The sequence below is a fragment of the Salvelinus fontinalis genome, chromosome 12 (genome assembly GCF_029448725.1).
Source record: "Salvelinus fontinalis isolate EN_2023a chromosome 12, ASM2944872v1, whole genome shotgun sequence".
Lineage (NCBI taxonomy): Eukaryota > Metazoa > Chordata > Actinopteri > Salmoniformes > Salmonidae > Salvelinus > Salvelinus fontinalis.
In genome coordinates, this window is record NC_074676.1 from 10,225,976 (window position 1) to 10,485,202 (window position 259,227).

Sequence of the window (259,227 nt, forward strand, 5' to 3'; positions counted from 1 at the left end):
TCTCACCCCAGCAGATCCCTACGAGGACCACACTGGCTCACTGCGACTCATCACCATCAAGCCAATGGCGGCCCAGCCCACATACTCCTACCCATCCTCCTCCAGTCACAGCCAGGACTCGGTCGTCCTCAACGGAGAGGTGAGAGCCCGTCCCCGGCCTGCTGGCAATGATGTCATACTGAGTCTGCCAGCCTGTCCCAAATTGTTCCCTTCGCCTTGGCCTCAACCCTTTATATACGCAGATCTGAAGATAGTTCTGGATAGGTACAGAACAGGCAGTGTAGAGCTGGAGCTACTGTATATTGCACTTGGACTACAGATCTGCAAACATCAATGAGTTAGAGCCAAGGGGAAATAAGAATGGAATTGAAACCAGTTGTTTATTTGTAGGGAAGAGGAACCTCACCAAGTATACTCATAATACCAAGCAATGCCGAACTAGAATCAATATACAAATGCAATGGATACAAATGACTTTGTCCACAGGCAAACATGGGGCTCAAGCAGAAAACCGACATCGAACACTACAGGAACAAAGTACGCCAGAAAGCCAAGAGAAAAGGCTACTGTGATTTCCCCATCACAGACAATGGCATCCACCCATTCAACCCCAGAGAGAGGCACAGTAGGCCTGAGATGACAAAGGAGCCAATGACTGCTGAGGAGAAGAGGGCCTCCTATGCAGGATGCCACATCAGGAGGTAATATGCCAAGAGACATACAGTATGCTATACAGGAAGCATTAATTTCATGTTTGAGTGGGCATTCAGTGGGCGTTCAGTGGGCGTTCAGTGGGCGTTCAGCGTATGCAGATCCACTGATTTAAAAGTCACTTTTCAAAGTGCCTGTGCTGCAGCACCGGTGCTTTGTCTGGGCGAGAGTATCTGCTGACGCGATGCCTGACTGCCACTTCTCCCTGGTACCTGTTTAGTAACTGTCTGAAATATTACTGTAAGGGAGCATTGTAAGTCCATTTTGTATATCCAGGTGTTCAGTTTAAACCTGTACTGCAGCTCAGAGAAATCATTGAATCAGCCCAACTGTAGATGTTTGCAGATGACATTTTTTACTGATGATGATGATGATGATATTAATGATGGCTGTAACAATGACGACCGCAACTATGATATCCCTACTTCAGGCACCCCCCGTCGAGAGAGCCAGCCTACTGGAGCCGTCAGTCCCTGGTCGCCAGCAGCCCTAGCCCCGTGGAGACGGAGATGGACCTGCTGGTCCTCAGGGAGAGGTCCAGGAGAGGCATCCGCAACAGCGGTTATGACGTGAGTCATCACTGAATATCACTGCATCCATGAGACATAGATGTCCTTAAATGTGCACCGTACTGCCGAAGTAACTGCAGGGTGAATGTCCGAAAATTAACACCGTACTCCTGGAGTCACTGCAGGGGCAAAGGTGGTTGAGCCTAGAGAAGTTCTGGAACTGGGGTGCAATAACCTAGGGAAAACCCTAGGACAAAGCCTTTCCCATTATACCTACCTCTCCCAATCCTCACTTTTAAGCTCCATGGCTGAAATGAAAAGGATTACCTTCAGCCGAACTTTAAAACCTCCATCTAGTGCAGCCTGCGAGCCCGTTCTTTATGCTGCCTGAACCTTGCTGAATGTCAATGACAGTGAATATGATTTATAGCCTGTTCAGTGATTTAGATTGGAAGTCCGATACCAGTTAATAGCTCTGAATGTTCGGTGCTTTTAAATTGCAAATGGATAACCATGTATGTGTACGATTCGTGTGTGTGTGTGTGTGTGTGTGTGTGTGTGTGTGTGTGTGCATTTTGTCTTCCTGTGAGTCAGGCAGAGCCAGAGACGTTCCATGAGACCAACGTGGACCGACTGATGTGCTCCCTGGGTTATGGTGGAAGCCATCAGGTCAAAGGTCTCTCGGACTCGTCCACTCTGAGCTCTCAGCCCTCCATCGACGAGGTCCGGCAGCAGATGCATATCCTGCTGGGTAATGCCTTTGGGCTGGCCCCAGACGAGCCCTCGCCTGCCAGCCACCACCACTACCACCACCCTCACCCCCACCTCCACAGTTCCTACAATCCCAGCCACACTAGCGCTTACTCCGAAGGGGTGACCAGCGCCCCTGGCACCATGAACCATCCGTGCGGAGGAGGCCACCAGCGCGGGTCTGCCTACGGGCCGGAGATCCACCAGTGTAGCTTACCCAAACCTGTGAGTGCATTGATTAGACTGTGCAATGTAAAGCACATTATTTAGAGCGAAGCATTTGTGTACGTGTGCTCTTGTAGAATTGCTTATGGTGGTGGTTCGAACAAAAATCCTGAATGCTATTGTAGAAAATCAAGATGTGTCGAGAGAGTAGCTGCACAGTACATATGTTTAAACACCTACACACTGATTTAACTATGTTGTGTGTGTGTGTGTGTGTTGTGCTTGGTGCTGCAGGGCTTCAGGTTCACTCAGCTTCCTGACATGGGCGTTGGACCCCCACCTCCTCTGATACCCTCCAGGCCTGGACCCCCAACCGGGACCTCAATGAGGCTGTACGAACACCCCTCCTCCTTTTCCCTTCAACACTCCTCTAGCTGTTAGAAAGACAGTAAACTGATATATTCACATCCTCCCAATGCTAAACATGCCCAACATATTTTTATTTTATTTTTTAAGTCTACTTAACTAGTGCACTGTGTATCTTTGTAGTGCAACCCCCATATTTTTGTCTATCGCTTAAAGGGAAACGGAGAAGAAAAATGTCAAATTCGTATTCATCATCTCCAGCACCACCCCCAACGTCAACACATGTGAAATGGCACATTTCTATGTTTTGTAGTTAAAAAGATAGAGGAAGATAAGCGTTTCCTAGGACGTCATCGGTGTGCATCGTGTGAGTTTGATCCGTTTTAGAGGAGGCTTTGCCTACTAATTGCCTGCTAATTGCTTGATGATGTCATTAGAAACACTTGTCTTTCTTTATCTTTTTTACCACAAAACATAGAAATGTGCCATTTTTTGCCATTGGTGGTGATGTTGGGATGGTGCTAGAGATGATGAATATGAAGTTAAAAAATGGTTTAGTTTAAGTGCTTTGGCTTTAGATGTTATACTGTTCATGAATTGTGTTGTAATTCTACTCTGAGCTGTACTTTTTTCCGCATTATTTAAAACAAACAGCATCTTCATTTGAATGCCTTGACTCTTACCAGGTTTGCGGGTGAGGTATTACAGGCCACCCAGTGGTGAGATGTATGAATTACAAGGCTTTTGTCTTTGTTTCCCCTTCTGCAGTTCTTCACCCGATGTCAGCCTGAAGCCTCGTGTTTCCGAGGCCTCTGAGATGCAGAGTCAGCACAATGGTGCCCCCTATCTGCTTATCAACAGAGCGCCCTTCCCTGCTGTTACTGTTGACCAGTCCATGACCAGCTACTCAGGTCAGAATAATAAATATTATATATATTATGACTAGTAAATGTATACGTATATAGATGTAAATGTATATGTATACCTTTCTCTGTCAAATTGCTTCAGTTCACTCATTCAAGCATCTGATTGGCTAAACACTGCTTATCTCATACAGGAAACCCAATGACAGGAGTCTACGCCATATCAGCCAACCGCCCTGGTTACTCAGACTACTTTGTCATGCCTCCACCAGCGTCGTATGGAAGCCCATCCTGGATGTCCTACCCACCAGAACCCGAGGACATCCCACACCAGTGGAATGATACTGTAAATACTGTTAGTATCTGAACCAAACAATATCCTCTGATATTGTCCCTATATAACTCTGTTGGTTTGCTCTGGATTTATCCTCACTATTTGTCCCTGTTTTAAATCAGGCTCTTCTCTTTGCAGAATCCGTGTCATTTAGAAACCATTTGTTGAGATTACATGGTCTTTGGAGCTGAGTGGAGACAGCATATATTTCGGTGGGCACACACACTTCGTAACTCAACACAAAATTTTCCGATCAATGTACAGGGTTGTTGTGGCTCATTTCCTCTCATTCCATTTCCTTCTCTTTGTCTTCCAGGTGTCCTTTTGGTTAGGCAGTAGGGCCTCCCTCCCTCACATTGAGTACCCCTGGACTCGAGCACCCCGCCCTGCCCTTCACCCCTGGCCCTGGCTACTGGCCCCTGGCCTTCCTCCTCAGCCCAGCCAGGCCCTCTCTGCTCTGCTCTCTGAGCCCCAGGTCTCCCAGACCTCACAGCCTCCATGTCAACTGCCACCAGCCAGCAGAGGATGGCCTAGACTACAGTACAGCAGCACTATCCCTCATGGTAGTGCCACATACATCCTCTACCCTGGTCCACACCATCCAACGACAGGGCTGGCAAAGCTGGACTAACTAACTGTGCTTTTTGATTATCCAAATTCCTTAATGGACAGAAGAGTTGTACCTACTACTGGTGGTTTGTGTGTATTTAAAAAACTAACTTAGTCTCTCAGTTTCAGTTGTTGGATATTTGTGTGCTTTGTCGTTTACTTTCATGCTTTACTTCTTTTTAAAAGGGGAAAATAATTTAGTGAGTGTATGTTGTGCGCTCACCTTATTAAAAGGCCCAAAAAAAAAAAAAAAAAACGTGCGAAGAAAGGCTTTGGTGTGAGTGGCTATGTCATTCTGTATTTTTAAAATGTACTCATGACCTTTACCCAATCAGATTACAGTAAAAAAAAAAAACGGTCACCTGTTCTGTCATTCATATGTTTATGAAGTTTGTCTACTGACCATGATTATGAAAAGATGGATAGAGGCGTATATTGCTGCACACAAATGATCTTGCAATGGTTCCTCACGTGTTACGGTTTTGTATTCGGAGATTTTGACTTATATTGGGTCCTATCCGTTCACTGGACAGAGTGGTAAAGAAGATGGGTGTCGGATGGGCCACAGGTGTGTTGATTAAATATATTATGTAACGTGATGACATGAATTATTGACGAGACTTCTGCCAGCCGTGAGAGACAAGAGAGAGCGAGAGATTTTCTTGTATATTTTGACACCATTTTCTTTAGACATGTTGACTTGCTTTACTGCATTTTTGAATTTGAAGGATGGTCAGATTGCTTTCAATCCTATTTTCTAATTTGTAAAAGGGTACCAACACAGGATCACATAGTGTAAAACAAATACCACATTTCGAATGTATTCATGTCGGTGCATATGCTGGTATATGCACAATTACTCACTCGGTCATAACATAAGCAAAATGATGGATAATTCTATGTTTTACTAGTATTTACTGAGTTTCCAGAATCTCAAAACAAGGAAAACGTGATGGCTAGGGCCCTTTACCATGTACTGTACATGCTACGAGTTCAGTTCATCAGTGCAGTTAGGTGTAGATCAACAGCCACCAAAAGATGTTACCAGACTTGGCGATGTGTATTACTGCGCTGATAATGACATAGCATTGGAAAAGCGTTCACACTTCGAAATAGTAACAGAATAAGGTCTAATCAATGTGATATAATATGAAATAGAAAATACAGCTTGGTCTATCACAATGTAGGTACGACATTAGTTTAGTATGGATTAGATGAACATAGCACTTTCTTAGATTACCTGGCCCTACAAAACTGCAGTATCAATGTGAATACTTTGTTAAAGCATGCAATATTCATATTTGAAATATTCCATTTTTTTTTTACAAATTATTTGAGTCATACTCAATTATAATGGCGCAAATGCAAAGTCAGTATCTAGTCCATTCGTTTGACTGGGTAGGTGTCTTTAAATGGATCTCAACTGTTGCTACCCAGTTTGACAAATGTTATTTTACTATTTTTCTACAAAATTATGAATCAATTATTTTGGGAGATGTAGTTCCAAAAGTTGAAGCGTAATATTCCAGAGGAAATATGATGGGGGAAAAAAGCTGAAACGCAAATACCTTTTGAGAATCTATATGATTTGCTCTGTAATACTACATCCCTTTTCACCTCTACTCATACATTTGTAAAAATTCCTCTTCCAGATTTATTCACAGTAAAGTTTCACTCAACAATGTGGTTGAGACTTGAAAAGGAATCATAATGTAGCCTATACATTTAACATCTTGGCCTTTGTCAAGCACAAACAATTTGGTTGGTGCTTGGAATCATCATCATTATCACTTGTATCGCTAAAAGACAAAAGGTACTCCCATTTGGTTAAAATAAAATCATTGGTATGTTCAGTTACCCATATGATTGATTAAAATATGATTGATTAAAACAGTCAAAAGGAACATAATGAATGAGTTGACGCAAGTTGGTGTAGTGTTGATGCGTCTTTTATCAGACACATTTCTGAGATGGAATGTGATTATAGGCCCCTGATGTGTCGGAAGGCACAGCAGTTTGAATCATGTCATGCAGAATGCAGTTGGATGTAGTTATGCAGAATTTGGGTGAAATAAAAACCAATAAATTACAACTTAGAATTTGTTTCTTGTGTGGAACATTACAGTTTGCAACTCTGAATAAAGAATAGTTAGGGGAGAGTGAGGTACGTTGAGACATTCTTTATATTCAGCTTCCCTACTGGAAATATAGTATTCTTTCTAACAAAGATATCTACTGTACATATATTTCAGGATGTTGTATATCCCTGGAAATAATCAGAATTCATGTAAACATTACAGTTTTGAAAATATAGCTTGTCCAAAAAAAGTGTTCTTTTGAAACAACTTACCCCAGGTATGAGGTAAGTTGAGCATAGGGACAAGGTAAGTTGAGCTGCCTTGGGGTAAGTGGGTGATGGTGTCCTGTGACAGTGGGTGATGGTGTTGGTAGGTCCAATTTTAATTAATGGAATGGGGTTGTGGTATATTGCACATCATAAATGTAGACCAACATTCGGATATAGATCTCTCTGTTCAATATCACTTACCCTTCCATTTCACATTTTTGACATTTAGCAGAGACTCTTATCCAGAGCGGCTTACAAGAGCAATTAGGGTTAAGTGTCTTGCTCAATGGCACTTCGGCAGATTTTTCACCTAGCTGGCTCGGGATTCAAATCTTATCCCACCCCCACCTCAACTTACCCCAAGACAAACATTTTGACTATATTGGACAACACGGCTACAAAAATGGACATTCATGCTAGGTTTAGAACCTCATATTGTAGCTTATAGAGACCCCAACTGATGTTGGGGTTTAGATATAATCATCATGAAACCTATAACACAATAGATTAATTTGACTTTGTGAAAATCCGTTTTTTTTAAATGACCTAACTTGCTTACCACTTTTTTCATGTGTTTTCTTCCTTCACAGACTCCATGAAATGATGACCTCTTACTAAATATTTGGTCACATGATTCACTTTGTGTATGGTTTCCTAGAAACAAGGGGTGGCTCAACTAATCCTTTGGCTCAATTTACCCCACTCTCCCCTACTGTAGAAACCTGCATGTGAGGGAGGTGTCTGACATTTTCAGTGTTTGACATTTTCTACTAGTTCTTCCCCAGTGTAGAACTTCCCCAGTGTAAAACTCATTTGACCAGTGACATTGGAGGATTTACAAAGACCGCAGCTCTAGCCTGTTAAAGGACTTTTCTTGACTGGATTTCTTGACTTTTCTACGAGCACTGAATCCCACGTCATGGACCTTGACTTTTTTTAGGTGAGGGAACGCAACAACAAAAAAGTAAATGAAGTATGTATCATTATAGAACAGGACTCGCCAACCCTGTTCCTGGAGATCTATACTCCTGTAGGTTTTCACTTCAACCCTCACTTCAACCCCAGTTGTAACTAATATAATTCATTTTATAAACCAGCTAATTATTAGAATCGGGTGCACTAGATGTGGGTTGGAATGGAAACCTATAGGATGGTAGCTCTCCAGGAACAGGGTTGGAGAGCCCTGATAGAATATGCATAAAATGCATCCTCCAATTGTCTCCAACGTCTGCCTATGCCCACACATGTTGTCTCAAGAAAAACATGTATTTTTAATACCCTCAAACACAGGCATACCTAATTTTAAAATAGGCCATCATCACTGTCAATGGCGAATGGTAATTATTTAAGTTGTACCGCTGAAACTGCATCTGCATGCCAATCATTTTCTAGGGGAATAGCCTATGCATTTCGATATTCCTGAATTAGTGTTTCGTGAGCGAATTAGAACAGATGACGTTAATAACAAATTATTAGGCTGTCTTGTATTTTGTTTCAATCAAAGCATAAATCCTGCCTAGTGGCGCGCTCTGTTGAGTTTTGGCGCATGATATTTTTTTCGGTGACTATCCAGCTTCAGCTAACCATCCTAAAATCTCATTAGAACTGAGGAGGTGTTTTCTTGCTGTAACAGTAACATTATAGGCCTACTACTGTATGTTATGCTATTATATTCGGTTCTGTTATGTAAAATACTAATGATTCGTTATGTAATCTCCCACAGACAGATTCTCGTGACATGCAGCAGCGAGGCAATCATTCAGTAATTCAGCTTTGATCGAGATGTTCTAAACGACCACCATTGTGCGAAGGGATCATCTTCTATTTGTAATAATAATAATAATACGTGATGAGTAGGACTATTAGGCGTAGGCAACAGATCTTGATGAGTGCTGTTTTAAACGATTGGAGCGCCCTTCGTGGTTGTGATAGGACAGCACCAGGATCGCACAATGATGTTAAAGAAGTTGAACCAACTTGAACCAAAACACACTCAGCTCGTAGTAAATGTGTGCTTCTCAACTGGCAGTTCTCCTGTATTTCCATAAGGGGGAGGAAGAATTCCTCTAATGCATTAAGGTTTCATCTTACTCTCCTTTTGCAAAACATTTCTTGCATTAATGGAGGTCTAGATGCTATTTTCCTCCCATGATGCCCCTGGATTTCTTCTCAAACACGTTATAGTGTTATCCAGACATGGCTCTTGTCTAATGGGCCTGCCCAGCAGGCAACACTGGTTGGAATGACGTCATTGCTTGCTCTTTATCTTGCTGCTGCTGAGACAACCCTGTTTAACAACAACACAATACCCAGGTAACCCATCCCCTGCGGCTCTGGATCTGATGTCCCTACCTGCCAAGGTGTCTGTCGCGTCTCATCTCCCTGACCATGGAACAAGCCCCAGGCAGTGATGCAGTGACAAAAACAATCCCCTCTTCACCACATGGTTTTGGTCTGTTTCTTCCTCTCTCCTACTGAGGTAGTCAACACACAGAGCACAGCCTCCAGGACCACTGCTTCTGCAAAAGCAATGGGATTATATCCAACTTTAATAACAGGGTGCCTCTCAACCAGTGGAGGCTACTGGGGGGAGGACGGCTCATAACAATGGCTGGAATGGAGTGGTCCTCCCCTCAGCAGCCTCCACTGCTCTCAATTCCTGATAGCTTAGTGTTTTGCTTGATCTACATCGGTTGTCATGATGGATCCATACTACCCCTGAACTGGACCAAACTACGCACACAGAAGGTGAAATCATTAATGAATTAATGGCAACATTGACCTCTAGAAACACACACACACACACACACACACACACACACACACACACACACACACACACACACACACACACACACACAATATATATATATATATATATATATATATATATATATATATATATATATATATAGGACCAGTCAAAAGTTTGGACACACCTACTCATTCAAGGGTTTTTCTTTAAATGTACTAATTTCTACATTGTAGAATAATAGGGAAGATATCAAAACTATGAAATAACATGGAATCATGTAGTAATCAAAAAATGTGTTATTTTTCAAATTCTTCAAAGTAGCCACCCTTTGCTGATCATCAAGCCACCCTTGATGACAGCTTTGCACAATCTTGGCATTCTATCAACCAGCTTCACCTGGAATGCTTTTCCAGCAGTCTTGAATGAGTTCCCACATATGCTGAGCACTTGTTGGTTACTTTTCCTTCACTCTGCGTCCAACTCAACCCAAATAATCTCAATTGGGTTGAGGTCAGGTGATTGTGGAGGTCAGGTCATCTGATGCAGCGCTCCATCACCCTGCTTGGTCAAATATACCTTACACACCCTGGAGGTGGGTTTTGGGTCATTGTCCTGTTTAAAAACAAATGATAGTCCCACTAAGCCCAAACCAGATGGGATGGCGTATCGCTGCAGAATGCTGTGGTAGCCATGTTGGTTAAGTGTGCGTTGAATTCTAAATAAATCACTAAGTGTCACCAGCAAATCACCCCCCACCATAACACGTCCTTCTCCATGATACACGGTGGGAACCACACATGCGGAGATCATCCGTTCACCTACTCTGTGTCTCACAATGACACGGCGGTTTGAAGCACAAATCTCAAATTTGGACTCATCAGACCAAAGGACAGATCTCCACCGGTCTAATGTCCATAGCTCATGTTTCTTGGCCCAAATAAGTCTTCTTCTTATTGGTGTCCTTTAGTGGTGGTTTCTTTGCAGCAATTCGACCATGAAGGCCTGATTCACGCAATCACCTCTGAACAGTTGATGTTGAGATGTGTCTGTTACTTGAACTCTGTGAAGCATTTATTTGGGCTGGAGTTTCTGAGGCTGGTAACTCTAATTTGTACCATGTTGTGTTGCTACCATGTTGTTGTTATGTTGTGTTGCTACCATGCTGTGTTGTCATGTGTTGCTGCCTTGCTATGTTGTTGTCTTAGGTCTCTCTTTATGTTGTGTTGTGTTGTCTCTCTTGTTAGGATGTGTGTTTTGTCCTATATTTATATTGTATTTTTTATTTATTTTTCAATCCCAGGCCCCCGTCCCTGCAGGAGGCCTTTTGCCTTTTGGTAGGCTGTCATTGTAAACAAGAATTTGTTCTTAACTGACTTGCCTAGTTAAAAAAAAGGTTAAATAAAATAATGAACTTATCTTCTGCAGCAGAGGTAACTATGGGTCATCCTTTCTTGTGGCGGTCCTCATGAGCCAGTTTCATCATAGTGCTTGATGGTTTTTGCAACTGCACTTTCAAAGTTCTTGAAATTTTCCGGATTGACTGACTTTCATGTCTTGTTTCTCTTTGCTTATTTGTGACCAACTGGCTAAAATCGGTCTTATGCAGGAAAATTTGAAATTGTGTTTTTTTCATTGGATAAAAGAGCTATAAAATTGTATATCATACACTACAGTTGAGGAGCAATGGGAAAGTAATTCTGCTTTGAAAGTTGATAAACTTGTAAACTCACTTTTGAGAAAATGGCCTTTGAATATTTTGGTACTGCTACTGGAGAGCTCTTCTTTGTCTACACCCATTTAGCATCACCTATTCACACCCTCTTAAGCTTCAGCCTCACCCATCTCTTTAAGGGTTGATCCGAGCGTTCTGTACTAACAACAGCAGTCAAGCACCCAAGCTAACTTGCTAGCTACTTCCAGGCACAAATGAGAGAACAGCTCACTGAACATTACTCACCCTAGCAGAGCTGGTTAGGCTGTTATGTTATCCAGAGCGTTGGTGACTGCAACTGTGCTGTCAGATTGTCCGTTTGTAAATTCGTTCTCGGCGTATTCAGAGCGCACCCTGGACGCTCTGGCCGATGAGTAGGGTTGATCCGAACGTTCTGACCTCACAACGGCAGACAAGCACCCAAGTTAACTGGCTAACGTTGGCTAGCTTGAGATGAGAGAAATGAGAGAACACCCCACTCTGACCATTTTACTCGCCCTAGCAGAGCTGGTTAAACTGTTTTCATGTTATCCAGAGTGTTGGTGACTGTAACAGTGCTGCTGGCAACAATTGAATTAGGCTTTTTTTTGCCAACGTTTCCTGACACCGGCCATATTCAACGGGTGGTGAGTGTTTGTAAATGAATGAGTTATTCTGCTGCTCTGGCACACTCAGACGAGAGTGCTCTGAAATCGGAGTAGATAGCCAGACTGAATTTACGAACGCACCCGAAACGGTTCCTTACATAGTGGTGCCTTTTGTTAAGACAATTAACCATAATCCCAACTCATGACGTTACTACCCTATGTCAAAATTAGAAATGTTATATATCTGAAAATGTAGCTACTGTAACTAGACTATCTTACCCGTGGTCGGAAATCGGAGTAGATAGCCAGAGAGATTTTACCAGCTAAGTTACGTCTATCAACAGTTGTCGCAGTGACATTGTATTGAAATGGATACTTTCATTGATGAGTCTTTTGTTTAGACATGTAGCTAGCTAGCTAAACAACTTCTTGCCACTAGGGGGGTGCCATTTCGACATAGCACAAATTCGTATCCAAATTAAACTGCCTCGTACTCAATTCTTGCTCGTACAATATGCATATTATTATTACTATTGGATAGAAAACACTCTCTAGTTTCTAAAACCGTTTGAATTATGTCTGTAAGTGAAACAGAACTAGACTTAGAGCAATTCTCCTATGAGGATTTGAAAATGGTGAAATCTGCTTGCTGTTCCCAGACCTGTGGATAACCCTGACTGTCTTCTATTGGTTGAGATGCACTGCATACGCCTTCCCCTGGTTGTTAGCGAATAGTGAGTCTTGAAATGGCGTCTCTACGTAGTTCCCAAAGTCTATAAATTGATTGGGAACGAGGTGGCTGATTCTTTTCACCTTCGCTCGGGCGCACTGAGGAGCTGGGGACGTTCTTTTGGAACCATCGGTTATACATCTCAGACATTTCCGGCTGTGTTTTTATTCGATATAGGTGTTGAAGACATCGTAATGTTGTTATTTTGAACCGAATTATATCAGTTTATGACAGTATATTGCGATTTTCGGGTATTTATTTTCTTGGCGCTGTAGAAAGTTGGGTAGCTCTCTCTCTCTCAAGCTAATGTTTACTGCTAATTGCAAAGTGGAAGACGACATAATACAACCTAGCAACGATTCTTTTGGACAAATGACGCCTTTCCCAAGATTCTGATGGAAGCCCGGCAAATAGTAAGCAATTTTTTATGTATTAATTCGTATTTATGTTGACAAATGGCAAATAATTATTCCGCCATGTTTTTCGGTGCATCTCGCTTTAGCGCACTCTGTATGCTTGAAGTAACGTTAATTTTAAAATTGTAACCCAGCGATTGCATTAAGAACTAATTTGTCTTTCAATTGCTGTCCAACCTGTATTTTTTTAGTCAAGTTTATTATTAGTTATGGATTAGATTAGGTTCCTGTCCAAGATGGCGCCCGACAGATTGCTTGAAGTTTTGGCCACTAATCACGTTGTATAACCACGAATTGTGCCGCTAAATATGCACATTTTCGAACAAACTCTATATGCATTGTGTAATATGATGTTACTGGACTGTCATCTGAAGAATTCTGAGAAGGTTAGTGAAAAAATGTATATATTTTGGGGGTTATTACGTTATCGCTATTTTTGCCCTGAATCAATGCTGCTGTGTGGTTGGCTATTGTGGTTAGCTAAAATAACGCTATATTGTGTTTTCGCTGTAAAACACTAAGAAAATCTGAAATATTGGCTAGATTCATAAGATCTATGTCTTTCATCTGCTGTACGCTGTGTATTTTTAAGAAATGTTTTATGATGAGTAATTAGCTAATACACGATGGTCTCTGTAGTTATCTAGTGGCTTTGGTGAGAGTTGTAATGGTGGCTGCAATGGTAAACTCTGATTTATACCTGAAATATGCAAATTTTTCTAACAAAACCTATGCTATATAATAAATATGTTATCAGACTGTCATCTGATGAGGTTGTTTCTTGGTTAGTGGCTATTTATATCTTTATTTGGTTGAATTTGTGATAGCTGGTGATGGAGTAAAAAATGGTGGAGTATGGGAGTGGTGTCTTTTGCTAACGTGGTTAGCTAATAGATTTACATATTTTGTCTTCCCTGTAAAACATTTTAAAAATCAGAAATGATGGCTTTATTCACAAGATGTGTATCTTTCATTTGGTGTCTTGGACTTGTGATTTCATGAACATTTTATTATATGATATCCCTGTGGCTTTAGGCTAGGCTATGCTAGTCAGCTTTTGTGATGGGGGTGCTCCCGGATCCGGGTTTGTGAGGCGTTAGAGGTTAAACATAATTCCAACTCATGACGTTACCCCCCTGCATGAATCTGCAGGTAGCTAACCAACCAGGTTCAATGTTAGCTAGCTAACATTGGGCTATAGCTAGCCAAGCAAATGGCTCTGAGATACGAATAATATGATAATACACGTAACGTTAGCTAGCAAGCCAGACACTTTAACTTGAAATGAAAACAACTTCGTCAAAATTAGAAACGTGTAATATCTGAAAATGTAGCTAGCTAGACTATCTTATCCCTATACATCATGGTTGGACACTTCTCTCTGTCACAGATGCCATGGTTGCCGTTTGTTTGAAGATGTAATCTGGAGAAAGGTGTTTTATACATCTCCTTAGCTATCATACTCTACTTCCACTGATTTCAAAACTCGGTCCTCCAGAAAGTGGAAAGCAACACTTATGCAGTTCTACTAAGCAACATATATATATTTTAAAAGCCGTGTTAGACAGGATTACCTACACATACTAACCAGCTCAAATAGACAGAAGCGTGCTATATAGCAGTCCAATCCAAACTCATCTCCCGGCATGTCCAGCCCACTCATTATCTCAGCCAAGCATGGTTAGCGGGAAGGTTGCTGACTTTTTCTGTGGCTAAACTAACTAGGCTCGTAAATGTACAATTTTATTCGTATTTACAGATGGCACACACGTTTGTTATTAAGGCACGTGAAAGTTCACATGTTACAGAATTCGTTGCTGCCAAAAAAACTAATTTTGATTAAAAAAAAAGATTACATTCAAAAGGCTCTCGTGTGAAGTAGTGACCCATGACATATGCCTAGTTTCCTGAAACGGGTCACATTAGAGCTGTTCTTGCCATAATAGGGGTATCTTCTGTATACCATCCCTATCTTGTCACAACACAACTGATTGGTTCAAACGCAGGAAAGAAATTCCCCTAATGAACTTTTAACAAGGCACTCCTGTTAATTGAAATGCATTCCAGGTGACTATCTCATGAAGCTGGTTGAGAGAATGCCAAGAGTGTGCAAAGCTGTCATCAAGGCAAAGAGTGGCTACTTTGAAGAATCTAAAATATATTTTGATTTGTTTAACACTTTTTTCATTAGTACATGATTCCATATGTGCTATTTCATAGTTTTGATGTCTTCACTGTTATTTTACAATGTAGAAACTAGTAAGAATAAAAATCTGGAATGAGTAGGTGTGTCCAAACTTTTGACTGTTACTCTATATAAAATAATATTTGATAAAACATTGAATTTGTCCTTTACTGCTATAGCCCATAGAAATGCATTGAGTATCACATTTGTACATGGCAAAACAGACAGTCCAAAAATGTATCATGAAGAATAAGGTTTTGAAATGTCTATCCTATATCTGAGATACAATAGATACAATTTAGACACAAGTTTGGTCACTTTATTCATGGCACGGTTGACCCCCTTATGCACGTTGTGCCTTCACTCCTGTGAAGCTTGTGTGCGTAATTGAGCAAAACAACCAACACCCCTTTCAATATTGGTGTCTTATAGCTCAAATGTACATTGTAGAAAATAGTCAAAATAAAGAAAAACCCTGGAATGAGTAGATGTGTCCAAACTTTTGACTGGTACTGTAGATAGATAATTAGCTTATCAGAACAACACATTTTTAATTGTTCTGTCTTACAAATGGCCCAAGGACATGTAACTTTGAATGGAAAAATCCGACAGCTTTCTTTTGTGCTTGCGAAGGATTTTGATTTGAGAATGTTCTGTTTTGTCCTTGGATGGCTTGCCTCTTAATCCTTTCACCGCCTGCTGGATTTGATTTTGCACTCAGCTTGGACTGTGCACTTGTCCATCAGATTTGCACAGAACAGCATCTTTAGGCCAGCAGTTTGTGTGTGTGTGTGTGTGTAAATAAGGGCTTGGAGGCCCTTCAGGCAGTGCTGGCTCAGCTCATCTGCCTGGGAGGCCCACTGTAATGAGAGATGTTTAATCGCTTCTCACAGTAATTAATGAGCAATCACTGAAAGGCAAACAAATGAGAATTATGAAATTGGGGAACTCAGCAAAAGATCAGAGCACAGGGCTCAAACTGTTCAGAGGATTTACGTTTTGATAGAGAATGGGAACACAGGGGAAATTGCTGCTCTAACTGCAGTGTACTAAGAATGTATTTTTATGGAGAATTCCTCATAGGTTAGGCCTACTTGCGTTTTTCAGTTTTAAAAATGGAAGGTAAAACTACAGAGATTCTTTAGCTATAAAAACAAAGATTTTTTTATTTTTTATTTTTACTGTTGTCACAAAGCACAGCGTGCCAATCTAAAAAAGAGAGAAAAATGGCATGGCAGCGAGCTAGCCTGGTGGAACTAGTCTGATCACTATGTTCACCACTCTATTTCACTTCATAGTAAAATCCGGCTGTGATGAACAAACATGCTTTCTATCCGGGATCCTTGGGACAGCCCTACCCCATTGAAGTTGAAATGTAAAATGGTTAGGGTTAGGGTTTAGGGTAGGCACGTCCCAAGGATCCCGGATAGCACTAACAATGAACAAACAAACTCAAACTGCAAAATTCTGTAAATAAAATATTTTCAATTCTGAGTTATTTGTAACCATACCCAACAAATGTCACAAAATATAAAAATGTGCGAAATTGCTAGCTAGACATGACGGCCACTGATGATATGATTCAAAGCTCCAATGTGCCGATCATACTGGGTCGTTTACAACGGACAGGCAGAATTTAACGAGCTCCTGCAGGTTATCACTGGATTTCTTAAAACGCTAGTAACAGGATAGTACATGCTTGATTGCAACCAAAACCCCAAAATAATAAACCAACAGATCGGTTTATCTCTCACTACCGTGTCAAGGGATTATGATACTAAACATCTGTTGTCTACGTTCTCTACTCCCACCACCAATGAAATATCAACCTATCAGGAGTATTGGAACCCCACCCTCTGCCATCAGCAAAAAAAAATCAGAGACAATCAGTTTTCAGGTGAAAAGGAAGAGAGCCTGTGACACAACTTTTGCTTTTGGATGTGCACCTTGCTATTTACAGTCCCCGGTGAAACATATAGCAACTAGCTACGGCACATTTGCTAGCTTGTAACCTAACGTAGCAGGCGTGGCTAGCTAACGTTAGCTCTCTGAAGTTGTTTATATCCGGAATATTAACAAGACGACACTCCATCTTAACTCCTCCTTCACATTTACCGGATTGGTTGAACAGTGCAGAAGAGAACCTCCCCCGATTTGTTTTTCTGAATATTTAGCTAACATTTTCTCCTATCCTATCTCCTATTTAGTAATTTAGCGTAGGGTTTCCCAAACTCGGTCCTGGGGCCCCCCGAGTGCACGTTTTGGTTTTTGACTTAGCACTACACAGCTGATTCAAATAATCAAAGCTTGATGATACGTTTGTTATTTGAATCAGTTGTGTAGTGCTAGGGCAAAAACCAAAACAGGATTGGGTTCAAGAAACCCTGATTTATCCAGAGCAACTAGGGTTAAGTGCGTTGCTCAAGGGCACATTGACATTTCTTCACTTAGCCCACTCAGGGAGTCGAACCAGAAACCCTTTGGTTACTGGGCCAACATGCTTAACCACTTGGCTAACTACCCCTCTTTGAGTAAATAGGCTATATCAGTCATTTTTTTGAAAATATCACATGTAGGGCCTACTGGTAATGTAATCACCCAATGCTCAATTATGAGACTTATTTCAAAATGTTCAATATAATCTGAGTGAACAATTTTCAAACAGGAATAACTACTACCAGTGTCTTTCTCAGTTTGTCATATTTTTTGAGCCATCATTGTAAGAATAATTCATGTTTTTTAGCTCTTATCCTCCAGCCCTCATTCAGCTGGGAGTCAGTAAGGCCAGAGATATGGATATAATGATGAGATGCTTTTGTCTCCGTCCTAATAACGGGAATCATTGGTGGGTGGCTAGCTCCCGCCTATTCCTCTCTTTGTTTCAACTGTGCAAGAGAGAACCAATCCGGTAAAGGACCGGAAAGAAAGAAACACTACTCATGTTAGGTTAGCTTTCTAGGTACATCAATAGCTTTAGATTGGTTGCTTTTAGGCACAACTTCCAAGATTTCCATCAAGGACGTTGCCTCTTAGATCATCACTCTCCCTCGCTTGGGCAAGAGACATTTAAGTTACACTCGGATGTGACAATGTAAAACATAATTCAAGGGCTGATGGCAGAGGGCCAAGGGCTGTCTACTTTGTGTTTGGAACGCAGCCTGAGTGTCTCCTTGTAATTGGCAGGACCAAATGGAGAGGTGGTGGAAAGAAGCCACTGCCTCATAGCGGATGTCATTCATTGAGAGAGAATTGTATGTCCTTGTTAGATTCAAAGCCACAGGGGGAGACACTGGTTCAGTTGAGCCAGGATGATGACAGGGTGCCATTCGCTCTAGATGGCTGTCTTTGTAAACTACGGGGGACAGGCCAGTAGAGGGCTGCAGTTTTCCTCTTATCTGTTCTGGGACGCTGATCTCAACAGCCGTTTGTTCCAGTGTAATATGGGAGCGGTGAGAGTTAGCCAGACACCTTGTTTGGGCAGAATTAATTAGGTTTGGTTTCCCTCCCAGGGCCCATTATCAAAGTCTTATCTGCTAATAAGAAACTGAAACTGTAATTACAGTTGAATATACCTGGCAGAGGAGAGGCTCTGATTAAATAGTAATGTGAAGACCTGTAAAGTGAAGAGAGAGGGGGGAGAGGCGGAGGGCAGGGGGGAGAGAGAGAGCTAGTGAGTGATAGAGAGAGAGAGACAGCGGAAGAGAGAGAGGGGGAGGGCAGAAATGGCGAGCCAGGAGAGTGATGAAATATGTAAGCCTTTGGCACTTAAAACTTTACAGATCTTACAAACGTTTCTGCAGTGTGTGTATGTCTCTGTGTATGTTTTGTCAGATGTAGGCCATTTTTGTTCATGTTATGAAATCGTAACAGTCATTGCAGTGATCACGTATCCCCAATGTATTGCTAGTCTCCTTCAGCGTAACGTTTCCCTCTCTTCAGAATATGTCACTTATCTTAGGATACACAAGAAATACACTGTGGGTAATTTAAATCACTGATGGAGAGGCAATGTAAGGCAATTATAACACAGAGACCTACTTCATGTTTTTTTGCTTTATTAAATGCAAATGATCAGGCAGTATGGGATGCTATATCAGCACTCTATGCACGCACGCACGCACACACACACACACACACACACACACACACACACACACACACACACACACACACACACACACACACACACACACACACACACACACACACACACACACACACACACACACACACACACACACACACACACACACACACACACACACACACACACACACACACTGTTGTCTCCTTTCCACACTAATGACTCCTCGCAGCACCGCCACAATTACAGGTAGCACTCAGGAAGAGATGCTTGCACTTCAATAATGGGAGAGAAAGCAAGAGCCAGGCATGCTTTTCTCTGAAAGGATGCCATTTTGTCATCTAAGTCTCCTGAATATGACATCTCATTGTCTGGTCTTGTGTATCGATTGGGGCTCTCTTCTAGTTTAGCTGGCTTTGCGAGACTGTCCCCAAGATAATTGATTACAGAATATAACCTTATCCTGCAGGCAATTTGTATTTTTATGGTAGCGGTGGACAGCAGCAGCTTTCTGCACAGAATATTGTCCTCTGTTTTAAAGAAGGCAGTGACCTGGAAATAACCTTTAATACAATTTTACAGCCTGTGTGAAAGCACAGAATATTAAGCCGTTCCATGTGAAATAGTTTTCTGGGACAAAAAGTATTTATCTCAATGTACCAATGTATTGACAAAAGTTTGGGTGTACACCTACACCATGATTCCTTTTCATTGCAAGGTGTATTTAGATGATACGTCCTCATAACATTTGGTGTTTTTGATGACGGCACAACTGTTTTTTTACTCTTGAAATAGAGATTGCAGTGATGTTACCAATAGGTGGATCTCTGTGTCATAGAGTATGGACTCTTCTGATGAACACATCTTAGGCTACGTTCCAGGGGTAGGTTGCCAGACCTAAACTGAGACAAAGGGATAAAGGCATGGCCGCGGGAAAATGTTTTGGGGTGGGGGTGCTAATGTAGGATTTTCTCAGTGTGCCTGACAAAGCATTTAAAGTATTTGAGGATTACTACAGCAGTGTTTCCCAACCCTGGTCCTTGAATACCCCCTACGGTACACATTTTCATTGTAGCCCTGGACAAACACACCTCACTCAACTCATTGATGATTAGTTGACAAGTTGAATCAGGTGTGCTTGGGTTACAATAAAAATGTGTACTGTAGGGGGTACTCGAGGACCAGGGTTGGGAGCACTGTATACTGAGGGTGAAGAATTTCTCTCTGCTGACTAGTATTTTTTTCAGATCACACAGGAGTAATAAAGGCCTAGTGCAATAATGTTTTTTTCATTTTATTTATTATTACTATTATTATTATTTGATTTATTGTGATTTATCAGGGCTGCTGCAGCGCCCTCAGCACCCGTACTTCCCACAGCTATGGATACAAATCATAACACTCAGTGACTTGTCAGGACTTGCACTATTGTCCCAGTGTGAATAAGTGTATTAGCTACCATTACTAGATAACACTAAGCCTACCTTCATGGCCACATCTCTAACCGTAGGTTTGTGTCCACATCTCTGGTCAACCGTTACCCTACACTCTTAGATATTTTTTTGCTATCTAGAACCTAAAATAGTTCTACATGGAACAAAAACGGTTCTACATTAAACCAAAAAAGGGTTCTACCTGGAACCAAAAATGTTTCTCCAATGGGGACAGCCAAAGAACCCTTTTTGGAGTGTAAGAGTGTATCCCTAAACCTAGCCCTTGTTTGGGTGGGTTTCTAAGGCATCCTCTGACTAGGCTTTTCTTAGACTGGTTGGTACTGTATAATATGTTACTGTTCTGTGTCTACACTTAGCACAGTAATTGTGAACAAGACCAGAGCAGCTCTCTCTATTGCTGCCACTGTCCAGTTTGGGATATTTTTCTACCTCTCCATCTATCTCTCCCTCTATCTATTGACTGGCACCCTCGGCGGGGGCTTTATGTGATTGTTCCTGTGTATCCTGTTATCCCCTCTCTCACCTCCACATGGCCAGCTGTGCCCCCCCCCCCTCCCCACAAACACACACAACCCATCAGCACCACCTCCTCTAATCCCAAAGCCCGCCAGCAGCTATTTCTGTCCCTGTGTGTCTCTCCCACATCCCCTTTACATCCAAAGACCAAACTACCTCTTTATCTCAGAGGTAGAATGACCGCAGGAGAGGTGCTCTGGAAATTTCTCTGCTGACCTGGGGGAGTTGTCCATAAGGATCCACCAGTTTGTATGTTCTTATATTCCCCTGTACTTGTTGCCCTCTCGATCTTCTGTAATCGTCTGATGCACTGCAGTGTGTTTACACTCATCACGTAATCTTTGACTTTGTGGTATGTGAGAATGCTGTTCGTCGACTACAACTCAGCCTTCAACACCATAGTGCCCTCCAAGCTCATCGCTAAGCTCAGAGCCCTGGGTCTGTACCCCCTCCCGGTGCAACTGGGTCCCGGACTTCCTGACAGGCCGCCCCCAGGTGGTGAAGGTAGGCAACAGCACCTCCGCTACATTGATCGTCAACACAGGGGCCCCACAGTGGTGGGTGCTCAGCCCTCTTCTGTACTCCCTATTCACCCATGACTGCGTGGCCACGCACGTCTCCAACGCAGTCATCAAGTTTGATGGCGACACAACAGTGGTAGGCCTGATTACCAACAACGATGAGACAGCCTAGAGGAGGCTGAAGAAATTAGTTTTGGCCCCTAAGACCCTCACAAACTTCTACAGGTGCACCATTGAGAGCATCCTGTCGGGCTGTATCACCGCATGGTACGGTATTTGCACCGTCGGCAACCATAGGGCTCTCTAGAGGCTCTCCATAGGGCTCTGTGATCAGCTCTCCAGGACATCTACAGCACCCGGTGTCACAGGAAGGCCAAGAAGATCATCAAGGACCTCAGCCACCCGAGCCACGGCCTGTTCACCCCGCTACCATTTCGAAGGTGGTGACAGTACAGATGCATCAAAGCTGGGATCGAGACACTGAGAAACAGCTTCTATCTCCAGACCACCAGACTGTTAAACAGTCACCACTAGCCGGGCTCCGCCTAATACCCTGAACCTTAGTCACTGTTCTAGTCGGTTACCATCTGGTACTCTACCCTGCACCTTAGAGACTGCTGCCCTACCTACATACTGTTTCACCCACTTCATACTTTATTCTAGTCATGGCTCATCCTGGTTTTATACGCTCCTGAATACAGTAATATCATCATAATTATGGTCAGAGTTCAATACTTATTCACTGTAAGCTGCGCTTCAACAAGTGTCTTCTGTTTTTCAAAACAACTCTCATTGCTGAGATGAATGTATCTGCTGTCTGTTGTCAGAGCTGACAAGAGGAGCACTCAGGGCATCTCGAGACGGGACTTTGCATTCTAAAATCATTTCAAGGGAGAAAAAAAACCCACGCCGATCAATATCTGACTTAAAACTAAATGCATCAAAGTTCATATTTGACTCAATTGCTACAAGAGCCCAATGAGTAGTTATCGTTTTAGGCATACTGTCTGAGCAGCCCTTGGCAATGATCATGAGTAGATGAACGGTATAGCCTACAGAGCCCATTATTGTAAAGTTACTTGATATATCTCTGGTTCCTGTGCCACCTCCACTCCAGACCTCCCTAACCTTTCATGATAGCATGTCATTTTCACACACTCTCCCTCTGTACACCTGTCTGGTAAACCTCTTCAATCACACTGTTTCTGAGTAACAGACGTGCTAATGAAACCCGGCTTAATTAAACAGACCAGACTAATGGCGCTGTAAATCAGCAAAGTGCTTTTTTTGGGTCGTGAACTTTCATTAAGTCATCGCTTTGATGAAAATTGCAGGAAACCGTTCGTACAGCAAAAACATATTTTTGATGGATTATCTTTATCAGATGCACATTATCTCTGTAATAGGCACTTAATAATATTAATTCTAAAGACAAAATAAACAAAATGTTGAATGGACTTATCATTGATACATGAATGGAATAAGACTCTCTCGCTCCTGGTTCTCCGGCGCACATATTCCCCGATGAGTTCCACACCTTGTTTGAGACTCTGAGCAGACTCCCACCAGATGGAAGCATGCTGCATGCACTCTTTGTAGGCAAGTCTTTGTTTTCCCAGCCTCTTTACCAAAATTCCAATCCTCTACAGAGAGTCTGTTAGACACAAGTTGCGTGTAGGCATGTGGAAGCACTGGAGTCTGCTCTGTAATGATCCACTCAGTACATGAACTGTTTCTAAACAATGAGGAGTAGCAGTAACCAGCCCTCAGTGCCTAAACACGCCACAATGAGACAGGAGGGGTTTGTTCTGGTCTGATAAGCCTAAATCTCCTGCAGCTTGGGTGCACAGTCAGCACACTGAGGGTTGTTGTGAGCAGCTGAACACGGTTCATCTGAAAACGTCTTTCAGGTGGTTCCAACAGGCATTACTCATGTGGTTGGTGAAAACTCCACCTGGACTGATTGTTGAGTGTCTTTGCAGCACGGGGTAGGGTATATACTCTCCTCTGGTAGCTCTGGCCAGCATGATCACAGACTGTGACTTAATCCCAGCCGTGATAAGGCTAAATCAATACATTTCTCCAAAGTATTAATTACAAACATTTAAAGGACCTTTCCCCCCAAAATTGGAAAGGTAACTTTCTATGGAGGAATTGTGGTCACTTTCCAAATAAGTGCGTCTCGTAATTCTAGAGTCAATGGGAGGTTTTCAGTGAAATTATTAGTTGAGAGAGATAGAGTGCTTTGAGAATAAGCAGCGTTGTCTGTGTTTAAACCCTGGATGACTGACAGGGGGCACTGTATCAAAGCCAGCGCGCAACCATCTTGGTACTCCTCCTCCATTGTAAAAAAAGATTTTGGAAGCTATATAAATGCATTTATTTATGTCTACATTCGTTTTTTGATACATGTATTCTATTACAGACACCTTAATGCATACTTTTAAATTATATTATGTGAGCTAAACATTAAAAAATATATTTTAAAAATATATACAAACAATTTCCTTGAAGTATTTTCTTTACAACGTACTAATGTTATGGTCCCCATTACAACAAAAAATACTTAAACACATGTAGATTTGTCTTTGAAACATTTATTTGAAATACTGTAGAATTCCATTCATTCCTTTGGAGGACTGCTCCTACTGGGGAGTACCAATATGGCCTTACCGGTGGCTTCAAAGCCTCTCATTGGCCAATACATAGCATCAGCAATCCAGGATTTATATACATCGTTGGTTAAATCAGGTTGTCCCACAGGGATCGATTCTTGGTCTAGTTCTTTTCACTATTTACATTAACAATTTTGGTTTATCTGCAAAATAAATGGTAAATTTCACCTTTATGCAGATGACACTGTGGTGTATGCTATTGCCCCCACAGCTGACTGTCAGAGCTTCAATCTGCCTTCATTGATTTGCAGAAAGCTTTTGTTGAACTGAAATTGGTACTTAATGCAGGTAAAACCGAGTATATGTTATTTTCCAAATTATATAAAAGTGTATTTGATGATTTACGCATACGTACCTTGGACGGTGCCCTCATTGATCCTTTGCATGATTATAAATATCTGGGCTTCTGGATTGACGAAAATCTATCTTTCAAAAAGCATGTGGAGTGACATAGTCATGAAACACGTACAGGCTAGAGTACCACAGGTTATAAAAGGAATACAAAAAAGCCTTATTATCTATTAGAAAACGGAACGTACAGACAAAGAGCTAAGCAACGAGACGGGGACGCGTACTGTACGTTGCCAGGATGAAAATTACCAGTCTTATTTTCCATCAGGGAAATGATAAAAGATGATATCAAGATATTATAGGTACTTATTGTCAATTATAAAAGGCCAGGACCTGGTGAAGTAAATGGAGATGATAGGCTACTTAGGACTAGGTATTATTCATAGCACAAGACACAGAGGAAACGAATTAGCTACTGTAGCGTATTCATTGAATAAATTACCAGAGAGTATGTGAAATAATTCATAGATAACTTATGGCACTCACTATATATCTTAGCAGCATTTAGCAGGTTTTTACATACAATAACACTGGGATAAAACTGGGATAGGACTATGGTCATACTCATTAGGGGATTGTTGCACGTTCATCTATGTCCACAACACAGTAGCCATCTCCTCTTTCAACAGAGTGACTTTGATAAACAGCAAATCCCTAAAAGCCTGTAGAGTGCTCTATTTAAAAAGCTCAACCAAACAACTTCACATTAGATGGGAAGCTGCAAATGAATATGGGCATAAATTATACCAATAGATGCTCATTAGTTCAGCTACCAAAAACGACTTTTAAATTCAAGTGAGAAAGGAACAAATTCAGGTAACTTACAATATGATCAAAAGAATGCAAGCCACTTTTGGTTGGTAGATTTGATTTGATTTGATTGATTAGGCTCCCCATTAGCCGACGCCAGTGGCGACAGCTAGTCTTACTGGGGTCCGACACTGTTAGGAGTGTGTATAGGAGGCGAAGTCAGGTGCAGGAGAGCAGAGTGTAGTGAACAGGCACACTTTTTATTCCGGTCCAAAATGACAGCACAAAGTAACATAAAATGTGCCCAAACACGGAACATAGACAAAACGTAATGCATGATGGGGAACAGGGGATTAAATACATATGGATTGATTGGGGAATGAAAACCAGGTGTGCATGGAACAAGACAAAACAAATGGATACATGAAAAATGGAGTGGCGATGGCTAGAAAGCCGGTGACGTCGACCACCGAACGCCTCCCGAACAAGGAGAGGAGCCGACTTCGGCGGAAGTCGTGACAGACACATAACGAAAAAGACATTACAGACCAAAACATTACTTACAATTTACACACATTTAAAATAAGCATTGACGAAGTGCACAGTGGAACACATACATTTCACAATACATTTTATCTAGAAAGTAGCATTTTCTCAACTCAGACATATGATTTAGTGTCTGTATGACGACATATTCTGTATGTGTTAATGTGGAAGAGGAGACGGGTTTCCTTATCCTAGTGTACAGTACTTCAATGTTATTGTGTAGCCTGATGTGTGTCGTATTCCAGCTCCATCCCTACTCTCTAAGAGCAGGAGACAGAGTACAGAGACACACAGAGCCAGCTGGGTGAATAGTTACCTAACAGAGGGGGTACAGGCCAGGACTCAATATCAACAGTCTTTTTGAACTTGCTCCCAGTTCCCTTAGCAATGCAAAGTACTCAGGAAAAGCAATTTGAGGAAAGCGTAAGCCTATTGCTGCGAATCGATACAAATTATAGAGCAGAATGTTGCATCTAATCATTTTTCTAACGACTTAATTAAATTGATATGTATAGGTTACAGGAAACAGCCACAGATTGTAAAACAAGCTTCTTTCCTGCTCAGCCCTCTGACATGAGTTTTCATCTTGGCGACACCGGGCGTGTCGCGCCAAGCCTCCAACATTTTTTATTACAGGATGTAGCTATGACATCCACTGTTTTGATTTATAATCCTTGTGATGACTCTGCCATAGTTCGCTGCTCATATTATTGCCAATCTTAGTAATTTCATTCAAAAGCAGACTAGGTTTTTCTCCACTTCACTCTCTTGAACATTGCCAAGGTCGATTGGGTATGATAATTCCAATCAGTAAAAAATTGATTTCTTCTTGCTTGCTAATACATTACCCCCCAACCCCAACCCCATCCTCCTGAACCCCCATCCCTAAAGCACCCACCACTTGAAGAGGGAGAATCCCAATTTAAGTGATTCAATTTAAGATCAGAAAAGCATTACTGGCTTCCTCTGTGTGAGTGAGAGTACGCCATAAGTAATGGAGGGTACATAGGGATAGAGGGTACACAATTCAGAATGCCTACTGTTATCTGCCAGTCTACCACACTCTTTGGCACCTAACATGACTGAAAAGCTGTTCATCTAATAAGAACAGTGATAAGCAAATGTCTGACAGCTCACCTGCCCAAGCCCCCCCCCCCCCCAAAAAAAAGAAAAACTCTTACAATTTAGGCTTTTTTAGAACACTTTTCAAACACATGAGACTGCTTTGACAAATAGTGATGAACTCTGTTCATTTTCCAGATATCACAACAATATTCTCACTTTTTCTTGAAATATCCTATGTTGATCTTCAAGGTGCAGTAAAATACCATATAATCACAGAGCGCTTTTAGTGAATAGAAAATCAATTGTATCCTGAAAGTTTTGCAGAGAATCTCAGAAATGTGTTAAAATATCTGTTTTTCATCCTATTCATCGTAGTCAGCTCCCCCGGCTTCAAAAGCTTATGATGTCGAGCCAGTAAATAAGAAAATATAAAAGCTGCGGACATGAAATGATTCATCTCACTTGGAACTTATATTTTCATTCATTTTCTTCCTAATAATGAATGGTTATGAATTAATAAATGAGCTGTCAAGTCAGGCAAACATTAATAGTGTTGAGAATAAGTCTATAGGAAATAAGTAGCCTAAAAATAATGAGTATCAGGGAGTATCATGCTCTTTGGTGATACCTACAGTAGGGTGGTGTAGTCATAGAATGAGGGGAATAGTTAGATACTGAATGTAATAGTGAATTTAATACCTAATTGGGCTTTTCGCCATCTTTCTTTCATCTATCCAAGGGGCCATTAACTTAGAGCATTTTGGAACCCAGCCCACAGTCAGCTCTTCTCATGAACCATCCCAGCGGAAAGGTCAGCCATACTGAAAAGGAACCACGGAATCTTGAGCTGCATCCAATTGGTATTAGTCTGTCACAGCCATCAGCTTTGACAGATCCAGACAGATAGGAGCCGGGAGATTTGAGGTAGTGTCTGACACATGGGCTGAAATGTCTGGTTCCCCCCTCACAGCTTATCCACCTACGAGCCTGTCAACCGTTATTTATCTTCCTAAAGAAAAACCATCCCACGAACAGGTGATCATAAAGTCTCACGGTCACCCAGCTGTCCAAATACTTTTTACGTCCAAAAACACAACCATTTGGGTTCACTGTGAGGCATCATTACGGGAAATTGAATTATCATCATGTGGTGCTATGATTTGGCTAGCGGCTTTGTGTGCGCTTTCTGTCAGCTATTCAAGTCTGCCAACCCACGATCCCACAACACCCCCAGGTACGTCTTGGGACCCTTCTCCAATATACAGGTACATCATTTGTTACCATCCTGTAAATTGTTTGATTTGCACTGGTTTATCTAAATGACATTCTTAGAGCCTGAAAAGTTCAAAATTAATATAAAAATACCACAGACAAGTAAATACACAGTGCCCTATTCAATAAAACCTGCCATAGCAATGTTTATGCAGCCTATCTTTCTTTAGGTGAGCATAACGTCCTCCTCCATTGAAAAACAGTGGCTTACTCGGTACTTAATGCTGTACGGGTACTTGACCCAGTGAAATGGTGCCGCCACAATAAACAGACTATACCGACAGACAAAACAACGAAGACCTGAGCGGCAGCAAAACAGTGTGGCTGCCTCTCTGGGCGCCACACACTCTCTGCCAATGGAAAGCCAATTCATTGTGTCTATTTTTTTCAGTTCCAAAGGAAGCATAGATATGAAATTGTAGGTAGCTATTGCCTTCTGTAGTGTCTCATGAAGCACAATAGTTCACTGATTGCCGCCCTGGCCTTGCAATTATGAATTAATGTGCTATTAATATGCTATTGTGAAAGAACATGCTTGTGAGAAGGTTGCTTTAAATCCACAGACTTCCACAGAGATCCACACCATGCTCATTGCCCAGTACTATGACATGGCGAGTCCGCATCATGTATTCACTACAGCTATTTCCTGAGCCAAACCAAATCTAAACTTTCATGCACTTAAAACCGGCCTGCCTTTGATAACTTTGACATCTCGCTATGAGAGAGTGGCTCTGACTTTTGATTGAATTCCAGTCCCTGATAAAATCACCATTGTTAAAAAAAAATAATTCATAAGGCATAAAACGCTGAAATGCCAGCATTTTCTCAAGTCTGTCCCAAACTCCTCCTGATGAATCGATAAAGAAATGATTACCCACCCCCCCACCCCCCACCCCCCACCCCCCACCACCCTGTTACGTACAAACCAATCTCAGAGGATTCCTTTCCTTATATTGAGCACGATTCATAAGAAGTGGAGTAGAGGGCAAATATAATCAAAGGAAAGACGTTGTCTCTAAGAGAGCACATAGCTCCATGTCAACTCCCAGGTATATGACGAGATCAATATTTTATTAGATGAGATGAATAATCTAGGGATGCATTGACCCAGGAGAATGGCAGAGTAGTACGGTGTCCATATTAGGACAGCCTCAGTCTCAGCAGGACATTGTTTTAGTGTCAGCCTGACTTTTCAGCTGCATGGAGCATTGCCTATAGTGACTGCTGATGTTTGCTTGCTATACAGTTTGAAACAGGGACGTTGTAATTGTACTATTGTACAGATGCAGTCTGTTCACTCTCCTTATGAGTCATTATTGCGTTAAACTTCAGAACATCCACATGCATATAATTAAGTCTCAAAGCATTGCCTTATCTGAATATTGCTCATTCTAATCACCAACTGAAATTTTTATGGCAGACACTCACTCAATAATTGCTTGGAGAATAAGGTCATTCAAATCAGGTATCTATCTAAGCATATATCTTTTACAATATCTACTGAATCCTAATAGAGAATGCTTTATAAAATGGCAAAATCATGCTTTTTAATGAGAAGGGTATTGAGGTAGCTCTACACCAGCACTGTGTAAATCATGTGTGAAAGGAAGGTAAAAATGTCTATCTCCGTCTGAAAGTTCCTGCGGATGGACAGATTGATGAAAGGGACAGAAGGAGATGAGTATCAGAAGATCCCTGTCAATGCCACACTGCCACAATGCCATACTGCCACAATGCCATACTGCCACACTGCCACACTGCCACACTGCCACACTGCCACACTGCCACACTGCCACAATGCCACACTGCCACATTGCCACACTGCCACACTGCCACAATGCCACACTGCCACAATGCCACAATTTTTTATTTATTTATTTTATTTCACCTTTATTTAACCAGGTAGGCAAATTGAGAACACGTTCTCATTTACAATTGCGACCTGGCCAAGATAAAGCAAAGCAGTTCGACACATACAACAACACATAGTTACACATGGAGTAAAACAAACATACAGTCAATAATACAGTGAAAATAAGTCTATATACAATATGAGCAAGTGAGGTGAGATAAGGGAGGTGAAGGCAAACAAGATATATATATAAATAAATAAAATAAAAATATATAAAAAGGCCATGGTGGCGAAGTAAATACAATATAGCAAGTAAAAAAAATAACACTGGAATGGTTGGTTGGCAGTGGAAGAAGGTGCAAAGTAGAGATAGAAATAATGGGGTGCAAAGGAGCAAAATAAATAAATACAGTAGGTAAAGAGGTAGTTGTTTGGGCTAAATTGTAGATGGGTTATGTACAGGTGCAGTAATCTATGAGCTGCTCTGACAGCTGGTGCTTAAAGCTAGTGAGGGAGATAAGTGTTTCCAGTTTCAGAGATTTTTGTAGTTCGTTCCAGTCATTGGCAGCAGAGAACTGGAAGGAGAGGCGGCCAAAGGAAGAATTGGTTTTGGGGGTGACCAGAGAGATATACCTGCTGGAGCGCGTGCTACGGGTGGGCGTTGCTATGGTGACCAGCGAGCTGAGATAAGGGGGTACTTTACCTAGCAGGGTCTTGTAGATGACCTGGAGCCAGTGGGTTTGGCGACGAGTGTGAAGCGAGGGCCAGCCAACGAGAGCGTACAGGTCGCAGTGGTGGGTAGTATATGGGGCTTTGGTGACAAAACGGATGGCACTGTGATAGACTGCATCCAATTTATTGAGTAGGGTTTTGGAGGCTATTTTGTAAATGACATCACCGAAGTCGAGGATTGGTAGGATGGTCAGTTTTACAAGGGTAAGTTTGGCGGCGTGAGTGAAGGAGGCTTTGTTGCGGAATAGAAAGCCGACTCTAGATTTGATTTTGGATTGGAAATGTTTGATATGAGTCTGGAAGGAGAGTTTGCAGTCTAGCCAGACACCTAGGTACTTATAGATGTCCACATATTCTAGGTCGGAACCGTCCAGGGTGGTGATGCTAGTCGGGCGTGCGGGTGCAGGCAGCGATCGGTTGAAGAGCATGCATTTAGTTTTACTTGTATTTAAGAGCAATTGGAGGCCACGGAAGGAGAGTTGTATGGCATTGAAGCTCGCCTGGAGGGTTGTTAACACAGTGTCAAGAGAAGGGCCAGAAGTATACAGAATAGTGTCGTCTGCGTAGAGGTGGATCAGAGACTCACCAGCAGCAAGAGCGACATCATTGATGTATACAGAGAAGAGAGTCGGTCCAAGAATTGAACCCTGTGGCACCCCCATAGAGACTGCCAGAGGTCCGGACAACAGACCCTCCGACAACAATGCCACACTGCCACACTGCCACACTGCCACACTGCCACAATGCCACACTGCCACAATGCCACAATGCCACAATGCCACAATGCCACACTGCCACAAAGCCACAAAGCACACATAACAATCACCTCGCTACTCCAATACATTAGCATGTGAATAGAGGTCAATGGTCCAGGAGGTGAGGGTAAGATGGCAGAAAAATAATAAATAGCGCTTGGCATTCAAACCGTCAAAGCATCACTATATGACTCATTGGCTCTATAGTCTTCAAACTCAATGGTGCAGCTTGAACAGACATATACCAGGCCAGTCTGGTCGAGATCTGTCACACTTTTTCATGCTCAATGGAGTTGTGAACAGTAGGCCTTGAGCGCTTCTCTAAACATTAATATATAAAGTTGCTTTAAACACATATTATTCTTTAAAATATTTTAGAGCCGATTTTAAACAAAATGTTTAATAGCTTTTTACAACAATGCAGATTACAATGTACACCCAAAGATTGTAAACCTACCACCAACTTTTTTTCTTAAACAATGTGAATGAAGTGAGCTCTGTCGCCTGGAAATATCTGGACTCTATTGATTGGCTGAAAAGGGAGACAGCATATTTACCCAGGGGTCACGTAGTTGAACCCTCCCTTCTTATTTACCACAGCTGTGTGTGTTTAATTTCCATGGCAACAATTACGTCTCTTTCCAGCTCAGAACAGGCACAGGGTTATCTGCACAGCTGTAATAACACCGGGGCTCGGAAACAAATTACAACCGTCAATCAGAGCCTGTTAGGGGGTGGAAAGGTCTTAGGTCACTTATGAGGCCCCATGAGACTGGCTCAGGCAACCGCAACACAAGTATGTATAATTCAACTGCTTTTCCACTTACCTTCCACATTACTTTGCACTATCAAGGAAGCAGGATTCTGTGGAACAAACTGTAGTGCCCCAGGACTATCAAAATAACTGTAAACCACAAGACCCAGTGACCTGGATCCTTTGATCTCTCAGACTCTCTCTCTCCCTGTTTGCAAAGGAAGACTGACTGCTAAACATCAATAGAAATTCATGGATTAATGCCTATCAAGTTGAACATTTAATGATATTGAAAATAAGAAAATGTGAAAAATATAATGAATTAAATTTAAGTGTTTCCCTACATCATGTCAGTTTTATATGATCATGTTACTACTCATTATCAGGCTCAATGCCATACACTATTACCTAGCAGGGACTAATGGGAGAGAGTGAAAGAGCTTTCCAGATTTAAGCCCACACTTCCACAAAGGTGAGGGCCAGAGCCTTCAGCTCACTCCACCTCACCATCACTGGCTGTTCTCTAACTAATGACAGGCTATCCCTCCACCCACCCACCCGGCCACCACCTGACCCTGCAAGGTGACCCCATTTAGAGAGATGCATCAATTAAAGTCCATGAACTGAAACTAAATGACAGTAATGAGGGAATAGTTTCACACTCACCACACCAGTTGACATACAGTGATACACTATGTTCTGTTCATACAGTGCCTCCATAGCATACCATGCTTGCTGCACACAGCTTTTCTCCAGAGTGCTAAACTCTGGACAAACATCCCTCTCAGATTGCCTAGCCCATGCATTGGTAATCAGTGGATATTATAACATAAACTTAGAACGAAATAAAAGAAACAGTTTTGTTTTGCTTCAGTCTGATTCATTTTGATGAATCGTCCCTTCCTTGTTGTAATCTTTATCTAAACAACATGCCCACTGAAATGTCTGACTGTGTGCAGTACAAGGACGAAGAGAGAGGCTTGAAATCAGGAGGAAATAACATAATGGAGATTGAAGAGAGAAATACATTTCTGCCCCACACATGCACAGAAAATATAAGTTGACACAGCCAAACTTGTGTTGAATTAATTTAAAACTAAGAAGGATTACTCATAGGTTGTTCAATTGGACACACCCCACCGGGCACAGACGTCAGTTTCACGTCTAATTTGGTCAACTAACGTGAATTCAATGTGAAATCAACCAACATTTCAACCCGTCATTGGATTTAGGTTAGAGACAATACGAAATTCCCAGACTTGGTGCAAAAGCCAATCAGTTTTCCACGTTCATTCAACGTCATCACATAGAATTGTTTTGGTTCAAATGATGTGAAAACAATGTTTATTCAGACACTTTTTTCCCAGTGGGTCAAGACAATAAGCTCAGGGTAGGAAAGGCAAGAACTAAGAACTTTTCTTCCTCATGCAATAGTGATGGCTAAACTTAAGTGTGTTCATTTGCCTTAAAATGTGTATCTGAATATAATCAGTGCTACCGTTTGTCTGGTTTCCGTAGGCAATCACACTCTCAATTCTGCCCTTTCCCATCTGGACAAAAAGAGCACCTATGTGAGACTGCTGTTATTTGACTACAGCTCAGCGTTCAATACCATAGTGCCCACAAAGCTCATCACTAAGCTAAGGACCCTGGGACTAAACACCTCCCTCTGCAACTGGATCCTGAACTTCCTAACGGTCCGTCCCCCAGTTGGTAAGGGTAGGCAAGAAAACATCAGCCACACTGATTCTCAACCCAGGGGCCCCTCAGGGGTGCGTGCTTAGTCCCCTCCTGATCTCTCTGTTCACCCACGACTGCGTGACTAAGCACAACTCCAACACCATCATTAAGTTTGCTGATGACACAACAGTGGTAGGCCTGACCACCAACAATGATGAGAGAGCCTATAGGGAGGAGGGTAGAGACCTGTCAGTGTGGTGCCAGGCCAACAACCTCTCCGTCAATGTGAGCAAGACAAAGGAGATGATCGTGGACTACAGGAAAAGGAGAGCTGAACAGGCCTCCATTAACATCGAGTGGAGCGGGTCGAGAGTTTCAAGTTCCTTGGTGTCCACATCACCAACGAACTATCATGGTCCAAACACACCAAGACAGTCGTGAAGAGGGCACGACAACACCTTCTCCCCCTCAGGAGACTGAAAAGATTTGGCATGGGTCCCCAGATCCTCAAAAAATCCTACAGCTGCACCATCGAGAGCATTCTGACCCGTTGCATCACCACCTGGTATGGCAACTGCTCGGTATCTGACCGTAAGGCATTACAGAGGGTAGTGCGTACGGTCCAATACATAACTGGGACCAAGCTTCCTGCCATCCAGGACCTACACTACCATTCAAAATTTTGGGGTCACTTAGAAATGTCCCTGTTTTTGAAAGAAAAGCAAAAACAATGTGTCAATTAAAATAACATCAAATTGATCAGAAATACAATGTAGACATTGTTAATGTTGTAAATGACTATTGTAGCTGGAAACAGATGCTTTGAATGGAATATCTATATAGGTGTACAGGGCAGTTATCAGCAACCATGGGTCCTGTGTTCCAATGGCACGTTGTGTTAGCTAATCCAAGTTTATCATTTGAAAAGGCTAATTGGTCATTAGAAAAACCTTCTGCAATTATGTTAGCACAGCTGAAAACTGTTGTGCTGATTTAAAGAAGCAATACAACTGGCCTTCTTTAGACTAGTTGAGTATCTGGACCATCAGCATTTGTCGGTACGATTACAAACTCAAAATGGTCAGAAACAAAGAACTTTCATCTGAAACTCATCAGTCAATTCTTGTTCGGAGAAATGAAGGCTATTCCATGCGAGAAATTGCCAAGAAACTGAGGATCTCGTACAACGCTGTGTACTACTCCCTTCACAGAACAGTGCAAACAGGCTCTTAGCAGAATAGAAAGAGGGGTGGGTGGCCCCGGTGCACAACTGAGCAAGAGGACAAATACATTAGACTGTCTAGTTTGAGAAACAGACGCCTCAAAAGTCCTCAACTGGCAGCTTCATTAAATACTACCCACAAAACACCAGTCTCAATGTCAACAGTGAAGAGGCAACTCCAGGATGCTGGCCTTCTAGGCCGAGTTGCAAAGAAAAAGCCATATCTCAGAATGGCCAATAAAAAGAAAAGATTAAGATGGGTAAAAAAACACAGATACTGGACAGAGGTACTCTGCCTAGAAGGCCAGCTTCCCGGAGTCGCCTCTTCACTGTTGACGTTGAGACTGGTGATTTGGCTGATTTCTTTCGATTTTCCCATGATGTCAACCAAAGAGGCACTGAGTTTGAAGGTAGGCCTTGAAATACATTCACAGGTACACGTCCAAAATACTCAAATGATGTCAATTAGCCTCCACAAGTCTGGTTCATCCTTGGGAGCAATTTCCAAACGCCTGAAGGTACCACGTTCATCGGTACAAACAATAGTACGCAAGTATAAACACCATGGGACCACGCAGCTGTCATATCGCTCAGGAAGGAGACGTGTTCGATCTCCTAGAGATTAACGTACTTTGGTGTGAAAAGTGCAAATCAATCCCAGAACAACAGCAAAGGACCTTGTGAAGATGCTGGAGGAAACAGGTACAAAAGTATCTATATCGACATAACCTAAAAGGCCGCTCAGCAAGGAAGAAGTCACTGCTTCATAACCACAATAAAAAAGCCAGACTACAGTTTGCAACTGCACATGGGGACAAAGATCGTAGTTTTTGGAGAAATGTCCTCTGGTCTGATGAAACAAAAATAGAACTGTTTGGCCATAATGACCATTGTTATGTTTGGAGGAAAAAGGGGGAGGCTTGCAAGCCGAAGAACACCATCCCAACAGTAAAGCACGGGGGTGGCAGCATCATGTTATGGGGGTGCTTTACTGCAAGAGGGACTGGTGCACTTCACAAAATAGATTGCATCATGAGGGAGGAAAATTATGTGGATATATTGAAGCAACATCTCAAGACATCATTCAGGAAGTTAAAGCTTGGTCGCAAATGGATCTTCCAAATGGACAATGACCCCAAGCATACTTCCAAAGTTGTGGCAAAATGTCTTAAGGACAACAAAGTCAAGGTATTGGAGTGGCCATCACAAAGCCCTGACCTCAATCACATAGAAAATGTGTGGCAGAACTGAAAAAGCGTGTGCGAGCAAGGAGGCCTACAAACCTGATTCAGTTACATCAGCTATGTCAGGAGGAATGGGCCAAAATTCACCCAACTTATTGTGGGAAGCTTGTGGAAGGCTACCCGACAAAGTTTGACCCAAGTTAAACAATGTAAAGCAATGCTATCAAATACAAATTGAGTGTATGTGAACCTCTGACTCACTGGTAATGTGATGAAAGAAATAAAAGCTGAAATAAATCATTCTCCCTACTATTATCTCCCCTCTCTCTCCAGATGAAATCTCGCGTCTTGTGACGGCCGGCCGCCCAACAACCTGCCCGCTTGACCCTATCCCCTCCTCTCTTCTCCAGACCATTTCCGGAGACCTTCTCCCTTACCTCATCTCGCTCATCAACTCATCCTTGACCGCTGGCTACATCCCTTCCGTCTTCAAGAGAGCGAGAGTTGCACCCCTTCTGAAAAAACCTACACTCGATCCCTCCGATGTCAACAACTACAGACCAGTATCCCTTCTTTCTTTTCTCTCCAAAACTCTTGAACGTGCCGTTCTTGGCCAGCTCTCCTGCTATCTCTCTCAGAATGACCTTCTTGATCCAAATCAGTCAGGTTTCAAGACTAGTCATTCAACTGAGACTGCTCTTCTCTGTGTCACGGAGGCGCTCCGCACTGCTAAAGCTAACTCTCTCTCCTCTGCTCTCATCCTTCTAGACCTATCGGCTGCCTTTGATACTGTGAACCATCAGATCCTCCTCTCCCCCCTCTCCGAGCTGGGCATCTCCGGCGCGGCCCACGCTTGGATTGCGTCCTACCTGACAGGTCGCTCCTACCAGGTGGCGTGGCGAGAATCTGTCTCCGCACCACGTGCTCTCACCACTGGTGTCCCCCAGGGCTCTGTTCTAGGCCCTCTCCTATTCTCGCTATACACCAAGTCACTTGGCTCTGTCATATACTCACATGGTCTCTCCTATCATTGCTATGCAGACGACACACAATTAATCTTCTCCTTTCCCCCCTCTGATAACCAGGTGGTGAATCGCATCTCTGCATGTCTGGCAGACATATCAGTGTGGATGACGGATCACCACCTCAAGCTGAACCTCGGCAAGACGGAGCTGCTCTTCCTCCCGGGGAAGGACTGCCCGTTCCATGATCTTGCCATCACGGTTGACAACTCCATTGTGTCCTCCTCCCAGAGTGCTAAGAACCTTGGCGTGATCCTGGACAACACCCTGTCGTTCTCAACTAACATCAAGGCGGTGACCCGTTCCTGTAGGTTCATGCTCTACAACATTCGCAGAGTACGACCCTGCCTCACGCAGGAAGCGGCGCAGGTCCTAATCCAGGCACTTGTCATCTCCCGTCTGGATTACTGCAACTCGCTGTTGGCTGGGCTCCCTGCCTGTGCCATTAAACCCCTACAACTCATTCAGAACGCCGCAGCCCGTCTGGTGTTCAACTTTCCCAAGTTCTCTCACGTCACCCCGCTCCTCCGCTCTCTCCACTGGCTTCCAGTTGAAGCTCGCATCCGCTACAAGACCATGGTGCTTGCCTACGGAGCTGTGAGGGGAACGGCACCTCCGTACCTTCAGGCTCTGATCAGGCCCCACACCCAAATAAGGGCACTGCGTTCATCCACCTCTGGCCTGCTCGCCTCCCTACCTCTGAGGAAGTACAGTTCCCGCTCAGCCCAGTCAAAACTGTTCGCTGCTCTGGCACCCCAATGGTGGAACAAACTTCCTCACGACGCCAGGTCAGCGGAGTCAATCACCACCTTCCGGAGACACCTGAAACCCCACCTCTTTAAGGAATACCTAGGATAGGATAAAGTAATCCTTCTAACCCCCCCCCCCCCCCCTTAAAAGAGTTAGATGCACTATTGTAAAGTGGTTGTTCCACTGGATATCATAAGGTGAATGCACCAATTTGTAAGTCGCTCTGGATAAGAGCGTCTGCTTAATGACTTAAATGTAAATGTAATGTAAATGTAATTATTCCTACATTTCACATTCTTAAAATAAAGTGGTGATCCTAACTGACCTAAGACAGGAAATTTTTACTTTGATTAAATGTCAGGAATTGTGAAAAACTGAGTTCAAATGTATTTGGCTAAGGTGTATGTAAACATCCGACGCTGTACTAGGCGGTGTCAGAGGAAATCCCCAAAAATTGTCAGAGACTTCAGTCACCCAAGTCATAGAATGTTGTCTCTGCTATCGCACGGTAAGTGGCACCGGAGCACCAAGTCTAGGACCAAAAGGCTCCTTAACTCTTTCTTGAACACTGTTGGTGAAGGGCTTGTAAGTAAGCATTTCATGGTAAGATCTACACTTGTTGTATTCTTGATCTACACTTGTTGTATTCAGGGCATGTGACAAATAAAGTTTGATTTGATGTAAGACTGCTGAACAATTAATCAAATGGCCACTCGGACTATTTACATTTCCCCCCACCCCCTTCGTTGATACTCGCTGTTTATCATCCATGCATAGTTACTTTACCCCTACCTACATGTACAAATTACCTCGATTAACCTGTACCCCTGCACATTTACACGGCACCGGGCCCCCTGTACATAACCTCGTTATTGTTATGTAATTCTACAGTGTTACTTTTTATATTTACTTTATTTTATTTAGGAAATATTTTCTTTACTCTATTTCTTGAACTGCACTGTTGGCTAAGGGCTTGTATGCATTTCATGGTAAGGTCTACACCTGTTGTATTCGGCGCATGTGACAAATACAATTTGATTTGAAGATTACGCAACCAAAACACAACCCACAGGAGAAGAATGTTGTGCTGTCAAAGTTCCTTTGTCTCTGTCTGTCCGTCTGCCCTTCCTGTCCGTCTGTCCGTCTCGTCCGTCCCGTCCGTCCGTCCATCCGTCCCACACTCCCTTTCTCTGTCTTTCACACTCTCTCTCTCCTTGCTCTCTGTTGGTAACGCTATTCCAGAAGTGATTTGAACCAAAAATAAAAACGAATTCAACATGTTCTTTGGAGTTTAGGGCCACAGAGGATAGAGAGAGAACATACAGAACATAAAAGCTGTTATTCTGAAAAACAGAAGCAAAAATGAAGGGCTGGATTCAATCCGTAGTGCCGAAGATCAGCGTTGTAGCACGGTCGAAATCTAAAAGTAATTTTCGATTGAGCCGACATATGCAGCGTTTACCTTTAATGCCGTCTCTGCGAACACAGAAAGATTGCCTTTACATTTCAATCCCGCTTCAACACTGATCTTCGGTGCTACAGATTAAATCCAGCCCTAACTGTGTAAAACTTTCCTAAAGTTGACATTGGAGTGGATTTTAAGGGGGAACAATATTCAAATTCCTTTGAGGGGCAGGAAAGCTAGTACCAAGTTGAGCCAGGCAGAGATATGTATTGAGAATGTACTGTATATAGGCCTACACCTGTGTGTGGGTGAGAGTGAAGGTGGGAACCAACGTTTACAGCCAGGTAATTGAGGTGGGTATTTTATCCATGCATCCACTGTATTAGGTTTACAAAATAACCCTCTTTTGACGGCCACATTGTCAACTCTGTTTCACTTAATGAGAATGATTGGTTGGTGACTGATAGCAAACTATAATGGAAAACGGTAACGAATTCCAATGCAGAGATGACGAGAATCTAATTTTGAGTAATCGCTGGCCCATTCATCCGGATGATGGTCTTCTTGGCAAAGCACATGACATTATTACTCTCGATTTCTGGAGGAGACACAGTGCCCTCCAGAAATCTGTATTAGCTGGGATTTCACTTTAAAACACTTGAAGGTACAATTGCTTAAATCAATATTACATTCACATTTAGTTTCTCATAACAAGCAGTTTCGTAAGAGTGATGAATTACTGACATTGTTAAAATGTCACACGGAGAACAGGTAGTTTAAATTTTGCTCTAACATTTCGTGTTCAATTTTTGTACCATTAAACAATGGTTATGATTCAATGTTGCTAAATAATTCATGTACACTCTTACAGTAAGTTCATTGGAACCGATTGTGTTGGATTTTATGGGAATATATTGCAATATCTCTGACTCATCTTTAAATTTGAAAAACTGTGACTGTCATATTACAAATGATGCCAGATGTTGATACAGGAACATACATCATGTATGCCTATAGACTAATCACAACATCTTTTAGACCCTCTGTATGCAGCTCTATGGTTTCAGACTGGGCTAGCTGATGCTTCTCAGAGACCTTGTAGGAGGTACCAGCCAAATCCCAATAATGATGCAATCAGCGTCTGCCACGGCTCCTGTGACCACATGGTTTCATCAAGGTTCCAAACGTTATCTGCTATTTGTATTTTTTTAGATTGAACCTTTGACCTTCCTTAACCTTCAGCGATTTCAGAGAAGTTGTGCAAGGTTTAATGTTATCCCTAACTCCAGCCCTATATTGAACGTTTTAGTCATTGTCTACAGCCTTGTGCAAATATGATCCTGGCAAGACATCCAGCTAGGAGACTTACAATAAAAAGTTATTTTATTCTCTGCTAGTAAAATGACAGACCCATTGTCCTCTATCCTAATCTTTCAACACACAGAGCAGCGATTACAGTGAAAATAAAACAGGACAGCTCCAGCATTAGTCTTGGCAGACAGGACAAGCACGACCACCAGAAATGAAGTCCTTTCAAATAAAATAATATCTTATACTATAGTTGTGCATATTAGATAAGCGGAACAGTAGATACATTAATAGGGAACTAAAATGAGCTAGGCCTAAAGTACAGCTCTAAAGTCCCCAAACTGGATAGAACTGAAGACAAACCTAAGAATGGGAGCACAGTCATCTCCCAATTAGCCTACGACAGAGGATTTTCTCCTCCTGTCAGATGAGTGCGTTAACAACCAATGACACAGAGGGGAGGGGAGGGGGGGGGGGGGTATAAAGAAAGGCTTAACTCTGGAGGCATGAGGAGCCCAAAGAGGCTTGTTTGACATAGTTCTGATGAATAGCACACCAGGCCTGCATCTATCAGCCCAAGCAGAAATGGATTTGCACAATGTTTGATGTGATATGAAGGTGTAGTGAATAATATCAGCTCTTATCACTGCAGCATGGCCTCCTTGTGTAGCCTGTCAGGGGCATTAAAGCTCCTTGGTAGACGTTGCCCCGGGGTGTGTTTCTCCACACTCTATTACACATGGACGATGCATGTCACCTTCAGGCACATGGTGATAAATGAACACAGGTTGAGACCCATTCTGCTACACAGGCTTTACAATACTGTCAAGATGTACAGGCAACTGACAAAATAAAGGGAACACCAACATAAAGTGTCTTAATAGGGTGTTGGGCCACCAGAACAGCTTCAATCCATTCTTCCATGAGAAATTCCATCATTTGGTGTTTTGTTCATGGTGGTAGAAAATGCTGTCTCAGGTGCCACTCCAGAATCTCTCATAAGTGTTCAATTGGGTTGAGATCTGGTGACTGAGACAGCCATGGCATTTGGTTTACATAGTTCTCATGCGCATCAAACCATACAGTGACCACTCCAGTTGATGGGGCATTGTCATTCTATGGGGGCATAGCCATGGTAGCCAAAATTCTGGTGTGCCCAGCATTTTTAAACATTTTTATATTTTTTATCCTAAGCATGATGGGATGTTAACTATTTAATTAATTTCAGGAACCACACCTGTGTGGAAGCACCTGCTTTTAATACACTTTGTATCCTTCATTTACTCAAGTGTTTCCATTATTTTGTCAGTTACCTGTATTTTAAACACTGCGCAAATGTATTCAAGTGTACAAGCTCCATAACAGCCTAATAGACTATCAACTTCCCAGCTTCGATATGCCTTTCTACTACCATTGTTTATTTTTAACCAACTATCCCTTTAACAACAGAGTTCTCTCTTGTTATCTGGAGAGGTGTCAGACTGGTCCACAACATAACCTTTGGCTAGAGCCAAAATTAAAACACTACCTGAATCGTTTACACTTTACAATAAGGTTCCATTTGTAAAGGGTTTATAATTACATTAGCCGGTTATTTAATAATTTGTAAATGCATTATAAACCATTAATAAATGGGTTATAACAAATGTATCAAAATTAAAAAATAGAAATTCCTTATTTACATAAGTATTCAGACCCTTTGCTATGAGACTCGAAATTGAGCTCAGGTGCATGCTGTTTCCATTGATCATCATTTAGATGTTCCTAAAACTTGATTGAGGTCCACCTGTGGTAAATTCAATTGGTTGGACATGATTTGAAAAGGCACACACCTGTCTATATAAGGTCCTACAGTTGACAGTGCATGTCAGAGCAAAAACCAAGAAGTAATTGTCCGTAGTGCTCCAAGACAGGATTGTGTCGAGGCACAGATCTGGGGAAGGGTATCAAAAAATTTCTGCAGCATTGAAGGTCCCCAAGAACACAGTGGCCTCCATCCAGAAGGACAACCATCTCTGCAGCACCCAACCAATCAGGCCTTCATGGTAGAGTGGCCAGACGAAAGCCAATCCTCAGTAAAAGGCCAGCTTGTAGTTTGGCATAGGACAATTCAAGAACTCTGAGACCACGAGAAACAAGATTCTCTGGTCTGATGAAATCAAGATTGAACTCTTTTGCCTGAATGCAGAGCGTCACGTCTGGAGGAAACCTGGCACCATCCCATCCGGTGAAGCATGGTGGTGGCAGCATCATTCTGTTTGGATGTTTTTCAGAGGCAGGGACTGGGAGACTAGTCAAGATCGAGGGAAAGATGAACAGAACAAAGTACAGCTAGATCCTTGATGAAAACCTGTCCAGAACTCTCAGGACCTGTTGGAAGGTTCACAATGACCTTAAGCACACAGCCAAGACAATGCAGGAGTGGCTTCGGGACAGCCAGAGCCCAGACTTGAACCCGATCAAACATCTCTGGAGAGACCTGAAAATAGCTGTGTAGCGACGCTCCCCATCCAACCTGACAGGGCTTGAGAGGATCTGCAGAGAAGAATGGGAGAAACTCCCCAAATACAGGTGTGCCAAGCTTGTAGCGTCATGACCAAGAAGGCTTGAGGCTGTAGGACAAGTGCTTCAACAAATTACTGAGTAAAGGGTCTGAATACGTTGTTATTTAAAAATACATTTGCTCAATTCGAAAAACTTGTGTTCGCTTTGTCATTATGGGGTATTGTGTGTATATCAATGAGATGAAAAAACAATTTAACCAATTTTAGAATAAGGCTGTAACGTATCAAAATGTGGAAAAAGTCAAGGGGTCTGAATACTTTCCGAATGCACTTGTAACGTTCGTCTTGTGGTGATTGAACGGACCAAGACGCAGCGGGTGATGAAGACATACTGAATTTATTAAACAGACGAAACACTGACAAAACACTAGAACAAACTATAAAACAAGAAACGAAGGAAACAGACCTGGACTACGAACTTACACGTAACAAAGAACGAACGAACAAGTACTGACTACAAACAAAACGAACTCACGATACAGTCCCGTATGGTGCAACAAACACTGACACAGGAAACAACCACCCACAAACAAACAGTGTGAAAACACCTACCTTAATATGACTCTTAATCAGAGGAAACGCCAAACACCTGCCTCTAATTGAGAGCCATACCAGGCAACCCATTAACCCAACATAGAAAACACATAACATAGACTACCCACCCAAACTCACGCCCTGACCAATTAAACACATACCAAAACAACAGAAAACAGGTCAGGAACGTGACAGCACTGCTGTAATGATATGCTATGCATTCGTAAGGCTAGCGAGGCTAACAAATTGTCAGACAACATAACATGCAACGTAAATTATTTGAAAAGGCATTCATTTATTACATTTCTCAACATTTTCTTAACATTTGTCATAATTAGTTAAAGTAATGAATTTGTATCCGCTCTGGTCGTACTTCGGCTGCATATTTTCTGCCATTTTCTTCAAATTTGAAAATGTTGTGAAGCCATGCCTATTTTCTAAAGAGTTGCATTATGGGTCACAAACTTATAGAAATAGTGGCTCACTACTTGGCAAACACTGATGAGTTATTGCACTACTTTGACTAATACGATATAACCATTTTTTTATGGTTTATATTGCATTTACAAATGATTAAATAATCATTAACGTAATTATAACCACTTTATAAACCCTTTACAAATGGAAGGTTATTGTAAAGTTTTACCTGTATCGGTATCTTTTGTGTCATTCTTTCAGATCCACCAGGCAAACATTTATTGTGTTATTGTTGCAAAGAATAACCTTTCAGCTGACTATCCTACAACTGACAATGAATTTAATCAAGTGAATCGCCCAATAATTGCCAATAAAATACAAAATTGAGTAGCACCTTTCCCAAGGAGTTATCTGACATACACTCTTAGAAAAAAAAGAATCTACATAGAACCCTTTTTTATCTGTGAAAAGGGTTCTACATGGACGCCAAAAGGGTTCTCAAAGGGTTCACCTATGGGGACAGCCGAATAACCCTTTTAGGTTCTAGATAGCACCTTTTTTCTAAGAGTAACTTCCTCGCTTGTCATGGTTATCACAACATGCTGACTGGTCAGAGGCCCATCTAGATTGTTTTTTTCCACCAACAGACACTGTATCTATTACCTTCCTCCGATACAGAATAGCTGTGACAGCAGGAGGCCTTTCAAGGCTCCTCTATGGTAGCTAGACCTTCCAGATGAAAGAGAAGAGAGAGAAAAAAAGAGGAGAGGGAGGGCTTCTGTCAGATTAATTAATGGGTGATGCTTCTCGTGTCATCTGATGTGATGCATTGCAACCAAAGTGCGAAGTCAGTCATGTATACACTGGCTGGAACATTTAGAATTTGCTAGCACATTTTGACAGGGCGCTTTAACTTTTCTTACCCCTGACCAATGCTTGACTTGGGCAGGAGCTCACCTGAACTGAGGACTGGCACCTCAAATGTTCTACTGCTTGAGTCATTAGGTCTGGGCTTCTGGTGCTTAAGTGCTAGATGTTTTTGGTCCAGCCCTGAATCTTTTGATGGTCATTTTTTTAAAGTACATTTCTGGCTGATATTTTTATTTTTTTATTTAACTAGGCAAGTCAGTTAGGAACAAATTCTTATTTTCAATGACGGCCTAGGAACAGTGGGTTAACTGCCTTGTTCAGGGGCAGAACGACAGATTTGTACCTTGTCAGCTCGGGGATTCGATCTTGCAACCTTCCGGTTACTAGTCCAACGCTCTAACCACTAGGATATGCTGCCGTTTCCATAAACACACATTTTTGTGCTATTCAGTATATCAAAAAAGTTTTACTGACATTTTTATGACAAAATTAACAATACAATATACTGCACTAGGCAGTAGCAGGCACTGCAAGAAGCCCCTGGAGTGATGCGGAGCCTGCTGTGATTGGTTGAGATTTCACAATGCAGTGAACCACCCACATGCCTTGACCTCTCCCCCACCGTTACAGCACCGGTTACATGTCAATGTCATCACTCACCAAAACACCTGTCATTCAGTCAGTGTGCAGCATAGCACAGAGCAAATATGGATATTCTGAACTTCTACTGAAAGAGAGGCAAAAAAACGAGCAGGTTGAGCACAAGCAGGCAGAGGTGAATGAGTTGGAGAGGGCAGAACAGCCAGAAAGTCAAAGTGCAGCAAGAGCAGTAGAGTTAGCCAGGGTTGGTGGTAGCTAACTAGCTAGTCTCCCTCAGCATAAGGGTTGGCTAATGCTAATATGCTATCGCTCAGCACCCTTAAGCTATTGGGTGTCAGTCAGAGTTATTTAACTTAGAAGGTAAGGGGGCAGCCAGAAAGAGAGGGGAAGAGCTTGCCAGATTAATGGTTAGATTGTAGGTGAACAAAACATTGAAAATACATAGGCCCTTAAATTATGTGTCCTCAAATGTTATTTATTCTAAAAATCTCACATTAGCTGCTCGAACTGACTAAATGAAATGAATCATAGAGGTCTTATAACTTATTCAATTTTCCATTCTACAGGTAATTTGTTTTGGCTCATGCCTCTTAATATTCATATAGCCTAGGGGCTATGTAGCTTCTTATCTGTCATGTCTGGAGTTATGGTGCTCTGTTATGCGTACACTTGAATTTTTCTTCACAGTTGAGTTGCCCTGGTCATGTCAGTACACAGTAAATTTAAAGAGCAACTGCCCCTAAACACCAACTTCTCATTTAGAAACAGCCTATGTGGTATGAATATGAGTTAGAAACATTTATTCTACTGTCAAAAATGACTACAAATGTAAATAGGATAATTTTGGTCATAAAGTCAGTCTTGTCCAAAACAAATATTTGTGAGACTTGTGGTCGTGACTGCAACGCAACGGAAATTAAAGTTGGGTTACCCACATGCCCACAGCAGGCAGCACACAAGTAATCATCAATTCGGAGTGCAGCTGCAAGGGACCCGGTCGTAATGCTTGTGGTAAATCTGGGTTGACTTTGGATATCCCTATGGGGATAGTTAGGGACCATCGGAACACAATGTACACTACCGGTCAAAAGTTTTAGAACACCTACTCATTCAAGGGTTTTTCTTTATTTTACAATTTTCTACATTGTAGAATAATAGTGAAAACATCAAACCTATGAGAATACATATGGAATCATGTAGTAACCAAAACAGTGTTAAACACATCTAAATGTATTTTATATTTTATATTCTTCAAATAGCCACCTTTTGCCTTGATGAAAACTTTGCACACTCTTGGCATTCTCTCAACCAGCCTCACCTGGAATGCTTTTCCAACAGTCTTGAAGGAGTTCCCATATATGCTGAGCACTTGTTGGCTGCTTTTCCTTCACTCTGCAGTCCGACTCATTCCAAACCATCTCAATTTGGTTGAGGCCAGGTCATCTGATGCAGCACTCCATCACTCTCCTTCTTGGTCAAATAGCTATTACACAGCCTGGAGGTGTGTTGGGTCATTGTCCTGTTGAAAAACAAATGATAGTCCCACTAAAGCCAAACCAGATGGGATGGCGTATCGCTGCAGAATGCTGTGGTAGCCATGCTGGTTAAGTGTGCTTTGAATTCAAAATAAATCACAGACAGTGTCACCAGCAAAGCAACCCCAGACCATAACACCTCCTGCATGCTTTACGGTGGGGAATACACATGCGGAGATCATCCGTTTATCTTTGCAGCAATTTGACAATGAAGACCTGATTCACACAGTCTCCTCTGAAAAGTTGATGTTGTGATGTGTCTGTTACTTGAACTCTGTGAAGCAATTATTTGAGGCTGGTAACTCTAATGAATGTATTATTTGAGGCTGGTAACTCGAATGAACGTATCCTCTACAGCAGAGGTAACTCTGGGTCTTCCATTCCTGTGGTGGTCCTGATGAGAGCCAGTTTCATCATAGCGCTTGATGGTTTTTGCGACTGCACTTGAAGAAATTTTCAAAGTTTTAGCAATTTTCCGTATTGACCTTCATGTCTTAAAGTGATGATGGACTGCCGTTTCTCTTTGCTTACTTGAGCTGTTCTTGACATAAAATGGACTTGGTCTTTTTCCAAATAGGGCTATCTTCTGTATACCCCTTACCTTATCACAACAGCTGATTGGCTCAAATGCATTAAGAAGGGAAAAAATCCACAAATTAACTTTTAAGAAGACACACCTGTTTATTGAAATGCATTCCAGGTGACTACCTCATGAAGCTGGTTGAGAGAATGCCAAGAGTGTGCAAAGTTGTCATCAAGGCAAAGGACGGCTATTTGAAGAATCTCAAATATAAAATATATTTTTATTTGCTTAACACCCCCCCCCCCCATATGTGTTATTTCATAGTTTTGATGTCCTCATTATTATTTTACAATGTAGAAAATAGTGAAAATGCAGAAAAACCCTTGAATGATTAGGTGTTCTAAAACTTTTGACCGGTAGTGTACATTGTGTTCCGATGGTCCCTAACTATCCCCATAGGGATAGCTAAAGTCAACCCAGATTTACCACAAGCATTACGACCGGGTCGCTTGCAGCTGCCACTCCGAATAGCTCCACATTTTAATGACGTAAAAATATCAAAGCAACTATAAATTGTAGAAATTCATACACAAGTATTGAAAGCATTTAATGAGAAAACTAAAAGTTGTTCAACATGAAAATATTGTCTCATTTATATTCTGTAATAATGTATTGATGGTCCTTAGCTAGCCCTGGAGATAAATAGACTATACAGTGAGTCAGGTCTTACACCAGCCGGCTGAAGCTAATTGGCAAAATAATTAACTCTTCCCACCTGTGAACATACACATGAGGCACTCACATCAAACCACACCCCAATACAGTCATGGCCACTAGCATTTCTTAATGAACCAAATCTAAAACGAGACCAAATCAGGAAGTGCAGTCACCCTTTACACCTAACTAATGACATGTTGCACATCTACCTTGCTACCTTGCAGATGAGCCAAGGAGGAAGGACAAATGAATACAGCGGGCCAATGGAGCACTTACAACAGCAGCAGCATTGGGCAACTAGTAGGGAAGATGATGTTAAGGTGACCCAGACACACACCCAAACAAGTTAAGCTTAGTATCCCCTTAACCATTTTGGATTGCAAAACTCAAGAGACACACCAGACAAGACACAGAGACAGCAACATAAGAATAGGTGTAGAGAGAGACACACCAGATAAGACACAGACAGCAGCAGAATAATAGGTGATAGAGAGACACACCAGATAAGACACAGAGACCGCAACATAATAATAGGTGAGAGAAAGAAAGACACATCAGATAAGACACAGAGACCGCAACATAATAATAGGTGAAAGAAAGACAGACCAGATAAGACACAGAGACCGCAACATAATAATAGGTGAGAGAGAGATAGACACACCAGATAAGACACAGAGACAGCAACAGAATAATAAGTGAGAGAAAGAGAGACACACCAGATAAGACACAGAGACTGCAACATAATAATAGGTGAGAGAAAGAAAGACACACCAGATAAGACACAGAGACCGCAACATAATAATAGGTGAGAGAGAGATAGACACACCAGATAAGACACAGAGACAGCAACAGAAGAATAGGTGATGGAGAAAGACACACCAGACAAGACACAGAGAGAGCAACATAATAATAGGTGATGGTGAGAGACACACCAGATAAGACACAGAGAGAGCAACATAATAATAGGTGATGGAGAGAGACACATCAGGGAAGACACAGAGACACCAACATAATAATAAGTGATAGAGAGAGACATACCAGATAAGACACAGAGACAGCAACAGAAGAATAGGATATGATGGCGAGAGACACCAGAAGGACAGAACGGGCCTCTATAGATTTTTATAAATTGTATTTACACAGACAGTGAAAGGTAAAACATGGTTTACAAAAAATTTGCATTTGAGGTGAAAAAACCTGTGAAATTACTGTTAAAACAATAGTTTACTTTTACAATTTTTACAACAAGGACAGGAGGAGAGAGGTGAGTTGACAAAAGAGACAGCAACAGAAGAGGGCAGACAATGGAGACAGCAACAGATGACACAGAGAATGCGATTCAGAGAGGCAGAGGAGGGGTGTGCACACAGTAGACTGTATCACTTATGGCTGCACTATGGATTCTAATTTGTGTGAGCGAGAGAGAGAGAGAGAGAGAGAGAGAGAGAGAGAGAGAGAGAGAGAGAGAGAGAGAGAGAGAGAGAGAGAGAGAGAGAGAGAGAGAGAGAGAGAGAGAGAGAGAGAGAGAGAGAGAGAGAGAGAGAGAGAGAGAGAGAGAGAGAGAGAGAGAGAGAGAGAGAGAGAAGAGAGAGGAGAGAGAGAGAGAGAGAGAGAGAGAGAGAGAGAGAGAGAGAGAGAGAGAGAGAGAGAGAGTGTGTTCGGGTACTGTGGGATTCTTTAGTCAGTTAGACTCTGACCCGTCCAATGAGCCAAAGTTGGAAGTTGTTAAGTGGTATGGAGGTTTTTGGCAATACACTGTAGATGTATGTGTTCCAGAGTAGAGAGACTCATAGTTGCTACTGTAACTGAATACTGGCAGTGTCTACTGTGGCAGGTCTGACGGTGCAAGTTACCTGATAAATATCTAATCTCTGAATGTTCTAATCTCAAAGTGGGCCAAATGCATCCATTTAGCCATTGAAATTCTGGCTTTGGGCAAAGCCCAGAATGTCTTCAAATCCTAGAAACACTCCTGGGTTGAGTTCCTGTGCCTCTGATAGAATATTAGCTCAAAGGTATTGCTGAGTTCCTGCACCTAAATATAAACAGTATCGACACCCAAATTGAGTAACAGCACCTACGTATTTCAGTCGACGTCAAGCACAGCCCCTGACGGCAATGATTGGGCGGAGATCTCTTGGCCCTCCTTTCCCTATGGGAGGTCAGCTCCCGCTTAGGCCAGTCAAAGCTCTTCTTTGTCCAGGCATCCCAACGTTGGAAGGAGTTTCACCCTGGTAATAGGACAGCAGAGTCCTTACCGATCTTCCGAAAACATCTGAAACCTTACCTCCCCAAAAATTGCTTTAAAAAAAAAATCCCACAGCACCCCTCCATCCCCCATAAAAAAAACAGCTGTTTGCTGTTGACACTGTCTGTGATTTATTTACAATTTAAGGCACACTTAACCAGCATGGCTACCACAGCATTCTGCAACGATACGCCATCCCATCTGGTTTGGGCTTCGTGGGACTATCATTTGTTTTTCAACAGGACAATGACCCAACACACCTCCAGGCTATGTAAGGGCTATTTTACCAAGAAGGAGAGTGATGGAGTGCTGCATCAGATGACCTGGCCTCCACAATCCCCCGACTTCAACCAAAGTGAAATGGTTTGGGAAGAGTTGGACTGCAGAGTGAAGGTAAAGCAGACAATAAGTGCTCAGCATTTGTGGGAACTTCTTCAAGACTGTTGGAAAAACATTCCAAGTGAAGCTGGTTGAGAGAATACCAGGAATGTGCAAAGCTGTCATCAAAGCTATAAGGTTCTGCTTTTCTTTTCTTAGTCAACCTTGTGTTCTTTTTCTTTGTGTTCTGGGACGTAGCCCTGTCTTTCATTTTTGTTCACTGATTTCACCTATGTTCGTTTCTCACCTGGTCTCATCAGCTCCCTATTTAGTTCAGTTCTTTCTGTTTTGAGGTATTGTTTGTTCTTGACTGCCTACCTGTGTTTGATCATTGCCTGCCTGTGACCATGCTGTGCGTGAATCTACACATTTTTCTCCCTGAGTATTCATTGCTATTTGAAGAATCTCAAATCTCAAATATATTTCGATTTGTTTTACACTTTATTTTGGTTTCTACATGATTCCATATGTGTTATTTAATAGTTTTGATGTCTTCACTATTATTCTACAATGTAGAAAATAGTAAAAATAAAGAACTTACTCATTCAAAGGTTTTTCTTAAACTTTTGACTGTGTGTGTGTGTGTGTGTGTGTTTGTGTCATCCTTGCCTTTTTTGGAACTAGTAATTTACTTTTTTTCCTTGCTTGACCCCCCCCCCCCCCCCCTACTAGCTGTGACTTTGCTGATATCTACTTTATTGAGGAAAATATATCTGCCCCCCCCCCCCCCAGATTGCATATAAACACATAAGCCGTGAACAAAATGCTTGGACCTTGCAGGGATGTCCAGTGAAACTGCACTACGCCACTGTAGGAGCGTCTGCTAAATGACTAAAATGCTAATGTATTCAATGTTTCATATACAGTAGCAGAAAAAACAATCAATAGCCTTCTTGACTGCCTTTCACAATATTGAAAGCAAAGACACTTCTTCATCTAAACCTCAATTATCTTTCCATAGCACTTATAATGAAGTGCAATACTTCAAGACAGATCTTTCTAAAGCCACATTTTCCATAATAGTAATTAAGCCAAATATAATGTGATACCTACAGCCTTCCTGAGTCCTCATTACATGTGATCAAACAGTGGGTTGTATCGATCTGAGTTTGTTTGTATTCAGATGAGCCCTCACTGTGAGGAGAGAGTGCTGAGACTGCTGACTGAAGCCAATGGAGGACTGCAGAATTACTTGGGGTTATTGTTTAGATTCCTCTGCTGTGTGTGCGAGTGTGTGGGTGTGTGTGTGTGTGTGTGTGTGTGTGTGTGTGTGTGCGTGTGTGCGTGCGTGTGTGTGCATTCAGGGTTTGGAGCGGCAGTCCTGTGCTCCCCACCAGGCCTGGCTGGTCTTGAGAACAGAACACTCCACACAGGCGGTCACTCGACATGCTTGACGAACTCTACAAGATGGCGCCGCACTGGATGGTCACCGTTTTGCAAGCTCCAACCCAACTTTGCTATTTTGCGATTCTTTTGTTTTTTATTTTTACATTAGTTTCTCTATGTATCCGCTGTCATTTCTTACAACCGACAACTTCTGAACATCAGATCAGCAGTTAGTTACCAGTTTTGTCTTCAACTTTGACTCATCTGCCCTGGGCTCTTTCTGTAATTCTGACCCAATTTTAGGGCTACTCAAGAGGAAACGTCGACGTTACAGAGGCAATAGAGGGGGGATCCTGCCGTGATTAAGGCGAAGGGAGAAATGGCCCCCTCTTCCCTCTATTCTACTGTTCACTTGACAATCAAATGGATGACCTCCGATCGCGGATTTGCTACTAATGGGACTCTCGAAACTGCAATATTCTCTGCTTTTCTGAAACCTGGCTCTTGGACAAGATGGCAATCCAACTCAATGGATTCTTCATTGACCGCGCCCACAGGACAGTGGCGTCGGGGAAATCGAAGTGGGGAGGGGTTTGCCTCTTCATCAACAATAACTGGTGTGCTGATTCGAGTATTCTGGAAGTGTCGACCCATTGTTCACCCGTCTTGGAATACCTGATGGTCAAATGCCTGAGGGACTTTTCAGCTGTTATCGTGACTGTTGTAAACGTTTCACCTCAGGACAAGAAAAATAACAAGCTGGCACTTAACGAACTGTACGAGGCTATAACCGAGCAGGAAAACTTTGAGGCTGCTTTTCTGGTTGCCGTCAATTTTTATTCCGTATCATTAAGACAAGCGTTGCCCAACTTCCATTGCCACTAGACCACTGTTATTTTACCCACAAGCCCCTCGCTCATCCGCCATTCGCCAATTCAGATCATGACTCTATACCCATGCTCCCTGTTTACAAGCAGAAGCTTAAACATGAATTACCCATAACTCACTCTGGGAAATGGTCTCCAGAAACAGAGATTATGCTGCACGACTGCTTTGCTAGCGCTGATTGGAATATGTTTCGGGACTCCTCTGATAACATCGATGAGCGAACCCCCTCGGTCACCGGCCTCATTAGAAAATGCATAGGCAACACAGTCAAGGTTTGCTGCTTCCCCAATCAAAAGTCCTAGATTAAACCTGAGGTTGGCACTAAACTAAAAGATCGGGCTACCGCACACAGTGGTATGCAGACAGCCCTGAGGCTATGGCTGAGGATAGGAACAAGTAGAAGAAGTCCCGCTATGACCTCTGAAGAGTCATCAAATGAGCAAAAGGACAATATAGGAATAAGGTGGAATCCCCGTCCAAGTGGTTGAAAAGGTTTGGCATGTGTCATGGTTCCTCTTGGCACCAGAGGGCGGCAGAGACCGCCCTAGAGACTTTTATTGGACTCAGGTGTGTCTTATTATTTCATGATTGTGTCCCTGTTAAAAGAGGTGTGTTTTCTGTGGTCCTTTGCAGAAGCTGTTTACTGTGTGCATTCGTTTCCTGAGTGAGTTTGAGACTTATTGTTTGCTGTTTTTTCAAGTGTACTGTGATCCTGCGGCTACCGTATCTCAGTAAAGTATTATGTTTATCCTTAACCACTGATTCCTCGTCTGGTCTCTTCTCTGCAACTGGGTCCAACCTTAACACCTCCCAGCAAGCTTCTTCCACAACATGGACTCAGCAGAGATCACGCAGATATGGAATGTGTTAGCCCAAAAAAGAACACTGTTAGGACGGCAGCAAGAACAGCTCTCCCAAATCTCCGGGACCCTTCGGGGCACTTGCTGAGTCCCTCCAACCACGGCACGCCCCCAACACAGGAGGAGCCAATGCCCAGGTTTCATCGCCCAATGCTACAGATGTCGTTGTTGTTCCTACAGGGAATCTGCACCGGGAACCCAAGATCCCAGCCCCCGAGCGGTATGACGGCCACCGGGGAGAATGCAAGGGGTTCCTCACTCAGTGTTCTCTGGTGTTCGAGCTACAGTCCTCCTCGTTCCACACCGATCGGGCCATGATTGCCTACATAATTTTTAATTTTGGGAACAGCAGCCACCATCTTGCAGATCCATAGTAGCCTTCACCGCTGAGCTATGTCGAGTCCTCGACCACCCAGTCGGCAGACGAGAAGCGGCCAGCCGACTGTTCAACCTCCGCCAAGAGGCCAGACCTTTGGCTGACTTCGCCATTGAGTTCCGCACCCTCACCGCCGAGAGTGGGTGGAATACGTAGGCACTGGTTTCCGCTTTCCACCAGGGTCAGTCTATCTACATCAAAGATGAACTGGCCGCGCGGGAACTGGGAGAGGACCTCAAGTCCCTGATAACAGGTAATCAGGATTGACAACCAGATCTGGGAACAGGTGAGACAGCACCCTTTAGACATAACTCCAGCATTCCTGTTTCCTGAGCAACCCAAGCCCAGCATGGAGGATCCCATGCAGCTGGGTCACACACGTCTGAGCCCACAGGAGCATGACAGGCGAATGTATGAAAGCTGCTGCCTCTACGACGTAAGTCTCGGCCATCTCCATGCTACCTTCCCGGAGCTGACGGGAAATGCCAGGGCTCATCAGGACAGGGGGAGATGTTGACAAGCTGTGCAGTTACCTCCCGGCTACCTAGTCACCGTCTGTTACTACCCTCCACTGGGACAACCGTCAGCACCAGATTCAAGTGTTTGTGGACTCCTGGGCTGCGGATAATTTCATTGACCAATACTTTTCCAGAGAGTTACAGATCCCCTGCGTGAAATGTCCCGTCCCTCTGCAGATTTAACTTCTTATGGCTGCAGGGGCAGTATTGAGTAGCTTGGATGAAAGGTGCCCAGAGGTGCCCATAGTAAACTGCCTGCTCCTCAGTCCCAGTTGCTAATATATGCATATTATTACTAGTATTGGATAGAAAACTTTCTAAAACTGTTTCTAAAACAAGTTGAATGATGTCTGTGAGTATAACAGAACTCATTTGGCAGGCAGAAACCTGAGAAAAAAATCCAAACAGGAAGTGGGAATTCTGAGGTTGGTCGATTTTCAACCAAGCCCCTATTAAATACACAGTGGGATATGGATGAGTTTGCACTTCCTACAGCTTCCACTAGATGTCAACAGTCTGTAGAACCTTGTCTGATGGCTCTACTGTGAAGTGGGGCTAAAGGAGACAGGAATTAGTCAGGTCTATCATGAGAGGGATGAGAGGGAGCTCTATTCCATCGCACATCTGAAGTCAATGTAATTCTCCGGTTGGAACGTTACTGAAGATTTATGTTAAAAACATTCTAAAGATTGATTCAATACATCGTTTGACATGTTTCTACTGACTGTTACGGAACTTTTAGTGAACGCGCTTCCTGACTTTGGATTTGTTTACCAAACACGCTATCAAAAATAGCTATTTGGACATAAATGATGGACATTACCGAACAAAACAAACATTTATTGTGGAAGTGGGAGTCCTGGGAGTGCATTCCGATGAAGACCAGCAAAGGTAAGTGAAGATTTGTAATGCTTTTTATGAGTTTTGTTGACTGCACAATTTGGCGGGTAACTGTATGGCTTCCTTTTGTGGCTGAACGCTGTTCTCAGATTATTGAATATTGTGCTTTTGATGTAAAGCTTTTTGAAATCTGACACAGCGGTTGCATTAAGAACAAGTGTATCTTTAATTCTATGTAAAACATGTATCTTCATCAAAGTTTATGATGAGTATTTATGTTATTTGACGTGGCTCTCTGCAATTTCTCTGGATATTTTGGAGGCATTTCTGAACATGGCGCCAATGTAAACTGAGGTTTTTGGATATAAATATGAACTTAATCGAACAAAACCTATATGTATTGTGTAACATGAAGTCCTATGAGTGTCATCTGATGAAGATCATCAAAGGTTAGTGATTCATTTTATCTCTATTTCTGCTTTTTGTGACTCCTGTCTTTGGCTGGAAAAATGACTGTGTTTTTCTGTGATTTTGCGGTGACCTAACATATCGTTTGTGGTGCTTTCGCTGTAAAGCCTATTTGAAATCGGACACTTTGGTGGGATTAACAACAAGATTACCTTTAAAATGGTATAAGATACATGTATGTTTGAGGAATTTTAATTATAAGATTTCTGTTGTTTGAATTTGGCACCCTGCACTTTCACTGGCTGTTGTCATATCATCCTGTTAATTGGGATTGCAGCTATAAGAAGTTTTAAACCCTCGATGGACGCCCCATTGGCCCCGGGTCAGGTGGAATATCAGATCAATCCCATTCTACTCTAGGTTGGGGTGAACCACTCTGAGACTCTTAGTTTTCTGTTGATCACTGCTCCCGAGAACCCCCTTGTCCTAGGGTACTCCTGGCTAGCGCTACGTAACCCACTCATTTCCTGGTCCACCGGAGACCTACTAGACTGGGGTAAGGACTGACAGACTAAATGTCTAAGACCCCCACCAAAAGCCTCGCCGTGTCCTCCTGCATACCTTGAAGACCAAGAAGTTTCCGCTCTCCCTCCTAAATACTTCGACCTCCAGGAGGCCTTCAGTAAGAGGCAGGCCGCCACCCTTCCCCCTCATCATCCTTATGACTGTGCCATATAACTCCTTCCCGGTACCACACCTCTCCAGGGTCGTTTGTACTCCCTCTTGACCCCTAATGCAACAGTCATGGACAATTACATCCGGAAGTCGCTGGAGGCAGGTTTCATTGCCCCTCTACATCCCCTACTGGTGCAGGCTTCTTCTTCCTGGGTAAGAAGGATGGAGGCCTGCGTCTCTGCATCGACTACAGAGGACTGAACCAGATTACGATCAATAATTATTCCCTCCTACCACTGATGTCTTCCGCATTGGAGTTGGTCCAAGGGGCCCAATTCTTCATCAAATTGGACCTCCGCAACGCTTACAATCTGGTTGAGAATCACTGAGGGAGATGAATGGAAGATTACATTTAACACGTCTAGTGGCCACTATGAGTATTTAGTCATGCGCTTCGGATTATCGAACTCACCGGCAGTCTTTCAACCATTGGTCAATGACACCCTGAAGGATATGTTGAATCTGTTTGTCTTTGTTTTGCTCAACGACATCTTGATCTTCTCCAAGAGCCTTCTGGAACACACACTGCATGTCCACTAGTCCTGAGAAGCCTCCTGCAGAGTCAACTATATGTGAAGATAGAGAAGTGTGAGTTCCACGTATCCCAGGTTTCCTTCCTGGGTCACATTATCTCTACCACAGGCATCCAAATGGACCCCGTAAAGATTGAGGCGGTCCCCAAATGGCCCCGTCTCACCTCACTCAATCAGATCCAGCGGTTGCTCGGGTTTGCCTATTAATACAGCCGTTTTAAAAGCAACTTTGGTGCGTCGGTAGCACCTCTCATGGTCCTAACCTGCAAGTCCCAGACCCGTTTTTGCTGGACCCCAGGCTGACATTACATTCATGGAGCTCAAGGGATGTTTCACCTCTGGACCCATCCTCGTTCATCCTGATCCGACTTGTCCCTTTGTGGTGGAGGTGGACTCCACGGACACTGGAGCAGGGGGGGTCATTTCACAGTGGAATGAGGGGGACAAGAAACTTCACCCATGCGCCTTTCTCTATAAAATTAAATCGTTTAAATTAAAATAGCCAATTTGGATGCAATCAAATAGCTTAATTTCTCAGAGATCAAATTATACTTCAACAAAATAATCTTGCAGGAATGCTAATCTTATCTGTTTCTAACAACATAAACTATTTCAGAACAATCTGAGATGGTGGGTGTCTCTTGTGCTTTTTGAGGTGGATCTCTCCACGGCTGACTCCCCCTTCCCTTCAGAGAATGGAGTTAGTAGGATGCTCCTGGATGACTTGGTGGATATTCCTGTTCTCGATCCTACCAACCAGCCAAGGTTACATGTCACTCACTGTGGAAGTCGAAAACAGAGACCTCTGGCAACGGGGGCCTCCTTGGCGAAGGTAAGCCCGGACCGGACACAGACTAAAAACAACTTCGCCGACCTGGATCCAAAGGTTCCGGCACCTTCTTCCCTGGGGGCTTCCATGTCCAATAAAAAATGACTGTAGCTCTGTTGGATTAACTTTTATAGATAACTTTGACACCTTCTAGGAACAGATGAAGCTCTACAGGAATGACATAGTCCATCCAAATCACCTTGGCTCCTGGACTCTGTCCACACATTTCAAGAATGCATTGAGACAATAATTTATCAATGTCTCAAGCCCAGCTCAGCTAATCCCTACCATTGTGTCGCTGAGTTGTCGTAATGCTGTAGCAAATTACATTATCCCAGGGGCTTTGGCAATCACAATATAAGTAACCTAATTTATGTCCCTCTAACTCCCCTGAGTGCCTCTGTCGATCCTACAGCATACAGTAATCATGTGCCTATGAACCCGAGTTATACTGTTAGCACTAAGGCGGTGCGCCCTAGTATGAAGTCCACTGTGTGCAGCTCACCGTGCACTATCAGCTCAAACATAAATAACATTGTCATGTCTACTTCTGATAAGCTTCCCAGTAAAGCAATAAAAACAATCAAGCATCCCAGAAAAGTGCAAAGAATTGCCCACATTAACATATGTAGCCAAAGATACAAGGTACATGAAATCAGTAACTTGCCAGTAACAGATGACATGCATTTTCGGACTATCTCTAAAACTCACTTAGATAATACTTTTGATTATATAGTGGTAGCAATATATGGTTATAATATCAACAGAAAAGACAGAAATGCCAATGTGGGCGGTGTTGCGGTCTATATCTGTCACACCCTGACCTTAGACCTTTTTATGTCTCTATTTTGGTTTGGTCAGGGTGTGATTTGGGTGGGCATTCTATGTTCTTTATTTCTAGGTTTTGTATTTCTGTTTCTGGCCGAGTGTGGTTCCCAATCAGAGGCAGCTGTCTATCGTTGTCTCTGATTGGGGATCATACTTTGGCAGCCCTTTTCCCTCCTTCTGTGTGGGATCTTGTTCTTTGTTTGTGTGCAGGTAGTTTGCACATCGAAGCTGTTCGGTCGTTTTATTGTTTTGTCCTTTCAAAGTTTCACTTCGTTATTAAATTATGTGGAACTCAAAGAACACTGCGCCTTGGTCTCTTCCGACGACGACAACCGTCACAATATCAGAGCCAAATTCCTGTAAAACTTAGAAAGGTTCTCATGTTAAATACTGTTGAAGTAATATGGCTACAGGTTCACTTGCCTCACCTAAAGCCGATTATTGTGGGAAGCTGCTATAGACCACCAAGTGCTAACAGTGAGTATCTGGATAATATGTGTAAAAGGCTTGATAATGTATGTGATACATTTTTCCAGTTACTAATAACTTCTACTTGGTCACAATCCCGGATCCGGGAGCACCCCCATCAGTAAAAAAGCTGACTAGCATAGCCTAGCATAGCGTCACAAGTAAATACTAGCATCTAAATATCATTAAATCACAAGTCCAAGACACCAGATGAAAGATACACATCTTGTGAATCCAGCCATAATTTCTGATTTTTAAAATGTTTTACAGGGAAGACACAATATGTATTTCTATTAGCTAACCACGATAGCAAAAGACACAACTTTTTTCCCCCACCATTTTTTTCCTGCATAGGTAGCTATCACAATTTCGACCAAATAAAGATATAAATAGTCACTAACCAAGAAACAACTTCATCAGATGACAGTCTGATAACATATTTATTGTATAGCATATGTTTTGTTAGAAAAATGTGCATATTTCAGGCATAAATCATAGTTTTACATTGCAGCCACCATCACAACTCTCCCCAAAGCAACTAGAATAACTACAGAGACCAACGTGAATTACCTAAATACTCATCATAAAACATTTATGAAAAATACACAGCGTACAGCAAATGAAAGACAAAGATCTTGTGAATCCAGCCAATATTTCAGATTTTTTTAAGTGTTTTACAGCAAAAACACAATATAGCATTATATTAGCTTACTACAATAGCCAACCACACAGCAGCATTGATTCAAGCTAACAATAGCGATAACGAATAAACCAGCAAAAGATATTATTTTTTTTCACTAACCTTCTCAAACTTCTTCAGATGACAGTCCTATAACATCATATTACACAATACATATAGAGTTTGTTCGAAAATGTGCATATTTAGCGGCACAAATCGTGGTTATACAATGAGAATAGTAGCCAAGCTGCCAACAATATGTCGGGAGAAATCTTGGGAGAGGCACCAAATCTAATCAGTAACTAATCATAAACTTGACAAAAAAATACAGGTTGGAGAGCAAATGAAAGATACATTAGTTCTTAATGACACCGCTGTGTTAGATTTTTAAAATTAACGTTACTACAACATACAGCGTGCGTTAAAGCGAGACCGCACCGAAATTAATGGCGGAATAGTAGGTCAACCTTTTTCAACAGAACAACGAATTAACATCATAAATACTTCTTACTTTTTGATGAGCTCCCATCAGAATCTTGGGCAAGTTGTCCTTTGTCCAGAGGAATCGTTGCTCGGTTGTAGATTGTCGCCTTCAACTTTGGAATTAGCAGTAAACATTAGCCATGTGGCGAAGACGTGTCCAACTCACTATAACGCAGCACTAAGAAATATCCGAAAATCGCAATATACTGATATAAATTGATATAACTCGTTTTAAAATAACAACATTATGATGTCTTTAACACCTATATCGAATAAAATCAGAGCCGGATATATCTAAGGCCTATAACGGGAGCTTCCCAAAACGCTATCCTGAGGTCTGTCTTGCGTCATGGCGAATGGTGAAAAGACTGCACCACATGTTCCAAGACCATTTATATGGCCTCAGATCTGCCTAGCAACTCCATTCCAATTCTCACTATTTGCTGACATCTAGGGGAAGGCGTATGCAGTGCATCTCGACCAATAGAAGACATGCAAATTAATAAACTGACCCCAGAACAGCCTGACTGATTTCAGATTTCTCACTTCCTCACAGGAAAATTGCTCCAACTTGAGTTCGGTTTAACCTCTACAGAGTACCTAACCCGGATCCGGGAGCACCCCCCCCCCCCCCCACACACTGATTAGCATCGCTAGCATAGCGTCACAATTAAATAGTAGCATCTAAATATCATTAAATCACAAGTCCAAGACACCCAATGAAAGACACAGATCTTGTGAATAAAACCACCATTTCAGATTTTTTAAATGTTTTACAGGGAAGACAAAATATGTAAATCTATTAGCTAAACACGTTAGCAAAAGACACCATTTTCTTACTCCAACAGTTTCTTACTCCATCAGGTGCTATCACCAATTCGGCTAAACTAAGATATTGATAGCCACAAACCAACAAACAAATTCATAAGATGACAGTCTGATAACATATTTATGGTATAGCATATTTTTTTTTTTTAAATGTGCATTTTTCAGGTATAAATCACAGTTCTACATTGCAGCTGCAATCTGATATAGTGCTGATGCAGCTAGAACAATTACAGAGACCAACGTTATATAACTAATTACTTGTCTTAAAACATTTCAGAAAAAATACACAGCGTACAGACATTGAAAGCCCAACATCTGGTGAATCCAAACAATATTTCAGATTTTTAAAATGTTTTATAGCGAAAACAAAATGTATCGCTAAATTAGCATAACCAGGCCAGCCAGAACCGGCTGGACGCGCCCGACCAGTTCACATGCACGACAGATATATGAAATAACATCGTAAATTGGGTCTTACTATTGCTGGTCTTTCATCAGAATGTTGATCAAGGTGTCCTTAGTCCTGATGAGTCGTTCAATCCATTCACAATGGCAACCTCCCCTCTTCATTTAGCCTGGGTACTGGTCGACTGGCACGGTCCATGTCCAAAGTTAAAAAACTCAAAGAACGGAACACGGCAAAACTCCCGAAAAAATTCTAATAATCTGATTAAACTATATTGAAAAAACATACATTACGGTGATATGGTCACATGTATCAAACAAACTTCGACACGGAGATAGTTTTCATCCGTAACGTCAGCATAACAAAAGACAATGGCACCTCTGAAAACGCGCATCTCAGAAACCGGAAGTTGTCGGTCACGCTAAAGAAATAGGTCTTATTTCACGTCAGTACAAGATAAACAAAAAATTTCTCCTCTGACGTCTTCCAGACACCCAGAGGAAGAAGAAGGAAGTGTGTTTCGGGTCATAGGTCGCGTGACCATATATAGGCAGAGCTTTGAAGCGAGCATACACATCTTGCAATCTTCTTCTGGCTCAGGGAAAGTGCTGTGAAATGACCTGTGTTTGACTCAGAGACAAAATTGGAACGGTTTTAGAAACCATAGCTTGTTTTCTATCCAATGGCATATGGTTATATGCATATAGTAACAGCAATAATTGAATAAGAGGCAGTTTAATCTGTAGAGGCAATTATGCTAATGCGAAACAGCACCCCCTGTATTCTCAAGAAGTTAACTCACAGATATAATTCAACCGGTTTTAGAAACTAGAGAGTGTTTTCTATCCAATAGTAATAATAATATGCATATTGTACGAGCAAGAATTGAGTACGAGGCAGTTTAATTTGGGAACGAAATTTTTACAAAGTGAAACAGCACCCCCTATTGAGAAAAGGATAAACATGAACCCATTAATAAAATAACTGTAAAAACTGTTAAATCCCTGTGGATTGATGAGGAATTGAAAAATGGTATGGTTGAGAGGGATGAGGTAAAAGGAATGACAAGTCTGGCTGCACAACCGATTGGCAAACGTACTGCAAATTGAGAAATCATGTGACTAAACTGAATAAAAAGAAGAATAAACTATACTATGAAACAAAGATAAATTATATAAAGAATGATAATAAACAGCTTTGGAGTGCCGTAAATGAAATTTTAGGCAAAAAGGCAAACTTCAGCTCCATCATTCATTGAATCAGATGGCTCATTCATCCCAAAACCCACTGATATTGCCAACTACGTCAATGATTTTTTCATTGGCAAGATAAGCAAATTTAAGCATGACATGCCAGCAACAAACGCTGACACTACACATCCAAGTTTACCTGACCAAATTATGAAAGACAGGCATTGTAATTTTGAATTCCATAAAGTGTGTGGAAGAGGTGAAAAAATATTGTTGCCAATCAACAATGACAAGCCACCTGCATCTGACAACTTGGATGGAAAATTACTAAAGATAATAGCGGATGATATTGCCGTTCCTATTTGCCATGTTTTCAGTCTAAGCCTACATGAAAGTGTTTGCCCTCAGGCCTAGAGGGAAGCAAAAGTAATTCCTCTACTCAAGAAAAGTAAAGCCCCCTTTACTGGCTCAAATTGCTGATCAATCAGCCTGTTACCAACCCTTAGTAAACTTTTCGAAATAATGTGTGTTAGTCCAGATACAATTAGTCCAGAGAACATTTAATAAACAACGTCCATGAAACAGAACAGGAACAACTTCCTGACAGGGGAAAAATAACGACATCAATGCTGACACAGGGAACAAACTGAGGAGCAGACAGATATAGATGGGGTAATCAACAAAGTAATGGAGTCCAGGTGAGTCAAATATTGTGCAGCTGTGTGTAATGATGGTGACAGGTGTGCGTAATGAAGGGCAGCCTGGCACCTTTGAGCGCAAGACAGGGGGAGCAGGAGCAGGAGCAGGCGTAACAATACCCCCCCACACACCTGGCGTCCCACCTGGGCGAGCCTGACGGGCCGGCCGAGGCATGGGTGCTGGACAAGCTGGCTGAGGCGTGGGAGCCCGGCGAGCCGGCTGAGGCGTGGGAGCCTGACTATCCGGCTGAGGCTTGAAAACCTGATGATCCCACTGAGGCGTGGGAGCCTGATGGGCAGACTAAAGCATGACGTTGGGTGGGCGTCTGCCGAGCTACCGAGGCAGGAAGATCTCTCGAGCCAGCTAAGGCGTGGAAGCCCGACGAGCCCACGAACTCCCTGATGCTTCCTTTAGGGGTGTCAGTGTTCTGTGAGGATCGACGCAGGAGACGAGAAGTACAGTGGGGCAAAAAAGTATTTAGTCAGCCACCAATTGTGCAAGTTCTCCCACTTAAAAAGATGAGAGAGGCCTGTAATTTTCATCATAGGTACACTTCAACTATGACAGACAAAATTAGAAAAAAAATCCAGAAAATCACATTGTAGGATTTTAATTAATTAACTTGCAAATTATGGTGGAAAATAAGTATTTGGTCACCTACAAACAAGCAAGATTTCTGGCTCTCACAGACCTGTAACTTCTTCTTTAAGAGGCTCCTCTATCCTCCACTCGTTACCTGTATTAATGGCACCTGTTTGAACTTGTTATCAGTATAAAAGACACCTGTCCACAACCTCAAACAGTCACACTCCAAACTCCACTATGGCCAAGAGCTGTCAAAGGACACCAGAAACAAAATTGTAGACCTGCACCAGGCTGGGAAGACTGAATCTGCAATAGGTAAGCAGCTTGGTTTGAAGAAATCAACTGTGGGAGCAATTATTAGGAAATGGAAGACATACAAGACCACTGATAATCTCCCTCGATCTGGGGCTCCACGCAAGATCTCACCCCGTGGGATCAAAATGATCACAAGAACGGTGAGCAAAAATCCCAGAACCACACAGGGGGACCTAGTGAATGGCCTGCAGAGAGCTGGGACCAAAGTAACAAAGCCTACCATCAGTAACACACTACGCCGCCAGGGACTCAAATCCTGCAGTGCCAGACGTGTCCCCCTGCTTAAGCCAGTACATGTCCAGGCCCGTCTGAAGTTTGCTAGAGAGCATTTGGATGATCCAGAAGAAGATTGGGAGAATGTCATATGGTCAGATGAAACCAAAATAGGACTTTTTGGTAAAAACTCAACTCGTCGTGTTTGGAGGACAAAGAATGCTGAGTTGCATCCAAAGAACACCATACCTACTGTGAAGCATGGGGGTGGAAACATCATGCTTTGGGGCTGTTTTTTTGCAAAGGGACCATGACAACTGATCCGTGCAAATGAAAGATTGAATGGGGCCATGTATCGTGAGATTTTGAGTGAAAACCTCTTTCCATCAGCAAGGGCATTGAAGATGAAACGTAGCTCGGTCTTTCAGCATGACAATGATCCCAAACACACCGCCCGGGCAACAAAGGAGTGGCTTCGTAAGAAGCATTTCAAGGTCCTGGAGTGGCCTAGCCAGTCTCCAGATCTCAACCCCATAGAAAATCTTTTGAAGGAGTTGAAAGTCCGTGTTGCCCAGCAACAGCCCCAAAACATCACTGCTCTAGAGGAGATCTGCATGGAGGAATGGGCCAAAATACCAGCAACAGTGTGTGAAAACCTTGTGAAGACTTACAGAAAACGTTTGACCTCTGTCATTGCCAACAAAGGGTATATAACAAAGTATTTAGATGAACTTTTGTTATTGACCAAATACTTATTTTCCACCATAAATTGCAAATAAATTCATTAAAAATGATTTTCTGGATTTTTTTTCTAATTTTGTCTGTCATAGTTGAAGTGTACCTATGATGAAAATTACAGGCCTATCTCATCTTTTTAAGTGGGAGAACTTGCACAATTGGTGGCTGACTAAATACTTTGTTGCCCCACTGTAGGTACAGGGAGAACATTTAATTAACAATGGACATGAAACAGAACAGGAACAGGGTCTGGACAGGGGAAAAATAACGACATCAATTCTGACAGGGAACGAACTGAGGAGCAGACAGATATAGAGGGGGTAATCAACAAAGTAATGGAGTCCAGTTGAGTCCAATATTGTGCAGCTGCACACAATGATGGTGACAGGTGTGCGTAATTAAGGGCAGCCTGGCGTCCTGAAGCACCAGAGAGGGGGAGCGGGAGCAGGCGTGACAATAGCATTTGTGGAGGTGAATGTTGCCTTCATCTGCTCTGGTTACGAAAGGAAAACATCAACCAGCTTAGCTAAACAATGGAAGGTGCACAATCCATGGCTACAAAGCTAGCTGGCTAGTTAGCTAAAACTACTCTGTAAGCTACCTTGACATACTAGAAAGTAATATAAATAAGTTGAGAAAAAAGTAACTACAAGAAACATGGTTTATTATCTTATAAAGCAATTTGGTTATCCTGTCTTGATTTTGCTATCTCACAAAATGAAAGCGATCTCTTTGACGAGACATTTCATCGGTGAATCGGGTCATCTCCATGGTAACCAGATAGTCTTTCTGCCATACATGCCTTCAAGCTACTGTAAAACCCTTTAAGTATGCCCTTACCTAAGGGCTCTATGTAACGCCCTTACACAATTCTCTTAGGTAAGTGAAAATAATTTCTTAAGGGAAACACTTAAATGTTTTATGCAACCGGGCCCTGACACCAAGGGCAGGACGGAGAGGGAGACTGTAAAAACACAGTGAGGCTAACATCAATTAGCAGGAGTTCTGAACAGCTTAGGTCTAGCCATTAAAGAGGTTAACATGCACTGTAAAATAAATATAGAAGACGGACATGCTGAGTCTGTTGTGAGATGGACACTGTGCTAACAGTATGCACAGAGGAGACCCTTCCAAGGTCAAACACGAAGTTGTGCACTGTGATTCCATGTAATCAGTTCAGATGTTTCTGACCATTTAAAAATATTTTCCACTAGTTCCACTAAAGGGACCTCAGCACTAACTAAACTCAGCAAAAAAAGAAACGTCCCATCACTGTCAACTGCGTGTATTTTCAGCAAACTTAACATGTGTAAATATTTGTATGAACATTGCAAGATTCAACAACTGAGGCATAGACTAAACAATTTCCACAGACATGTAACTAACAGTAATGGAATAATGTGTCCCTGAACAAAGGGGGGGGGGGTCAAAATAAAAAAAAACAGTCAGTATCTGGTGTGGAACCAGCTGCATTAAGTACTGCAGTGCATCTCCTCCTCCTGGACTGCACTTTTTGCCAGTTCTGTCTGGTCCAGCGACGGTGGGTTTGTGCCCATAGCCGACGTTGTTGCCGGTGATGTCTGGTGAGGACCTGCCTTACAACAGGCCTACAAGCCCTCAGTCCAGCCTCTTTCGGCCTATTGTGGACAGTCTGAGCACTGATGGAGGGATTGTGAGTTCCTGGTGTAACTCGGGCAGTTGTTGTTGCCACCCTGTACCTGTCCCGCAGGTGTGATGTTCGGATGTAGTGATCCTGTGCAGGTGTTGTTACACATGGTCTGCCATTGCAAGGACGATCAGCTGTCCGTCCTGTCTCCCTGTAGCGCTGTCTTAGGCGTCTCACAGAACGGACATTGCTATTTATTGCTCATGCCTACTTGCAGCATGCCTAAGGCCCATTCACGCAGATGAGCAGGGACCCTGGTGTGACCTTAATTGCCTACCGTCTGTAAGCTGTTAGTGTCTTAACGACCGTTCCACAGGTGCATGTTCATTAATTGTTTATGGTTCATTGAGCAAGCATGGGAAACAGTGTTTAAACCCTTTATAATGAAGATCTGTGAAGTTATTTGGATTTTTATTAATTATCTTTGAAAGACAGGGTCCTGAAAAAGGGACGTTTATTTTTATTTGCTGCGTTTATATGGTAGGTAAAATCCACAGTGCAGTCGCTGCTTTACAATGTGCACCGCACTGCAATGGATGGAGAGCTGCTCCTAATGTGCTCCCCTGCCTCCCTTTCTCTCTGATCCAAAATAAGAGGTGGCTTTGGATTCTGATACAAGTCCAATGTTTTCGAACAGACAACAAGGTGCATAAATGCACATTTCCTGCAGGGACAGTACCTCAGGTGGGAAATAACTGATGGAATAGGAATGAGAGAGAGAGAGAGAGAGCTTAGGCTACACTAAGCAGTCATGTAGACTCCTGGTCTGAATTCAGAATTCCACGGAAACCTCAAACGATGTGCAAAGAACTGTGAGCCCTTTTTGGCATAATCTCTCATCACTATCCTTGTGTTTGCATAAATATCTGTCTTATGACATCATGTTTTCCTGTCTGTTCCCAGTTATCGGAAAAAGGAACAGTCCCATCTACATCCCTCCACTGATACAGAGATATCATATGCACACACACACGGGCACACACGGGCACACGCGGGCACACGGGGCACACGCGGGCACACGCGGGCACACGCGGGCACACACACACACACACACACACACACACACACACACACACACACACACACACACACACACACTCAAGCATTCAACTACTGTATTTAGTTGTTTTCCGTCTGTGTATGTTGTTATGTCTGTCCCACCAGGATGTAAACTGTGCTTGGATCCATATCAGTACAACTCAGCAGCTGCTTCACAGAGATAACACATCCCCCTCAAAGTAACTGGGTTATTACATACTGAAGCCATAACACAGCCCCCAACTTGTGCACTGTCACAGAGGAATTGGTCATATTTGCAAGTTAACATTTAGAGCTTTTAGAGATGTTCGCTGCTAATGAGGCTTAGCCAAATAGTAAAATGCTTCTTTCTGGGAAGTAGGTTGAGGACATAATAGGGTGTAAGCAGTTTTGTCTTCTGAACAATAACAAGCTACACTACAGTACCTGGTAACATGGTGAGTAGAGCCGGCCAGGGTTATGTACTACACTAGAATGAAAGTAATGTCATTTAGCAGATGCTTCTCTTCTCAGATGCTGGATAATGGATCATTACGCAGATGCAACTAACAGTCTGTGAATACAGTAAGCTATGCATTGCATAGCAGGTGTGACAATAAAGAGTTCTGTTGAGCTCAGCACATTCTGCCTGATGTGATGGGAATCAGAATCTATGAAGCAGGTCTTGCAATGTGGCATATCATATCAGCATATCAGCTCAACACAAATCAGCTATATGTTTTCAGAGTGCTTTTTTTATTTTAATAGCTTAAACCCGCCTCAAGAATCATGAAGTAGGCTTGCTGTGGACAATTTTGTTGTTACAGCTACTTTGCATCCTATTGTGATTCATAATTTGTTACCATTTACATTCTATGTAACTAGCATCCTGTTATATGCTTTTATAGCGTTTCCCATTTACATTCAATTTGGTCATCTCTGATTATAGGAAGCACTGTAACGGCTGTCCTCCTCTTCTTCATCCGAAGAGGAGCAGGGATTGAACCAAGGCGCAGTGGAGTTTGAATACATAATGAATTTATTGACAAGACGAAAAAACACGAACTTGACTATACACTAACAAAACAAATAAACGGTGTAGAACAGATCTGAACGACGGACTCACATAACACACGAGAACGCACGAACAGGGAAAAAGCCTACACATAAATGACACTTAACAAACAAACCGAAACCAGTCCCGTGTGGCGCAACGACATACACAAACACAGGAGACAATCACCCACAACGAACACTGTGACAACGCCTACCTAAATATGACTCTTAATTAGAGGAACGCCAAACACCTGCCTCTAATTAAGAGCCATACCAGGCAACCCAAAACCAACACAGAAACAGAAAACATAGAATGCAAACCCAACCTCACGTCCTGACCAACTAACACACATAACAACTAACATAAATAGGTCAGGAACGTGACATTACCCCCCCCACAAGGTGCGAACTCCGGACGCACCAGCACAAAGTCTAGGGGAGGGTCTGGGTGGGCATCTAACCACGGTGGTGGCTCAGGCTCCGGGCGAGGTCCCCACCCCACCATAATCCATCCTAGCTTCCTCCCTCTAAGAATGTCCACCCTCTTTTTACCCCCACAAAATCCTCTTAATAACCTCACTAATAAGGACAGCACCGGGACAGAGAGATAAATCAAGACAGAGGGATAGATAAGAATATAGAGGTAGATCAAGATAGAGAGGGGGATCAGGATAGAGGGGCAACTCCGGACTGAAAGGCAGCTCCGGACAGAGAGACAGCTCTGGACTGATGGGCAGTTCTGGGTATCTAGCCGTTTCAGGCTAAAGGACAGCTCATGGCTGACTGACGAATCTCGACGCTCATGGCTGGCTGACGACTCTCGACGCTCATGGCAGGCTGACGGCTCTCGACGCTCATGGCAGGCTGACGGCTCTCGACGCTCATGGCAGGCTGACGGCTCTCGACGCTCATGGCAGGCTGACGGCTCTCGACGCTCATGGCAGGCTGACGGCTCTCGACGCTCATGGCAGGCTGACGGCTCTCGACGCTCATGGCAGGCTGACGGCTCTCGACGCTCATGGCTCTCTGACGGCTCTGGCTGCTCATGGCGCTCTGACGGCTCTGGCTGCTCATGGCTCTCTGACGGCTCTGGCTGCTCATGGCTCTCTGACGGCTCTGGCTGCTCATGGCTCTCTGACGGCTCTGGCTGCTCATGGCTCTCTGACGGCTCTGGCTGCTCATGGCTCTCTGACGGCTCTGGCTGCTCATGGCTCTCTGACGGCTCTGGCTGCTCATGGCTCGCTGGCGGCTCTGGCAGATCCTGTCTGGTTGGCGGCTCTGGCAGATCCTGTCTGGTTGGCGGCTCTGGCAGATCCTGTCTGGTTGGCGGCTCTGGCAGATCCTGTCTGGTTGGCGGCTCTGGCAGATCCTGTCTGGCTGACGGCTCTAGCGGCTCCTGTCTGGCTGACGGCTCTAGCGGCTCCTGTCTGGCGGATGGCTCTGTAGGCTCATGGCAGACGGGCGGCTTTGCAGGCTCATGGCAGACGGGCGGCTTTGCAGGCTCCTGGCAGACGGATGGCTCAGACGGCGCTGGGGAGACGGATGGCTCAGATGGCGCTGGGGAGACGGATGGCTCAGATGGCGCTGGGGAGACGGATGGCTCAGATGGCGCTGGGGAGACGGATGGCTCTGGCCGGATACGGTGCACTGTAGACCTGGTGCGTGGTGCCGGAACTGGAGGCACCGTGCTAATGATAAGCACCTTCCTACTAGTGCGGGGAGCAGGGACAGGGCACACTGTATTCTCAAAGCCCACTCTATAACTGATGCGTGGTACCGGCACTGGTGACGCCGGGCTGAGGACAAGCACATCAGGATTAGTAGGGGGAGAAGATACAGTTTGTACAGGGCTCTGGAGACGCACTGGTAGCTTAGTGCGTGGGGCCGGAACTGGAGGCACCGGGCTAGATACACGCACTACAGGGAGAGTGCGTGGAGGAGGAACAGGGCTCAGGATACGCACTGGTAGCCTAGTGCGTAGTGTAGACACTGTAGGTACTAGGCTGGGGCGGGGAGGTGGCGCCGGAAATACCGGACCGTGGAGGCGTACTTGCACTCTTGAGCATTGAGCCTGCCCAACCTTACCTGGTTGAATACTCCCGGTTGCCCGACCAGTGCGGGGAGGTGGAATAACCCGCACCGGGCTATGTAGGCGAACCGGAGAAACCATGCGTAAGGCAGGTGCCATGTATGCCGGCCCGAGGAGACGCACTGGAGACCAGACGCGTTGAGCCGGCCTCATGACACCTGGCTCAATACCCAATCTAGCCCTCCCAGTGCGGGGAGGTGGAATAACCCGCACTGGGCTATGCACTCGTACAGGAGACACCGTGCGCTCTACTGCGTAACACGGCGCCTGCCCGTACTCCCGCTCTCCACGGTAAGCCTGGGAAGTGGGCGCAGGTCTCCTACCTGCCCTTGGCCCACTACCTCTTAGCCCCCCCCCAAGAAATTTTTGGGAATTACTTACGGGCTTTTCGGGCTTCCGTGCCAGACGCGTTCCCTCATAGCTCCGGTTCCTCTCTCCGGTAGCCTCTGCACTCCCCAGTGCCTCCAGCTGCTCCCATGGCTTTTCGGGCTTCCAGCCACGTCTCCTTGCTGCCTCCTCAAACCACCGCTCCTGGGCTTTAGCTGCCTCCCTCTCTTCCTGAGAACGGCGATTTTCTCCTGCCTTAGCCCAGGGACCTTCTCCATTCATTATCTCCTCCCAAGTCCAGAAATCCTTGTTTTCCCGTCCCTTTCTCCGTCGACTCCGCTGCTTGGCTCTGGAGTGGTGGGTGATTCTGTAACGGCTGTCCTCCTCTTCTTCATCCGAAGAGGAGCAGGGATTGAACCAAGGCGCAGTGGAGTTTGAATACATAATGAATTTATTGACAAGACGAAAAAACACGAACTTGACTATACACTAACAAAACAAATAAACGGTGTAGAACAGATCTGAACGACGGACTCACATAACACACGAGAACGCACGAACAGGGAAAAAGCCTACACATAAATGACACTTAACAAACAAACCGAAACCAGTCCCGTGTGGCGCAACGACATACACAAACACAGGAGACAATCACCCACAACGAACACTGTGACAACGCCTACCTAAATATGACTCTTAATTAGAGGAACGCCAAACACCTGCCTCTAATTAAGAGCCATACCAGGCAACCCAAAACCAACACAGAAACAGAAAACATAGAATGCCCACCCAACCTCACGTCCTGACCAACTAACACACATAACAACTAACATAAATAGGTCAGGAACGTGACAAGCACAGTGATGTCTGTGTCTGCGGCCAATGGTGTGTCACGCCAATTCTGTCCTCCAGATGGGACAGCGTCATATCCTTCAGGACTGGACAGGTTTAAGGTTGTGTGACCCTGTGATTGTATACACATTTAGACCTTCCAGCCAGTGACATATACAGTGCATTCGGGAAAGTATTCAGACCCCTTCCCTTTTTCCACATTTTGTTACAGCCTTATTCTAAAATGTATTAAATAAATACAAATATTAATCAATCTACACACAATAACCCATAATGACAATGCAAAAACAGGTTTTTATAAACGTTTGCTAATTTATTAAATATAAAAAACATAAATAACTTATTTACATAAGTATTCAGACCCTTTGCTATGAGATTCGAAATTCAGGTCAGGTGTATCCTGTTTCCATTGATCATCATTGAGATGTTTCTACAACTTGATTGAAGTCCACCTGTGGTCAATTCAATTGATTGGACATGATTTGGAAAGGCACACACCTGTCTATATAAGGTCCCACAGTTGACAGTGCATGTCAGAGCAAAAACCAAGCCATGATGTCGAAGGAAATGTCCGTAGAGCTCAGAGGCAGGATTGTGTTGAGGCACAGATCTGGGGAAGGGTACCAAAATAATTATGCAGCATTGAAGGTCCCCAACAACACAGTGGCCTCCATCATTCTTAATAAATGGAAGAAGTTTGGAACCACCAAGACTCTTCCAAGGGCTCACCAAACTGAGCAATCGGGGGAGAAGGGCCTCGGTCAGAAGGTGACCAAGAACCCGATGGTCAGTCTGACAGAGCTGCAGAGTTCCTCTGTGCAGATGGGAGAACCTTCTAGAAGGACAACCATCTCTGCAGCACTCCACCAATCAGACCTTTATGGTAGAGTGGCAAGACGGAAGCCACTCCTCAGTAAAAGGCACATTTGGGCAGTCTTGAGTTTGCCAAAAGACACCGAAAGGACTCTCAGACCATGAGAAACAAGGTTCTCTGGTCTGATGAAACAAATATTTAACTTAATTAAGCCTGAATGCCAAGCGTCATGTCTGGAGGAAACCTTGCACCATCCCTACGGCGAAGCATGGTGGTGGCAGCATCATGCTGTGGGGATGTTTTTCAGTGGCAGGGACTGGGAGACTAGTCAGGATCCAGGGAAAGATGAAAGGAGCAAAGTACAGAGAGATCCTTGGTGAAAACCTGCGCCAGAGCACTCAGGTCCTCAGACTGGGGCGAAGGTTCACCTTCCAACAGGAAAACAACCCTAAGCACACAGCCAAGACAACACAGGAGTGGCTTCGGTACAAGTCTCTGAATGTGCTTGGTTTCCATTTCCCTCAATAAGTGTTGTGTATTTAACCCTCTGTTCACCCCATGTCCTTGTGTGGAATTGTTTGTTTGTAAGTGTTTGTACTCTATGTTACTGGTGCACGTCGGGTTTTGTACACCATAGTAATACCAAGTATTGTACCCGATAACACCACAGTAATATCAAGTATCATGACATTAGCTTTCATAACCTTCAATCTGTTTCTTTTATCATATTTTGGACCAGAATGAGGCTCTCTCTCCTCTACGTAGACTCCAGCCACCCTGGTCATAGACTGTTCTCTCTGCTACTGCACGGCAAGCGGTACCGGAGCACCAAGTCTAGGTCTAAACAGCTAGGTTCTAAACAGCTTCTACCCCCAAGCAATAAGATTCCTGAACATCTAATCAAATGGCTACAGACTATTTGCATTGCCTCCCCCCCTTCCACGCTGCTGATACTCTCTGTTATTACCTATGCATAGTCACTTTAATAACTCTACTTACATGTACATATCACCTCAAAATTTGATTCTTGATTTTTGATTTGATTTCCTGCAGTGAGAATTCAACATCTTCATTGAATGTTTTAATAATTTATCTGAAAATAATCGGCAAAAAGCAGTAGTAGCCTACCAGTATGCAAATTAGGGAGTCAAACGAGTGGCTCCGTGATGCGATTTGGGTTCTGTTCACCTAAAAGATCAGTTTATAAAGATCTGTTCATTTCCGAACAACCCATCACTAGGCTACACTGATGAGTCACTTTAGTGCTCACTGGCAAGTTTCAACATGGGCCTCAAATCTTAGGAATATACAAACAAGATCTTTGGTTTACTTGTCCCGATGCGATTCCATGGACATATAACTACGTTGTATGATTTCTGAATAGCAAAGATATTTAGTAGGAATACTTTAAATCAGTCAGTTTGACACCTTTTATAAACTATTCAACACTTGCTATTCGGTTGTCAATCAAAGCACAGTAAATAGACTACGCGTCCCTACTCTGTGGCTGGCTGTAGTATGCCTATGAAACACACAAAATCTTTGTGCCACAAAACAATAATTATGTGGATTTCAACTCATCGTCACCACTTACATTACATGGGACGTGTCAATTCACTCACAGGAGATGATGCGCATGCTCTCCTTTACAACCAGGAGAAGATCAAGAAGCATCATGATCTTCCTCCTCTCTGAAAATAAATGTGACTGCAGCCAACCAGAGTGCACAGAAATTACACAGGTACCGAGAGGCGGGACAGGCGCCAGACTGATAAATCAGCAGTGTGTCCCTGTCATTAATGCTTTGTGACTGACAGGCACCTGTTCTATCAATAGATCACTAGAAGATGCATACTGTATAGTTAATTCTAGAGGGAGAAGGCTATACGGACCTTTCTGACTAGCGGATTGAAACTTTTAAATGAAAAGAAGCCTGGTTAATTAATGAATTGGACAAGGTAGCCGGCTACAATGAGTCTATAGGCTATTTAGCAAACGGCAGGCACTTAATGGAAACATTGCATTGTGACAGTTGAGAGGTATGGTTTTCTTTAGTAAGTCAATGACCTGAAATGGGCCTCTCTGTCCCTCTCCAGTCTGAAGGGATGATGGGATTTGAGAATGTGGATGTGTGGGTGTGTGTGCGTGTGCGTGTGCGTGTGCGTGTGCATGTGTGTGTGTGAGAGCGAGCGAGTTCATCTCATCTGGTGGTGGGGACTGTGGCATAGTGTGGTACTTTGATGTGATAAACTTATTCCCCTTGTGTAATTCACTTACGTTTCTCGGTTTCCCTATTTCCTGCAATTATGGGATCTTGTTTCCTCTTTACAGCCATTTGAATGTTTATTTGTTTTTTTGCTGTGGCTATAAAGCCAGTCTCCAAATCATAAATCCCTCATTTCCAGCAAAAGTAGTTTTTTCCCCTGTATACTTGCGGTTCGACTTGTTTTCTCTCGCTCAACATTATTAGCTTAGTGCTGTTGACATTCATCACTCAGATCCCCACCACTGAGCATTGGGGAGAGAGGGTTTCAAAGACTGACGACTACCTAAGGAGAAACACGAACCAGGACCAGGGTTGGTGTGTGTGTGTGTGTGTGTGTGTGTGTTTTTGGACAAGTGGGGACATTTAGCTGGTCCCCACAAAGAAAAAGGTTGTTTTAGGCTTAGGGGTTAGGGTTACAATTAGGGTTAGGATTTGGGTTTAAGGTTAGGGTTAGGGTTAAGTTTAGGGTTAGGTTAAGGGTTAGGGGTAATAGGATTTTGAATGTGAATCAATTGTTTGGTTCCCACAAGCATAGTAAAACAAACGTGTGTGTGTGTGTTTAGGATTCACTAAACACACCAGTGAAGTCCTTTCCTGTCTCATAGATCTACACTACAATTATGCACAACATGCTGTCTCTGCCAGTGACATGCTATAGTGGCTACAAGCTTATAGATCATTTTTGGGCTGGACTGGGTCTGACCTAGACTCATCATGTCAAAATCTCCAATTGATCTTACTTCTCCCCTGGCATCTGTGATGGAGAGTGTGCCAGGGACTCTGCCACTGCCACCCAAAATCCACTTAGTCACAGTGATCCTTTGGACACAGAAGTAGAATAGGAAGAGAGAACCATTCAGAAAGACTCATCACTAGCCAGTCTTTTTATGGACTCATTTTCTCTTTGTTTTAAGGGTGATTCTACAGAAGTGGTGCAAATTGGGGGTTGTAAAAAAATTATAATTGATATCCTATTTTTCCCAAACTTTCAGCACACGTTTTACAACATATGTTAGATAGACACATCGACTACTCATGTGCTGTTAAAACCTCTTTGGGATAGGCGTCCCGCTAGCGCCCCACCTCGACAACATCCGGTGAAATTGCAGAGCGCGAAATTCAAAATACAAAATTCGTAATATTAAACATTCATGAAAATACAATTGTCTTACATCGTTTAAAAGCTTAATGCAAGCCCCAGGCCGCCCACAATATGACAACAGCCACTTCAAGTGCAGGGCGCGAAATTCAAAATATATTTTTTTGAAATATTTAACTTTCACACATTAACAAGTCCAATACAGCAAATGAAAGGTACACATCCTGTGAATCCAGCCAACATGTCCAATTTTTAAAATGTTTTACAGCGAAAACAGCACGTATATTTATGTTAGCTCACCACCAAATACAAAAAAGGACAGACATTTTTCACAGCACAGGTAGCATGCACAAAGCCAACTTAACTAACCAAGAACCAACCAAACTAACCAAGAAACAACTTCATCAGATGACAGTCTTATAACATGTTATACAATAAATCTATGTTTTGTTCGAAAAATGTGCATATTTCAGGTATAAATCATAGTTTACATTGCAGCTACAATCAGAAATTGCACCGAAAGCAGCCATAATAATTACAGACACCAACGTCAATACCCAATTACTCATCATAAAACATTTCTGAAAAATACATAGTGTACAGCAAATGAAAGACAGGCATCTTGTGATTCCAGCCAATATTTCCGATTTATTAAGTGTTTTACAGCGAAAACACAATATAGCGTTATATTAGCTTACCACAATAGCCAGAAACAAAAGCCATTTCCCAGTAGCAAAAGTTAGCGATCGTAACAAACAAGCAATAACAAACAAGCAAAAGATATATAATTTTTGACTAACCTGGATATACTTCATCAGATGACAGTCCTATAACATCAGGTTATACATACACTTATGTTTTGTTCGAAAATGTGCATATTTAGAGCTGAAATCAGTGGTTATACATTGTGCTAATGTAGCTACTTTTTCCCACAACGTCCGGATATTTTTCTGACACTTTTTCTGACACACATATTCTGACCAAATAGCTATTCATAAACATAACAAAAAAATCCATGTTGTATAGGAAATGATAGATCCATTAGTTCTTAATGAAATCGCCGTGTTAGAATTCTAAAAATAACTTCATTACGACATACAGCTCCGGTATAGCTAGAGAGTACCCAAAAGCTGGGCGCCGACGACTAGTTCACATGCACGACAGATATATGAAATAGCATCATAAAATGTTTCCTACTTTTGCTGATCTTTCATCAGAATGTTGGACAAGGGGTCCTTTGTCAAGAACAATCGTTGTTTGGATATAGAACGGCCTCTTTCCCTCTCGATTTAGCAAGCACACTAGCCAAGTGGCACAAATCTCTCCATGTCAACAAACGGAAGAGAACAGAACACGGCAAAACTCCCGAAAAAATTTCACTACTCTGATTAAACTATATTGAAAAAACATACTTTACGATGATATGGTCACATGTATCAAATAAAATCAAAGCCGGAGATAGTAGTCGCCTATAACGAAAGCTTTTCATAAGGCAAATCCAGGTCCCTCCTCGCGCCTTCCTGAAAACAGGAAATGGGTGACACGTCATTCCAAGAGCTTTTATTCCACTTCAGACCAAGATAAACACTTCATTTCTTCTCTCACCGCCTCTTGACATCCAGGGGAAGGTGTATGACGTGCATGTATACTAATACGTATCATGCCCATTTATAGGCAGGACCTAGAACAGAGGCTCAATTTCAGACTTTCCACTTCCTGGTCAGGAAGTTTGTGCCAAATGAGTTCTGTTTTACTCACAGATATAATTCAAACGGTTTTAGAAACTAGAGAGTGTTTTCTATCCAATAGTAATAATAATATGCATATTGTACGAGCAAGAATTGAGTACGAGGCCGTTTGAAATGGGCACCTTTTATCTGGCTACTCAATACTGCCCCTGCAGCCCAAACAGGTTAACTTCTTGTTAATCCAGCCGCTTTGTCAGATTTCAAAAACGCTTTACGGCAAAAGCACACCATGCAATTATCTGAAAACAGCGCTCCTTATACAAAAGCATTACAAACATTTTCCAAACAAGCAGAGGCATCCCGAAAGTCAGAAATAGCGATAAAATAAATCACTTACCTTTGAAAATCTTCCTCTGTTTGCAATCACAAGGGTCCCAGCTACATAACAAATGGTCCTTTGGTTCGATAAAGTCCTTCTTTATATCCCCAAAAAGTCAGTTTAGTTGGCGCACATGACTCAGTAATCCACCGATTTCCCTCGTTCAAAATGCATACAAATGAATCCCGAAAGTTACCAATAAACTTCGTCCAAACAAGTCAAACAACATTTCTAATCAATCCTCAGGTACCCTAATATGTAAATAAATTATACAATTTAAGATGGAGAATAGTATGTTCATTACCGGAGATAAATAACGAAGTGCGCACCCTCACCGACGCACGCCACAATATTAAAGCCTGTAACGCTCCTCCTCTTCGTCTGATGATGAGGAATAGGAATCATCGGACCAACACGCAGCGTGGTAAGTGTTCATTGTAAATTTAATTAAATAAGCTGAACACTGAATGGCAAAAACAACAAAGAGAGTGAACGACACGAAACAGAAAACAACTACACACCAACACAGGTGGGAACAGGCTACCTAAGTATGGTTCTCAATCAAAGACAACAATTGACAGCTGCCTCTGATTGGGAACCATACCAGGCCAAACACATAGAAAATGACAACATAGAACAATACATAGAATGCCCACCCCAACTCACGCCCTGACCAAACCAAAATAGAGACATATAAAGGATCTCTAAGGTCAGGGCGTGACACAGCCAAAATGGGAGCCACCTAGAAATCTACAAATTCTAGCAAATTTTTCCAAAAAAAGCCTGAACCTCTTTCTAAAGACTGATGACGTCTACCGGAAGCCCTAGGAACTGCAATCTGGGAGGTATTCCATTGATATTCCCATAGACAGGCATTTGAATGAGTGTGAGCTCAAGAACCAAAAAAATCTGGATGGATTCTCCTCGAGTTTCTGCCTGCTAAATCAGTTCTGTTATACTCACAGACATTATTTTAACAGTTTTGGAAACTTTAGAGTGTTTTCCCTCCAATAGCTTCTGGTCCTGAGTAACAGGCAGTTTACTTTGTGCACCTCAGTCATCCAAACTTCTGAATACTGCCCCCTATCCCGAAGAAGTTGTTAACATTGAATATTTGAAATATTTACATTAATTCCTTACCACCATACTACATTTGTCACTACCTAAACATAGTGGGAAGTCCATAAGAGCAGACGAAGGATATCAAGGATCTGGAAAGATTCTGTATGGAGGAATGGTCTAAGATCCCTCCCAATGTGTTCTCCAATCTCATAAAATGTTTTGAACATTTAAAACATTTAAAATGTAAAACATTTTAAACATTTTAGAACATTCTAGCTCAGTCATTATTCTCGCAAGGGGAGGGTGCTAGAACATTGAAAACAGGGGTGACAAGCAATTGTATTGGTATAAATTATATAGTTTCCCTTTTTAGTGCATACAATATAGCTCAGTAGTTGTACTTTTCATTTTATACACTCTTTTTTTGCTCATCTTTATCAAGGCTGCCATTATGGACCTGACTGTATTTATTTCTCACTATGTCAGCAGTATTAAACTTGATACTCTCCCTTCCCAAAACACAGCAAATACACTGCCATAAAAAAAGTATTTGCCCCCTTTCTGATTTTCTCTATTTTTGCAGATTTTTGATACTGAATGTTATCAGATCTTCAAAACCTAATATTAGATCAAGTGAACCTGCATTTACAACTAAATTGATACTTTTTTAATTTGTTTAATTAACAAAGTTATGCAACACCCAAATTCCCCTGTGTGAAAAATAATTGCCCCCTACACTCAATAACTGGTTGTGCCACCTTTGTTTATCAGTCTCTCACATCAGTGTGGAGGAATTTTGTCTTTGACTCTTTTGCTTGGACCGTGAGTTAGCCTGAAGGAGCAGAGCCTATATCACTAAGACTTTCATTTTTCTTTCTTTAATAAAAACTTAAACATATTTCTACGTGATGTTTCCTTTCTGAACTAAATATAATGGGGTATTTCTGCACTAATGTATAGTGTAAATCAGGGATGGGCAACTGGCGGCCCGCGCGGTCCCCCTTTTGTAGGAACTCAGGCAGGGTCGCAACTTAAGAAAGTTAGAATAGTAGAATACACAAGGTGCAATTTTCTCTTGTTAAGTCAGTCCCTGATAGTAACTCAATTAGCCCATGTCAGCTAACATTTTTTTGGATTGGTAAATTAGTCTAGTCAACTATCTAAAGTTGTAGTAGTCATGGTCGAATTACCAACCGGGGGGTCCCAATTGAATTTATTAGTCACTCTCACTCATATTCAAATCTGAAAACATTTCTCTCCATTCTATGGCAAAAAGTGTAGAATTGCAGGGAATTAGTTTTAAATCGCAAAATCTTCTCTTCGTCCCATGGCAAAGTGTAGAATTGCAGGAAATTAACTCTAAAACATAATTTTTTTCTTTATGCTGTCAAGAGGTGAGTCGCTAAAAGGTTTTGCTCGCAACTAAATTTCACTTAAGGCCCCCAAAATGCTAGGACTGACTCTGACTGTATGTGTGGGAATAGATGTGGGTACACAGACCCGCGAGCCACTGATGAGTTCAGTTTTTTTTGTGGCCTCCACCTCATCAAAGTTGTCCATCCCTGGTCTAAAGCAAAGCCATGGTGGGCTCATTATTTTAGAGAGAGTACATCAGAGCTGGAAGCAAAGTGTCTTCTGTGATGTGTTTGGTAGCGTTGTCACGATATCATAATTCTGACTTCGATACCGATACCAGGTTTAGTATCACAATACTCGATACCATCACAATACTCGATACCAAAACGATACCACAGCAAAAAAATATGCCGTATTAGCCAGTCACAGAAAGGCACTTGATCTCGACAGATTTTTGAGTTCAATAACATTACATTTGACATTTTCGATGTCAATTTTTCGGAGAGCCATGTATGTTTTTACTAGTCTAACTACATAATAACATAATGGTAATTATTTATTTGAATGGTAAATATAGCTATTGATAAACTGGGTAAAGATGTAGTCTAGGCCTATTCACAATACAGGGAAATGCATATTCAATAGGAGTGTGTGCATGCATTGAGTTATTGCACTTGTTTTGTTTGATTTCATGGGACTGCAGATGAAAAACAATCTTACCTTCTATTTGGGACTTATTTTATTGTATTGATCAACAACATTTGCATAGAAGAAGTGACCGCTTCTTTTAGAAAAGTGTTTGTGGTCTCTTTAAGAGTTATGATGTCATTCACTACGTATATGCACAGTTACACCATAGTGTTTCAAAGGGCGCGTTCCTGTGCCTAGGCGTTGCTGACGCATGCCAGATCTTACAATGCCTGGGCAGGTATTTTAAGTATCAGCTCACCACATCATACGTTATTGCAATCTGTCTCTAACATGTAGGCTCAACATTTCCGAACAGTCCCATTACAAGTCAGAATGTTTAATAAACTTGATTTGGACATACCTGTGGTCCGCTTATTTTATCCTTATGTCGGAGGTAATCTGAGACAAAATATCCCCAGGGAAGTGTTATTAGCCAGACATTTACTATGCTGGTCTGTATTTGGTTCTGTCGGTTTGTATTTTCAGTTTGTATTTTCAATAGTGATGCAATTCACATGCCGCTCAAACACAATACAGGACCTTCAGAAGGTTTTCACACCCCTTGACTTTTACAATTTTTTGTTGTGTTACAGCCTGAATTTAATATTGATAACATTTAGATTTTTTGTTATTGGCATACATACAATACCCCATAATGTCAAAGTGGGAGGATGTTTTTCGAAATTTGACAAAATAATGAAAAATCGAAAGCTGAAATATCTTGAGTCAATAAATATTCAACTTCTTTGTTATGACAAGCCTAAATAAATGTAGGAGAAAATATTTGCTTAACGTGTGTAATAATCATGTTTAACATGATTTTTGAATGACTACCATATCTCTGTACCCCACATATACAATTATCTATAAAGTCCCTCGGTCGAGCTGTGAATTTCAAATCACAAAGTCCAGGGAGGTTTTCCAATGCCTCGCAAAGAAGGGCACCTATTGGTAGATGGGTTAAAAAAGTAACATTGAATATCCCTTTGAGCATGGTGAAGTTATTATTATTCACTTTGGATAGTGTATCAATACACCCAGTCACTTCAAAGATACAGACATCCGTTCTAACTCAGTTGCCGGAGAGGAAGGAAACCACTCAGGGATTTCACCATGAGGCCAATGGTGACTTTAAAACAGTTACAGAGTATAATGGCTGTAATAGAAGAAAACTGAGGATGGATTAACAACATTATAGTTACTCCACAATACTAACCTAAATGCCAGAGTGAACAGAAGGAAGTCGGTACCTAATAAAAATATTCCAAAACACGCATCCTGTTTGCAATAAGGCACTAAAGTAAAACTGCAAAAAAGGTGGCAAAGAAATTAACTTTATGTCCTGAATACAAAGTGTTATGTTTGGGGTAAATCCAACACAACACATCAGTGAGTACCACTCTTCATATTTTCAAGCATGGTGGTGGCTGCATCATGTTATGGTATGCTTGTCATCGGCACGGACTAGAGAGTTTTTTGGAGATAAAAAGAAACGGAATAGAGCTAGGTACTGGCAAAATCCTAGAGGAAAACCTGGTTCAGTCTGTTTTCCAACAGACACTGGAAGACAAGTTCACCTATACACTGGAGTTGCTTACCAAGATCACAGTGAATGTTCCTGAGTGACCTAGTTAAAGTTTTGACAGGCTTGAACATGTGTGGCATGACTTGAAAATGGCTGTCTAGCAATGATAAACAACCAGCTTGACAGAGCTTTAAGAATTTTAAAAAGAATAATGTGCAAATATTGTACAATCTAGGTGTGCAAAGCTCTTAGAGACTTACCCAGAAAGACTCACAGCTGTAATCGCTGCCAAAGGTAATTCCAAAGGGGTGTGAATACTTATTTAAATGAGATATTTCTGTCAATTTGCAGTAAGATGCAAGCACTTCCAGCTGATTGCGAGGAAAAGGCTATTGTTTAAATATTGTGCATCATGTGAAGGAGATTGAAAATACAAACCAGAAATGCAATCCGACAGAGCCATATACAGACAGGTGCCCCTGTCGGGTTAATAATACTTTCCTGTGGACATTTTATCTCCACTTCCTACTGTCAAAAGGACCAACAGCACGGAGAACCGGTAAAGTAATCGAAATAGGATTTTATTCAACATTCTGACTTGTAGAGACTCTTGTGTCTTTTTAGGGTGACTTCTTTCAGACTGAATATCCATGGGGTAACCATGGTAACAGTCTGATGTATTAGGCAAATGGGGAAGGAGAGAAGATTAAGTGAAATAATAACGTTTTTGGTGACAGCTTTGAAATCAGCATATTTTGCATTATGGTTTCCATATTATCACAAAGTACTAAGGTAGTGAATTGATGTTCGCATCAGCTTTAAAGTTAGCCTACAAAGCTAGAAGCTACCGTTTTAAAGTGTTCTAGCTTGTAATGGACATTGTTATGCGAAAAGTAATTAACAATTTTAACATTTCTATATGCCGTGTTGCATTATTCTGTGCAGCATGAGTGGGGAGCTAACATGATGCAGCCCAGACTCCCAGTGAGTGCAGTGGTTCCTAAGGACAGGGTAGAGCTAGTAAAGCATGGAGCAGGCACGGTGCGCCCACGCCAGGGGACATCGGCTGTGCTGATAGACAGACTTGATCCTCTCTCAATCAGTAGTCGACATGAGACACATTTGACAGAATTGAATTGAAAATAATGTATTTTGTGTAACAGACATATACAACAAAATGTACAATGTGGACCCAGAGGATATCACTTGAAAGCATTATTTAAAATGCTTGTTTCCAAAGTGGTCCTCGATGGTAAAGTAGTACCGAAAGTCAAAAAAGTACAAAAGTTTGGTCTGGGTTTACAAACTGAACTGTACCGTAATGAACATAATTAAAGAATAACAAAAATAACGTGGGAAAGGAAGTCATATGTGGTGCTGTTTTTATATCCTGATAGGAGCAGCTCATTGAATTTGTTAATTACACAGACAGCAAACCAGACGGCCCCATTTTCTAGTTTTTTAAATTTATTTACAGATAGGCAGGGGCATGCTCCAACACTCAAAATCAGGGATGTTCTATTGATCAGTGTGTGAATCAGACAATTTTAGTAAGCATTCAAAATGTAACAAGTACTTTTGGGTATCAGGGAAAATGTATGGAGTAAAAAATACATCATTTTCTTTAGGAATGTAATGAGGTAAAAATAAAAGTTGTCAAAAATATAAATAGTAAAGTACAGATACCCCCAAAAACTACTTAGTTTACGTTTTTTTTAAACTTAAAAGTAGTACTTTACACCACTGACTGTTTCAGCAAAGCATGCTCTTATTCTTACTTTACTGTTTCTGAGAAATGGGCTCCAGGACAAATCAGATGGACCTTTCTATAGTACAGTTTGACATTCCTTTCACGTTAAAGATGATTACTATCATATCTGGATCTAATCGCTGGGAGATGTATTGATAGCTTTTCCGAACACGCCCTCAATAAGCAGTAAAGAATAGCATATTGCATCATGCCCTACATACTGTATATAGCCATGTTATTTTCTACTTCCTATAGCCATGTTGTTTTTGCTCATTTATTTTTTTATTTGTTATTCACTGCTGCTATTTTTCATTTAAATTTTATTTTTAACCCTGCATTGCTGGAAAAAGATCCGTAAGTAAGCATTTCATTGTTAGTCTAAACCTGTTGTGGACGAAGCATGTGCAAATAAAATGTTATTTTATTTGAAACAAGTCAAGAAATAAGAAGTTGTCCAACATGATTTACAAATGATTGATGAACTTCATCAATAATTTAAATTAAATTATTCCTCTACACTGTAATATATATTGCACAATAGTTTTTCCAGAACTGCCTCTAACGTAATGTGTTCAAGTTGAGAAGCACTTGGCACTGTATTTATTTTCAATTTTTTATTTAATATTATCTTATGTTGTTCTTGTCTGTAACTATTCTGTACTCTGTCATGCATTTTTCCATTTTATGTGGAACCCAGAAAGAGTAGCTGCTGCATGTGCAGTAGCTAATGGGGATTCCAATAAACTAAACTAAACTGGAGGACAACTTTTTTCTTTGTTATTGAACTAATTGGAATGACCTTATCTAGCGCCCACGTTGGCACCTCTATAAGTCATTATTCACTGACTGGAGTGCTATATTATTGAAAACACTCCCGTCAGACACTTAAGAAAGAGAACCAAAATGGCAAATCTATGTTTCACCTTCTCTCTTAATTGAGAGGATAACTATTTTGGAACCCTGGTGTGACCTCAACCTGTGAGGTCACACCAGCTAGGTTTAGCTAGGTTTTTCTCCTACAATGACATCGCTGTTTCCTTGTCAGAGAGTGTCAGTCGAGGCCTTTCATACAATTCAATGTGAAATAATTTGCCCTTTCTTTCACATAATGTAGGCAGAGGATTTACAAGTAGGCATTCATTAATTATAGTCTCTTGTCCCTGCTATCATCCATGTTCCCCTTTCAATCAAAAGACTATAGTGAACATGTAGGCTTGTTGATTGACTGAAGTGCTCGTCTTGATCTGTTTGTCTTTGACCTCCCTCACTGAGAGGTACAAAAATAAACAATCAGTCATCATTCTCAACAGCCAATCTGATGTCTAATTATGCGCCGTATGAATCACTGGGGAAAACAGATGCACGTGAAAGAACATACACATAAGCGTCAGGGGTGTGGTCACAGAAATAATGATATTCTATTGAATGTTTCTCATGGCTCATAAGCATCATTAATCAAGCTGTTCAAAAGTAATTTCCTGTCGCTGAGCTGGGCAAATTCCCTTGTTATGGTGTGGAGCAGTCTCCTCTCTCAAGTACAAGCACAATCATGCATTAAATGGGGTTTTCTATGTCCAATAATGAAATACGTTCGATGGTTTTGTTTGCTTTACCTGTCAGATCTCATCACTGCTGAAGCTGTCCCATGATTCAACAGGCACTGAAGATACAGATGCGGTCAAATACTGTATATTGGTAAAGTGCAAGGGTGCAAATATACACTGAACAAATTTGAACTCAGCAAAAAAAGAAACGTCCTATCACTGTCAACTGCGTATATTTTCAGCAAACTTAACATGTGTACATATTTGTACGAACATAACAAGAATCAACAACTGAAACATAAACTGAGCAAGTTCCACAGACATGTGACTAACAGAAATGGAATAATGTGTCCCTGAACAAAGGGGGAGTCAAAATCAAAAGTAACAGTCAGTATCTGGTGTGGCCACCAGCTGCATTAAGCACTGCAGTGCATCTTCTCCTCTTCCTCCTCTGCAGGAAGGGTACCACATGAGGGAGGAGGATGTCTTCCCTGTAACGCACAGTGTTGAGATTGCCTGCAATGACAACAAGCTCAGTCCGATGAAGCTGTGACACACCATCCCAGACCATGACAGACCCTCCACCTCCAAATCGATCCCGCTCCAGAGTATAGGCCTCGTGTAACGCTCATTCCTTTGACGATAAACGCGAATCCGACCATCACCCCTGGTGAGACAAAACCGCGTCTCGTCAGTGAAGAGCACTTTTTGCCAGTTCTGTCTGGTCCAGTGACAGTGGGTTTGTGCGCATAGGCGACGTTGTTGCCAGTGATGTCTGGCGAGGACCTGCCTTACAACAGGCCTACAAGCCCTCAGTCCAGCCTCTCTCAGCCTATTGCGGGCAGTCTGAGCACTGATGGAGGGATTGTGCATTCCTGGTGTAACTCTGGCATTGTTGTTGCCATCCTGTATCTGTCCCGCAGGTGTGATTTTCGGATGTACCGATCCTGTGCAGGTGTTGTTACATGTGGTCTGCCACCGCAAGGATGATCAGCTGTCCGTCCTGTCTCCCTGTAGCGCCGTTCTGTTTCACAGAACGGACATTGCAATTTTTTGCCCTGGCCACATCTGCAGTCCTCATGCCTCCTTGCAGCATGCCTAAGGCATGTTCACCCTGGAAATCTTTCTTTTGGTGTTTTTCAGAGTCAGTAGAAAGTTCTCTTTAGTGTCCTACATTTTCATAACTGTGACCTTAATTGCCTACCGTTTGTAAGCTGTTAGTGTCTTAACGACCATTCCACAGGTGCATATTCATTAATTGTATATGGTTCATTGAACAAGCATGGTATTTAAACCCTTTACAATGAAGATCTTTGAAGTTATTTTAATTTTTACGAATTATCTTTGAACGACAGGGTCCTGAAAAGGAACGTTTCTTTTTTTTGCTGAATTTGCAAAAACAACATGGCCTGCATACTCAACAGGTATGGTAGAATGGCGCTGAAGGGGATGGCTGATATTTTACATGCTCCTAACCAACTGTGCCATTTTACTAGTTTTTTTGCATTGTTTGTAACTTATTTTTTTTACTTATTTTGTACATAATGTTGCTGCTACCCTCTCTTATGCCCGAAAATAACTTCTGGACATCAGAACATCGATTACTAAACTCAATATTATATTATTATATTTATTTAACGAGTCCGACATGAAGGATATACTGCTCTCTAGGGAATGGGCCCAAATCCCCATCATTTACATGAAGAAAAGACGGGGGAAAAAGTGGCTGAGGTTGGACTGCCTTCTGAGAATTCATAGGCGAGTGAGTAAACTCCCACTGTCATCTGTTCTATTGGCCAATGTACAGTCATTGGAAAATGAAACGTATGACCTACGATCAAGATTATACTACCAACAGGACATTAAAAACTGGAATATCTTATGTTTCACTGAGTCGTGGCTGCATGACGACACGGATAATATACAGCTGGTGGGATTTTCCATGCACCAGCAGGGCAGAGAAGCTACACCTGGGAAGACGAGGGGGGGGGGGGGGGGGGGGGGGTGTGTTTCTATTTGAAAATAACTGCTGCGCGATACTAAAGAAGTCTCGAGGTATTGCTCGCCTGAGGTAGAGTACCTTATGATAAACTGTAGACCTCACTATCTACCAAGAGAGTTTTCATTTATATTATTCATAGCCTTCTATTTACCACCACAAACCTATGCTGGCACTAAGACAGCACTTAACCAGCTGTATAAGGCCATAAGTAAACAAGAAGTTGCTCATCCAGAAGTGGCGCTCCTAGTGGCCGGGGATTTTAATGCAGGCAAACTTAAATCCGTTTTACCTCACTTCTACCAGCATGTTACATGTGCAACCAGAGGGGGGGAAAAAACTCTAGACCACCTTTACTCCACACACAGAGACACATACAAAGCTCTCCCTCAACCTCCATTTGGCAAATCTGACCATAACTCTATCCTTCTACTTCCTGTTTACAAGCAAAATCTAAAGAAGGAAGTACCAGTGACTCGCTCAATATGGAAGTGCTCAGATGACGCAGATGCTAAGCTACAGGACTGTTTTGCTAGCACAGACTAGAATATGTTCCAGGATTCTTCCGAATGCATTAAGGAGTACACCACATCAGTCACTGGCTTCATCAATAAGTGCATCAATGACGTCATCCCCACAGTGACCGTACGTACATACCCCAACCAGAAGACATGGATTACAGGCAACATCCTCACAAGGTAAAGGGTAGAGCTGCCGCATTCAAGGAGCGGGACTCTAACCCGGATGGTTATAAGAAAACCTGCTATGACCACCGACGAACCATCAAACAAGCAAAGCGTCAATACAGGACTAAGATTGAATCCTACTACACAGGCTCTGAAACTCGTTTGATGTGATAGGGCTTGTAAACTATTACGGACTACAAAGGGAAGCACAGCCGCGAGCTTCCCAGTGACACGAGCCTACCAGACGAGCTAAATTACTTCTATGCTTGTTTTGAGGCAAGCAACATTGAAGCATGCTTGAGAGCATCAGCTGTTCCAGACGACTGTGTGATCACGCACTCCGTAGCCAATGTGAGTAAGACCTTAAACAAGTCAGCATTCACAAGGCCGCAGGGCCAGACGGATTACCAGGACGTGTACTCTGAGTATGCGCTGACCAACTGACAAGTGTCTTCACTGACATTTTCAACCTCTCCCTGACCGAGTCTGTAATACCAACATGTTTCAAGCAGACCACCATAGTCCACACCATAGTCCGTGTGCCAAAGAACACCAAGGTAACCTGCCTAAATGACTACCATCCCGTAGCACTCACGTCTGTAGTCATGGAATGCTTTGAAAGATTGGTCATGGCTCACATCAACATCATTATCCAGAAACCCTAGACCCACTCCAATTTGCAAACCGCCCCAACAGATCCACAGATGAGGCAATCTCTATTGCACTCCACACTGCCCTTTGCCACCTGGACAAAAGGAACACCTAAGTGAGAATGCTATTCATTGACTACAGCTCAGCATTCAACACCATAGTGCCCTCAAAGCTCATCACTAAGCTGAGGACCCTGGGACAAAACATCTTCCTCTGCTACTGGATCTTGGACTTCCTGACGTGCCACCCCCAGGTGGTAAGGGTAGGTAACAACACATCTGCCATGCTGATCCTGAACACGGGGGTCCCTCAGGGGTGTGCGCTCAGTCCCCTCCTGAACTCCCTGTTCACCCATGACTGCATGGCCAAGCACGACTCCAACACCATCATTAAGTTTGCTGAAGACACAACATTGATAGGCCTGATCACCGACAACGATGAGACAGCCTATAAGGAGGAGGTCAGAGACCTGGCAGTGTGGTGTCAGGATAACAACCTCTCCCTCAATGTGATTAAGATGATCGTGGACTACAGGAAAAGGAAAACCTAGCACGCCCCCATTCTCATCGACAGGGCTGTAGTAGAGCAGTTTGAGAGCTTCAAGTTCCTTAGGTTCCACATCACCAATGAACTGTCATGGTCCAAACACACCAAGACAGTCGTGAAGAGGGCATAACAATGCCTATTCCCCCTCAGGAGACTGAAAAGATGTGGCATGGGTCCCCAGATCCTCAAAAAGTTCTACAGCTCCACAATCAAGAGCATCCTGACTGGTTTCATCACCGTCTGGTATGGCAACTGCTCTGAATCCGACCGCAATGCACGTACGGCCCAGTACATCACTGGGGCCAAGCTTCCTGCCATTCAGGACCTCTATACCAGGCGGTGTCAGAGGAAGGCCCTCTAAATTGCCAAAGACTCCAGCCATCCTAGTCATAGACTGTTCTCTCTGCTACCACACGGCAAGCAGTACCGGAGCGCCAAGTCTAGGTCCAAAAGGCTTCTTAACAGCTTCTACCCCCAAGCCATCAGACTCCTGAACAGCTAACCAAATGGCTACCCGGACTATTTGCGTTGACCCCCCCCCCACATGTACATATTACCTCACTTACCTTGAGTAACCTGTGCCCCCGCACATTGACTCTGTACTGGTACCCCCTGTTTATAGTTTCGTTATTGTGGTCCCTTAACGGCTTCATTCAGTATGGATATCAATATAAACAGCAGTTGTGGAGGTGTATGTTGCCTTCACCTGCTCTGGTTACGAAAAGAAAACATCAACCAGCTAACTACTTAGCTATACAATGGAAGGTGCACAATCCATGGCTACAAAGCTAGCTGGCTAGTTAGCTACTCTGTAAACTGCCTTGATATAAGCAAGTGGAGAAACAAGTAACTCCAAGAAACGTGCTTATTATCTTCTGAAACAATTTGGTTATCGTGTCTTGATTGGAGAAGTTATATTTTGCTATCTCACAAAATGAAAGCGATCTCTTTGAAGAGATGTTTAGTCAGTGAATCAGGCCATCTCCATGGTTACCAGATACTCTTTCTGTCATACATGCCTTCAAACTACCGTAAAACTCCTTAAGTATGCCCTTAACATTCCCTTATGGAAGGGGAAATTATTCCTTAAGGTTAACCCTTATGGTAAACACTTACCTGAAATCCATAGATTAGGGCCAAATTAGTTTATTTCAATTCTCTGACTTCTTTATCTGAACTGTAACTCAGGAAAGTCTTTGAAATTGTTGCATGTTGCATTTATATTTTTGTTCAGTATATTTGACCGTATCTATAGATTGGATAGATGACTCATTCAGCCTACTTCATCAACATGATCACACAACACCACTCATACACATCTATATCATGTTTGAGTCTATAACGTCTTGTTATTTTCACTCTGACCTGCTCATTCTTGCCCAGACAGTGTGTGTAAATGGGAAAGTTGACTAAACTCTTTCAAGATCAATATCTGGATGTGTCTCTTTGGACACAAACATACAGAAAGTACAGATATGAGCCAGTCTCTGCGAGGTCAATACCCTCAGTGGACTTATTACCAGCATATCAAAGATTAATGAGAACATACTGATGCACCAAGTCTGGAACCAACAGGACCCTCGACACCTTCTATCCCCAAGCCATAAGAATTCCAAATAGTTATTTAAATAGTTAAAGGGATACTTGGTATTTTGGCAATGAGGCCCTTTATTTACCTCCCCAGAGAGATAAACTTGTGGATACCATTTGTATGGCTCCGCGTGCAAATTGAAGGAAGTTGCTAACTAGCACGAGTGCAATTGCTAACTACTGTTAGCTCAATCACTGGAAGTCTATGGGTGTATGCTAGTATGTTATTAGTATATGCCAGTATGCGCTAACGCTAGTTAGCATTGGCTCACAAAACTACCTCTAACTTCCTTCATTATGGACACAGAGACATAAAAATGGTATGCACAAGTTCATCTGACTCTGGGGAAGTAGATACAGGGCCTCAATGCCAAAATCTCGAAGTATCCCTCTAACCAATAGCTACCCGGACTATCTGCATTGACGCTTTTTGCACTAACTCTTTTGACTCATCACATTATGCTGCTGCTATGTTTATTATCTATCCTGTTGCCTAGTCACTTTATCCCTACCTATTATGTACCTTCACAAAGTATTCACACCCCTTGACTTATTCCACATTTTGTTATGTGGGGCGGCAGGGTAGCCTAGTGGTTAGAGCGTTGGACTAGTAACCGAAAGGTTGCAAGTTCAAATCCCCGAGCTGACAAGGTACAAATCTGTCGTTCTGCCCCTGAACAGGCAGTTAACCCACTGTTCCTAGGCCGTCATTGAAAATAAGAATTTGTTCTTAACTGACTTGCCTAGTTAAATAAAGGTTAAAAAAAATAAAAAAAATAATGTTACAACCTGAATTCAAAAATGTGTTTTTTTTTCTTCTCACCCATCTCAAAACATGTTTTTAGAAATTTTAGCAAATTAATTTAAAATGAAATACAGAAATATCTAATTTACATACACAACTGGTCAAACGTTTTACGACAGCTACTCATTCAAGGGGTTTTCTTTATTTTTACTATTTTCTACATTGTAGAATAATAGTGAAGACATCAACACTCCTGAGTCCGTACGGGAGTTACAACGATCGGACAAGACTGTAACTACCAAATGGATATCATGAAAAAGGGGTCAAACTTTTTTTTTTTAAATACAAAAAATAGATACAACAAAACATATACAAATATGATGGTATAATAAAAATAATAAAAAATGTGAACGAATAAGACTTTTCATTCTTAATAATATGTCCATATAGAGTTATAATCTGTGAACTTCTAAATCAACATTTGAGCCATTTAAACAGCATGAGTCCTTCCTATAGACAAGGGCTATATTTTGTCTTTCTGAGCATATGTACTGTTTTTGTTTATTTTGATCCATTATTTTATGAGGTAATTTGACTAACACATTCACAGCAACAACCAGGGGAATAGTTACAGGGAAGAGGAGGTGAATGAGCCAATTGTAAACTGGGGATGGTTAGGTTCCAATGATGGTATGAAGTCCAGGACACCAGGGTTAACACCCCTAATCGTACAATAAGTTCCATGGGATCTTTAGCAACCACAGAGAGTCAGGACACCCTTTTAACAGCCCATCAGAAAGACAGCACCCTACACAGGGCAATGTCCCCAATCACTGCCCTGGGGAATTGGGATATTTGCTTTTGACCAGAGAAAAGGGTGCCTCCTACTGGCCCTCCAACACCACTTCCAGCAGCATCTGGTCTCTCATCAAGGGACTAACCAGGACCAACCCTACTTAGCTTCAGAAACAAGCCAGCAGTGGGATGCAGGGTGGTATGCTATGTCTGCCTCTGACTTGAAACAAATGCATGACTTGCACACAAATTACTTCTTTACTTATTTTAGGTTTAAGGAAGTGTTTTAGGTTGCATTCTTTTTCATAGAACTATGAAAGTTACGTATTTAGATCCACCTGCTTGAAACAAATTCAGCGATTGCTTGCCAGGTCTGTGCAGTGAAGCAGTCGAGCTGAATAAATGTTTTTCTAAGGATGTAACGTTACTGTGAAGTTATATAAATGAAGCTGCCTACCAGAGGGAGGCAAATTCGACAGAAGATGTTGATATCGTCCTAGGAAGGTCTGGGTGGCTGTCTTCTGACTTTCTAAAATGGTGGGAAATCAATAAAATAGGTCACGTAAATGTATACAGTTGAAGTCGTAAGTTTTCATACAGATTAGCCAAATACATTTAAACTCACTTTTTCACAATTCCTGACATTTAATCATAGTAAAGATTCGCCGTCTTAGGCCAGTTAGGATCACCACTTTATTTTAAGAATGTGAAATGTCAGAATAATAGTAGAGAGAATTATTTATTTCAGCTTTTATTTATTTCATCACATTCCCCGTGGGTCAGAAGTTAACATACACTCAATTGGTATTTGATAGCATTGCCTTTAAATTGTTTAACTTGGGTCAAACGTTTTGAGTAGCCTTCCACAAGCTTCCCACAATAAGTTGGGTGAATTGTGGCCCATCCCTCCTGACAGAGCTGGTGTAACTTTGTCAGGTTTGTAGGCCTCCTTGCTCACACACGGTTTTTCAGTTCTGCCCACACATTTTATATAGGATTGAGGTCAGGGCTTTGTGATGGCCACTCCAATATGCTTGGGGTCATTGTCCATTTGGAAGACCAATTTGGGATGAGGGAGGGATGGAAGGAGGAAGGAGGAGGTTAGAAACTTGAAGGAGAGACTAAGAGTTGGGCAGAGAAAGGCAATTATATTAGAAGGACAAGGGACTCTTCTGTTCCTCTCTGTTTAGATTCATGAATGATCTCTCTTTCTCTCTCTCTCTCACTCTCACATTGTCAGGCCTAATTTTGTCTAGCTAGGTTTTTCTCAGAGACTCAGAATGCCTTTGTCCTCTATGCAAATAGAGCTGCATCTACTGTAGCTCAACAGGAGAAAAGATATGCGCAGGACAGCATTTCAGGTCTAAAGGAATAAACAGTTTCCCTGCTCTCTCCAGAAACTTCTAGTTAGCTTATGTAACTAGAGTTGCATGGCATTGAATTTTAACTTCAATGTGATTCATGCTTTGAATGATGACTTTTTGTCATGTTACATATTTATCATTCTACTGCAGGCTTTATTTACCTCATGGACCTGCATCACCCATAGGACAGCTGTTGTACTCTGTAGGGTGTACAACAGCCTCCCAGCCATCTCATCTGGCCTCCATCCCGGGCCCCTGGGCCCTACACTGGCAGACGGCGAGGGCCCCTCCATGGCCCTAGCCTTGAATTATAAACAAGTGATCCCCCCAGCACCCTGTGACACACCAACATCAGTTGTTTGTTAGCGGCAGAGCTGTCGTATGGAAGCAGGAGAGTGCTTGCTGGCAGGGCTTTGGATCCAGCAGGGATTTTACAAATCACACAGAGCATTATTAGGTACAGCACAAACCCCATGGACCTGCAGCTTTCCTCTGCTTTATCACGTTCACATTTGTTTCAGATTATTCCCTTTTTTGGCTGCTGTCTGTAATATACTTTGTGGCTCTGTGCGTTGAGGTGGGGTTGGGTGTCTTGTTCATTAGCTGGCAATGTTACTATAGTCATTTATTAATCAATGGTTCTGATTTCTTTACTTTTACTGTTAAATCTCTGGTTGTTGTCTTTGGTCAGGAATGAGGAAGGCACTGTTACTGTACTTCTATAATTCTGTTTTCATCTCCCTCTGACGTCTTTCCTGTGGTGATGGTGCTCGTCAGAGAGTGTCTGCTGTTCCCTCAGGGACCTGACCCGTTGTGAACACGAACACCAGCCCAAAGCTTGGCTGAATTGACTCTCCCCAGCAGGCCTGTAAGACACATCCTGTTTGAGGCTGGACTTTCTGAAGTTCAAATAAAGTGTCCAGTTATGCACACCCCTCTCTGAATACTCAAGATAGACCGGGAACATTTCAGGTAATATTTAGCATCTGTTCTTATGCTTTAAGCAATATGTTTTTGAAAATTGCTATCTTCCATTTAATGATTCATTCATTCTCTCGACAGTTTTTATTGCCATGCTGCAACTTATTGTTATAGAGGTTATCTGAAACATTGTCCCATCTAGATTTAATGGAATAAAAGTGGAGGAGTGAGAGGAGTATAGGGAAGTGGAGGAACGCATATGGAGTCTATTTGCATCAGCTGCCCCTCTCTCTCTCTCCATTAAAACCAGTGAAAGAAGTCCCTGGCACAGTACATTAGCTCCCAACCATGTTAACATTAATCAGATTAGGACAGGAAGCCACCATGCCTCTCCTGCCCCCTCTCTATCAGGCCGCCCTAGCATGCTGATCAAGCTTTCAATGCTAGTTTTACGCTAGTTTTACTTAGGGGTTAACAGAGTTCACCTCATTGTTCACCCAGCACAGCAGCATATGGTTCTGTTATACTAGTTCAGTAGACGTAGTGCAGGTTCTCATTAGAGTCAATGTAATCTCCTGTCCAGTCCAACTCCAATGACTTACAGACATGCTATCCGTTTTGTCTAACTGACCCCGCTATCAGCAATCATCATATTATTGTGAATCCTCCGAGATAATATTTTTACTTAAAAAAATGATTTTACCTTTATTTAACCAGGTAGGCCAGTTGAGAACAAGATTTCACTTACAACTGCGACCTGGCCAAGATAAAGCAAAGCAGTGCGACAAAAAACAACACCACAGAGTTACACATGGGATAAGCAAAGGTACAGTCAATAACACAATAGAAAGATCTATATATATAGTGTGTGCAAATGGAGTAAGGAGGTAAGGCAATAAATAGGCCATAGTAGCAAAGTAATTACAATTGAGCAAATTAACACTGGAGTGATAGATGTGTAAATGATGATGTACAAGTAGAAATACTGGTGTGCAAAAGAGAAACAAAGTAAATAAAAACAATATGGGGATGGGTTATTTACAGATGGGCTGTGTACAGCTGCAGCGATCGGTAAGCTGCTCAGAAAGCTGATGCTTAAAGTTAGTGAGGGAGATATAAGTCTCCAACCTCAGCAATTTGTTCAATTCGTTCCAGTCATTGGAAGCAGAGAACTGGAAGGTAAGGTGGCAAAAGGAAGTGTTGGATTTGGGGATGACCAGTGAGATATACCTGCTGGAGCGCGTGCTACGGGTGAGTTTTGCTATGGTGACCAGTGAACTGAGATAAAGTGAAGCTTTACCTAGCAAAGACTTATAGATGACCTGGAGCCAGTGGGTTTGGCGATGAATATGTAGCGAGGGCCAGCCGACGAGAGCATACAGGTCGCAGTGGTGGGTGGTATATGGGGCTTTGGTGACAAAACGGATGGCACTGTGATAGACTGCATCCAATTTGCTGAGTAGAGTGTTGGAGGCTATTTTGTAAATGACATCGCCAAAGTCGAGTATTGGTAGGATAGTCAGTTTTAAGAGAGCAACGTGAGTGAAGGAGGCTTTGTTGTGAAATAGGAAGCCGATTCTAGATTTAATTTTGGATTGGAGATGCTTAATATGAGTCTGGAAGGAGAGTTTACAGTCTAGCCAGACACCTAGGTATTTGTAGTTGTCCACATATTCTAAGTCAGAACCGTCCAGAATAGTGATGCTAGTCGGGTGGGTGCAGGCAGCAATCAGTTGAAGAGCATGCATTTAGTTAAACTAGCATTTAAGACCAGTTGGAGGCCACAGAAGGAGTGTTGTATGGCATTGAAGCTCGTTTGGAGGTTTGTTAACACAGTGTCCAAAGAAGGGCCAGACGTATACAGAATGGTGTCGTCTGCGTAGACGTGGATCAAGGAATCATCCGCAGCAAGAGCGACATCATTGATATATACAGAGAAAAGAGTCGACCAGAGAATTGAACCCTGTGGTACATAGAGGTCCGGACAACAGGCCCTCCGATTTGACACACTGAACTCTATCTGAGAAGTAGTTGGTGAACCAGGCGAGGCAGTCATTTGAGAAACCAAGGCTGTTGAGTCTGCCGATAAGAATACGGTGATTGACAGAGTCGAAAGCCTTGGCCAGGTCGATGAAGATGGCTGCACAGGACTGTCTTTTATCAATGGCTGTTATGATATCGTTTAGTACCTTGAGTGTGGCTGAGGTGCACCTGTGACCAGCTCGGAAACCGGATTGCACAGCAGAGAAGGTAAGATGGGATTCGAAATGGTCAGTGATCTGTTAGTTAACTTGGCGTTTGAAGACTTTAGAAAGGCAGGGCAGGATGGATATAGGTCTGTAACAGTTTGGGTCTAGAGTGTCACCCCCTTTGAAGAGGGGGATGACCACGGCAGCTTTCCAATCTTTAGGAATCTCGGACGATACAAAAGAGAGATTGAACAGACTAGTAATAGGGGTTGCAACAATGGCGGCGGATAATTTTAGAAAGAGAGGTTCCAGATTGTCTAGCCCAGCTGATTTGTATGGGTACAAGTTTTGCAGCTCTTTCAGAACATTAGCTATCTGGATTTGGGTGAAGGAGAAGCTGGGGAGGCTTGGGCAAGTAGCTGCGGGGGGTGTGGAGCTGTTGGCCGGGGTTGGGGTAGCCAGGAGGAAAGCATGGCCAACCGTAGAGAAATGCTTATTGAAATTCTCGATTATCGTGGATTTATCGTGGGGTGACAGTGTTTCCTAGCCTCAGTGCAGTGGGCAGCTGGGAGGAGGTGCTCTTATTCTCCATGGACTTTACAGTGTCCCAAAACTTTTTGGAGTTAGATCTACAGGATGCAAATTTCTGTTTGAAAAAGCTAGTCTTTGCTTTCCTAACTGACTGTGTGTATTGGTTCCTGACTTCCCTGAAAAGTTGGATGTCGCGAGGACTATTCGATGCTAGTGCAGTCCGCCACAGGATGTTTTTGTGCTGGTTGAGGGCAGTCAAGTCTGGAGTGAACCAAGGGCTATATCTGTTCTTCGTTCTACATTTTTTGAAAGGGGCATGCTTATTTAAGATGGTGAGGAAATTACTTTTAAAGAACAACCAGGCATCCTCTACTGACAGGATGAGGTCAATATCCTTCCAGGATACTCGGGCCACGTCGATTAGAAAGACCTGCTCGCAGAATTGTTTTTGAGAGCGTTTTATAGTGATGTGGGGTGGTCTTTTGACCGCAGACCCATTACGGATGCAGACAATGAGGCAGTGATCGCTGAGATCCTGCTTGAAAAGAGCAGAGATGTATTTGGAGGGCAAGTTTGTCAGGATAATATCTTTGAGGGTGCCCATGTTTACGGATTTAGGGATGTACCTGGTGGGTTCCTTGATCATTTGTGTGAGATTGAGGGCATCTGTCTTAGATTGTAGGATGGCCGGGGTGTTAAGCATATCCCAGTTTAGGTCACCTAACTGAACGAACTCTGAAGATAGATGGGGGCAATCAATTCACATATGGTGTCCAGGGCACAGCTGGGAGCTGAGGGGGTCTATAACAGGCGAGATACTTATTTCTGGAGAGATTATTTTTTTTAATTAGAAGCTCAAACTGTTTGAGCATAGACCTGGAAAGTATGACAGAACTTTGCAGGCTATCTTTGCAGTAGATTGCAACTCCTCCCCCTTTGTCAGTTCTATCTTGATGGAAAATGTTGTGGTTGGGGATGGAAATTTCAGAATTTTTGGTGGCCTTCCTAAGCCAGTATTCAGACACGGCAAGGACATCAGGGTTGGTGGAGTGTGCTAAAGCAGTGAGTAAAACAAACTTAGGGAGGAGGCTTCTGATGTTAACATGCATGAAACCAAGGCTTTTACAGTTACAGAAGTCAACAAATGAGAGCACCTGGGGACACACAGGGCCTGGGTTAACCTCTACATCACCCCAGGAACAGAGGAGGAGTAGGATGAGGGTACGGCTAAAGGCTATCAGAACTGGTCGCCTGGTGCGTTGGGAACAGAGAATAAAATGAGCAGATTTCTGGGCGTGGTGGGATAGATTCAGGGCATAATGTACAGACGGGTATGGTAGGGTGCGGGTACAGTGGAGGTAAACCTAAGCATTGAGTGACGATAAGAGAGGTTGCATCTCTGGAGGCACTAGTTATACTAAGTGAGGTCACCACATGTGTGGGAGGTGGGACAAAAGAGCTATCTGAGGCATGTTGAGTGGGACTATAGGCTCCGCAGTAAAATAAAACAATGATAACTACCCTAAACAACAGTATACAAGGCATATTGACATTAGAGAGAGACATAAAGCAATCACAGGTGTTGATTGGGAGAGCTAGCTAAGACAACAACGGGTAAGACAACAACAGCTAATCAGCTAAGACAACAACAACAACAGGGAAAATGGCGATGAATGGGCAGAGAGGGTCAGTTAATTACACACAGGGCCTGAATTTGAGGCTGGGGTCGACAGATAAACAGAATAAACTAAATGGAGTACCGTGATTAATGAACAGTCCAGCAGGCATCAGCTATGTAGCCAAGTGATCATAGGGTCCAGTGAACAGCAATAGATGAAACAGGGAAGCCGTTACTATACTAGGCGAGCAGGAGACACGGCATTCAGAAAGTTAGCAGGCCAGGGCTAGCAGAAGCGTCTTCACCGACGTCCGGCAAATGCCGGTTGAGGGCACATCGGACGGAATTACGTCGGCAGACCAGTCGTGATGGATTGGCGGGGCTAGAGTAATTTAGTTTTCTAGCCAGAGATGCACTTGGCTTGAGGCTAACAGGTGCTAGCTTCGGGACAAGGGCGTTAGCTACTATAGCCTCTTGGTTGCAGCTAGCTGCGATGATGGTGCAAAGGTCCAGAGCTTACGGCAGGAATCCGGTGATGTAGTGGCTTCTGTTCGTGCTAGTGAAGAGTCCGGGAGGCATCAGCTGTGTATAGGGTCAACAGAGCAGGCCGAGAGATGGGCCTGGCTCAAGGCTAGTGTCGGGGCTGGGCCACTCGGTAGCAGCTAGCTAGCTGCGATGATCCGGTGTAATGGTCCAGACCTTACAGCAGGAATCCGGTGATGTAGTGGAGAAAAGCAGTCCGATATGCTCAGGGTTGATATCGCGCTGTGCAGACTGGTAGCTATTATCCAGGCTAAAATCGGCTGATGTCTGAGCTAAAGGTAAAGGTTGCTAACAGTGGCTAACAATGACTAAATAGCTAGTAGCTAATTAGCTGGTTAGCTTCTGATGGCTAGCTTCTGATGGACATTCTAGCTCTAAAATTTACACGGGACATCAACAAACATGTCCGCACTGCTACGCTATCTTGGAGAGATGAGATTGACGATGAAATAATCTGTATCAGATCCAGGTCTTTGCAGGTCATCAACTGGCACACAACATAACTGTTCATACCACTTTTCGGTTGAGTCGTTTCATTGCCAAGAGAGCCATGAGGTAACGTAGCTTTATATTCATAATGAGCAACAAAGGTGATCGTGAAAGGAAGTTCAACTGGAACTTCCCCCGCTACTCTACAATGAAAAATCTTTGCTTGGTCAGCATTATGCAGAAGCTCCCTACCTACCCTGTCAGATGTCAGTCAGGTCAAGGATTGTGCTTCACCTCACATCCACTGCCTTAAGCAGCCAGCACAAGGAGCTGACAGTGTGTTGTTGCAAATGCTGAGATGAAAATAAAAAGCTTCTAAAAATGTACATGTAAGAAACTTTTCTTCTTGAATCTGTTTGGGCCCTGAGGTCCTCTAAGGCCCTGGACTTCATGTTCAAAAAACTCTGCTGACGCTGCAAGCTATTATACTGGTAAATGACAAAATAAAATAAACTTGAGGGATAGAAAGTATTTTGAAAGCCGGTGCTCCCAGAAACATGTGGTTCCTGAGCTAATTAAGCAATTAACATCCCGCCATGCTTCGATTAATGTATCAAATTCATTATTTTGGCTACCATGGCTAGAAGAAGAGATCTCAGTGACCTTAAAAGAGGGGTCTCAAATTAGCCTAGGGGCTTAAAGTGTGTGTGTCTGTCTCAGGGGACTTTCATACCAAATTGGTTTGGAGTGGTTTTTCCGAACTCTGGTTCCCCCTTAATTCGGATCGTTTGGACTGGTGTGAACACTATCCACACTCGGGAGCGCACTGAACAACGCACCAGGGTTCGCTCAAAAAGGGTGGTCTCCATTCATACCAGAACACAGTCCAGACCAAACACGGGAGAAGAACCAGATGCATGTAGTATTATTGGTTATTTGACTGCGAACATTTGATTAAATGCAAGCAGTAGCCTATAACTTTATCTATGAAACATTCTGTGAGTAGCAGCACATTTATGAGTGCGTCTGACGCAGATTACGGGAGAGGGGGGCTATACCGGGGATATACCATAGACCACGGGGTGGCAGGTAGCCTAGTGGTTAAGAGTGTTGGGTTAGTATCCGAAAGAATGCTGGTTCAAATCTCTGAGCAGACTAGTTGAAAAATCTGTGGATGTGCCCTTGAGCAAAACACTTAAGTCGTTCTGGATAAGATTATCTACTAAATGTACATATGCTATTAAATACTTACAGGAGAGGCGCTTGAGACAATGTTTTCGAACACCAAATGATGGAATTTCTTAGGGAAGAATGGTGTTGCATCCCTCGAATAGAGTTCTATGCCAAGGCACATGGAAGCTGTTCTGGTGGCCCAATGCCCTATTTAGGAATTTCGTTGGTGTTTCCTTTGTTTTGGCAGATACCTGTATGTGAGAGTTTTCACAACTGAGATTTCACAGTGGGTTAGAGTATACTCATAAAGGGAGACCATTATTTAAATTATTATTTAACTAGGCAAGAAACTTAAGAACAAATTCTTATTTACAATGACAGCCTCAGAACAGTGGGTTAACTCCCTTGTTCAGAACAACAGTTTTTTACCTTGTCAGCTCGGGGATTCGATCAAGCAACCTTTCGGTTACTGGTCCAATGCTCTAACTACTAAGCTACCTGCCATCCCAATGAGTTACTGGTAATGAGTTACTGAAATTAGATGTGGTGCCCCCTCGTTGTCCTCAATCCATTACTGCACAATCATCACTCAAAAATATGAAAATAAATGCAACAAGAAGTGTATATTTGATTATTTGGCTATTAGGACATTTAATTGGATATAAACTGGGTATAAATTGCTTTTGTAAAATAATTTGAACCATAGGCTCCCAAGACCAGATCTAAAGCTAATACACTACATGACCAAAGGTATGTGGACACCCCTTCAAATTAGTGGATTTGGCTATTTCAGCCACACCAGTTGCTGACAAGAGTATAAAATTGTTTAGTTGCCTGTCTGCACTAGTTGTATAGCTTCACGTTTCGTTCATTGTTCTTTATTGTTTTGTTTAGTGAGTTTCTCTTTATTAAAATTATGTGGAACTCTATGCACGCTGCGCCTTGGTCTCATCATTACGACGAACGTGACAATGCAGTTCGTAAAATGTATGCCCTGCCAGAGCTGTCTAGGTCAACTGTAAGTGATGTTATTGTGAAGTGGAAACGTCTAGAAGGAAGAACAACACAGTTGCGAAGTGGTAGGCCACACAAGCTCACAAGCGCCGAGTGCTGAAGAGCCGAGCGCGTAAAAATCATCTGTCCTCGGTTGCAACACCACGAGTTCCAAACTGCCTCTGGAAAAAACGTCAGCACAAGAACTATTCATTGGGAGGTTCATGAAATGGGTTTCCATGGCCGAGCAGCCGCACACAAGCCTAAGATCACCATGCGCAATGCCAAGTGTCGGCTGGAGTGGTGTAAAGCTCGCTGCATAGGACTCCGGAGCAGTGGAAACTCATTCTCTGGAGTGATGAATAAAGCTTCACCATCTGGCAGTACGAAGGACGAATATGGGTTGGGCGGAAGCCAGTAGACCGCTAGCTGCCCGAATGCATAGTGTCGACTGTAAAGTTTGGTGGAGGAGGAATAATGGCCTGGGGCTGTTTTTTATGGTTCAGGCTAGGCCCCTTAGTTGCAATATTAATGCTACAGCATAGAATTACGTTCTAGATGATTATGTGGTTCCAACTTTGTGGCAACAGTTTGGGGAAAGCCCTTTCCTGTTTGAGCATGACAATGCCCCTGTGCACAAAGTGAGAAATGGTTTGATGAGATCGGTGTGGAAGAATTTGACTGGTCTACACAGAGCCTTGACCTCAACCACATCAAACACCTTTAGGATTAATTGGAACACCAACTGTGAGCCAGGCCTAATTGGCCAACAGCAGTGCCCACCTCACTAATGCTCTTGTGGATGAATGGAAGCAAGTTCCCACAGCAATGTTCCAGCATCTAGTGGAAAGCCTTCCCACAATCTAAATCACAGGTGGGCAACGTGAAGCCAAACACATTGGGAATAGAGCCAAGGGAAAGGAGAGTTTCCATTCAGCTGATGGTCAGCAAACTGACAGGGAGTGAGGCTCTGAGATTGGCTATTATAGTAGCAAAGGGGGGACCAACTCCATATTAATGCATGATTTTGGAATGAGATGTTCGACAAGCAGGTGTCCACATACTTTTACCCATATAGTGTATCACTGCATTGTCCCCAAGTTCTCTCATGTGCTATAAATTCCAGGGCTCCAAAAGACAATCTGAAACAGCTGACCACACAATCTAAATCACAGGTGGGCAACGTGAAGCCAAACACATTGGGAATAGAGCCAAGGGAAAGGAGAGTGCCCATTCAGCTGATGGTCAGCAAACTGAGAGGGAGTGAGGCTCTGAGATTGTGTAACACACATCCTAAGGCAAGAGGGAGATGGGTTCATTTAAGTCCCCACTGCAGTGTAGTGCTTTTTAGGTACTGCTTTGTGATTCTATCTATTGTACAGTAGGGTACTGTACTGTATGTGTGGGAGCTCTTCACTGTTACTGCAACATATAATCGTGTTCAATTATTTTCAAAAACATTACATAAACCTATGATTTGCTGTGCATAGCATATTTTTTTATATGTATTCTTGTGAAATATAGATTATAAACTCATGACTTTGCAAAAATGATGTAACTTGGCATTCAGGTTTTAGTTGAAAGCTAGGACACAGAAATGTAAATCAGGGTGTCCAAAATGTAACTGTACTGTAGGTTTGCTGATGAGGTATAATTCCAATTTTTATGGACTTCAAGATTGCACCATTAACTTTTGTTTCAGAAGTAGCTTGAACTTCCTAATACAGTGGTGGATATGTGGACTCAGCAGTCCTCCAAGCTGTGTGGACTGATGTATAAATAGTTAAGAGTGAACTTTAGAAAGACTTCCAGCTTGTGTACCTTCGAAAAAATGACACCTCCATTGTTCTATGCTCAATTAAGTCTTAACTTGGACCCGGCAAAATGGAGTTTTCACCCCATTTAAAAGGAGACTTGTTGTTGTACCCTACAAATATATGCAGCATTTGTGTCAGTCATCATGCTTGTTCCCACTCTCAATCATGTTTAGCTAGAAGATTGGGCATCTGACAGAGGCAGATGGCCAGGGAGGAACAGGGGGCAGAGGAAAGTGTGGCTAGAATATGTTAACATTCATTACACTAGCTAGGTTTACCTCCAATTGGTGACAGATTAATGCACATTTGGTAACACTTCCTTTTAAGTGGTCCTTATTACAGTGTAATTACATGTGTAATTAATCTGAAAAGTATTGTAGTGAACTGTAACGACTCATATTTACAATGTAATAACAACATGTACCTGGTAATAATTGCGTGCTGTAATTACAGAAGGGTAATAATGAATGCTTGTTACCATGCTTGTTACAAATGGGCAGGTTTCCACTAAGGTTTCACATCAAAATATTGATTCAATTGTTAAATCATTTAATGGTGTATTTGACAATTAGCCAGCAGCATACCACCCTGCATACGACTGCTGGCTTGCTTCTGAAGCTAAGCAGGGTTGGTCCTGGTCAGTCCCTGGATGGGAGACCAGATGCTGCTGGAAGTGGTGTTGGAGGGCCAGTAGGAGGCACTCTTTCCTCTGGTCTAAAAAATATCCCAATGCCCCAGGGCAGTGATTGGGGACACTGCCCTGTGTAGGGTGCCGTCTTTCGGATGGGACGTTAAACGGGTGTCCTGACTCTCTGAGGTCGTTAAAGATCCCATGGCACTTATCGTACGAGTAGGGGTGTTAACCCCGGTGTCCTGGCTAAATTCCCAATCTGGCCCTCAAACCATCATGGTCACCTAATAATCCCCAGTTTGTAATTGGCTCATTCATCCCCCTCATTCATCCCCGTAACTATTCCCTAGGTCGTTGCTGCAAATGAGAACGTGTTCTCAGTCAACTTACCTGGTAAAATAAAAAAAAATAAAAAAAATGGGTCAATTCCTTTAACCTCTAAAAGTCTAAGCCGATGCGGGGAGGGGGGGGGGATTCTACTAAGCTAACATATGGAATTGTTTAAAGATGGTCATACCATGGATCATTTAGATATTTGATTTTGAATTTAGGACCCCTTTAGGTATATCATGTAAAAAATAGATTCAATTTTAAATTTGGCCTTTACTACTATAGCCCATAGAAAGACATTGAATAGCACATTCATAAAGCTGATAAACTTGTAACTCCACTGTTGAGAAAATGGCCCTTGAATGTTTTGGAGCACCTAGTGGCGGGCGACTCTAGCAGCTCCTGACTGGCGTGCGGCTCCTGACTGGCGGGCGGCTCCGGCGGCGCTGGACAGACGGGCGGCTCAGGCGGCGCTGGACAGATGGGAAACTCAGGCGGCGCTGGACAGATGGGAAACTCAGGCGGCGCTGTACAGACGGGAGACTCAGGCGGCGCTGTACAGACGGGAGACTCAGGCGGCGCTGGACAGACGGGAGACTCTGGCGGCGCTGGACAGGAGGGAGACCCTGACGGCGCTGGACAGACAGGATACTCAGGCCTGCTGAGGCGCACAGTAGGCCTGGTGTGTGGTGCCGGAACTGGTGGTACCGGGCTGGGGACACGCACCTCTGGGCGAGTGCGGGGAGCAGGAACAGGGCATACTGGACCCGGGAGTCGCACAGTAGGCCTGGTGCGTGGTGCCGGAACTGGTGGTACCGGGCTGGGAACACGCACCTCACGGCGAGTGCGGGGTGCTGGAACTGGAGGCCTGGTACGTGGTGCCGGCACCAGAGGGCTGGTGTGAGGGGCTGCAACAGGAGAGCTGGTACGTGGGGCTGCCACAGGAGGGCTGGTGCTTGGACAAGGCACCGGATAGATCGGACCGTGGAGGCGCACTACAGGTCTCGAGCACCGAGACGGGTTTGCATTGCATTTTCAACTCTACTGATGGTTTTCTCACCAAAAATGTTGCGTTATATAGCGAGTGTGCCCACTCTGATATTGGCAAGTGCGCTGTTGGCTTGAGGGCATGTGTATCTTACATGATAAGATTATATGCATAAAAGAGCAAGATTATTTGTATTATTCAAACGGCAGCAAAGCATCGATTATCATGTCAGCAGAATAAGACGCTAGATATTTATTGGAAAGGATCATCAAGCTCATCAGCTTTTACTTTCACCAGCCTGTGAAGTTCATCATAACTTATTTCATCTGTAGCGTCATAATACATCAGCAGGCTTTCCACTGACATTTCTCCCATCATTCATTTTACCAACACAAAAAGATCTCAACTTGTGTAGCGTGTTTAGTTTTTTCAACATTTGGAAAGTTCACCGAACTTCGACATTTTTTATCCAACATACTTTACTCCCATAAAAAGGTTGGCTGGAAACCTTGTTAGTGATACTAAAGGCAGACAGGTGTTTGAGTGGTATAAATTAGCAGGCTGCATTAGTTAGCTAAGTAAGTGAAAGTGATTTTTTTTTTTTTTTTAAACAAATATAACTAGCTCTCTTTCTCTCTGTTGCTTTTCCTTAATTTTTGAAGAACTTAATTTGTTCAAACTGTTAAACTATTGTCTTTCTCTCGGAGTCAACTACTAACCACATGTTATACACTGCAGTGCCAGCTAGCTGTAGCTTATGATTTCAGTACTAGATTCATTCTCTAATCCTTTGATTGGGTGGACAACATGTCAGCTCATGCTGCAAGAGCTCTGATAGGTTGGAGGATGTCCTCTGGAAGTCGTCATAATTACTGTTTGGACTAATGATTATATCCCTAGATCAGCTAGATGCAGGCAAGAGTGTGCAAGGCGGTATTGAATGTGTCACTGTCTGACACCTTGATTACTCCAATTTGACTTTCGACATGTGCACCTAATTTATAAACTTTAATTCGTAGGCTAGGCTGTAGTCAACCTCATGATGGGTATAGGGGAAATGTGTTATTAGCCTTAACCTATCGATGTTACATTGAGCTGGGTGAATGGAATATGAATGACAGTCATCCACTATGCTGTAATAGAAATAAGGCCATGGCTCATAAAAGAAAAAAACATCCTCTCCAATCTTAAACGGCACAGACTGCCACTGGTGTCCGTGTGAGTGACCAAGTTACAGTAAAGGGCCTCAACATCCCCTTCTAACCAGACAACACTATAGTGGTCAAAACAAAAACCAATCAGCATTAAGTGTACTAGCGGGTGAGGGCATTCACAGCCGACTGCTCAGACGAGCTCCAGCTAGACGGTTTGTCATGATTCTAGATCTCGCGGGATTAGCGACCAACAGTTTTTTCACCATATGTTGGTTGGTGATGTACAGTACTTCAGCACAATGAGTCACACATGTAGTTATATGCTCCTCATCTCCAGCAGCCCAATTGGAAGCCACCATCCTGGGGAGGAGAAAGATTCACTATGTGTGGAAGCTCAGTGAGGCGAGCCTACATCACATCAGCATGGGTGAAGAATGGTCTGCTAACCTCAGGATCACTCTAATGCTACATAGTGTTCATTCATACAGGGAGGTGCTAAATGAGGGAACCCCGTATATACTTTAGTTCTTCTACTAGGCAGTTACTTTATATCTCACTCAAATTAAATGAAACACTGCTTAAGAACTGTAACATAATTGGGAAATTCATAGACAGTTTCAGGCTTTTAGTGTGTGGATTATTGAGTTAATAATCAACACATTTCCTATCTTAATTCTCACCATTATCTCTGATAGACTGCGCTACTGTATCAACACAGCTACGCACTACCTCAACAGTGTGTTTATTTAAAATATTACTTGGGATATGATATAGTCTCACTCAGAGAGTAATACTGCAACTACCTGAGGACATGCATTTAGATTCAGTTATCTGCCTTTACTCACTGTAATTGCATCTGATGGCCTCCAAACGTTTAGAATATTTAAGAAGGGTGTAATGGACGTCTGAATCAATTACCTGCAACTCCCACCAAAGTGCAATGTATAGTCTCAGAGAAGCAGATCAGACTGACACAGCACACAACACACTGCCTGCTGAGAGTGACCAAGCACTTTATAGTCTATTACACGTTATTAATAGATTTATTTTATGAAGATACAGAACATGGTATATGATATTATTCATATCTTTATCTTAAACCCCTTTCACACCATCGTACTGACCCAAACCAAGCTGCCTCTGACGTTTTCTTTTTAAACGGTCATTTCCAGCACAGTTAAGCAACTATGGTGGATACGTAACCAGTCCAGAACACTTTTTATTTATTTTATTTAACCTTTATTTAACTACACACTACAGCATCGTCTAGCTGGGTTCGGCTCAGTACTGCGAGAAGCACTTGATTGTTGTTAATGTCAGGCATTATCAGTAAAATTTAGTAGGTAATAGGTTGAGGCGTACGTTGGTAGGTTGAAGCGTACATGTACACATCTGTGTCTGTGTTTATGCATGATGTAAAATAAAAATGAACCATTGCACAACAGTATTGCAAAAACAGCCACACATGCCTCTATACGGGAAACAGCCACCCCCTCATACGTACACATGTTATAGAGATTGGATGCCAGATGGGTTTCCTCAGACAACGTCATGGCAGATGCAGAGTAACCACCTCCAGCCCCAGGCACTGTTCTCCTCTACGTGTTGTTACCACTACCTCATGGTCCCACTCCCAGGTCCACACCAGAATACCTCTCCTTACCATACATACCAAACACCCACCATTATTCAATGATGTATTTTTAAGTGATGTTTATTTCACCTTGCTAGGGGAAAGATTTACATAGCAACGCAGAGATTGGCTTGCCTCAATGAGGTTTTAGTGAACGGTAGAACGGGGAGCATTATGGCAGACATCCACACAGCCGTCTATGATAACGTAGGCTAAAGTACGAAAGGAGAGCGAATAAACTCCCATAGTCTTCAATACAGACCAGATCACTAATAACTTGCATTGGCAGCCACAGTATAGCCTATGTACAGTATACAAAGTGATTTGTGTGGACAGAAGACAATGGATGGAGAGTGCTACTGACAGACAGCCGGCCATTAGAGGTGTGAGGATACTCTTGTGACACCTACTGGTCTGCATAGTTTCAATTTCCACCCTTTTGAGCGGCTCATAGAAAAGCTGGAATAAGGGGGACACTTTGCAGATTATGAAAAGATATGACAATTGGTCTCACATATGAGGAAATTTACTTCAAATTAATAAAAATGCTATGATGCCCCAGTGAAACATCACAATAGCCTATGTCTGTATCAAAAGTACTTTGTAATACTGTTCAATTAATGTATTATCTAATTTCATCAGTGTTTTAATGGGTTGGACATGGACCTTATAGATAGACCTATGGTAGGCTACTATCCATTAGTAAATATGTATTGATCTGAAATTGAACAGTCTGCCTAAATGAATGATCACATACTGTAGCTGCATTTGATTCACTTCCAGATATCTCACACGTGACTTTTACACATGAGATGAATATAATTTGATTACAATAATAAGTTGTGCTAAAAACAAACAAAAGATAACTATTGTAAAATATACTGTGTCTGTAAAATGTATATAGTATGTATAAGATGGAAGTAAACCTATTAGTTTAGTCAAGTTAGGTGAGGGGTGGTAGGGTTAGCGTACAATAGTAAAGGAAAATATATAAACAAATATATATATATACAGTACCAGTCAAAAGTTCAGGGTTTTTCCACGTTGTAGAATAATAGTGAAGACATCAAACTTTGAAATAACACATATGGAATCGTAGTAACGAAAAAGTGTTAAACAAATCAAAATATATTTTATATTTGAGATTCTTCAAAGTAGCCACCTTTTGCCTTGATGACAGCTTTGCACACTCATGGCATTCTCTCAACCAGCTTCAAGAGGTAGTCACCTGGAATGCATTTCAATTAACAGGTGTACCTTGTTAAAAGTTCATTTGAGGAATTTCTTTCCTTCTTAATACATTTGAGCCCATCAAAACCATCAAGCACTATGATGAAACTGGCTCTCATGAGGACCGCAACAGGAAAGGAAGACCCAGAGTTACCTTTGCTGCATAGGATAGGTTCATTAGAGTTACCAACCTCAGAAATTGCAGCCCAAATAAATTATTCAAGTAACAAACACATCTCAATGTCAACTGTTCAGAGGAGACTGCGTGGACATTAGACCGGTGGAAATCTGTCCTTTGGTCTGATGAGTCCAAATTTGCTGTGTCTTTGTGAGATGCAGAGTAGGTGAACAGATGATCTCCGCATGTGTAGTTTCCACCGTGAAGTATGGAGGAGGAGGTGTGATGGTGTGGGGGTGCTTTGCTGGTGACACTGTCTGTGATTTATTCAGAATTCAAGGAACACTTAACCAGCATGGCTACCACAGCATTCTGCAGCAATACACCATCCCATCTGGTTTGCGCTTAGTGGGACTATCATTTGTTTTTCAACAGGACAATGACTCAACACACCTCCAGGCTGTGTAAGGGCTATTTGACCAAGAAGGTGAGTGATGGAGTGCTGCATCAGATGACCTGGCCTCCACAATCACCCGACCTCAACCCAATTGAGATGGTTTGGGATGAGTTGGTCCGCAGAGTGAAGGAAAAGCAACCAACTCAGCATATGGGAACTCCTTCAAGACTGTTGGAAAAGCATTCCAGGTGAAGCTGGTTGGGAGAATACCAAGAGTCAGCAATATTATTCTACAATGTAGAAAATAGTGAAAATAAAGAAAAATCCTTGAACGAATACGTGTGTCCAAACGTTTGACTGGTATTGTATATGTTTTATAAATACATTATCAACGATTGGAAATTATGCAGACAATTAGATTGATGAAGCCACAATCTATATGTAATATTAAAGCCGATCTATTCCCTAAAAATAAATCATGCACTTTCAAATAAACTATAATTATTTCATCGTCAAAAGTAACTAATTGAGACATGGTTTTGACATACCAAACGATTGTATCACCATTACCATTAATACAATGTTTTACGCAAAGAAAAGACGCACAATTGTTATGAGCGCGCTGATGTAATCACCTTGTGAGATCCACGGCTGTGCAAACATTGGCCGACAGCTTTCCTGCGTCTCATCAAGAATGTCAAACGCTCCTCGGTCACAGGCTCACAGCAGCCACTAGTAGGAATGTCTGGGTTTTGTTTAAACTCTGCTGCTCTCATCGCTTCAATCTATTCGTTTCAATGCTGCGCTTCGCTATTTCCCGGACCCTGAGAATTAGCCTACTCCCTTAACTCATCATTCAAGCCACCTATCACCGCTTTCCTCTCAAATCAGTGTAACTATAGGTACTGAAGCAGTGCCATCGAACTTCAAAACCCGCCCGTCTGGGATGGATTCACCGCGGTTTCTCACACAATTTCTACCAAGTGTCAGGGCTAAATAGTTTGCAGGTATTTATTTTCGTGGGGACTGTGGTGAGAGAATTTATACTCCTATATTTTGTTTCCTTTTTATAGGTGGAATAAATAACTTCGCACCACAACATACATTATGGGAATGTATATGCATTTGCTGCTTTTGCAGTATTTGGTTTCGAGTTTTATGTGCAATGCTCTCGCTTTCGTCGAAGAACCTACAGATAAGCACGCGAAGTCGGATGGATATTGCGGCAGGATTTTACGGGCACAGACACAGGGTACACGGAGAGATGGCTACAATGAGTTTCGGCTAAGAGTCGAGGGGGACCCCGAAAACTACCAACCTGCTAGCATCTACAGAGGTATGCAACTAGAGCACATTTTACTTACAGTTACTTGCTTGGCTTTTGTTATACCCACCAAATTGGTGGCTTTGAAATAACAACTATCAGAAATTAGCTTACTCCAGTAGCCTAACACCAAAGTCAAGTTTAAGTTCCGTGCACAAGTGACTTCATTTCGCAAATGTATCCAACCAGAGTAGGCTAATTATCACGCCTCATTATGTCACTTGAAATGCAAAACATATAGGGACAGTTCGAAATTTACGGGGGGCAGGATTGGTCCAACTCAAGGTGTCATAAAACAAATGCACCCCCCCAAATGCAGTGTTCATTTTGGCACTCTTTAAAAAAAAAATGAGTCTAGTCTTAGTCATTTTGACTAAAATAGCATTAAGTCTGAGTCAGATTTGTCATTTAAATAATGATTTAGTCTTAGTCCTGTTATTGTCAAAATAGCACAAACAATGGGCCATTTTAGTCAACAAAATGCCCTTTCATTTTAGTCACATCACATTTGTATTGCCTCATTCATTTATAGTAAACATAAATCACTAACTTCCATTTGATCAAACATACATAGCCTTGTCCTACCAACATATTCTTCTGCATAACATCATATTTTCTTCCCAAGCATAACATATTTTCTTCCCAACAGCAGAAATATGACAGACAAGTAAATAATATATAACAATTATCTGGCCATGTAAGGGGACTTAATTCAGCCTACCTAGATATTGCATATTACATACAAAACAAGCACACACACAAGCTGAGAGAGTGGGAGAGAAACAGAGAGTAGTACAATCACCAGATGCAAAGTAGTATGGGTTGCACCTCCGTCACTCAGTTGTCATTGTTATCAACGTTCCACAGACGTTTCAGCCACATTGATGTCCAAAAGTAGAATGGGGCTAATGACTTTGAACTGGAGCTAATGACTGTTTCGCCCAGTGATGTAGTCGAGTCACTAAACCTCGAGTCAGAATCGAGTTCCAGGTCCCTTGTGTTCGAGTCCGATTAAATAATGAGTCACCAATGGTCGAATCACGAGTCAAGTCACAAGTCCCTATGGCTGAAGTCCGAGTCCTCGTGCTTGAGTCCTGGTTCAAGTCTGAGTCACTGGGTCCACATGAACTCAAAATAAAGTTATTTACCCAGTCAGATATTCCGTAGTGGGATTTAGTCAATAAATTGTTCGCTATCCATTTCCCTTTCTTTCCATGCCACCAGGGCCACGTTCAGTTGCAAAATATACCTGAACTCTGCAGATAGAAATTCTATTAAGAGCCAACATTATTCCTTATTCAAAATGTCAGAGGCATGTTTGTTCTACATAGCATATTTCTATCCGAACGTTCCAAAACGTTGCTTCCTGCTGAACGCGCCCCAGGTTCTTAGCTATAGCTAGCTAATGAGGTAACATGAGTGTACAAGGTGTTGTCTAAACAAATAGTTAACTGTCCGGTCAGCAAATAGCCTAGTTTTAGAAAAGCCCGGTATCCGCTTTATGAATGTAAAATGCACAATAGAAAGAAAAAACCGTAGCGCCGTTATTGTGGGTCATATGTTTTGGATGGTAATGGATAGAATCAAGCAATTTTGTCAGAGGATATGAGGGAGACTTGGTTAGTATGTTGTTTACAGAACCTGGCTATGAAATACAGTGGGAAAAGTGTGAGGGTTGAGTGAGACTACAAATTCAACAACTTTTCTATACTCAAGGGAGTATTGTTTTGATTTTCATAAAGCAGCTTGTGCTTCTTAACTAGGCAAAGGGTAACTAACTAGAAGTCTGGTGGTGACTAGTTAGCTACATGGAAGCAAGCATTGCCTGCGCGATATGTGTATTCGGAGCCTGTCTGCCCACACTCATCGCTTGCTCGCCTGCAGCTCACCAGCTGATGTAGGCTAGGGTGAGTGTGCCACGTCCTTCCCACTGCTGAACAGAACTGTGCTGCTAATATGAATTGTGTTTAACACTGAAAATCTTTCCAAAAACTTTTGTCCATTCCATTTAGTAGTCAGACACTCTCCCTGTCTGTTTCATTACACTACGATCAGAGCTGGCTGCAGACAATGATCAGCTAGGGGGAAATCAGATTTTCAACATTTTGATGCCATATTTATAATTCTATAAAATATATGCAATGAATTTTCCACAAATGTTCTGTTCCAATGCACCGCATAACCAATAAACAAAGCATAACGACTCCGGCACTTTACATTTTTAAACATCACAATAAATGGACTATGTCAGAAAATACCTCCTTCCCTATCTTGTAGGCCTACCCAGTATCAAATGCTTTTAAATGTGTTTTGTAACGGATATCTCTTTCCATTCATCAAATGGCCACTGCACATTTTGGATTGATTGATTTTATTTGTCAATCATTTTTTGTTGTTGTTGGGATATACAATTTATTTTTATTCTTTTAGATATGCACGTTTGACGTATTTTCTACCAGCATGTCACATGTGCAACAGGAGGGAAAAAACTCTAGACCACCTTTACTCCACACACAGAGACGCATACACAGCTCTCCCTCGCCCTCCATTCGGCAAATATGACTATAATTCAATCCTCCTGATTTCTGCTTTACAAGCAAAAAATAAAGCAGGAAGTACCAGTGACTCGCTCAACACGGAAGTGGTCAGATGAAGCGGATGCTACGCTACAGGAGTGTTTTGCTAGCGCAGATTGGAATAAGTTACGGGATTCATCCAATGGCATTGAGGAGTATACCACCTCAGTTACCGGCTTCATCAATAAGTGCATTGACGACTTCATCCCCACAGTGACCGTACGTACATTTCAGAAACAGGCCATGGATTACAGGCCACATCCGCTATACACTTATAAGAAATCTCGCTATGCCCTCAGATGAACCATCAGGGCTTGCAAACTATTACGGACTACAAAGGGAAGCACAGCCGAGAGCTGCCCAGTGATGCGAGCCTACCAGAGGAGCTAAATGCCTTTTATGCTTGTTTCGAGGCAATCAACACTGAAGCATGTGTAACAGTATAACTTTACGTCTATCCCCTCGCCCAAACCAGGGACCCTCTGCACATATCAACAACAGTCACCCACGAAGCATCGTTACCCATCGCTCCACAAAAGCCGCAGCCCTTGCAGAGCAAGGGGAACCACTACTTCAAGGTCTCAAAGCGAGTGACGTAACCGATTGAAACGCTATTAGCGTGCACCACCACTAACTAGCTAGCCATTTCACATCCGTTACACATGGATGAGAGAACCAGCTGTTCCGGACGACTGTGATCATGCACTCCGGAGCCAATGTGAGATACTTTTGAAATATTTGTTTTAACTAGGCAAGTTTAAACTGGTCAACATTCACAAAGCCGCGGGGCCAGATGGATTACCAGGACTTGTACTCAAAGCATGCGCAGACCAACTGGCAAGTGTCTTCACTAACATTTTCAACCTCTCCTGGACGGAGTCTGTAATACCTACATGTTTCAAACAACCACCATAGCCTGCACCATCGAGAGCATCCTGACTGGTTGCATCTTCGTCCGAGGAAGGACCCAAAAATTGTCAAAGATATGTTTTTACACTGCTGCTACTCGCTGTTTATTATCCATGCATAGTCACTTTACAAATTACCTCGACTAACCTGTGCCCCTGCACATTGACTCGGTACCGATACTCCGTTTTTGTATAGTATTGTTATTGTTACGTCATTTTCTTTTGTTACTATTGGATTTCCCAATCTTTATTTTTTTTTTTACATATCGTTTATTTAGTCAATATTTTCTTAACCAACAATGCAGTTGAAGAAAATATAGTTAAGGGCTTGTAAGTAAGCATTTCACGGTAAGGTGAAATGCGACAAAAAAAGCCGTATGCGACAAATACGATTTGACACACACACACGGTGTGAAGATTTTTTAAAAGTGACCGTGATTGCACTATAAAGTCGAGGACCTATTTCCATTGTGGTCCCTATTTTATTTTACATAAATACATATACAATTTCATAGATACAGACAAAAAATGCTTGAGTTTAAGTACAATTCTTACAAGTTTGTCTGTAGTTTATGCTTTAGATGTTTGGGGCTGCTGGTGAACCATGATGTGGAGGCATAATCAAAGTGACACTGGACTAGCGCACTTGCCAGAGTCATTGGGGTGTATATAGCTAGGTTTCCATCTAATTGGTTAAAGATTTTCATGGAAATATTCTAATATCTGCATAATAACAATATGCGCATTTGCGAGTTGTTTCCATGCTGTTTAATTAAAGCGGGCTACCGTCTTGAAAGGTACGGGAAAAAAATATAAATGCAACATGTAGTGTGGGTCCCATATTTCATGAGCTGAAATAAAAGATCCCCAAAATTTTCCAGACACACAAAGCTTCTTTCTCTCAAATTTAGTGCACACATTTGTTTACATCCCTGTTAGGGAGCATTTCTCCTTTCCCAAGATAATCCTTCCACCTAACAGGTGTAGCATATTAAGAAGCTGATTAAACAGCATGAATATTACACAGGTGCTCCTTGTGCTGGGTACAATAAAAGGCCACTCTAAAATGTGCACAACACAATGCAACAGATGTCGCAAGTTTTGAAGGAGCTCTTCACCTGCTGGATCGTCTGAGACCAGCCACCCGGGACAGCTGATGAAACTGAGCAGTATTTCTGTCTGAAATAAAGCCCTTTTGTGTGGAAACTTATTCTGATTGGATGGGCCTGGCTCCACTGTGGGTGGGCCTGGCTCACCCATAGCTTCAGCCCTGCCCAGTCATGTGAAATTATAGGACAAATTGGGAGAATGATGATCTGGAAGTGACACCGCATCTCAGTATCAGAACTTAAAATACAGCCAGACTGGCCTGCTAATGTGCCTTTCTAGACTTTATAAACGGTTGAGATTAGACCCACAGCAGATCCAAATGGAATGAAACATTAAAATCACAGGGCTTTATGGCTGTTATTCAAATGACATTTTCACTGCAGCCTAGAGTCTGATTTTGTACTCACTTAAAAACAATAATGCAATTATTCATTGTATTGTCCCTAAATAAGATCAATTGACTCAATTGTTGCTAAAATGGGAAGAGGTTTGTTCATGATCAGGCGTTGCGCTGCTTTCTTGACATCTAAATCAACCAGGCAGGTCCTACAGGTTCTAGATGTCGCACCTGGACTACTGCCCAGTTGAATGGTCATGTGTGGCAAAAAGGACATACAGTTGAAGTCGGAAGTTTACATACACTTTGGTTGGAGTCATTAAAACTCGTTTTTCAACCACTCCACAAATGTCTTGTGAACGAACTATGGTTTTGACAAGTCGGTTAGGACATCTACTTTGTGCATGGCACAAGTCATTTTTCCAACAATTGTTTACACACAGATTATTTCCCCATATAATTTACTACCACAATTCTAGTGGGTCAGAAGTTTACATACACTAAGTCGACTGTGCATTTAAACAGCATGGAAAATTCCAGAAAATTATGTCATGGCTTTAGAAGCTTCTGATAGGCTAATTGACATCATTTGAGTCAATTGGAGGTGTACCCGTGAGGCCTACAAACCTGACTCAGTTACACCAGCTCTGTCAGGAGGAATGATCCAAAATTCACCCAACTTATTGTGGGAAGCTTGTGGAAGGCCACCTGAAACTTTTGACCAAAGTTAAACAATTTAAAGGCAATGCTACCAAATACTAATTGAGTGTATGTAAACGTCTGACCCACTGGGAATGTGATGAAAGAAATAAAAGCTGAAATAAATCTTCTCTCTACTATTATTCTGACATTTCACATTCTTAAAATAAAGTGGTGGTCCGAACTGACCTAAAACAGGGAATTTTTACTAGGATTAAATGTCAGGAATTGTGAAAAACTGAGTTTAAATGTATTTGGCTAAAATGTATGTAAACTTCCGACTTCAGCTGTAGGTAAATTGAAGTTGGTCCCGAACAAAGCAGCACATATCGCACTTAGATGTACACAGAGGGAAAGTGTCAGTAACATGCATGTCAGTCTTTCTTACGTTTGGTTTTGTACACCCCTTCAAACAGCTGAAAATACAATATTTTTGTCATGGAAAATATTTTTCACAGCGGTTTATTTGGTACAATGATTCTCTCCACTATACTTGTTTGTTTTGTCACAAACTGAAATTAAGCGAACTCTTCGAATTTTAGCAACCAGGAAATGGCCCACATTCTGTAGTAGGCTCTACCGGCTGAGTTTGTTTCTCTCTTCTCAGTACCTGGGAGGGTCTGCACTTGGGATGGGACTACTTACTTTATCTTTGACCTATATTCTCTTAACTCCCCTCCTTTCCTGTTTCCAGTGACTCTGTACGCCTCCAGTCCCTCCTATTTTAGAGGCTTTACACTCATCGCTCTGAAGGAGGGGACGGAAGGAACCAGAGACGACCACTATACTGGCAAATTCCAGGTAATATACTGTGCATGTTGTCTATGCTCATATTTGAGTAATTATCTTTATTACAAAATCACCACTAAAAGAGTCAATACATCCCTCCTAAAACCTCAGTAAGAACAGCTAAACGAAAGAGTTGTCTCTTTCGCTCAACTTGCGATGAAAATACACCCCCTACTGAGTGAGAGAGTTCTCCAACAGTGAGAACAAACATCCTTAACTACCTCATAATATAAAAAGGAACAAACACTCCCACAACCTGCTTAGCTTCAGCCCACACTGGCTCCTTCGTCTCCTTGAGTGTGTAACCGTTTTCTACTCTCAAGGTTTGAATCCCATTTTCATTGGCATCTTCAAATATTCCTAATGCCACCCATAATAGATAATCAAATACATTCAATATGCATTATGGTCCTGTTGAGGTCATGACATGATTATTACAATCGCATTACTACTGACTGGTTTTAGGTCTTTGTAGAAGTTGTCAATAATGTTACATTTCATTAAATATCAAGCAATCCATTCACAGCTGGGGGGTAAGCCCACAGCCCGCCCAATGCATTAACGGTATCTCTCAATAGTAGCCACCATTTATTTGTATATTTGAGTGATATAAAATAAAAGTGTACTATTTATTGCCTGACAAGTATGTATGGTTTAGGTTAATTTTCCATCCATTGTGGGCTCTGCCCGTCAAACAGAAGAAGGGCAAAATTGCTTGTGTATCGCTAAGCTAGAAATTGATAACAACCTATTATAAAGTGGGACTGATTGTCATCATTTAATTGCACAAATAATTGACAAATTATTCAATGAGATCAGCATGACACAGCAAATTTTATTTCCCATTCTAATGAACATCTGCTGGGAGATGTGCAAACAACGGCCTCAATCAATTTAAATAAAACTAAAGTATCTGTAGATAAAGTTAGTAAAATACTCCACTTGTGCCTTAGACCTTAGAGAAACAAACACAGATTTCCTAACCCTCCTCGCTCTTATTTATCTAGGCCAGAGAAGTTATTACCCAGGGAAGTAAACTAAGTTTGTTTGGAGAGAGATGAGCCCAGATTAGATATAACCTTGTGTTTACAGAGATTAAAAGCATCACTTTGTTTCTACGTTGTTATGGATAGACGGACAAGCTGGCTCAGTTGGATATCTGCTCGTTAGGTCAAAGGGTGCGAGTGCATTACATGTAGCAGGGAAAGGTTAAATAAAGGTTAAACATTTATTTTTTAAAGTCTGCCAGGTGTCCCTCACGAGTTTGCCCAAATCTACCCAAGTGACCGAACTGGTCAATTTACTATTTTCTACATTGTAGAATAATAGTGAAGACATCAAAACTATGAAATAACACATATGGAATCATGTAGTAACCAAAAAAGTGTTAAACAAATTTAAATATATTTTATATTTGAGATTCTTCAAAGTAGCCACCCTTTGCCTTGAGGACAGCTTTGCACACTCTTGGCATTCTCTCAACCAGCTTCATGAGGTAGTCACCTGGAATGCATTTCAATTAACATGTGTGCATTGTTAAACGTTAATTTGTGGAATTTCTTTCCTTCTTAATGTGTTTGAGCCAATCAGTTGTCTTGTGACAAGGTAGGGATGGTATATAGAAGAAGGCCTTTTTTGGTAAAAGACCAAGTCCATATTATGGCAAGAACGGCTCAAATAAGCAAAGAGAAACAACTGTCCATCATTACTTTAAGAGTGTGTTTTCTGTCCAAGTGATCTCCTTTTAACTTCTTACGGCTGAGATCGGCTGAGATCCCGTTAACGGGATCGACTTGACAACAGCCAGTGAAAGTGCAGGGCGCCAAATTCAAACAACAGAAATCTCATAATTAAAATTCCTCAAACATACAAGTATTTTACACCATTTTAAAGATAAACTTGTTGTTAATTTCTCCAGTGTCCGATTTCAAAAAGGCTTTACGACGAAAGCACACCATCTGATTATGTTAGGTCAGTACCTAGTAACTGAAAAACACAGCCATTTTTCCAGCCAAAGAGAGGAGTCACAAATAGCAGAAATAGAGATAAAATGAATCACTAACCTTTGATGATCTTCATCAGATGACACTCATATGTAATGATCGTCCTGGAAAGAAGGTGATCAAAACGCAGCGTGGTAAGTGTTCATTGTAATTCAATAAAATAACCTGAACACTGAAACGACAAAAACAACAAAGAGAGTGAACGAAACGAAACAGTTCTGTCTGGTGCAACAACACAAAACAGAAACAGCTGCCTCTGATTGAGAACCACACCCGGCCAAACACACAGAAAAGAAAACATAGAATGCCCACCCCAACTCACGGGGCGTGACATCATAGTACTTCATGTTACACAGTACATGTATGTTTTGTTCGATAAAGTTCATTTTTATATCCAAAAATCTTAGTTTACATTGGCGCGTTATGTTCAGTAATGTTTTGCCTCCAAAACATCTGGTGATTTTGCAGAGAGCCACATCAATTTACAGAAATACTCATAATAAACATCGATAAAAGATACAAGTGTTATACATGGAACTTTAGATAAACTTCTCCTTAATGCAACCGCTGTGTCTTTACGGAAAAAGCACACCATGCAATAATCTGAGTACGGTGCTTAGACACAAAAACAAGCCATACAGGTACCCGCCATGTTGTGTAGTCAACAGAAGTCAGAAATAGCATTATAAATATTCACTTACCTTTGATCTTCATCAAAATGCACTCCCAGGAATCCCAGTTCCACAATAAATGTTTGTTTTGTTCGATAAAGTCTATAGTTTATGTCCAAATACCTCCTCTTTGTTCGCGCGTTTAGTTCAAAAATCAAAATTCATGACGCGCAGGCCAGACGAAAAGTAAAAAAATTCCATTACAGTTCGTAGAAACATGTCAAACGATGTATAGAATCAATCTTTAGGATGTTTTTAACATAAATCTTCAATAATGTTTCAACTGGAGAATTCCTTTGTTTAGAAACAAAAAGGAACGTTGCTACCTCTCACGGGGGAGCGCCGGAGTGAGCTCATGGCACTTTGCCAGACACCTGGTTGAAACAGCTCTCATTCCCTCATCCTTCACAGTAGAAGCCTGAAACAAGGTTCTAAAGACTGTTGACATCTAGTGGAAGCCTTAGGAAGTGCAAGATGACCCCATAGACACTGTATATTGGATAGGCAAACCTACAAACCTCAGATTTTCCACTTCCTGGTTGGATTTTTTTCTCAGGTTTTTGCCTGCCATATGAGTTCTGTTATACTCACAGATATCATTCAAACATTTTTAGAAACTTCAGAGTGTTTTCTATCCAAATCGACTAATGTATATACATATCTTAGCTTCTGGGCCTGAGTAGCAGGCAGTTTACTCTGGGCACCTTATTCATCCAAGCTACTCAATACTGCCCCCAGCCATAAGAAGTTAAAGTCAATCTGCTAATAAAGTATACAGTAATATGAGGTATAACTCTATATATTGATTATCTAATACTGTAGCAAACATGTTCAGACATTTGTACTGTTTGAAAAATATCACATAATAAGATTTGATATCAGAGATTGCTTGAACATCTCTACGGGTTTCCGTAGTAATGTAAAGATTTGATTGATAGGAGGCTCAAGGCAAATGTTTAGTGCTCTCGAGTCTGGAGATTTCCATCGATCGGAAGAAACATGCTACTTTTAAATCACGTTGTGACATTTTTAAATATTGTGTCGGAAAGTTACATCCGCCCTGAGTCGCTTGCCAAGCTATCATTTATTCCATGTCTTGATTTTCTCCCATCTGCATCTCCTTGAAAAGACACATACACTTCAGCAGGCACTGCTAAGCATCTGTGTTTGCTGTGTCACCCGGGATGGAATGACTATGAAAACAGCAGTGTTCAGCTGCTCCTCCAGACCCCCCCCCCCCCCCCCCCCCCCCCCCCACAAGACAATGGAATCATTCCCTCCTCCTTCCCACAGGGTAACAAATAGATATAGGCTGGGTGTTCTGTAAGAAAAGCACAGTTTCCGAAGTAACTCTACTCCAAGTTCAGCTTCCTCCTATAAATGTGTTGTTTTCCTCAGCACTGTCAGTTGTTTGTAGCTGCCTGCGACTGACAGGACCTCAATGGTGAAGAGGCACAAAAAGACATTTCAATATGAGTATAATGAGGCCTAAGGAATACTATGGAGGAATCCTGGTGGAGCTTATGTGAGTCAGAGAGAGAAAAGAGAGAGCCACAGAGAGAAAGAGACAAAGAGAGAGTGAGATACTAGTTATAGGGAGGGAAGACTGGGCTCACGGGTGCCTAGACAGAATGCAAATTGAAACAATTGTCAGTATCAATGAAGACTTTTTTTTCTTCTAAAAGACCTCCAGAAGGAATTCTTCCTCTTACACAAATGTATCAAGGAAAATTGCTTCCCTCCCTTACTTTCTGTCATGTGTAAAGCATCTGGCTGTTAGATCAATATGATTGTGGAGTCAGGGCAGCTGGCGATCATTCAACGGGGCCCCAGAGGTCATCTCTGTGTGAGTCTGCTGCTCGTCACGCCTGGCTTTTATTACTCTCTCATGGCCGTGACATAGAGGGGGACTGGGCTGGACACACCATGGACTCACAACACTGTTTTATCACTGTTTCATTGCGTAATTTGGAGTATAAATAAATTAAAGTTATTTTATTACTGTCCTACTTTCAAGGACAGGTGAAGGGATGCCTAGAATGTTATGCACTGTACACTCAACTGTCAATCAATCAGTCACATTTGTAGAGAGATGAGGTGAAACAACATACCTACAGTGGAATTCAATGTCATAATGTATTACGACAACTCTGTTATCTATCATTTTGGACTGAAGACATCTGAGTTTTTATCCGTTTTAAGAGAAGTTGTTCACATATCAAACTACACAAAACAGATTGTTACAGTACGTGTAATGCCAGTGTTGGCGTCTGAAAAGGATTCCATTTGAAAACATTCAGCCACGTGTGACTGTGAAATACACCATTGATCCTGGTATGAGGGCGTAGTGGAGTGTGACCCAGCAGCGAGGTGACAACAGAATACAAATTACAGCCTGTCTAAAACGCTAAACCATTGGTTTATTACAAGGAGCCCCGAATAATAGCCTAGATCAATAATGAAAATGAATCATGTCTGAGTTGTGATAATTAAAACATTAAACTATTTCGGCACAGATGTATTGTATTCAGAGCACCATGGGTGAAAGTTAAAATAAATTTCTCAAAGATTCTTGATCTATTTTTGAAAATGGAAAATGTTATTGACTCAATTACTCACTTTTTTTGCATCTATAACTGTTGTTTCTTGGAAAAACGTGTGTGTTTGGGGGGAAAAAATAGTTTTACATTTTTTTAAATTCTTTTGCTTTTTGTCCAAAAGGGGATTTTGGTGAGAAGTGTTGTAATTCTGACTGGTTTCCTGTGTTACCTAGATCATAGATGAGGAGGACACCCAGTTCATGACCAACTGTCCCCCGGCTGTGACGGAGAGCACCCCCCGCAGGAGGACCCGGATCCAAGTGTTCTGGACAGCACCACCTTCTGGCAGCGGCTGTGTCATCCTCAAGTGGGTACCTTTTTTAAATACTGATACTATTACAACAGTTATTACACTACTACCACTACCATTAACCATTGTTACTGGGATATGTTAATTTATTTGTTTGCTTTTGCAGAAGCAGCAGGCTACTCTTTCTGAGTTCCACAAAAAGCACAAAACAAGTCACAAAAACACTGATAGACAGACAGTCACACATTTTAAATACAATGATTTATAACTTGTGTGTGTATATATATATATATATATATATATATATATATATAATACAATAAAAACATGTGTTTGAGTGTCCCCTCAGTAATATTTTTCATTTCAATCTAGAAGAGAAGCCGTTAGTTTCTCGTCAACCCTCAACCAGGAAAGAATGGCATGCATGTTGTTGATATAAGTTCTGTATGTGCAAGGCGCAAAGCTCTGTTTTGAGCCAGCTACAGCTTTGCCAAGTCTTTCTTTGCTTCACTTGACCATATTACCGGACAGTAATCAAAATGGGACAAGACCTGTTAAAGCTAACAATTATTTGTTTCAGAATACTATTTCTCAATATTGATACAGATGTGGTCAAATACATTGGCACCTTAGCACAATTCACAACTTCTTCTAAAATAAGAACAAATTCTTATTTACAATGACAGCCTAGCAAGAGGCAGAATGCCTCTTGTGGGGATGGGGACTGGGATAAAAAAATTTTTTTTTAAAACAATGTAAGACAAAATGGACAACACAGACATACGACACTGTCAACAGCACAAATACAACAGCAAACAGCGTGTGTGCGTGGAGGCATGTGTGTGGTGTGTTTGAAGTTCAACAACATGCTTCCTTACATATGACAACGCAAACTAGTGACATCAGGTGACAACTAGAGACAACTACACGTCTGTGTGTTACTAGTGATGTCCACCCGACAACCCTGTTGAGTTAGAGTTAGACATCTCAGATTGGTGACCAAACAAGGGGCTGCATGATAGAGTCAAGAGCCTTCAGTATAGAGCTTGAGGCTTGCACATACATAGTATCACCGTAGTCCAACACAGAAAGATGTTTGACAAATCAACTCTTTTCTGGCGGCAATGAAAAAACAAGCTTTATGCCACTAATAAAACCCAATACGCATCTTGAGTTTCCTGACAAGGTTCTTTACATGGGTGGTGAAGTGCAACTTCTCATCTACCCAACCTCCCAGATATTTGTACATCTTCACTTGTTCTATAGAATGGCCTTCCAAGGTAGTAATTACATGGTTTCCAGAGTGTTTAGGATAGGAAAATACTATGCATTTTGTTTTCAAGGAATTCAGAAAAACCTTCAAATCATACAGATTCTGTTGAATGTTAAACACTGTTTGAGCTTTTCCAAAAGCCAAAGTCAAACTGCTGCAACTTGAATAGAGAACAGTGTCATCCGCATAAAAATGAACATCCGCTGTCTCAATATGTCTCCCAATGTTGTTGATATAAATAATAAACAACGGGACCTAAAATGTATCCTTGAGGCACACCCGAGCACAACTCTATGGTGTCCGACTTACAACCATCTGTCTTAACACACTGGATTCGATTTGACATGTTGTTCACAAAACACTCCAGAGCATGACCAGTAATCCCAATACACTTCTGCAGCAAGACCGTATGGTCCACAGTGTCAAATGCTCTTGACAAGTCTATGAATACAGATACACAATGCATCTTCTTATCCAGGGCACAATGCCTATCATTTAAAACCCTCCAAGTGTGTTGTGACAGGGCTGTGGCTAGACCTGAAAACCTGATTGCGCACCACTCAAAATATTGTGTTCCTGGAGTGGAGGGACGCCTTAAGCTGCTTATTGACAAGGGACTCCAATACCTTTGCCAGGGCAGGCAATTTAGATACGGGCTGATAGTTATTAGGGAATGTTTGTTGCATAGATCCTGGAATACTTCATGGAAATAAGAAAAGGCTAATTCAACAACAGGGATGAATTCAACTCAATTCCAGGCAATTTAAAAAAAACTCTGAATATCAAACTGCAGTTTCTTTTCATGATGATACGTGGAGGTAATTTAGGAACCATCCCTTATATAGATAGTAGTATAGTGATAACTTATTAACTTATATAATTTGCAAAACACCAGAAGCATTGAAATAATGTGGAGTGTTGTTTGAAATAAGATCAAAGACCATTTTAGAGGACACTTTGCATTCAACCTTGTTACATTGTTAACAATCAGAGTTTATCAGAGTTGGATGTCAACCAATCTAGGTTCAGGTCACCCATAAGCACACATTGAGATTTGACATTCTGTGAGTATAATTTAAAAAAATACAATCCAGGAGCCATCAATAGCAGATGGGGGTCAATAACAACAGGAGACAACAAGATTCAAGGATGCGCAGGGATTTATATTGAAAGACAGATATTCACATTGCTTGGGTTTGGTAGAAGAAGTCAGAATGATCGCTGAAAACTTCTTTATGTATATAGCAACACCACCACCCTTAGATTTGCGTTCAGACCTAAAAACATTAACTATCAATGCTTTTGGGCTGTATCACCGCCTGGTACGGGAACTGCACCACCCGCAACCGCAGAGCTCACCAGAGGGTGGTGCGGTCTGCCCAACGCATCCCCGGGGGTAAACTACCTGCCCCCCAGGACACCTACAGCACCCGATGTCACAAAACGATAATCTTGGACATCAACCACTCGAGGCACGGCCTGTTCAAAGCGCTATCATCCAGAAGGCGAGGTCAGTAGAGAGGACCGAGAGACTGAAAAACAGCTTCTATCTCAAGGCCATCCGACTGTTAAATAGCCATCACTAGCCGGCTTCCACGCAGTTACGCAAACCCTGTACCTTATACATAGACTTGGAATCACTGGCCACTTTAATAATGGAACACTAGTCACTTTAATAATGTTTACATACTGCTTTACTCATCTCATATCTATATACTGTATTCTATTCTACCGTATTTTAGACAATGCCACTCCGACATTGCTCGATCTAACATTTACAGTACCAGTGAAAAGTTTGGACACACCTACTCATTCTTGGGTTTTTCTTTATTTTGCCTATTTTCTACATTGTAGAATAGTAGTGAAGACATCAACACTATGAAATAACACATATGGAATCATGTAGTAACAAAAAGTGTTAAACAAATCAAAATATATTTTATATTTGAGATTCTTCAAAGTAGCCACCCTTTGCCTTGATGACAGCTTTGCACACTCTTGGCATTCTCTCAACCAACTTAATGAGGTTGTCACCTGGAATGCATTTCAATTAAAAGGTGTGCCTAAATTTGTGGAATTTCTTTCCTTAATGCGTTTGAACCAATCAGTTGTGTTGTGACAAGGTAGGGGTGGTATACAGAAGATAGCCCTATTTTGTAAAAGACCAAGCCCATATTATGGCAAGAACAGCTCAAATAAGCAAAGAGAAACAACAGTCCGTCATTCATTTAAGACATGAAGGTCAATCAATCTGGAAAATGCCAAGAACTTTGAAATTTTCTTCAAGTACAGTCGTAAAAACCAAGCCCTATGATGAAACTGACTCTCATGAGGACCACCACAGGAAAGGAAGACCCAGAGTTACCTCGGCTGCAGAGGATACGTTCATTAGAGTTATCTGCACCTCAGATTGCAGCCCAAATAAATTCTTCACAGAGTTCCAGTAACAGACAAAACATCAATTGTTCAGAGGAGACTGCGTGAATCAGGCCTTCATTGTCGAATTTCTGCCAAGAAACCACTACTAAAGGACACCAATAAGAAGAGACTTGCTTTTTCCAAGAAACATTAGCAATTGACATTAGACAAGCGCTGTCAGATTGGATGGGGAGTGTTGCTGTACAGCTATTTTCCGGTCTCCAGAAATGTTCGATTGGGTTCAAGTCTGGGCTCTGGCTGGGCCGCTGAAGGACGTTCAGAGACTTGTCCCGAAGCCACTCCTGCTTTGTCTTGGCTGTGTGTTTAGGGTCATTGTCCTGTTGGAAGGTGAACCTTCTCCCCAGTCAGAGGTTCTGAGTGCCCTGGAGCAGGTTTTCATCAAGGATCTCTCTTTGTACTCTGTTCCGTTCATCTTTGCCTCAATCCTTACTAGTTTCTCAGTCCCTGCCTCTAAAAAACATTCAAACAGCATGATGCTGCCACCCCCATGCTTCACCGTAGGGATGGTGCTACAGTGGTTCCTCCTTTTAAAAGTTGCGAGCTTGCACTGCGGGACTTAAGAGGTACCCAGTGTCATGGCTTCATTGCTCCAGACCACCACAAGGGGGAGTTAGAGCACTCATTATGCATTTGGGTCCCAATGTTTTTATATGACCAATCATATCAAGTTATTCCAATGACAAGTTTTGACGCGAGCCACCCGTGCCGGGTGGCGTTTTTCCAACAAAGATGGCTGACAAATCATTACGGTGGAACCAAATGTAAGTAGTTATAACGTCATAACGAGTCATGCAAGAAATGTACAATTGAGAGGAATATGTTAATTTAGAGACAAACGTTTGTGCATTTTTTTAAAAGTTAACTTGCTATATAGCCAACTTGCTAAATAGCCATTATCTGACTAGCTAACATTAGCCAGCTAGCTAGTGTTAGGAGAATGAATTTGTAATCCGTGTTGTTTAATGTTTTAGGGTCTAATGAGAACACCAGCAAACCAGTCTGTCATCTTGTGAAACAATGGATGTAAAGAATCTAGCTAGCTAAAGCATTTACTTCAAATTGAATGTACAATTGTGTAAACTTGCCTTGCAATGCAGCTGAAGAAATATAGCTAGCTAATTATTTACTTGCTTATTGTGTAGTGGAGGATAAAAATAACTGTATGCCTGTGGATGTGTAGCTAGCTACAAAATGTAGCCGATCTGTGTATGGACCCTAAAACGTTAGGTTCTGAACTAATATTCATACTAATCTATGAACCTCACCTATCATAGTTGTTGTATCAACTTCAAGTCTGAATGGCAATAATGAAGCCTATGGATAGAGTAGAATATAATAACTTTATTGGGCCAATGATGAAAGTTCTATATACAGTTGAAGTCAGAAGTTTACGTACACTTAAATTTGTTTTAATGACTCCAATCTTTCAACCACTGCACAAATGTCTTGTTAACAAACTATAGTTTTAGCAAATCGATTAGGACATCTACTTTGTGCATGACAAGTTATTTTTCCAACAATTGTTTACAGACAGATTATTTCACTTATAATTCACTGTATCACAAATCCAGTGGGTCAGAAGTTTACATACTCTAAGTTGACTGTGCCTTTAAACAACTTGGAAAATTCCAGAAAATGTCATGGCTTAGAAGCTTCTGATAGGCTAATTGACATAATTTGAGTCAATTGGAGGTTTACCTGTAGATGTAGTTCAAGGCCTACCTTCAAACTCAGTGCCTCTTTGCTTGACATCATGGGAAAATCAAAAGAAATCAGCCAAAACCTCAGAAATAAATTGTAGACCTCCACAAGTCTGGTTCATCCTTGGGAGCAATTTCCAAAGGCCTGAAGGTACCACGTTCATCTGTACAAACAATAGTACGGAAGTATAAACACCATGGGACCACGCAGCTGTCATACCACTCAGGAAGGAGACTGCACCAATTTGTAAGTCGCTCTGGATAAGAGCGTCTGCTAAATGACTTAAATGTAAAAATGTAAATGAGACGCGTTCGGTCTCCTAGAAATTAATGTACTTTGGTGCGAAAAGTGCAAATCAATCCCAGAACAACAGCAAAGGGCCTTGTGAAGATGCTGGAGGAAACAGGTACAAAAGTATCTATATCCACAGTAAAACAAGTCCTTTATCGACATAACCTGAAAGGCCGCTCCGCAAGGAAGAAACCACTGCTCCAAAACCACCATAAATAAGCCAGACTACGGTTTGCAACTGCACATGGGGACAAAGATCTTACTTTTTGGAGAAATAGAACTGATTGGCCATAATGACCATTGTTATGTTTGGAGGAAAAAGGGGGAGGCTTTTTACAAACAGCATCCCAACCGTGAAGCACAGAGGTGGCAGCATCATGTTGTGGGAGTGCTTTGCTGCAGGAAGGACTGGTGCACTTCACAAAATAGATGGCATCATGAGGTAGGAGAATTATGTGGATATATTGAAGCAACATGTCAAGACATCAGTCAGGAAGTTAAAGCTTGGTCGAAAATGGGTCTTTCAAATGGACAATGACCCCAAGTATACTTCCAAAGTTGCGGCAAAATGGCTTCAGGACAACAAAGTCAAGGTATTGGAGTGGCCATCACAAAGCCCTGACCTCAACCCTATAGAAGATTTGTGGGCAGAACTGAAAAAGCATGTTCGAGCAAGAAGGCCTACAAACCTGCTCAGTTACACCAGCTATGTCAGGAGGAATGGGCCAACATTCAAACGTATCTTGGGAAGCTTGTGGAAGGCTACCCGAAACAACATTTAAACAATTTAAATTTAAACAATTTACAGACTGACTTCAACTGTACATGTACTGTAGTTATTACCCCGCATGAGATCCCCACATTGTAGCCTGTACATTGAATATACATTCGCTGAACATGTACTCTTCATTGGCAAATAAAGGTGCGGTTCAGGTATGAATCTCTGAGACATTCTTTTCAGTCATATCAAACTCCATTTTTTGAATGATGCTGTGTCTGCATGTATGTATTAGAATTATACATTTCAACAGTGTTTACCACTCCTGCTCCTGGGACATCAATGATTACACATTGTAACTATGCAATAGATTAGAAACATGATTGATTTGTAATTCATATATGCATTAAAAAACGATGCATGTCTAACTCCCTTCTGCATTAATCTGAGGACACAGGATAGTATTTCAATGAGATACTTAATTTCAACCAGTGGAGAATGTGAAACGCTTTATTGAAAGAAGTTCATTATCCAGGTGTTAATTATAAATGCATGTATTATGTATTTTTATGATAATTGTAATATTATATAATAAATACAAGTTCAATCTGGTGTGCGCATTATAAAACGAGGAAGAAAGACGAGGTGGGGAGAGAGGTGTAGAAGACAGAGGGAAAGAGGTAAGAACAGAGGCAGACAGCATATGATTAATGAATTACAGTGCTACCCTAATATTCTCTCAGTTCATCACAATTGCTGTGTCTCCTAACCAGCATTGGGCCCCCATTTTACTCGAAGGTTACCTTAAGAGTGGGTGAGGTGGCGATGACGGGACTGGCTTCCTCTCTCACATCAAAACATACCTGCAGATGAGAGACAGATGGATAGAGAGAGAGCATGGAAGAGGGAAAGTAACAAGTTGTGAACAACAACAATTTGTTGCAAGTTGGGGAGGGGGGCTAATAGCTGAACAATAGACTATTCAACTTTTACCAAAGAATAGTCTAATAGCTGAGCTAGGTGTGAAGAAAAAAAAACTCCTATCACAGACCAGATTTGCCCTAATGACCAAAGGTCATAATGACCATAAAGTCATGACTTTTCAAATAAGTTACCTCGCTGAAAATTTGTTAGCTGCGCTGTCCCTACGAACCACATAGTATATCATTACAGCAATATGTACCGGTATGTTAGCTAGCTACCTAACGTTAGTAGTTATGCATCAAACTTGCCAGTATATTAACTATAGACTAACTAACTACCCAACGTTTATTGACTTGATTATTCCAGTCATTCTTAGCTGAGCAAAATGGTATAGTCGTTGTGCTTTCTCAATGGACATTCGGGTGCTTTCGTAAATTCGCTCTGGCTATCCATAGGCTGGACAATAGAACGAGTCAAAAAAAAAGTCAAAAATGGCTGAAGAACGTTGGCTAAGCTGGAACACTAGCGAGAGCCCATAGCAAATTAATGGAATCGAACGTTCGCAGAGCCTGTTTTGACTGGAGTAATTCTTAGAATTCCATTTTGCCTAAATGGCACAAAAAATGTATCCCTTTTTATTTTAGCACTACAATCTGTTCGTTGGACGAAACTGGAAAAAAATCTTGTGTAGGAAGTAAACATCCGCACCTCGATGGTGTCAACTGTGCTTATGCCTGCATAATGAGAAAGTAGGGAAAATATAAAAACTTCTGACTTTTTCTGGTCTAGCGATCGATGACAAAGGAGCTCGTTGCCCAGACTTACATAATTACAAAGAGGAGATTCTCCTGAATTAAAATGGTGCCCGACTTGAAAAAAACAAAATTTTCACAGTGAGATATTTGGCGAAATAGACCAGCATTCCTCTCCGTAGGAAAACAATGGTTCCAAGGGAAAAAAGTATTTTGGGGCTAGCATTTGATGACAGCCGAGCTAGCTTACCAGGCTCACATAATTAGAAAGAGGAGATGCTCATGATTTAAATTGGCGTCTGACTTGAAAAATATCTAAATATACACATTGCGAGATATTTGACGAAATAGACAGATATGCCTATGTTTCCCCCATAGGAAACAATGGGAAGACCGCAAAGTTCCAATATAATTTTTTTGTTTTTTACATTTTAACTATAAAACAGCGTAAGCAGGTCTCATTGCCAACAATAGTGAAGCAGGCATTGTGACGTTGAACAATTAGCTGGGAATAGAACGTTCTGAAGGTGAGTTGGTGCCACAGTGCTCAATAGGAGCGGTCAGGGTGAAAAATGCAATGAACTAGTTGGATGCAATGAACTAATTTTTATCAGAAAAGAACGTTGTTTAGAATTTCATGTGTCCAGCCTACTCTCTACACGGATTTCAGAGCACTCTCGTCTGAGTGTACCAGAGCGCAGAATAATTAATTTACGAGCACTCAGTAAACATCGGGGAAAAAAGCATAATTAAATTGTTTCCAGTACCACATTTACAGTCACCAACGCTCTGGTTAACACAAAAACTGCCTTACCAGCTCAGCTAGGGCAAGTAAAATGGTCAGAGTGGTCTCATTTGTGACTGGAATTAGCTAGCAAGCTAGCCAACATTAGCTCGGATGCTTGACTGTCGTTATAAGGCCACACCGCTCAAATCAACCCTACTCCTCGGCCCGAACGTCCAGCTTGCCCTCCGAGAGTGAAACGGTCTGAATTTACAATCTGACAATGGTCTGAATTCATGAGCGTCACGTTGTACAGCGCCATATTTTCTGTTCCATCCTAACGGAAACCCAGAGGGTTTGATGTTGCTAGGTTTCCTCCAGACGTGCCGCTTGGCATTCAGGCCAAAGAGTTCAATCTTGGTTTCAAGTTTCATACTTAAGAAGACTGTAGTCGCTGTCAAAGGTGCTTCAGAAAAGTACTGAGTAAAGGGTCTGAATACTTATGTAAATGTGATATTTCAATTTTTTATGATACATTATGTGTATTGTGTGTAGATTGATGAGGGGGAAAAAACATTTTAATCAATTTTAAAATAAGGCTGTAACATAACAAAATAGGGGTCTGAATACTTTCCTACGGCACTGTATGTAAAAATTGCTTCTCCAATAAATCCCTGGTCATACTTGTAGGCGATGTCATGACGTTAGCTAGCATAGCTTATGCGCAGAAATATGTCATCCGGTCTAATGGTTGTGTCGCGCTGAACTGTGCACGTGCAGCCGTAAATTTAAATGAATGTTTCTGGCAATTTTATAATTTGAGATGGAGCTGAATTTGTCTATGATCTTCATAGCTTTTGGGAGGGATTGAGATATATCATCGGCGTGTAATTGGATGATGTCATCCGTAGAACTGAGAGCTATTAGTGTAATTTCTTTACGTTGTCGAATTGCCTTGACCAGGGGCTCCATAGACAATACAAATTGCAGAGTTGAGATGGGATCACCTTGCCTGCTACTTCTAGTCTAAATGGAAGAGAGCAGGTAATGCATGTTATCACTATGGCTGAGGGATTGGCATATAGTATTTTAATAATATTTAAAAAAATTGAAGCCAAGTCCCATATGTTTCAAAACTGACCAAAGATATGACTATTTTAGTCTATCAAAAGCTTTTCTGCGTCGAGATATATCATTGCCCAAGGAGCTTTAGTTTCTGATGAAGAATGTTAGATCTGTAATAAACGATAGAGGTTATCTGAGGATAATCATTTTTTTAACAGACCCGCTTTGGTCCAGATGTACAAATTTGGGTAAGTACTTTTCGAGATGGGACAACAGAATTTTAGAAAATTGTTTAATATCTGTGTTTATCAAAGGTAGAGGGCAATAGTGAGAGCACTGGATGGCGTCCTTAACTTTTTTTTTTTTAACAAAGGTAAATTACTGCTGTATTTACATCCCTTCCAAATGAACCTTTTTTTAACCTGTCTAGGATCAGCGTGGCGCTAGCGGCACACCCCCCCCCCCCCCCCCCCACTGAAAAACCAGTGCCGCGAAATTCAAAAAAAATATTTTTTTAAAATATTTAACTTTCACACATTAAAGTCCAATACAGCTAATGAAAGACACAGATCTTGTGAATCCAGTCAACATTTCCGATTTTTAAAATGTTTTACAGGGAAGACACAATATGTAAAGATGTACATCTATTACCTAAAAACACATTAGCATAATCCACCATCTTTTATTTGTCCACCAACACCAGTAGCCATCACCAATTCGGCTAAACTAAGATATTTATAGCCCCTAACCAACAAAAAAACTCATTAGATGACAGTCTGATAACATATTTATGGTATGGGATAGGTTTTGTTAGAAAAAAGTGCATATTTCAGGTAGACTTCATAGTTTACAATTGCACCCACCATCACAAATGGACTAGAATAATTACAATGAGCAACGTGTTTACCTAACTACTAATCATCAAACATTTCGTAAAAATACACAGCATACACGAATCGAAAGACACAGATCCTGTGAATACAGACAATATTTCAGATTTTCTAAGTGTCTTACAGCGAAAACACAATAAATCGTTATATTAGCTTAGCACATAGCAATTAGCAGCCCAGCATTGATTCTAGCCAAAGTGAGCGATAAAAGTCAACATCGCCAAAAGATATTAATTTTTTCACTAACCTTCTCAGAATTCTTCCGATGACACTCCTGTAACATCACATTACAACATGCATATACAGTTTGATCGAAAATGTTTATATTTAGCCACCAAAATCATGGTTAGACAATGTGAAATGTAGACAAGCTGGTAAAGAAAATGACCTTGCGCCACTTAGACAGTGATCTACTCTTATACATAAATACTCATAAACGTGACTAAAAAATACAGGGTGGACAGGGATTGATAGACAATTTAATCCTTAATACAATTGCGTTATTACATTTTTTAATTTATCCTTACTTTTCAATACAGTTTGCGCCAAGCGAAGCTACGTCAAAAAACATGGCGTCCTAAGCCACTAAAATGTTTCGACAGAAACACGATTTATCATAATAAAAATGTCCTACCTTGAGCTGTTCTTCCATCAGTATCTTGGGCAAAGGATCCTTTCTTGGGAGAAATCGTCTTTTGGTGGAAAGCTGTCCTCTTGCCATGTGGAAATGTCAACTGCGTTCGGGATGAACTGAAAAGCGTGCCCAACTTTTCACATCGTTGCAAAAATAAATGTCCCAAAATCGCACTAAATGGATATAAATTGCTATAAAACGCTTTAAATTAACTACCTTATGATGTTTTTAACTCCTATAACGAGTGAAAAGATGACCGGAGAAATATAACAGGCTAAACTAACGCTTGGAACAGGTGCGCGCCGGTGTCCTCTAGGCTCATGACGCAGCTCCCAAAGAATGACTAGCTTCAGGGTTTTTTCATTTGTAGGGCCTGTGAACGCGCAATCGACCCCGTTGGAATCGTCATCACGTAAAGGCATCCAGGGGAAGACGTAAGAAGTGTCCGTATAGTCATAGCAACGACAGTGCCCCTTTAACTGACTTCAGAAGAGTGGCCAACATTTCTCAAATCTGACTCCATGTCAGGGAAATTGCTGTAGAATGGGCTCTGTTCCACTTAGAGACAAAATTTCAACTCCTATAGAAACTATAGACTGTTTTCTATCCAATAATAATAATAATATGCATATTGTACGATCAAGGATTTTGTGGGAAGCCGTTTAAAAAATTAGCCAAATTAGCATAAATAGTCTAAACAGCGCCCCCATCCCCAACAGGATAACAGTGGACTTAATTGGTTCCACATTTTGTTCCTTTTGTTCATGTTATCCAATGTTATCCAAGCTGATGTAGGCTCCCAGTAAGCTGGCTTCCTCAGTTGAGAGAAGAGTAGTTTTTATGTCTTTAAAAAAAAATGACTCAATTTGGCTTGGTGTGGATATACAAACAGAGGGGTGTAGAATTCTTTATAGAAATGGGAGAATCTTTGGTTAATTAATGTTGGTTAGGATAGTAATTCACCTGATTCAGATTCAATAGTTGATCATTACTGAGAAGCTTGTTATACAGATTTTGTCCCGCATGTCCAGAATGGCATTCAAATTTGTCCCGATAACAAGTTGTAATTTGTATTTTTTTGTGGGTGGATCAGCTTTAATATTGCAGATAGATTGTTGCGTCCATCAATGTAATTGTCTGTATCATTTCCAATCCCCCATATATTTTTGGGGTAAATATATATATCCATATACATACATAGACATTCATGCATATATACACATATATATATATATATATATATACATACAAACTTTTTTTAGAATATCCCTTTATTATTCCCCGCAAACCCTACCACCCCTGCCCCAATATGAGTAAACTAATAAACAATAACACGTAGGCTTCTACCTTGAGTTTATACATCTTATACACATTTTACAGACACAATCTATTTTACAATAGTTATATTTTATTTGTTTTTAGTCCTGGCCTTCCTCTGTTTCTGATGTCAATCCAGTTTGATTTCAATTTGTAACAGTGCTATTTCACAAAAGTTCTGAACCTATATACATTTTACAGACCCCGTATATTTTACATTTATCTTATATTTTATATTTTTCAACTGTGCTATGATGCTTCACAAAAGTACCGCTCCTTTCTATTCTCATAGTTTCTACAGATTGTAAATTAAAGATAAAAATGTTTGCAAAAATAATTATTATATTATTAATTGATTGACTATGACTTTTCAAATCACCCAGTATTGCTATCTGCAGCGTTAGTTCTAGGTAAATGTTGCAATTCTTCAGCCATTCCTGGACCTGTGACCAAAAACGAGCTACGTATGGACAGTACCAAAATAAATGATCTAATGACTCTGCCTCCTCGCAGCAAAATCTGCAGAGCTGGGAAGATTGTATCCCCCATATATATAACATTCTATTGATTGCAAGAATTTTGCATAATAATTTTAATTGAAAAATTCTAAGTTTTGCACGTCAATTCATAAACCATGTGCCATGGAATCGGTATATCCAAAATCTCTTCCCAACTATTTTGCATTTTATATAGCACAGATGACAACTTTTTGGTCCTTAAATGAAACTGGTATATATTTTTTATTTATCACTATTGTCTTTAACCATTTTTGGTTTTTAATCCAGGGCCGGCAGACAAGTTCCTTACTTTTTCCCTCTTCCACTTGCCTTTACCATTTTTGTGGTAATGTTGCAATTAGTTGGTTGTAATTTTGGCTAGAGCAGACATTTCCATATATCTGTGTTTAGCTACATGTGTGACTCCACCAGTCTTACTTATGATATAATTTACAAAGACTCTACCTTTTTTAAACATTTTATCGAAAAACACGCTTTTTAAAAAAAAATTAGTATATTTGAGTTTAGTCATAATATTTGTTGAATTATTTGTTCTGTCTTTTCATGTGGATTGAACTGAAATTGTAACCAACTTTCTAGGCTTGTTTAAAAAAATAACGGTATTTTTGAGATTATTTTGTTTTCAAATAACCGAAAGTGAGCAGTTGTAATCTGAAAGACAAAACCATCTCATTGTCCTTATCATCAGAGAGGTCAGTGTCACTCAGATTGTTCTCAGTTCTGACTGGTGCTGATTCCTATTGAGTCCTCCTTGTCCGTCGTTTATTTGGATCATGGCCTAGTGTCTTTCCCTCTGTCTCGAAGGCAAGTCATTGACAAGTAGTAACAAAGTAACAGTTTTCCTGGCCTTCCTCTTTCCCATAGGTTTCTGACAAGCAAGAGCTTTGCTTATTTTTTTTAGACTTTCCCTGTGCAAATGATTGTTGGCTGTTCTTTGAGGTAATCTGATAGAAAGGCAACTGAACAGGTCATTTTAAACTCACGGCCCAGGTTGTGGTGAAGTTTGGCTGGATATCCAAAGCGTAGAATATAGTCATTAAAGATCTTTTAAGAGGGGTCACGTCACCAACAGGCATTATCATCGCTCTAATCACCAGAGCTCCGCTAACCCAATTCCTCTTTTTTTCATATTTTAAACACATTATTTCTATAATTAACTCTTAAAAACTGAACCAAAGACTGACTAACAATGCCAATGACCCAAGGAGGAAAGAAACATGGCACTTCTCTGAGTTCTTTGCCTATAGTTAAGTGTCAGAAGAAAGCCCTCAGTACTGAAACTGAGGCCTTCATAGCTGGCTACATTTCTGAGGCGTTAGCCAAGCAACAGAACTCTTTTGAAGCTATGTTATAATGGGTGTTAGCTGAGGCGGTGGAACCACTCAACAGAAAAACATCAAGAGACTTTAGCGGCTGTTGAAGCACTTACAATTGACATTGGGAGATGGATGAAAGTGGTTGACAACCTGCCTACTAAAGTGGACAATCAGCAAGGTGGAATTAGGGAAAGCGAACAGAAAATCAACAACTGTTCTTGACTACTGAAGATGATGCAGCTCAAGATGGCTGAAATGGAGGACCGTTCAGGTTGCTCAAATTTAAGATAAATTTATTTAAAATATGGAGAAGAGACTGACGATCCCATCGAATTTCTACTGGGAATGATCCCTAAATGAATCCCATCCATATCTCACAGGGTTGAGATAGAAAGAGCCCACGGCATTTACTCAGGACCTGGGACTAGTAATGCTACCGAGAGACCAAGGACGCTGATCTTCAAGGTCCTCTGGTACAATGACCACCAAGCCATTCTACAAGGAGCCAGAGCAACAGAGCTCATTCACCATGCCGGCAAGGTACTGTGGTTTTTCCCTGACTACAGCACCTACACCTCCCAACGCCCCAAAGCCTTCAACGATGTCCGGAGCAAACTCTGACAGAGGGCCATCCAGTCATTCCTCTCCAGCTACGCACCAGACCACACACAGGGGAAAGCACCTGTCAATCACCACAGCACAAGACGCAGAGGAGTTTGTGGCATCACTGGGAGAGGACAACCACGAGCACCGCAGTGAGCACCACGCCGCTGGTCCTGTTGTGAGGAGGAAGACTCAACAACGGGGCCATGCAAACACCGGGGAACCTATGGATTAAATTAACTGGTCAAGAGAATTTATCCACACCTTCAAGGAACTTTGAGGGACATTTTATCTAATTGCTTGTGATCATTTTGAACTTCAGCAACAGAGCTTTCCAGCTAGCTGGGTGATTGGGACAGTAATGTTACAGCTAACGTTAGCAGCTAAGTCATCACAACTGTTAGCTAGCTAACTAATTCTCTTCAGTAGTGTCCAGTATAACTTTTTTTTATTTTTATTTTTTTATTTTTTTGGGGGGGTGGATCAGCTTAATATTGCGGAAAGAATGTTGCTTCCAATGTAATTGTCTGCATCATTTCCAATCCCCCATATTTTTTTGGGTAAATATATATATCCATTCACGTATGCATACATATACACATATATACATACACATACCTACATAGACATACATACTTTTTTTAAAGAGTATACCTTTATTGTTATTCCCTGCAAACCCTACCACCGATCCCCCAATTGGAGTAAACTGATAAACATTTCTGTTTTTACCTTCAAATTTATACATCTTATACACATTTTACAGACACAGTCTACTTTATAATAATTCTCTCTTGTTTGTTCTTAGTCCTTCCTCTATTTCTGTTGTCCATCCAGTTTGATTTCCACTTGTAACTGTGCTATTTCACAATAGCTCCGCACCTATACACATTTCACAGATCCCGTATGCCCTACATTGTTTATCTTGTTATTAGTCCCACCCTTCAGCTCCACTCAACCTTTCCCATCTATCTTCCAACATCATCCATTTCGGATTTTTATTTGCCATATATTTTTCAACTGTGCTGTGATGCTTCACAAAAGATTTGAATCTTCCCATTCTCATAGCTTCCACGGATAGTAAATTAAAAATAAACATTTTTGCTAAAATAATGATTATATTATTGATTGATTGACTATGGCTTTTCAAATCCCCCAGTATTGCTATCTGTAGCGTTAGTTCTACGCAAATGTTGCAATTCTTCAACCATTCCTGGACCTGTGACCAAAAACGAGCTACATGCGGACAATACCAAAATAAATGGTCTAATGACTCTGCCTCCTCACAGCAGAATCTACAGAGCTGGGAAGATTGTATCCCCCATATATATAACATTCTATTAGTTGCAAGAATTTTATACAATAATTTAAATTGAAAAATTCGAAGTTTTGAATCCGGCGTTGTTTTGCGTATCAATTCATAAACCATGTGCCATGGAATGGGTACATCGAAAATCTCTTCCCAACTATTTTGCAATTTATATGGCACAGCTGTAAGTTTTTTGGTCCTTAAATGAAATTGGTATATGTTTTTATTTATCACACTTTTCTTTAACCATTTATGTTCTTTAATATAAGGCCGACATACAAGTTCCTTACTTTTATCCCCTTCCACCTGCCTCTTCCATTTTTGTGGTAATGCTGCAATTAATTGGTTGTAATTTTGGGTAGAGCAGACATTTCCATATGTCTGTGTTAGCTGCATGTGTGACATTACTCCACCAGTCCTATTTATGATATCATTCACAAAAATTATACCTTTTTTAAACATTTCTTCGATAAATACAGTTTTTTGATCAATTACTATATTTGAATTTAACCACAAGATTTGTTGTACTATTTGTTCCATCCTTTCAGGTGGATTAAACTGAAATTGCAACCAACTTTCTAAGGCTTGTTTAAAAAATAAAGATATTTTGGAGATTATTTCCTTTTCAAGCAACCGAAAGTGAGCAGGTGTAATCTGAATAAAGGGAAAAAGGCCCTTCTTGAACATAGGATGAGACATTCGTACCAATCTACTAGAGAACCATTTTGGATTTAAGTATAACTTTTATATGACTGATGCCTTTAGTGAGAGGTCTAATCCTTTAATATTTAATCATTTCTGCCCTCCGAATTCATATTCGTTATATAAATAGGCCCTTTTAATTTTATCTGGCTTGCCGTTCCAAATAAAATTGAATATTTTTTTGTTCATATAATTTAAAAAGCAGGTCACTAGGTGAAGGCAAAACCATAAGCAAATAGGTAAACTGTGATATGATTAAAGAGTTAATCAGGGTGATTTTCCCACAAATAGACAGGTATTTTCCTTTCCATGGTAGCAAGATCTTATCTATTTTTGCTAACTTTCTATAAAAATTTATTGGAGTGAGATCATTTCTTTCTTTTGAGATTTGTATACCGAGTATGTCCACATCACCGTCAGACCATTTAATTGGTAAACTACATGGCAATGTAAAATGTGTATTTTTTAGTGATCCAATACGTAATATGGTACATTTATCATAATTTGGTTTTAATCCAGAGAGGATAGCAAATGTATCTAGATCCTCTAAGAGGCCGTGAAGAGATTCTAGTTGTGGTTTTAAAAGAAAACATGAATCATCAGCGTACAATGACACCTTAGTTTTTAGGCCCTGGATTTCTAATCCCTTAATATTAATGTTTGATCTAATTTTAACAGCTAACATTTCGATGGCAATAATAAATAGATATGCCGATAGTGGACAACCTTGTTTTACTCCTCTAGATAGTTTAAAACTTTCTGAGATGTAGCCATTATTTACTATTTTACACCTAGGGTTACTATACATAATTTTTACCCATTTTATAAGAGATTCACCAAAATTGAAATATTCTAAGCATTTATATATAAACTCCAGTCGTACTTTATCAAAAGCCTTTTCAAAATCAGCTATGAAAACCAGGCCTGGTGTCCCCGATATTTCATAGTGTTCTATTGTTTCCAGTACTTGCCTTATATTATCTCCAATGTATCGTCCATGTAAAAAACCTGTCCGATTAGGATGAATAATATCTGACAAAACTTTTTTATTCTATGCGCCAAGCATTTTGCTAGGATTTTTGCATCACAACACTGAAGTGTAAGAGGTCTCCAATTTTTTAAATGGACTGGATCTTTATATATACCACTTGGGTCCTGTTTCAGTAATAATGATATCACACCTTCTTGTTGCGTGTCTGATAATCTATCATTTATATAGGAGTGGTTAAAACAAGCTAATAATGGTCCTTTGAGTATATCAAAAAAAAAATTGTATACTTCCACTGGTATGCCATCCAGTCCTGGAGTTTTCCCATCCTTAAAGGCCCCAATTGCATCAAGTAGTTCCTCCTCTGTAATTAGGCCTTCACATGAGTCTTTCTGTACAGATGTTAATTTTACATTATTATTAGGGAAAAAATCCATACAATTAGTTTCAGTTAGTGGAGATGGAGGAGCCTGAAACGAAAATATATTCTTAAAGTACTTTACTTCCTCTTTCAAAATATCATTTGGTGAATCATGCGTGACTCCATCATTTGTAACAAGTTTTAATACGTTTTTTTTGGTAGCATTTCTATATTGAAGATTGAAAAAGAATTTGGTGCATTTTTCCACATATTCCATCCAGTTCGCTTTATTTTTGTAATATATTACACTGGATCTTTCTTGAATAAGTTCCTCCATTTCTTTTTGTTTTTCCTCTAACTTATTCTGTGCCTCTATGGTACCGTTTTTATTGTTATCTAACTGTACTGTTAGTCCTTCAATTTCCTTTGTTAATATGGACTCTTTTGATCGAAATTGCTTTTGTTTTATAGATGAGTACTGAATTGCATGGCCTCTAAAGGCACACTTAAAAGTGTCCCATACAATATGGGGATCTGCTGTACCTATGTTATGTCTAAAAAAGTCAGTTATAAATTCTTCTGTCCTAGTTCTAAATAATTTATCATCTAGTAGGCTTTGATTAAATTTCCAATATCCTCGCCCACGTGGAAATTCTGTAAGAGTAATATATATGCCAATTATGTGATGGTCCGACCGCATTCTGTCCCCTATCAAACACTTTTTAACTTTTGGTGCCAGAGAGAATGATATAAGAAAGTAGTCAAGGCGACTAGCTTGATTAAGCCTCCGCCATGTATATCTCACTAGGTCAGGGTATTTAAGTCTCCATATATCCACTAATTCCAATATATCCATGACATTCCTGATTTCCTTAAGTGCCTGAGGGTGATAGTTTGTAGTGTGATTTCCTTTCCGGTCTATAGAGGTATTTAAGACCGTATTAAAATCTCCCACTATAATAATAGAGTCTAGTGTTGCTTGTAGAGTTGATACATTCTTATATATATTGTCAAAGAAGCTTGGATCATCATTATTCGGACCGTATAGGTTAATAAGCCATATATGTTTATTGTCCAATAACATATTTAAAATAATCCATCTACCTTGAGGATCTGTTTGGACAAGTTGCACATTTGGATCAAAGTTATTATTAATTAAAACCATCACCCCTTTTGAATTTCTTTGCCCATGGGAGAAATATATTTCGCCTCCCCAGTTCTTTTTCCCCAAAACTTCATCTAAAACTGTCGAATGGGTTTCCTGTAAACAGTAGATATTATAATCCTTCTCTTTTAGCCAGGTAAATACTGATCGTCTTTTCTTATTATCTGCTAAGCCATTACAATTGTAACTGGCTATACTTATTTCACCACTTACCATAATGAGACACACCTTTCAATTATTTTTATCAAAATATATGTTTTTAAACGTCCTATTAAAAAGTAACATAATGATTGAGTGTCTATATAGTTGTACCATGACATTTGCATCTCCACTAAGCAAACCTCCAATTGGTCCCCACTATTCCACCCGCCAAAAGCCCCCATCTCGAGTTGGGTTGTCATCCCAATGCCCAGCAGACCACCCCCGACCCCCCGCATCGCACAGCCCCGGACCGACTGGGATCCATCCTTCGAAACGTGCACACAGCACCATCCACCGAACCGAAGCAGATCCATTGCCAAATGCATTTCCATCGCCCTCACCTCGATTTTTATTACATATTGCTGTGAATCATCCTCTATAGTCCCTAACATCTTTTACTTCTTCCTTCGCAACAGTTGTGGGATACACACATACACCCACACACATTCAGCCCTTACCCCCACACAACCATAAGCTCACCCTCTCAACAATTGCACCAGTGTCCAGTATAACTTACATGTTGTTGCAAATTAACCTAGATTCTACAAACAAAAAGTTTTATTTTACAACTAAGTTACGTTCACAACTTTCTGTGTTAACTTTGTCTAGTGGTAGCTTGCTATCTAGCTAACCTAGCCAGCAGCTAGCTAGCTTGTTTCACATTGCTATGACAACTGCATAGCTAGAGTCAGCTATCACCATCACCACTGAATTATTTAGATCTCCATGTTTGTGCTACATTTAGGCTTAATTGTTCAGTCATTTGAGCATTTCTTGCCTTTCTCATATCTCCTTTGTGTCAGTTAATGCACAAATATTTAGGAAATGGAGGGATATGGGGAGGGTTTTAGACACTGCAGTTGAAACCACTGCGTTCAGTCATGGGTCTAACATTGAGGGGAGAGGGAGAACTGTTGTGTCCTAACCTGTCAGGGAGTGGAGGGATTATTTGTTTCAATTGCTTTGATACATTTTGTAGTGATATTAGGGTGGGATGGCAATCTGAAGGGTTTTGTAATTTGATGTCATTTTATCACAATGAATATGTTTACAGTTTTTCCTGGAATATCTGGTTTACAGTTATTTAGTTGGCAACTGAATAGTAATTCTATAGCTATCATAAATTACACTCCCCCTCCCCTTATCCATCAAACTGGAATTCAGATAAATTTAGTGATTATTTCCTGTTATCTGAGGGGTCCTAATGAGCCAAATAAGCAAATTAAATGTCTTGACGTATTACATAGGAATAAAGTTGACGTTGCTCTATTGCAAGAGACACATCTTTTAAAGGGTGATGTCTGTAGACTTCAAAACAAATACTACAATCTGGCAGCTGCTTCCTTTTTCACATCGAAATCTAAAGAGGTGCTTATTCTACATAAACACAATTTACCCCTTAAAATTGAAAAAAGTGGAAATTATAAACAGGACAGATTTTTATAGTTACATACAGAATGTTCCACTCTGTTATGGAAGGAAAATAGCATTTGTATCTATTTATGCTCCTATCTCATATGACAAAAATGTTCTCCCTTCTGGAACCAGAAGCTTGCTCAATTTATCGGATTCTAAGCTTATTATTAGAACTGACATGGATGCCATTATTGATTTGGGGAACAGTGGGTTAACTGCCTTGCTCAGTGGCAGAACAACAGATTTTTACCTTGTCAATCCAGCAACCTTTGGTCAGCCCCCTGCACCTCTCTGATTCAGAGGGGTTGCGTTAAATGCGGGAAAACACATTTCAGTTGAATACATTGTTGGACAACTGACTACTGTAGGTATCCGCCTTTCCCTTTCCCTGATTCTAAGTTAGATAGATCTGGACCTTCTCATAGCTCATCACAAGTGAATGCTTCCAAACAATTTCCAAACAATTTCTTAAAGATCTTAATCTTAATGACTGTTGGCGATTTCATAATCCCACAACTAAGGACTATACATGCTTTTCTGCTAGATTTAAGACTTTCTCGAGAACTGACGATGCTTTAACATTTACTGATATTGCATGTTACATGGAATTTATTAAAACATTACCGGCCATTCTATCTGATCATAATCCCATTCTTTGTCAATTTTCAAATATTCCCAATGAAAGCGTGGACTGAGATGGAGATTTAATAATACTTTACTACATAACTGTTTAGATTAAATTTAAAATACTTTTTTGAAATAAATTATCTCTCAGTGGAGGACTCAATTACTCCCGAGTGGCGCAGCAGTCTAAAATACTGCATCTGTGCTAGAGGCGTCACTGCAGACCCTGGTTCAATTCCAGGCTGTATCACAACCGGACGTGAATGGGAGTCCCATAGGGCGGCCCAGCGTCGCCCGGGTTAGCATTTGGCCGGGGTAGGCCGTCATTATAAATAAGAATTTGTTCTCAACTGTCTTGCCTAGTTAAATAAATAAAATTATGGTATGGTTAACTGCAAAAGGTTTCATAAAAGGTAACACTAGACCTTTTTCCTCTCATTTACAGAAATGAAGACTTCAGAAGATCAGTGAATTAGAACATAATTTTAAAATGCTGGAAGACTTGCTTAAAAACAACTATTCAACAGAGAGAAATTGAGCTAAAAACAAGTAGACTGGAATTTAATGACCGGTTGCAATGTAGAACAGAATTCATTTTTGCAGAGGGTGCGACAAATATAACATTTTCAAGGGAGTAGGCCTAGCCAGCTACTGGCACTGTAGCTTAAACATGCTGAAACAAGATCATCAGAAATAAATATCTGATCCTACACAAATAAATGCAACTTTTAGAGCATATTATTTTGATTTATACAGTTCCTCACATAGCTTTGATACTTCTGCTTGTCGGCAGTTCCTGGAGAACCTTATGTTGCCCAAACTTTATCAGGAAGGAACCTGTCACTTTATGTGAACTGAAAACTGTTCTTTTAAATATGAAGAAAGGGAAAGCGCCTGGTTTTGATGGAATACCTCCTTAACTCATTCTCAATTTTTGGGATGAGTGCAGCTATTATATCCCTAATCCCTAAGAAAGGAAAATACCTCACATATTGTGCTAATTATCGGCCAATCAGTTTAATCGTAACAGAACATGAAGATGTATGCCAAAGTTCTAGCCTTGCGCCTAGAGAAAGTTTTGAACAAGGTCATGCATCCTGACCTAACAGGGTTTATTAAAAGTTAAATGTAATCGAAAATGTAATCTACGTAATACCCAAAAGTAGTTATTTGTCAGGGCCATTAACAATAACTAGTAATGCTGCATACTCAAAGGTTAAAATATTACCTTTCTTGTAATTTTTTTAAATAAATTGCTGAGGTGTAGTCACTTTTGAGGACACCATCTCAAGTACACAGTACAAATATGAAGAAAATATGAAATATGTATTATGTATTATGAATAAGGCTTGACATTACTTACAGTATATGCTTTCTAAATGTAGTAACGGAGAACTATAAGATTTCTCCTTACTTATAACTGTAAAATGCATATATTTGTATGTTTGTTTTCTAAAAGTCTCTATTGATCAAAACGTCTACCCCCATCACTGTGAACGTCTCACAGAGCTCTAGATTTCACATCCTACGTCATACAGGTTCAGAAAATATACCGGTACCAGAACCACGCAGATCCCCTAAACAGGGGACTTTACATCTTAGAGGTTCGTCAGGCAGCCGATAACATGCACTGCCTGTTTCATGTGATTGCTGAGGCTTCTAACCTGGATACCCCATATGCAGTGTTATCATTAGATGCAGAAAAGACCTTTGACTGCTTAGAGTGGGAATATTTATGGCTTGTTCTTGAACATTTTAGTTTTGGGGCTAGATTTATACATATGATCCACACCATGTATGGGAATCTTTCTTCTATTGTATCTACTGGTACTACCCTTTAGGTATTACAATGGTTCTTCCTGTAAAAGTTGCGTCTTACTGCAGCACATCTTGCGGGCTGCTGCAGAATTCTATGGCACGTTATTTAATTGTCAGCCATTGTTACCATTAATGCTAGTTAGTGCTAGTTTGACCACCAGAGGGTATCTTTAAGAAGCATTTGATAGCCTTCAATATTGGCTGTACTAGAGAATTTAAAACATTTTGTAAGAACATAGTATATGGGATTGATTTTAAGAAATTTAGCTTCATTAATTTGATTAATATTATAGTGTTTCTATTCCAAGAAAAGCGAAAAAGAAAACCCTCAGGGTTTCCGTTAGGAAAATATGGCACTGTACAACGTGACGGGTCGGGAGTAGGCTACAGTACTAAGAGCATAACATTTCCACACCCTAATTGTCGTCTAACCAATACCCAAACTGAGATTCAGTGAAAATTAAAATCTCACTGATTTATCAAGACCAGTCCCCATGCTGTCTCCGAGCAGCGCGAAGCAGTGCTGAAATACTGTAGTTGACCACAGTGGGGAGGCTATTTCTTCAAATCCTATTGCTTCTAACTTCAATATGGTTTTTAAATAAATAAGACCTACACCACTTCTAACAGCACATTACTCAACACTAGTGAGACTCATGTCGCCTACGGTAGGCCTACAGTATATCTAAAAATATTTTTTTTAATGACTTGACTCTGCCAATAATTTGATTTAGAGGATTGGAGGATTCTAAATTAATTTCTAAGGGGCATTTTTCGTTAGGGAAAATCTGATCTGTGAAAATATTTAAGGGACTTTTATATAATTCTTAATTAATATAATCGCTTTGTTTAAAAAATAACGATATTTTGCAGATTATTTTGTTTTCAAATAACCTAATGTGAGCGAGAAAAAGGCCATTCTTGAACAAGGGGTGATACATTCTTACTAATTTGTAAATAAAGCCAGTTTGTTATTAAGAATTATTTATTTCTGTTTTTAGAGGGAGAGAAACCAAAAGCCCACCGTCACCTCATGGGTCTCCCTGTCGCGGATGGCACAGGTATCGAACCAGCATCTGTAGCAACGCAGTTTGCACTGCTGCACCACTCGGGAGGCCCCATCCACAAAGTTTAATGCTGATCAATTGCCTTGCACAAATAATCAAAATACAGAGAGGTGTTGGCAAGAGTCTATTGTCCTGCTAATAGCCCATAATGGGCTATTATAATACGTGGTGTCCAGGCCAGGATAACCAAAGCATTTCTTTATTAAAGGCTATCAGAAAGAATGTTGATACTTATTTATTTTGATCCAAAGCCATGAATGAGTGAGTCACTCAGCTTTATTTAGGTGCCGAGGCTATATGACTGCTCCATCAAGTTGATTATTTAGCAGACATCACTTGCTTATATTCAGTCAACACATATTTTAAGAATATCATGTAATATAATTGACATTTTTTGTTTCTTTTAGAATAAAACCCTAGTGTAAAAACAGTTTTAGGAAGTAATACTGATGAGTAGAAACAAAAAAATAAGTGTATTTTTCCAGGTTTGCACGTGCAGGACATAGGAAAAGTAATTCTTACACTATTGTTCTAAATTCAGTCACCTTCTTCATCCTCATTCAGTTAATTGAAATTCAATTTTGAAGTTGTGCACAATTATCAGTTTCTATTTGGTTTATGTCGCCCATTCATTGTCAGCTAGAGACACGTTAGCGCCTTGGGACCCAAAAGCATAATCAGTGCTCTAACTCCCCCTTGTGGTGGTCTGGAGAAATGAAGCAGTGACACAGGGTACCGTACTAAACCACATGTCCCGCGGCATAATCTCAAAACTTTTAGTTGAGCGACCACTGTTCCATATCCCCCTCTCTTCACACTATGTGCAGGAAGAACTACTTAGAAACCTTTCAAAAGGTCCAAAAAGACAAGATGGTCCGGTATGCCCACTTCTTTGCATGCTAGTGTCTCAATTATTAAAATGAATGTCCTTCCTCATATCAATTTTACGTGTTTCATGTTACCACTGCCTTCTCCTATAGACGTTTGCCTTAATTTGACTATCTCATAAAGAAGTTAATTTGGGGGGGGGGGGGGCACAGATTAAATACGCAACACTACAGAGAACAAAAGCAGTGGGTGGACTTGTAGTTCCAAATTTCGAATTTTACCACCTATCATTCCAAATGAATTTCCTGAAGACCTGGTTAAACCCAGAGGTGTCAGCTCCTTGGCTTACTATAGAAGAGTCAATAATTTATCCGATTAGATTAGAAGATTTATTTTCTGTATTGACTCCTAAAAAAAAAAAACATTTATATCCATCTACACACAATAGCCCATAATGACGAAGCAAAAAAAGGTTTTTAGGCATTTTTGGAAATGTATTACAAATAAAAAAACGGACATATAACATAACATAAGTATTCAGACCCTTTACTCAGTACTTTGTTGATGCACCATTGGTAGCGATAACAGCCTCAAGTCTTCTTGGGTTTGACGCTACAAGCTTAGCTCACCTGTATTTCGGGAGTTTCTCCCATTCTTCTCTATAGATCCTTTCAAGCTATAAGGTCTCCAATGCCAAAATAACATGCAAAACAGGCAACCCCAACTGCCCTGATTGACGAGTCACCACTGGTCGCTGCACAGCTATTTTTAGGTCTCTCCAGAGATGTTAGATCGGGTTCAAGTCCGGGCTCTGGCTGGGCCACTCAAGGACATTCAGAGACTTGCCCCAAAGCCACTCCTGCGTTGTCTTGGCTGTGTGCTTAGGGTCGTTGTCTTGTTGGAAGGTGAACCTTTGCCCCAGTCTGAGGTCCAGAGCGCTCTGGAGAAGGTTTTCCCTCGATCCTGACTAGTCTCACAGTCCCTGCCACTGAAAAACATCCCCACAGCATGATGCTGCCATCACCATGCTTCACCGTAGGGATGGGGCCAGGTTTTCTCCAGACGTGATGCTTGGCATTCAGGCCAAAGAGTTGTTTCTCATGGTCTGAGAGTCCTTTAGGCGCCTTTTGGCAAACTCCAAGTTGGCTGTTATGTGCCTTTTACTGAGGAGTGGCCTCTGTCTGGCCACTCTACCATAACGGCCTGATTGGTGGAGTGCTGCAGAGATGGCTGTTCTCCCATCTCCACAGAGGAACTCTGGAGCTCTGTCAGAGTGACCATCGCATTCTTGGTCACCTCCCTGACCAAGGCCCTTCTCCCCCGTTTTCTCAGTTTGGCCACGCTGCCAGCTCTAGGAAGAATCTTGGTGGTTCTAAACTTCTTCCATTTAAGAATGATGGAGGCCACGGTGTTCTTGGGTACCTTCAATGCTTCAGAAAATGTTGGGTACCCTTCCCCAGATCTGTGCCTCGACACAATCCTGTCTCAGAGCTCTACGGACAATTACTTCGACCTCATTGCTTGTTTTTTTGCTCTGACATTCTCTGTCAACTGTGGGACCTTATATAGACAGGTGTGTGCCTTTCCAAATTGAATTTACCACAGGTGGATTCCAAGTTGTAAAAACCTTTCAAGGATGATCAATGAAAACAGGATGCAATAGCATAGCAAAGGGTCTGAATATTTATGTAAATAAGTTATTTCTGTTTTAAATTTGTAATAAATTTGCAAACATTTCTAAAAACCTGTTCGCTTTGTCATTATGGGGTATTGTGTGTAGATTGAGGGGAAAAAATATTATTTTATCAATTTTAGAATAAGGCTGTAACGTGACAATGTGGAAAAGGTCAAGGGGTCTGAATACTTTCCGAATGCACTATGTGTGTGTGTGTTTGTTTATTTATTTATTGGTCATAGGCCTAAGCCATGTCAAAATACATAGAATTGCAGGAAATTAGCTTTAAAACTGTAACATTTTTCTGGGGGAGGACCCCCAAACCCCACATCTTGGGGTTGTGTCAGGGGGCAACGATTTTCAAGATAGAAAATCTCACTCCAAGCTTTCTTTGAAAGTTGGCAGCCAAGAAAATAGCACTTACATATGAAGCTGCATTTGGATATGAATTTCATAACCTGTTAGATATGTTATGAACTCGTTATCAGTAAGCCTCTTAACTGTAAACATGTTATACTGGCTAAAAACGAAAAATGTACTGTCACAACAGCTAGTGAGCTAGCAGTCCGAATGCCCTCTAGCTGACCAATTCAACATTAGCTGATGAATTCTTGATTAAACAACACATTTTGCAACGATCAACAGTTCATCACTGTTTCGACTATGTCTTCAAATGTTTATGTCTTCGTTAACATGTCATTTGTGGGGGATACTTGCTGGTACAGACCTAAAATGAATTGGCAGGAAAAGCACGATCAGATTTAGTGTCTTTTTATTGCATCGGCTTCATGAGTTGTGAAGCCAGGCGGCTAGGCGTTGCCTCTGTGGATTCCTAGAGGAGCTGCGCTACCCACGCACACACTAACTTGCATGATTAGCATAAAGGGAGAATAGGCAGCCTAGCCCTAATAATTCTCAAAAACGGTTGAAATTGGGTGTTAAATAACTATTTCCATGGCATATTGCTTGCTCACCTGAAAGCTCTTTATTATGTTAAGAAATGTGAAATTGAGGTGAGATCGAATTGGTGCATGAATACTGAACAATTAAGCTCTGCTGTAGAGATATTTATCCCTAACAAATCTTGTCTCTCCATCCCCTGCCCTGTATTTACCCTGCAAATAGTGCTGAGCTTCACTGACTTCGTGCGAGATGTAACTCACTCCTCTCTGCCTAGCTTTTTGAAGCTATATCCACAATAGTTATTTTTAATATATCTTCCCGTCCCATACGACAGATGGCTTATTGCAGTCCTGGTATTATTCCAATAAATGTTGCACTGAGAAACATCTGCTATGCAAATCCCGCCGTATTGCTGTCACTTTGTCTTTGCCTGTCAAATACAGCTACAGCTCTCTAGCTCGTACCGGAGCGTTGGGCTGCCTGCCAGACAAAGGCCATGAAACACAGCTGCCAACTCTATCCACTGGACATCAAATAGAACTCAAATTACTGCTAGGAGAGGATCCAATCTTCCTCCCACTGAATCTCATAAAGGATATCACGTTTAACAACTGAGATCCCAACACGATGCTCCTCCTTCAACACTACCGAGTCCTGCCATTAGTGCTAGTTTATCTTGTATACTGAAATGTCAACGGCTATTATGTCATAGGGCACGGCATATAAAGCCCTTAGAGGTTTGACCTGAATAGTGTCTTAGAGTTGACGAAGAAGAAAGACAGACTCTCTTTTTGAGGGTGAGGTTAAAAAACAGTGTTTGAGAGTCAGATGAAGAAGAACGAGAGATGAAGGTCTACTTGGAGCTTCCGCTCTCTATAGCCACCCTCTCCCCAGTGACACAGAGATTGCAGGCGGGCAGCAGCACCGGAGACATGCGGAGCCAGGGCCCACAGGCCTGTGTGTGGGACCACAACTAAAGGTTCCTAAACACTCCCGCAGGAACTAATGTTGTGGACAGAAGCCCAGCCCAAACCGTTAGCGCGAAGAACATAACCATGGAGAGAGCCATGGAAGTCAGGGATATATTAACCAAAGATTACCCAACTGCAACTGGAACCCACTGATGCCAGCAAATGTTAAGATATTTACATTGGGTTAAAGTCATTAACTTGATGCACCTGTATCACATTTTATTTATTTATTTTACCTTTATTTAACTAGGCAAGTCAGTTAAGAACAAATTCTTATTTTCAATGACGGCCTAGGAACAGTGGGTTAACTGCCTTGTTCAGGGGCAGATTGAAAGATTTTTACCTTGTCAGCTCAGAGATTCGATCTTGCAACCTTTCGGTTACTAGTCCAGCGCTCTAACCACTAGGCTACCTGCCGCCCCACTTTAAAATGAAATGATAGTGAAAATGTATTATAACATGCAAAGTCCCCGCTGAGCTCCATACAACGTAACTGTGGCCTTTAGAACAGCTGTATGGCTGAGGATATATATATATCAAAAGATTCAGTTGTGGAGAAAAGTTTGGGCTTGAGTTTGTCTGTTTGTGTAACGTTTTCTCTCCTCCTCTTCGTCTGAAGAGGAGGAGTAGGGATCAGACCAAAATGCAGCGGGTTGTGAATACATAATGAATTTATTTAAAGACGAAGACGAACACGAAAAACACTTGGAAAATTACAAAACAACAAAACGACGTAGACTGACCTAAAACATGAGAACTTACAAATACACGAAGAACGCACGAAACAGGTACAGACTACAAACCAACGCTACAGTCCCGTGTGGTACGAACATACATACAGACACGGAAGACAACCACCCACAACAAACAATGAGAAACAACCTCCCTTTATGGTTGTCAATCAGAGGAGAACGTAAAACACCTGCCTCTGATTGAGAGCCATACAAGGTCAATTAAACCTGACACTTAACATAGAACAAACAACACAGACTGCCCACCCAGCTCACGTCCTGACCCACTAAACACAACTATACAAAAGGAAAACAAGGTCAGGAACGTGACAGTTTGGAGAAACACATGTACGTGTCGTGGCCTCAGATCCTGTGGTTTGATGAGACTATCACAATTTTATCTTTTATCTTTCACCCCCCAAAAAGTTAGTCTCTCCTGGGAGACGAGCTGTAGAGAGTGTGAGACAGAGTAGTCATACAGTATCTGTCAGAGTTTTGATGGACTGTCCTGAGGATCAGCCTCAGTCTGGCTCTCTGCACATTGGTATTCTGCTGAGGTTGATGGGGAGCAGGTCTGGCAGTGCCTCTGGCGTGCGCTCTGACGGGGCGGATTTTACCACCTCTCCTCAGGGGAAACAGACAGTCAGTGCCTCTTGCACTCCTCACGTAACCTTGTAAAACCGCCCGGAAGTCTCGCAAGCTTACATTCTTTTTTGCTACAGCGCATCGGTAATCAGCCTGGTAATTACAAGGCTCCTCCTCATGCACTGTGTGTGTGTGTGTGTGCGTGTGTGTGTGTTCACCCCTGGGAGTTGTGAGCTAACATGAGCGCTGTATTGCATTGTGCTGTCAGTGAATAGAAGGAATGCTTTTCTTTCTCCTCTGCAGAGCCAGCATTGTGCAGAAGAGGATCATTTACTTCCAGGATGAAGGTTCCCTCACTGTCAGACTGTGTGAGAAAGGTACAGCATATCTGTCCTATACGAATATTACTTCTCACGGAACAGCCCAATGCTTTTATATGATCTGTTACTGTAGTAGATTATAATGGAGATATTGTATGTAGTCACATTCAAAAATTATATTCGGTCAAGCAAGATCACCATTCTTATCTTCACTTTGTGTGTGTGTGTGTGTGTGTGTGTGTGTGTGTGTGTGTGTGTGTGTGTGTGTGTGTGTGTGTGTGTGTGTGTGTGTGTGTGTGTGTGTGTGTGTGTGTGTGTGTGTGTGTGCGCGGGGGGGTTGTGGGGTCGTGTGTGTGTGTGTGTGTGTGTGTGTGTGGGTGGGTGGGTGTGTTTCAGAGGCTGTGTTTGGGGAGACCACAGAGAAGCCCCCTCCGGAATGCTGTGCCTGTGGGACGGCCAAGTACAGAGTCACCTTCTATGGGAACTGGTCAGAGAAAATTCACCCTAAAGACTACCCCAGTAAGTCCTTCACTGCAGTCATGCATGTACACCCACGCACACTGCCATTGCTGTCCAACTTCCCACCTGTTGCTCAACTGTCCGTTTGCTCTGGAGTGTGAAAGGATCTGCACCATTTATAGTCATTAAGCAAGACATTATGGTTTTGGAAGAAACACAAAAAGATGACATTTTACCCTGGACATATTTAGACTGTCTGTTGACGAGAGTAACATACTGCAGGAAAGAACAGCACACTGTAGTTTAGAGCAGTGGTTCCCAACCTTTTAGGAACCTTGGGACACCTTGATGGGATATTCAATTCTGTGGCACACCTAAAATGTCCCTTCTAATTTAATTAGTGGTAATGACCTCATCTGATCCATACTGCAAATCATCTAATGTCTGACGTTTTTTAAAGGTTTGTTTCCATAGTTTCTTACTCATGATGGTTCATTTGTGTCTACCCTTTTAAGAGCTTCCTGTCAATTTGAGCCAGAAAGAAAAACACGTAGCTCTGATAAAATAGGTCTTTAGTTTTGAACGGTTTGGGCTAAAGATGAGCTGCCTTCTGCATTGTAAAGGTGCAACCACAGACGCAAAGCCATGCTCTGTTTAGTTATATGGCAGAGGCTGTAGTATAGCTAGTATAGCTAAGCCCAGAGTATAAAAGCCCAAATGACTAATCAGATGTGCCTGTTCTAATCGTTTTCACAGACAAAGTAAAATCATACAAATGAGTTTGCTCGTGATGGGCACCCCTCAGAATGATACAAACATAACAACAGCCTGAGTGCAATGGACTTGAAACAACGATCCATATCGTAATCATGTGCCATTTAATGTTTTATCAGACCGGCACTGCATTCCACAGGTTATGTTTATAACAGTTAAAGAAACAAGATTAGGAAGGCTTTGCTGGACCCCTGAGAGTTCCTCACTGGAAACCACTTTGGAACCACTGGTTTAGAGGATTTCTCTCAAATTATTTGTGTGTTGTTGGGATTTAAACAAATACTTTTCAGTAAGCCTAAGTCAGTAAAACAGTATGATATTGGATAGCTGTTATGATACAGTCTCCTCTTTTGGAGCTGATGATCCGAACCACACACATATTCCCTGCAGTCAGTGTTATGTAGCCACAGCTTACAAAGGGAATCGCCATAAATAATTTCAGATGGGAAGAGGCACTTTTGGCAGGAAACAAGAACAAAGTTTTTGTACATTAAAGCACATCACATGGATTCTCTATAGGCCTGTTGGGCTTAAAGAGATGAACTGTATAGTTTCCCTTTCCCTCCAGCTTTATATATAATCTTTCACTGAGGGAAGCGTATTATGGAAAAATGTAATTACATTCAAGGGTTTCTGAGGGGTAGTGTTGAGTGACCAAAGTAAAAACAATGATATATACAAATTGGTTGGTGTGTGTGTGTGTGGTCTGACCGGGTCTATTCCAGCCTCAACTCTTTCGGTAATGATGAGGGCTCCACCAGTGGAAGTGCGGGCCTGTCACAGTATATCTAACAGTGGCCTTCCAGCCACATGCATGGCTAATGAACACTGTCTCCACCACTCTGCTGTTAGCCCTCACACGCCCAGCAGACACAGTTAAAGCCAGGAGCGATCTGTCTGCCGCTACACCTACACATGTAGGATCTTAATTTTGCTACAGTTTGTTACAGCAGGAAAATAGTCCTGCAGCAACAGAAAATGTGAATTATTATGTGGATTCTAATTCATCCACATTTTTGTAGGGGTTGATACATTTTTCATAAGGGAAAATCAAGTCTTAAATTTCGAAGTGGAAATTGCAAACTTCAGTAGCCTTTTTAAACCTCAAATGCACTACGAGTGTAAGTTCTCCTGTAACATGGTGATCAAATGAAGATCCTACATCTGTACACAGACACATGCAGGCGACTTTGTTTCTTTGTCACCACCCTATACAGGACGCGCCAATCATTGGTCAGCCCTCATCGGGGCGTCCCACTCCAGGAGCTACGTCCTGTGGGAGTACGGTGGCTTCGCCAGCGAAGGGGTGAAACAGGTGGCAGAGCTGGGGTCTCCAGTTAAGATGGAGGAGGAGATAAGACAGAAGGTAGGTCCTATAAAAACATCATAGGTTCTGAACTGTTCATGTTTGCTGATCCGCTACATCTGATCTTCAGACAAAAAGCGGCTTGGATCTGACTTTCTGATGTCTTAATGTGCCTGTCTCCACTTCTGAAACAGCATGTCAAAGGTTGATCAGTTAATGGAAGGCCCTCTCTGGCATATTAATGAAACACACAAGTCTGTATATTGGCTGATCTGCACCGCTCTGCTATTTAGTGCTAATTCCCTGCTCTCGGGTGACATGGCAACAATAGTGTTGAGGCCAGGGACAGATGAGATGCAGAGGGGCATTATGGGATGGCTTTGGAGGAGCGGTGGCATGGCTAATGGAGGGAGAGGTGAGTAAGGATGGCCGCCTCACAGAGAATCTTAAAGGTCACACAGGAAAGGCTCATAACCCATGTGAACCTTTCTTTCCCACAATGCTGTGAGGGCCGACTAATAATGGGAATGTTGACAAGTGTCAGATGGAGGATAGTGTTCTGTTTGACTTCCTGTCACAAGCAAATATGATTGGTTGTCACGGATTCTGAAGGTGGGCCACAATCACCAATTTCCGCTTTGAACTTTTCTGTTTATAATTCAATTTGTTGTTGTTGTAAAATAAATTACTGTGATATTAATCAAAGTAGAATTAAACCCATAGGAATGTGCTCAATATACATTTGAAACACCTATTACTGATTGATATTGGTAATAAAATAGGGATAGAATTACACCGGAAACATATTAGTTAATGGTCCATATAAGAGACACATGCTTCCAGAATTCAACGAGCAGTCTTTAGGTTGTGTAATGACTTTGTTTGTGTATGTGGCAGTGACAAGTGTTCTCAAATCCATAGAATTAGGAATTCAAATAGATGAATGTACATGAACCTTCTTATGACAGTATAAAAGGTCAGACAGTGCTGTCATAAGATATTGTGTAAAACAATGAATTTGAAGATCATTTGCACAGTGGGCTCTAGTTTAACAAACCTAACGCAATGGTAAATCTAAGCGCTGGCTGTAGGTCTATAGGTCCGGGGGTGTGTGAGAAATATTTTTTATATTTTCACAGCCAGAATTATGAGCACAAAAGCTGGCGGTGGCTCAAAAGGGCTGGTTTTGAAGTTGTAAATGTGATGAGGGCTTGGCCACTGGCCAATCAACGCATTCCATGGCTTATTTGAAAAAGAAGAACAAAAACATTTAACCTTTATTTAACTAGGCAAGTCAGTTAAGAGCAAATTCTTATTTACAATGACAGCCAAACCCTAACCCAGATGACGCTGGGCCAATTGTGTGCCGCCCTATGGGGCTCCCAATCATGGCCGGTTGTGATAGAGCCTGGAATTGAACCAGGGTCTGTAGTGACGCCTCTAGCACTGAGATGCAGTGCCTTGGACCGCTAAGCCAATCGGCATTATTACTGCATGCTGTTGTCTCAAGTTCTTTAGGTTATTTGTTTTATTTTATTTAAACTTTATTTATCCAGATTAGACTCATTGAGATCAAATACATTTCTCAAGAGAGACCTGGTCCAACCAAGACAGCAGCAGGGGGAACAATATTTCAGACAAATATCAGACATAACAATTTACAGACATAGACACACCATAAACAGAATTTTGACGTAGACACACATAAATTGCAATTACAGAACATACAAGCGTTCTAGATAAAAATCTATCATATAAACCCCCGCATGAAGTCCTAATGACAATCACATGGCATTTCTTTGCAACTCTGCCTAGAAGGCCAGCATCCCAGAGTCGCCTCTTCACTGTTGATGTTGAGACTGGTGGCTTTAATGAAGCTGCCAGTTGAGGACTTGTGAGGTGTCTGTTTCTCAAACTAGACACTCTAATGTGCTTGTCCTGTTGCTCAGTTCTGCACCGGGGCCTCCCACTCCTCTTTCTATTCTGGTTAGAGCCAGTTTGCGCTGTTCTGTGAAGGGAGTAGTACACAGCATTGTAAGAGATCTTCAGTTTCTTGGAAATTTCTCACATGGAATAGCCTTCCTTTCTCAGCACAAGAATAGACTGACGAGTTTCAGAAGAAAGTTATTTGTTTCTGGCCATTTTGAGCCTGTAGTCAAACCCACAAATGCTGATGCTCCAGATGCTCCAGATACAGATCAATTAGCCTTTAAAATGATAAACTTGGATTAGCTAACACAACGTGCCATTGGAACACATGAGTCATGGTTGCTGATAATGGGCCTCCTTGGCGTTTTTCCTATTTTTTTGCATTACAACCTATAATTTAAATAGATTTTTATTTGGATTTCATGTAATGGACATACACAAAATAGTCTAAATTGGTGAAGGGAAATGAAAAAAATTACTTGTTTCAAAAAAAGAATGCGTGCATATGTATTCACCCCCTTTGCTATGAAGCCCCTAAATAAGATCTGGTGCAACCGATTACCTTCAAAAGTCACATAATTAGTTATATAAAGTGCAATCTAAGTGTCACATGATCTGTCACATGATCTCAATATATATTCACCTGTTCTGAAAGGCCCCAGAGTCTGCAACACCACTAAGCAAGGGGCAGCACCAAGCAAGCAGCAGCATTAAGACCAAGGAGCTCTCCAAACAGTTCAGGAACAAAGTTGTGGAGAAGTTTAGATCAGGGTTGGCTTATAAAAAATATCAGAAACTTTGAACATCCAACGGAGCACCATTAAATCCATTATTTTTAAAAATTGAAAGAATATGGCACCACAACAAACCTGCCAAGAGAGGGCCGCCCACCAAAACTCATGGACCAGGGAAGGAGGGCATTAATCAGAGAGGCAACAAAGAGACCAAAGATAACCCTGAAGGAGCTGCAAAGCTCCAGAGCGGAGATTGGAGTATCTGTTCATAGGACCACTTTAAGCTGTACACTCCATAGAGCTGGGCTTTACGGAAGAGTAGCCAGCAAAAAGCCATTGCTTAAAGATAAAATAAGAAACCACATTTGGTTTTTGCCAAAAGGCATGTGGGAGACTCCCCAAACATATGAAAGAAGGGACTTTTGGCCATCAAGGAAAACGCTATATCTGGCGCAAACCCAACACCTCTCATCATCCCGAGAGGACCATCCCCACAGTGAAGCATGGTGGTGGCAGCATCATGCTGTGGGGATGTTTTTCATCAGCAGGGACTTAGAAACTGGTCAGAATTGAAGGAATGATGGATGGCGCTAAATACAGGAAAATTCTTGAGGGAAATCTGTTTCAATCTTCCAGAGATTTGAGATTGGGACAGAGGTTCACCTTCCAGCAGGACAATGACCCTAAGCATACTGCTAAAGCAACACTCGAGTGGTTTAAGAGGAAACATTTAAATGTTCTTGGAATGGCCTAGTCAAAGCCCAGACCTCATTCCAATTGAGAATCTGTCGTATGACTTAAACATTGCTATACACCAGCGGAACCCATCCAACTTGGAAGGAGCTGGAGCAGTTTTGACTTGAAGAATGGGCAAAAATCCCAGTGGCTAGATGTGCCAAGCTTACAGAGACATACCCCAAGGGATTTGCAGCTGTAATTGCTGCAAAAGGTGGCTCTACAAAGTATTGACTTTTTTGGGGGGCGGGCCGGGGGGGGGGGTTGAATAGTTATGCATGCTCAAGTTTTCTGTCTTGTTTGTTTCATAAAAAAAATATGTTGCATCTTCAAAGTGGTAGGCATGTTGTGTAAATCAAATGTTACAAACCCCCCCAAAATCTATTTTAATTCCAGGTTGTAAAAGCAGCAAAATAGGAAAAATGCCCAATACTGAATACTTTCTTAAGGCACTGTTTCAAAAGCCTTACTTTTATTTTCTTGCATAAGTAAAAGCAGAAAAGGCAATACCTATGCCTCAACTGCCATTAATTCCAGTTAGACTGGTTTGGATTTGTCCCTAACCACAATGGCTGCCATTTTAGAAATAAAAATTACAAAAGTTAAGGAGAGAATGAAGATTCTTACTCTTTCCCCTGTTGTCTCGGCTATAAAAAAATAAATAAGTTAAACTCAAGTTAACCAGAGATTTGTCCATTTGGGCGAAGAGTTTTACTGACTAAGGTTGAAGCCAGTCTAAAGCCTCTTACAGTTGAAGTCATAAGTTTACATACACTTAGGTTGGAGTCATTAAAACTTGTTTTTCAACCACTCCACAAATTTCTTGTTAACAAACTATAATTTTGGCAAGTCGGTTAGGACATCTACTTTGTGCATGACACAAGTAATTTTTCCAACAATTGTTTACAGACAGATTATTTCACTTATAATTCACTGTATCACAATTCCAGTGGGTCAGAAGTTTACATACACTAAGTTGACTGTGCCTTTAAACAGCTTGGAAAATTCCAGAAAATTATGTCATGGCTTTAGAAGCTTCTGATAGGTTAATTTACATCATTTGAGTCAATTGGAGGTGTACCTGTGGATGTATTTCAAGGCCTATCTTCAAACTCAGTGCCTCTTTGCTTGACATCATGGGAAAATTAAAAGAAATCAGCCAAGACCTCAGAAAAAAATTGTAGACCTCCACAAGTCTGGTTCATCCTTGAGAGCAATTTCCAAAGGCCTGAAGGTACCACATTCATCTGTACAAACAATAGTATGCAAGTAAAAACACCATGGGACCACGCAGCCGTCATACCGCTCAGGAAGGAGAAGCGTTCTGTCTCCTAGAGATGAACGTACTTTGGTGCGAAAAGTGTAAATCAATTCCAGAACAATAGCAAAGGACCTTGTGAAGATGCTGGAGGAAATGGGTACAAAAGTATCTATATCCACAGTAAAAACGAGTCCTATATCAACATAACCTGAAAGGCCGCTCAGCAAGGAAAAAGCTACTGCCACAAAACCGCCATAAAAAAGCAAGACTACGGTTTGCAACTGCACATGGGGACAAAGATTGTACTTTTTGGAGAAATTCCCTCTGGTCTGATGAAACAAAAATAGAACTGTTTGGCCATAATGACCATCGTTATGTTTGGAGGAAAAAGGGGGATGCTTGCAAGCCGAAGAACACCATCCCAACCGTGAAGCACAGGGGTGGCAGCATCATGTTGTGCGGATGCTTTGCTGCAGGAGAGATTGGTTCACTTCACAAAATAGATGGCATCATAAGGGAGGAAAATTATGTGGATATATTGAAGCAACATCTCAAGACATCAGTCAGGAAGTTAAAGCTTGCTCACAAATAGGTCTTCCTATTTGACCCTAAGCATACTTCCAAAGTTGTGGCAAAATGGCTTAAGGACAACAAAGTCAAAGTATTGGAGTGGCCATCACAAAGCCCTGACCTCAAACCTATAGAACATTTGTGGGCAGAACTGAAAAATGTGTGCGAGCAAGGAGGCCTACAAACCTGACTCAGTTACCCCAGCTCTGTCAGGAGGATATGGCCAAAATTCACACAACTTATTGTGGGAAGCTTGTGGAAGGCTACCTGAAACATTTGACCCAAGTTAAACAATTTAAAGGCAATGCTACCAAATTCTAATTGAGTGTATGTAGTCTTCTGATCCACTGGGAATGTGATGAAATAAATAAATATGAAATAAATCATTCTCTACTATTATTCTAACGTTTTACATTCTTAAAATAAAGTGGTGATCCTAACTGACCTAAGACGGGGAATTTGTACTAGGATTTAATGTCAGGAATTGTGAAAACTGAGTTTAAATGTATTTGGCTAAGGTGTATGTAAACTTCCGACTTCAACTGTATGTGTTCTCTTGTCTTGACAGTCCCAAATCTATTTGCTCCCAATTAGATAAGACCCTCTTTAACTTTATATGGAAAAGGAAACCTCACAAAGTAAAAAGAATACACCACATGACCAAAAGTATGTGGACACCTGCTTGTCGAACATCTCATTCCAAAATTATTGGCATTAATATGGAGTTGTCCCCCCCCTTTGCTGCTATAACAGCCTCCACTCTTCTGGGAAGGCTTTCCACTAGATGTTGGAACATTGCTGTGGGTACTTGCTTCCATTCAGCCACAAGCATTAGTATTGTCGGGTACTGATGTTGGTCGGTTAGGCCTCGCGATTAGGCCTCACAGTCAGTGTTACCATTCATCCCAAAGATGTTTGATGGGTTTGAGGTCAGGGCTCTGTGCAGGACAGTCAAGTTGATACACACCGATCTCGACAAACCATTTCTGTATGGACCTCCCTTTGTGCACTGGAATGGACCTTCCCCAAATTGTTGCCATAAAGTTGGGAGCACCATTATTCCTCCTCCACCAAATTTTACAGTGGGCACTATGCATTACAGCAGGTAGCATCCGCCAAACCCAGTTTCGTCAGTCAGACTGCCAGATGGTAAAGCGTTTCCACTGCTCCGGAGTCCAATGATGGTGAGCTTTACACCACTCCAGACGACGTCTGGCATTGCGCATGGTGATCTTAGGCTTGTGTGCGGCTGCTCGGACATGGAAACCCATTTCATGAAGTTCCCGACGAACAGTTAGTTCTTGTGCTGATGTTGCTTTCAGAGGCAGTTTGGAACTCGGTAGTGAGTGTTCATCCACCTCTGGCCTGCTCGCCTCCCTACCTCTGAGGAAGTACAGTTCCCGCTCAGCCCAGTCAAAACTGTTCGCTGCTCTGGCACCCCAATGGTCTGCTAAATGACTTAAATGTAAATGTAAATGTGTTGCAACCGAGGACAGACGATTCTTATGCGCTACGTGCTTCAGTACTTGGCAGTCCCATTCTGTGAGCTTGTGAGGCCTACCACTTTGCGGCTGAGCCGTTGTTGATCCTAGACATTTCCACTTCACATTAACAGCACTTACAGTTGACTGGGGCAGCTCTAGCAGCGAACCGACTTGCTGGAAAGGTGGTATAGTTTGCCACGTTCAAAGTCAAGAGCTCTTAAGTGAGGCCATTCTACTGCTAATGTTTGTCTGTGTTTGATCGATTTTATACACCTGTCAGCATTGGGTGTGTCTGAAATAGCCGAACCCACTAATTTCAAGGAGTGTCCACGTACTATTGTATATATAGTGTGTGTTCTTAATGTGTTTGACTTGACTACTTTTAACCAAGTCAAAAATATATATAGGATCAATCATTACTTTAATGGACCCAAACCTTTTGGTTTACAATACCAAATCTTATTTTCAGTAAGTTTAGTGGCTTAAGTTTCCTTTTGCAGTGTCCTTATGCATTTGAAAGAATGTGCTTAGTTGCTTAACTGTTGGTCCCTTCTATGCAAACATATTTCCCCCCGTCATAAGTATGTTATATGGAATAATCTTGTCCTAAAATATAAAAACAAGCCACTATTTTTATGACATTGGTTTAGAACGGACATTTTACTTGTGGGTCAGCTTTTCATTTCAGACGGACATCTTTATACATAAAATTATTTTTTTTAAGAGTGTATGAGCTCACTGTCTCACTAAAGGAATATGAGATAGTGTGTTACCAGATGGGGTTCCTTTTGAAACAAATTGTGGTCAATGCAGATCCATCACTTCTACATTCAGCCAAAGTAATATTTTATCAATAATTCATTAATTAGAGAAACTTTTTGTGATCGTGTCTTTCCAATCGCAAAATGTAGGTGGAACTTGCAATGTGTTGTAAATTGGTTAAAGGTATGGACTTGATCATACAAATATGTGATCACAAACAAAGTGAGAAAAACACTCTTTAAAATAACTAAGGTGTTACCTGTTCAATGAAAGTATTTGTAAATATATTAGAAATGTTGATGAGAAATGTACATTTTGTCAATCTGGGACAGAATCTCTTGAGCATTTGTTTTTCTAATGTGTGTATGTGACTGTGTTGTGGGTGGGTTTTCAGCTGGACTTAGGTAGAATATTTTGGTATAGTAGGGACATCCATCTGCAAGCTTCTGATGTTCCCTTTGTTTTTCACTAACAAAAAGTATGTGATGAATTTCATTATAAAATGCATAAAAAAACATCAGATTCAATATTTTTAAAGGTAGATTTAAATACTTACTTTGCCACATTGAATACTATGCTCTGTAAGGAAAAGTCAGTAATGAAACCAATTGATACTCTTAAGCTTTTCATATTCCTTTGAATGTAAAAACCCTGTGTGTTTCTGTTTTTGTGTTTGTTTGTTTGTTTGTTTGATGTTTTGTGTTACAAAAATACATACTGTACATCCTTCTTAAAATTTATAACACATTTTATTGCGTATCCTTCACAATGAATGGAATAAAAAAAAACAATGGCTGCCATTTTTAAAGCATTCTAGAACTTTGAGGGTTTGCCATAGCCACTCTAGAAATGTCATAGATCTCTATGCTCATCCCTTCTGTCATCCATCCACTGCTGTGCCCTGGCCTGATAACAGTCTACATCATTCATCATACCTGTCATCTGTTTGCTTTGGAACGGCATCTCCTTGATCATATATCAATGTGGCCATCAGAGTTCTTGTTTTTTATATGATTCTATGGTGGCCATTCATATAACGGCTTACATACTGTAAACATTTCTCTCTAAAGATGAAGCCATAAGAGGAAGATATTTAGAGTGAAATCATAGATATGACAGCAGGGTTAGATAATCAGTGTTTTGGCATCTGTGAGTGTCTCCCTGACAACATGGCTGTGTCTGGGAGAGTGCGTTTGGGGTTTCTACTATCTGGTCTATGGAGTGTTTTTCTTAGAGATCGTCAGTCTGTTCCATCTGTGTATTGTTTTATTTGCTGAGTACGTATCGTTGTGATCTTTATTTAGATTACTGTGATTTCTCAGTCATTGCTAATCCAAAAGAGAGAACACAGTTGCTGCACACACACAGATCCAGAGGTAAACTCATGCTTCATTTGTCAAAGCTCACACAATACAATCTAAATGTCCTGATGTTTGTGACAGTGACGAATGTTTCATGCTGTATAGAGTTAAATGCAACTACATACAGCAGCAAGAAACAGCAGGTGAACCCTTTGGAAATAACTGTATTTCTGCATGAATTTGTATTAAAATTTGATCTGATCTTCATTTAGGTCACAACAATAGACAAACACAGTCTGCTTAAAATAATAGCACACAAACAATTATACGTTTTCATGTCTTTATTGAACACACTGTGTAAACACTCACAGTGCAGGGTGGGAAAAGTATGTGAACCCTTGGATTTAATAACTGGTTGGTCCTCCTTTGGCAGCAATAACCTCAACCAAACATTTTCTGTAGTTGCGGATCAGACCTGCACAACGGTCAGGAGGAATTTTGGACCATTCCTCTTTAGAAAACTTTTTAAGTTCAGCAATATTCTTGGGATGTCTGGTGTGAACTGCTCTTTTGAGGTCATGCCACAGCATCTCAATCAGGTTGAGGTCAGGACTATGACTGGGCCACTCCAGAAGGCGTATTTTCTTCTGTTGAAGCCATTCTGTTGATTTACTTCTGTGTTTGGGTTGTTGTCCTGTTGCATCACCCAACTTCTGTTGAGCTTCTATTGGCGGACAGATAGCCTTACATTATCCTGCAAAATGTCTTGATAAACTTCGGAATTCCTTTTTTCCGTCTGATACCAAGCTGTACAGGCCCTGAGGCTGCAAAGCAACCCCAAACTATGATGTTCCCTCCACCATACTTTACAGTTGGGATGAGGTTTTGATGTTGGTGTGCTGTGCCTTTTTTTCTCCACACATAGTGTTGTGTGTTCCTTCCAAACAACTCAACTGTAGTTTCATCTGTCCACAGAATATTTTGCCAGTAGCGCTGTGGAACATCCAGGTGCGCTTTTGCAAACTTCAGACAGGCAGCAATGTTTTTTTTGGACAGCAATGGCTTTTTCCGTGGTGTCACGGAAATCCAGGTAATTCCAAAGGGTTCACGTACCTTTTCTTGCCACTGTAGCTCTAAGCCACAGCAATTTATTCTATTCTGTTGAATTGAGACACTGGCTATCGGGTGTTGTAGAATGCCCTTTCTTTCTCACACGATAAGGGTAGATTATAACATTCCGTGCTCATCATTTGACAATGCCCCGGGAAGGGACATTGTCCGGTTATGGGGTGATTACATTTTCTAATTCTGCTACTGACCTTGGGGAAATGCTACAGAAGGAGCTCAGCATTCATTTCTTGCCAGGGAAGGGACATAGTTTCTTCTTAACACTGACACACTAGTACATAACAGTAGCACCTAGATAAGGCAGGGCAAAACATGGATTAATCTGAATATACTTAAAAGAGACACCGCAAGACAAGAGCAGGAAAAAATGCTCAGAATGTAAATCTCCATCTTCTGAACACTTTATTACAATGTTTTGTTGGATATTTTTGTAAATAATGAATGAAGATTAAAGCTAGAATCTGCAGTTAAAACAATAACAAAGTTGCTACCCTGCCTCTGTTTTGGTAAAATGATGATGGATGGGTTTGGAGAAATATATCCACACTCAAATGTATAGACAGAGCTATGGATGCAAGGACTGACCATCCATGGAATCAAAATGACAGTTTTAACTGTGTTTTGAGGCTATAGACCTTTTTAATTGTCAAAACAATAATACGTTCTATATGCATGTGCAACCAAGAGGTTCCCCAGTAAACATCAGGTGCTGCAGTGTGCCATAATTGCTAGCTAGCTAGCCATCTAGCTAGTTAGTTGTCTAGCTAGAACAAAATTACAAGTTCGTATTTCTTGATCCAACCAAAAACACATGAACTTCTTGCAACCAGATCCACTAAACAAAACATTTATCAGATGCCACGACCTCTGCAGACCCTTAAATACGTGTGCTGATGGGCCTATTTCCCATTTATTATTAGTTTTCTCTAGTGGTGTTAGCTAAATACATTTGGCTAGCACAGCAAATAACCACGGAGCTAGTGGGATGTGAAGGTAGAGAATGTTCAGCTTACTTTGTTAGCCAGCTAGATAGAGATTGATTTATCTCATGACAGCCCACAATATAATTAAACTAAATGTAGCTAGCATACGAGTCCAATGTTTGACGACCACATTGTGTATGGCAAAAGTGAGCTAGCAGCAGTAATTACTCCACTATCAACCCCTCTCTCGCCCTCACAAATCTGTCTCTACTAGCTCTTAATTTTCTTTCTTAAAAACACAACTATATTTTATCCAGCTGTATTGCCTACTTAGTTTCAATTAAGAAACATAATAATGAGCCGCTAGCTTGTGCTAGGCATGTAATATTGACCTCCGGTTATGAGACCTAGCTAATGTAAACTCACTCACTTTTGTACATCGCCTTGGTCCGTACAATTGACCTTATTTTAGTGCCCAAAAAACATAATACTTCCAGATCAACTGTAATGTCAATACTATTGTAAAGCACAATTTCTCCACTTTCCAACAGAATCAATTGCATGACCTCCACGCTGCCCGTTTCTGCATAATTCAATAAGGCAATGAGCTCCGTCGGGTCTCTTTAAAAATGGCGGGTGGGGAAGCGAAACTACTGCGTGGTAGTGAGAAAGAGAGATGTGTGTGGCAAAACTGCTTTTTTCACTCGATCTGTCCAACTTATCACCCTATAAAGTGTAAATAAAACACTATTAAGAGTTTATATAATGTGTCATTACATACCTATTTGAAGGTTTGTGTCGAATTTGAATCAGGTTTTTAGGGCGGTGCTAAAGTAATCTTCAGATGTAAACAGTGGCTTTGAGAGTCATGATGCTTGCAGTGATGATGCAAAAAATGGCTAGGTAACACCTTTACCCCCGTCACTGTCCATTTCTTGTTTTTAAACGATGAGAGAGAAGTGCTACACCTGGTGGAAAGAGATTGTAAGACAGAAATAGTTGCTTTATGCGTGCTGTATGTTATGGCATGACACGTCACGATGTAACGGAGGGTCAGTTTTTTCAAACTTTTCTCCAATACTATAGAGCCATTACCATGTCGATCAACGCTTGAATAGAAACGTAGTTCAGACCCCTGATTTTGAAGTCAACACAGTCGCTACAATCCCATTAGTTTTCTTTGCAGCCTCGTTTGAATGTCGCGGTTGTGCACATTTGTACGGAATGGGGTGAGTTTACGTTAGTGGTTTGTGTACAGGTAGTGAAGCAAGACTATAACACAAATGCTAGTGCTCACACCTTGTGGTGATGATGTTGAACTGCATATAATAACACCAGGATGATACATAAAATGAAGCAAACAAATTTCAACTTTGTCAAGCAACATTTATTTTGAAATGAAATGAAATGATCGTTAATATATTCCTTTCTGCACAACCTCATTATAGTGAAATGTGCTAATAATGTCTCTCTCCTGTGCATGTCATCCTTAAAGGGGCATTCAGGCAGTTGTTACATACAATTTTGGAGTCATTAATTAATGATATGCACCCATTGATTCTTGGAGAATGGAAAGGTCAAATGCTTTATTATCTCAATGTTAAAAGTGTGTGGGTGACGGAGGGAAACAAACTGGTGCAGTTTGAGGCTATGTGGCGGAGAGTGATGCGGGCGCTGGAGATGGATGTGTAAGCAGGTGGGTCTGGGTAAGACTGATGTTGTGGATATTTGTGTGGGTCTGTATGTTGTCGCTTTTATATGTATGTTTTGTATTGTTTAAAAAAAAAATGTGATTCTTGAAGAATATAACTTAGAAATGCCTCATGAGCTTAGTTAAACTGTCAATACGACATCAGAACTCCAATGTTTGTAAACAAAGTAAATGTAAACAAGCACTATATAGCCTAAAAACCTGTTTTAAGTCTATCATTTTGATATCATGGATGGTCAGTCATAGCATCCTTGTGTCTAATGAATTTGAGAGTGGTTACATTTCTCCAGCCCCATCTGTCAGCTTTTTACCGAACCCGGAGCGGGAAGTATGCTTTGTTATTGTTTCAACTGCTGATTGCAGCTGTAAGGCCAGGCCCGGCGCCAGATCGAATCAGTTGGACGGGCATTTTGATTTCCATAGGCGGACACATTTTAGAACACCATAACCACTGGGCCTCGGGTGACTGCAACATTCTAACAGAATAATTCATACATTTGATATATGCTATCACATGTAGAAAATAGGCAGAATCTACCGCACATCCAAAGCTGATTTGTGAAGGTGCTGGAGGCAAAACTGGAGAGAAACTTCTATCACAAAAATTATAATTTGGCTGTGTTTGTGAAGGTCTTAGGTAACATTTGACTGGTACTGTATATATATTCTAAAGGTTAGACACACCTACTCATTCCAGGGTTTTCCTTTATTTTTACTCTTTTCTACATTGTAGAATAATAGTGAAGACTTCAACACTATGACATAACATATGGAATCATGTAGTAACCAAACAAGTGTTAAACAAATCAAAAAATATTTTATATTTGAGATTCTTCAAATTAGCCACCCTTTGCCTTGATGACAGCTTTGCACACTCTTGGCATTCTCTCAACCAGCTTCGTGAGGAATGCTTCTCCAACAGTCTTGAAAGAGTTCCCACATATGCTGAGCACTAAGACAATAGCATGGCAGCAACACATTACAACACAGGATGGTGGCAACACATGGCAGCAGCGCAACATCGTAGCAGCACAAAACATGGTACAAACGTTATTGGGCACAGATATCAGCACAAAGGGCAAGAAGGTAGAGACAACAATACATCACACGAAGCAGCCAAAACTGTCAGTAAGAGTGTCCATGATTGAGTCTTTGAATGAAGAGATGGAGATAAAGCGGTCCAGTTTGAGTGTTTTTTTTTTTTGCAGCTCGTTCCAGTCGCAAGCTGCAGCGAACTGAAAAGACGAGCAACCCAGGGATGTGTGTGCTTTGGGGACCTTTAACAGAATGTGATTGGCAGAATGGGTGTTCTGTGTATGTGGAGGATGACGGCTGTAGCAGGTATCTCAGATAGGGGGGAGTGAGGCCTAAGAGGGTTTTATAAATAAGCATCAACCTGTGGGTCTTAAGACAGGTATACAGAGATGACCAGTTTACAGAGGAGTATAGAGTGCAGTGATGTGTCCTATAAGGAGCACTGGTGGCAAATCTGATGGCCGAATTGTAAAGAACATCTAGCTGCTCGAGAGCACCCTTACCTGCCGATCTATAAATTACGTCTCCGTAATCTAGCATGGGTAGGATGGTCATCTGAATCAGGGTTAGTTTGGCAGCCGGGGTGAAAGAGGAGCGATTATGATGGAGGAAACCAAGACTAGATTTAACCTTAGCCTGCAGCTTTGATATGTGTTGATATGTGCTGAGAGAAGGACAGTGTACCGTCTAGCCAAGTACTTGAATGAGGTGACTACCTCAAGTTCTAAACCCTCAGAGGTAGTAATCACATGGGTGGGGTTAGGGGCATTCTTCTTACCAAACCACATGACCTTTGTTTTGGAGGTTTTCAGAAGAAGGTTAAGGGCAAGGAAACCTTGTTGGACACGAACATAGCTTTGTTGTAGAGCAACACAACATCTGGGGAGAGGCCCGCTGATTATAAGACTCATCTGCATATATCATCTGCATATATCATCTGCATATTAATGGATGAGAGAGCGATCCTACTGCCTGAGTTATGTTGTTGACGTAAATTGAGAAAAGCGTGGGGCCTAGGATCAAGCCTTGAGTTACTCCCTTGGTGACAGGCAGTGGCTGAGACAGCAGATGTTCTGACTTTATACACTGCACCCTCTTTGAGAGAGGTAGTTAGCAAACCAGGCCATAGACCCCTCAGAGACACCAATACTCTTTAGCTGGCCTAAAATAATGGAACGGTCTACCGTATCAAAAGCTTAGGCCAAGTCAATAAAAATAGCAGCACAACATTGCTTAGAATCAAGGGCAATGGTGACATAATTTAGGACCTTTTAAGCTTGCAGTGACACATACATAGCCTGAGTGGAAACCAGATTAAATACCAGAGAGAATATTAAAGACATCAGGAACACTTTTTGATTTGACTTTTTTTTCTCACCTTTATTTAACCAGGTAGGCTAGTTGCGACCTGGCCAAGATAAAACAAAGCAGTGTGACACAGACAACAACACAGAGTTACACATGGAGTAAACAATAAACAAGCCAATAACACAATAAACAAGTCAATGACACAGAAGAAAAAATAAAGTCTATATACAGTGTGTGCAAAAGGCATGAGGAGGTAGGCAATAAATAGGTCATAGGAGCGAATAATTACAATTCAGCAGATTAACACTGGAGTGATAAATGAGCAGATTGTCACGTTCCTGACCTGTTTTCTCTTGTTTTGTATGTGTTTATTGGTCAGGGCGTGAGTTTTGGGTGGGCAGTCTATGTTTTCTATTTCTATGTTGGGTTTTGTGTTCGGCCTGGTATGATTCTCAATCAGAGACAGGTGTGTATCGTTTGTCTCTGATTGAGAGTCATACTAAGGCAGCCAGGGTTTCACTGGTGTTTTGTGGGTGTTTGTTCCTGTGTCAGCGTTTGGGCCACACAGGACTGTTGCAGGTTAGTCACGTTTGTTGTTTTGTTAATTTGTAGTGTTTGTTGATTTGCCATTAAATCATGAATACTTACCAATCCGCATCTTGGTCCAATCCATGCTCCTCCTCGTCTGAGGAGGAGAACGACTACGACAACCATTACACAGATGATGATGTGCAAGTAGAGATACTGGTGTGCAGAAGAGCAGAAAAGTAAATTAAATAAAAACAGTATGGGGATGAGGTAGGTAGATTGGGTGGGATATTTACAGATGGACTATGTACAGCTGCAGCGATTGGTTAGCTGCTCAGATAGTTGGTGAGGGAAATAAAAGTCTCCAACTTCAGCGATTTTTGAAATTCGTTCCAGTCACTGGCAGCCGAGACCTGCAGAGAACTGGAAAGAAAGGCGGCCAAATGAGGTGTTGGCTTTGGGGATGATCAGATGATCTGGAACGTGTGCTACGGGTGGGTGTTGTTATCGTGACCAGTGAACTGGAAGATGGGATGTATAGGCATTATGGACAGTATTTGGATAGAATATGTAGTATATATGAAGAATATGTAGGATAGAATAGTATATTTACAGCAATGGTTTAACAGGATATATACATATGAAAATGGGTAAAACAATATGTGAACATTATTAAAGTGACCATTCTATGTACATAGGGTAGCAGCCTCTAAGGTGCATGGTTGAGTAACTGGGTGGTAGCTGGCTAGTGACAGTGACTAAGTTCAGGTCAGGGTACTGGGTGGAGGCCGGCTAGGGATGGTTATTTAAGAGTCTGATGGCCTTGAGATAGAAGCTGTTTTTCATTCTCTCGGTTCCATCTTTGATGCACCTGTACTGACCACGCTTTCTGGATGATAGTGGGGTGAACAGGCCGTGTCTCGGATGGCTGAGGTCATTGAAGATCTTCTTGGCCTTCCTGTGACATTGGATGCTGTAGATGTCCTGGAGGGCTGGCAGTGTTCCCCCGGTGATGCGTTGGGCAGAGCGCACCACTCTCTGGAGAGCCCTGTGGTTGCGGACGCTGCAGTTTCCGTACTAGGTGGTGATACAGCCCGACAGGATGCTCTCAATGGTGCATCTGTAAAAGTTGGTGAGGGTCTTAGGGGCCAAGCAAAATGTCTTGTCGTTGTTTGTTATCAGGCCTACCACTGTTGTGTCGTCTGCAAACTTGATGACTCCGTTGAAGGCGTGCGTGGCCACGCAGTCATGGGTGAATAGGGAGTACTGGAGTGGGCTGAGAACCTACACAGACGCAGCAAATTGCAGCCATGAAAATGCTCATCACATTTCCAGACTCGAAAATGCAAGTAAAGATTCCTGTGGAGTATGTGGTCTCTAATTGCGTTGCTTGTTGCAAAAAAAAGCAGAAAAACTTAAAGAATGTGCCTTGCAACGTCTGAATCCGAATCTAATTAAACATTTGGCAGCACATCACTTTTATACAGAAGGCATAGAGTATGTCCCCCTCTATATCCCCCTCACAAGGCTTGGATTAGCTCAGTCTAGAGCTCGGGCAATTTAGAGTAAATAAGATCTCTGGGGAGCTCTCTCTGTCAGCCCGGCCTTTCCACCACGCCTGCTAGCCCGTCCAGCCCACAGTACATGATGGGAAATATTGCCCAATACTTTTTACAGAGTCTTAAGCTATCTCGGTTTGGACGGCCGCCACAGAATTCTTCCCTGTGTGAATCATCTGCTCGCTGAGCCCTTTGTTCAGGCAGGATTCAGTAGAGTAGACCGCTGCATTGTTTGACAGGAGTTCCAGTAGTTTACCAAGGAACAATTGTCTAATTTCAACCAACTGGCAATTTCCTGGCTGCCTGTCAGCTTAGCTTTGCGATGTTGCATGGAGACATCAGTATTTGAAAGACAGGCCTAACCCCTCTCTTGGCTTGTGAGGCTGTTTTTACAATGGACTTGAAACTGAATAGAATTTTACTGAGGTAGAAGTTTCTGTACTTTATATTTTTGTAATATCAAAGTTTCCTCAACCAGCAACGATTGTCTCTTGGAAAATAGATGTAAAACGATATTGCTTTGTAATCATACCCCGGCCATCTGGTGTTTATTGTTTGAGCTACTCTCATGACTGTTATTACATTTCTGACTTCACTCACCATTGTCACTTCAGAACGATGTGATATGCTCGTGAATATTTTATCTGGTTTCTACAGAACTGTGGATCCAACTAATCTTTTTACAGTCTGGCCAGTGGCCATACACATTCCACTACAGCTGGTCAAACCTGCGTGTGTTTGTTCGTGCCCACCACCCACTTGAAATGCTTTCCCAGGGGGTGAGAGAGGCTTTTCCTCCGTAGATAGGATGTATCCTAAGCACCCATGTTTGACTCTGTCCAGTCTGCCAGCGTACTCTGTTCAGGTCTGGTGGACACAACTCCAGCAGGGGAGAAAGTCTGGTCCAAAGGTGCACAGTTCATGGATTCCAGTAAGCCCAGGATTACAGAGGAATCTCAAACATCCAGCTGGGAATTAGCTCTGATAATATGAAGACAAAGCCCAAGATCTCTTAACACATCTTTAATCCTGGGCCTGGAGGAGCGATATGCCTCACAGCACCCACAGGTGTGCACAGGTAAACAATATTGCTGGGGTTAATTTGACTTTCTGTTTCGCTGGAAGAATAATCACGTGAATATTTGATTGAAATGTTACATTGGTTGGAGATTGTTTTGTTTGTATAGTTCTGCAGAGCACAAAGACTTCCTGTAGTAGTAGAGCAGCATGGTATCAGTGTCATGCGATATAGCTCTATACTGGAGGTTATATGTAAACGTCATAGGCAACATGCACTAGCTATGCACGGGGTCTTTATATGGACAGAGTTATCGAAATTAGTGCACAAACATGTCTGACTATTTCCTGGCGTATTCCGTTTTTGCTGTAAACAAAGTTGGAAGTTTGTTGTCGGTTATCGTCGGTCTGGAAGTTGACAAAGCACATCTATATCTTATCCTCTCACCAGACACTTCACAGATAGAATTTATTTTTGACTGGAATGTCTTTTCCTCCGTCTCATAAACAAATCCTAAGTGTTTCGGTCTGTCTTTTTACATTACTCCCCCCCCCCCCCCCCCCCCCCCGAAGGCTTCATTTCACTGAGATTGTCAGAGGTTTGGGATGAAATCAGCGGGCATGCCAGCTTGCATAGCTGTCCTTCACTTTCATCTGAATACTTGACTGCTTCAGAGGAAATTGCTGCAAACCTATCCGAAAGCCAAACTCAGCCTTTATTGCCTGCCATATACATCCCAGTAAGCGGGTGAAAACCTGAAGCATCCAGGCAGCGCTTGACAGCATCTCTTCCGATCCCCTCCAATCTTGACATTTCTAAAGCACAATAAAATAATGAATTTCTGCTTAGTAAAGCTATCTTCAAATGGAATCTCAAATGTTTGGAAGTACTTTGTCACCTCGTGGCAACATCAGTATACTGAAGTCCTGAAAGCTCTGGAAACTTTAGCAGGAGCTGTGAACAACTAACTGTTGTGTGATTGACAGTGTGTGCCGAGGGTCAGTGTCCTAGGCTTTTGTAGTGAAGTTTCCCTTGGTGGGTCTTTGTTGTTGTTGGAAACATTCAACATGGTTCTTGGCTTGTTCCCCAGAGGGATTGTACTGAATGTCTCTGTCTCTAGTAGTAGGAGTATTCCCATGTTACGATTCAGGCGATATGGCCCGATCCCTCCAGCTCCTAAAGTCCTCATAACACAGAACCCTGTAAACACAATAAAGCCACATTATGCACAGAGCTTCTTTAATTCATGAGGGTCCCCTCATAAATCTGTTTTCAATTAAAGGCATTTGGCGGCCATGGTTTTCCTATGTAAATTAACCCTTAGGTCCAAAGGCCTTTCTGACAGTATTCTACCCATAATTTGCTCTGTTGATTCCTCCCTCCTGTACCGCAGTGAGAGGGCTGAGAGCATGCACTTACACACGCACACACACTGGTCTGAGTGACAGTCTGGACTTTCTCCCCTAAACACACTTCACACTCTCTCCAAGACAGGACAATAGCTGCGGTAGGAATGTGATATTGCTTAAGAAAAGGATTTGCAGAACCGTCTCAGTGTCGGCATGTCAAACATTTCATTCCTCTGTACAGTTTCCCACTGCTGCAATGTGGTCACTCTCATACTGCTGCTCTATTATCTTTATCTAAGAGTAACATTGAGAGTGAACACTGTCTATAATACAGTTCATACACATTACCATATAATTATTTGATAATAATCAGTGGGAGGAATTATAGTTTATCTGCCAAGATGTAAACCTAGAGTACATTATCCTGTAGCTATACACCTACACAAGCCTAGAGGCATTCTATTCATATTGATAGTAAATATACTGACCGAATATATTTATAAACGCAACATGTCAAGTGTTCGTCCCATGTTTCATGAGCTGAAATAAAATACGTTTTCCTTATGCTCAAGAAGCTTATTTTTTCTAAAATGTGTTGCACAAATTTGTTTATGTCCCTGTTAGTGAGCATTTCTCCTTTGACAAGATAATCCATCCACCTGACAGGTGTGGCATATCAAGAAGCTGATTAAACAGCATGGTCATTACACAGGTGCACCTTATGCTGGGAACAATTAAAGGCTACTCTAAAATGTTCTGTTTTGTCACACAACACAATGCTACAGATGTCTCAAGTTGTGAGGGAGCATGCAGTGTGCATGCTGACTGCAGGAATATCCACCAGAGCTGTTGCCAGATAATTTAATGTTAATTTATCTACCATAAGCTGCCTCCAACATCGTTTTAAAGAATTTGGCAGTACGCCTGACCTCATAACCGCAGACCATGTGTAACCGCCAGCCCAGGACCTCCACATCCGGCTTCTTCACCTGCGGGATCATTTGAGACCAGTCACCCGGACAGCTGATGAAGCTGAGGTTTTGCACAACTGAAGAATTTCTGCACAAACTGTCAGAAACCGTCTCAGGGAAGCTCATGTACATTTTCGTTGTCCTCACCAGGGTCTTGACTTAACTGCAGTTGGGTGTCGTAACCGACTTCAGTGGGCAAATTATCACCTTCGATGGTCACTGGCACGCTGGAAAAGTGTGCTCTTCATGGATGAATGTCGGTTCCAACTGTACCAGGCAGATGGCAGATGGTATGATGTCGTATGGGTGAGCAATTTCTGATGTCAGTGTTGTGAACAGAGTGCCCCATGGTGGAGGTGGGGTTATGGTATGGGCAGGCATAAGCTACTGGCATCGAACACAATTACATTTATTAATGGCAATTTGAATGCACAGAGATACCGTGACGAGATCCTGAGGCCCATTGTCATGCCATTCATCTACCGCCATCACCTCATGTTTCAGTGTGATAATGCACAGTCACAAGGATCTGTACACAATTCCTGGAAGCTGAAAATGGCCCAGTTCTTCTACAGTATGGCCTGCATACTCACCAGATATGTCACCTATTGAGCATGTTTGGAATGCTCTGGATTGATATGCATGACAGCGTGTTCCAGTTCCCGCCAATATCCAGCAATATCGCACAGCCATTTAAGAGAAGTGGGACAACATTCTACAGGACACAATCAACAGCCTGATCAACTCTATGCGAAGGAGATCTGTCACACTGCTTAAGGCAAATGGCGGGCACACCAGTTACTGACTGGTTTTCTGATCCACGCCCCTACCATTTTTTTAAGGTATCTGTGACCAACAGATGCATATCTGTATTCCCAGTCATGTGAAATCCATAGATTAGGGCCTAATTAATGTATTTCAATTGACTGATTTCCTATTTTTGTTCAGTGTAGATGCAGTGCATTCAGAAAGGGAGGTGACCAAGAACCCGGTGGTCACTCTGACAGAGCTCCAGAGTTCCTCTGTGGACAACCATCTCTGCAGCACTCAACCAATCAGGCCTTTATTGTAGAGTGGCCAGACTGAAGCCACTCCTTGGGAAAAGGCACATGACAGTCCAGTTGGAGTTTGCCAAAAAAGCACCTAAAGACTCTCAGACCATGAGAAACAAGATTCTCTGGTCTGATGAAGCCAAGATTGAACTCTTTGGTCTGAATGCCAAGCGTCACATCTGGAGAAACCTGTCACCATCCCTACAGTGAAGCATGGTGGTTGCAGCATCATGCTGTGGGACGTTTTTCAGCGGCAGGGAGTGGGAGACTAGTCAGGATTGAGGCAAAGATGAACAGAGCAAAGTACAGAGAGATCCTTGATGACAACCTGCTCCAGAGCACTCAGAACATCAGACTGGGGCGACGATTCACCTTCCAACAGGACAACGACCCTAAGCACACAGCTATGACCACACAGGAGTGGCTTTGGGACAAGTCTGAATGTCCTTGAGTGGCCCAGCCAGAGCCCAGACTTGAACCCAATCGAACATCTCTGGAGATACCTGAAAATAGCTGTGCAGCAACGCTCCCCATCCAACCTGATAGAGCTTGAGAGGATCTGCAGAGAAGCTCGGGAGAAACTCCCCAAATACAGGTGTGCCAAGCTTGTAGCGTCATACCCAAGAAGACTCGAGGCTGTAATCGCTGCCAAAGGTGCTTCAACAAAGTTCTGAGTAAAGGGTCTGAATACTTATGTAAATGTGATTAAAAAATTATACATTTGCAAAAATGAATGTATGGGAGCTTTGAAAAAGTCAAGGGTTCTGAATACTTTCCGAATGCACTGTAACCTCTCAGCAGAAAATAACAGTTTGTTTCCTCATCCACAATGATTCAGAACTTAAGTGCATTTTCATATTGTCTTCCAAACCTTACAAGTACAAACCTGTACTGCCAAGTCTAATTTTAGAATACTTCTTACTTCTGCTTGTATCCCTTGGCCAACCTACGACTGTTTTGTGAAAGGGATATGTTGACGAATGAGGACACTTGTCTCAGAGAGCACTGGTGAAGTGAGCTGGCGTAAGATAGCACTGAGTATAGACATGGGAAAGTGGTTGTCAGTTATTTGTGGGAGAAGATGAGGGCGGAGGGAGGGAGGTGTATAGAGAGTGGAGTCATTCCTGAGGTTGTGTAGTGAGCTTTGGCCGCTGACAGACAAACTCACCAAGCTGACCTAATTGGTGCCGAGCAGTGAAGCCAAACGGAAGGAGCTGATTGGACACAATGAGCTGAGGATAGTGATGGTGATGGTGCCTGGGTAGAGAGACATGGTTGAGCTCTCCGTGTGTGTGTGTGTAGGGATGTTGACGGGGAGGATTTAAGAGAAGCACACACTGCTTGGAAACATGTCTCAGTGCTGTCTGGGTAATGAATAGAGTGGGGATATGAGAGAGGGAGCACTGGCCTTCATACGGACCCCTAGGCTATTGTCTCACTAATAATATATGATGAGTTTCCAAAATGGCAAGAAATTAGTTGTGCATTTTAATGAGGTTAAATTGACAATTGGGGATTTTGGTGACTTGCATCTGCTGCAATTCTTGCACATCTTTCTCAGAATGTCTAAAACTGTTACCTAAAGTTACTCCATCCATATTCAGGACACCCTCACGCTGAAATTAGAACGTATGCAGAGACAACTATTTCTTAACACACTCCTCTCTGTCATGTTTGATGTCCGATGCCTTTGATAGCACACTTTGTAGTGGGATACAATCTGACATCAATGCTCAGAGATTCATACAGTCATTCGATGGCCTTACTTCTCTCTTATTCCTTTGTTATAGTAGCTCACTGTCAAATATTTCACCCATACTACTCTACTTTAGTTAACTGCTCTTCAACTACTTTTCAAGGAGGCCTACCTGTATATACACTGCTCAAAAAAATAAAGGGAACACTTAAACAACACAATGAAACTCCAAGTCAATCACACTTCTGTGAAATCAAACTGTCCACTTAGGAAGCAACACTGATTGACAATAAATTTCACATGCTGTTGTGCAAATGGAATAGGCAAAAGGTGGAAATTATAGGCAATTAGCAAGACACCCCCAATAAAGGAGTGGTTCTGCAGGTGGTGACCACAGACCACTTCTCAGTTCCTATGCTTCCTGGCTGATGTTTTGGTCACTTTTGAATGCTGGTGGTGCTTTCACTCTAGTGGTAGCATGAGACGGCGTCTACAACCCACACAAGTGGCTCAGGTAGTGCAGCGCATCCAGGATGGCACATCAATGCGAGCTGTGGCAAGAAGGTTTGCTGTGTCTGTCAGCGTAGTGTCCAGAGCATGGAGGCGCTACCAGGAGACAGGCCAGTACATCAGGAGATGTGGAGGAGGCCGTATGAGGGCAACAACCCAGCAGCAGGACCGCTACCTCCGCCTTTGTGCAAGGAGGTGCACTGCCAGAGCCCTGCAAAATGACCTCCAGCAGGCCACAAATGTGCATGTGTCTGCTCAAACGGTCAGAAACAGACTCCATGAGTGTGGTATAAGGGCCCGACGTCCACAGATGGGGGTTGTGCTTACAGCCCAACACCGTGCAGGACGTTTGGCATTTGCCAGAGAACACCAAGATTGGCAAATTCGCCACTGGCGCACTGTGCTCTTCACAGATGAAAGCAGGTTCACACGCACATGTGACAGACGTGACAGAGTCTGGAAACGCCGTGGAGAACGTTCTGCTGCCTGCAACATCCTCCAGCATGACCGGTTTGGCGGTGGGTCAGTCATGGTGTGGGGTGGCATTTCTTTGGGGGGCCGCACAGCCCTCCATGTGCTCGCCAGAGGTAGCCTGACTGCCATTAGGTACCGAGATGAGATCCTCAGACCCCTTGTGAGACCATATGCTGGTGCGGTTGGCCCTGGGCTCCTCCTAATGCAAGACAATGCTAGACCTCATGTGGCTGGAGTGTGTCAGCAGTTCCTGCAAGAGGAAGGCATTGATGCTATGGACTGGCCCGCCCGTTCCCCAGACCTGAATCCAATTGAGCACATCTGTGACATCATGTCTCGCTCCATCCACCAACGCCACGGTGCACCAGAGACTGTCCAGGAGTTGGCGGATGCTTTAATCCAGGTCTGGGAGGAGATCCCTCAGGAGACCATCCGCCACCTCATCAGGAGCATGCCCAGGCGTTGTAGGGAGGTCATACAGGCACGTGGAGGCCACACACACTACTGAGCCTCATTTTGACTTGTTTTAAGGACATTACATCAAAGTTGGATCAGCCTGTAGTGTGGTTTTCCACTTTAATTTTGAGTGTGACTCCAAATCCAGACCTCCATGGGTTGATAAATTTGATTTCCATTGATAATTTTTGTGATTTTTTTTTTGTCAGCACATTCAACTATGTAAAGAAAAAAGTATTTAATAAGAATATTTCATTCATTCAGATCTAGGATGTGTTCTCTTTATTTTTTTGAGCAGTGTATTATTTGCTAATATCAACAGGACTTCCAACCAATCAAGTGTGTATTATTCATAGGTGAAGCTTCTCTTTGATAATGCACTGGTGAATTGCTTATTTTGATATTTTTGTAATCACCTGATTTTGATGTTGGAGAAGGTCATTTGATTGATAATCAGAATTTAGTCACTGAAATCAGTCATCCGAATTGACGACAACTAATGCATATATCCTATTCAAGACATCAAGGCTCCCTGAATTTGAAATGAAAGATTGTCGCTGCCTGTCTGTTGGCCTCACTGAAGGTGAAGCTGAAATCCTCTGTCAGCAAATCAATTGTAAAGATCGGATCAGGAGAAAGCTCTCTCTATATGTTAACCGGCAGAATGTCTTGTTTCTCTTTTCTTTTCGTACTAGGGTGTTATTGGAATCCACAAATCGTGTGTTATAAGATATGAGAAGTTGAAAGGAGACTTGCAATATCAAAACTCTTTTTGCGAGTAGCTGAAGCTCTCTCCCCCTTTCAACTAGCCATAAAAGCGCCTAATCTCCAATGTTTACAAGAAAACATTTTCTGGCCTGAAAAAGTGATAATACTATGGTGGAGAAGCAGATCCACAATTTTATTAGATATATAAACTGGGCGGTAATTACAAGCCTGAGGGATTGCCTTTGCAACGAGATTAACATTCTGAATATGTATCACACAGCCCAGAAGGTGATTAATATGATTGCTTTGGTATGTTAAGAATGTATTATAATATCCTCTTCCCTGAACACTGGCTGAATGGTAAGATGCCCACCATACCTGGTGTTTTTCCTCTTAACTGTGACACTGGTTTAGAATTATTAGCCAGAAAGAACACAGTCAGTTTTGTCAAAAACAAGAATGAGCTTATGAATCAGCAATTACATGTGAAACCCTAAGTGGGAATGGATGGTTAGGCATTTCAACAAAACAAAAAGATTAAAGGATGTTTTTATATAGATTGTGTTCTATCCTAATTGTTCTCTTGTATAATTGTTGTCATGTAATCGAAAGAAGGGACTACGGTTTTGACGGAGAGGGATTTGATTCAGTTCAGGTTGAGGAACTTTCTGTTAAGAGGAAAGAGGAGGTAGCGAAGCCCTCATGCTTGATGTCAGAGATACTAATGAACAGCCCAACAACAAAATACCAAAAGCGTTTTCTCTTTTTTTTTATGTATTAACCCCTCCACCACCAACCCTCTTTGGAGGACACATCTTAGTTTTTTACAGCTTTTGTGCTACATATACATACACCTTAGCCAAATACATTTAAACTCAGTTTTTCACAATTCCTGACATTTAAACCCATTAAACTCCCTGTCTTAGGTCAGTTTGGATCACCACTTTATTTTAAGAATGTGAAATGTCAGAATAATAGTAGAGAGAATAATTTATTTCAGCTTTTATTTCTTTCATCACATTACCAGTGGGTCAGACATTTACATACACTCAATTAGTATTTGGTAGCTTTGCCTTTAAATTGTTTAACTTGGGTCAAATGTGTCGGGTAGCCTTCCACAAGCTTCCCACAATAAGTTGGGTGAATTTTGGCCCATTCCTCCTGACAGAGCTGGTGTAACTGAGTCAGGTTTGTAGGCCTCCTTGCTCGCACATGCTTTTTCAGTTCTGCCCACAAATTTTCTATAGGTTTGAGGTCAGGGCTTTGTGATGGCCTCTCCAATACCTTGACTTTGTTTTCCTTAATCCATTTTGCCACAACTTTGGAAGTATGCTTGGTGTCGTTGTCCATTTGGAAGACCCATTTGCGACCAAGCTTTAATTAACTTCCTGATGCCTTGAGATGTTGCTTCAATATATACACATCACTTTCCTCCCTCATGAAGCCATCCCCGTGCTTTGTGAAGTGCACCAGTCCCTCCTGCAGCAGAGCACCCCCATAACATGATGCTGCCATCCCCGTGCTTCACGGTTGGGATGGTGTTCTTTGGCTTGCAAGCCTCCCCCTTTTTCCTCCAAACATAACAATGGTCATTATGGCCAAAAAGTTCTATTTTTGTTTCATCAGACCAGAGGACATTTCTCCAAAAAGTATGATCTTTGTCCCCATGTGCAGTTGCAAACCGTAGTCTGACTTTTTTATGGTGGTTTTGGAGCAGTGGCTTCTTCCTTGCTGAGCAGCCTTTCAGGTTATGTCAATATAGGACTCGTTTTACTGTGGAAATAGATACTTTTGTACCTGTTTCCTCCAGCATCTTCACAAGGTCCTTTGCTGTTGTTTTGGGATTGATTTGCACTTTTCGCACCAAAGTACGTTCATCTCTAGGAGACAGAACGCGTCTCCTTCCTGAGCGGTATGACAGCTGCATGGTCCCATGGTGTTTATACTTGCGTACTATTGTTTGTACAGATGAACGTGGTACCTTCAGGTGTTTGGAAATTGCTCTCATGTCACGCCCTGACCTTAGAGATCCTTTTTTGGTCTCTATTTTGGTTTGGTCAGGGTGTGAGTTGGGGTGGGCATTTTATGTTTTGTTCTATGTTGTCCTTTTCTATGTGTTTGGCCTGGTATGGTTCCCAATCAGAGGCAGCTGTCAATCGTTGTCTCTGATTGAGAACCATACTTAGGTAGCCTGTTCCCACCTGTGTTTGGGGGTAGTTGTTTCCTGTTTTGTGTTTTTTCACCTTACAGGACTGTTTCGTGTCGTTCACTCTCTTTGTTGTTTTTTGTCATTTAGTGTTCAGTTTATTTGATTAAATTTACTATGAACACTTACCACGCTGCGTGTTGGTCCGATGATTCCTATTCCTCATCATCAGACGAAGAGGAGGAGCGTTACATCTCAATGATAAACCAGACTTGTGGATGCCCACAATTTTTTTCTGAGGTCTTGGCTGATTTCTTTAGATTTTCCCGTAATGTCAAGCAAAGTGGCACTGAGTTTGAAGGTAGGCCTTGAAATACATCCACAGGTACACCTCCAATTGACTCAAATGGTGTCAATTAGCTTTCAGAAGCTTCTAAAACCATTACATCATTTTCTGGAATTTTCCAAGCTGTTTAAAGGCACAGTCAGTTTAGTGTATGTAGTCTTCTGGCCCACTGGAATTGTGATACTGTGAATTATTATAAGTGAAATAATCAGTCTTGTTTGTTGGAAAAATTACTTGTGTCATGCACAAAGTAGATGTCCTAACCGACTTGCCAAAATAATAGTTTGTTAACAAGAAATGTGTGGAGTGGTTGAAAAACAAGTCAACCACTCCAACCTAAGTGTATGTAAACTTCCGACTTCAACTGTATATATCATTCTATTGGTGGCAAGATTTTTATATAATGATTTCAATTGAAAAACTAAGTGTTGAATCAAGTGTAGTTTTTTGTACCAGTTCATAAACCATATGCCATGGAATTGGCACATCGAAAAGCTCCTCCCATTTATTTTGCAACCTGTATGGCGCAGCTGTCAACATTTTTGTCCTCAGATGAAACTGGTATTTACATTTTTTTTATGCCAGTTCCTTCAGCCAATTTGTATCTTTAATATATGGCAGGCAAACAAGTTCCCTACCTTCTCCGTTTTCCACTTTCCTCCTCCATTTTTGTGGTAAAGCTGCAATCAGTTGGTTGTAAGTTTGGATTGAGCAGATATTCCCATATGTGAAAACTCCTCCATTTCCATTCATAGTATCATTATCAAATATAATACATTTAAAAAAAATTTTTTTTCCATAAATTATGTTTTTTTAATTCATCAGTATATTTGAGTTTAACCATAACATTTGTTGCAATATTTGTTCTATCTTTTCAGGAGGATAAAACTGAAATTGTAACCAGCTTTGTATGGCTTGTTTAAGAAAGGGCGATACTTTAAATAACATTTCATTTTCAATTAGTTGGAAATGAGAAGTTTTAATCTGTATAAAGGCAAAAATGATTTTTTTAACAAAGGATAAGCCTTTCTTAATAGTCTACTGGAGAACTATTTTTGGTTTAAGTATAATTTATGTATGAGTGAAGCTTTGTGAGAGGTTTAAACCTTTAATATTGAATAATTTTAGTCCCCCAAACTCATATTCATATATATAAATAGGCACATTTAATTTTGTCTGGCTTAGCATTTCAAATAAAATGAAATATTTCCTGCACATATGATTTAAAAAAACTAGTCATCTGGAGTAGGCACTGCCATTAGTACGTAAGTAAACTGTGACAGGACCAAAGAGTTAATCAATGTGATTTTACCATGAATAGTCAACTATTTATCTCTCCATGGTTGCAGAATCCTATCTATTTTTGCTAACTTTCTATTGAAATGAATTGTGGTAAGTTCATTTATATTTTTTGAGATGTGAATGCCAAGTATGTCTACTAGCTACTCCTGTCTCTGCTAGGCCACTCCAGGACCTTGAGATGCTTCTTACGAAGCCACTCCTTAGTTGCCCTGGCTGTGTGTTTCGGGTCGTTGTCATGCTGGAAGACCCAGCCACGACCCATCTTCAATGCTCTTACTGAGGGAAGGAGGTTGTTGGCCAAGATCTCGCGATACATGGCCCCATCCATCCTCCCCTCAATACGGTGCAGTCGTCCTGTCCCCTTTGCAGAAAAGCATCCCCAAAGAATGATGTTTCCACCTCCATGCTTCAAGGTCGGGATGGTGTTCTTGGGGTTGTACTCATCCTTCTTCTTCCTCCAAACACGGCGAGTGGAGTTTAGACCAAAAAGCTCTATTTTTGTCTCATCAGACCACATGACCTTCTCCCATTCCTCCTCTGGATCATCCAGATGGTCATTGGCAAACTTCAGACGGGCCTGGACATGCGCTGGCTTGAGCAAGGGGACCTTGCGTGCGCTGCAGTATTTTAATCCATGACGGCGTAGTGTGTTACTAATGGTTTTCTTTGAGACTGTGGTCCCAGCTCTCTTCAGGTCATTGACCAGGTCCTGCCGTATAGTTCTGGGCTGATCCCTCACCTTCCTCATGATCATTGATGCCCCACGAGGTGAGATCTTGCATGGAGCCCCAGACCGAGGGTGATTGACCGTCATCTTGAACTTCTTCCATTTTCGAATAATTGCGCCAACAGTTGTTGCCTTCTCACCAAGCTGCTTGCCTATTGTCCTGTAGCCCATCCCAGCCTCGTGCATGTCTACAATTTTATCCCTTTGTCCCTTATGTCTCTACACAGCTCTCTGGTCTTGGCCATTGTGGAGAGGTTGGAGTCTGTTTGAGTGTGTGGACAGGTGTCTTTTATACAGGTAACGAGTTCAAACAGGTGCAGTTAATACAGGTAATGAGTGGAGAACAGGAGGGCTTCTTAAAGAAAAAACGAACAGGTCTGTGAGAGCCGGAATTCTTACTGGTTGGTAGGTGATCAAATACTTATGTCATGCAATAAAATGCAAATTCATTACTTAAAAATCATACAATGTGATTTTCTGGATTTTTGTTTTAGATTCCGTCTCTCACAGTTGAAGTGTACCTATGATAAAAAATACAGACCTCTACATGCTTTTTAAGTAGGAAAACCTGCAAAATCTGCAGTGTATCCAATAGTTGTTCTCCCCACTGTATATAAAAAATATTTCATGCAAAAAAGAAAATAAAAAAACAATTACAAAATGTTTTTGTAAAAAAACAAATGAATCCATATTTGTACTGTGTAATGCGGTGCAAATATGTGTCGGGGACTACTTCAACAGGAGGTAGCTATCACTCACAGCCACGTTGTAATCTTCAAGTCCTTGAACATTTGGTTGTTTACTTATCATTTATCCACCACTAGACGAACATTCTGCTTCTCTGATCGGAGCCTTTTGAAAGTGGGATACAGGGCACGCCATCTGTCCACTATTTCATTTGGAAATTGTTCATTAATAGAGAATGGGGTGTTCTTCAATTCCCTACCCTGTTGTAAAAAGCCAATTTTCATTTTGAGTGGGTTAGCATAGCTATGATCGGACGGTGAGCTCTTTGAAAATCAATTGTTTCCACCTGTTTTTCTGTCATCTTGAGATTATGTTTCATGAACAAATTGACTTTTTCCTCTGTAGACTAGTTTTCGTCCTCCTTTATTCCCATTATAACAATATTATTTTTCATACTTCTGCACTTTAGAGCAAGTCATTCGGCTTTCATTGTTATATTATCATACCGTAGCCTCTCTGTAGTAGTGTCTTTATAGGAGTCCACGGTAGTATTCAATATCTTATTTTCCGCTCGTATTTCTTCCATCATTTTATTAGTGTAGTCCATTCCTGTTTTGAAGGCCTCAACCTCCCCCAGTAGCCCAGGCAATAGATCCAGTTCTTTAACTGCTCGCTCATGCTTGTAAGCAATGCTCAATCTTCTGGAGAGATAGTTATAAAAACGTCCCCCCCCCAATGTTAAAGTAGGAATTTTAGACTTTCCTCCTGTTTCGCTCGCAGAACTCGAGGAATGGTCTTCTCTTGTTCACTTCGATGTATCCGCTTCTTTTTCGAGCGTATCAAAATGCTGAACAATAAATAGTTCCAGATTCTCTATATTATCCAGAATGTTTGTTTCGTAGTTATCAGCTAATCCTCAATTTTTGTGATTAATTCATGGGACAAGCTGTGCCTTTCATGCTGCCACCTGCCACTTCATCAAAATCCAGAGTGCATTTTTTACTGTAGCATGTTAGCGATTAACAAATTACGTGTGTCTTAGCCACAAGGAACGTTCTGCTCAAGCCTTTGTAGTGTACCATTTAGCAATGCTAGTGGAAATGTATTGTATCAGTTAGCCGTGCATTGAAAAACATGGGGTAAGAGCGGTGAACAATCCCTTCAAACCCACAATCATAGTAGGCCTGGCTGTTGATTCCTTTGTTTCATTAAACATTTGGCAGGCTGGTTTATTGATGATGAGCCATTCAAAGGCCTTGGATATGACCCTGTTAACTTTGTTAGAGATGATTTGTGAATTATATTTTCTGTGTGACAAGTAGGTGACTTGGGTTCTCGTCCCTCTTCATTATAATTGTTTGACTCAGTTATCTCTACCGTCACTTTCCATTAATGTTGTTCAGAGTTACTAGAGGAGACAAGATAATTGCAATTGCGTGGCTTATGTGGTTATTGCTATCCTAACAGCCTGAATCACACATTTACATTTTACATTTAGTCATCTCCATAGAGCTTCGGTGGGGGTAGCTACAGCACCTCAGAACTGAATGTACGTGGATGGTATGGTAATACTTTTATCAGCAGTTTGACGCTGGGGAAAATAGTGTTTTTTTTAAATCTCTACAGTTAGGCTACGTGTATTTTACATGTTTATATAGATAAAAGCATGTGACTATAGAAAAGAGTTCTCCAAAAAAAGTGGTACAAAAAACTACAAAAGAAAAGTGTCTATCAGATGGGCCTAAGAACAAGACAAGATAGAATATTTAGTGCGTAACTCCCTACAATTCTATAAAAGACAGATCCAAGCTTGGCTTATACCTGCATGCATATACAGTGCCTTCAGAAAATATTCACACCCCTTGACTTTTTCCAAATTTTGTTGTGTTACAGCCTGAATTTAAAATTGATTTAATTTAGATTTTCTTGTCGCTGGCCTACACACAATGCCCCATAATGTCAAAGTAGAATTATGTTTTTAGAAAGGCCAGGGTGGTTTTGCAATGCTTCGCAAATAAGGGCACCTATTGCTAGTAAAAAAAAAAGCAAGACATTGAATATCCCTTTGAGCATGGTGAAGTTAATAATTACACTATGGATGGTGTATCAATACACCCAGTCATAACAATGCGTTCTTCCTAATTCAGTTCCCGGAGAGGAAGAGTGAGTGATTTAACCATGATGACGTTATAAAAAATAAAAAATAATTGTTGTAATTTTACCCCCAATTTACCCCCTTTTTCGCCCCAATTTTGTGATATCCAATTGCGATTTAGTTTCAAAGGCTGGACCTAATATAGTGTATAAGAGGTCATACAAGAAGTTTTGTAGTGATTCTTATGTTAATGATGTAAAGAATATTAGCTGGTGTGTAATGAGGATCAATCAGATGCTGCACTTGACACATTTATGAAATTGCTTATTCCAGTTACAAATAAGCATGCGCCCATTAATGTCTGTAAAAACGGTTAAATCGCCTTAGATTGATGAGGAATTGAATAATTGTATGGTTGAGAGAGATGAAGCAAACAAGTCTGGCAACAGAACTGATTTGGCAAACGTAATGCAAATGGAGGAATCATGTGACTAAACTGAATAAAAAGAAGAAGAAACTATACTATGAAACAAAGATAAATTATATTAAGACTGATACTGAAAAGCTTTGGAGCACCTTCAATGAACTCTTCATCAAAAAGGCAAACTCAGCTCCATCATTCATTGAATCAGAGGGTGCATTCATCACAAAACCCACGGATATTTCCAACTACTTTAATGATTTTTTTCATGGGCAAGATTAGCAAATTTAAGCATGCCATGCCATCAACAAATGCCAACACTACACATCCAAGTATAACTGACCAAATTATGAGAGACAAGCATTGTATTTTGAATTCTGTAAAGTGAGTGTGGAAGAGGTGAAATAAATGATTGTTGTCTATCAACAATGACAAGCCACCGGGGTCTGACAACTTGGATGGAAAATTACTAAAGATAATAGCAGACGATATTGCCACTCCTGTTTAACATATCTTTAATTTAAGCCAACCTGAAAGTGTGTGCCCTCAGGCCTGGAGGGTAGCTAAAGTCATTCCGCTATCTAAGAAAAGTAAAGATCCCTTTACTGACTCAAATAGCCGACCAATCAACCTGTTTCCAAACCTTAGTAAACTTTTGGAAAAAATTATGTTTGACCAGATACAATACTATTTTACAGGAAACAAATTGACAACAGACTTTCAGAACGCTTATAGGGAAGGACATTCAACAAGCCCAGCACTTACACAAATTACTGATGTTTGGCTGAGAGAAATTGATGATAAAAAGATTGGGGGCTGTTTTGTTAGATTTCAGTACGGCTTTTGGCATTATCGATCATAGTCTGCTGCTGGAAAAAGATATGCGTTATGGATTTACACCCCCTGCTATATTGTGGATAAAGAGTTACCTGTCTAACAGAACACAGAGGGTGTTCATTAATGGAAGACTCTCCAACATAATCCAGGAAATCAGGAATTCCCCAGGGCAGCTGTCCAGGTCCCCTACTTTTTTCAATATTTACTAACAACATGTCACCGGCTTTGAGTAAAGCCAGTGTGTCTATGTATGCAGATGACTCAACACTATACACGTCAGCTACTACACCGACTGAAATGACTGCAACACTTAACAAAGAGCTTGCAGTCCGTTTCAGAAATGGGTAGCAAGAAATAAGTTAGTCCTAAATATTTCAAAAACCTAAAGCATTGTGTTTGGGACAAAGCATTCACTAAACCCCAACTAAATCTTGTAATGAATAATGTGGAGCAAGTTGAGTTGACTAAACTGCTTGGAGTAACCCTGGATTGTAAACTGTCATGGTCAAAACATATTGATACAATAGTAGCTTAGATGGGGCGAAGTCTGTCTTAATAACAACACTATCAACAAGGCAGGTCCCATAGGCCCTAGTCAGGTGCCACAAAGAGGTACTTAGGAAAATTACAATTGGCTCAGAACCGGGCAGCACGGCTGGCCCTTAAATGTACAGAGGGAGCTAACATTAATTATATCGTGTCAATCTCTCATGGCTCAAAGTGGAGGAGAGATTGACTTCATCACTACTTGTTTTTGTAAGAAGCTGAATCAATGGAGTCAACATCCCTCCCAGTCAGATGATTTCTTGGATGGGCAGGGGGCCAGAAACTCATTTGGAAGCCTGCCTACCTGGCCAGACTGAGTAAAGTCAACTCAGCTGAAGGACTTTTTTAAAATTGTATTTATTATTTTACCAGGTAAGTTGACTGAGAACACATTCTTATTTACAGCAACAACCTGGGGAATAGTTACAGGGGATGAATGAGCCAATTGTAAGCTGGGGATGATTAGGTGACTGTATGAAGGCCAGATTGGAAATTTAGCCAGGACACTGGGGTTAACACCCCAACTCTTACGATAAGTGCCATGGGATCTTTAGTGACCAGAGAGAGTCAGGACACCCGTTTAACATCCCATCCGAAAGACGGCACCCTACACAGGGCAATGTCCCCAATCACTGCCCTGGGGCATTGGGTTATGTTTTTAAACCAGAGGAAAGGGGGCCTCAAACACCACTTTCAGCAGCATTTGGTCTCCCATCCAGAGACCAACCAGGACCAACCCAGCTTAGCTTTAGAAGCAAGCCAGCAGTGGGATGCAGGGTGGTATGCTGCTGGCAAAGCAGTCGAAGCAGTTACCGCTAGTGATTCGTGGGTTGACTCTGGGGCGGGCAGATTTAGGGTCATGAAATATTGTGTGGATGAAGGGCAGGTGGGTTGAATAAAGAAAAAACATATAAATGTATAATGTATAATTATTGTTCAATTTATGAGGTTTGGGTTTTTCTTTCATTCTTTTTAGGCTATCTGGCATTAATGCATAGGGCTATAACCTGTAGGGCCCAACTGTACGCACACCAAATAGCCTACACGCCAATCGCCAAATGCTTTTGGGAACGTGCAGAAAAAGTAAATGTAGAGCCACTGAGGCAAAAAGGACAATGTCTGAGTTTAATTTAATAAGAGAAAAGCTGTGAAGTGGAGAGTTGAAAATAATGAGAAGGGAGGGTCAGAAAAATAATGTTTGGGAAAGATTTGGTGAAGTGGTCAAGAGGATGATAGCAGTGTGACAAGACGGGGACATCAAACAGGCCTATGGCCCGTCAAGGGAACTGTAGCCTACTGTTCAGATGGGTTAAATGGAAACTGAAATCTGTACACTGACTTTAGGTCTACAACCTCTCACATAGCCTTAATATTAACTCCTGCAGAATTAAGCATTTCTTGCAGTAGAAGTGCTATCTTTATCAGCTTCATAAAAGCTGATATTCAACCACATAAAATGCATCGAAGCCGAAATGAAATATTATCAGAAACATGTTGGGTCATTTTGCACAGGAAGAAAGTTATTGCACTTTCTCTCCGGTGCCTAAACGTCTTTGCTCCGTGAAAGAAGCAGAGATGACAAAGAAGTTTATTCTGGTGATCAAGGGTTTATTTAGTCTTCTAAGGCAACGTATAATGACAGCAGAGAAACTGTATGTTTGTAATTATAAACAGTTGAATAACAAATTGAGAACTTGGAATTATAAGGTTTTATCCACAAAAAGATGATTGAGATAATTGTCTTATAAAGTTTCAAATCCTCCTTGGTTTGAAATGGGCACCCCTATGTTTTATCCCCTGAAACACAATCCTCTAGCAGCTAGCTCATGCCTTCCTGCACACTTCCCACATGTTGGAATCTCCCTCTTACAAAGTGCTGCGACTTGACCATAAACGTTGCAACACTGCAGTGGATTGGGCGCAAAAGTTCTAAGAGGATAACTCATACAGCCTAACATGACCTTGTCGGGTCAAGACTCAAAACTCAAAAGGACTGACAGTGACTGCTCTGTTTCACCACGCTCACCACTGGGTTTGCGTCGCATCAAAACGGCGGGAATCAAAAACACCAGGAATCTTTAACTTAAATTGCTCCAAATCCACCCTTTAAGCTATCCCATAAATCACTCCTTTCAATGTTGCCCCGTTCCTAAGAGCAAAGCAAGAAACAGATCTGGACCCCAAGTTGCGTGACACGGAGTGCCCGCTCCCTCTGGTCAGAAGAAAAACAAACAAATATCACAAGTCCTCTACAGGTTACCTTCACTGATTTCAACTGCACCCAACTCCTTTCCCACCCAACCTGAAACCACAAATGGAACTGCTAAAAGGCAAGGATCCATTTTCTTAAAAAATGTCACTCCTACTACCAGATTCTTAATCAGGTTCTTTATCATTCTTTATCATGTTCATTGGTGCCAGGGTCAGGTTCCGAGCTCTTCATCGCACCTTCCACCTTCCACCTCAACTAACTCGCCCTCATTCACTTCCATTTCACCTCCAGAACTCGGTCTGGCACACGGCACACTTTGTTTGCACTTGACACTACTCTTCTTCGACAAACCATCTGTATTTTTATCACCATCTTCCTCAAATTCAAATCCAACCTCTTTTCCTCCTTCTCTTCAACCTCTTCTTCTTCTTTTTCCCTTCCACTCCTCCTCATAAATCCACCTTTCTGTGTCCCTGTCCCAATATTCTTCTTCTCCCGACTTTGTGGCATCCCGATGTAACGCCATGTATTATCGTCCTTTTCACCTCGGTCATACGTTGTTAATGTTAATTGATCATGAAATAATATGGTTATTCCTATTGGCTGATGCATTATGGTTAGTGGTATTTCAACCCTGTAATTTCCTTGTTTGTCAGACAGGACGGGGAACAAGTTGGCATGCTGTCGGTTAGTTATATTTGAAGCATGTTTTTTTCTTTGATAGAGCTCTACTTATTTTGATTCAGATTGTCTTTGAATAACGGCCTGTTTACTATTTTTGTTTGTACACATTGTACAGTAGCCGGCTATGTGTCACGTTTGCTAATAAACGTGTAACTCTGGGCAACAAGAACTATCTTCATTGTCAGCCTCCTCACTGTTAAATGTAACCTTTATTTAACTAGGTAAGTCAGTTAATTAAGAACAAGTTCTTATTTACAATGACAGCCTACCCCAACGATGCTGGACCAATTATGCCCTATCAGACTCACAACTGGATGTGATTCAGCCTGGATTCGAACCATGGACTGTGGTGCCTCCTCTTGCACTAAGATGCGGTGCCTTAGACCGCTGCGCCACTCAGGAGCTCTTTCTCACAGGGATGGACACTTTTCTGGTGTGACCAGTAGCATATGGATGGCCCATGCTAGTTGGAAATTTGAATTGTCAAATTACACCCGAATGAAAGTTTGAAATGTCCATGGCAGGGTTGAAAAAATGCTTTGAAAACTGACTTTGAAATGTTTACAACTTTAAAGGCAAATGAGGGGACACCGTTTGTGTACTTCTATTCATCTTCATGTTAAATTGTTTGAAAGAATGTTGAAAAAATATGTCAAAGTTTTAAGAAACCAAACATCTTAAGTGTCTTTCTTCTGCAAACTTTCTCCTCATCATTATGCGCCGATGTGTTTTCAGTCATGTCTCACGTCAAAGTGCTATGATACCGTATCTGCAATATTATTTCATTTTGGCTGGGTTAATTAAATTGAGTCATAGCCTAAACTAATTAATGCTGGTCTGATGACAACAGAACACTGACAACAGAACAATTCATGTGTCGGTCTAAACATTGTCTAGAGAAATACCATGTAACGAAGCAGGATCGACAGACAGAAAGACATAAAGCTTGTCTTGAAGTGTCAATTAAAAACTTTATTTAAACAGGGAAATCTTATGAAATCCTCTTTTACCAGGGAGCCCTGCACACAATCATACTAATTCATAATATTTACAATTCCAAAGCAATAAAACATACAATATTTCCAAGTAATTCAAGAACAGTAACTTATAAAACACAATCATGGAAAACAAACACATTCCTCAGTAAAAAGGTTATCAACCAGCTGTCTGAACTGCCCTAGCGGCACCAAAACATCAAATGTTAGAGATGACTGGAGATCATTCCACAAGTAAGGTGCAAAAAACTAAACACAGATCTACCTAACTCAGTAGAGACCGAAGGGATCTCTGGAGTTAGCCATCTCTGAGACCAGATCTGGTAGCTCGTATGTCTGTAGGTTTACAATAGAGTATGTTTTTGCAAGAGGGCTTTAACCATCTGTATAGCCGCTTCGTGCTAATTAGACATACACTACATGGGCAAAAGTATGTGGACACCTGCTCGTCTAATATCTCATTCCAAAATCATGGACATTATTATGGAGTTGCTCTAACCCTTTGCTGCTAAAACAACTTCCACTCTTCTGGGAAGGCTTTCCACTAGATGTTGGAACATTGCTGTGGGGACTTGCTTCCATTCAGCCACAAGGGCATTAGTGTGGTCGGGAACTGATGTTGGGCAATTAGGCCTGGCTGGTAGTCGGCATTCCAGTTCATCCCAAAAGTGTTTGATGGGGTTGAGGTCAGGGCTCCGACCTCGAAAAACCATTTTCTATATGGACCTCACTTTGTGCACATGGGCATTGTCATGCTGAAACATGAAAGAGCCTTCCCCACACTGTTGCCACAAAGTTGGAAGCACAGAATTGTCTAGAATGTCATTGTATGCTGTAGCATTAAGATTGTCCTTCACTGGACCTAAGGGGCCTAATCAAACCATGAAAAACAGCCCCAGACCATTATTCCTCCTCCACCAAACTTTACAGTTGGAACTATGCTTTGGGGCAGGTAGCGTTTTTCTGGCACCTGGTAAACCCAGATTTGTCCGTCGGACTGTCAGATGATGAAGCGTAACTGATCAATCCAGAGAATGCATTTCCACTACTCTAGAGTCCATTGGTGGCGAGCTTTACACCACTCCAGCCGGCTCTTGTCATTATTATTGTGATCTTAGGATTGTGTTCGGCTGCTCGGCCATGGAAACCCATTTCATAAAACTCCCGACGAACTGTTCTTATGCTGACTTTGCTTCCAGAGGCAGTTTGGAACTCGGTAGTGAGTGTTACAACAGAGGACAGATGATTTTTACACGCTTCAGCTCTTGGCAGTCACGTTCTGTGAGTTTGTGTGGCCTACCACTTCGCGGCTGTGTCGTTGTTGCTCCTAGATGTTTCCACTTCACAATAACAACACTTACAGTTGACCGGGGCAGCTCCAGCAGGGCAGAAATTTGACGAACTGCCTTGTTGGAAGGGTGGCATCCTATGACGGTGCCATGTTGAAAGTCACTGAACTCTTCAGTAATGCAATTCTACTGCCAATGTTTGTCTATGGAGATTGCGAGGCTGTGTGCATGATTTTATAGACCTGTCAGCAACAGGTGTGGCTGAAATGGCCGAATCCACTCATTTGAAGGGGTGGCCACATACTTTTGTATATATAGTTCAAGTCCAACTAATTTAGCATGTCACAGACATGTGGTTTTTCCTTTAGTCACATCAACCATGCTCAGTATCCACGACTAGCTTTGTTAAAGGATATGATGTAGTTTGGAATGTAGTTTGGAACCAATAGCGGTGAGAGTGTTTAATGTTAGAATGCGCTGGAGTTTTGACATAACATGCACACTGTAAATCCCATGATTGATTGAATTATTTTTTAATTAGACAGGCAGTGATATTATTTATAATGTGCGTAGCTTTGGTTAGCCTCAGGCGTCACTGGTATACAGTATCTATTATGGCTTGAGTAGCCTCAGACAACATTATACCATGATGTCCTTTTACCTGCAGATCTGCTTTTACAAATTATTCCCCTGGTTGATAAAACAGAGCCTATACCCTGACATGATTAAATAGTCTGTGATTTATGTTTGACTAATGTAATCTCTAGTCAAGTAATATCTAACATAAATTCTGAATTATGGATGATTTATCACTTGGCGCCGCAGAAAACATCCTCCAGCACCCAAACATGACAAATGACCCTTATCTGATGTGCCGGAGTAAACTTACACTAGATGCTTTTGCTGTTGCCGCAGTGATGTTATTAAAAGGCCATATTTAATCACACAGTATTTTTTCCAGGCCTGAGGCAGAGAAAGAAAGACAAGTCTTGTTGGTCATATGGCTCCTGTCTCATGTTGCGAGACATTGATTAATAAAATACACTACAGAGCTGCGTGTGTATAAATGCTAGCCTCCGAAACGATTAGAGACCGGCACAATTGACGAGGCAAATCACTAAATGGCAGCAGACTGTTTGATCATGACATCTTTTCCACATATGATTTTTCCATAGAGACCGGTGAGAGGCATTGAGATGTACTTCTTATCAAACGTGAAATTCAATGGAGAAAAGCTGGTCACAGTTCGCAGTCTAGGTCAGACAGAAGACAGATTACAGTCAAAATGATGTTTATGCTTAAGAACTAACCTTGCACTCAGTCTCAAATGAAAAAACATAGCAACCTAAACCAATGTTGTGTAATAGTCCCATTTCCCTATTTATGAAATACAAAAATACATTAAAGACAACCCACACGCATGCAAGCACAGGCACATAGTCTGAATATCTTGCATCCCAGGGATTACGTAAAATCGCGTACATCCTATGAGAGATAATTCCACAGTGAATTGAAAATACATCACACAATATCCAGACCCGCCCACTGGGGAGCCAGGCCCACCCAATAATTCTATGTCTTTTTATCTAAACATGCAAACACCATCAGATAGAATTCATAGCAAGCAGTGCACTGGAATGACATTCAGATGACCTGGAATGACAATTCACTCTCATGGGATGGGTGGCGAAAAATAACTAAATGAAAGCCACATCCCCAGCAAGCCACAAATATGACCGCATTGAGGCAAATGTCGCTGTGCTTCTATGTTTATATGGACCATACCGCTGCCTACTGCATTTGTTCATTTAGCAAACAAGACATTTCATAATCCAGTGCCTTTATCACAGTCAACACATCTTTATTTTAGCTTTAACTAGCCTCATGGCATTGTGTGCTCAATAGCATGAGATGAGCTATGAAACTGCAAATGTTCCTCTCTGCCCTGTAGCAAAATGTGTAGAATTGCAGGAAGTTAGCAGTTCCCACCAACACATTTTGGGCTACGCTACTGGCTCAGGGAGTCTGGAATCATGTATGTCATATTGATTTTATTTCTGAAGGGTGGCAGGTAGCATAGCGGTTAAGAGCTTTGGGCCAGTAACTAAACAATTGCTGGTTTGAATCCCCGAGCCGACTAGGTGAAGAGTCTGTCTGTGCCCTTGAGCAAGACACTTAACGCTAATTGCTCTGGATAAAAGTGTCTGCTAACTGACTAAAATGTTTAATGTAAATATATATTTCCTGACTTGCTATACCTTATTTAACCTGGTTTAGTGCTCCCATGCACTCCTCCATTTTCCCATTTGCACTCCCTCATTTGACTTACAGCACAGTAGTAATGTGTAAATGATGCCAAGCACTGTAGATGAGAGACACAGATGAATGTCATTGTTGATATCAAAGAAATCTATATTCAATGTAGTATCAATTCTTCTTTTTTGGGAATATGCCACGTAACAGGAGATACGTTTTAACCTAACTTGGAAAGTCAGTGATATGTAATGCTTTTCAGCCAGCTCAGATACTGTAATGTTACATCCATATCTTATTAATTTGTGTGAAATCAAGCAACCTCTATCAACCCATACATAGGATTAGGGGATAGGGTATAGTACACTGGTAATCTGTCTATAATGAAATAGGCAGGACACGGGATCGACCGGAAGTTTGATCAATTAAGAACAATGACCTTTTGCCAAAGTATAATTTAAGGATTAAAGTTAAAAATTCAAAACAAGTATCTACCATGATTTGCATTGAAATAAACATTGTAAGGGCAGTTTGTTTGAACGTCAGGATGTAAAGTATTGAACTATTAGAAGGTAGGATTAGTTCTCATATAAAGGTTATATTCATGCAAATGCATAAGGCTTATTTCTCTTATACAGTGCCTTCAGAAAGTATTCATACCCCATGACTTATTCCACATTTGTGACTCGTTTCAGGTAACTAGGCATATTTTGCACTTCACTACTTCACAGGAGAGGCATTTCATCGTAATTTAAAAACAATCAAAATGCATTTTCTGGCAGAAATGCCTTCTGGAACAAACTTGTGTGCCATCTGTAAATACGAATTTTAAAAAAACAATTACGAGCCTAATTGGTTTAGCCACGAAAAAAGACAGTAACCTTCCCGCTAGCCATGATTGGCTGGGATAATGGATGTGCTGGACATGCCGAGAGATGAGTTCTGATTGGTCTGCCATGTAACTTGCTTCTGTCTATTCCACAATCTGCTCAGTATGTGTAGGTAATCCTTTCTAACGTGGCTTTAAAAAAAAAAAAAGATATCTCGAACTGCAACAAAGAAGTTTTAATTTTTTTAAACCTTTTTTTAAACTAGGCAAGTCAGTTAAGAACAAATTCTTATTTACAAAGACGCCCTAGGAACAGTGGGTTAACTGCCTTGTTCAGGGGCAGAACGACTGATTTATATCTTGTCAGCTCATGGATTCGATCTTGCAACCTCTCGGTTACTGGCCAAATGCTCTAACCACTAGAATACCTGCCACCCCTCAGTGGAATCAGTGGAATGCCCGGTAGAAGCAGAGTTTGATAGCTAAGGATATGGAGAAAATTCTCTCGTTTGATTGCAAATATTACTACGGAGGGAGTCGAAAAGAGAACACCTGTCTCCAGATTACATCTTCAAACTAAGGGCAACCATAGCATCCGTGACAGAGAGGGAGAAGCGTTAATCCATGTATACAGGTAAGAGGGTCTAGCTACATTTTGAGATATTAAATATTTCTCATTTTGTCAAAGACGTTTTCATTGCAAGTTAAAGCATACTGTTAGCTAGCTAGCTAACATTACATGTATGATCTGTGTAGTAATACTATTCGTATCTCAGAAATCGATTTTGCAATTCTAGTTATAGCCTAATGTTAACTAGCTAGCTAACATTGAACCTAGTTGGATAAATTGAGTTACCTGCAGATTCGGTATGAGTTGGGATTATGGTTCATTGTTTAGCTAGCTAGCTACATGTCTAAACAAACGACTCCACTATGCAAGTAATCATTTCACTGTATTGTTTACACTTTCTGTATTCTGTGCATTTGACAAATAAACGTTGGTTTATTTGATATAGTGTGTTTACCAGAGACGGTAATGCAAAGAACAACATGACCTGCACCAAAATCAAATTAGGATATAACATTATACCAACGAGACAGTGTCCAAGTTCTAAAATTCTCCGGTAGAATGCCCTGCTTTTATTTTGTCACACTCACAACCGCTATTTTCTGTAATTAGCTCGCCATTAACTTGTAAATAATGATCTTGTTGTGAATGAATTTTCCTGTGATAATTGTAAAAAATTAACTGAAGTTAAGACGTTGTCAGCTATGATATGGTCATTATTTGAACTGGCTATCGAGCTAACTTAACATTAGCTAGCTAGCTAACAAGCTATAAACTAACCAAAACATTGTTTAGAAAGTTTATTGTAGTTGCCTGGTTTGCTAGATTGACATATCCTTAATTCATTTTTAAACGGTTGGGTTTGTTGGTGTCAAAATACACCAGTTATGCTATTTTTGACCACCAGGCTGCTGATATCATGCAGCTTGTCGTTTTTGTTTATACTTTTTCATAATGACGACGACAAGTTTGATGTCGGACGACAATAGAATGTTCATGATGTCACCGCGACAACTGTCTACAGACATGTAGATAGACATAGTATAAACCAGCCTTTAGTCTTGAAATATTTGGTTGTTTAGAGCATTGTCTCACATGTGTGGCCACCTCGATTCGGTCTTATGTACCAAAATATAAAATTGTGTTTTTTACATTGGATTAAAGTAGAGACTTAGTGCTAGAAAATTGTATTATACAGTTGAGGAACAATGGGACAGTAATTCTGCTTTGAAAGTTAAACTTGTTACCCAACTTTTGAGAAAATGGCGCTTGAATGTTTTTGGTACACCTACTGGAGAGCTCTTGTTTGTCTACAACCATTCAAGAAGAAAAAAGAAACGCACACCTATGTAGGCGAGGTGCTGGCTAGCGGAGTAGAAAACTAGAAAATAAAGGAGAGCCGCACACTCTAGGAGCTCAGATGCAAAAATATTTAATTACCAACGTTTCGACAGACAAGCTGTCTTCATCAGGGTACAATTACAAACACTGCGGGATGACTCGTTTATATATAGTGTCAAAACACACAGGTGTCAGTAATCATGGCCAACAGTGGCCTAATATCATTGGTTAATTACTCATATTAAAACGGCATAGAATGAGCAACATACAATTAATACAAATGGATAGCATACGATCATAGACACACTAAAGACCACACAAGCCTACAAACAACCACAATGGCAAAGTCACAACAATCACAAGAATGGCTTCAGATCAAAGTCCACATTAAGACCGAAGGGAGCAAGGGTCTTTAAATTAAATATCCAAGCAGCCTCTCGTCTTAACAATAAATTATCAAGGTCACCCCCTCTCCTAGGGAGGGTGACATGTTCGATGCCAATATAACGCAAAGATGAAATCGAGTGGCCTGCCTCCAAAAAGTGGGCCGCAACTGGGTAGGTCAAGTTTTTGCACCTAATGGTGCTACGATGCTCTGAGATACGTACTTTTAATTCACGCTTAGTTTTACCCACATAATTTTTACCACAAGGACAAGTTATGAGATAAATAACTGCCTTAGTGGAGCACGTAATAACACCTTTGATTGGGATCGATGTCCCTGTTTGTGGATGTTTAAAGGATCTGCATTTATAAGTGCCATTGCATTGGGCACAGCCATTACACTTATAATTACCATCCAATAGGGGCGCAAATAGACGTTGTTCAGGAATATCTTGGGGGGTTAAATCAGAGTGTACCAATTGGTCTCGGAGATTTCTGCCCCGCGAAAATACGACCAAGGGAAGGTCAGAAAACACATTACCGAGACTATCATCGGATTTAAGAATATGCCAATGTTTGTGAACGATTCCCTTAATTTGTTCAGAGCGCTTTGAATAGCGGGTAGTTAAAATGCAAGAATGCGTCTTTTTGCGAGACTGCCCTTGAAAAAGGTCATGTCTCGTTTTGTTTTGAATTTTCTCAATGGCATTATTAATCTGAACATTTTTGTACCCCCTCTCCTTGAACTTTCTTTGCGTCTCAGCCATATTTCTGTCGAAATCTGATTGTTTTTTGCAAATTCTTTTGATTCGACAGAATTGGCTGTAGGGCAAACTATTTTTCAAGGGAAGTGGGTGACAACTGTCAGCCCTCAACAAACTGTTACGATCAGTAGGTTTCCTGTAAAGATCAGTGTATAGAACATTATTTTCACACAAGATCAGAAGATCAAGAAAACTGATTTGACGTGTATCAGATTGCATAGTAAATCTCAAATGTTCAGAACAGGAGTTAAGAAAATCATGGAACGCCTGGAGCTGTTTTACATCACCCCTCCATAGAACAAAAATATCATCAATATACCGTTTCCAAATAATGATGTTAGGCAAGAAAACATTTTTGAGAGGATTGAAAATAGACTGTTTCTCCATGTAACCAACATACAAATTAGCATAGTTAGGAGCCATGGGGGATCCCATAGCAGTACCCTTCGTCTGAATAAAGAAATCATTTAGAAACATGAAATAGTTGTGTGTAAGTACTATTTCAGCCAATAGTTTGCCCTACAGCCAATTCTGTCGAATCAAAAGAATTTGCAAAAAACAATCAGATTTCGACAGAAATATGGCTGAGACGCAAAGAAAGTTCAAGGAGAGGGGGTACAAAAATGTTCAGATTAATAATGCCATTGAGAAAATTCAAAACAAAACGAGACATGACCTTTTTCAAGGGCAGTCTCGCAAAAAGACGCATTCTTGCATTTTAACTACCCGCTATTCAAAGCGCTCTGAACAAATTAAGGGAATCGTTCACAAACATTGGCATATTCTTAAATCCGATGATAGTCTCGGTAATGTGTTTTCTGACCTTCCCTTGGTCGTATTTTCGCGGGGCAGAAATCTCCGAGACCAATTGGTACACTCTGATTTAACCCCCCAAGATATTCCTGAACAACGTCTATTTGCGCCCCTATTGGATGGTAATTATAAGTGTAATGGCTGTGCCCAATGCAATGGCACTTATAAATGCAGATCCTTTAAACATCCACAAACAGGGACATCGATCCCAATCAAAGGTGTTATTACGTGCTCCACTAAGGCAGTTATTTATCTCATAACTTGTCCTTGTGGTAAAAATTATGTGGGTAAAACTAAGCGTGAATTAAAAGTACGTATCTCAGAGCATCGTAGCACCATTAGGTGCAAAAACTTGACCTACCCAGTTGCGGCCCACTTTTTGGAGGCAGGCCACTCGATTTCATCTTTGCGTTATATTGGCATCGAACATGTCACCCTCCCTAGGAGAGGGGGTGACCTTGATAATTTATTGTTAAGACGAGAGGCTGCTTGGATATTTAATTTAAAGACCCTTGCTCCCTTCGGTCTTAATGTGGACTTTGATCTGAAGCCATTCTTGTGATTGTTGTGACTTTGCCATTGTGGTTGTTTGTAGGCTTGTGTGGTCTTTAGTGTGTCTATGATCGTATGCTATCCATTTGTATTAATTGTATGTTGCTCATTCTATGCCGTTTTAATATGAGTAATTAACCAATGATATTAGGCCACTGTTGGCCATGATTACTGACACCTGTGTGTTTTGACACTATATATAAACGAGTCATCCCGCAGTGTTTGTAATTGTACCCTGATGAAGACAGCTTGTCTGTCGAAACGTTGGTAATTAAATATTTTTGCATCTGAGCTCCTAGAGTGTGCGGCTCTCCTTTATTTTCTAGTTGTCTACAACCATTCATCATCGTTCACACCCTCTTAAACCTTAACCCCACCCATCTCTTTAAGGATTCACATGTGAGGCCATGTGCTAAACAAAGTGAGTATGGTAGTGTAGTAAACATGCACAGGATACAGAAGGTGTAAACGGTACAGTGAAATGGTTACTTACATAGTGTAGTCTTTTGTTTAGACATGTAGCTTGGTAGCTAAACAATGAACTATAATCCCAACCCATACTACTAGCAAATACAAATTGATTCTCATAGCTAGCCATCATGCATGAATCCTCAGGTAGCTAAGGCTAACCAACTACACTATATCTATAAGAGTATGTGGACACCCCTTAAAATTAGTAGATTGAGCTGCCCCGGTCCACTGTATTTGCTGTTATTGTGAAGTGGAAACGTCTGGGAGCCACACAAAAGTCTAAGATCACCATGTGCAATGCCAAGCGTCGGCTGGAGTGGTGTAAAGCTTTCTGCTATTGGACTCTGGACTCTGTTCTATGGGGTCCGACAGACAAATCTGGGTTTGGCGGATGCCAGGAGAACGCTACCTGTCTCAATGCATAGAACCAACTGTAAAGTGTGGATGAAAAAGAATGGCCTGGGGCTCTTTTTCATGCTTCGGGCTAGGCCCCTTAGTTCCAGTAAAGGGAAATCTTAACGTGATTGGCTTGCACAGCGCCCTGACCTCAACACCATTGAACACCGTTGGGATGAATTGGATTGCCGACTGTGAGGCATGCCTAATAGCCCAACATCAGTGCCCGACCTCACTAATGCTCGTGGCTGAATGGAAACAAGTCCCCGCAGCAATTTTCCAATTTCTAGCTAGCTAACATTACTATAACTAGCAATGCAAATAGATTTCTGAGATACGAATAATATTACTACACAGATCATACACGTAACATTAGCTAGCAAGCGAGCCAGCTAATGTTATCTAGCTAGCTAACAGTACGCTTTAACTTGCAATGAAATTACTTTCGGACAAAATTAGAAACATCATATCTGAAAATGTAGCTAGACTCTTACCTGTATACATGGATGAACGCTTCTCCTCTCTCTGTCACGGATGCCAGGTTTGCCCTTAGTTTGAAGATGTAGTCCGGACACAGGTGTTTTAAACAACAGCTTTCTGTGGTGTCTTTTCGACTCCTTCCGCATTTGCAAGTATACTCTGCTTCCACCGGGCATTGCACTGATTTCAAAACTCGGTCAACATCTTCCGTGACAACAACACTGTTGATTGCCGTTTATTTCCCATCACTGTCTGGTTCAATTAAAAAGTTTTGAACTAAAACAGGGTTTTCCTCGTCGTCTGATTCATTTTCAGAGTCAGAGAGTCAGCATGGGACGAACGTCCTCCAGAAAGTAGTTCATCACATCTTTTCCCTGCTGATCTTCATCGATAGCGCCTGTTAAATTCTGGGCAGCAATGTTGAGAGCAGTAGCAACATTTTTGCAGTTCTCCATATCTTAAAGAACTCCACGGTAGCAAGGATTATCTACACATACTGAGCAGCTCATGTTATAAACAGAAGCATTCTACATGGCAGACCAATCCGAACTCGTCTCTCGGCATTTCCATCCCATCCATTCATTCAGACAATCATGGCTATTGGGAAAGTTCCTGCCTTTTTCCGTGGCTAAACCAGGTAGGCTCCTAATTTAACATTTTATTTGTATTTACAGATGGCATACAAGTGTGTTATTAGGGCATATGAAAGTTCACATGTTCCAGAAGGCATTTTGCCCAAAAAACTAATTTTGATAAAAAAATTATAACTGCATTCAAATGCGTCCCCTGTAAAGTAATGACGTGGGACATATGCCTAGCTTCCTGAAACGGTCACATTTTTACTCCTGAACTTATTTAGGCTTGTTATAACAAAGGGGTTGAATATTTATTGATTCAAGACATTTCAACCTAAAAAAAGTATTAATTTGTTAAAATTCCAAAAAACATCATTCCACTTTGACATTATGGGGTTTTGTGTGTATGTATGCCAGTGACACAAAACCTCAATTTAATAATTTTAAATGTTGTCTGTAACACAACAAAATGTAGAAAAAGTAAAGGTGTGTGAATACTTTGAGTGCACTGTACAGTACATTATATAACAGGAGTTAATTTGCCTTATTTTAAATAGTAGGCCTACTGTATACATGCATTGATATCTAATAATGTGCTTTGTTGTCTGCACCATGCACAGTATATAGTGTACTTCATTCCACACTGTTTGAACTAAGAGATTAAAAAGGTCCCCCACAAGGTTATGTGGGTAATTGTTTCCTGTAATGAGTGCATAATACACCCTCCGAACTGCACGTTTGCAGCACAACAGAAGACCACACCATCACCTCCCAGAGCCCAGTCTCATTCTCCAGACAGTCACCCAGAATTGCTTTTAAACTCCAATATGACAGCGTTTATTCTTTATTACACACTCTCCCAGAGGCTCCCAGCTCATTTAACATTATTACGATTTGACAATATTTCTCCCGCTGCCGTGCAACAGATCCCTTGGCAAAGTCACTAGGTTTTGATTGTGCTCGGGCATCAGATGGGAGCGGCAATGGCGGAGGCAGAAGTATACTGGGTACGTTGGGTCCTCGGAGTGCCACACGCTGGCAAGACGGCTGAGTCAGGGGAGCTGCTCTGCCTGCCTGCCTCTGAGCATGATGTGATGGGGGAGAGCAGTGTGGTTATGGGGGCTTATTGCCCTGCCTCTCAGTTCCTCTCCGCTTGCAGGAGTGACTGGCCAGACTGGCACCTCACTGAAATCAAATCAATTACGGCCCAGACTTCTCTGTAGCTGGATATAGACAAACAGACGGGGCCATTTAGGGGATTCAAGAGGCTGGACAGGGCATCACATGAGGTCAGCCTAGGGTCAACATGACAAATAATTAAAATACAAACTTTTTAAGGTAAAAGATATGAGTGCCTTGATTCTGGGGAGGTAAGAGCAAAGATAAAAGTGAAGACAAAGGCTAAGATATATTCTTTGTCAGAGTGCTATTTATCAGAGAAACTTTAGGTAGGCTACTTACTACAAAAAAAAGTATGTTAAAAAAAACTAGCTACTGTTTAGCTTTCTATAAAAATGGTGACACGCTGTGTGTCATTGAGCTCACATTCAGCAATAATGAGTAAAAAGTAAAGGCTGTGTAAGGACTATTTTACCAAGAAGGAGAGTGATGGAGTGCTGCATCAGATGACCTGGCCTCCACAATCCCCCAACCTGAACCAAATTGAGATGGTTTGACATGAGTCGGACCGCAGAGTGAAGGAAAAGCAGCCAACAAGTGCTCAGCATATGTGAGAACTCCTTCAAGACTGTTGGAAAAGCATTCCAGGTGAAGCTGGTTGAGAGAATGCCAAGAGTGTGCAAAGCTGTCATCAAGGCAAAGGGTGGCTATTTTAACCTGTCTAGGATCAGCGTGGCGCTAGCGGCACACCCCCCCCCCCCCCACTGAAAAACCAGTGCCGCGAAATTCAAAAAAAATATTTTTTTAAAATATTTAACTTTCACACATTAAAGTCCAATACAGCTAATGAAAGACACAGATCTTATGAATCCAGTCAACATTTCCGATTTTTAAAATGTTTTACAGGGAAGACACAATATGTAAAGATGTACATCTATTACCTAAAAACACATTAGCATAATCCACCATCTTTTATTTGTCCACCAACACCAGTAGCCATCACCAATTCGGCTAAACTAAGATATTTATAGCCCCTAACCAACAAAAAAACTCATTAGATGACAGTCTGATAACATATTTATGGTATGGGATAGGTTTTGTTAGAAAAAAGTGCATATTTCAGGTATATGGCATAGTTTACAATTGCACCCACCATCACAAATGGACTAGAATAATTACAATGAGCAACGTGTTTACCTAACTACTAATCATCAAACATTTCGTAAAAATACACAGCATACACGAATCGAAAGACACAGATCCTGTGAATACAGACAATATTTCAGATTTTCTAAGTGTCTTACAGCGAAAACACAATAAATCGTTATATTAGCTTAGCACATAGCAATTAGCAGCCCAGCATTGATTCTAGCCAAAGTGAGCGATAAAAGTCAACATCGCCAAAAGATATTAATTTTTTCACTAACCTTCTCAGAATTCTTCCGATGACACTCCTGTAACATCACATTACAACATGCATATACAGTTTGATCGAAAATGTTTATATTTAGCCACCAAAATCATGGTTAGACAATGTGAAATGTAGACAAGCTGGTAAAGAAAACGTCCTTGCGCCACTTAGACAGTGATCTACTCTTATACATAAATACTCATAAACGTGACTAAAAAATATAGGGTGGACAGGGATTGATAGACAATTTAATTCTTAATACAATTGCGTTATTACATTTTTTAATTTATCCTTACTTTTCAATACAGTTTGCGCCAAGCGAAGCTACGTCAAAAAACATGGCGTCCTAAGCCACTAAAATGTTTCGACAAACACGATTTATCATAATAAAAATGTCCTACCTTGAGCTGTTCTTCCATCAGTATCTTGGGCAAAGGATCCTTTCTTGGGAGAAATCGTCTTTTGGTGGAAAGCTGTCCTCTTGCCATGTGGAAATGTCAACTACGTTCGGGATGAACTGAAAAGCGTTCCCAACTTTTCACATCGTTGCAAAAATAAATGTCCCAAAATCGCACTAAACGGATATAAATTGCTATAAAACGCTTTAAATTAACTACTTTGTGATGTTTGTAACTCCTATAACGAGTGAAAAGATGACCGGAGAAATATAACAGGCTAAACTAACGCTTGGAACAGGAGAGGGTCGGTGTCTTCCACGCGCGTTACGCAGCAAGAAAAGACTTGCTAGCTAAAGGTTTTTTTCATTTGTAGGGCCTGTGAACGAGCAATCGAGCCCGTTGGAATCGTCATCACGTAAAGGCATCCAGGGGAAGACGTAAGAAGTGTCCGTATAGTCATAGCAACGACAGTGCCCGTTTAAATGACTTCAGAAAAGTGGCCAACGTTTCTCAAATCTGACTCCATGTCAGGGAAATTGCTGTAGAATGGGCTCTGTTCCACTTAGAGACAAAATTTCAACTCCTATAGAAACTATAGACTGTTTTCTATCCAATAATAATAATAATATGCATATTGTACGATCAAGGATTTTGTGGGAAGCCGTTTAAAAAATTAGCCACATTAGCATAAATAGTCTAAACAGCGCCCCCATCCCCAACAGGTTAAGAGTCTCAAATATAAAATATATTTTGATTTGTTGGTTACTACATGATTCCATATGTGTTATTTCATAGTTTTGATGTGTTCACTATTATTCTACAAAGTAGCAAATAGTAAAAAATAAAGAAAAACTCTTGAATGAGTAGGTGTTCTGAAACTTTTGACTGGTAGTGTAAGTATTTAGATTCTCTGCCATGAGACTCAAAATTGAGCTCCGGTGCATCCTGTTTCCATTGATCATCCTTGAGATGTTCCTACAGCTTGATTGGAGTCCACCCGTGGTAAATTCAATTGATTGGACATGATTTGTAAAGGCACATACCTGTCTATATAAAGGCCCCACAGTTGACAGTGCATATCAGAGCAGAAAACCAAGCCATGAGGTCAAAGGAATTGTCCGTAGAGCTCTGAGACAGGATTGTGTCGAGCCACAGATCTGGGGAAGGGTACCGAAACATTTCTGCAGCATTGAAGGTCCGCAAAAACACAGTGGTCTCCATCATTCTTAAATGGAAGAGGTTTGGAACCACGAAGACTCTTCCTAGAGCTGGCTGCCTGGCCAAAGTAAGCAATCGGGGGAGAAAGGCCTTGGTCAGGGAGGTGACCAAGAACCCGATGGTCACTCTGACAAAGCTCCAGAGTTTCTCTGTGGAGAATGGAGAACGTTCCAGAAGGACAACCATCTCTGCAGCACTCCACCAATCAAGCCTTTATGGTAGAGTGGACAGACGGAAGCCACTCCTCAGTAAAAGGCACATAACAGCCTGCTTGGATTTTGCCAAAAGGTACCTAAAGACTCTCAGACCGTGAGAAACCAGATTCTCTGGTCTCATGAAACCAAGATTGAACTCTTTGCCCTGAATGCCAAGCGTCACGTCTGGAGGAAACCTGGCACCGTCCCTATGGTGAAGCATGGTGGTGGCAGCATCATGGTGCGGGGATGTTTTTCAGAGGCAGGGACTGGGAAACTAGTCAGGATCAAGGCAAAGTTGAACAGAGCAAAATACAGAGAGATCCTTGATGAAAACCTGCTCCAGAGCACTCAGGACATCAGACTGTACCTCAGTCCAACAGGACAACGACCCTAAGCACACAGTCAAGACAACGCAGGAGTGGTTTCGGGACATGTCTCTGAATGTCCTTGAGTGGCCCAGCCAATTCTCAACGGAAACGTTGTTCATGAAATCGACCGTAGTTAAATCCAAACAGATTTGATAAATAGACCTGGTTGTGATTCAGTCTTCCCTACAGTCTTGTATGTAATTGAAGTGGTAATGTGTATATGTTGAAGGAGAGAGAGTGTTATTACGGGGGGAAAAGCCAGTGGGAGGCCGGAAGGATAATCTGAAAACAAATATTTATTTAATGGCTGCCAAATACAGTCAACTCAAAGTATTGGGACACGGACTCCTTTTTTGTTGTTTTGGCTCTGTATAACAGCAATTTGGATTTGAAATGATACGATGATGATGAGGTTAAAGTGCAGACTGTCAGCTTTATTTGAGAGTATTTTCATTGGTATCGCATGGACCGTTTCGAAATTACAGCACTTTTTGTTCATGGTCCCCCCATTTTAGGGGACCAAAAGTATTGGGACAAATTTACTTTAAAGTAGTGAAAAGTTTAATATTTGGTCCCTTATTCTTAGCAAATAATGATTACATCAAGCCTATAACTCTACAAACTTGTTGGATGCATTTGCTGCTTGTTTTGGTTGTGTTTCAGATTACTTTTTGCCCAATAGATATAAATGGTAAATAATGTATTGTGTCATTTTGGAGTCACTTTTATCCTAAATATTAATAGAATATGTTTCTAAAACGTCTACATTAATGTGGATGCTCCCATGATTACAGATAACCTTGAATGAATCGTGAGTAATGATGAGTAAGAAAGTCACAAACTCACAAATATCATACCCCCCGAAAAATGCTAAAAATAACCTTCCCTGTTATGGTAATGGGGTATGATATTTGTGCTTGTATTTCACAGCCGGTTTGGGTTTGCACCTCGCACCCTTTTTTCTGTCTCACTTCTTCTCGTCATCTTCCTCGCCCAATCCTCCGACATGAATTCCATCTCTGTGTGGGACTTCAGGAAACTCAGTATCGATCCGCCAGCCGCTGCCATGCCACACGTCTGCTAGCTCCGAAGCCCTCGCTCGGCTACCGTTCGGTTCAATCACTGTTGAACTGGATTGGCTCATTTACTTTTTAGAACAAGATTGAAGCTTACAAATCTGTGTAGGGTGTGTGACAAACGATAGCCTGTGGTGTTCCCATCAATCTGCTCGTTGAGCTTATTTCTTTTCGGGAAAGTGATTTACAAAAGTAAACCTTCAATAGTGAACGTTAAAGCAATATGCTGGCTACTGTTGATAGTCTCAACAACAATAAAGCTACAAGGAGACCCTGTAGCCATGTCAATATCTCTTTTCTCAAAATGACTTGTTTTCTATAGAAATCCACAAAGAGAAGGAGTGTGTGTGGGAAAGCATAATAGTAGGCAACACCACAGATCTCTACCACCCTGTTTTTCCTTTGTTTGATTTCAGACACCACACTGTCTCACAGAGCAGCAACAACCCCTGCTTAGTTATACATCAAAAGGGTCTGTTTGCTACTGGACCTTTTAATTTTTCAGCAGCAGGTGACAATGCTGCTATGTTAACACCCTGCTCCCCCAGACCGGCCAGCTTAGCTGAGCTACTGTGCGTGATTCACAAGTGGGATCCTCTTGTGGAAAAAACAGCCATTATAAAATAACAGACACATCTGGTCCCAAGATGCCCACTTTCACAGCTCTCAACTTTGGAAAGTGTTTTAGATTTCATACGAAAAAGAGGAATTAACCCTGTTGGGTATCTTTCTGTGTTCTCCATGCAGTTTTCTCTAATTTGACCGAACGAATGTATCTTTCTCTCTCTGTGTTTGTCATCCACAGGGTGATGAAGTTCTGACTGTGATAAAAACGAAGGCGCAGTGGCCAGCATGGCAGCCCCTGAATGTGTGAGTACACTGTGATGTGCAAGAGTACCCTCACTTTTCGCAGGTTTGAAAATGTTAATTGTCTGTCTAAAAAACGGTGAAATTACTTGTAGAGATTATCATTTGATAATCATTAATTGAGAATTTAGATGAAAACAGAATTTCTCATAATTTTTTTTAACTTCATCAGAAAATAATCACCCAGCATTAATTCAATAGCTACCTGCCTGGCCTGCGGATGTTTTCTTTAAATTCATTAATGATTGTGTACATTTTTCATGAGGTATTTTGTTTGCAAAAGGAAGACTCCTGTTTTGATGAGAGATTTGTTTCCTCTGGGTGTTTCTGTGATTAGTGTTATTGACTGCCTCCACTTCCAATATTATAAGACGTTACATTTACCTATTTTAACATTAGCCAACCAATTAATCCGGGCAATTTTCTCTCTTTAGAAGAGGCTGTTTGAAAAAGTCATATACATGTGTTTTATGTAAAGGGGGGGGGGGGATCAGAACAACATAGATGTCTCAAAGGGAAGGAGATTGTTTAAAGAGATTGATGTGCTTGTGGAATAAGTTCTCTAAATAAGGCACAGCGAAGTGTAGGTTGTAGTCTCCATACTTGTTTAATCATCTCACAGGAACTGCTTGAATTAGATCAGTTGTATCTAACTGAGCAGTACTACACTCCCACGTCGTGTTATATTACAGAAATGTACAGAGTTTTGTTGTGTATCACCTAATTAACATGACAAGGAGGAATATTATATAAGTATCTCTTCACATGTCAGTAACTATTCAGATGTTACTGGCTGTTATTCTCCTCTTAGTATTTGTGTTGTGGAAATTAACACATAAATAGAGTCCCAAAAAGCACCCAGTTCCCTATATAGTGCACTACTTTTCACCAGGGCCTATAGGGCTCTGGTTAAAAGTAGTCCACTATATAGGGAATAGGGGGCCATTTGGGATAGAACCTGTCTATTTGCCTCCACGCACATTCACCAGCCTAAACATTTCCACCGTAACATCTAGTTCATTCACACTTATTTATGTGTTCTAGTGATACAACAGTATTCTCTCTAAGTTCTAAATAGAAACAAGTCATTATTTATTAATATGTTGAGCTGTTATGAACGGAATGTGTTATACGTTTTTGTTTGGACAGTATGTAGCTCATTTAAACACTTAAAGCAGATAATTGGTGTGGTATGTGATGCATTCAAATGAAAACCAAGCTGGCTTCACCAGTCTTTAACATTATGTCATTGTGTGTTGATCAATCAGATCAATCTGCACATTGAGGAGCATACGATGCGTGTCTGTATCTGTTTGTCTATTCAGGCGGGCAGCTCCCTCGGCTGAGTTCTCAGTGGACCGTACGCGTCACCTCATGTCCTTTCTGAGCATGCTGGGGCCCAGCCCTGACTGGAACGTGGGGCTGTCTGCAGAGGACCTCTGCACCAAGGAGTGTGGCTGGATCCAGAGGCTGGACCAAGACCTCATCCCTTGGGACGCAGGCACCGACAACGGGGTCACCTACGAGGTGAGGCCCTGGGGCCCCAGACATGGGGGTCAATATGTAGTAAATGGCTGTGGTTTCAGTTATCTAGTAAAACTATTTCTGCCATTCTAATTTCCATAACCAGGCGTCTGTATTTTGCCATAAATCTGGAACGAAAGCTGTTGATCTACTTTCATTAATAGTGCAGGAGCGTTGCTTTTTTATTTTTTGTTTATAACTTATGAATATACAAATCCTCCAACCTCGGCTGAAAAACGCATAAACAGATTCAGCGAAAAACACACTGCAAACATAAAACAGCACATCCACTGTGTTGTCGTTTTATTGAGGCGGACATATTTACCCAAGAGGCTGCCTCACTGACTAGTCTTGTGTCGCTACCCTGTAAATATGTACCCAACAAATCCTGCGCTGGAATTTATAGTTAATTTTCTGCTGGCTTGAAAAGATACTGGGAAAAGAAAAGGAAAGACACTGCCATCTATAGGCCAGAAAAGACACTGAAGATACAGTATATCCAATGCATACCCACACACACAGCATAATCATACACACTCTGTAAATAGCCTTTATACTTTCTATGCAAAGAAAGCGGATGAATCATGCATTCATATACCCCAGATGTGATTTAGTTATTTCGTTTTTGTCTCCACATGTTGGCTGCAGTACCAATTAATATATCAGCCAAAAATGAACTAAAACTAGATTCCCTGGAGTTAAAGTAGAAAGGGACTCAATTGCTTTTGTTTTTTTCTCTTCAACTGAAGTTACTGTTATGGAACGGCAGCATGAAAGGTGATTCACAAAGCACCAAGCAGGAAACAATGTCATAAATCACTCATAAAAGGAATATTACACAGCTGATCAATTATGCATATTAAGATCAAACACAGAAGCCCCTAACAGATGGCAGCTGAACATGACGAGGTGCTCGCTCACAGCCCTGTGCCCATACTGTTTCACTAGCTCCCTTCCCTGTGCCCATACTACATATTACATTACATTTTAGTCATTTAGCAGACACTCTTATCCAGAGCGACTTACAGTTAGTGCATTCATCTTCACCCTAAAAGCACCAACATACAGTATTTCAACCCCTAAAAGCACCAACATACAGTATTTCAACCCCTAAAAGCACCAACATACAGTATTTCAACCCCTAAAAGCACCAACATACAGTATTTCAACCCCTAAAAGCACCAACATACAGTATTTCAACCCCTAAAAGCACCAACATACAGTATTTCAACCCCTAAAAGCACCAACATACAGTATTTCAACCCCTAAAAGCACCAACATACAGTATTTCAACCCCTAAAAGCAACAACAGGGGTCATTTTGGGATGTGATGAAAAAATACACTTTCTGTCAAACAGTAACCCTTTTTGATTTTATTAACCTTTTGTAGTAAATTCTTTCAATTCCCCATTATTCAAAATACACCGTTTTTTAAGTGTTTTGAAAATATATTTTGATTTATCTCATCCATAGCCACTTGTTATGAATATTTGTCTGTTCAAAGTGTATTCAAAGTGTTGTGTTTCTGTGATACTGAGAGGCTAATAATTTGACGATTGAGCTAATCTGACACACCGGTATGACCTAAAATGGCCACAGATAAGGCCGATTTAGGCGATATGGGTGCCGGTGACATCAGACTTTTTGCTCTAGTTCAAATTTCATCTAACAGATGAGACTCTCGACTTGGTGTAGAGACATTGACTGGAACCTAAATATGTATTTACATTTTTGAGATATTTTTGAGTTATCGGGGCTGCGACGACCCCCAGAGGCCAAATCTGGGGTGGATCCATATCTATTTATTTTCAGGGTACATACTGTACCTCTGTACCAAATGTTGTGCTTTTATTGCAAAGTTTACTATTGATTCCGCATTTACATCTTAGGTGTGCTCAACTTGTATACAAAAGAGATATTTCAGGCGTTTTAAGACTGACATGTCTTATTTAAGACACTATACCCCGTGTTACAGTTACTGCCAGCCCTGTGCACATACTGCCCTGTGTTACACTTAAAAGTCCAATAAAGCCATTTTTTTAAATCTCAATATCAAATCATTTCTGGGTAACAATGAAGTACCTTAAAATGGTAAAAAATAAACAAAAATAGCTTCTTAGGAAAAGGCAATTTCTCAAGCAAGAGTTTGACTGTCTGGGAGAGGTCCAAGTGGGGAGTGGAAAACTGAAAATGTGCTGTTATTGGCAGAGAGGTTTGAAACTCTTTCTTATTGTTCTTAACTAATTTACTGCTAGGTGATGTCACCATGGAAGACCAAAACTCCATCAAACCAAAACAGGCAGAACTCTTTTCAAGTCTTTTCAACCCACTCTTGCACTAAAAGGGCATGATCAGTTTTCACAATTTTACAGTATTATTAGTGTGGATGGATATATATATACATATATATATATTGCAGGTTTTCCTACTTACAAAGCATGTAGAGGTCTGTAATGTTTATCATAGGTACACTTCAACTGTGAGAGACGGAATCTAAAACAAGAATCCAGAAAATTACATTGTATGATTTTTAAGTAATTCATTTGCATTTTATTGCATGACATAAGTATTTGATCACCTACTAACCAGTAAGAATTCCGGCTCTCACAGACATGTTATTTTTTCTTTAAGAAGCTCTCCTGTTCTCCACTCATTAACTGTATTAACTGCACCTGTTTGAACTCGTTACCTGTATAAAAGACACCTGTCCACACACTCAAACAGACTCCAACCTCTCCACAACGGCCAAGACCAGAGAGCTGTGTAAGGACATTAGGGATAAAATTGTAGACCTGCACAAGGCTGGGATGGGCTACAGGACAATAGGCAAGCAGCTTGGTGAGAAGGCAACAACTGTTGGTGCAATTATTAGAAAATGGAAGAAGTTCAAGATGACGGTCAATCACCCTCGGTCTGGGGTTCCATGCAAGATCTCACCTCATGGGACATCAATGATCATGAGGAAGGTGAGGGATCAGCCCAGAACTACACGGCAGGATCTGGTCAATGACCTGAAGAGAGCTGGGACCACAGTCTCAAAGAAAACCATTAGTAACACACTACGCCGTCATGGATTAAAATCCTGCAGCGCATGCAAGGTCCCCCTGCTCAAGCCAGCGCATGTCCAGGCCCGTCTGAAGTTTGCCAATGACCATCTGGATGATCCAGAGGAGGAATGGGAGAAGGTCATGTACTCTGATGAGACAAAAATAGAGCTTTTTGGTCTAAACTCCACTCGCCGTGTTTGGAGGAAGAAGAAGGATGAGTACAACCCCAAGAATACCATCCTAACCGTGAAGCATGGAGGTGGAAACATCATTCTTTGGGGATGCTTTTCTGCAAAGGGGACAGGACGACTGCACCGTATTGAGGGGAGGATGGATGGGGCCATGTATCGCGAGATCTTGGCCAACAACCTCCTTCCCTCAGTAAGAGCATTGAAGATGGGTCTTCCAGCATGACAACGACCCAAAACACACAGCCAGGGCAACTAAGGAGTGGCTCCGTAAGAAGCATCTCAAGGTCCTGGAGTGGCCTAGCCAGTCTCCAGACCTGAACCCAATAGAAAATCTTTGGAGGGAGCTGAAAGTCCGTATTGCCCAGCGACAGCCCCGTTTTGTTTTAGATTCCATCTCTCACAGTTGAAGTGTACCTATGATAAAAAAATTACAGACCTCTACATGCTTTGTAAGTAGGAAACACTGCCGATTTTGCAGGTTATCAAATACTTTTTCTCCCCACTGTATATACACACATATTTACACAGTTTAACACAGGAAATCATATTTTTGACTGCACTGGGCCTTTAATACCAACTCTGCACCTATACTAACTCCTAGTACAACAGTGCTAACAGTAATTCCAATAACTCCACTTTCGTGGACCTATATTACCCTGTCTTACACTTACTCCTAGCCCAATGTCCATATTGTGTCACTCATATTCCACCCTGTCTCGTACCATTCCAGTCTCCCAACAAGCCTACGATACCCCAGGAGAGGATCCGGGCCCTGACCAGCCTGGATCACCCCCAGAGTCCCTTCTACGACACTGAGGGAGGCCCTATCACAGCCTTGGCCCGGGTGGTGGTGGAAAGGATAGCCAGAAAGGTACCTTCAGCACCTGGCTCATTCATTCCACTATCTTTGTCTGTGTCTGCTCCCTCTCTCTGAAGAGATGTGAATGTCCATGCAATATAACTCTCCTCACAGTCACTATACATGTAATGTTGCTTTGGATACATAGCTCTTTGAATGGGCTGTAGACTGACCAGGTGAATCCAGGTGTAAGCTATGATCCCTTATTGATGTAACTTGTTAAATCCACTTCAATCAGTGTAGTTGAAGGGGAGGAGACCGGTTAAAGAAGGATTTTTAAGCCTCTAGACAATTGAGACATGATGTGTGTATGTGTGCCATTCAAAGGGTGAATGGGCAAGACAAAAGATTTAAGTGCCTTTGAACGGGGTGTGGTAGTAGGTGCCAGGAGCACCGGTTTGAGTGTGTCAAGAACGCTGTCTCACGCTCAACAGTTTCCCGTGTGTATCAAGAATGGTCCACCACCCAAAGGACATCCAGCCAACTTGACACAACTGTGGGAAGCGTTGGAGTCAATCCGGGCCAGCATCCCTGTGAAACGCTTTCGACACCTTGTACAGCCCGTGCCCCAACGACTTGAGGCTGTTCTCAGAGCAAAAGGAGGTGCAACTCAATATTAAGAAGGTGTTCCTAATGTTTTGTACACTCAGCGTATATTGCCATAGTGATCATAGCAAGTCTTTGGAAAACACAAAGAAAAATGACAGTGTTTATCTCCTGACAATTGAAGCAAAGAATTCAGAACAAAGTCTATCTATCTTTTAAACTGACAACCAGGTGTCATATTGACCGAACCTCCATTTTACAGAAGATTGCCAAGAAAATAAATTACACATATTCGGGTGTTTACCCTTGTCTCCGATGAGAATGTGATATTAAATGGTAAATTGAGAATCTTATCAGTGTTTGTGATGTTGAATCATGTTTCTTGTCCACAGGGAGAGCAGTGCAATATTGTCCCGGACACTGTGGACGATATCGTGGCAGATATTGGCCAGGAGGAGAAGGAGGAAGGTGCGGAAGCACTTTATCTCAACCAATTTGGGATGTTCAATTTAAAAGCCACACACTCTAGCTGCTTGACTTGCTTTGCCTGAATCCATGTTTAAACTTCCAGATGTCTGTCTGCTGAACACCATCAACACAGCAAGCAGGAGAAATTAACCTGTGGAGTTTTTGTTTCTAGCCACACTCTGCAATTAACGTCCAATTCTACCTTTGAACCGGGTTCTCTCTAACCTCTTTCTGTTGAGGGCAACACTGTCTGTTTCCTTAACAGGAAGGTCTCTAGTACATTACAATACACCTACTGTACAGTAACTATACACTGTGGTTAGAGCAAGACCTGAACTGTATGAACTTGCATTGACTTTTTTAGGCAGTTAGGCACATTAGTCCATACCTATACAGCACCATCACATTCTAAAGCAGTGAAAATATAGGGTTATAAGCAAGAAAATTGAGTTTGAATACCCCCATTTACATGATCTCATTAGAATATGACAAGATAGTGACATTTAACCAATGCTGTTATTGTCACCCAAGCTGACCAAGATGACTTGTCAATGCATTGTCTGATAGAGTATTTCTTCCTTCAGATGACACTCCAGAGACGTGCATCTACTCCAACTGGTCTCCGTGGTCAGCCTGCAGCTCAGCCAGCTGTGACAAGGGCCGGAGGATGAGACAGAGGATGCTGAAGGCCCAGCTGGACCTCGGTGTTCCCTGCCCTCACACCCAGGACTTCAAGCCCTGCATGGGGCCTGGCTGCAGCGAGGAGGGTGAGGACTAAGGACAGTGTCATAGGCCTGTTTCTCATTTAGCGCTAATGCATGCACTTCAATAGCACCGTTCAATCACTTGTATGAATCAGCTGACAAAGTCGCCTCAGCTTAGACATGAATACAGTTGTTTGCCTGTCTGATAAATTGGGTGAAACGTGAAACGTCTGAATTTGTGAGAATTGAAATCCAACAGTTTTGTCTTTCTCAGAACATCCATTTCTCAGAACATTCCATCTCCAATGGCTGTAAAATAGCTTCCAAAAATTGCGAAAAGACAGTGAATTATATGTTATTGTTTAAAAGAAAGCAGGTCATAAAGAAGAGGTTGTTGGCTAAAGGTTTGTCTGCTGCTCTGCAGGCTGAGCTGGTGACCCCTGTGTAATCGTGTACATGTCATATTGACTAAAGACAGTCAGCATATCCATGTATGAGAACAGGGATTAGGGTTGAAATGGTGTCACGCTCCTCCAATTTACTAGCCAAGCACGAGAAAATACATTGTTGCCATTGTTTTCCCTTTCCCGGTTTACATGCTACGTATGATGCACAATTAATACCGTTTTGTTGTTTGCATTCAAATATAACATGTAAAGATGGGACTTTGGCGTTTCATCAAGTCCCACAACCTGGTAAAGATCCAAAGACAAGAATATGATATTCCACAAAAGCTTCTTCTTCCAGTACACAAGACAGATCTGAAAGCTGTTCTATTCAGTCAGATTGACATCAACTTTGTTTCTCAGGAACTAACTGGTCCTTTGTCCAATTCTCATCAATGTTGTCAGTTTAGTCCACTATGCCAAAAGGCACATGATCAGTCATGCAGAGGTGTTTGTCATTCCTCCCTTTATCTCTACTCGTGCCCCAAATCTCAGCTTTGTCCGGGCTTGATAAGTGTGTTTGAATTGTTCATGGCTATTGTTTCCATCCAACACACACTATCGATTAATAGGACCGGCAGCGTGTGCTTTTCTTCCTGCACGTCACTCCTTTCCTGTCTTGTATCGCTCCGTTAACGTCCGTGGTTGATTGATATTCCTGAAGCTGGACGTGGCCCCTGGGGGCCTCATCAGGGCCACATTTATTTACAGCTCTTATTAATGATCCACTTAGTTCTGCTTTATTAAGCTACACTCACAGCTGCTTCCAATCCGCAGGCAGGCAGATGGACCAGACGAAAGAGAAATCTATGGAAAGTTCCCCAAAGTATATCCATCCTCTATGAAAAAAAATCTATTTACATGCTCTGTTCCCAGATAATTGGAGAGAGCAGAGTAAGATTAGGTAGGACTAAATCAATTATTTTAGGGTGTGTTACTTGTTACCACAAGAAGGTGCAGGTGTAATTCAGAGGTGTCAGCTAGTATTAATGAAATGAATGGACAGAGCTGTTGCATGTATGGCATGTTAATTACCCTGCTCGTTTTCTCTAGCCTGGTTAAACCAGACTGAACCCTGCACTCACCATTACACAATGGTGACCACAGCCTCCAGTGTGGTTTAACCAGGCTTTGTCTTTGCCTCGTCATTCCCAGAAGCGTCTACCTGTATGATGTCAGAGTGGATCAACTGGTCTCCGTGCAGTGTGTCCTGTGGGATGGGGATGAGGTCTCGGGAGCGCTACATCAAACAGTTCCCGGAAGATGGATCCATCTGCTCTCTGAACACTGAGGAGACGGAGAAGTGTGTGGTCAACGATGACTGCTGTGAGTCTCACTGAAACATGGGGGTACTAATTGCTCTGAGTCTTTGTGACATTAGGATCATATTGTGGGTTCAGGTCTTCTGTGTTAAAGCTAGAATCCTTAGTTGCTACATCATTTAGTGGTTAGAGCGTTGGGCCAGTAACCCGAAAGGTTGCTGGATCGAATCCCCGAGCTGACAAGGTAAAAATCTGTTCTTCCCCTGAGCAAGGCAGTTAACCCACCGCCCCCGGGGCGCCGAATACGTGGATGTCGATTAAGGCAGCCCCTTGCACCTCTCTGCTTCAGAGAAGACACATTTCAGTTGAATGCATTCAGTTGTACAACTGACCAGGTATCCCCCTTTCCCATTTTTGTACTTATAATTCATGATATACTGTATACACATTGATTCTGTAAGAATATAACTTATTTCCAGGATTGGGTAGGTTACTTTCTAAATGTAATCCGTTTGCTAGTTACCTGTCCAAAATTGTAATCAGTAACATAACTTTTGGATTACCCAAACTCAGTATCGTAATCTGATTACATTCAGTTACTTTTAGATTACTTCCCTCTTAAGAGGCATTAGAAGAAGACACATGTATGTTACCAATTGAACCACATCTATTGCAGGATAAATCTATGTTAAAGTTTACATAGCTGGCCATATATGGATGTTCATTTTACTTTATTTGTTGGTTATGTAGACTTCTTGTAACCCACCGCTTTCTACTACATACAATAATAGGAATAAATTATATCTTTACATTAATATATATAATTTATAAGTAAAAATGTATGTAGCAACTACAGATTGCCCCTTTTTAAGTCTATCAAAAGTGTGCGAGTTTGAGCATGTGTCCATTAGGTTTATGGATTTTTTTTGTTTTATCAGCATGAATTAGATTGAGCAATAAAGCCCCACTTTTATTCCATATGCTGGGATCCACACTATGCAGCTGTTGCAAGAGCGCATTTTTCACCGGCTGTCCACTGGTTTAATTTTCTTTTATTGAGTTTATTTTATTTTTACAGGGACAGTGCACATTAATCAACGTTTCAGTAAAAGTGCCGGTTTTAGCCAGCCGGCTAATTTTCAACCGCAGTCCCTGGGCAGGTTATTAAAAACAATTACAATATAGACAATCATTGAGCAGTGAGCACACACAGAGCAACATAGAACAAGCAAGACATAGCATACAGAGCAACATAGGAGAAACAAGACATAGCATACAGACAGAGCAACATAGAACAAGCAAGACATAGCATACAGAGCAACATAGCAGAAACAAGACGTAGCATACAGACCGAGCAACATAGGACACGCAAGACATAGCATACACACAGAGCAACATAGAACAAGCAAGACATAGCATACAGAGCAACATAGCAGAAACAAGACGTAGCATACAGACAGAGCAACATAGGACACGCAAGACATAGCATACACACAGAGCAAATTAGAACAAGCAAGACATAGCATACAGAACAACATAGAAGAAACAAAACATAGCATACAGACAGAGCAACATAGAACAAAAAGCAGCAAGACAAACTCCATAAAAGCAACAAAGTGTTTCCACACCTCACAATCTACAGACAACATGGAAAGCGGTAATACACAGCTAGGGATTTTGTTCACAAATCTGATTGACCTTTAGCCATGTCTTCATGCATTTTGTGAAAGTGTGATATGTGGTGCAGTTATGTGTGTCTGATGGCAGTGTATTCCAGACATGGGAAGCTCTCACAGAGAAAGCGGATTTACTAAAGGTGCTTTTCCTTAAGGGAACTATACAGTCACCTCTCATGGCAGACCTTGTGGATCTGCTGCCATATGTTTGGGTTTTCTGTTTAACAAAAATACTGAGTGGAGGGGGAGCCAGGCCATTTAGGATCTTGAATACAAGACATGCGTTGGTGTATTGCACAAGATTTTCCTAACTCATGCTTTCTGAGGATGTAACAGTGATGATGGCTATTGGGCTTCCTATCACTCACTTTGAGAGCCTGTTTGTAGACAGATTGAATAGGTTTTAATGTTGTACAGCAAGCTTGGGCCCAACTAGTCAAGCAGTTAAGTGGGGGAGTATCATAGATTTGAAGTACAGTTTTTCTACCTCTGTAGTCAAACAATTTTGTATAAATCGGAAATTAGCTAGGTTGAATTTGGTTATCTGAATTACCTTTTTCACATGCTTTTTAAAAGAGAGGTTGGAATCAAGTATGATGCCAAGGTACTTAAAATCAGATACTACCTGGAGCTTCTCCCCTGACACATAGACATCTGGCTCAGTAGCATCTGTTGCCCCCTTTGTGAAGAACATGCAAACAGTTTTTTCACATTGAGATGCAAACACGAGTCACTGAGCCACTTTGTAACCTGGACCATTACAGTAGTGAGTTCCTGTGCAGCTTGTTGTTTGCTCTTTGCATGCACATATATCACTGTATCATCGGCATACATTTGAACTTCAGACCCAGTACAGACAGAAGGCAGATCATTAATGTACATGCTGAACAGGAGGGGCCACAGTATTGACCCTTGGGGCACGCCAACATCATAGGTAAGAGTGGGCGACAGCTCATTGCTCACTCTGACACTGAGTTCTGCCTTCAAGGTATGATTTCATCCATCTCAAGGCATCGGGGGAAAAGTTGAACTTGGACAATTTTGCGATGAGAATCTCATGGTTAACAGTATCAAAAGCCTTCCTTTGGTCCAGAAACACAGCCCCAACAATGCCCCCTTTGTCCATCTTGGACTTCACATTTTCCTGAAGAAAGCAGTTGGCCGTTTCTGTGGAGTGTTTCGCTCTGAAGCCAAACTGCATGGAGTGTAATGTGAAGGGGCTGTTGAGGTGGGCAATCAGTTGTAGCTAAATGAGAGAGCAGCAGTGTGATTCACACCAATGCGCTATGTAGATATCAGTGGAGGCTCCTCAGGAAGAAGGGGAGGACCATCCTCCTCAGTGAATTTTTTTTTTTTTTTTAATGGTAAAACATTGAAAAACTAGACTAAATATATTCATGTCACCAAATAATTAATTAAAACACACTGATTTGCAATGAAGGTCTACAGTAGCCTCAACAGCACTCTGTAGAGATAGCACCATGGTGTAGCTGGAGGACAGGTAGCTTCCGTCCTCCTCTTGGTGCACTGACTTCAATACAAAACCTAGGAGGCTCTTGGTTCTCACCCCCTTCCATAGACTTACACAGTAATTATGACAACTTCTAGAGGACGTCCTCCAACCTTAGAGCTCTTGCAGAATGAACTGTTGCCCATCCAATCAAAGGATCAGAGAATGAAAGCATAAGCTACAGCTAGCTAGCACTGCAGTGCATAAAATGTGGTGAATGTGGTGAGTTGTTGACTCGAAGAAGAAAGACAATAGTTGAATATTTTTCAACAAATAAATTTTTTCATAAATGACAGAGAAGCAAAAGAAAGTGTCATTTCTTTAGCTAGCAAATGTAGCTGGCTATTTTAGTTACTCAAATGCATGGCTCAAACAGAGGAATGCTATGTTAGCTAGCTGGCTATGACTATCCAACACAACACTGAAGTTCTTCCAAGTCAAGGTAAGCTTTTGGTTTTATTAAATAATTGCCAAAAGGGGCCCGCCGGTGTAACTGCTTACTGACTATACACTGTAACATTACTGATTTTAGCTGGTTTACTAACGCATTAGTTCTATTAGCTATGTTGACTAGGATGTTAATTTAGCTAATATGGGAACAACGATGTAGGCTGTGTGCAGTGATTATGACATGGTTTGGCTTGGAAAGGTTTTTTGTCCTGGTCACATACAGCTGATGTGTTGTTCATTGAAGTCCACAAACAAAGGGAAAATGTGAGAGTGCATAGATTCTAGAATGAATACAGCGTGGCTGCTATGATCAAGGGTGTATTCATTCCACCGATTCTGTTGAAAAACTTTTCTTAAGCGAAAGCAAACAAAGCAGGGATAAAAGTACCTGAATTTGTCCAATAGAAACTCTTTTTTGTAACTGTTGGACGACTGATTATACCCTAGATAAACTAGATTCAGGCAAGAGTGTGCAAGGCGGTATTGAAAGTGTCACTGTCATCTCAAATTTCTCTCTCGACCTGTGTGCTCCTACATTGTAAACTTTCATTCATAGGCTAGGTTGTAGCAACCTCATGATGGGTTAAGGGAAAATTTGAGTATCATGTAGTAGCCTAAACCTATCGACGTTACATTGAGCTGGGTGAATGGAATATGAATGACAGACATCCAACATGCTGTAATAGAAATAAGGCCATGCTCATGAAAAAATAATTTCCTCCCTCATCATAAACGGCACTGACCGCCACTGGTATATATCAATAATAAGTTATATCCGTATCGCCGTAGACTATACCACTGCTGTCATCCTTAACTCCAAGCGTTTATTGAAGTTGGATACTCTTTGGATGCCGACAGCAGTCCCACCATTGCAAGACATAGATTGGACTGTAGCCTACAAAAGCCTATTCTTGCTCTTTTCCCGCAATCCATCAAACACATTTGGTGTGTCATCATAGCGGTCTCTGACTTGTGGTCAGACTCGCTCAGGTGGAACAAACTTGAACTTGCACTTTTTTTTTTCAATGCTGATTTGAATGTCATTGAGAAAACAGAGAAGTGTCAAAGTATTTTTTTCCGCAAACATCCTTTCTGAATTTAAAAGTAATCCTCAAAGTAATCATCTAGTTTTTCAAAGTATCTGTAATCTGATTACAATATTTTTGTTGTAAGAGATTACAGTTACCGTTTTTGTAATCCCTTACATGTAATGGATTACATGTAATCCATTACTCCCCAACCCTGCTTATTTGTCTCATGAGCTTAGCTCAACTGTCATACCCCATCAGAACCCAAAATAGAAGCTAGTTTTACTCCAATGTTTGTAAACAACGTAACTGTAAACAAACACTGAACAGCCTAAAAACATGCTTAAAGCTATAATTTTTAGATAATGGATGGTCAGTCCATATATACTGTGTCTGTCTATCAACTTGAGAGTGGTTACATTTCTCCAGGCCCACCCTCAGCTTTTTACCAAAACAGAGGCGGGGTGTTCATTTGTTTTTGTTTCAACGTAGGAGTGTAGCTTTAAAGACTACCATATGATGTTTAGTCTATAATATGATGTCGTGATGATGTATAGTCAAAGTAATCTAGAACAGGACATGAAAACAACCACAAATCCTATGTTGAAAATCTTCGAACTATGCTTAAGACTGCGCATAATTGTCATGTGGGCTGGCATTCTAACAGTTTCCAACATGATCTTTTTAACTGTTGCCTAGGTTTTAACTCGGCCCTATTTGTATGAACCTGATCCTTTATCACCATATGCACCTCTGTGATGAATGGTTAGTGCCCTTTGTATAGCCATGTGCATAATGGTCATGTGAGGTGAAATGTGTCAATATTTTTGGGATGTGAGCACTCACTCCGTTTGACCTGATAAAGATCCGTGTGAATCGAAACATTGTCAATAAAGGTGGTAATTGTGAGCATATTCAGTGTGCGGGCATTTCTGTTCTTTTGAGGTATACTTCCTTTGACCCGCTGCTATATGCCAACAGGCTTATTCAGTCAGTGTGTTAATGAAACCAAGTTTCTCAAGTAATGTTAATAACAGTAATCGCAAGCTGCCATAACAAAGAACCATCTCATTGTACGAACGTTTATCTGTCCCTGTCCCTTCCATTAGCCCCCAGTAGCTGTGTGGTGACGGAGTGGGGTGAGTGGGATCCCTGCAGCACCACCTGTGGGCTGGGCATGAAGCGGCGTGAGCGCATGGTGAAGATGCCCCCCTCGGATGGTTCCATGTGCAAAGTGGAGGTGGCAGAGGTGGAGAAATGCATGATGCCCGAGTGCCGTGAGTAACGCCCCTCCACACCCACTCAACACCTGCCTCATCCCCCAGGTCCCGGGCTGCAGGCCAGAGACACTACATCTTAAAGCACTGTGACAGGCAGCCTTGTTCAGCCATCTGCCAAGGGGCATCTGTAGTTTTTATGTATCTAGATCCAACAGGCCAGGTACACACTAAAATTGACAGAATATCTCAGAGGAGAGAATGCATGAGAATACACTCAGTGTACAAAACGTTAAGGACACCTGCTCTTTCCATGTCATACACTGACCAGGTGAATCCAGGTGAACGCTACAGTACAGTATGATCCCTTATTGACGTCACTTGTTAAAACCACTTCAATCAGTGTAGATGAAGAGGTGGAGACCGGTTAAAAAAATATTTTTAAGCCTTGAGACAATAGAGAGATTGTGTATGTGTGCCATTCAGAGGGTGAATGGGCAAGACAAAATATTTAAGTGCCTTTAAGCGGGCTATGGTAGTAGTTGCCAGACGCACCAGTTTGTGTCAAGAACTGCAACGCTGCTGGGTTTTTCACGCTCAAAGGTTTCCCTCTGTGTATTAAGAATGGTCCACCACCCAAAGGATATTGGCATTGGCGTCCAAATGGGCCAGCATCCCTGTGGAACGCTTGTAGAGTCCATTACCTGAAGAATTGAGGCTGTTCTGTGGGCAAAAGGGGGAAGGGAGACTCAATATTAGGAAGGTGTGCTTAATGTTTTGTACACTCTGTATATTCACCCACTAAGATCATTTTAAGTCCCACGTATGAAAAACAGCAGTTGAAGGTAGCGTAAATGAATGTTGTATGTTGAAACTACCGAACAGCAGTTGATCTGAAGAGCAGGGGACATTATTATGTGCAGACTGACAGTCCCATGCTTGGTCTATCTATCCCTGCAGACTCTATTCCGTGTATGCTGTCTCCGTGGTCCGACTGGAGCGACTGCAGTGTGACATGCGGGAAGGGAGTGCGTACACGCCAGCGCATGCTCAAGTCTCCAGACTTGGGGGAGTGTACTGAGGAGCTGGAACAGGTGGAGCAGTGTATGCAGCCCGAGTGTCGTAAGTATCACCATCAGATGTTGCCATGCTTTTTACCACTACCATCAATGCCAAAACACAGTGTGACCACTAGAAACTAGTGCCCAACTTTGTGCGTAATATTTTACATTCATGTTTTTTTTTAGCACCGTCATAGCCTTGTCCCAGATCTTTCTGTGTTCTATAGCTGACTCCTATGGTTGGTTTTGCATAACAATAGCCTGTGTGTTGCCAAAAAAGGTGTTGCGAGACAGACATAGTGGAAATCAGACACCAGGCAGATTTCCGTCATGGAGGATTTGACATCTACCGTCTCCTTGTACTTTGACATTTAAAGCGGAGCTCCATGATTTATATTCTAATCGGATTCCTTCCAAAGTAAAAAACAAAATGTTCTGCAACAAATACACAATTGTTCCCTGCAAAGTAATAACAAATGTTCCGCAAAAATACACAATCGTATTATTCCATGAATGATTCAGTCAAATGTGAAAATGGATTATGGAAAGAATTATTGAAACGAGAAATAGTTTTCTGGTTTTCAGGCAGACTGATATAACATATGAAAAGATGACAATTTAGTTCTTATCAATAAACATTTCTTTGTGTTCCTCTGGTTGAAATGAAAACCATACCAGTCCCCTACTGGACATTATAAGCCCTCAGCGTCTTTTAGCAAGGGTTGACTTGCAAAAATAACACACAGCTAAGTTTGTCGCTTAAATTAAGGAGTTTTCATCATTGTCAGGTAAGTAAGTAGTTGTCCAATGAGCATGAATAGAGACTTTAGCAAGTAACTTTTCACTCAACCTTTCAATACCCCCCCCCCCCCCCAAACCCTTTCCTATCTCTCCCCAGCTACGGACTGCATGGTATCAGAGTGGACGGAGTGGTCTGAGTGTAATAAGTCCTGCGGTAAAGGCCACACCATCAGGACGCGCATGGTGAAGCTGGAGCCCCAGTTTGGAGGGGAGCCTTGCCCCGAGACGGTCCAGAGGAAGAAGTGTAAGATCAGGAAGTGCAAAAGGGGCTCCAGGGCCAGTGAGGAGAGGAAGAGACGGCGGGGGGGAGAGGTGGGCGGCGGGAAAGAGAAGAGAAGGGGCAAACAGCAAGAACGAGATGCAGCAGTGGAGGAACAGCCAGGTCAGTCATCATTGTCACCTTTATGGCATATATATACTGTATACAGTGCCTTGCAAAAGTATTCACCCCCTTGGTGTTTTTCCTATTTTGTTGCATTACAACCTGTAATTTAAATTGATTTTTATTTGGATTTCATGTAATGGACATACACAAGATAGTCCAAATTGGTGAAGTGAAATGAAAAAAAATACTTGTTTCAAAAAATTCACAAAAATTAAGTGGTGTGTGCATTTGTATTCACCCGCTTTGCTATTAAGCCCCTAAGATCTGGTGCAACCAATTACCTTCAGATGTCACATAATTAGTTAAATAAAGTCCACCTGTGCGCAATCTAAGTGTCACATGATCTGTCACATGATCTCAGTATATATACATATGTTCTGAAAGACCCCAGAGTCTGCAACACCACTAAGCAAGGGGCACCACCAAGCAAGCGGCACCATGAAGACCAAGGAGCTCTCCAAACAGGTCAGGAACAAAGTTGTGGAGAAGTACAGATCAGGGTTGGCTTATAAAAAATATCAGAAACTTTGAACATCCAACGGAGCACCATTGAATACATTATTAGAAAAAAATGGAAAGAATATGGCACCACAACAAACCTGCCAAGAGAGGGCCATCCACCAAAACTCACGGACCAGGCAAGGAGGGCATTAATCAGAGAGGCAACAAAGAGAGCAAAGATAACCCTGAAGGAGCTGCAAAGCTCCACAGCGGAGATTGGAGTATCTGTCCATAGGACCACTTTAAGCCGTACACTCCACAGAGCTGGGCTTTACGGAAGAGTGTCCAGAAAAAAAAACATTGCTTAAAGGTACTCTTGTCAGATGAGACTAAAATTGAGATTTTTGGCCATCAAGGAAAACGCTATGTCTGGCGCAAACCCAACACCTCTCAGAGCACCATCCCCACAGTGAAGCATGGTGGTGGCAGCATCATGCTGTGGGGATGTTTTTCATCGGCAGGGACTAGGATACTGGTCAGAATTGAAGAAATGATGGATGGCGCTAAATACAGGGAAATTCTTGAGGGAAACCTGTTTCAGTCTTCCAGAGATTTGAGACAGGGACTGAGGTTCGCCTTCCAACAAGACAATGACCCTAAGCATACTGCTAAAGCAACACTCGAGTGGTTTAACTTCTTATGGCTGGGGGCAGTATTGAGTAGCTTGGATGAATAAGGTGCCCAGAGTAAACTGCCTGCTACTCAGGCCCAGAAGCTAAGATATGCATATTATTAGTAGATTTGGATAGAAAACACTCTGAAGTTTCTAAAACTGTTTGAATTATGTCTGTGAGTATAACAGAATTCATATGGCAGGCAAAAACCTGAGAAAAAATCCAACCAGGAAGTGGGAAATCTAAGGTTTGTAGGTTTGCCTATCCAATATACAGTGTCTATGGGGTCATATTGCACTTCCTAAGGTGTCCACTAGATGTCAACAGTCTTTAGAACCTTGTTTGATGCTTCTACTGTGAAGGATGAGGGAATAAGAACTGATTGAGTCAGGGGTCTGGCAGAGTGCCACGAGCTCACTCAGGTGCGCCCCCGTGAGTTAGCTGCATTCCATTGCATTCTACAGACAAAGGAATTCTCTGGTTGAAACATTATTGAAGATTTATGTTAAAAACATCCTAAAGATTGATTCTATACATCGTTTGACATGTTTCTACGAACTGTAATGGAATGTTTTGACTTTTCGTCTGGCCTGCGCGTCATGAATGTGGATTTTGGAACTAAACGTGCAAACAAAAAGGAGGTTTTTGGACATAAATGATGGACTTTATCGAACCAAACAAACATTTATTGTGGAACTGGGATTCTTGGGAGTGCATTCTGATGAAGATCATCAAAGGTAAATGAATATTTATAATGCTATTTCAGACTTCTGTTGACTCCACAACATGCCGGATACCTGTATGGCTTGTTTTTGTGTCTGAGCGTGGTACTCAGATTATTGCATGGTGTGCTTTTTCCGTAAAGTTTTTTTGAAATCTGACACAGCGGTTGCATTAACCTCTAGGTTATGTGGGACGGTAGCGTCCCACTTCGTCAACAGCCAGTGAAACTGCAGGGTGCCAAATTCAAAACAACAGAAATCCCATAATTTAAATTCCTCAAGCATACGAGTATTTTACACCATTTTAAAGCTACACTTGTTGTAAATCCAGCCAAAGTGTCCGATTTTCAAAAAGGTTTTAGACGAAAGCACACCAAACGATTATGTTAGGTATGAGCCAAGTCACAGAAAAAGACAGCCATTTTTCCAGCTAAAGAGAGCATTAACAAAAAGCAGAAATAGAAATAAAATGAATCACTAACCTTTGATAATCTTCATCAGATGACACTCATAGGACTTCATGTTAAACAATACATGTATTTTTTGTTCGGTAAAGTTCATATTTATATCCAAAAATCTGAGTTTAGGCAAGACGCTACTGTATCACCTGGCAAAAAGCCTGAGAAAATGCAGAGCGCCAAATTAAAATTATTTACTATGAAAATTACTATAAAATCAAACTTTCATTAAATCACACATGAAAGATACAAAATTAAAGCTACACTGGTTGTGAATCCAGCCAACATGTCGGAATTCAAATAGGCTTTTCAGCGAAAGCATTCGATGCTATTATCTGAGCATAGCACTTATAGTAAACAAAAGAGAGAACATTTCAACCCAGCAGGCGCGACACAAAACGCAGAAATAAAAATATAATTCACGCCTTACCTTTGACGAGCTTCTGTTGTTGGCACTCCAATATGTCCCATAAACATCACAAATGGTCCTTTTGTTCGATTAATTCCGTCGATATATATCCTAAATTTATTTGGCGCGTTTGATCCAGAAAAACACCGGTTCCAGCTTGCTCAAACATGACGACAAAATATCTCAAAGGTTACCTGTAAACTTTGCCAGAAAATGTCAAACTACTTTTGTAATATAACTTTAGGTATTTTTTAACGTTAATAATCAATAAAATTGAAGACGGGATGACCTGTGTTCAATACAGGACTAAAACTAAATGTTGCATGCGTTCTGTTTGATTGAAGCGCATGTACAGGACACCTGAAGTGCCTCAACTTCAAGATGGCCGTATTTCTTCATTACACAAAGGAATAACCTCAACTTATTTCTCATGACTGACATCTAGTGGAAGCCGTAGGAACTGCAAGCAATTCGCTTGCAGTTCCTACGGTTTCCCAATGAGAACTCATTGAAAAGACAGTGACCTAAAAAAAAAAAAAAAAAATCTGAATGGTTTGTCCTCGGAGTTTCGCCTGCTAAATAAGTTCTGTTATACTCAGACATGATTCAAACAGTTTTAGAAACTTCAGAGTGTTTTCTATCCAAATCTACTAATGATATGCATATCTTATCTCCTGGGGATGAGTACCTGGCAGTTGAATTTGGGTATGCTTTTCATCCAAATGTGAAAATGCTGCCCCCTACCCTAGAAGTTAAGGAGAAGTTTATCTAAAGTTCCATGTAAAACACTTGTATCTTTTATCAATGTTTATTATAAGTATTTCTGTAAATTGATGTGGCTCTCTGCAAAATCACCAGATGTTTGAGGCAAAACATTACTGAACATAACGCACCAATGTAAACTAAAAATTTTGGATATAAATATGAACTTTATCGAACAAAACATACAGGTATTGTGTAACATGAAGTCCTATGAGTGTCATCTGATGAAGATCATCAAAGGTTAGTGATTCATTTTCTCTATTTCTGCTTTTTGTGACTCCTCTCTTTGGCTGGAAAAATATTTTTCTGTCACTAGGTACTGACCTAACATAATCAGATGGTGTGCTTTTGTCGTAAAGCCTTTTTGAAATCTAACACTGTGGTGGGATTAAAGTTTATCTTTAAAATGGTGTAAAATACTTGTATGTTTGAGGAATTTTAATTATGAGATTTCTGTTGTTTGAATTTGGCGCCCTGCACTTTCACTGGCTGTTGTCAAGTCGATCCCGTTAACGGGATCTCAGCCGTAAGAAGTTTTAAGGGAAAACATTTAAATGTCTTGGAATGGCCTAGTCAAAGCCGAGACCTCAATCCTATTGAGAATCTGTGGTATGACTTAAAGATTGCTGTACACCAGCTGAACCCATCCAACTTGAAGGAGCTGGAGCCATTTTGCCTTGAAGAATGGGCAAAAATCCCAGTGACCAGATGTGCCAAGTTTATAGAGACATACCCCAAGAGACTTGCAGCTGTAATTGCTGCAAAAGGTGTCTCTACAAAGTATTGACTCAGGAGGGGGGGGGAGATATTTGTGCTCGCTCAAGTTCTGTTTTTTTGTCTTTTCTTGTTTGTTTCACAATAAAAAATATTTTGCATCTTCAAAGTGGTACGCATGTTGTGTAAATTAAATGATACAAACCCCCCAAAAATCTATTTAAATTCCAGATTGTAATGCAACAAAATAGGAAAAATGCCAAGGAGGGTGAATACTTTCACAAGCCACTGTATATACCTTTATTATTATCATCTTCATCACTGTCTTCATCATTTTCATCAAGACCATCTTCATCACCTCTATCATTGTCATTAACTGTTTCAGCCATGTTCCACATTTTGATTAATGTCACTGTCAAGCCATGCTTAATTCATGATTTATACACCATCTTGATGTATCCTTTATAGCCCAAATATAAAGGGCAAAACATTTATAGGGCAAGTCATTGACGATGATTTCACAGTCACTCATCATTAATTCTCCATGAGTCCCGCTGAGGTATCGGTTGTACCTCTGAATGTAAACAGACATTTCTCAGTCAAGGGGCCCATGCAGCCCACTCTCAAATCGCCCCGCCCAAGGCATGAGAATCAACTCTGCCCCCTCCTCACTCCCTCTCTGCCTTGCCAGCCGGGCGCAGAGCGATGGCTGTTAGAGCGGCTACACTCAATGCTGATCAGCCCTGTCAGGGTGTTACAGTGGCTGGTCCAGCTCACAGATGGCCGTCCTGATGATCCAAGCAGGTAGAGGCCAAATAGTCAGGGTGGGCTTTGGACTGCTGCCTCCCAACAGAGACAGGGGCAGGCCTATTTAACCTGGGGCTAATGAGCTGTAGACAGTGACAAATCCCCCCCCGCCGTGGTATATCCTCTAGGGTTGCTAGGCAGCATTACCCCCCCCACCACTTACCATGCATAATCAGTAATAATGGGAAATGAAGGCTGGACAGGGACTCCTTGTTCTTACACTGTCAATTTATGACAGATCAATCAGTTACAAATGATGATGATTGGTCATGCAATGGAGGCTTGAACATTGCACATTTGATAGGTCTCACTTGTGATCACTCACGTTGAAGTTCACTTTATTTGAATCAAATCTGTTTTGTGGATGTAAATTGCATGTTATAGAAGAGTTCAGACACTTTTTTTTCGATTTCACTTGGTTTGGAGCAACTTACACCAACCAGCGATACCCTTCCTCATGCTCGTTCTGCAGTGCCAGGGCTTGGATAAAATATGAACAAAAGCTAAAAAAAAACACCCACATTTTTTTGAAACGTCAACAATCTCAGTATAGTGATGCAGGTCTTCAGACTTTATCTGCAACATTACTTTCCATTTTGGACCGACTTTTGGAAACCCTGCTGTACACTATTTGCTTGTTTTTCACAAACTGAAATTAGGCGAACTATTCGAATTTTAGCAACCCGGAAATGGCGGAATGATTTCTGCGTAGTGCATCTTTAACTGATATGTCATATTCAATTAGGATATTACTAAACGGGATGGATTTGGCAAACTAAAGAAAGTCATCTGAAACCCTCCTCTCTTATGTCATTGACTTGTTCCGACAGGTTGCAAGATGAGGCCCTGGTCCAGTTGGACAGACTGTACCAAACACTGCGGCGGGGGGATCCAGGAGCGCTTCATGACGGTGAAGAAGAGAGCCAAGAACACCCCGGCACAGGTCACCAGCTGCAAGGACAGGAAGGAGATCCGCGCCTGTAAAGTCCATCCCTGCTAGGGGGCGCTGCTGTTTATCTGTGTTTCTCTGTGATATTATACAATGCACTCTGTTAGGGTTGGGGGGAGGAAGGAGAAGCAGACTCAGTCAGTGTTGATTTAGCCAAGGTTGGCAGTCAGTGTGGTGGAGACAGTCCACCTGTGTATTGGATGGAGATAAGAGATTCTCCAGAGACGCCATTACTGTAAGCATTTAGTGGATCACTGGGCTGAGGACGAGACCAGCGTCAGTCATTAGTCTTCTAGTAGCCTCATCACTCAGCAGGCCTATGTATTACTATGTAACCAACACTATACAGTACACCACAACTTCAAAACCACACACAATACAACACGTTTTTTTACAATGTTATTTTTGTCTTTATACTACCGTTGTATTGGATTCACTAGCTAGCAGTGATGACACTTTCACTCTTGCATGTCTAACGTTTCTCAGTCAGAAGACTTCACTTCACTGGTTGTGGCCCTAGACTTCAAACTGTGGCCAGATTATGATGATCACCATGTTTAAAAGGGCAGTTGCAAATCTTAGAGCTGCATTAGTCCAGGCCTCTAGCGTAGGGCATCACAAGGAATTAGCTTTTGGCATTTTTTTCCTGACCCAAATGTTTTTCTCCGGGTCACTCCAGCATTCCTGTATCATTAAGGCAGGTCTCCAAACATCACTGCCCTGTTGATTTGGGCATAATAACCCCGTTGGTTGAACCACAATACACCATACAGTTTGTACAAAGTACCTATGTATACACAGTAAGACTTTTTTCGAAAATAAGTGTTGATTGTAATGAAACGTTATTAAATGAAAATACCAACCAAGTAATTTATAAAAAATATTGTATCCTGTGGTTAGTTTGTTAATTTGACAATTATATTCTAAAACAAAGCACAGGTGAACAATCATTCCAGGTTTTTGTATGCCTCAAATAGATTATTCTTTTCAAGACAAGAATCTGTTGTGACTTTTTATTCCATTGTAAAACATGTAGAGGCTTAAACATAGAGATGCCTCATTGAGAGGGCAGCGATTGTGCGCATCATTAGATATTGTGTTCTTTTTGTTGTGTATTTTGATAAAAATGTCAGCCAAGACTTGCCAAACTCATATTTAGATGTTCTCACTCTCTTTTTCTGTCCTCTCTTTCTTTTTTTGCCTCTACACCACATCACACCATATTTTGGAATAAATCACCTTTACAATAAAAGTACATGTGAGAAATAATTCTGAATGTCTTTTTGCTCATGTCACACTTTCTTTTGACAGAGCATATGTACTGTACTTTCAATGTCTGCCTTGACGGTAGGCACAATATGAACCCACTAGGTGGAGACCGTGAAAAGGAAATTGAGAGAGGAAGAAGGACCTTGCAGCTTAGCCACTTGTCTGAAATGACCTAGCTCAATCATACAGCGCTTGTATGTTATTGTAAAAGCCATTGTTTCATATTGCTCTCAATGAGATAGTCATTGACTTTGACAGTAAGTACCCAGCTCCAGGGTTCAAGAGATGAGCTGCCTCCCAGCTCCAGGGTTCGAGAGATGAGCTACCTCCCAGCTGCACTGTATAAGATCAACCAACAGGGAGAGAAAGAGCACTGTTTATTTATAAATGTTCTTCTGCCACTGTCAAATCAGCCATGTGCCTCAGTTACTGCTCAACCACAGGTTTAACCAGGGCTGTGATAGATTTAAGAGAACCAATAGCAGATGGACTTTAAAAAACAATCTCTCATTTGACTTTCTTCGTCACAAAACGTTTATTTTTCATTTCCATTCAATGTCAAACCATAGAGAGAATTGAACAGTTGCATTCCTTTCTTGAATTTCAAAAGGGGAAGAACACACTTGTTTTTCAATAAGGTAAGCATACAATGTGTCTTTATAAATTGGTCTTAGCTGTAATGGCCACTGAGTTGATTGACTGGGTAATGTTAAAGCCAGCCACTGTAGCCATGGTAACAAATACAGAGGCCTACATTGTACACTCATGAAAGATTTACTATGAATTGTGGGAGAGACACTTGCTGACACAGATATTAAATATCGATGGTGGTGGTGGGGGGAGGCATCCGCTGAGATGAATGGCCGAGCACCAAAAATCTCATTTTATTTGTCACATGCGTCGTAAACAACAGGTGTAGACTAACAGTGAAATGCTTACTTGCAGGTCCCTTTCCAACAATACAGCGTTGAAGATAAAGAATATAAATAGTGACACAAGGAATACTGAATAACTAATAATAAAGAGTCAAAATAACATGGCTATATACAGGGAGTACCAGTACTGAGTGGATGTGTGTAACGGCTTTCCTCTTCCTCTTCATCCGAAGAGGAGGAGCAGCGTTTTGATACGACATGATACGACATGATTTTTTAATTAACAAAACAGAAAAACAGAAAAACACGACGAACACTTGAATAGTTACAAAACAATAAACGACGTAGACAGACCTGAACGACAAACTTACATGAAACACGAAGAACGCATGAACAGGAAAACTGACTACATAAAACGAACAAACCATCAAAACCGAAACAGTCCCATGTGGCGTAACATAACACAGACACAGGAGACAACCACCCACCAACAAACAGTGTGAAAACACCTACCTTAATATGACTCTCAATCAGAGGAAATGAAAACCACCTGCCTCTAATTGAGAGCCATATCAGGTCACCCTTAACAAACATAGAAACACATAACATAGACTACCCACCCAAACTCAAGCCCTGACCTTCAAACACATACAACATAACAGAAAACCGGTCAGGAACGTGACAATGTGCAGGGGTACGAGGTAGTTGAGGTACCATAGCAATGTACATATAGGTAAGGGTAAAGTGGCTATACAACAGGATAGATAATAGACAGCAGTAGCAGCATGTGTGTGTTTGGTATCAGTATGCATGTGTGCGCATGTTATACATTTACATTTAAGTCATTTAGCAGACGCTCTTATCCAGAGCGACTTACAAATTGGTGCATTCACCTTATGATATCCAGTGGAACAGCCACTTTACAATAGTGCATCTAACTCTTTTAAGGGGGGGGGGGGTTAGAAGGATTACTTTATCCTATCCTAGGTATTCCTTAAAGAGGGGGGGTTTCAGGTGTCTCCGGAAGGTGGTGATTGACTCCGCTGACCTGGCGTCGTGAGGGAGTTTGTTCCACCATTGGGGTGCCAGAGCAGCGAACAGTTTTGACTGGGCTGAGCGGGAACTGTACTTCCTCAGAGGTAGGGAGGCGAGCAGGCCAGAAGTGGATGAACGCAGTGCCCTTGTTTGGGTGTAGGGCCTGATCAGAGCCTGAAGGTACGGAGGTGCCGTTCCCTCACAGCTCCGTAGGCAAGCACCATGGTCTTGTAGCGGATGCGAGCTTCAACTGGAAGCCAGTGGAGAGAGCGGAAGAGCGGGGTGACGTGAGAGAACTTGGGAAGGTTGAACACCAGACGGGCTGCGGCGTTCTGGATGAGTTGTAGGGGTTTAATGGCACAGGCAGGGAGCCCAGCCAACAGCGAGTTGCAGTAATCCAGACGGGAGATGACAAGTGCCTGGATTAGGACCTGCGCCGCTTCCTGCGTGAGGCAGGGTCGTACTCTGCGAATGTTGTAGAGCATGAACCTACAGGAACGGGTCACCGCCTTGATGTTAGTTGAGAACGACAGGGTGTTGTCCAGGATCACGCCAAGGTTCTTAGCACTCTGGGAGGAGGACACAATGGAGTTGTCAACCGTGATGGCGAGATCATGGAACGGGCAGTCCTTCCCTGGGAGGAAGAGCAGCTTCGTCTTGCCGAGGTTCAGCTTGAGGTGGTGATCCGTCATCCACACTGATATGTCTGCCAGACATGCAGAGATGCGATTCACCACCTGGTTATCAGAGGGGGGAAAGGAGAAGATTAATTGTGTGTCGTCTGCATAGCAATGATAGGAGAGACCATGTGAGGATATGACAGAGCCAAGTGACTTGGTGTATAGCGAGAATAGGAGAGGGCCTAGAACAGAGCCCTGGGGGACACCAGTGGTGAGAGCACGTGGTGCGGAGACAGATTCTCGCCACGCCACCTGGTAGGAGCGAACTGTCAGGTAGGACGCAATCCAAGCGTGGGCCGCGCCGGAGATGCCCAGCTCGGAGAGGGTGGAGAGGAGGATCTGATGGTTCACAGTATCAAAGGCAGCCGATAGGTCTAGAAGGATGAGAGCAGAGGAGAGAGAGTTAGCTTTAGCAGTGCGGAGCGCCTCCGTGACACAGAGAAGAGCAGTCTCAGTTGAATGACTAGTCTTGAAACCTGACTGATTTGGATCAAGAAGGTCATTCTGAGAGAGATAGCAGGAGAGCTGGCCAAGGACGGCACGTTCAAGAGTTTTGGAGAGAAAAGAAAGAAGGGATGTTATGTGTGTGTGATTGTGTAGGTAGAGTCCAGTTTGTGTCTCAGTGTAAGAGATTTAGTGCAAAAAAGGGTCAATGCAGGTAGTCCGGGTAACCAGTTGATCAGCTATTTAGCAGTCTTTTTTAGCAGTCTCATGGCTTGGGGGTAGGAGCTGTTCAGGATCCTATTGGTTCCACACTTGGTGCACTGGTACCGCTTGCCATGCGATAGCAGAGAGAACAGTCTATGGCTTGGATGGCTGGACTCTGAACATTTTCTAGGCCTTCCTCTGACACAGTCTGGTACAGAGGTCCTGGATTGCAAGGAGCTCAGCCCCAGTGATGTACAGGGCCATACTGACCACCCTCTGTAGCACCTTGCGGTCGGCTGCCTTGCAGTTGCCGTACCAAGTGGTGATGGAGCCAGTCAAGATGCTCTCAATGGTGCAGCTGTAGACATTTTTTAGGATCTGAGGGCCCATGAAAAATCTTTTCAACACCCTGAAAGGGTAGAGGCGCTGTCGTGCCCTCTTCACAACTGTGTGGGTGTGTGTGAACCATGTTAATTCCTAGTGATATGGACCAGTGGAGGTTCCTTTTGTGAGAACAGCTCATAATAATGGCTGGAATGGAATGGATGGAATGGTAGAAAACTATGTTTTTGATACCATTCACTCCATTCACTCCATTCCAGCCATTATTATGAGCCGTTCTCCCCCAGGAGCCTCCAATGATGTGGATACTGAGTTACTTGAATCTCTCGACCTGCTCCACTACAGCCCCATCAATGTGGATGGGGGTGTGCTTGCCCTTTAATTTCCTGCAGTCCACGAACAGCTCCTTTGTCTTGTTGACGTTGAGGGAGAGGTTGTTGTCCTGGCACCACACTGCCAGATCTCTGACCTCCTCCCTATAGGCTCATCCTACCACCGTTGTGTTTGCAGCAAACTTAATGATGGTGTTGGAGTCGTGCAGCGACTTGGTCAGCGAATTCTCGGAGTACGCGTCCTAGCATTCCGTCTGGCTCTGCGGCATGGCGAATGTTAATCTCTTTATTAATAGTCTTACTCACATTGGCTACGGAGAGGAAAATCACACAGACTTCGGGAACAGCTTGTGCTCTCATGCATGGTGACAGATTATTTCACTTACAATTCAATGTATCACAATTCCAGTGGGTCAGAAGTTTACATATACTAAGTTGACTGTGCCTTTAAACAGCTTGGAAAATTCCCGAAAATTATGTCATGGCTTTAGAAGCTTTTGATAGGCTAAATGACATAATTTGAGTTAATTGGAGGTGTACATGTGGATGTATTTCAAGGCCTACCTTCAAACTCAGTGCCTCTTTGCTTGACATCATCGGAAAATCAAAAGAAATCAGCCAAGACCTCAGAAAAAATATTATAGACCTCCACAGGTCTGGTTCATCCTTGGGAGCAATTTCCAAACACCTGAAGGTGCCACGTTCATCTGAACAAACAATAGTATACCAATATAAACACCATGGGACCACGCAGCCGTCATACCGCTTAGGAAGGAGACGCGTTCTCTCTCCTAGAGAAGAACGTACTTATGTGCGAAAAGTGCAAATCAATCCCAGAACAACAGCAAAGGAAATTGTGAAGATGCTGGAGGAAACAGGTACAAAAGTATCTATTTCCACAGTAAAATGAGTCCTATATCGACATAACCTGAAAGGCCGCTCAGCAAGGAAGAAGCCACTGCTCCAAAACCGCCATAAAAAAGTAAGACTACGGTTTGCAACTGCACATGGGGACAATGATCATACTTTTTGGAGAAATGTCCTCTAGTCTGATGAAACAAAAATAGAACTGTTTGGCCATAATGACCATCGTTATGTTTGGAGGAAAAAGGGGGAGGCTTGCAAGCCGAAGAACACCATCCCAACCGTGAAGCACGGGGGTGGCAACATCATGTTGTGGGGATGCTTTGCTGCAGGAGGGACTGGTGGACTTCACAAAATAGATGGCATCATGAGGAATGAATATTATGTGAATATGTTGAAGCAACATCTCAAGACATCAGTCAGGAAGTTAAAGCTTGGTCGCAAATGGGTCTTCCAAATGGACAATGACCCCAATCATACTTCTAAAGTTGTGGCAAAATGGCTTAAGGACAACAAAGTCAAGGTATTGGAGTGGCTAGCACAAAGCCCTGACCTCCATCCTATAGAACATTTGTGGGCAGAACTGAAAAATGTGTGCAAGCAAGGAGGCCTACAAACCTGACTCAGTTACACCAGCTCTGTCAGGAGGAATGGGCCAAAATTCACCCAACTTATTGTAGGAAGCTTGTGGAAGGCTACCCGAAACGTTTGACCCAAGTTAAACAATTTAAAGGCAATGCTACCAAATACTAATTGAGTGTATGTAAACTTTTGACCCACTGGAAATGTGATGAAAGAAATAAAAGTTGAAAGAAATAATTCTCTCTACTATTATTTATACATTAACTATGAACTATTATACATTTAACATTCTTAAAATAAAGTGGTGATCCTAACTGACCTAAGACAGGGAATTTTTACTCGAATTAAATATCAGGAATTGTGAAAAACTGAGTTTAAATGTATTTTGCTAAGGTGAATCTAAACTTTCGACTTCAACTGTAAGCATTCAGACTCTTTGCTATAAGACTCGAAATTGAGCTCAGGTGCATCCCGTTTCCATTGATCATCCTTGAGATGTTGCTATAACTTGATTGGAGTCCATCTGTGCTAAATTCAATTGATTGGACATGATTTGGAAAGGCACACACCTGTCTATAGTTGTCAGTGCATGTCAGAGCAAAAACTAAGCCATGAGGTTGAAGGAATTGTCTTTAGAGCTCAGAGACAGGATTGTGTCAAGGCACAGATCTGGGGAAGCGTACCAAAACATTTCTGCAGCATTGAAGATCCCACAGAACACAGTGGCCTCAATAATTCTTAAATGAAAGAAGTTTGGAACCACCAAGACACTTCCTAAAGCTTGCCGACCGGCCAAACTGAGCAATCGGGGGAGAAGGGCCTTGGTCAGGGCACGGAATGCAGCAAACAACATCTACAGCTTTAATCAAAGGTTGATATTTATTGGGATGAGTCTTGCCCTGGGGGCAGAATTTAGCAATTTCCCCTAGAAAGGACAGATGCAAAGTCAACATTTTCCATATTGTAAAAATTCATAAAAACAAACATTTGCTTTTGGGTCTTAATTATTAGGTTACGGTTATGCATCAGGGTTAGCATGATGATTAAGGTTTGGGTCAGATTTGATGACTTTGTGGCTGTGGCAGCTAGTGACCACTCTGCAGAGCTGCCTCCAGAACAAGATTTATGACAAAAAACGCTAACCTGCGCTATAATCATGGTCACTATGGTCATTATTATTCACCCCACATACACTATATATACACAAAGTATGTGGACACCCTTTCAAATGAGTGGATTCAGCTATTTCAGCCACACCCGTTGCTGACAGGTGTATACAATTGAGCACACAGACATGCAATCTCCGTAGACAAATATCGGCAGTAGAATGGCCTTACTTAGGATCTCACTGACTTTCAAGAACATGAAACATGACATAATACATAACATTGATAGACAAAAACAGCTCAAGGATACAACTACATCATAGGATGCCAACTTCCAACAAGTCAGTATGTCAAATTTCGGCCCTGCTAGAGCTGCCCCGTGCAACAATAGCTCAGCCATGAAGTAGTAGGCCACTCAAGCTCACCGCCGAGTGCTGAAGCGCGTAGTGTGTAAAAACCGTCTGTCCTCTGTTGCAACACTCCTTACCGAGTTCCAAATTGCTTCTGGAAGCAACGTCAGCACAATAACTGTTTGTCTGGAGCTTCATGAAATGGGTTTCCATATCCGAGCAGCCGTACTAAAGCCTAAGATCACCATGGGCAATGCCAAGTGTCAGCTGGAGTGGTGTAAAGCTCGCCGCCATTGGACTCTGGAGCAGTGGAAACGCGTTCTCTGGAGTGATGAATCACGCTTCACTATCTGGCAGTCCGATGGACAAATCTGGGTTTGGCGGATGCCAGGAGAACGCTACCTGCCCCAATGCATAGTGCCAACTGTAAAGTTTAGTGGAGGAGGAATAATGGTCTAGGGCTGTTTTCATGGTTCGGGCTAGACCCCTTAGTTCCAGTGCCCCCGTGCACAAAGCGAGGTCGAAACAGAAATTGTTTTTCGAGATCGGTGTGGAAGAACTTGACTGGCCTGCACAGAGCCCTGACATCAACCCCATCGAACACCTTTGGGATTAATTGGAACGCCGAATGTGAGCCAGGCATAATCGCCCAACACCAACGCCCGACCTCACGAATGCTCTTGTGGCTGAATGGAAGCAAGTCCCCGCAGCAATGTTCCACTCTTCACAGAAGAGTTATAGCAGCAAGGGGGAACAACTCCATATTAATACCCATGATTTTGGAATGAGATGTTCAATGAGCAGGTGTCCACATACAGTACTTTTGATCATGTAGTGTATGATAAGCAGGTCCACTTTTCTATTGAGATTTGAACAAAGGGTCCTGTTTTGTGTGGGAACTGTAGAAGGTGGAAGGATACAGTAGTACAGTATGTCAGAGTTGTGGACTTGTGTCACATGACTTGGACTCAAGTCTGACTTTAGTCACAAAATTGATGACTTGAGACTCCACTTAATAGAAAATAAAATAACTTGAGATTTGACTTGGACTTTGACCTAGAAATTCTCTGGCCAGGTTTTGTAATGTTTTATCATTCGTTTTGTGCCACAGAGTCTAAGTGGATTAAGCTACATGCAGCCGAGACTGTAGCCGCAGCATCACCTTCCCAAAATAAAAACTTCAACCGATAGACTAGTGAAACGCACACTCGGGACACTCTGATTGGACCAGCAAACTGTCAATCAACACAGGTCGGGTGAGCTAGCGAACAGATTGCTGATTTGCTGTACAGCTATAGGATCTGGTGTAGCGCAAACGTGAAATTGTAGGGAAAGAGGATTACGATGATAAATAAATATGCAGCTCCCCAAAAATGTGGCGATCAAGACTATTATTAACTGTTTTCTTTGCAAGCTCACCAGTAAAGGGGCAACAAATGTTTGATATTGACCATTTACAATATGTTATTAAAATCAAATATTACTGTGACGAAGACGCACCAAGAGCAATTCACTTGCGCTCTCCAAACTCCCGCCAGCGGAGACTGCTTTTTTCTCTCCTTGAAAAATGTGCTGTTGCTTTCACACATTTAAAAGCATTGGTCCTATGTGGTAAATCTATATTCCATCTAATACTACAATAATTGCTAGCGTTTCATCATTCCATTACCTTACTGTTTATTGGAACACGTAGACATGTATGTTTCATGTTTTATAGGCCTACAGTACATTTTCATTTTAAAGCCAACCATTTCTTACCGTGCTCTGAGTGGGAGCGATGTTAATAGTGCATATGAACATTCGCAAGAGTCATGAGGTAGACGTTATGTTTATTTAAGTCAATGGTTTCCTTTGTTCATATTTCCCGGGTTATGTCGGAGTTCCGTGTGTGTGTGTTTTATGTCTCTGCCACTTTTGCTGTGCGTAATAGGAGCGTGTGCGCCTTACTTCGCATAGAAATAGGCTAAGTGCCCTGCGCTCCACGCTTTGGAGTCAGAATGTTGAATAAGATAAAATGATTGTTCCATGTATACATGGTGTTGGAATATCATTAATAATCATCAAGTCTGATTAAGAAGAATGGTACCAATGTAACAATGGAGGTTGAAATTGCCTTTTATATTGTAGAACCAGTTTATAGGATGATGTAATTGCCAATAGGGTAATTGCATGGTCCTGGGGGCCCAAGTGCTTATTATGTAGACCTACCTGTTTGAGCTCCTGTTAGACAGATTCGATTTGGTTTTTCAGATAGGACAGGTAAGACCTGATACAGAGGCTATTTCCTTTTGGGCTATTGCTTGTGTATATTTGGTAAATCTAAATATTATTTTGTATGATATGGTGCTTTCACCATTGGATCACCAAGACCTGTAAATCTACACTCAGAGCATGTCAAGCTGCCTTGCCTTCTGCTGATTTGATGCCCTTACGACTGCTACAAGGTCCCTATTTTACAATTAGATAGGCTGATAAAAATGAGTTGTAAACAAAATAATGAGAAGGGCTGTCCTGTAGCCTCGATAACTAGACAAAGATTTGTGGTTGAATAAGTCGTTGCATGTATAGATATTTTCTTTTGCTTAACTTGTGACTCGACTCGACTTGCTCTTAGAATGCCCTACTTGGACTTGACTCGAGTCTTCACCCCGTTCTACTTGGGACTCTACTTGAGACTCGGACCTTGTGACTTGAATAATTGTGACTTGGTCCCACCTCTGCAGTATGTCGTGATCATGTTTTAGAGGTTAGGTCTGAATCTGGTTACCATGAGTTCTTTCAATCAACTACCACCACAACACCTGACATGTCTCTGCTGTGTGTTCCATCCCCCTCCAACCTCCCTTCCCTCCGACCATACCACCCCGTGATTGCTTCAGCACTATTGTATCCTGGTGGGTAGTAATTGTGTTGAGCTAACCCATACAGTGCATGTCCTCTGAGCTCCATATAGAGCTGTGTTCTCAATCATCGTAAACAGAAGCACATCAGCTTGCACTTTGAGGAAGGAATGGAAACTCTGATGCTGCTGAGGGAGCTGGCCTTTCTCTATCTTGGCTGTGAAGTGTAGACTAGCTATTGGTCGTTCGCGAACGTCGTGGTGAACTTTGGGAAACGAACCGCATCGACTCCATGATTTGTGTACTGCTGCTATTGCTTTTTGAACTTCAATCAATGATTATCTGCAAATAAGTTACAAAATAATTCTCTGAAGATGGTGAATCCGCACTGCAGAAACAATAAATAGTGGTGAGAGAACCTCATTCTGCCCCACGCTAATTTTTTGGAGGTTTTGTTTTCACAGATGATCTAATCGTTTGGAAGGTACAAATGTATTTGAACATGCGCATCACGATCTGGCATTATGGTAGCCTACTTTTTTTGAGGGGGGGGGGGGGGGGGCTTTGGGGGGGGGGGGGGGGGGCTTTACATTAGAGATATACTAAACAAAATACATACATTTCTCCAATGCAACTTCAAGAGCTGGAGGCATGATCATTTATCTGGCATATTGATACAAATCTATTTAGTGAATTGATGGAAGACAAAAACTTATGTGACATTTATACTCATTTTCCAATCGCCCTTTCACATATCTTTCCTACTGTATCATGTTAAAATGTGTTGAGCCTATAGGTCAGGGCTTCGTTGCTGCCGTGTTGGATGGAAATAGGATATTTGGAATTTCAAAATCTAGCAAATCGATACCAAGTCCAGACATAGAAAGGGCCATACTACAAATTGGTAGACATGTCATGTACACACAGGGAAACTCAGGAAATGCCTTACACTAACTCTGTGAAACCATCTGAGAAATGTCAGAATCAAGGATGACCAGTTAATTTGTTCACTTCAAGACATCAATGCCGAAAACGAATAGTTATGAAGAATGTCATGACCAGTCAATTGGTTTACTTCTAAACAGAAACTTAGCACAGTAGGGGAGTAGGGGAGCGTGGGGTAAGTTGAGCCATTTATTACATTCAGCATCACTACATAAAGGGAATAATAGTATTATTTCTAACTTATTGCTTCTACACGTGCTAACAAAGATACCTAAATATATTTCAGGATATTGTGTATCCCTGGAACTAATCAGAATTCATGTAAACATAACAGTTTTGAAAACATAGCTTGTCCCCAAAAAAAGTCTCTTGGCACAACTTAACCCGGGTATGGGGTAAATTGAGCATACGGACAGGATATGTTTTTACACCTTGGAGTAAGTGGGTGATGGTGCCCTGTGACAGTGGGTGATGGTGCCCTGTGACAGTGGGTGATGGTGCTGGTAGGTAAAAGTTTCATTAATGGAATGGGGAGTGTGGTATGTTGTAAACGCAGCAAAAAAATAAATGTCCCTTTTTCAGGACCCTGTCTTTCAAAGATAATTTGTAAAAATCCAAATAATTTCACAGATCTTCATTGTAAAGGGCTTAAACACTGTTTCCCATGCTTGTTCAATGAACCATGAACAATTAATGAACATGCACCTGTGGAACGGTCGATAAGACACTAAAAGCTTACAGACGATAGGAATGAGCGTTACACCGAGTCTTGTACTCTGGAGAGGGATCGATTTGGAGGTGGAGGGTCCGTCATGGCCTGGGGCGGTGTGTCACAGCATCATCGGACTGAGCTTGTTGTCATTGCAGGCAATCTCAACGCTGTGCGTTACAGGGAAGACATTCTCCTCCCTCATGTGTTACCCTTCCTGCAGGCTCATCCTGACATGACCCTCCAACATGACAATGCCACCAGCCATACTGCTCGTTCTGTGCGTGATTTCCTGCAACACAGGAATGTCAGTGTTCTGCCATGGCCAGCGAAGAGCCCCGAACTCAATCCCATTGAGCACGTCTGGGACCTGTTGGATCGAAGGGTGAGGGCTAGGGCCATTCCCCCCAGAAATGTCTGGCAACTTGCAGGTGCCTTGGTGGAAGAGTGGGGTAACATCTCACAGTAAGAACTGGCAAATCTGGTGCAGTCCATGAGGAGGAGATGCACTGCAATACTTAATGCAGCTGGTGGCCACACCAGATACTGACTGTTACCTTTGATTTTGCCCCCCCCCCCCTTTGTTCAGGGACACATTGTTCAATTTCTGTTAGTCACATGTCTGTGGAACTTGTTCAGTTTATGTCTCAGTTGTTGAATCTTATTATGTTCATACACATAATTCAGTAGATTGTGGGTGAATAAAAGTTCAAATCGTTGGATATCCTCAATCAGGCTATATTCCAATAGTAATAGACATGACTTTGCAAGCCAGCATAATGTGACTTGAGGCTGGGTTTGTAGGTGACAAGCATATGCTGCTTATGCTTACGCTGGTCACCAGTGTCCAAAACACAATGAAGGCTGGTCACAAGCAAAAACACAGCGAAGGCTGGTCACCTGCGAAAACACAACATATGCTGGTCTATGCAGGTTTTTCTCAGCAGGGTCTTCAGTGTCCTTCAGTATTTTCTTTGTCCTTTGCTGATGCTCGAATTGACTTCTTCCCTTTTTTCACTTCCTTGGCTGCTCTCTCAAGAACCACAAGGGGGGCTAGACCCCTGCTTGTTTTATGTTTCTATACACGGGGAATGATGATGTCTGCTCTATAACAATAAAAAGGCACTATCTTGAGTTCTTGTGCATGACACATTGCAAAAATACTATGCATATTATGAATAAAACTGACTAAATGTCATCATAATTTGTCTTGGGTATGGTGGCCATTGGCTCAACTTACCCCATGGCCATTGGCTCCGAGATGACAGATGTTTGTGTTCCCAAAATGTCCTCCTTTTTAAAATTGCCTACATACTCCAATGTCCATAATTAGCCTACAGTCTCAGAGACATGACGCCTGTTGCTAAAGAGATATTATGCAGAGTCTGCCTCAATTGGTTGTACATGTACGTGCACATTATAAATAGAAACTGAGAAAACACAGATTCCCAAAGCTTAGTGAATGTATCACCTCACAGCACAGCACAGTGGAGTGCTGCTCTGATACCATACATCGCGGTTTAGGCAGGAGACAAAAAAAGAGGAGGAAACAGCACACTACAAATGAACCTCAGGTATAAGTTAGTCAATTACCATGTCAAACAAAGCAAACCAACAAGAGTATCCACATTTTGATGTGCAAATTGTCCAAAGAGACAACAATCTAGCAAATTACAGTGATCAAATGACTCTATAAGAAGTGGATTTTAAACTAATAAGGGAAATATGTAGCGTTGCTCTTTTTCACCCACTAAGGCCTCATTAGCGTGTCGTGAAATTTGTAGAACTCAGATCCTAGGTTCATATTTCATTGCACCAGTTGACAACCGATCCGTGTCATTAATGGTAGAACGGTGGAAGAAAAGGAAAGATCTACTGCAGCATGTGATGCTCTGGTGGGCTGGTGAGGAGCTGTAGACAAACAGGGGCTGACAATATCTTCACCAAACCTTTGTTAATATTGTACACATCTCTCAAAACATACACAGACACAGAAGCAGACACGCATGCGCACGCACACGCACACACACACACACCACGTAATACGAGGTGGACTAGGAACAGAGTAACAACCCTGACCAACACTATTTGGAAATCAGCTCAAGCACGGCAGATGAGTGCTGCTCTCTGCTACCGCAGGGCAAACGGTACCAGTGCACCAAGTCTGGAACCAACAGGACTCTGAACAGCTTCTACCACCAAGCCATAAGATTTCTAAAAAAGACCGCTAAATAGCTAATCAAATGGCTACCCGGACAACCTGCATTGACCCTTTTTGCGCTAACTATTTTGCACTTAGTATGTACTCATACTGGACTCTACCCACACACTCACACATACTTAGAGTGACCCATCCAACACCGCAACACACACACACACACACACACACACACACACACACACACACACACACACACACACACACATACACACACACACACACACAAACACACACACACACACACACACACACACACACACACACACACACACACACACACACACATACACACACACACACACACACACACACACACACACACACACACACACACACACACACACACACACACACACACACACACACACACACACACACACACACACACACACACACACACACCAGTGGAGGTTGCTGAGGGGAGGGCGGCTCATAATAATGGCTGGAATGGAACGAATACTCCCTAAATACAGCCATGTTATTTTCTACTCCCTAAATACAGCCATGTTATTTTCCACTTCCGATATATAGCCACGTTATTTTCCACTCCCTATATATAGCCAAGTTATTTTCCACTTCCCATATATAGCCATGTTATTTTCTACTTCCTATATATAGCCATGTTATTTTCTGCTCCCCATATATGGCCATGTTATATTCCACTTGCGATATATAGCCATGTTATTTTCTACTTCCGATATATATGTCACGATCGTCAAAGGGACTGAGTGAGGACCAACATGCAGCGCGTGGAAAGTACATCTTCTCTTTATTATAAGAAGGAAAACGAAACAAAAACAACAGACGACCGTGAAGCTAATCAAACATAAGTGCTGACACACAACACATAGACATAGACAATTCCCCACAAACAGCTAAAGCCTATGGTTGCCTTAAATATGGCTCCCAATCAGAGACAACAATAACCAGCTGTCTCTAATTGAGACCCAATTCAGGCAACCATAGACTTTCCTAGAACCTACACTCAACCATAGACACAGCTAGACACATTCACTCAACACAAACCCATACACTACACCCAACACCCCCTTTACCATATAACCACCCAAAAACCGACAAAACACAAACATTCCCCATGTCACACCCTGACCTAATTAAAATAATAAAGAAAACAAAGAATACTAAGGCCAGGGCGTGACAATATAGCCATGTTATTTTCTTCTACCTATATATAGCCATGTTATTTTCTGCTCCCTGTATATAGCCATGTTATTTTCTGATCCCTGTATTTAACCATGGTATTTTCCACTCCCTATATATAGCCATGTTATTTTCTGCTCCCTGTATATAGCCATGTTACTTTCCACTCCCTATATATAGCCATGTTATTTTCTGCTCCCTGTATATAGCCATGTTACTTTCCACTCCCTATATATAGCCATGTTATTTTCTACTCCCTATATATAGCCATGTTATTTTCTACTCCCTGTATATAACCATGTTATTTTCCACTCCCTATATATAGCCATGTTATTTTCCCCGTCCGATATATAGCCATGTTATTTTCTACTCGCTATATATATCCATGTTATTGTATGCTTCCTGTATATAGCCCTGTTATTTTCCACTCCCTATATATAGCCATGTTATTTTCTACTCCCTATATATAGCCAGTTTATTTTCTACTCCCTGTATATAACCATGTTATTTTCCACTCCCTATATATAGCCACGTTATATTCCACTTCCGATATACAGCCATGTTATTTTCTACTCCCTATATACAGCCATGTTATTTTCCACTCCCTATATATAGCCATATTATTTTCCACTCCCTAAATGTAGCCATGTTATTTTCCACTCCCTATCAATAGCCATGTTATATTCCACTCCCTATATATATCCATGTTCTTTTCCACTCCCTATATATAGCCACGTTATATTCCACTTCCGATATACAGCCATGTTATTTTCCACTCCCTATATATAGCCACGTTATATTCCACTTCCGATATACAGCCATGTTATTTTCTACTCCCTATATACAGCCATGTTATTTTCCACTCCCTATATATAGCCATATTATTTTCCACTTCCTAAATGTAGCCATGTTATTTTCCACTCCCTATCAATAGCCATGTTATATTCCACTCCCTACATATATTCATGTTATTTTCTACTCCCTGTATATATCCACGTTATTTTCCACTTCCGATATATAGCCATGTTATATTCCACTCCCTATATATATCCACGTTATATTCCACTTCCAATATACAGCCATGTTATATATTCCACTCCCTATATATAGCCATATTATTTTCTGCTCCCTATATATAACCATGTTATTTTCCCCTTCCGATATATAGCCATGTTATTTTCTACTCGCTATATATATCCATGTTATTTTATGCTTCCTGTATATAGCCATGTTATTTTCCACTCCCTATATATAGCCATGTTATTTTACACTCCCTATATATAGCCATGTTATTTTCTACTCCCTATATATAGACAGTTTATTTTCTACTCCCTGTATATAACCATGTTATTTTCCACTCCCTATATATAGCCACGTTATATTCCACTTCCGATATACAGCCATGTTATTTTCTACTCCCTATATACAGCCATGTTATTTTCCACTCCCTATATATAGCCATATTATTTTCCACTCCCTAAATGTAGCCATGTTATTTTCCACTCCCTATCAATAGCCATGTTATATTCCACTCCCTATATATATCCATGTTATTTTCCACTCCCTATATATAGCCACGTTATATTCCACTTCCGATATACAGCCATGTTATTTTCTACTCCCTATATACAGCCATGTTATTTTCCACTCCCTATATATAGCCATATTATTTTCCACTCCCTAAATGTAGCCATGTTATTTTCCACTCCCTATCAATAGCCATGTTATATTCCACTCCCTATATATATCCATGTTATTTTCTACTCCCTGTATATATCCACGTTATTTTCCACTTCCGATATATAGCCATGTTATATTCCACTCCCTATATATATCCACGTTATATTCCACTTCCGATATACAGCCATGTTATATTCCACTCCCTATATATAGCCATATTATTTTCTGCTCCCTATATATAACCATGTTATTTTCCCCTTCCGATATATAGCCATGTTATTTTCTACTCGCTATATATATCCATGTTATTTTATGCTTCCTGTATATAGCCATGTTATTTTCCACTCCCTTAAGATAGCCATGTTCTTTTATGCATCCTGTATATAGCCATGTTATTTTCCACTCCCTTAAGATATCCATGTTATTTTCCACTCCCTATATATAGCCATGTTATTTTCCACTCCCTATATATAACCATGTTATTTTCTACTCCCTATATATAGCCATGTTCTTTATTTAATTATTTATTTGTTATTCACTGTGTATTTATTACTCGTTTCACTATTTCAATTTATTTTAAAATGTTTTATCTTATCTTTAATTCCTGTTGGAAAAGGACCCGTAAGTGACCTTTTCACTGTTAGTCTACACCTGTTGTCTACTATGCATGTGAAAATAACATTTTATTTGATTGTTTTGATTTGATTTGGTGAATTGTTTATTTCCATTAGTTGTGTTACCTTTAATGTAAATGTAGCTTTTAACACAACGGAGAAGAGAAGGCCATCAATGCTTCAGGGGTACTAATTCTGGCTCTGCCCTACCATTTCATTGATTGTCATCATTATTTGGATAGAAAGTAATTGTCGATTCAAATACTGGTTTCAATCTATCAATAGATTTTACCACAAGGCAGTAGGTCCCTCAGTCCTCCAGTACTGCACCCCTAAGAGAACATCCCAGTGCTCCTGGGTGTAGTAAACACGTCGGTGTTCCTGTCCTTTTCACAGTAGGATACGATACTCAGAGTTGCTTGAATAAGCTTGTCACACAGAACCCTGTAACCTTAGTGCCACACCTATGTTGGAGATTACTTTGGGATAGGAATCATGGAGATTGTTGGCTTTTCTTTTGCACACTAAATAAGTGAACTACTTCATCAAACAAGGAAAGCCATAGAGCTTCGAACCTCCTTTATTTATACTATCATACATGGGATCCTTCACGGGGTGCTAAAAGATGCATAATAAAACATTGAGTATGTAGATCACATTTCAAATGTAGATATTACAGTTTCTCCATCTGAGGAGAGAGAGAATGGTCGCCAAACAAGAACAAATGCAATCACAGACCATGAAATCATAAATTGTTTAAAATGTAATAAATATTGATTCAAGACGGATAAGACGTACAGAGAGAGAGGTGCAAATGAAATTGAAATGGGTTGTAGATTACATTACAGATTCTATCTGGTCATAAAATAAGACATTTGATTTTTAAAAGCTTTGTACTCTCATACTTGAGATGGAGTTGAAAATATATTGATGCCCATTAAATAAATCGGAAATAGAGGCAATTCCTTCCCTTATGACTTAATAGCTGTTGCTATTCACAAACGTAGCTTGTTTCATTTGGCTAAATTGGGTACTACAGGTGTAGGGTCTTAATTTGAATTTTCTTGCAAATTCGTCCAGAGCGCTAAACGTTCAAATCCGTCCAGAGCCTTATACATTCATGTCCTGCTGTAAATATTCCCGTTAGCTAGCTAAATGGAGCTCGCGAAGGATATTTTCAATAACAGTATTTCGCAAGTAAATAGTTTTGCATTCACCATGATTTTAGAGATACACGCTTACAACCACTGACTGGTTGTGTTAAAAATGTGCCTAGCTTTCTGTGTCCGCATTGTGTCCGCCTCTGTCATGTTCCTGAGGGGATTACTTTTAAGCCCTACCTGCCCAAACTTGTGATTTGTTAGAAGAGCTGTCAGTCTGAAGAGCACCCTTCCTGAATTGGCCAAGAAAATCCAACATGATTCCCAGACCTAGTTGTTGTCCTAGGTCTGGGATTTTCCGAGACTACTCTCGCTCTCTGAACTGATGACCACAGAGTTCTGTGTGAACAGCAGCTTTAGGCTGAACATAACCTTTCAGCCCAGACTCTCAGCCCTCTATGTCCTTATGACCACCACTTCTCAGCTATTCACGCCCCCACTTAAGTGTACTACATCACTGTGTGGTTATTGCTTTTCTCCACTGCAGAGGATGGACACAAAGCAATGGGCCTCTGCTTCTCTTGCCATGTATGGAGCGCCTCTGATGAGATCTGTCACCCGGGGCATCAACACTCCAGCATCAGGGACTTATGAGAAACTCCAGTGTTGTCTCAGAGCATCATGATTACCTCCCCTAGCAGTACAGGGGGGAGCATCCTTATTAGTCACACAGGAAATAAGTGATTACGTGAACACACTGGCATAATTTTTCATCTGAGGCTAATGAGAGCTCCCTGCGTACTTTCATATAAACCACTGCCTCCATATGAACGTCATTCCTCACATCCTCAACCTTAGGAACAACATTACAGCATGATATGATTAACTCTTAGTTCATGCAATTGTTTTGTGTTGTATTGTTTTGTGTACTGCTCAAACATCCAACCCCCTTAACAACGATGTAGCCAACAGCACAATCACTACTGTTTGTGATTGCAATCTCATCTCAATGATAACACTGACTTGATGAACACACCACCAATGGTTTACCATAGACCTACATTCATTTTGGAAGGTATAATGATCATCATTGTTCCTGTAAACGTTATCAAACCTGACATAGCAAAGTTTATGCAGTATCTTTGCCAGCAAACACATCCTATCAAGACAAAGATAAGTATTGTGTACACTGTATACAGTGTACTGTGTATACTATAAAAATAAGATACATGCTACAGTATACATACTGGAATGCAGTTTTGATTTAAGTGATCCCATGCAGTCTCTGTACTACAGATGTAGAATCTTAATTTGATCATCCTGTTGCAAATACTAGTGTATTTCAAATTTTAAAAGGCTGCTGAAGTTTGTAATTTAACAAAATAATTCACATTTCCTGTTGCTGCCGGGTTAAATCCTTGCTGTAGCAAACAAAGTTAAGATCCTATGTCTGTAGCGCTTTAAATTAATGATTTATACCCATTGATTCTTGAATGGGTATAAATCATTTAGCTCAACAGTCGGACCCAAAAATATACTCTGTTGTTTGTAATAAATGTAATTAGAAACAAACACTGTATAGCCTCAATACATGGTTAAAACTGTAATTTTGATCTTGGATGGGCAGTCCTTGCATTCACAGCTCTGTCTAAACACTACATGAACAAAAGTATGTGGACACCTGCTCATTCCAAAATCATGGGCATTAATATGGAGTTGGTCCCCCCTTTGCTGCTATAACATCTTTTCAGTGGGGTTGAGGTCAGGGCTCTGTGCAAGCCAGTCAAGTTCTTCCATACTGATCTCGTCAAACCATTTCTGTATGGACCTCACTTTGTGCACGGGGGCATTGTCATGTTGAAAAAGGAAAGGTCCTTCCTCAAAGAGATTTCCCTTCACTGGAACTAAGGGGCCAAGCCCGAACCATGAAAAACAGCCCAGTTTGTTATTCCTCCTCCACCAAACTTTACAGTTGGCACTATGAATTGGGGCAGGTAGCATTTTCCTGGCATCCGCCAAACCCAGATTCGTCCATCGGACTGCCAGATGGTGAAGCATGATTCATCACTCCAGAGAACTCGTTTCCACTGCTCCAGAGTCCAATGGCGGGAAGCTTTACACCACTCCAACCGACACTTGGCATTGCGCATGGTGATGTTGCTTCCAGAGGCAGTTTGGAACTCGTTAGTGAGTGTTGCAAACGAGAACAGAAGATTTTTACCCGCTACATGCTTCAGCACTCGG

The 259,227-nt window shown here is 41.6% G+C and overlaps 2 protein-coding genes across 6 annotated transcripts in view; both read left to right on the forward strand.

Moving 5' to 3' along the window:
• Positions 1-6,399, forward strand: part of LOC129866766 (UPF0606 protein KIAA1549L-like) — a 40,205-nt gene extending 33,806 nt beyond the window's left edge. For 3 of the 5 annotated variants that reach the window (XM_055939625.1, XM_055939627.1, XM_055939629.1), the window contains 9 exons: positions 12-139; positions 487-701; positions 1,142-1,280; positions 1,815-2,195; positions 2,430-2,527; positions 3,270-3,412; positions 3,559-3,719; positions 3,837-3,910; positions 4,015-6,399. In XM_055939625.1, the coding sequence (XP_055795600.1) occupies positions 12-139; positions 487-701; positions 1,142-1,280; positions 1,815-2,195; positions 2,430-2,527; positions 3,270-3,412; positions 3,559-3,719; positions 3,837-3,866 (1,295 nt within the window). In that variant the 3' untranslated portion in view covers positions 3,867-3,910; positions 4,015-6,399. The remainder of the gene's footprint in view (positions 1-11; positions 140-486; positions 702-1,141; positions 1,281-1,814; positions 2,196-2,429; positions 2,528-3,269; positions 3,413-3,558; positions 3,720-3,836; positions 3,911-4,014) is intronic. The other 2 variants (XM_055939628.1, XM_055939626.1) reach the window with 2 other exon arrangements.
• Positions 6,400-112,980: 106,581 nt separating this feature from the next.
• Positions 112,981-238,899, forward strand: LOC129866767 (spondin-1-like). The gene is made up of 16 exons (XM_055939630.1): positions 112,981-113,654; positions 119,967-120,073; positions 125,509-125,642; positions 156,395-156,468; positions 156,808-156,930; positions 158,862-159,010; positions 214,458-214,522; positions 215,845-216,046; positions 220,012-220,152; positions 221,079-221,154; positions 221,739-221,921; positions 223,460-223,630; positions 229,340-229,507; positions 230,408-230,569; positions 231,407-231,691; positions 237,512-238,899. Exons 1-16 carry the CDS (start codon positions 113,426-113,428, stop codon positions 237,679-237,681), a joined length of 2,439 nt encoding a protein of 812 aa, XP_055795605.1. The 5' UTR covers positions 112,981-113,425; the 3' UTR covers positions 237,682-238,899.
• Positions 238,900-259,227: the final 20,328 nt, after the last annotated feature.

Excerpts from the sequence above, each read along its gene's own strand:
- LOC129866767 (XM_055939630.1), top strand. The coding sequence starts at position 113,426 with ATGGGAATGTATATGCATTTGCTGCTTTTGCAGTATTTGGTTTCGAGT. Across the intron at positions 156,931-158,861 it reads TCACCCTAAAGACTACCCCA|GACGCGCCAATCATTGGTCA; the intron begins GTAAGTCCTTCA and ends CACCCTATACAG. Across the intron at positions 221,922-223,459 it reads GCCTGGCTGCAGCGAGGAGG|AAGCGTCTACCTGTATGATG; the intron begins GTGAGGACTAAG and ends CGTCATTCCCAG.